This window comes from Rhinolophus hipposideros (assembly GCF_964194185.1).
Source record: "Rhinolophus hipposideros genome assembly, chromosome: 17".
In the NCBI taxonomy this organism is placed as follows: domain Eukaryota; kingdom Metazoa; phylum Chordata; class Mammalia; order Chiroptera; family Rhinolophidae; genus Rhinolophus; species Rhinolophus hipposideros.
The window spans coordinates 10,717,743-10,986,014 of NC_138063.1; the positions used below are offsets into that span (position 1 = coordinate 10,717,743).

General features: G+C 37.2%; 2 protein-coding genes across 7 annotated transcripts; one reads left to right on the plus strand and one right to left on the minus strand.

The window, feature by feature from the left end:
• Positions 1-14,207: 14,207 nt before the first annotated feature.
• RELCH (RAB11 binding and LisH domain, coiled-coil and HEAT repeat containing) lies at positions 14,208-105,270 on the minus strand. Of its 5 annotated transcripts, none has more exons than XM_081078092.1 (29): positions 104,543-105,270; positions 85,214-85,303; positions 80,463-80,534; positions 80,295-80,350; positions 80,085-80,198; positions 74,348-74,551; positions 74,152-74,243; positions 73,222-73,515; positions 70,977-71,052; positions 69,660-69,755; positions 60,724-60,836; positions 57,231-57,321; positions 54,485-54,556; positions 50,183-50,323; positions 49,563-49,727; positions 47,434-47,608; positions 43,943-44,099; positions 43,199-43,322; positions 41,202-41,250; positions 39,064-39,143; positions 35,976-36,082; positions 34,921-35,020; positions 30,434-30,516; positions 29,577-29,640; positions 27,993-28,131; positions 25,958-26,074; positions 21,990-22,078; positions 17,433-17,503; positions 14,208-14,472 (listed from the first exon to the last, which is right to left on the minus strand). In XM_081078092.1, the coding sequence occupies exons 1-29, from the start codon at positions 105,066-105,068 to the stop codon at positions 14,352-14,354; spliced, it is 3,678 nt and encodes a 1,225-aa protein (XP_080934218.1). In that variant the 5' UTR covers positions 105,069-105,270; the 3' UTR covers positions 14,208-14,351. The 5 variants fall into 5 exon arrangements, with proteins under 5 accessions (XP_080934218.1, XP_080934222.1, XP_080934219.1 ...); XM_081078096.1 differs by lacking the exon at positions 30,434-30,516 and adding an exon at positions 29,844-29,926 and having other exon boundaries at positions 47,461-47,608; positions 104,543-105,215; XM_081078093.1 differs by having other exon boundaries at positions 47,461-47,608; positions 104,543-105,215.
• Positions 105,271-105,521: 251 nt separating this feature from the next.
• On the plus strand, positions 105,522-200,221 carry PIGN (phosphatidylinositol glycan anchor biosynthesis class N). Of its 2 annotated transcripts, none has more exons than XM_081078065.1 (30): positions 105,522-105,707; positions 107,634-107,697; positions 113,850-114,102; positions 116,671-116,792; positions 117,284-117,382; positions 119,155-119,261; positions 121,984-122,108; positions 123,435-123,565; positions 124,494-124,610; positions 126,778-126,818; positions 130,208-130,267; positions 131,462-131,554; positions 132,241-132,296; positions 142,675-142,753; positions 143,674-143,856; positions 148,958-149,097; positions 151,267-151,366; positions 151,469-151,561; positions 152,694-152,785; positions 155,366-155,474; positions 157,583-157,691; positions 161,451-161,553; positions 166,854-166,956; positions 168,612-168,698; positions 169,964-170,019; positions 170,271-170,346; positions 172,558-172,631; positions 180,249-180,291; positions 182,626-182,678; positions 198,240-200,221. In XM_081078065.1, exons 3-30 carry the CDS (start codon positions 113,882-113,884, stop codon positions 198,361-198,363), a joined length of 2,796 nt encoding a protein of 931 aa, XP_080934191.1. In that variant the 5' UTR covers positions 105,522-105,707; positions 107,634-107,697; positions 113,850-113,881; the 3' UTR covers positions 198,364-200,221. The 2 variants fall into 2 exon arrangements, with proteins under 2 accessions (XP_080934191.1, XP_080934192.1); XM_081078066.1 differs by lacking the exon at positions 198,240-200,221 and adding an exon at positions 184,048-184,437.
• Positions 200,222-268,272: the final 68,051 nt, after the last annotated feature.

The following is a 268,272-nucleotide window of genomic DNA, read 5'->3' on the forward strand; positions in this document are numbered from 1 at the left end:
CCCGCACCTGTCCCCGCTGCCCCGCGCCGCGCTCCGGCGGGTCCCGGCCGGCCCGGCAGGTGGTGCGCGAGCGAGGGGCGCGGCGGGGCGGCTCGCGCGGCGTGTGCTTCCTGGGCGGGCGGAGGGACTGGGGCGCTGGGAGGCGAGGGCCGCGGGGCGATGCGGGGGTTCTCCGCCCCGCCGCCCGAGTCCTCTGCCGCGGGGGGCCGGCCGCTAGCCCGGAGCGCTCTCCCCTTGGCGATTCAGGTTGCACGCCGCCGGCGGGGAGACACGTTTGCCTGCCACCTGACCAAGGGTGACTCAGGACACGGGGCGGCGTGCACCCAGGCTTCCCGGGAGGAAGGGCAGATGGCGACCTGGCCCTTGCTCCGCGCCCACCTCCGACCGCTCGCTCAGCTCTTCCAGGCGGGGCCTCCCGAAGGGGGATGCCCAACACCGGGAATTGACGAGAGGAGCCTCATGGAGTGCGGTGAAAAGATCACCACAATACACCGTCCAGCACGCATCATAAAATCCTCTTCCAGGTTTGCTGGAAGCAGCCACTTGCTCTCGCCTCTCCTCCGGGATCCTTCTCCAGGCTCCCAGCCACCAGTCCGCCCCTGGCCCCCCATCAGGGCGCTCGCCCTGCTCTCTCCTTCCTGGTGAAGAGCCAGCCAGGTGTCGGGGGCGCAGCGCCGCCTGTTCTGCTCACTGGTTATTCCCTGCTTTGGAGCCTGTTTCCCCTCACATTCTAGGTCGATGCTGGATACACACATAGACCCACTCCCTTGTGTCGATAACTTTTTGAGTGAAATTACTATAGTCCCGTGCCAATAGAATACATTGTTTTGAATTTCTTGAGTGCAGGAACTATCTACTTGCCTTACTTTTTTTTGGCGCAGCACATGGGGTGTCTTAGTGACTATTCCATGTGCACTTGAAAAAACTATGTGTTCTGTTGTTGGGTAAAGTGGTTTATAAATGTCAATTAGGTCAAATTGGTTGAAATACCCATATTGATTTTCTGCTTGTTCTGAGAAAACTGGAAATTATCTTTTCAGTTGTCGGTTCCCCCTCCCCCAGCAATGTTTTTGAAGCTCTGATTAGAGGCATAACACTTAGGATTATTATGTCTTCTTGGTAAATTGACCCTTTCATCGTTTTTGTATGTTCTCCTTGATCGATGGTAAAACTTTGGGTTCTGAAATCTTCTTTGTTATTAGTTTCATAGCCACTTGAGCTTTCTTATGAATAGCATTTGCATGGGATATCTCATTCTGTCATTTTACTTTACATTTGTTTTAAAGTGACAGCGTATAATTGGGCCTTGCTTTTTCATTTTTATTCAGTTTGACAATCGGTCTTTTGACTGGAGTGGTTAGACCCTTCATCATGTGATTATAGTAGATACCGTGAAGTTTAAGTCTACGATCTTGCTACTTGTTTTCTATTTGTTTCATCTTTGTTCCTTGTTTGTCCTTTGGATTATTTGAGTATTTTTTCGGATTCCATTTTTCTCTCCACTGTTGGCTAATTTTATATACCTCCTTGTTTTATTTTTCAGCTCTGAGATTACATCATGCATCTATAACTTACCTCATTGTGTGTTCAGATAAAATTCTGTCACATGTCCTGGAAGAACCTTGGAGCAGCATACCTCCATTTCCCCCTCCCACCTTTGTGCCAACATAGTCATACTACTTACTTTGCTCTGTAACTTCCTGCTGTGCAGCCTGATTGGTGCACTGCCCGCTTGCTTTGGTACTTTTGGAAAGCAATATTGTGGTGTTGATTTAAAAAAATTTAAAGTGAAAATATCTTTGACAAAGCAATGCCATAGCTTGGAATCTAACATCAATACATAAAGAGAGAGAGATAAGGATGCTTACCTTAGCATTTTTGTAAAATGACAAAAAGAGAAAAATATGAATGTTTGTTAATATAGAAATGGTAGAAAAAATTATAGTCCATCATATTATAGAATACAATGCAGCTAGCTAGCTAAGAAAATTGAGTAGTTTTGGAAAGATGTCAATGTACTATTAAGTTAAAAAAACAAGTTACAGAGTAATATCATCCTATATTTGTAAACAACAACCATAAACAGAAATTTCTGGAAAGACAGCAATAACGATAAACACTACTAGAATACTTACACTTTTACAACAGCCTTGTAAGGAATGCTATTTAGTCCCATTTTACAAATGAGGAAACTGAGGCACAGAGAGGTCAATAACTTGCTGAGGGTCACTTGCCAATAAGTGGCAGAGCTGGGATTCAGAGCCTGGCCTTGTGGCTCTGCAGTGGTAGGCCTAAGCACCAAAATTTTAATATCAGGTGTGTTGCAGAAGGGAAGGAAAAACCACTAACTTTACCTTTGATGTTTTGAAATTATTTACATCGAGGAAAAAGCACTTTTGCATTTTAACTGACAGTTGTGTAAACTTGGTAAATAGGTGTTAAAACTCTAAATGAAGTACAGGAATGGTTGCAAGTACAGATTAAAGAAAATTTTGTAATCTGGCCTATTGTCTTAAGGGTGGAGACAGGCTTTCTTGGAGGTGGTGTGGAAGCTGGATGAGATGATGATTTGGTAAAAGGAACTGACTTATGGGTGCTTTCACCGTGGTACTTCCTGAGAAATAGCGAGCCTTACTCCTGGCACATTTCCAACATTACCCCTGTCTTTGTTCAAAAAAGATTAAGGGACTTAAAACTTCTGCTTGGAAAGCCCCAGAGGTGAGTATGCTGGTTTTAGAAGCACTTTGAAAAATAGAATGTCCATGTTAACATGTTAAATCTACTTTTTTTAAAAACTTAAAAAAATTAAATTACTTTTTAAGGACTCTATTTCTATATTTATGGAACTATCACTCAAAAAATTAAAATATAAATGTTAATGGAAAATACCATTAAAACATTACCAATATAATCCATTAAAGTGGGCTTAAGGATGCCATCTTTTCTAAATAAATAGCATTATTGGGAGAAATATAGAAGTATGTAAAATCAAATATGATTTTTCTCTGAAGTGAAGGATGGCACTATAGGTAAAGGAGTTGCTTACCATTTACAGAAACGCATTTAAATGTTACTTATGATTAAAACCAGCCCCCATTTATAATAAGCACCAGTACAATTAAATTTGGTTATATGTAATAACTAAAACACATTTTAAACAACAGTACTTATTAAAGTTAAATGTTTCTATCTTCTCAAAAGCACTCAAGTGACAATGAATTGTTTTATTGGAACTGGGGAAAGACAAAGCACATTATACAACCACAGGACTCATAGGTTTATTTAAAAACTCTTCTGTATGAATAGTGTGCACCGCACCTCGGAAATCCCCACTACTCCCCACTTGTGCATGGACTCTAGCTTTCAGAATTAAAAAGGTAAAAGTGTGTCTATCATTCTGGATTCTAGTGAATGGCTTGTATTATATCACATTTTAACAGTCCTCATTTAAGCATCAGAAAACCGAGGTACGATCTTGTTAATGAAATGCTTGTAAATGTCAGTAAGAATGAGAACTAATCAGTTAATATAATTTTTTCACATGGTGATATAAAAATAGTTACTGTGCCTGGGCACAGAGCTGAAGAGAATACATAAAAAGCAAAGTTATCGAGTAAACACAAGACTGTAACTCTTTCTCTCAGTGAAAATTTAGTAAAAAATGCAATGATTTTATTACCTACCCTGGTATGTTTTGCTCTTCCTGTCATCTTGCCTATAAAACACTTTTTAAATAAAAGTAAAGCATTGATAAATTGGTGGTCATTCAGGCAAATTAGGGCGCAATACTATTCCATAATGACATCCACAATATAAAATTTACGAAAACTTTTGAGCTATAGACATGGAAACCTATCTTGCTTGCTTGGGTAGACAAGAGATTTTTTAGTTCTACAGATTTGGTATTCAAAATAAATGAATTTCTAAACTGTTTGAGTAAAATATAGTAGTCACGTACTTTTTGTATATTTTGTTACAGATAAAAATATCTTCAAGTGGAAACAAGGATATAATTTATATTTCCTCCCCTCCTTAACCCCACTTTAATCATATGATGGAGAAAGTGTCTGCATGACCTTTACACATGAACGGAAGGACACGTATTATCCTATATGCTGATGGCAAAGTTTTCCTTTCAGACTGCTTAGGTTCAGAGTGGCCTCAACAGACAATGGATGCTGCTGGCTAAGCTGAGATAAAGTGATTTTTTCCAATAATATTTTTATTGAAATATATCACACACAAAGTGTACATCTTGATGAATTACCATAAAATGAAAACAGACATGTAGTTAGTGCCCAAATCATGAAGTAGAATATTACCAGCACCCCGAATGCCCCCTTAGACTCCGTTCTAGTCATCATCCTTCTTGATAGATTTTATTATAATACCATTGATCCATTTTTTTCTGATTTTGAACTTCATATAAATGGAGTTTACACTGCAGTCTGTGTCTTTTCGTGTATGGCTTTTTTCAGTATTATGTTTGAGTTCTGCGTGTCATTACTGCATAGTGTTCCATTGTATGAATATATTACAGTTTAGTCATCATTTTACTAATCAAGGATATTAGGGTTATTTTATATATTTGTGGGTTAAGATAAGATAGCTGACATCTAGTTTATGAGTTTTCACATCTAGGTTCGTGAGAGAGGGAGGCCTGTCATTTTCCTTTCTGAATTGGGTCCTGTCAAAATTTGCTGTTAGGGTTTTGGCGAGCAAGACTGTGAAATATATGGAAGAACTTTTATTTGGTAGAATTCACTGAAGCTATCTGAGCATTGGGGTTTCTTTGTGGCATAGTTTTAAATTACAAGCTCAATTTCTTTGATATTGAATGATTGAGATTGTCTGTTTCTTTTTGTGTTGGTTTTGATAAGTACTTTTATTATTATTTTTTTTAATAGGAGTATGTCCAATCCATCTAAATTTTTAACTTTATGGCTATAAAGTCACTTATAATATCTTATATTTTTAATGTCATAGGGTTTTAGAAGTTTCTTCTTTTTCATTTCTAATACTGGTTATTTATGCCTTCTCTTTTTCTTGGTAGGTCTTACTGGGGTTTAATCAAATTTATTTATTTAATTAATCAGAATTAAAATTTCAGCTTTATTGATCTTTCCTATTGTATGTTGTTTTCTATTTCATTTACTTCTGATCTTTATTGTTTCTCCTGCTTACTTTGTGGTTCTTTTCAAACATAGTACTTTCTTCTTTTCTAATCCATGCATTTGAACCTATATGTAGAGCCCCTACAGAGTATGGCTTTAGTTTCATCCCACAAATTTTGATACTTTTGAATTTTTATTTTTATTTTTGTTATTTTTATTATTTAACAAATTTCTATTATTTAACAAAAATATTTTCTAGTTGTCATTGTCATTTCTTCCTTAACCTATGGTTTCCTTTAGAAGCACATTGCTTACATTTCCAACACTCGGTATTTTCTAGTTACCTTTTTATTATTGATGTGTCATTTAATTCCACTATAGTCAGAGAATATATTCTGTAGGGTTTCATTACCCTAATACCAAAACCAGACAAAGACATGACAAGAAAACTACAAAATCTCTCATTAACAACCCCATTGATCAACTGGATGTAACTGACATCTGTAGACTACTTCAGCCAACGACAGCAGAAAACACATTCGTGACAAGCTCACATGGAACGTGCATCAAGATGGACCACATTCTGGCCCATAAAACACAACTTTACACATTTAAAACAATAGAATCAGACAACGTCTGCTTTCAGATCACAGTGGAATTAAAATAGAAATCAGTAACAGAAAGTTAACTGGAAAACCCTGAAATATGTGGAAATTAAACAACTAAAGAACACATGGGTCAAAGAAGAAATCTCAAGATAAATTTAACAATATTTCAAATTCAATAAAAATGAAAACACAACAAAATTTGTGGAATGCAGTGAAAACAGTGCTTGAGGGAAATTTGTACTTAATTGTGAGAAACTTGAAACTGTCCCACCAAGATCAGGCACATTTTGACTTTCTGAGAACAGATGCCCCGTGGACACCATACTTCTAGTGCAGAGGAGCTACCCACTTTCAAAGAGTATCAGGCGAATACCATCATCTCAACTGTTTACCTCACTCACCAGATGCCCAAGGTTTCTTTCTTTCTTTCTTTCTCTCTCTTTCTCTCTGTCTCTGTCTCTCTCTCTTTCTTTTTTTTTAAAAGATTTTATTACAGGACTTTATTGGGGGAACTGTGTACTACTTCCAGGACTTTTATTTTTCCAAGTCAAGTTGTTGTCCTTTCAGTCTTAATTGTGGAGGGCGCAGCTCAGCTCCAGGTCCAGTTGCCATTTTCTAGTTGCAGGGGGCGGAGCCCACCATCCCTTGCAGGGCTCAAGAAATTGAACTGGCAACCACTGGTCCATGTGGGAATCGAACCGGCAGCCTTCGGAGTTAGGAGCATGGAGCTCTAACCGCCTGAGCCACCGGGCTGGCCCTGCCCAAGGTTTTTTTTTTGATCTGAGCTCTTAACCCTGAGCTGCTATGAATATTTCTCAATGTAACTTAATCCCTGATCCTTCCTTGCCTCCCACTGGGCCCAGTGGAGCTCATGGTTTGTCTTCAGGTATCTAATCTATACTCTCAACCTCTTCTTGAAAGGGTCAGTCTGTTCTTCATCTCATCCTCACTGAAGGCTGGCTACCCCTATAAACTCTTTAAGTGGAGGTTTTTCATTTTTGTTCTCACAAACCTCTGTACCTTAGAGCCTGGAGGTAGAACAGATATCTTATTTGTTTTCCATTTCAACTCCCAAAGGAAGTATCTTTCCTGTTCACTTATTTGAATATTCTAAAGCATATTTTTGACTTTATTGAGACCTATCCCTCAGACTTTCCCCCTCATTCCATATTGCCTTTGCCCTCTCCCCCAGTGTAGATTCTATGGTCCATCACTATAATTCCTTGGCAAGCAGCACTTAATGTTCTAGTCCTTTCTCCTCCTCGTAAGCCCTGGTTATACTTTATTCTCTATATACTTCACCTCTGCTCCTGAGGAGCTGATCCTCCCTGGAAAAAAAACAAACAATCGTGTTACCTGGCTCTCTTTAAATTCATAATTACTACTCTCAAATGGGCTTTTAAAATTGCTTGGCAATCCTACAATTCCCTCAGTAATTCACTCTTGTTCTGGAAGGCAACTGTATCTACCTTCTTTCTCCTCAAACCTCCAATGCTTTCCATTAGCCAGACAAGTTATTGTCTGTGTCATACTTCACTGAGAAAATAGAAGGAATTAAATGGAAACCCCCTAACCTTCCCGCCACTAAACCTCACCAGTTACCTCCAAGTGCATCTATTCTCTGCTTTCTCCCCGATTACAAAGGAGGCCAGTCCCTCCATCTGTGCTGGGAATCACCCCCTCTTGCCTTCTCAAGGATTTCACTCATATGCCTGTTATTGCATCATTACCTTCTCACTTTATTGGCTTATTCTTCTCATCAGCATATGAATATGATCTACTTTCTCCCATTTCGAAACAAAACCGTCCTTTGACCTCATGTTCCTTTCTTACTTCCAGTACTTCTGCTCCCCTTCAAGGCAAAATTTCTTCAAAGAGCTGTTTTCTCTAGTCCTTGTCTCTCTTTAAGCCACTCCAATTAGGCTTCTATTTCCACCAATCCACTGAAACTGCTACTACTGAGCTCATTATGACTTTAATCTTCCAATGGGCTTCAGACTCATCCTCACCCTGACTGATGAATACCGTTTCCCCGAAAATAAGACCTAGCTGGACAATCAGCTCTAATGCATCTTTTGGAGCAAAAAGTAATATAAGGCCTGGTATATTATACCCAGTCTTATAGTAAAATAAGACCGGGTCCTATGTTAATTTTTGCTCCAAAAGACGCATTCGAGCTGATTGTCCGGCTATGTCTTATTTTCGGGGAAACACAGTAGTAACGTACCCTCCTTGGAACACTCTTCTCTTTGCCTCCACGATGCCACAACTCTTGGTTTTCCTCCTGCCTCACTGTACACGCTTCCTGATCCTTTTGGTAGTTCCTCTTGCTCTGCTGAATTTCCAAATACGGGGAGTGTCCCAGGAGTCAGATGTGGATTCTCTCCTCACAGTTACTCTCTCCCCAGGTCATCTCATTTTGTCCACGGCTTCATCCAAACATCGATGACTCCATAGCCTGTATTTTTCAATCCTGACCTCTCCTGAGATCCAGACTTGGGTAACTAACTTCTGACTTGACATTTCCACAGCTAACACAGACATGCTCAATTTAACACATCGAAAACAAAACTGTACATTAACTCCCCAAACTTGTTCCTTACTTCGCTTCCTCACCATTGTCATTACCTATTATTTACTCAAGCCAGAAAGCTGTGACATCTTGCATTTTCCCTTCTCTCACTCTTCATACTGTTTGTCATGCCAACTCTCCTTCCAAAATATATCTCAGGTCTGTTCCTTTCCCTCCATTTTTGTCCGGCTGCCATCATCTCTTGCTTGGACTACTGCATTCCTTAGCTTTTCTGCCTTCAGGCTCTCCTCATGCCCTTCTACAAGGCATTCTTACAAAGACGTGTAGCTAACCTTAACGTAAATTGGGTGAAGTCATTCTACTACTTCAACCATTCAAAAGCTTTCTTTTCTAACTTCTAACCATACTATACAAGGCTCTATATGATCAGGCTATACCCCTTTCCAATGTCATCTTTTGATTCTTTGTTTCACTCAATATCCTTCAGCGATATTGGTCTTCTCTTCTTTTTTCAGTTCCTCGAACACAACAGTTTCTCATCTCATTGCCTGTGCATACACTGCTCCTTGTCTCTTCCTATTTTCACATGGTCAAGGCTAGTCTTCCTCGTTTTCAGGTAAAATGTTACGCAGAGGTCCTCCAGAGCAAACCATAATCACCCTAACTAAAGTACGTCTTGCTCGGCCCTTCTCTCCCAACCTGTGTGTTTTCTTGCAAGCTCTGCTCTATGCCAGTCTTATTCATTGTACTTCTGTGCCTAGTACAAAATAGGTACTCCATAAATACATGCTGAATGCTGACTAATTCTATTACTCTTTAGAAAGGGATGGCTTCTCCACACTTACAAATGACTTGGAAAATTTGGTGAGGTTTGGTGATGAGGGGTGCTGCCCAGAGAGCCAGATATGAATACAAAGCAGTATAGAACTTTTTAGGGCACACATAGGGCACAACTCTTGATTTGCACTTTTATTTAGTACATATACATAAGGACATGAGAAACAAAGTCAAATACTTGGCTGAGGTCACGATGCACAAGCGACACATTCTCCTGATCGATGTAATATATAGCTCTATAAAAGGACATTGGGCTAGCGTGGCATGTAGTCTCAGTAAACTCAGGCTGTCGTGGGGGACTCTAATCAGACTCCTAAATCATCCTTTTAACCTAACTGGCAAACTTGCATGGATTTGTATCAAACTCAACAATTCACTAACTCATTCAGTCAGTGTTTGTTGAGTATGTATATACCAAGCATTCTTGAGACACTGGTTGAAAAGGATCAACAACATTTTCTCTCATGGAGCTGAGTCTAGTGGTCAACGGTTAACACCAGGAGCCGATTATTTTCAAGAAATGCCAGTTCTTATTCTTCTTCCATTACTGTGTTTCCCCGAAAATAAGACCTAACCGGAAAATAAGCCCTATCATGATTTTTCAGGAGGACATCCCCTGAACATAAGCCCTAATGGAGAAAAAAAATTAATATAAGACCCGGTCTTATTTTCGGGGAAACACGGTAGTATGAAAAGTTTAGTTACAGGGAGTCTGGAAGTTCAAACTAAATATCAAAGAAAGCTAGTTATTACAAGAATCAAATGTATGCTAATAGACATGAGTAAAGTTCAAAGGATAAAAATCTTTTTCAAATCTAATTATGTCATGAAAAAATCAATTCATGAAACTAATTTATTTAGGGTTTCAGAAAATAATTTAACTACAGGTTTTGTAAATATAAAGTAAAATTACCTTATAAGTCTTCACTAGGTGGAAATTCTGGGAGTGTTAAAGGAGGCAAGAGTAACAATCAAAAGTGGTTTCTGCATTCTACTAAGTAAATCAGGCCTCGAATGTTATCTATTCACTTTCTAGAAAACAGTGTGGGGGAGGGGGTTATCCATGCTTTAGTTATTCAGTGATTTAAACATTTTAATTCCACTTTGAACTTTCATAATAGTTTCTAAATGCTAGCACTTTCAGGTCTACTATTATGTACTTTTCATAAAGTGCTGTGATGAATAGAGAACATGTTATTATTTCCATGCTGTGATGGTAAGACAAAATAATTTGTTACAAGAGTAGCTATGTTTATAAAACCCATACAAAAATAAATTAGGAAATGATTTACATTATGAAAAGTATTCACCTTACGTTCAATATTTAATACATGACAGGAAAGCTTATGAACAGAGAAAGTTAAAAATTTAATTGTTAAGTAATTATCACAAATGAAGATAAAGCATCTATGAAATAAAAGTCATAGATTTATACTACTTAGCGATGTATATTTTATATAGAGAAATTTTCAGTGAAGCAGTGATTTTCAGTGAAGCTGAAAATATATATTCTGAAAACATCTGAGGTTGCAAATGCCAACAGTACAACAAAGGGTTACTTTTCCAATAAGATAGTACTTTGTTAAAACTTTAAACTATCAACAAAGGACAGCCCTAAATAAATCACTGACAAAAATTTAACATCTAAAACACACAACACAAAATACTAGTTTATAGACATCATATATTTTACTACATTAAAGTCTCTCAAGAAATCTATTTATACAATGATCTAACTGAAATACACATAATGGATTAGTCTTTAATGGAATAAAAGGAACTAAAATAGTAATATAGTCTTCTATGCGGACATGCTTTAGACAGAATTTTCCGGATATTATTGAAGACTCTTTGGAGAAAAGCAAACCATTTATATTCCTCATCACAATGAACTGGAGGAATTATTTATATACTATCAACAAAAAAAAAATTAAAGTTTTTTTTATATTAGGTTTACATTAGTTGTTATGTACTTTATAATTGGTTGGTCTTGTAGTGAATAAGAATTTTTATTTTCAGATTTTTTTTTCTTAAACATGCAAAGCCAACCATAAAGAAGACAACAAAACAAAGTTTCTTGCAGTTAGTCCTGAAGGAAAAATATGAATGACCAGATGTACCACTCTGAGGTTAGGATTCAAGTGCCGATTCTATGATTCCAGAGATGAAAGGCGTGTAGAACATCCTCATGCAGTATGAAAATAGTGTAAAATCCAATTATTTTGCCAACGTGCAGAAATCTTCCAGATGCATTATTTTTTATTAGTAGCATGTATCTCTAATCTGTTATTTTTTAAATGTACTGAAACAAAATATTAACAAAAACAAGTACACTGTAAAGTTATCTTAGCTCTTTCAAGGATGTGTCTATTCATACAAAAGGCTAAATTTATTTCAGAGTTTGCTTCTAAGAAAGTTAACATCCAACATAAAGTTGGAATTTTGTTATCTTGCCAATCTGGAGAATTTTAGGAATTAAAATTGCTAATTACAAAGCTCTTTAAATATACAGTCTTCACAAACACAAAAATAGTTAAGAAATCGGTAACCAGCACAAAATGTTAGCTGAAGTTAGCTATCGTAGCTCAAAGATCAACAAAGTGGTATCAAGAAAGTTATGTCCTTAAAGTTGAAACCATGGTCCAAAATACGTTATCTTAAAAATGGGGTTATGAAAAGGCAATTCAATACATACCGATCTCCAAACTTTATCTATCAGGGACCATTTATTTGAACCATTTTTTTTTTCTGTAAGGAAAAGAAATTTCATAGCATCTTTAATTGAGATCCCATTAAAATTATTTAACATTTCATTCAGGTTTTAAGTCAATCTGATGTTTAGCAAAGTAATCTTTCAAAAGGGGTGCCTGATTGAAATAAAGGTCAATGACACCTATGTATAGAGAAAGACAGATACTCTACCATTCGAGCATCGTACTTGGAATAATTAAGCAAAATTGGTGACTATGGCACTTCTGGATTAATGAAAAATTTTAACCTCTGACTTGCATTTGAAACACAGACATAATTCCAAATTAGCCTTTCATTACTTTGCAAACTTCACTTTTTGTTGAGTTGAATACTTAAACTTGTACTGTTTTCACTTCTATTTAAAAAGAGTATGGGAGTTTTATGGCCTGTTTTGGAAGAAAAGACTCTCAGTGACTAGTGTCTCTCTTGTCTTTAAAGAATCCATATTTTACTATAAAAATCAATGTAAAAATCAATGTGAAAATCAATGTGAAGTCTTACATTTAGATATTGAACAGCATAATACAGGAGACTTACTTGAAATACACTGTATATCTTGTTAGCTATTGCCTTTTAAAAAACCATTAGCATTTAGATAAATGCATTAAAAAATTAATACAAATTATCAAAATAAAATTACATTATATTTATTTACCTGGTAACAGACATACTTATTCTACTATAGTTCAAAGCAAATAAGAGTTTAAACATTTCTCTTTAAATCATCTCAAATGTATTAATTTTATAGTAGCAACCTTGTTTTAGTAAATTAAAATGGGTAATTCATATAGATTATATTCTTAAAATAACATATTAGTACATTTTAATGACTATAATCTCTCTCACTTCCTTTCACTTGGATATAGGATCTAGTGTTTGAAAATGAAAATAAATACACATAGCCAAAAACAGAACAAAAACAAGTATGCAAAACCATTTTATTTATAATAGATCAGCATTTTTGACATGAAAGGTAGCCACTTTCAATTTCTCAGGAATGCCTAGAATCCAACAGTCTCCAGAAGGACTAGTTAGTTAACAATCATTTCACTGTAGGTAAAAGAAATAGTGTCAGAATAAACTTTTAAAATGGATTTGCCTATGGCAACTTATTTTATAAGCTTGAGTGTGTGGTAAGGTAGCTTTCCCAGGAAGGGTGAGCGTAATGTAACTATGTTCCCAGTGTATCAAACCAGTTTATACAACAAACATGAGAATCACTTATGTGCATCAACTGTGCTCAAATGAGAATTCTTTTTATCAAAATATTCATTTTTCAAAAAGGCTTCACATTAACCCCTCAAACCAATCATCCCCCTTCTACATCCAGTACCAATCTTTTCTACTTCAAGTTGCATCACTTTACAGACAATTGTCAAATTCCAGGGGACCTGTGCACCGACTTAAGACTCTATGTGACAAACACAAGAATGGCCACTGACTTTAAGGAACAAGGTGTTAACCAGCCAACAATAATTGAGTCGTCATTTGTACTTTAGAGGGAAAAAGCAGCCCCCAAATGTCCTTAACTTTTCCGTACTTCTCTATAACACGCAGAATGCAAAGATAATCTCTGAAATTAAAATCATTAGAAAATATCTTAAATAAAATGTTTTACATAAATAAGTGTTAAATTTCAGATTCGAACCGTATTTTCTTCTGTATTTCAATTTGGGAAAAAGTTTCGCAATTATTATCTCTTCTTACTTACACTTATTTTGAATATTTAAATCTACTACACACCAGTTTGTAAAAATTCACCTTGGTTATTGCTCCCCATGCCATGTGCTGTCTTTCCTCAGGTAAGTCCATTATACGCATATAAGTGCCGGGGAGGTTCAAATAGCACTTAAAGAATATTCATGAGAGCTCTGAAATGTTGAAAGTTTCATCATTATTTACTTACTGTAGGATTTGTAATTCAGATTCAGCACAGTATTATAAATACTGTGTGAATGGAATGCACACGGTTCCTACAGACGCACAAACTAAAGTCCAAAAGGCACAGAGTAATGCTGGTGGCTCTTTCTAGTCACTTATGAAACAATAAAAAGTCTGCATTATTCTTTCATAATTTAAATATTAAGTAATCTCCACTTTTATTACTTTATAACAATGACTTCAAATTTACATTATTTTAAGTACCATTGTAATAGCTTAGTGTATAATACAGATATTTGCTAATATCCCATCCAAAAATTAAAAAACAAAACAAAAAACTCTTCACTATATATATATATATATATTAAAAAATTATTCTGAAAGACAGGAACATAGAAGAAGACTTGGTATAGACTACCAACTCAATTTTCTATCACCACAGTTGTAACTCCAAAATGAACAGATATACAGCAATAATCAAAAGAGTGCAAATATCTTTGGAGGTTAGGATAAAATGATAATGCAAGAACATAAAACAAACAAATAAAAAAGGCAAGTACTTCAAGTACAAGGAACCAGTCTGCTTGAGGTCCATCGTAGTGTTTGCGGGGGGCTTCCTTCCTGCTTTTACTTCTTTCTCTGAAACACATTGGCCAACATGGCACCTGATGTTGTCAGCTGGCCCATTTTGTTCAAAAACTTGGTCTTCGTATCTTCACTCACTAAGCTTGCAGCAATTGACATTGAGCTAGGGAAGACATTTTAAAATAATTCATGTAAAGCAATTAAAAAACTTAAACGTCCATTTTTAAAATTTCTTTAGTAGCATAATGTTAATAAATATGTTCTGAACTGGTCTTACAAAAGGGGAATTAATCTTTACGGAGAAAAGTTTATATGTACCACCCTTGGTTAGCTTTCATGTTCATCGTTTGTATTCAAGAAAGCAGTATGGTATTGTGGTTAGGAGCAAGTCTGGAATGAGACTGCATCTCGGCTCTGGCATTTAACAGCTATGTGACTTTGGGCAATTTATTTAATCTCATTTGTAATGTAAGCCTGATCTGTAAAATGAAGATAATTCTATTACCTACTGCATAGGGCTATTTAGGAGTATACGCGTGTAAAGTGCTCATTAGCAGTGGCAGGCACGTAATACTATGCCGTAAGTGTTAGTAGTTATTCCTCTTATCATTATCATTTCATTTAATTCTTATAGCAATCCTGGAAGATATTATACCTATTTTCACAAATTAGTAAATCACAGTGAGCTCATGTACTGTGTTGATAACAATCCTATGACATATAACTTTGTTTTCTTTGAGGGGGGAGAACACGTCCTGAATTGTGAGTTTTATTAGTTTCAGTCAACAACTTCAAGTCCACTTCTTTTTGACCAACCTTCTATGTAGGGAGTAAATGTAATCTAAATGACTACTAAAGATTGCTGATTTATCACACTACTGAATGGAACACTGATCAAGTATAAGTTTTCAGTGGCCCAACAATTATGCTGTAATGGACTCAGAAAGCCAGTTTATTGGTCTATTGTGGCTTTGGCTAAGATGCTTTAGACTGCTCTGATTCAGTTTCCTCATCTGTAAAACAGACTGCAATTACTATTGCAAAATATCCTGAGGACTAAGTAACAGAATATGTTTGAACACGTCGAGGGCAAGGAGTGGAGGTGGTGGTGCAGGAGCTTAACAGATGTCCGCAGAATCTGCGCATGAAGTACCTGCCATCACCGAGCACTTCAGGTTCTGCGTAGGCCTTAGAGGTGTGCGCTGTGAACCACCCCGTGAGACGCTGGAACATCATTCCCGTCTTGAAAACCTCTTAGTCCCCATGCCCTTCCGCCAGTACACCAACGTGGTCTCCCCCTTCATCTTGTACCCCTTTCCTGCTCATTTTCTCTTCCCACAAAGGAATCCTCCCACAAAATAAGGTCCAGCATTTGGCTGTTGGTTCTTCAATTACAAAATTTACTCTCAAAGTTTCAAATATCATCTCCCTAAGGGCGACTCCAGAATATTTACTGAATTACAACCCTTGTCTTGAGGGCCAGTCCCACAGCACTGCTGTTTGCTAGATAAAGCCAACACCTCAAGCTTTTTTTCATACTCTAACTTTAGAAGTAACTCCAAATTTTTCTTTCTTTCTTTGCCAGTGTTTCCACCATTTTTTCTCTCTTCCCAACAGTGAATGTAATGGCTCTGTTTCTATTTTAGACCACTCATCAAATCCTGTGACATTATTCTATGAAACATTTCTTATCATTTATTTTTATTTCTATTGCCAATAATTTACAACTGAAGTATTCCAACAGTCTTAGATTTGGTCTCCTTGCATTATCTGATTAACTTCTGAAATAATCACTTCTTCATATTCCAACCCTTCTCAAAGGACTGCAATGGCCACTTACTACCTACAAGATAAAATGTGCTTGGCAATCAAGTAACACAGCAATCTAATTCTTGTTTTCATTGATATTGTGTTAATGTTTTTAAAAATAGCACGTATCTTTTAGAGACACATACCAGAATATGGGAGGGGTAAAGTGGTAGGATATGGATTGAATAAAATTGACTATGAGGTGATAATTATTGAAGTTGAGGAGTACATGGGAATTCATTATATTACCTGTTTTTATGTTTATTTGAAATTCTCTAAATTAAGTATTAAAAAATAAAATGTTTCTCTTTTTAAATTTCTGCATGCTAATTCATGAAATTTCTAAATTTTATACAAAATTCTTCTGAATTCTGTCCCCCAACTTCCACATTTTAAACCAAGGCACCAAATAATCTTAATATTTAATGTAGGGCAAGCAAACAGAAATATTTGCTTTGGTGTTACTATTATGGATTTTTGTGTTCAGAATAGAAACCTATCCAAATATTTCTATTGTTTTAACTTTCCATAGCTAAAATCGCAAAAGAGGTCCTACCACCCTAGGAGGCTAAAGAAAGGATTCTGATACACAGCAAGAGGCAAAAGGCTGCGTGTGTGAGTGTGTACCTAGCCTGATAGGATGAGACACTTATTCCTGGTAGGCAGCTTTATAAAGGAAATACCTTTGAGCTTTTTATTTAACAGAGTCCATTTAAAATCAACTGCTCAACGAATGAGGAAGAGACAAAGATTAACTGCTCAAGGTTACTTCAGCAAGAGGTAAGAGCTCACACAGTCTATTTATAAAGTACTTCCTCTCCTGAATGCCCAGGTTTACTCTTTCACATCTGTTTGCATTTTAATTTCACCAAATCTTTAAATTCTAATTAGTTTGGTTAGAAGCATGAGACTAGAACATCGACAAGTTTACAATTCTTTATGCAGTGCATCAAGTTACATCTTACAAACTCCGGTCACAAACTTCTAAGAAACTATTTGGACCCGTGATTCCTCAGTCAGCTCCACATCAGAATCTCTTTGGAAGCTTTGAAACATACAGATCTCCAGGCTGGATCAGAACGTGGAGAGGAGGGCACACAGGATGGGGGAGAGATCTGAATTTCAAATTCCCCAGATAATCCTGACACAGATGGTTTATGGGCTAGCATTTGAGAACTGCTGATTTAAAGAATATTCTTGTCATCCAAGTAAATGACTTCAAAATAACACAAAATAAAACACTAGACCCATGTATAGAAAATTTAGAGAAATTAAGGTTAACATGAAGCCTTAAAAAAAGAATTAATGTCTTACCCTTGAGGCTCTTGGACGGTCTTGTTCTCTACTTTTTGTTCACATTCTTTTATCATGGAACTTAAAATAACCTGATTAAAAAAAAATAGACATTAGTGAAATACAGCTGACATACTGAAATGCTATAGTTAATACAAGTTTTTATTTTAATTTTTAATATTCCCATAAGCTAATACGTTAATTAAAAATTTAAAGCTTTGGCAGGTTACTTTATTAAAAGAATTCACATTAGATGCTAGATTGGGTAGAGGAACAGCTTTCAAAGACCTCAGTCATATAACTTCACAGTTCATTTTGATTTTCACTAACCTTTCTCCTAAGTCTGATTCCCATTCTCCCTTAGTTTTCTCTACTATCTAAAGTTAAAAGTAAAATTTGTATACATCTATACATTTAACATAGGCACGGCACACACCATGGACAAACATATTTCCCCAGTAAAATATGTTCTGTCCCATACCCCTTTGTTTTCTCTGGGTTACAAAAAGCAAGATTCTCTATTTTAACGTCTAGAGCAGAGAGCAGGGAGAGATCTGTGGTTATTAAAATCTAGTTGTGGATACAGTGGGTGTCTAAGAGTTAACGTCATTTTTGCAGGGAGACAAAGTGAGTGATGGAAAGGGTGGAGGGATGGAAGAAACTGCTGCTCCTGCTGCTGGCAACCGCAGCAGAAACTGAATGGGCTTCCTGAATATTCTTGGCCCAGGTTTGGGCATGGAGGACACTAAACAACAAATATTTACTGGCATCTACTATGTGCCAGGCACTTTTTTAGACACAGAGAATGTAGCAAATAAAACAGACAACATCCCCTTCTTGTGAAGAGCTTATGTTCTAGACAATAAACATAAAAAACAGGCAAATTAGATCATATATTTGAAGGTGATGAGGGCTTTGGAAAGAACACTGAGTCAGATAAGGGATACTAGGGGCTAAGGTGAAGAATGTTACAATTTATATGGAGATTTTTCATACAGACTTCATGGAGAAGATGACATTTAAGCAAAGGAGATGAAGGAGATGAAGGAGCAGGTATTTTTGACACTGGGAAGAGGCTGAGCAAGGGCTCTGGGTGGGAGTACCATCCATCATGTTCCAAGCAAGGAGGTCAGAGTGGTGGGTACAGAGTGAGCCAGGGAGTGGGGAGAATAAGGTCTGAGATGTAAAGGAGGAGGGGGCTAGATCCCATAGTGCCTTGCAGATTACAGGAAGGACTTTAGTTATTCTGAGAGAATGGCACTTTTGTCACATGTGTTACATCTCCTAGATTAACTCCTTCTTGAATCTTTCCTGTTTTCCCACTCTCTCATCTGACAGAGTATAGATTTTTGTCTAACTATTTTTCACTTTATTGTTTTTGGTACTTTTTCTTCTGCTCCCTCTATTGTTTGTTTTGTCCAGGGTCCTCTTTCTTGCATGTATGTTTTTGTCTTTGACATTAGAGGCTTTTCTCAAATGGTTGATCTTGGGATGTCCACTAAAGCCTGGGACACTAAAATGCTGAGTAAAATCTCTTCAGGTATGAGTAACTTCACTTTAAGGTGAATCTGGCACAAACCTAATTCTCTGTTGATCTTTTTCCCCCTGAGGGTATAATCGTGGCTGCCAGCATTCTTGGAGCTAAGAAGAGAAATGGTAATGAGGTTTCCAATCACTAACTGTGCCTTCTCTTAATTTCCCTTTTTTCGGTATAGCACCTTGTGCTTGCTGTTAGCTACGTCTGATATCCCAAGTTTAGAAAGTAAAGCTCTAGTCTTCCACCAAGATTGGAAAGGGCATCTGGGAGTCTGATTCTTTTAAAGACTCCTCCTATTTTCAGTCTCACTCTACACTATTGAATAGTGGAGAAATAGGGCTTGCTTCTTGTTTGTTGTATCCTGCAGACTTAGCCTTCATCTTGGATGCAAAAATCCTCAACTAAATACTAGCAAACCGAATCCAGTTTCCTATGAAAGGAATTATACATCATAACCAAGAAGCATTTATGGCAGGAAAGCAAAGGTTGAAAATTACTAGTGTAAATCACCGTTCAAGAGAATAAAAAACAATAACCATTTGATCATCTCAATTGATTACTCAACCAATTGGCAATAAAAGGGAACTTCCTCAACCAGATAAAGGGCATCTATAAAATACACAAAGCAAAAATTGAAAAACTAAAAGGAGAAATAGTCAATTCCCAATCACAATTTTAACACATCTTTCAATAGCTGATAGAACAAGCAGATCACAAAAATTGATGTACATAGGAGAACTGAGTCATAAAACTGACTACTCCTACCTTATTAAACAAAAGACATGGATCAATAAAGAAATATGGAAATGAGAATCTAATATGAATTGAATGATAATGAAGATACTACACAGCAAATGCATGGGATGTGGCTAAAGGAATACTTAAGAGCCTTAAATTCATGTGTTAGAAAGAAATAATCTAAGCTTCCTCCTTAAAAAAAAAAAAAAAAAAGAAAAAAAAAAAGAAATTAGAAATATAGAAAAAAGGCACACTTAAACCTAAATAAAGCAAGAAGAGATAAAGATGAAAACAGAAAGCTATGAAACAGCAAATAAAGAAAAATCAACACAGCCAAAGTTCAATATTTAAAAAGATTAATAAAGTTGATAAATCTCTATCAAAACTATTTTAAAAAAAGCAAGAAACAAGTTAATATCAGAAGTGAAAAAGGGACAGCAATACAGATTCCAACAGTAAGAAAGAAAGAAAAAAATAAAGTAAGAGTATTAGAACAGCATATATTATTTGCAGATGACTTTTCTACATAGAAAACATACACACAAAAAAAAATCCAGAGAAATTTTATTATTAGAATTAATAATAAAGTTTCTCAAGTTGGCCAGACATAATTTCAACATACACAAGTTTTTGTTTTTTAAATTTCTATATAATAGCAAGAAAGGGTTAAAAAATACATAGTCCTAAAAAAGATAGCATTATAACATTATAGATATAAGGTGTCACATTTTCTCGGATGAAATTATAAAGCTTTACTGAAAGACATTAAATGAGATCTAAATAAATATAAGATATAGCATGTTCTGGATAAAAAACTTAAAATCATGAAGACAATGTCTCCCTGAATTAATGTATAGAATCAATTCAATTTCAATAATAATCTGAATGAGATTTTTCTTGGAACTTGGTAAGATAATGCTAAAATTCATATGAAAAAGCTAAGGGTCACGAACAGTGCTGAAAAGGTCACGACACTGCACTTGTCCTACGAGATTTCAGCACTTTCTAGCAAGATCACTGTATGAAGACTGTGTATCATTGTTACAATAACTGACTAAGAGACCAATGGAAAAAATAATGGACACATGCATACATAGCCACTCCATATATGGTAGAGGGGCACTGCCAATCAGTACAGACAGGATGAACTGATCAATAAACAATAATGGGACAACTGGTTATCCGTATAGAAAAAAAATGTAATTGGAGCACCTCACACCATATATAAAAACCAATTCTAGATGGATTAGAATTTTATTGTACAAATACAACTTTAAACATTTTAGAAGAAAGTATAAGAGATAATGTCTTTTGGAAATGATCAATTTGACTATTAAAAATTAAGAATCAGTGCTCAAAGGTGCCAAAAATGTGAAAAAAACGTAAAACAAATTGAAAAAGATATTCATAAAACACAAAACTGAAAAAATACTGGTATTCCCAGGATATACCAAACTTTGAAGAAATAACAGGGAAATGAAAATCATACTGAGATACCATTTTATATCCACCAAATTGAAAAGCCTTAAGAATACCAGGTGTCGACAAAGATATGAATAAAAGGGTTTGTACTCTTATATACTCTGATCAGGTCTGAAAAACGTCCTTTCTGTGGAGCATTTTGATCACCAGTGACCTTAGGAATAGCAGTTTCACTGAATTAGTGTGACGCTAGTGAATATGATATACCAACAGACAGTGTGGAAGTTGAGACAGTGAGCACAGACCAATGGGAGGAAATAGATTTTGTGGGAGGGGTGAAGAGAAGTTTTTCTTTTTGTTTTGTTTTGCTTCCTTTAAGAGGGGAGAGTCAACCATGATAATAAATTAAAGAAAAGCTGTAGAAAGACAGGTTGAAGATACAGAACAAGAAATAAACGATACGGGGTTTTGGAGGAAATAGGAAGACAAGTAGAATGAAAGAATAATGAGGAAATAGTGAAAGAAAATATAAATCTTGCTTCTATGAAAGTTGATGATCTGAGATAACACTATAGCATTTTATAGATAAAAAGCATTTCATGTACATTATCTTCTTAAATTCTAATTATATTCAGTGAAGGAGACTGTTTCCCCGACTTTAGAGAATTAAACAGAGGCTCAGAGATGTTAAAGGAGCTGCTTAAGATTGCATAACCAGTAAATAAATCCATAAAATGACACTGAACTGATGTAAAAAAATCGAGCACCTGGTATCGTAATCACACGAGACATAAAGAGGAATGAAAGTGTGAATAGGAAATATGAAAATATGTGAACAAGCCACTGATATTCACAGTGACTTTATCACTACCGTAGCTTACCTCATGCTCTGGGGAAAGATGTTCCATGTCAATCCGTAAACATCTGAGACCAGGTAAAAAGTGATTAACCATTAAATCCTCTGAAATGACTTGAGACAACATAGTTAAGGAAGAAAAAAAGGACAGTCTGGTATGTCCCATAGAACAATAGAAAAATTTAAAAAACGCAGCTCTCTTTAATGATGCCTATGGCACGTGGATGGCTTAGGGCAGGCAAACAGGCCTCCGTCAAGCACGATTCTCATGTTTAGTTACTTCTCAAGAGTCAATTGTGTTTAATCACACACATTTCTTTATGTCAGTGGTATTCATTATTGTTACATTACACAATTTACTTACATATTATATAAACACATGAAATGTGTGAAAATTAAATCATTTAATTGGATGTTAAAATGAGTACAAAGTATGCAACGTAAGAAAATTGAGGTTTCCATGACAATTAAGTTGAAAGTTTTAGGAAAAAATGATAAAGGCCAATTGCTTAGAACATTGCTGTTTAATTATATATGTATTGAAAGATTAGGAAAAATACACAAAACTAGAAAAATTCTATATTCCCAGGATCAGAAATGTTTCTGGATCCTCTTTAAAGAAACTTACATGGAAAATCATAGACAATAACATAAATACAGGTTATCTAAGAAAGATAATGTGTAACTCTAATCGGCAGACTCCCACAAAAGAAATACCTTAGTCTTACATCACAAGTTTGGTAAAAGAAAATTTATGTTTTTTAAATTAAGCTATCTTAAGTATATACTGTTCTCCTGATTTCTTGCTTTAATCATCCTATTAAACTGATCTACTATTGGTTCTAATTGAACCGGGAAAGAGAGCTTTTAATGTAATAATATAATTTTAATTAGTTATATTTCCTGGTCATCTTTTGAGTTTTAGTTGATTATCTTGACATTCAAAGGAATCAGGAAGTAGATACATTTTTTAAGAAAACAATTCACCTTGTTTATTCATATCAATGCTGACATATTCTCACCTCATTATAGTTGCTAGCCATTTAAAAATAGTTCTTACTTATTTAATGTTACATCATATTCAAGTGAAAAATACCAGTCAATGGGTTCCCTTAATAAAGATGAGTTACCCTTTTTGGAAAACAAATTATAAGGAATTTCATTAAGTAAAAAGAAATCTGTGTAACATATAACTATGGCCTTAAAAATACAGTTATAAATAAAAACTTTTAACAAGGCTCCTATAATGAGTTACTTATAAATAGGCAGTACGAAAAATACAGACATCATTTTGTTGAAGCAAACCCTTACAGACATATAGAGGGCTGCATCTTAATGGTTGTGCAGCCTTGTTTTCCAGATAGGAGGAAAGCACCACCAAGACATAACTGTGAGTGTCTTAAGTAGTAAGAGTAGCAGTTAAGATTAGTAGTTAAGAGTCTGATCTAGAGAAACATGGGCATGGATTGAAAAGCTGAAGATGGCTTTATTTGGAGGCAAAAGAATTCACTCTCCTCTTTTTCTATTCACTGTTGGGTCCTTCCTTTTCCCCATGGAATCATACAATCTTTCTTAATGGTTGAAGACTCAGAGGTCATTTAGTCTTACCTCCTACGTATTAGGAATCAACCTCGACCTCATCATGAATGATGCTCATAAGGCCCCTCATGCTAACAATGACAGGACATTCACAGCTTCATTAGCGAAATCACTGCATTTTTAGAGAGTTCAATTAGAAAGTGTTTCTAATAAAATCGGCCTCTCTGTGATCTCTCTGCTTAGTAGTTAGCTTTGCACCGTAGTTACACAGTGTGCGCATGAGTAACGACCTTTAAAATAATTTTTGAACTATCTTTTCAGCCCCAAGTTATCTCTTCTTCAGTTTAAACATTCGTAAACCCCTTCAAAATTGTGTAAAAAATGATTTCTTGATTTATTACTATGCCAACTGCTAAACACTATGGTTTTTCTATGTCCTTCTTAAAACATCATGTCAAGGTTGAAAGGAATACTCTTGTGTTCTCCCAGCTCAGAATGCAACGGAATAGCAGAAGAGATTTGGACAATGTAATTTTATTAGTGGCTACACCACCCTGTTGACACAAGTTCTGACTCATGCAGAACTAACATTTTTAGTACTTGAACAGGGTTTATTGTTAAGATGGTTCTTCCCCTTGCTGTACTGGTATAAAGAGTTTTGACTGTATTTACTCCGGTAATACTCTGGGGATACTTAAACACACAATAATATTCCTTCTCTACAGACTTCTAGGCTCTTTAAAAACCGATGCTTTACCCACTTGGAAAATTTAGCTTTACAGAGCTAAAATTTCTGATCTTTTAACTTTCCCATTTTCCTCGAGGCACATTCCTTTAGAAACTCTGCTATTTAAGAATATACACGACTTTTGCTTCAGTTTTTAAACATCTACTTTCTAAAAGTCTAGGGAACAGGTGTAAGTATACTAATATTCTCTTTCTTTGAAATACAAACTCTGTTATGCCATAATTGCTTTCTGTAAGGGTCCTGTTACTTCTCCATTACTAAAGAGTTCTTCCTTGATAATTCAGAATATCACTTCCTTTTTTTTGCTTCCTCTATCTTCTGTAAGTTGAAAATGCCAACAGGATTAATCAAGAATGATAGTAAGTTCTCCTTTTAGTGGAGTTAAACTTATACAATATAGACTATGGATAATTACAGCTATGTGGATAGTTGAAGTACAAAATTGTCAAAATATGTGTCTCTGCCCACTTTATAATCTGGTATTATAAAAGCAACATGGCTTACATCATCCAGATGAATAATTTGTAGAAGATTCCCAAAATAAAATGCTTTCAACCATGCATCCAACTTCAAGTTTTAACATTTCCAAATGGACAAATAGCTCCTTAACTAATAGCTCTCAGTTTCTACTTTCTCTATTTGATTTATTCTGAACAAAAATAACCCCCCCGCCCCATTAGAACATGCCAGTCAAGAATCCAGTGCCAATGAGTGTCAGTGGCATTTTGGAACATATTTGTCTTATTTAAAATTACCTGTTCACTTTATTACTTCACACTGATATATGACAATATGGAACTATGAATATTAATTCTGGAACTCTTCCTTTGTCCTCTAGTTTCTCCTATGAATCAACAGAAACCTCTCTCTATTGTCATTTTTTTTCTGTCATAATCACAATTGTCTGATTATGTTGTCTAGCATGTACTTTTATAGTTCTGTTTGAGTAATCAGTCTTTCATTCCTTTTTCAATCTCTCATGTCCCCTTTCTTGAACTCACCTGCCTTTTAATGGGAGAGCCTAGAAACTGAGTTCACTTTGTCCATCTTAATCTTTACTTCCTTCTTAGTTTTATTTTACTAGGCCTACAACAGTAAAGAGGACACTTAAGAGGATACCTAAAGTTCTTTGTTCTAGTCACAGTTTTGTTTTTTAATTATAAAAAAACAGAAAAAGTCACTAAGTAAGCTTTGTTTAATCAGTTGTAAGATGCAGGGGTGACATCGGCTGGACATCTCTGAGTCTGCCTCCATGTCTGTCATCCCTGAGATGATCAGCCATATTGGCACCGCACTTTTTCAGTGAGTGACATCTCTGCAAGAGTCAGTCATAGTATTCCACTGGATACAGATAGTTAAACATTCATTGTAAAACCCAAACGCCAGCACACATACAAGCTTCCTTTTGATTAACAGACGCCTCAGCTATAATTCATTTTTTGCTCAGTTATATAGCCGATTGAAATAAGTAAAACTTTAGTCAGTGCTTTTAAAACTATAGAACACATAATCACAGAGGACTTAAAATTATCTTGTAAAATTATGAGATGGCTAGAATAAGTAGTGGGGCAAGTCAAATCAAATTTTTAATTTTCTGCAATCCTTATCATGTAAGTTAAAAAAAAAATCTACTTCCTAACCTTTAATAACTGATGTTCATTGCAAGATTTGTTATATAAATACAGACACGTATCAATCAAGGATACAACAACAAGAAAGTGCACTGTAGGCTTCAAAAAGATGGGTAGCAATATCCAGTCTTTTAGAGTCCACAATTTGTAAGTTGTTCACCAAGGCTAACTTGTGCAAATGTGGTATAACAACTGGAAAAAAGAAAAAGAAATTGTTACATTTTTATACAAAACACACATACAATACTCATGCATCTTAAAAAATAATTTTTCATTTTAATTTATAAAATTTCATTTTCATTCTAAATGATTTTCCAAAGGTTACACCCACAGTACTTTCTCTTACTAGGGAAGAAAGCAAGTTTTTTCAGAATAGTGATCTGGGATTTGGGAGAAACAGATTATAGCACTGTCACTATAAACTAAATATGAAGATGTATACAGGTCATTTGGCCTCACTGCAATTCAATTTTCCAATTTGAAAAATGAAAACCAAATAAAAAAATATAAACAAGTGACCTCTTGTGTTGCTATTATCTTTATAAATAAGTTTCTTTAGAAAAATTAGATGTTACCATTACTATTAAACAAAAGGTAAATATAGTATATTCTTTTTCAACATCAAAGTATTTCATTCCTTCATAAAACTATTACTAGCTTTAGTTTCTCAATTTCTTAGCACAGACCAATGTCAAACAGCACTGGTGATTGAGTTTTCAAGTGACTCAATGGACTCAGTATCTTATAGCTCAACAAAAATGTAAAATTTCAAAAATATAAACAACCTACTGCTGAAAAAAAAATGGTGGCTCAAAAAATATAACCAAATCAGTAGCAACGAAAACCCCTACTGCCTAAGATTGTGTCTTCTAAATACAGGTTCGCAAGCCAACCTTTCATTATTATTTTGAGACCATTATGAAAAGAAAAATTTTCTTCCCTGTGACACATATACCTTTCTTTTGACTATACTCAAAAGGGTTAGATCACGGTCTAGAAATTTAACTAAACATGGCGCCCACCAAAGACCCATTGCCTATCTAGCCTATTCTTTGATCCAGGAGCCAAGGTTATTCTCCTTGCTTCAGAGCGATTACAGCCTCTACAAAGTTCGTCAAAGCCCTTCAGAATTTTTACTAGGGTCACCTGTAAATCTGATGTTACAACATGTGGAACTATCCCTATTGCCAACAAAAATACCAAACCATTTTCTGTTACCTAATTATAAGTTGTTATTTTTCTCCTCATGTTACCCATTAAAAAATAATCTTGTGACTGTGTTTCTACAGCTCAAAAACTGTTGACCTCAACAGACCTTTGAACACTATAGTCCAAATCCTGAAAATATTTTTTGTTGATAACTTTTATCTTAAAAATACCAGGCTGGATATGTAACAACTAGTCTTTGGGGAATCCAATTTTGTATTAGAAAACAAACTGACTTAAAGAAGTCAAACTTGAAGTCCTATACAGAGCATGTCAAATTGCAAAAAATAAAAGGACTAAAGTATAGCAGTGATAAGTGACATGCGTGTGGAATAATAATTCCTGGATGCTTTGAAGCCACCTGAAGAAACTGTTATCTTAAACAATTTCTTTACTGTGAGGCCCACAGTGAAAAAGATACTATAGAAACAAGAGAAAATGCTTCATACGATCATGCAGATCAGTTAGCAGATCAATAAGCTGTGAATTAAAACAAACTGATATATCATAGCTGAGTAGCATGCTAAGTGGAAGAAATGCATATTTTTATAAGAATATATAGGGAAACATACAAAATTTCTTTAAAAATAAGAAATAATAAGCTTTAAATAGAAGGCAGCACATTATGTTGAAATTAACAGTTGTAAGAAATGTTTTTAAAATAATAACTTGAATAATTTGAATAACTTGAAATTGTTTGAATTCCTTTTCATGTCTTACAGCAATCAGTATATAGCATAAGAAAACATCCAGTAACTGTAATACCGAGCAATTCACAACAACCAGCTCTTTTCACTTTTAGCTTTTAGTATACGAAAGCTAATATAGAAAGGATTTAACACATGACAAATGCTCAGAGAAGCGTATGGCTTTGATATTACAATTCAGGAAAAATGCAACTTACATTCATCTCGGAACCTTGGTTCTGCATTAGGCCCAACTCTACCAAACGTTTTTATGATTTCTGTATGCAAAGAATATTGGTCCTGATACTGAGGATCCTCCAGAAAAGAAGCCAACTGCATTTTCACTCTTTCCAGCAACTTCAAATTGGATATTTGATAGAATATTAATAATTGAGTAGCGTTATTAAAGAGAAAGATACAGATTAAAGATGGCATGCAGCATGGGATTCAAATGTTTTATATCAACATGATAGAAGAAATTTGAAATTGAAGTATTTATTTAGTCTTTTGGCTCAGAAAAGGTTTTATATTTTTGTGTATGCTTGTTAATTCCTCTTTTTTTTGTTTTTTTAAAATAAAAAAATTAACCTGGCAATCTATAAAAAAACATGTAAAGACTCCATAATATTTAGAGAAAAAGAGATAAATTTATGATGAAGTGATATATATCTAAATTATAATTCTTAAAACAAATCAGTGTAAATTACCCAATTATTCACCTTCTGAAAGCTATGAGTCATTAATGACTTACATCTTACTCACATTTCCCTAAGACATTTTTATTTTAGGATTTAAGAACATGTTGAAATTCTGCCAAGACTGCAAGCTTTGCAGAATGATGTGCTTTTTTTTTTATGTCGCTTTACCAGTGAAATACATAAGTGAAAAATGGAAAACATTTTTCCACAGCTAACAAAGTTGTTTAATTTTTGTTATAAAAAAATCTATATGACAAAGGAATTTTACAAAATAGTTTTTCTTTTTTTGGCAAATGTCTGTTAGACGAAAAATCTTGTCTCCTATTTAAGTGGCTAAGTAATGTGGTCACAAATAATTTATTTTCTAACCCACAGAGTTTTTCACTTGTATAAGGACATGATAATACAGAACAAAATTTTGATACTAATTTTGAGAAGTGCCTTATAGTTAATGTTGCAGAAAGAACTTAGCAATCTTAAAATTAAGTCATAAATTTCTCAATTGAAATATGCTTTCAGGGAGGAAGACTTTGGTAATCTGAATCAGGCGTGACAGAGTATTGCCACAGTGATATGTGCTGCAACAAGATGACAACAGTCTCCCAGATGACCTACTGCTTGATATCAATGACAGTGGGGAGAATACAGGTGTCCTCTAGCCCGTTTGTGAAACTGAGGGAGGGTTGTGTTCCTAAAGTTTATCTGACAAAACAGTCTTCAAATCCATACAAACTGGCAATCAGGAATTTATGTAGACTGTCTAGAAGTTTACTGGACAACAGAAGGCTCTGGAACAAGATCTGGTTTGAAGGATCAATCAAAACTGCAGTATCCAGCTGGGTCTAAAACAGAACATCTGACAGTTGACTTCTACTTACTTTTCTAATTGAGAAGACTATAGAGATTTCCTTAGGACATGAAAATATACTTTGGCTAGGCTATCATGATGTCAAATACTGAGATACTCTGTTGGTCTACAACTAATTAAGAAATAAAATGCAAGGTATGATGCTTCCTGCCCTGTACCACCAGCTATGTGTATGGTAACGTGTTATGATCACCTCAACAGTACATAGATAGAAATAAATTTCTATCGTTTCCTACCTCTCTTTGAATAACTGTTTCCATAATAGTGCCAAAAGCTGGAATTGTGGCAATCCTGACGGAGCTGTTCGAATTAAAAGAGAAAGAAACTGAAGCTTACTTTGAGATGAAAAACTAATCATTATTAAAATGTATATCAAAGTAAATACAAGGCAAATATACCATATTAGTCTCTAGCAATGACAAATTAAAATTTAAAAAGCAGACCAAGAAGAATGCTCAAAAAGACAGACAGGATAACTTAAGGTCGCAGTCTGTGAAACTCACAATTCAGGATCACTGGACAAGGTAACAAGGGCCGGAGCTACCCGCTTGTCAACTAACGCTTCGCTCATGCCTCGAAGAGTCAGCTGTATACCAGTCAACATGCAATAGAAAATGGTTTGGTAAACTGGAATGAGAACTGGGTTAGCTGTGACTGAGGATGGGCAGGCAGACTCATTGCCCTTTCTTGGTTTAGTCACCCACTCGAGACATTAAATTGTTAACAGCCTTTGGTTCATGCCACTATACTTACTGGTAACAACATGTTAGTGAGATTAGCAGAGCATCCCTTCTTGGCTTGGAAGAAATAGTCCATCAGCATGTTTTAAGCATTGGAAATATTTATTGAGAATTAACACTGTTAATAGATATAGTTTTATAATATATGGCCTCCAAATGAGGCTTACGGTGAAAGGTGACTTGAAGATACATGAATACCAGCATGATAAAATTTAAAACCAAGTAAGCATACTCCAACATGATCATTTGAAAGCGATAAAATATTCTTCAATGAATTTAAAAGCTGATGGTTACTTCTTGACAGGCACACTTAGAAAGGGATGCTGAGTGTACAAGGCAGGGACCACACTTACATTTCAGGGTCACTGGAGAGAGTAATGAGAGCAGGAACAACCCTCTGAGCTACCAGAGTTTCATTCACCCCCTTCACCAACAGCTGATTGGTCAGCGCAGGGGGTATTCACAGGTGATGCATGGAAAGAACAAACACAATGCCATGGGAAGAAGAAAGGAATCACCACGAGAAAGAGAGAAAACACAAAAGCAAAAACAAAATTAGAAGCTAAGCAAATACTGCTACTAGAGTGCTTTATAAAGGTGGAGAATGCTTAGGAGGAAAATAAAGCTTAAATAGCCTAGCAGTCCACGAAAACACAGTTTGTCACCAATTCAACGGCAGTTTGTACTTTTGGTCAAGTAGTCTGTGCAATTTCCATGTTCAATTAAAATGCAACTTAAAAGAAACCTTTACTTTTTATTTAAAAAAGGGCTAAAAAGAAGACATATATTGGGTTCTGTGGTTAAAATTCTTTAAGTAAATCTGGTGTGATTTTATTATGACCAACAAGGTACAAACTGGACTGTTTTTAAACCAAACTCAAATGGCTAGCTGCCACCACTACATTGCTTCTGATTGTTCTATAGGAAGTAAATTTTAAAATCGCATGGGATAATCCCCAACCTTTTACGTCACATAACTTTCTCTTTTGAGGTAGAGAGATATAATACAGCCTAGTGGAAAGTATTACACATGGGAATCAGATTTGGGTTTAGACTCTAGCTCTCTACTTATTAGCCACGTGTCCTCAGATATAGTATTACATCATCTCTTGAAACTCAGTTTTCTCATCTGAAAATGGTGATCTGTCATCTACCTTAAAGGATTGTTATGCTACTAATTGCATGTAATATACCTAAATATTGTAGCTGACAAAGACTAGGCATTCAAGAAATATGAGTTTACTTTTTAGGAGTACTTCAAGGATATAAGATTTGTGATGTATTTTGGGGAAAATTATTAATTATAAAAATTTTTATTGTATGGTGATCATGGATGGAAACTAGACTTTTGGTGGTGAACACAAGGTAGTACATACAATGTTGAAACTTAAGTAACGTTATAAACCTATGTGACCTCAATAAAAAATATATTAGAAAAACAAAAAGTTTTTTGGCTGGTTCAACTAGCTAACATTTACAAACAGGTCTTTGTTTTACATTTCTCTAAAAGCTGAAGTAAATAAAGTATATACGATGAGCACAATTAGACCCATCTCTATGATCTAACCATAAAAGCAATTTATTTGGCAACCAAGCCTAAATCATAGAACAAGAGGACAATATTAAGAAGTATACATCTTGTTTTTTTATAAAAAACACTGAATTTAATGAGTTCAACAGAGAAGGGCAATATCCTAATGCTAAATTCTCAATTTCAGAATGTAAACACAAATTAATCCTCAATGCTAAACAATCTGTTCACCTTGTAATGAACTAGTCCTCGTGGAAGATAAACGATGCCACGGAATTTTCAGTAACAGAACCCCACCACTGTGTGCTACGTTAACACATTCCTCCTACACAACACGTCAGAGAGCAGAGCTCACTGCATGTGAAAATTCTTAATTTTACAATACCGTTACCATTTAACAACTGATTCATTTTGGAATCTACTTCAACATTCTGAAATAATTTTTATAAAAAACCGGGGTAATTAAGCATGAATTAAATGACGTAAGAATTTTTGTTATTACCTTAAACATTACTGATGTCAGGTAGAAAGAAATAGGGAAAAGGAAGTTCAAATACTGTGAAATACAACTCTTTGTATCATTTTATAAATAAGATACCTTAGATGTGAATCAGTAAAGTATATCTTGAAATGTCTATTTTGTGCCAGACAAACAGCATTAAAAAAAAAAAAGGATAATCTAAGCGACAAGTTAGTTTTTTCATTGCTCTGGACTTTTTCAGTTTAATTTCTTTATTAAGCTAGAAAATCAGAAAGCAAAATTTAAGAGCTATCAATTATCACACACTTTACACACAATGTATCATTTGACCTGGAACCTGCTGAGGTTAAATACAATTATTACCAATGTTTCAACAGATGAAGAAATGAGCCTTACAGAAGTTAAGTAACTTGCCCAGGACATTAGAGGTGGAACTAGAAAAAAGATTCAGTCACATTTGTCTTAAAGCTCATGCCCTCTGTGAGTTGTAGTCCAATGTTACATGCTTAATTTCCTTATGATTGATATAAAGAAATCTTTATATTTGGTCTCTTATTTTACAATGAGAATAATATGACTGATTGGGTTTCCCTTTTTCGTCCTGCTGTCTGAAAACTCAGAGCTAAATTTAATGTTCAATTTCACTAAAGTATCTCATATTGTGTTCCTGGTATGTCAGTTTTTGCTTTCTTTTCAACAGTGTCCAGTCTCACATTTAAAAAAATTTTAATTTTATTTTAAGTGTCCTATTTTTATGTTCTTAATTTGAATTAACTCATTTTGGAGAGAAGCAGGCATAACTGTAAAACAAAGTTTTAGTATCAAAAGAGATCTTATGAAATATACTTATTCCCTTAATACAATTATGTTTAAAATAAGAGTCATTGACAAAAATTAACTTTAATTTTTCCTACTGACGATTTTTACTGGCATGCTCAGTGAACATTTTTTTTAATCATAAATGAATCTGAAAAAATATTGAAATAATCTCTCAAAATAGACTTAGTTTATAAACAATCTGAGAGAACACTGAAAACTGCTTAAGCACAGGTATAGGTTCCAGACTAGCACTGACAGCAAACATAGAAACCAAAACCAGACAAAAGCCACATATAAGAAATAAGGAGGAAAAAACTCAAAAACACATAAAAAGAGAGGATACTCCATTTTATTTACTTAAATTATTTTCACTTGTATGATAACTTCACCGGTGCATACATACATTTTAGAAACAAATGGTTTAAGAGGAAACAATAGCTTTTATAGTCTTAGAATAAAATCCTATGAGGAGAGTATATTAAAGAAATAGCTCTTCATTTAAAAGAATGCTGTTTTCTTTTCGGGGGGAAGGAGGAAACTAAAGAAAGACATTTCTTTCATGGTAATGATTTTTTTGAATATAGTGAATAATCAAAAATTATTTACACCCAGAAGGAACTTACACTAGACATCAAATTGAATTTTCAACTTGGTATTCTCCTTGAAAAAGAACACCTGATAATAGTTTTTTAAAAATAAAGTATGTATAATAACTGAGGGAATAACCTGGACAGGATTTTCAACCTTCTGATAACAAGGAAATTTTCTTTCGATTCCAGAAATTTATTTCATATGTTTAAAAGTTTTAACAGTATATATTTTAAATATATCAGTGCTCTGTCTTTCAAATTGCAATTTATTTTAAATTGTGGGAGAATTCTGAAATTCAGAAATAATTCAGTTATCCAGTTCTCATGGAAATACATGCTTTAAGATAGTTAAAGAATCACATGCAGTTAGGGACATTTTAATCTGGATAAATATATGTTCCCTAAACTATTATATTATTTTGTGAAGTAATAGCATTAATAAAAAGAATGATAATGATAGTTGACATTTAAAAAATTCTTACTATATACCAGACACTATTTTAAGGGATTTACAAGTATTAATTCTTATTATTAACAAAAATCCTTTGGGATGGATATTTATTAACATCTTAATTTTGTAATTGAGGAAACTAAGGCACAGAGAAGTTTGAACTTGCCACTAGATGGCGGAGACAGAAACTGAACACAGGCAGTCTGTCTCTATGGCAAGAATCTAGCAGTAAGAAATGTTCTAAACCAACTTTAGTGCTCAAATATAAGTTCTAGAAGAACATATATATATATACATATAAAATGTATATATACACATAACTAGGAGATGACATAATTTTCCTCTATCATCGGTACAAGAGATAAGTATGTAAATTTTCATATTTAACTTGGTGGCAATTTAAGAAAATCTAGTTAAATTGTATGAATAATCTATTCTTTTATAAACCTATAAGCCAATAATCTATAGGGATGTTATTCCAGATATGGTATGTGAGGGAATAATGAAGTAGGATAATAAAATAAATAGTTCCGTAACTGCAATAATTGATTTTTTAATGCTACTCATGCATCCAATTATATTTTACAACTTTAAAAGTATCCTATATTGTTTTATTTTAGTTGTCATATACTTCAGTAAATAGGAAAGTATAGTCAGAAAGATTTGCATAGGATGGAAATTAAAATAAGATTTAAAAGAAAATTTGAGAAATTGAACTGATAACAGAATAACATCCAAGGAACCATTAAAGCTAGAAAATATTCCTAAATATGTCAAAGCTAAATTTCTGCCCCATCACACAGTACACAACTAGACATTGTTCAATACCATAAAATTAGACATTGTTCAATACCATAAAATATAATCAACATAACAGCACGTAAAACTATTTTTAAAAAACATTCCCTTCTCCCTCTTCCAGAGAAAATCATTATAATACAAACCCACAGAAGCATCTGTTTCCATACCTCAAACATTCTAGCAGCAGTACACCTCACAAGTGCCGAAGTGTGGACAACACCATACCATAAAACAGTCAACAACAACTCGTGGTACGCTGGATTTGCACTGAAAGAAGCAAGTCAGTATTAAAAGTGAGAGCCATAGCGCCTTACTGGTGTACTGTAAAATACTACATTGATAAGGAATAGTAATGATAAAAATACTGGTTAAACATATAGAATGACTTTGTATGGTTTAATAGATTGCGTCCAAGACTCTTTAAAAAAGTCACCCTATAAAACTACAAACTTTTAGCATACTCAGGAACTACACTCTTAGCTTCTCTAAGCATTTGCAACTATGATAGAAATTTTAACTCTTTAATAGCATAGAAGTTAAAATTACAAAAAAATATAGAAAAATAAAATTTACCTATGAGGAAAAAAAGAAAGAGCGCCGGACTAAGATTTAGATGGGTAATGTACAACCTCTGTGGATCTTAATTTCTGCATCTATCAAAATTGGAGAAGCATTATATGTCCTATCTATGTCCTATGATTGTTGTAGGATCAAATAACATCAACTCAAATCATCTGTATGGACGGGTAAGTTGGCTGTGAAGCCTGTCACAATGCAAGATAGTGTTATTAATAAATGCATAAGCCTGTTTTCAGTGAACACTGGATGAGAACTGCTTTAGCGACAGACGATGTGATGATGAGCGGGAGCAGGCAAATCAAGTGAACAGAGAAAGGAGCATAATGACCTGGCTTGCACTTGGGCTCCTTTTTCAGTTTTGGGAAAACTAAGTTTTCTTCAAAACTGTATTAGATTTTATTTCTCCACTGCTTTAAAGAAAACCTATGTCTGTAACCTTTTCCCCACTCTTTTATTATAATGTACTGATTACAAAATATTGAGAATGTATAAATAAGCAAAAAACAAAAACCAAAAACCTTAAGGCTCAAAAACAAGAGATTTGATGCGTACGCCAATCTTTTTAGACTGAAAATATATACTCTATAAATCCAATTTAAAAACTTCACATGACTTTTAAAAATCTATAAGCTATTAGTTTTACCCCAGTTCCACAAAAGAAGCCTTCAGGCTATCAAGCGGAGCATGAGATAATGAAAGCAGGGTCATTACATCTTCTAAGAATCCAACTAACAGTTTTCGGTCTTCTTCCTACAGAGAAAAAAGACAGATAATGAATTTTCAAGCAAAGAAGTAGAACTAAAGCCATAATTTCCTATCCATCGTTGGAACATTTTACCAAATAAAGGTGAAATATCTTAATTTGGAAGCATTTTAATTAAAGATATGTATTAAGTATATTTATGATCACAGTGGTGTGAGGACAGACTAGCTTAATTCATAGATTTAGGCCTGTGTTTTCCAATATGGTAGCCACTCACCACATGTGTCTATTCATATTTAACAGCCACATGTGGCTAGCAGCTACCTTATTGGACAGCTCAGATACAGATTATTTCCATCATTGCAGAAAGTTTTATTAGATAGTCCTGGTTTGGAACATAAAAGGGTATATTCTTTTTTCAAAATTTGTTTTACCAGTTTTTGTTCCCATTAATTTTGGCTCTAAATACTTAAATACAAACTACTAAGACAGCTATCCCTATAACAGTAAAAAATCGATTTCCAGAAACTATATTTGCAATGTCTTAGTGATGAGAAACTGCATGCTTGCGGAAATAGAGACTATTGTGTTTTTGAAAGAAATAGCATGTTTGATTGAAAAACAATCTATATTTTTCACCTTTCTTTAACAAACCATTATTTTCATAATCAGAAGATATTTTTCTTTTTTTCTTACAGAACACTCTATTAAGAAATATGTTAGAAAAAGTAAGTCTGCTAAATTAGTAAAGTTAAAAAAAATACTGTGTATGTTAAATTAACCTGAATCTGTAAGGAAAGGAATCTGACATTCTATCAGAAATGAATAACAAACTAGAATCAATTTTTTTTGCCATTAGGAATATACTAGGTCAACAATAAATAACTCTTGTGAAGAAGATTGGGTTACCGCCTACCATTTTTTTCTACATAGGTTAATTTAGAATGAGGTAGAGATTAAAGGGTTGACAAAATAATCAGGATGAATAAAGAATGGATGTAACAGTTTTAAAACATGACAGTCTACTTAAATGAAAAGCTTAGATGCGGACAAATCAGCATCACACCTATGTTGAAAAAGAAACTTCATCCATTTTTAGTTGTCAAAGAATATGCATAAATTTGTTAAATTAACTGAAAATCTGAAAATACTTAAGTGTGCAATAAGAGCTCCGAAATAGACTTCTAAATAAGCAATGGTTCTTTTGATTTGAAAATGTATTACAATCTTATTTTTGAAATCTCAAGACAAAAAATATTGCTTACATGTTAGATTCAAAATAGGTTTTGTTTACCAAAGCAAATAGGGCAGTGATTTACCCTAACAGAAAATTTTGTTTAGTAAGAAAAATACTAACTGCTGGTATGTGCTTCCTAAAACAAGTAACACTGGCAATCTATGATAGTTACTTCACTTCACATTTTGTAGAAAACTTAAAAGAGTTCTTCTCTCTTTAGGTATTTGGACTTCATATAGTGAGTGACTCAAAAGACATGTCCTTACTCATTTATTCAACAAATCTATACTGAGGGCATACTATGAAGAAAATCTTGTACTTGGTACTTTGGTATGCTTTATACTATTTGTGGTCAAAATCAACATACAAATTTGCAGGGGTTAAAAAAAGAAAGAGAAAAATATTGACATCACACTTGCTATTATGCTGGAACAGCTTCCAAAATTAAAAAGTGATGAGAATGGTCTATAAACCTTTGTCTGGCAATGTATCAGGACTTAATCACCATGAATTTAAGAACGGAGACAATTTACAATCTATTAAGGCTACATGCCTTAAAATATTCTATACACAGGGATTCTACGTGTACCCATATTATGAGGTAGTCTTAGAAACTAGTGTAGAAAAGCAAAGTTTAAAAGAATACTGTCCTACTTTAACAGAGTTGGAGCTTCTATTGCAAAGTATCTATATTTTAATGTTGTAAGATGATTCAAATCTGTTTTGGAAGAAGAATGCAATAAATGTGAATTCAAAGGGCAAAAGAAATGTTAGATATTGGAAGAAAATTCAGGAAAAAAGGTCTTCCTTTTTGATTCTCGCATCCTAATTTCCAAAAATACTTTTATCCCGAGTCTATATTTTCACCTTACTGGTGGGACTGCCTCACACTTAAAAATGACTGATGTGCCTTCCTACATCTCATGTGTAATTCACTTAAAACAACGTTGAATAGTGTGATGGTGAGCACCAATAAGCCACACCTCCTGGTCCATGCCCTCATTTAGTTCCCTCCTCTTGAATGTGGGCGGGGCCTGTGACTTGCTACCACCAATAGAATGTAGTAGTAGTGATGTGCCAAACCCAGGCCTAAATCACAGCCTAGCAGATTCTGCTTTTGCACTCTTGGGAGCCTTGAGCCCCTGTCAGAAGTCCAGCTCTGCTGTTCCAGAGGCCCCGTGGCGAGAGAGAGGCCCTGCAACCACGTGGAGACTGATGCTCAGTCATCCTAGCTGAGCCCCCTGCCAACCAACCAGCTGACTGAAGCAGCATGAGTGACCACCACAAAACCAGCAGAAGAGACCCCTAGCTGAGCAAAGCCCGTGAGCAAATAAAAGGGTTGTGATAAACCATTATGTTTTGGGATAATTTATTATGCGGTAACAATTAAGAAAAATGAAGTATAATCAAAAAGCACTTTGCTAAAAATGATGACAGAGTATAGTGTCCTACAGCACTTTGTAGTTTGCTTCACCTACCGTGTGTGCTTTGTTGTTTTTGAAAAGTTCATCATGAAACACAAAGAAACTGCTAAACAAGTACAATCTAACCAAATATCAAGAAGTACACCATCTGTCAACTTATTTGTTCAACGGAGATTTTACTCAGGGACTTACTATTCAAATATGCTCTTCATTATAAATAACTAATCGAATACCATGAAGAAATAAATTTTGTTTTCCTTTATAGGTAACATTTTCACTTACACACACATTAAGAAGACATAATATTAGGTATCTTTCTAAACAGAAAGTGCTCTTACATTTTCCAGTAAAAGGATTTTCTCCTTACCTGAATATAACATGTAAGGACTCCTGTTGCATAAATGGGGACAGTGGCTTTAGTGAGAACCCCATTTCTTGCTGAGGAATCTAAAATTATTTAAAATAATTTTAAAAATCCAAGTATGTTTTAAAAGTAAAGCCAAAAATCAAAATGTAAATTATATTTAAAATTACAACTGGTTACAAGTCTTAGAAATAAATATTATCATCACTTTGAAAAACAATTTTGATTAAAACATGTATCCATTCATGTAAAAATATAACAATACTTTTTACAGAGCCGTTAGCATAAATATTTTTAATTGATGGGAAAATACTTTAATAACCAAGATGAGATGCTATATTCCTATTGCCATAATCAGAAATCAGCTTTCTATCAGAGTCTCCCAAGTGCTCGTATAAGCAGGTCTTTATAACATTTTATGCTTTCAATTTGTAGCATTTAATAAAACGTAAAGGCAATCACCTAAAGGGAGGAGTAGACATATACACTATTTAATCTGCTTCCAGATACCCATGAGATACTACCTAGTTTCCAGCACTAGCCTAGTTCCGGAGCCCCTCCCGCTTCCTCTGGAGCCAGAACCCTGATTATATTTGGAGGAGAGAGGAGTCAGGCTACAGCTGGGGGAGAGGGGAAAGCATCCAATCACAGGTAAATGCCCTTAACGTAAGAGATTTTCTTATGTAGTACCTGCAGATGATTTTAAAAGCTCCAGAGATGACATGGCAGTTATCATTTACAGCACCATCAGCTCTTGTTTATTGACCTTTAGGCACTATATATTATGTTTTAAGTGCTTTGTATTTGCTTTTATGTACTGAAAATTTTTTATTACTTCTTTTTCTATTTTTATATGGTTTTAAATTCTTTTTATAAAGAAACTGAGTTGAAAAGATGTATTTACCTAATTGTCCTGAAATAATTTTAGCAAAAAAGAAAGTTCCATTTTTCATATCAATTAGTATTTGAGGTTTGTTTATTCTCTTGGTAAGAGTAATTTTTTTCTTTGGGGGAGTACTGATGTTGCTTGAGTGTGACTATACTTCAGAAGTAAATGAGGCTAGGAACATAAGCTTAAGTTGAAGTCATATAATTGAACCATATATTCAAGTGTTAGAAATCATTTCTTATCTGAACAGCTAACCATCCATAGCTAATTAATAATTATAAAAGCTATCAGTTTCCAAAATATGTAAAGATTCTTCACTAATTTATCATCAGAATTAATATTTAACTACACAGGTAATACTAATACTCAGGCGTTCCAAACATTAATCTTTTATAAAGCTATTAAACAAACTTTGTAAGCATTTGTCAAAAAGAAAATCTCATCAATGTTCTCCAATTTAAAAGAAAAGGATTCCTTTATTCGTTCTCTACCTTCTGAGGATAGTCAAAATGGAGTTTTCTAGATCACTCAAAGCAAATCACTAAGATAGGATTGAGATAAGAATTATCTATACATTCAAAAATCAACCACGTTTTTTTAAAAAAGAGGGTGGTTATACATTTTTTCTCTAACATTTTCCACAATTTATTCCTAAAAACTAGAAAAATAAGTAGGGACATAAGATCCACATATAAACAAGTTCTTAGGTCAATGGTGATAATAACTAGACTTTTTAAGACAGATGAATGAAAACTATTAACAGAGAGGCTCGAGTTGCCCATTCAAGACTGTACTTTCTTTAAATTTCATGTTTCATTTGAAAAACACATATACATATCTTGCATTCTATTCCATTATGTTCATTTTAATTTCAGAAGTTTAAAATAACTAATTATGAATTGGATGCTCTTTATTTTGTAATTTTTAGTATTTTGAATATACCACTTCAAACCTCTAGGGTACAAATACTGAGTTTAAGAAGCTCAGCCTTAGGTCAGTTTGATCACAATGAAGGTAGATATTTACAATCAACCTGACAAAGATTAATCTCACCACTACCTCATGGGAAGGATATTAGATATTAGATACAGTTGTAAAACCAAGAACTCCATAGTAAAACTTGTCCTTTGTACTAGCAAGTACTAGCAATTGTACTTGCTAGTTCATCATTCAATTGGCATATAAAGAATATAGTATTTTTGCTGAGTAAAGAGATTCATTCATTTTTAAAAGTAGTAAGAAACACACTTACCAATGTTTTCTTCAGATAGTCTTAAAATCTCCTGGAACTGAGGTTTTACCTAAGCAACCCAAAGAAAAAGATCCAAAAAGTCTCAGGTTCACAGACTAATTGACGAGTAAATAAATAAAATGTTTACTACCGCTTCTATCTGTCTGTCTATCTATCTATCTATCTATCTATCTATCTATCATCTATCTATCTATCTATCTATCTATCAATCAATCATCTATCTATCTATTTATTTTGCTTTATAGAACATTGATTTATGCAGTCAGAAATGTAATAATTCTTAAGAGGCTTAGGGAAAAAGAAGAGTTAAGTTACTAAAAATAACACCTCTACATATAAAATATTTAAAAAATCAATTCAGGTCAGCAAGTATTTCCTGAAGAGCCTTTAGTTTTCTTCACTAAATTAATTTTCAAGATGATTTTAGACACTTGAAATTACTACCTCCTAAAACTGAACTTGATGACAGGTTTGTTAGGTAGATATTATCTGATCAGAATTATTGAATAAAACATTTACTGTATTTAAAAGGAATGAAAAGGAAATTGCAGTCATTCAGAATATTCAATAAGTAACATACGGAAGGACTGACAATTAAGTTCGCGAACTTTCCACTGTGTATGCGCAAGTAAGCGCACTTAATTGTCCGGCTAAGGCATACATCATGTGACATGCATCTGTTCAGTTTTTTAACTTCTTTAAAATTTAAATTTAAACATTAAATACTGAATTTAACTTTAATATTTTAAGTTAGAGCAAACGCTTGTTTTGATATAGTATTAATGTCATCACAGATCAGATTTCTGGTAAGTGATAAAGTGAACTCCTTGCTTTTGTTAAAAAATAAAAATAAAATAATAATAATAATAACAGCTACTTCTTTTGGAGATGTCAAAGAATTTTTGCCACTATTGATAACAATAAAATCAAATTACATTTGTTTAATAATTAGATGTTAGTGAAAAACGTAAAATGATCTTGTTTCTTCTATAGTAACATAAAAGTCTGGTTTTCTCCTCCTATTGGCAGGTCAGGCATATTAACTTACATATTCAACTTAAACTGAAGTGAGGACCACTGTTAAAAGATTAATCTACAGAATAATACTTAGAGAACTAAAAGACACTGAAGTAACTTCTTCATTTCACATAAGAAAAGACTAAGCCCATATTAATTATTTATTATAGGTCACACACATAACAGGGCCATAACCCATTTTCTGAATTTTGTTCAGTCCACTGTACCAAACTGTTTGTGCTTTAAACGTTTCAAACACTACAGATTTAATAGTAAAGAGCTACACAGAGTTCTTACCTTTCAAATGTCTAAACATTTGATTATAGCAACTACATGTTTTTATATTTTTATGAGGTCTCTAAAGAACTGGCTTAACATTATGCTATGAAGACAAATGAATTAACAGGATTAAAGAAGAAACTGGGATCTAAGGACATTCAAATTTTAATATCTAAACTACAAAGTAACCTGGGTAAGCAAATGTGACAAATGATGCTTTAGGTCATGACTGAAATATGCAGCATTTATCTCAGGTTCCCATGCTATTCTAAGGGCTGGTATTGTTGCAGCAAGTCTTCTATAGAAGCTGCTTTGGTTCCACAATCACCTGAGGTTTTGACCAAAGTAAGCTGAGCAAATAGCTGCTTCCTGCATCCGTGGTAGGTGATAAAGTACCAGAAGCATATTCAAAGCACTACAGTTGAGTGCCTTAGCTGATACTTCCTATGCTGAAAATCTTTGAGATATCCAGTGAGTAGATCTGCATACAAACCAAGCTTAGGCTAACTCGTCTTTTGAAAATCAGATATAAAGGTAAGAGTATTACTGACGAAAATTTTTTTTTACTATCACAGTTTTCTAAGATATTAAAAGATAATTAGAGTAAAGGAAGGGCTCATGCTTTTATTTACTCTGTCATAGCATTAATTAACACATTACATTTCTATGGCTCTTGCATATAAGAAAACTTAAGTTTTTACCTTAGTGTTTGTAAAAATTTTGCCAAATGTCCGGCAAAGGCGCCAGAAAAATCTGGAGAACTCATGGACACAGGCAGTTGAGGTAACATTAATTTTGCCAACTATTTCTATAAGTTGTGGCAACCTGAATATGAAAGGAAAGAAAAATAGGCAGGGGACACATATAAATTACTGTTTCCTTGCCAATTTCTGAAACAATGCAAATCTAACAACCTCTTCTGTTTTGTTTTTCATAGACATTGAAATTGGAAAGCAAAGGAGTTGTTTGGGAACTTTTGAAAAGGTCTTAAGTTTACATTCTACTCTATAAACTTCTTAGAATAAATTTTAGCTGTTTGCCATAAAATATATGGAACTTTAAAGGTCGAGTTCTGAGTATGGAGTTAACAGGACTCAAATCAATGAACTCGATGCTTCACACAAGAGCTTGCCTAACATGGCATCCACTTAACCTCAAAAATGAGAAGTCTAAAATCCATGTAGTTTAAAATCCATCACCACCATGAGACAAGGCAGCGGATAGGTTCTTCTGCCATAATACAGCAACACCATCTTCACAGGTAAATCACTACATACCCAGTAGTGTAAATCTCCTCTCCTAAAGAAGTTTACCATAGATGATGCCAAGTTATGTTTTGTTATATTTTTTATATTTTGTCCCTCAGTACCAAGGCTAAATATAGTGAGCTACCTTCCATTCAACTGACTGAGGTGAACCGAATGATTGTGGAGGCGGGTACTTACAATTGATTGACAACCCATAGTAAACTCTCCCAGCCTGTAGTACCCTCGTGTTCCAGCTGGTAATCATAAAGTTGTAGTAGCACTGCCAATTGCTCACGACTCCCAATAATAGTAGACACGTCTTGAAGGGGTGACATAGGTCGAGGGAACCTCGTCACTATAAATAATAGAAGCAAAACAAGTCATGTGGAAAATGACAGTTTGGGCAATTAGCTATTCTATCTAAAGGAAAATAAAGTTCTGCCTCCTAATAGTTAATCAGCTTATTATAAACTTTAAATATTACGCTGAAATAAATTAATTAAATCATTTTAGAAACACATGAAATAAACTGTCACATGTGAACAAATTTAACAAATCTCAAAAATTAAGATTTTTATAAGACTAAATAGTTATAGACAAATACTGTAATGAAATAATTTGCTATTGAAGAATAAAATTTCATTTAGGGTAATTTAAAATTGGCCCAGAGATAAGATCTTAGATAAATATAAATTTAAATTTGGCTTAAAAATATAGAAATACTTCCATTCCACTAGATTGCTTACGTCAATGAAATAGTAAATATGATAAACTCTTTCCTTCAGGGGTAAGAAATTAATAGGGTAGTAGCAGGGAAAAAATTGTTTAATACCAGAGAATAATGATATAAAATATATTAAAGCTTGAGCTGAAAAGGTCTCTTAAGTATTTAATCTCGACTATTAAGTGCTTTATTAAAAAAAAAATTCCACACGTATTTGGTAAACATTAAGTTAACTCTACGCAACTCCTACATAGAGGTTAACATGCTATGAAGACACAAATAAGGAGGCAGCACTTTCTCAAAACACTTATCGATTAATTATTAAACTTAAGAAACCATGAAATATACTTAATTTTAAAAATGCTCAAAGAAAACATTAAGGTGTTATTGTCTTTCTATGATGTGCAAGGCTTTAAACAATACACTAAGTTCTGATAAAGGTTATTTCTTGCTAGCTGGACTCTCCTGTTTGCTATAATAATACACAAACAAATAAATGAATCTGGGTAATATGGTGTCTCTCACCATCTGAGGTTTCTCCTTGAGTTCTCACTATCTCAACGCAGGAATCAATTAGGTTTGGTGGTTAGGGATATTTGTATTTCATATTTCTACATCATGTTCACAGCATATCTAATATAATTTCAAACAGAGTTATATCATATTGGTAAGAATCTGCTATACTATGATGAAACTAATGTTATTCCTTCAAAAATAGTGATAAATTATTAAAAAATAATGGAATAGTTAAAAGTAAAATGGATATATCAAGATTTACTATAGGGAAAATGAGGTCCAAAGATTTAAAACTAGGTCCAATGGAAGCAAAAACAATGTCAAGAAATAAGTAATTACTTGGATAACTCAGTTATTACAGATAAGCAGAGTGGTTCAGGAACTTCAATATATCATTCTATTTAACAGAATTTAAAAAAAAAATGAGCATCTAACTTATAACAATACAAAAAGGACCCAAGAATGCCTGGAATTTTAATAGGCTGGGAAAACAGCAGCATTTTATTATCAACTAAATAACCACAATTACCCAGCAAAATAATAGCTATTATGACTCTTTAATGTATTTCCCTCTCACTAGAATGTAAGCCAAAAAAATGTATACACATTTTAAGAGAGGAAATAACTATTAAAATTGCAATAAATACTCAATATATACCATTAACAAAAGATGAATACAAGTCACGTTTGACTTCTACAATTACAAGAGGTGCTCAAAGTGGTTCCCATCAGCGTCCAGACACTTCTGATTACGGCGAACTACTGCTTGAACATTGTTGACCAAAATGTCTACTTGTATACAGTTTTTTTGGCATCCCGGTGTGTTCAGGATGGTAAAATAGTTGTTTTGAAAATTTTCTATCTAATATCTAGCACATGTCCAGCAACAGGTGACATTCAAGAATTATTTGCTAAATGAATGAATAAATGGTAGCAAATGTTACGGGTTGAACTGTATGCCCCCTAAAAATTCCTATGTTGAAGTCCTAACCCCCGGAACCTTCGAAGATGATCTTATTTGGAAACAGCGCTGTTGCAGAAGTAATTAGACAAGCTGAGGTCAGAGTGGAGTAGGGTGGGCCTTTCATCCAACTGACCTTAGAAAATAGGGAAATTTGGACACAATGACACAACACGCACACAGGGAGAAGAGAAAGTGAAGATGAAGGCAGAGATTGAGGTGATGCATCTAGTATGAGCCACGGAACACCAAAGATCCGCAGCAAACCCCCAGAAGCCAGGGGAGAGGCCTGGAACAGCTTTTCCCTCCTAGCCTCAGAAGGAACCAACCCTGCTGACACCTTCACCTCAGACTCTAGCCTTCAGACTGTGAGACAACACACGTCTGTTGTTAAAGCACTCAGTATGTGGTACCATGTATTGGCTCCCTAGCAAACCAATACAGCAAGACAGAAAGAGAAAGAGGAAATTAGAAAGTCAGGAAAGTCTCCAGGCAGATGAAGTGCCTCAAGTGGCAGAACCTGAAGTGGCAGCTCTTAAGTGCTTTAGGAAGGCTTATCTTAAAAGTTTGAAGTTTCATTCTCAATAATATCATTTTAAAATATTTAACTGTACCCCATCCATTCTCAATTTTCCAAGTAAAACTGACATTCAAACAGTATGCACAATTTTTATGCTGTGTTGTGTGTGTTCTTGGACACACTGCCTCATATCCCTAAGATTATAGGTAAACCACCATTTATATGAAAACCGCATTCTAAAAAAATTAAGTGTCTGTTGATGTTCCTGATCTTATAATTCTTTTGTCTATCAGAAAGCCAGTAAGAGACAGGGACAATTTCACAAATCTGAAAAAGCTGCAAAGGGAATTCATACACAGTAATAACTTGTCTATAACCATTTATCCAGGGCGACAGATAGGTGCAGTGGGGTTACCAAGTGTCATGGATGAAAGATCACTTACTGGTGAGATGAACATTGAGATAAGAAAACACTGGCTTTTGCTATCAATTTCATGTATTTCTGAAAATAAGTCATATTCCTTCTTTGAAAAATAAAAATTCTGCCACATATGCTTATATTCCTTTCAAAGACACAGTAGGAAAGAGTAAAATATTCACCTTCCCCTATTGAAAATAAGATGAAACAGCTTGGAAAGGAAAAAAAAAGATTTAAAAAGTGGAAATGATGAGCTTCATAAACTGGCACTAGTAAGTATTGTGGGCATATTTTCATTAATTCAGCTCATTATTTCAGCCACTGAAGAAACGGTTATAAAAAGACTATAGATTAAGAATGGAAAGTATAAATGTCATAAGATCTAACACCGTGATGCTTTTCCATAAGAGATGAAGGCATACAGTTTACCTTAGATCTAGGATCACGAGATTCCACAGATATAACACATTTTAGTAATTATGCTGTCATCAATTTTTAGATTTTTAATCAAAAACCACTCTTTGGGAAGCTGAGCTGCTATAGTCGATACCTTCCTCCTGTAATTCCAGTGCAGTACCTTCTATCTGTGGCACTTCACCATGCAGCTTGGCTTTGCTGGAGAAAGGTGCGTTCTGCAGCACTAATGCAAAGAGAGATGGGATCAGGGACTGCAAAGCGGAAAGATACATGTGGAGCTTGTGTTCATCCAACCCGTGCTCTCCGTCCTGAAACATAGGCGGCGGAAGCTAGTGTTAGTCTTCTGAAGTTACAAAGGGTATTCTTCCTTTCTGTGGCAAATGACCACATACGTAAGGAACCGCATGTTAGGCTCCCCACATGACACCTTATGGGGCTGTCCATGAATATTTTCTTTATTAGTTTCAGGTGCACGAGACAAAGTAATGCTCAGACGTTTATCATTTATATCCCTCACGCTGTGTGAACCCCCCTCCCCCCATCCACTATCCCTCTAACATCGCGCAGAGCCATTACATTTCCACTGTCTCTACATGAATCTTTTCTTAATTTCCCTAAGTATGTGAAAATGTGGAGAAGCATTTAGGTACTGTAGGATAATAGAACATTTTATATGGAAAACTTCAGGGCGAACATCAATTATTTCCATTTGTATGGAATTTCTTTCACAGGTTTTTTTTTCCTTTTAAAAGGGTCGTATATTTTGAAATGTGTAAGTCAGGATAAAGAAATTAAAGTGAGCCCCAGGAATCATTTTAAACGCTCAACTGTTAAACAAGCAGCAGTGCTTCCTACTTTCCCTCTCCTACTTCCTACAGTCCTGTGTAGATTTGGTGACATCTGTATTTGACAATGAATACACTTTAAAAAAATTCAATGCAGAGATAAAGTGTAGGGGAAGAAATTTCAAAAGGAAACAGAAGAAAGATATAATAGAAAAAAAAAAAGAGTAAGGACGTTCAGCATGGCACACAGAAACCAAGTATTAAAGGGAAAAATAGAATCATTAGAGATGACAGCATTTAATACTGTTCAAATCCACTTGAGATGTCATTATTATGTTATAAAATAACAAGTGTGTCAGATGTATGAGTTATTTACTGTGGAGTTCTAAATTAGTTAATTTCTTCATGGAAGTTGAACACTGTAGATAGGTTTAGTAGCAATGTGGAATTAGCCATGCTATGAAATGGAACAAGAAAAACCAGGTATGGTTAACTCTCAGATAGAAGGAATGCAAACTTTAAAAAAATTCCCTAGGTTTCATAACAAGTTTCACTTTAGTTGTCTATTTATGTTTTTTTTTTTAATACTCATTTAGAAACTTCTGGAAAAACAGTTTAATTTTTAAATTACATAAATACATATGTACACATATCTATGTATAAGACCATCTACAGATTAGTTACAATGCTTTATGTAAGAGCCTTACACATCCTTTAAATTTTGGGGGTAGAAGGGGCAAGAGTTTGAAGTGAGCCATCAGATCCTGGTTCTATCATTTGACAGCTATGGGACCCTGGGCAAGTTACTTAAATACTCAGTTTCCACACAAAAAAGCAAAATATTATTCAAAGGGTTGTAAGAATGAAATACTATATTTTATATATAAAGTATCTACCTTAATGGCATATAATAGGCATTAAAGAAATGTTAGTTTTTCTTCTGGATTCCAAAGAGATTTTAGGAAAAAAATTAGATCAAGAAGTTTCTGTTGTTCAACTTTTTTTCAATTCTTTTACTTGGGAAAATGAAAAGTTCACTTTAAAAAGTGAGGAAGTGAACTACTACAGTGAAATAAACACAGTTAAAGCATTTTGACATTGTGTAAATAAGAAAGCTTTAGATACACATATTTTAGTTATCTCCGGACTCTGGGAACTGGAGCTGATCCTTTACCTAAAACATTTAAGTCAGAAAAGGCAAGGAAGAGCTAGCTTTCTGAATAATGTATGAATAACAGTTCCACAAAGGTGCTATTTCAGCTAATAAACTCAGATCATGCCCTTTCTCCTTCAGCTTCAGTGAAGTAAAACTTCCTCAAATCTCTCTTGGCTTCAGCCCAATAGAATCTTTAACTGGTAATTTATTCGAATGTTCAGCTAAGGTACTTTCTGTCTTTGCTCCCCAGCATGCTTTTAAGATGCCCTGGAACACACCTTTCACATTTCTAAGAACTATATAAACAAAGGAAGCATTTACCCTGAGAAGTTTTTCAATCTTGTTCAGCAATGTAGGTATAAGATGAGACTGTAAATTTCCGAGTTCTGTAGTCCAGGCAGCATAAGCTGGTAAAAATACTTGATGTGTTGCACTAACTACTCTTTCTGAGGGATCACACAAGGCTGACAGCAACAATTCAAAACCCTGCCAAAAAAAGAAAACAACAAAAACAAAAAACAGGCAAAATATGGATTTTTAAAATAAACGAAAAAACTCAATACAAATAAATATGCATTGAAGTATATTTAGAAAACATTTTAGGCAAGGAAGAAAGCCATCCATAATCCTACCCTTCCCATTTTCTTTAAAGAAAATGTCATGTATCCATTGATGAAGAAACCAAGGAGAAAGGGTGGTGGTAAACACACATGCTTGTTGCCAATTTCCTGCCACAAAGCTGTGGCGAATACTGTAAATGAATCATAGCATTCTCTCCTCCAAATTGCGGAATTGAAACCAGGCAGCCAAACCAACTGGTTAATGTTGACATAACTGCCATCCCTACTACAGATTGTACAGTAGGGTATCTGAATCACAGATTTGGGATATCATTTGGAATTTTAAAATAGAGTAAATGGGGTTAATTCTGAAAAACATACCTGTTGGTATTTGTCTGGATCATCAATGTATCCCATAATGATACCCAGGCTTTTGATCACAGCTTCTCTTACCAAATCTGCCTTATCTTCCATTAGCATCTGTTGCAACATTGAAAGAACCAAGGAGCTACGAATTTCTTTCTGAAAATAAACAAGAACAGGTTCTTGCTATTTATTTACACTAGCAGCAGAAAAATATAGAAAATAATGTGACAGACATCCACGTATTTAAAATCCAGATTAAATATATATTAACATTTTGTTATGTTTGCTTCAAGTCTTCATTTTTCAAAGACACAGAACAGTATGGATACAGTTAAAAATATCAGTCTCCTCTACTCTCTGTCCTTTCCTCTACCCTCCCTTTCTAAAGATAATAACATCTACCCTGAATTCGGTCTTAATCATCTCCCAGCATGTTTTTATATCTTTGTTAAATATGTGCAAACCCTTACAGTGCACAGTAGCAGGCGCTTTGGGCAAATCAACAGTCAACACTCTGCTATAAATGAACAATGACTCTTCTACCACTACCTGTTCAACTCAGAGAAAAGCACTGAGAGTGATAATAACAGGAGGCACTACAAAAATCATGCTGGTAATCAAAACATTTGCCTGGGGTAGGAGTGTGGAAACATTATAAAATCCTGGTGTTCCTATTTTTTGAAGAACTGAGAAAAAAAAATTCCAACAGCTAAAATATGAGAGTAAACTTTAAAAGTACTTTAGCAAGAATTGCATTGCTATTTTCAGTTGCTACTATTAAATATAATGTCAAGGCAACAATAATTCTGTGTCTTAATTTCACATAATTTCTTCCGCAGTTAAAGAATATTAGAGAATATTTTAGCCTAACTCATGGCTGATGTTAGAATAGAGAATTATCATTATACAAATTCTTGCCCTTCTTTCCCTTATCTGTACCATTATTATAACTTAATTAATTTATAAAATTCTATAAACCTAAACTTATTTAGATCTATTTTTACCTATAATGGTTAGAATAAAATGAAGATAGAGGATGTGACCATTTTCATAAATTTACAGTGTGATTTGGAATGCAGAACAAGGTCTGACAGACATTTTTAAACGACCTAGTTTTTGTTTTGACTTTTTAGGAACAAAAATATATGTAATTTTAGCAAATTTTAGTCACATGTTGGTTGGTGAATATACCTTTTGATATAGCCTTGTTTATTTATCCTTTCAGCTAAAAATTGCCGTCCACCCAATGCCTTAAAATATCTTAACTTTCAGATACTTTAAATGTTAAATATTGGTTTGAAACTTGGCTTCTTGGTTGGTATCAGCACGGGCAGCACGATAGAGGTACATAAACTTGAGCTGGGTATGCGTTTCACATGGGCCTGGGCTGATGCCCACTGTGGCAGTTTCAGTATGCCACTGGGAACCCACAGGACAGCTCAAGAGGCCATGACCACACTGAGACTTTCCTGGTACCAGTGACAGTGAGTACGACGCAAGCGGAGACCTGCGGAGAAAACATTAAGCCTGTTCTGAACACTGCCTAGTATTCTGGTGCCAGCCGCAATGCGGAATAGCTCACTATCCTTTGCGAGCACGTGATGTTCCATCTCTGTGTTGGGACAATAGATAATAGGGTGCTCAGACTCACTCGTTATATATATTGATACATACGATTTATCACAACAACACACCAGTTTTTTTCCTATAAGATGAAAAACATTAAAAAATTCTTCATCGTGCCCAGTTCCCAGGGAAGGTATGGGAAAAATAAGAACTCCAAGGCTGACAGGATTATAAGTCCGTATTATCTCGTTGGGGGCAATTTAACAACATCAAAGTAAAAAATGCAAATGCTGAAAGAAGTAAGATGCAGAGAAATTTAAACAATGCACTCACACAAGAACCTGGCAACAGTGTTTACTGTCAGGGATACAGAACGTTATATATCCTGTGATTACTTTTGGGTAAGAACATTTTAAAAATGCAAGTGGGTATAAGCACAAAGTTTTATTTTCTGTAAGAATTAAAAACTATTAACAGTAGATAGATACCTTTGGAGAGGATGACTAGGGGCCAAGGAAGGAAGTCTGATTTTCATTTTATTCTTTTCTGTACTATATAAAAACGTGTTTTTAACAACAACAAAAAAATTGTTACTGGGAGTGAAACTATGGACTATCCATTTTTTCTTTATATTTTTCTGAATAAAAAAGCCATTATAAATATTACTTTTTTAAAGGGCGATCGTCTGACGATTGGTTTCTCACTCTTCACTGAAGAATACGAGGTTAACAGTAAACAACATAAATAGCTCATGCATTATTGTACAATTCCATTTTTTGTACTTTTTAAAAGAATAATCTTACAAAAATGACCCTTTAGGTAGGGGTCAGCACACTTTCTGTAAAGGGCCAGCTGGTCTATTGCATCTCCTCACATCTGCTGGTGTAGTGTGAAAGCAGACAGACAATCCATCAACAAATGGGTGTGGCTGTGCTCCGGTAAAACTATTTACAAAAACAGGCTGTAGACTAGATTTGGCCTCCAGCCTGTAGTTTGTCAAGCTTTGCTTTAAACTATGGTTGTTTAAATTAAAATAACTGTGATGTCGCCACATCCCTCGACCCCTTCTAAGCCCTGGACCAATGGGAAGATACCTAAAAGAGAACAATAGTCCAATGGTTCTCATTTTTTGGTGGCAGGATACCTTCAGTCATTTAAAAATTAATGAGCATGTCAAACAGCTTTTGTTTGGGTGGGTAATATCTACTGACATTTATCATATTAGAAATTAAAACTGAGAAATTTATAAATATGTATCAATTCATTTTAAAATAACAATAAGCTCATTAGGTTAACAAGAATAACATTTTAATGAAAATAACTTTATAAAACAAAAAATTAGTGAGAAGAATGGTGTCGTTTTACATTTTGCTGCAAATCTCTTTAATGTCTGACTTAAGATACGTAGACTTTCGTACCTGCTTTGTATTCAATTGTGATTATGTTGTTTTGGCTGAAGTATTTAAAAAAAAATCTAGCCTCACATAGGCATGAAATTGAAAAATGGAAGAGTATTTTAATAGCCTTTTCTGATATAAATAGACATTTTGATTCTACACTCGAACTGGACAAATGGTAGTTTCTTAAAGGTTAGTTGCAGTGTGGAATCTGAAAAAATGATATAATTTGTTGCTATTAAGCTCTTTCAACTCTGATATATTAAATTCCATTGGTCTATCTTGAACCTTGCTTCTATTTTTCACCCAAGCATGATTTTGAGTATTCACACTGGTCATTGGAGAAATATTGGACCATGGAGTTATGCAGATGTTCTTCAATATTGACAGATTTTATTATAATCTCAAAAAAATAACAATTTTTAATATCACCACTGATCCCCTCAGAAAAGTGTTTACATGCTTAGAAACGGTCACTGTCATAGTGTCAGATACAAGTTTTCCAAAATTCTTGTTCTCACTTAAAAGTTCCAATTTTATTCTTGGCAGTAAATGCCATCTACTTGTTTCTCTTGAACTGACAAGCTCATTTCATTCATTCCCATGAAAATGTCTGCCAAATACCCAACTCTGAATAACCACAGTTTGTTTGTCAATCAGTGGTCTGTCAAATAAAATCAGTATCCCACGAAAAAAAGTGGCTGGTTCAGCTCACAACCCAAACCATTCAGAGTGCCTTTCATGAGACAACCATCAAACCTCAGCAAAGGGGCTTGATATTGGTATTTTCCATTTTATCACAGAGAATATTAAAAAGATGCATACTGAAGGGTCAAAATTTAGTAGAATGAGAATAATTTAACTGATTCATCAAGCTTATTTTTAAGAGAAACTGGCTTTTTCTGCACGTGCCTGGCAGTGATGAGTATGATAGTCAGTATATTTGGGTGCCCTCATCACTGCTTAACGACGCACTGCCACTACTGCCCTTTACAACTTTTGCACCAATGGTGTAAATGTCGAAACAGAAAGAGATAAAAACTGTTTTAATATTATCATGAAAATAATTCTCACCTCATGGACTTCTTTGAAAGGTCTCAAGGAAGCCCCCAGTGTACTCAGACCACACGCTGAGAACTGCTGATACCATTTAATATATTTATACTCTTGCAAAATCAATGGTTAGTGGACCTATTGTATCAAGGTGAGCCTTTTCTTTTTGACTCATCTTTTTCCTTTATTAGGAGTATGCCCTAGGAGAATTTGGATTAAAATGTATAAGACATTCGATTCAAGGTTTCTGTATTATTGAAAAGGAAAAAACAGAGTTTAAGAAAAAAACGATAATTCTTACAGGAAGGTAAGGTGCCAGGGCTCCACAGGATTCTGCCACAAGTAGTCGTCTCTCTGGGTATTTGTGATTAATCTGGAGTAAAACAGAAATCAAGCATGAATAACATACCGTCCCTTCCCTCAACAGAGCATTACTTTTTTCACAAGTCCTGTTAAGAGTGTGATGAAGCTTCTTTTTTTCCCACTTCTGGGAATCCCTGTGTATACCTGCATCAGGAATAAGGGAGTCAGGGAGAACCTAAAAAAACGAGGTCACAGGGGTTATCTGTTAAAGAGAGAGGGATAAAGCAAAGATAAGAATTTGGCAAGGTGTGTGGAGGTTGTGGGCTTACTAAGACAGCTTTCCTTAGGACGTCAGGAGCAACTTGCTCCTTCCCTAGCAACATTAGTATATTTTTAAATGTGCAAAACCCAGCTTTCGGCTATTATAGATATTGATCTATAATATATGCCAGGAATGATTCATCAGTCCTCTTTTTTACCTGAGGCATTAGGAAGTAAGTTAATCAATGGTTTAACCAGAGCCCTTGACTAGTGATTTTAAAGTAAGCAGACTTCAATCCATTTGTATTTGCATATGTGGAATGAGGAGGCTTTGCTATTGTGATGACTACACTGAGCCATAACAAAAAATAACACAGCAACACAAAAAGACACATGCTGGGTTTTGTTCCCATATGTCTTCTTCATAGAACATAAAATTTTCTTTGACTGGAAAAGTATATCTGTTTTCATATTCCCACATGAAAAGGTGACATAATTCATTAATGTATTGGATGCCTAAAATTAAGAAAATAAATTATACAGCAATCCATTGGGCAACAAACTGGAGGTAGGCAGCTAAATAGATTCCCGATATCCATGTGTACTCAGGTTACAGAGGAGGTGGTGGCAGAGATGTTTATAACTGACATCTCTGAATTAAATTCAGAAATAGAAACCTCAAAGTACTAGAATGGTTTGAATGTCAAAGCGTGCTATACATAAACTTTCATTTTGCTTTTCTTTAGTCTCAAAATTAAATGTACATACAAAAATCAAATGTATTTCTATAGACTAGCAACAAACAGAATAAAATTAAGAAGATTCTATTTACAGCAGTATCAAAAAGAATAAAATACTTAGGAATAAGTTAAAACAGTGCAAAATTATATTCTGTAAACTATAAAACATTGTTGAAAAAAATTTAAAAGGAAGAGCCCACAAAAGACCTATGTAAATGGGAAAAGATCCTAAATTAATGGATTGAAAGGCTTACTATTGTTAGGATGGCAATACTCTTCAAATCGATCTACAGGTTTAAAGCAATCCTTATGCAAATTCCAGCTGGCTTCTTTGCAGAAATTGATGGGCTGATCCTAAAATTCATATGAAAATTCAAGGGACCCAGAATAGTCAAAACAATATTGAACTATGAGAAACAAGTTGGTTTCTCAAGTTGGTGATGGTTGTGCAACTCTGTGAATATACTAAAAACTGAACCACTGAATTTATACATTTTAAAAAGATGGGTGAATTGTGCGGTATATGAACTGCACCTCAATAAAGCTTAAAAAGGAAAGAAAATGGAAAAAAACTATAAAAAATTAAGTGTACATATGAATAACTATACAGAACTGCAAATTCAGAGTAGTATATGCTGTTTCCAAATTGGCTCAATGATTAAAGCCTCACCTTAAGTTAGTATGCACTATAATCTATAGATGGCATAAAGGATTGTCAGAGATAATTATGACTATATGTGTATAATGTTCACTTTATATACGAAATGTAGATATAACTTCACTAAATTTTAAAGAAAAAAAGTAAATATTCAAAGAAACTGGGAATAGAATTCTAAAAGACCACAGAGTTTAGTGATATTCCAGACACCAATTTTTTTTAAGAATAAGTGAGTATGCTATTATAAATAAGGCCATGAAATTTGTCTTCATACATAAGAAATCCATTTTTTAAGGATGGAAATATAAGCTGCTTAATTACATGACCTTAAGTCTAGAAAAATCAATGATTCTGTGTTCTACAGAGGACTGGAATATTACAATTCAATATAAAACCAAAAATATTTGTTACTAAATAGTGACTTGAATTATATATACAAAAATCCACGTAGATCAAAGGTTAACACTTTATATTCTGTGTATATTTATAATATATACAAGTATACGTCGATATACAAATTATTTCTATTACCTCCCCACCTCCCTACACACACACACACACACACACACACACTCTCTCTCTCTCTCTCTCTCTCACCTTCTTGCTCTTCCTTGAACTCCTCAGCTATACTCTCATCTCAGGGCTTTTGTATTTGTAGTCTCTCTCACTTCATTCAGATCCTTGCCTAAACATCACTTCCTCAAAGATTCCTTCTCTGACTGCCCTTTCTCAAATAGCATTCCCCATCACTCCCTAACCCTTATCTTGCTTTATTTTCTTCACAGTTTTAACACTACAAAACATCGTGTAATATATTTGTTTACTCTTATCCGTTAGGATGGCTTTGTCTTTTATTCCCCACTGTACCACTGGAACTAGTGTTTCTTAAGCATTTGTTGGAAGAATGAATAAAGCAAAGCATCCCAGAGCATTCTGGGATAAGCACTATTAAATCACTGTGCAGGGGTACAGAAACAGCAGCACAATTTGTATCCCACATTTTCCTAATGGCATTTGAGAAAGAAGATGTGAACATTTGTTAAAACTGGAATATAATAGCTGGGGAAAACTCAATAATGATTTACCTGCTCCCAGCACTGTGGTAAAAGTTCAGCTTCTACACGCGTTGGTCCAACATGACGTGCAAATGCCACGCAGCCGGTCAGTATCATTTGCCTGAAAACAATATGAATAAAAACTCGTATTTGCATTAGAAAGCACAAGTAGGACAAAGGATTAAAAAGGGTCAGCTCTGTAATTCACATGAAGTACAGTATTTTTGTACAATCAAATTAGCTTTTCCAACAAAAGACTAGACTCCAAGAAGATAGTGAGTTCCTTGACTAGTTCCTCCAGCAGTGGCAACACCATTTGTGAGACATGATGTGAAGGGATTCTCTATTTGTGTGATGCTGAAACTCATAACCTCCTAAATTAACTTTCATGAAAACATATACATTCTGAGGTTATATGTCCAATGCTTCAGCTTCTACTGATCCTCAGTTTCTAGCTACTAAAACAATCAGTGATTATTCCCCCAGTATTTCTATAATTAAAAACTATGGCATCGCGTCAGTAAAATGACATTTCTTAAATGAGAATTTTTGGTATTGCACCCAAGACAACTAGTAGGCAGTGACTGACATAGCTCCCAATGATGTCTATCTCCCGATATTCCAGCCCTTGTGCAATCCCATCTCCTTGAATGTAGACTGAACCTAATGATTTGCTCCTAATGGACAGAATTATGGCCAAAGTGATGGGATGTCACTTGAGATTAGGTTATAAAAGTCTGTGATGTCCTTTGATGAAGTACGCTGCCATGTTGCAGGCCAGCTAGGAACTGAGACCCTCAGTCCAAAAACCCATGAGAAACTGAATCCTGCCAACGACCAATCATGTGCATGAGCTCAGAAGCAAATCCTTCCCTAGCTGAGACTTGAGATGCCTACAGCTTTAGCCAACACCTTGATCACAGCCTTAGAAGAGACCCTGAAGCAGAGGACCCAGATTCACTGAGTCATATAAATTATAATATAAAAATGAGTGTCATTTTAAACCACTTTCTTTTGGGGTAATTTTTTACAGAACAATACATAAATAACTAATACAATAACTTCACTTGAACTGATCTGTAACAGAAAAAGACTATACAATTTTAAGTAAGATTTTTCACTCGTCAGAATGAAGTTCCATTTCAAGTGACTTTAAAATGAAGAATTGTGATTTTTTTTTTCATTTTGATTGTCTAAGACTTTAAAACAGTAAAACCTGATGGGATGAAAAGTATGTTTTCAATAGATGTTTTAAAGTATTCAACTTCAAGGAAAACCAAAATAGAATCTTTAATTCATATTAATGATAAAATCTGTACTTCAAGCCCAGGCATTTCTCATTGCTGTTTCTCAAAATATGTCGGTTTAACTCTAAGTGCAGAATAACTTTAAATTTCTGTTTAGTTTTGCCAAATTGGCTCTAACTGTTCTCTCAGGAGAATGACAGACAGAGAACACCTGGACAGCAGTGAGGGAAATGCTGAGCCAATACATCTTCATTGTATGTTGCTTCTTCTCACCACAACCATGTAATAATCTGATCCCCCCTCATAGTGATGCCATTGTCTGACATGCTTGCTTCTCCAGTCTTCTTTTGCCTTTTCACTTTCTTCAACTTTAGGAAGGCAAATAATGTAAATAAAAGGAAAATGGAAAGAAATCCCCAAGCTTTACATACAGCACTTTAGTTGCCTGCTCACTGATGAAAATGACCTAATATCTGATCACTGTTTCTCCCCCCACCAGTGTTTTAAAATAATGAGAAGGCATATACATAGGATCCACAAATGTTTGATAAGTGCAGTAAATAAGCTGGTGAAATTAAGCATTTCAAACACTTGTAAGAAGTGTATACTTATATAGGAACTTCATGTGAAATGACTTTGAATCCTGATTCACCATCGCTATACCAGAGATGTACAAACTTACTGAAATGTTAGGCCCCTCAAAACAAATTTCTTAGTCAGCAGAGGTAAGATTCACAATTCTAAAACAAAAATGAGAACTTTGACATACAGTTGAAAATAGAAAAGGTCAGATGGCCTGCAGATTATTAACAGCATTAGAAACAGGCCCCAGTGATAGCAAAAATAAATGTTGTTCCTACTTACGGAAAAATCACAGGACAGGGATTGCTTGCCTAGTATGTGACAAAGCTAGAAATATGGTGTCAATTATGGTTGTTAGGAAAGAACTGGTAAAAAGCACTATTACCGAGCATAAAATCCAGTTTTTCTTAGGATACGATCAAAGAAGTCTGAGATCATTAAGTAAGGAAAAATGATAACTAATTGCATGTCAAATACATTATGCTAACTTAAAAATTTTGCATTGTTAATTTCTTATTCATATTCTATATAGTTCATCAATTAATTAGATTATTTTAATAAATAATTGTGTTTCTGTAAAAGATTTCAGTGTGAAATCTTTTTCTGTGAAAAAGATTTCTGTGAAAGATTTCAGTGTGGACAAAGGTGCTCAATTTCTGACATATCTTGACCTGAAGGAAGGCTAATAGGTACTTTGGCCACCAGGTGGCAGCTGTTAGCTTTACCCGCAGAGTATGAAAGCCAGCTATTATAGATCTAAAAGTCTTTGCCTTGCAAATCTAAAAATGACAATACAATACAGGTTATTTAATTAGTAAGTTCACTCTTATGATTTTCCAACATTTTCAGAGGAAGTAAAAATTTTAACAGTCATTAAAACAAGTATTGAAATTCCATAAAATTATCTAATCATAAAGTACAATTCTATTGTTTTGCAAAGGTATAAGAAAAAGTTTTTTCATTAAGATAGAAAATCGTAACACAGACAAACATTTCAACAGCCAAATTTTATCCATCTGGTGCTTAGTCTGCATAGCCATCCACCAGGATGTTTTGTTCACTTCACACTTGTACAGCTTTACTTACGGTAGTATTAACAGTTTTGTTTTCTGAGTAGACACCTATCGTTGTTTGATCAAAGATCATTCCTCCTTTTCTGGAAAGTCAGTCTGATGTATGTCCCTTCCCCTCACCACCCTCGGGCATAACTCATTTCTCCACTCAGGCATCCTTGGCGTGGGTTTCTGACTCAGGACTCACACAAACAGAACACTGTATATCCCTCTAGCCACACAGCAATTGGTGTACAGAGAGCCCAGTGATCCAGAAATTCATATATTAAATATTTTATTTCTTGTAAAGCTTAACTATTAAGAGGCCATGATGCATCTAGTTCAGCTGTGGAAAAGGGAAGGAAGATTTTGGTCTTCTTAGAAGTCACATGTGAAAGACAAAGACAAAGAAATATTTGAATTAGAAGTCCAAAGGTAATTAATACCAAAACTGTACGAATTCAGCATAAGTCACTGGAATAACATGAGTAAAAATATTTCAGACCATTGTGAGTAGGGCCAGTGTTTCCTGTCTATTAAAATAGGTATTGGAAAGAAGGCATTTAGGTTAAAATGCTAATTTTGATGTCAAATTAGTAAGTCAACATTTTCCTTATTTCCCAAAGAAGCAGTCATACCCACCTTTGCTCGTCATCTGGCCTCTTGATCAAATTGAAAAGTATGTGGAGGAGCTGATCTCTCTCTTTAGGCTCAGGATGTAGGCATGCTGTACACAGTATGAGGGGGATCAACTCCTAAAGAAACACGAAGGTGCAAAAATTCAAAGTGAAATGCACTGCAGAATATTCTTTCCCCCCGCCAGAGTATTCTTAAATGGACATTTAAAGTGAAATAAACCTCAGTGTACAAAAGGGCAAATTTTAATTTTGTTGATATTCAAGAGAAAACAATGAAACATGTATTTATGGTTGGTTGTGCAGAAGGTGCAAATCACATTGTAATAAAGGTACTTAAGATTCAAAAAAGGTACTAACCTTATTTTCTTATCCAATACTTCCCAAGAGTCTACTACTATTTACACTAGATAACATTCCATCTTACTACAACCTGATATAGTCATTTTAATTTGGAAAGTGTTTTTAAACAAAACTTGCAAAAGTTGTATTTTAAAACTTAAAAAGATAACAGAAAATAAAGACAAGTCTTCCTACTTCCACAAGTACAATATAATCTGTCTTTAAGATGAGATGTAATTAATAATTTTGTAACCTTAGCATATAACTGGATAGCTAAATGAAAAGACCATTAGAAATGTTTTATTTGAAATTGAAAATTTTAACAATATTTTGTTTGTGACACATTCAATATGCAGAGGTAAACTCACTATTTTGTAGAATAGTAATATACAAAAGTTTATTTCTTTCAAAGAGACATTTGAAAATTTATTAAAGTTTCATATTTTAATTATATTAAGACAAAATTCTAAAATATATTCAAAAGATATTAATGTTTTCCATTTTGGAATGGATTTTCAAATCTAATGAGAATAAAAGCCCAAAAGTGATAAAATACTTTTGGAGAGAAATCCTCTATGTTATAAAAACAATATTTTGCAGGTATTTTTTAAAAAGTCACTATGGTATAGTATTATTAAGAAGGGCAGAATGCTTCCTACTCCCATTTATTTTTCCCATCTACCTCCTTCCCTACCAAAGAGTGCCAGCCGATTCAAAAAAGGAATTCATTACTATGGAGTAATGCATGATACCCTGAAGAACAGTCTACACTTCAGAAGTAGCTTCCCATTTTGAAGACACTCTCTTAGAAACAGATGATAGGATTTTTTTGTGTTGATTGAAAAAGACATGAAGCTGAAAGGCATGAAGTCCCTTTTCATTATTTCTAAAGTCTTTACATATTATTTAAAAATTATAATTACCTGATATAAATCTTAAATTGAAGGTACAAAAATGTAAATAAGAAGAGCTAAGAATATATCTGAGCAGTAAAAACAAATTTAAAACATTTATGCTGTCGTTTTCTATTTGGGCACCTCTGTAGGTTTTAGTGACTAATTGAAAAGGAAAAAAAAATAATTAGGAAAAATAATTTTTCAGTAGGAATGGAAAACAGAATATATATATACATATATATGTGTATATATATACACGTATATATATGTATATATCTCCTATATTGTTAAGTAATGTTTTCACTAGAGGCTTAATATGACACTTGATGGATCAGTCTTGACTTTGTAGGAGAAAATAAACAACCTTTTATAAAATATTTGGGTAGGAGACCTAAATTAATTCTAAGGACTATCCTAATCCTTAAAGGATTCCATGTAGGCTAAGAGCCAAAGACACTGATAAGAGGACGAAGACAGCGCATCATCAGCACATTCCACTGAGAGTCGGGCCTTAAGGGTGAAAAAGGAGTTATTCTAGAAGGCATGAACAAAAGAAGAAAATATTTTCATGCCTAAACATCAAGAAAGGCCCTAAATATTTTATTTGTATTATCCCCTCATGTCAGATCTTTCTCTCCCGAAGGTTTTCTTGCTTCCTCCTAACCCTTAGCTGCTTCATCTCAAAAGCAAGCATACACAAATAACTGTGTTGCTGTTTATTCTTTGTGCCTTACATTTTTTCTTTTTTTGTTTTTTAAATATGAACCTTAGTGATCCTTAATCAAAAAGGAGGTTTATGTCATACATGAACATAGAGAAATTTTTAACTGAAATACGGCTACAGATGTGCTAAACTGAGAACGTTGGACTGGGAGCTAGAAGCGTTCCAGTTTCGATTTACTCTTTAGTACCGAAGATGGTAACATGTAAAGAAAAAAGTAAAGAACATCAAAAAGACTCACATAACGAAGAAACAAGATTACCCACCTCTGGCAAAGTTAAACACTTCAAAAGTTGCTAAAATAACTAATCTTAGAATTATTTATATCTATAATTCCTGGTGCTCAACCTTTAGGAATACTAACAAGAATACTCAGATGACTAAAAGCTATGATACTGCTAAAAAATTACTGAACGAATGGGATTTATTCCCCAAATTAAAACACACAACAAGTATAGAAGATGGAACAAGCCTGTTTACTTTATAATTATCTGGGGCTATTACTCATAAGGCAAAACATTTACCATGGGGCAAATATGAATGGCAATGTAAAATAACAGAGTTTGGTTTCTCAGAGATTACAGATCTTTACTAACTACTTTTAAAACTTTTTGAGGATTGGTTCTCTCCTTTTTTTTTTTTTTACAGCTTTAATGAGATATTTTTATCATAAAATTCACCCATTTCTAATGTACATTCAGTAAATTTTAGTCTATTCAGAGTTGTGCAACCATCACCAATCTCATTTCGGAATGTCTTCAACATCCCAAATGGAAAGCTTGGACTCATTTGCCATTTCTACTTGTCCCACCCCCATTCACGGCACAGGCTTCTTGCTTCCTTCTCCTTTACTTTTCTAACTTAGCATTATAAAACTGCTTTTAGAAGTAATCCTTTATGAAATCTTTTTTTTAAATTACAGAATTTCCCTTTCAAATACATTGATAGAAGCGGCAAATTGTAAAAATATCAACTTATTTAGCCTATTTGCTATATGCATAGATCAAAGGACAAATATGTTTATTCTGTAATTTGGTTTGAAAGATTCAAGTACCTCAGCCAATCCATTAAAGTGAACTACTACATAAGTCACATATAGAAAACTAGTTAATTTTTTTCTCTCAAAATGAATAAAAAAGGAAGTCTTTTAAAATATAAGCTGATAAAAAGTGATCATCAATACTTCAAAGAACATAGGAGGAATTTTTTTTTCACTTTTCATCATGTCTGAAATTGGTATCTTATAACGGAGAGCATGAACAATTTTATCGAAATTCTTTTTCTTTCTTAAAGGTATGTAAATGTTATAATCAATGGCATCTTACATTTGACACATGGTCTGCTATATTTAGAAAATGTTATAATTGAGACCTGAAAGTCGAATGAGGTAGTTAGTTTTCTTTTAAAAAACAGAAACCAATAACACTAATATCTATATTGACTGCTTTTTCACTTTTATAAAAAATAAAACGTTTAATTTATTAGACAGTTTTAATTAACTTTTATGCGATTCCTTTTAAAACAGTGGGTCACAAAATCAATTGAATGGGCCATGAAGAGCATTTTTTTTTATTGTTTACTTAGGTATATTCTTTATTGTTTTAAAAATATTTATAAAATCATCCTTGATATTGATTATCTTCTATTTTACCATTTTGTAATTAGTAAAGGCAAAGACTTGATTTATAAAATTTTTATATTAATTATATATGTAATTGTATACTGCCACATGATTTAAAATGTCCAGTGAGAGTATACATGGTCAATAAAGTTTGAAAAACACTCACTTAAAACAGGTTAAAATTTGATTAAAAGACTAGCTATTATGCAGCCTTAACAATGAGAAAGTTCTTTATATACTGATAAAGAAATATACAAAACATAATGTTACATGGAAAAAAGCAAAGTGGGGAACAGTGCATACAGTATGACTTTAAAAGTATTATTTGTGTAAGTCATGGAAAAAAGGTCATATATTTGAGTTTGTTTATACAGGTAAACAATATCTGAAAGAATATAATACAGTTCTACAATAACTGTAGGAGACGTCAGTATTCCAGTTTCAATAATGGATAGAACAACTAGAGAGAAGATCAGTAAAGTAGGAGATTTGAACACTATAAAACAGTTAGACCTAATAGACACGTACACACAACACTCCACCTGACAACAGCAGAAAGTACATTCTTCTTAAGTGCACATGGAACATTCCCAAGGATAGACCATATGTTAAGCCACAGACAATTCTCAATAAATTTTAGGAAGATTGAAATCATACCAAGTATCATCTCCAACCACATGGAATTAAATTAAAAATCAGTAACAGAAGGGAAACTGGGAAACTCATAAATAAGTAGATATCAAACAACACACTCTGTAAATAACCAATAGGTCAAAAGAGATCAATGAGAAAATTAGAAAATACTTTGAAATGAATGAAAACGAAAAACACAACATACCAAAACTTAATGAGATATAGCAAAAGTAATACTCAGAGAGAAATTTATAGTTATAAATGCCTATATTAAAAAAAGCAAGATCCCAAATCAACAACCTTGCTTCACACCTTAAGGAACTAGATAAAGAACAAACTAAACCCAAGGCCAGCAGAAAGAAGAAAACAATAACTATTAGAGCAAAGATAAATGAAATGTAGGTAAGAAAAACAACAGAGAAAATCAACAAAAGCAAAAGTTCTTTGGAAAGATCAACAAATCTGACAAACCTTCAGCAAGACTGACTAAGAAAAAAGAAAGATCTAAATAATTAGAATCAGAAATGAGGGTGGGGACATTAGTATCAATCTTACAAAAATTAAAAAGATTGTAAGTGAACAGGACAAATAATGGTTCACCAACAAATAATCAAGATAAAATTAACTAATTCCTGAAATCACATAAATTACCAAAACTGATTCAAGAAGAAATAGAGTATTAATAGACCTGTAACAAGCAAAGAGGTTGAATCATTAATAAAAAATATCCCAACAAAAACAGTTCCAGGATCAGATGGCTTCACTGGTGAATTCTAAAATACATTTAAAGAAGAAATACTGATCCCATTCAAACTCTTCCAAAAAACAAATGATGAAAAATTTCTAACATAGTCTACGAGACTATCATTGGCCTGATATCAAAACCAGACAGAGAGAGAGCAAAAAGAAAACTATAGGCCAACATCCCTTATGAATTTAGATGCAAAAATGTGCAATAAAATACCGCTAAATCTGAGAACACATCAAAACGATTATACACCATGACCAAGTAATACTAATCCCAGGAATGCAAGGGTGGTTCAACATATGAAAAATCAATCATTGTATTATACCACATCAATAGGAACAAAAGGAAACAAACCATCATTTCAATCAATGCAGAAAAAACATTTGACAAACAAAATTCAACATCCTTTCATGACAAAAACACTCAGCAAAATAGGAATAGAAAAAAACTTCCTAACTTGAAACTAATATAAAAAATGTTTTATAATTAAAAAAAATAAAATTAAAGGGTATTTATGAGAAATCCACAGCCAGCATCACATTCAATGGTGAAAGACTGAAAGCTTTACCCCCAAGGGCAGAAACAAGATAAGGATATCTGCTTTCTCAAAACATGGCTAATCAACATTGTACTAGAAGTCCTAGCCAGACCAATTAAGCAAGAGGAAGAAATAAAAGCTATCCAAATAGTAAAGGAAGAAAAACTATCTCTAGTTGCAGATAACATGATATATATTTTCACAGAATCCACTAGAGCTAATAAACAAATTCAGTAAAGTTGCAAGGTACAAGATCAACACACAATTTATCAACTTTGTTTCTATATACCAGCAATGAACAACCTGAAAAGAAAATTAAGAAAACAATTCCATTTATAATAGCATCCAAAAGAATAAAACATCTAGGAATCAATTTAAACAAGGAAGTGAAAGACTTGTGTACTGGAAACTACAAAACATTGCCAAAAGAAATTAAAGACATAAATAAACAGAAAAAAAAAATCCCATGTCCATGTACTGGAAGACTTCATGTTGTTAGAATGGCAATACTCCCCAAAGTGATCTACAGATTCAGTATAATCCCTATCAAAATTCCAATGATCTTTATTGCAGAAATGAGGCTGAGCATCAAATTCATATGGAATTGCAAGAGGCCCTGAACAGCTCACAATACTGAAAAAAACAAACAAAAACAAACCAAGATAGGAGGACACATACTTCCCAATTTCAAAACTTACACAAAGCTACAGTAATCAAAATAGAGTGGTACAGGCATAAGGATAAATATAAAGACCAATGGAATAGAACTGAATGTTCAGAAATAAATCCAAACATCTACAGCTAATTGATTTTTGACAAAGGTTCCATGACCTTTCAATGGGGAAACAATTTTCTCTTCCACAAATGGTAGTAGGACAACTAGATAACCACATGAAAAGAATAAAGTTGGATCCCTTCCTTTCTCCATATACCAAAAATAACTGAAAATGGATCAATGACCCAAATATAAGGGCTATAAGCAATAAAACTACTAGAAGAAAACATAAAATCAAGTAAATATTCCTGACCTCAGATTTGGCAACAGATTCTTAGGTTTAACACCAAAAACACAAGCAACAAAATAAAAAAATAGAGAAACAGACTTCAAAAAAATGAAAAACATTTGTCCAACAAAGTACATTATCAAGAATGTGGAAAGAATCTACACAATGGGAGAAAATATTTACATATCACATATGCAATATGGATTTAATACCCAGAATTGTAAGAACTCTTAGAACTCAAAAACAAAGACAAACAATCCAAATTAAAAATGGGCAAAGGACTTGAAAGAACGCACTAGAAGCTGGTAAAATATATTGCCTGTGAGATGGTGGCTTAGGGACAGGAATTTTTTGTTGTTTATCTTTTTGTATTTAAAAAGAATTAAACCATGTAATGTATTCTTTTAATAAAACTTTAAACCCTGTTTCCAATGTTTTATTTATTTAATTAGCTAGGATAGTACTATGACCAATCAGTTTACTGAAGGACATTTTGATTCCATTTACACACCAATAGAAAGTGTGTAAGAGAATATGGTAATACTGGTAAGAGAACATATAAAACTTGAGAAATTAAAAAAACTCAAAATATTAATCTTTCAATCACAAGACCTGTTTAAAAATATAGATTTAAGGAACAAAGGTAAAATATTAAATAAAAGTAACCCAATATCAAAGGATAAAATGAAATAAAACTTTTGTCCTTTTATGTCCTGGGATTGGTTTCAAAGCAAACCAACACATACTTCTTATTTACCAACTTAATTTTAAGGGAATACAACTTTCGTATGTTATAAATGGTAAACTTTCTGATAAAACAGAATAAGGTACAAATAATTAAATACACAATATAAACGATTAACTCTTCATGAAATAATATGTATTTTTTAAATATAAAAAAATAAAATCAGCCAGAAAAGTAAACATCATACCACAAATAAAATATACGTGTGTATATATGCATGTATGTGTATATATGTTTATATATATATTTACATATATAATGTATTTGATTACTGATGATGCAAATTTATAAATACTTCATGCAGTACAATCAGGTTTTGGTGGTAGAGTCTTTCATGATAAAAAAGAGAAAAATTAAAATGAAAAAGCTTACACTGCATTTCATAACAATTAGGTTTCTGTAATATTTTAAAGATTACATGAAGGAAACATAGTAAGAGGGATGCAAACATTAATGCATTGCATGGATTATGTAGCTGAAAAAGGAAAAGAAGCTCAAACACCATTCTGCCAGGCAGAACTGCAAAACAATCTGAAATTGGACACTGATCCTTCAAGACATAGAAAATTTTCCATGCTTGTTAATAGTATCTCACAACTGTATTTAAACAGGTAAAATGAAAGCATCAGTAAGAAAACAGTCATTTTTGTCTTTTTAAAATTAAAAATGCCTATAGGAATAAAAGATTTTAAAACTCGACATAAAAGTTTTCTTGAGGATCAGTACAAATTTCTTGTGCTAAACAGATAATTAAGGATAAGCTTTATATGGATTTTGCGAATGCACTGTATACCTATCATACTGTAGGTCCCATGAATTAGGATTGAAATCAGTGGTAAATGTTAAGAAGATAACAGAAGAAAGTCATATGATACATTTTAAAATATTCTTAATGCATTTTTTTATAAGAAATTTTGTGAACTGGAAATTGATTTCATAAACTGAATAATTCAAATAAATAATTAAATTTGTTTGCAAATAAATCATCTACTGTCATTTAAACAACTTTTCATTAATCTTTTATTGGCTAAATATAACTGTAAAGAGAACTTTCCACAGTACTTACGGCTCATAACATAGGCTGTGTGTATTAAAATACATCTGCTACTGCATTTTGGACATTTAAAGCATCTGTCAATAACAGGTTAGCTATACGAAAATCCAAAGAGGTATTTTCAAAAGTTCTTATAGTCAATATTATAACTATTGTATCATTATCAGACAAGTGATTATTGCCAGGTACAATAAAATTAACACGTATAATAGGGAAGGAACTACAAGTACATTTAAGAAAAGGGTTACATTTTTAGTCCCTGTTAATTTTCAATAGAATGTCTATTTCTGCAGACATGTCAAGCATATCATACCAAGAGCAGAGATGAAATAAATTAGTTAACTGGTAACGTAGAACAGTGTTCATGGCACATCAATGGACCTACAGTAATAGTTAGTGTTGCACAAGCTGATGATGCTTTTAAGCAAAACTGGAGTACCATGAATACCATGCAGTTTCACTGAACTCACCTGACAGAGGTGTAAAACCATTCTCTAGGAGCAGAGATGCATGCACAAAAGTAAGATTATGATTGCAAGTAATAGACTTTAACAAAATAAAAACATAACACTAGACTTCAAAATGACAAAAAATGGACAACGTGATGAGAATACTGGGATGAAATACTGTCTGCGTCTCACCTCTCTCTTTGCCAACAGGACGTTGGGGACAATGTGTGGCAGGCAGCGTCCCAGCATCAACATGACACTTTTCTCACTGTCTGCAATCCGAGACACCTAGAAAACCGAAGAATTCATACATGATGACAGTGGAGAACTTCTGTACTTAAAGTTCATGCTGTAGACCCTGCTACCCCTGCTCTAAACTCATATCCAAAATTCCAACTTATGACAATGATGACGACGACAACAATAATAACAGCTGTGTTCACAGATAGGATAAACATTTCTGGGGACCTGGAATGGACTTAAAACATCAGTGAGAAGCAGGGGCGAAGCCAGGGAGACCACTATGCCTCAGTTCTGGGAACAGGTAGGGATAACACAGGACTGGGGCAGCTTCAGCAGTTTTTCTTTTGTTCTTGAAAAGATGTCCATAAAGCTACAATCTTTGGTGAACGAGATAGTTTGCATAATGAAGCTGCATGCCAGGGGAGGCCCAAGGAAGCTGATCCGGTCTGACCGTGTTTCCCCGAAAATAAGACCTGGTCGGACCATCAGCACTAATATGTCTTTTGGAGCAAAAATTAATATAAGATCCAGTCTTAAATTATATTATGTTAGATGAGACCCAGTCTTATATTATAGTAAAACAAGACTGGGTCTTTTATTAATTTTTGCTCCAAAAGGAGCATTAGAGCTGATGGTCCGGCTAGGTCTTATTTTCGGGGAAACATGGTACAATGCGGATTGTCAGAATTACATCCAAACCATCCTCTAGCTCTTTCATATTCTCAATGACATTGTGGGACAGAAGCCCAGGAGAGGTCCAGTGGAGTCAACCACAAATGGCTAGAAAGGGAGGAGTATAAAGATAGGAGGAAAAAAACAAAACTCCCTTTCAAGATGAAACTATGACAACAATTACAAAGCACATGAGGAAAACTAATCTGAGAGTCACACTCAGCAAAGACAACTACTCCTAATGAGATAAAAATAATGGAGTAATCTAAAAATAACCAAAATGTATGCACACTTACATTGCTTTTCTCAATTATATCAAAGAGGCACATAACCATGCTAGTAAACATTAACAAAAATAGACTGCAAAAGGTCACTTTAATACTAAACAAAGGTTTAATCCAAAGAATAGAAATAATCAACTACATTCCCTAAAAGTTAAAAATTTTAGAAACTATTTCTTAGATCATTATTTTAAATAATATATTTGTATTTGAAATAGACTACTATCACAGGTGGTTTTGGATGAGATAGTTAAGAATAAGAAGATAAATTGACTGTTTTAAGAAAGTTGCAAGAATATCTGGTATAATTTACCTCTGATCCTAAACGACTATCTGCTGACATCCGACAAAAAGAGAGCAGTGCTTGGTGGAAAGCAGGAGACAATTTCCTAAAAGATGATATTGGATGAAAAGGGGACAAGACCAAACAGTTACCACTGGCATTTAAGGAGAAAGTAACAGTTTATAACTCCCATTCCTGCATTAATCCTACCCAAATATTAAGTGGATTTCTCATCTGCCAATGACTGCAAGAGCACCTCACTCCAGAATTATATAGGTGGAAAAAATCAGCAGGAACAGCTGATCTTATAATAGGTTGATGTTATGTGAATAAAAGGCCTGTGAATGAAGGGGATCAAACCTGAAGTGGTACCGCAGGTCAATGACATAGAAAGAATCTGCAAAATCTGAAATGAGGACTTTTCCCTCCCCAGTTCTCTATGGTCCCAGAGAGGTAAACTCTTTATGTCCCAGAGTGGACATAAAGGTTGATCTGATATGCTGCTGAGAGGAATTACAATTTTGCAAATGTATATAATGATAATGATAAACGTTAATATTAGAAATCCACATAAAAGAAGTAAAATTTTAAGACAAGTGAAGGAGAGGCTCATTCAACATTCACGGCATATTTTAAAGAGTTTTTTGTAATTGAAAATATTAGCCTATGTCTGTTTCTAAAACCACACTGGTCTCTATGTAGAAGTATTTATAAAATTATTACGATGATCAGTACTTTATGTGCTCAATCTACAAAGAAAGGGGTAACATCAAAGGTTACACAATAGACGTTATTTAATACACACCATAAAGTGGCACTCAGTAATTTCTATCATTAGAGAGTTAGAATGGTGTGACAAAGCTTGGGCTGTTTGCTCATTTATATTTTCCTCCCATTATCTTTCAGTGGAGTAGGGAGTGGGGGGGGGCAGGCGAAGAGGGGCAGAATCCATCCAATTACTGTAGCCAGAAACCTCAAATCCGCCTTTATACTTCCCTTTTTAATTAATTCAATTGATCTTTTACCTTCTAACTACCTTGCAAATCTATCTACTTCTTTCCAATACAGGACAAGCCACGATTGTTTTTTAACTTGGATTCATTCAATAGATACTCTTAGCTTCCTTTCCTCCAGTCTTGCAACCCTCCAAATACCTCTACCCTAGATTACTCTTCAAAACTTAGATACCATCATGTCCCGACTCTAAAATGAGTTAAAAACAGCTTACGTGACTCAGTCTTTGCGTAATTCTCCAACTTCATCTGCTGTCATTCTTCACACTTGGATTCTTCGCTTAAACCTTCCTAAATTCTTAGTTTCCCAAATGCATGGTTTGCTTGTACAAGCTGTTCTCCCTTACTGGAAATACTCTTCCTCTTATTTCTTTGCCTGCTTAACTCCTACCTAATTGTCAGGTCTCAGGTTAGATAACACTTCTCCCTGAAACCTTTCTTGCTGATGACTATGTTAGGTACAATGACTGTGTGTTCCCAAAGCAAGTTGAACTTCTCTTATATTACCACTTTTCATACTTTAATTATTTGATTGTCAGTCTTTCTCACACTGTAAGGTTTGTGACTGAAGGCATTACCATACATTGTGAGGATTAAATAAGTTAGTACATAAACCGTTTAGAACTGTGCCTAAGAGATTAAAACGAGCTCAGTAAATATTTCTTTTTTAAAATTACTTTTTTTACATTATAAAATAAAATAAAATGTTAATTATATTTTGTTTCCTCCACTAGAAAACATGATCATGAAGGGCAGGGACCATGCTTTTGTCATTTGAGTTCAATCACTGCAACCCCATAAAAGGTAAATAAATGAATCAAGAGACTATTAATGAAACATTAATAGTAATGGAAGCAGAACAGGAAAAAGGACTAAGAGCAAAAACTGTTCCTCTCTTTATCATAGGCAAGTTACACAGTACCAAAACGAGTCTGAAAATAACTGAATAAAGAAAAGGTAAAAAGCACGGGGTAAAGTGTATCCAGAATATAGTAACGTACATGTCATTTATGGGTTTAAGTACTTACCCAAGATAGAATCTACGCCATTTATGGTTCATGCCTTTTTAATGTAATTTAACTTACCAATTACTTTGTGATTTTTGTGTGTGTGCGAGATGTACTTTCCTATGTGTGAATGCCAACACAAAATTCATACCTCTGGTCTGCAAAAGCAGTTCAAATAAGAAGTGAAGCTCTTTCAGTTTGACAACATACTAAACACCGGAAAGAAGCCTTCCAAAATATAGGATGCATACTAACCTATTGGGTTTATCAAAATGGACTGTGTTTTTACTTGATGGAGAAGGAGCTGGCACTGCTTCTCTTTCTCTCCTGGGTAAGGAGTTTGGGATGTTCTCTTTAGGAACAGTGGAATCAACTTCATCTGGTTTTGACAGATGGATATCCTTGTTTTTTCCCTCGTCTGAACTATTTACAATTGAACTCTGTCCACTGTCTTCAGAGTCTTTGTGAAGAGACTGATCCAAAGAAGGTTGAATAGAGTCACAAACTACTGGGATGGCAAAGTGTTCACTTTTGAGAAAGTCCATTTCACTGCAGAAAGAAAAAGAAATTATCAGACAACAACTGTATTTTAAAAAAACTTTGGCAATAGCATAATGGGTTTAATGCCTTAGAAGTATAACATATTAATAGAAAATGGTTTGGCAACTGATTAATCTTTTCTGAAACATACTGATGCTTCATATACCTAAAAATGTAGCTACAAAATTTACCAAAGAAGCATAAAAAAGGCCTTATAAACTCAGCTCTGGATTAGCTCTTAATTTTCAGTTCTTCATTTGCAAAATGGGAATAATTCTCTCTAACCCACAGGATTATTATAAGTAAACGAAATAATGAATGAGAAATGTGTACAACACTAATGTGAGAGTTATTTTATTGATATTGACAGGACTCAGGGGAAGTAAAAAGTATCTTATTCCTTTCTTCCAGGACATAATTTATTGTAAGATCACTACATTGGTTTAATTTTTTTTGGGGGGGGATGAAGGTGGGGTGAGGGGAAAGGCATATATTAAATATATAAAGCAATTATAAGACTTTTTTTTCAGAAGTATTATAATGTGAAAAATTATGTCCGACAACTGAAATATTATTATGTATTTTTATATAATCTGCCAATTTCATTTAAAAAGGTTTTTTTAGAAATTATGATTAAGTACTAACCTTTCAAGTCTTCTGATTTGTTCCATCAAAGACCATTTCTCGCTATTTAATAAACTAATTTTATCTTCTAATTTCTGTACTAGCAAGGAGTTCTAAAATCAAAGCAGGAGAAAAAGAGAAACTGAAGATCTTATAGTATACTTTTACATATTTTAAATATTTTGGGGGACTTGACTAGTCAGTTAATATTGCTCACCTCTAAAGTCTGAGGAATTTCAAGAGTTGGAGGAAGGTTGCCTGAAACTGGTGTAAGAGCCTCCAATTCACTTTCTTCTACTCCACTGGCCACATCTACAAGGTCTTTTCCAGTTACCTGATGATTTCCAAAATCTCGATAAAGTTGCAATAAGTCTGGAGGTTTCGGAATATTTAATCCTACATCATCCCATAGTTCAAAATCCTAAAAGGTAAAAAATATTAATATAAAAACAATCTGAGGCAATTTTACTCTGCACTTGAGGTTTATTTTATTCCTTATTGCCAATATCTTAAAAACCCAACATAACCTTGTTATAAAGTTAAAGTATATGTTCCAAGTAAGTAATCATTCATAAACTTAGTTTTACATCTTCCACTGTCCAATATTATTCTTGTAAGTTTCTTAATATTCTAAGTAAACAGGTTTAACTATCTTAGACGTCAAGATGTTGCACATAGTCTTTTATTAAATCTCTCAAAAATGTAAACTATCAACTTTAAGGCTTGTGTTAACTTTCAAGTTTATAAAACATGTTCAAATATTTGCATGAAGTCATAGAACATGTCTAGATTTAAGAAGCTTTAGTTCGTAAGTTGTACCTATTATAAGTAAACTATGAGTGGCATTAGCTTTGTTCTTCCTTTCTTTATTATTCCAACCTATATGTATTTAGTGTAGTCTCTGGTGGGTAAGCAAGCAATTTAATCTGCTTGCCGTTCTGCTGTAGCTATTTGACTCCAATTTATATTATTAAATGTACTTCTGGCAACTTTCAGAAACCAAACAACTGCTCTTCAATTTGTTGTGTATGAAGCATTTTCTTGAATTCAATTTAGTACAATTTTATTATTAAAGTACAAAAAGGCATGCACTCCAATTTATATTATTAAATATACTTCTGGACACTTTCAGAAACCAAGCAACTGCTCATCAATTTGTTGTGTATGAAGCATTCTCTTGAATTCAATTTAGTACAATTTTATTATTAAAGTACAAAAAGGCAATGTACACTGCAAGCAGTCTGTGGGCAAAACTTTTTAAAAGAGCTTTATAAAGTTCCAGAGTAATCAATCACATGCAAATACATTGCCCTACCATTTTCTTTTCCTCTAATACATCAGAATTTAGTACTAATTTGATATCTTGTAACTTATTTATAACTTATATTTATTTGAATGTTCAAAATGTGATACTCTCAATCCTTTGAGGGTTCAATGGATAATGGGAACAACTGTTATTGAGGGTTAAATCTGAGGTAGATAAGAGATAGGTATTAGAAATGAGGGCTTTAGAGAAAAGTCCAAGTATGAATTTCATATCTGTCTCCTCTTACTGCTGTTATAAATTAATTTGAAACTTAAGTAGCTCATTTGTACGATGGGCATAATGCTTATCCCTGAGGGTTTTACTGAGGGAAAAACAAAATGTTTATGAAGTCCTTAACACAGTGCTTGGCCTACAACAAGAACTAAGCAAACTTAATCCTTAAAAAAAAATAAATGAACAGTACAAATAACATTCAAATGTCCATTTATCCATCTATATTCATCCAATATTTACTAGATATCTACCCTTAGAACCAGGGATAAAATGATGTTACCATTTAGGGACTTGCACAGTTAAAGAGTGGGGACATAAAGAAATAGGTGGAACCTAAAGTTATCACAGGTATTACGATTACAGGAATGTCAAGAATTCCCAGAAAAGAGTCATTTCTGTCTTGAGGTGGAGGTTGAGGAAAGGTTTCTGGAAGTAGATGACCTGTGCACTCTTTTGGAAAAAGTTTCGGTATTTACGAGGCAGATGGCAAAGAGGATAGGGGAACCAATTATTTTAGGGACAAGGGGAAGAATGAGCAAAAAATACAAAACTCTGAAGGATCCAGATATGTTCTGGGAGTTGCAAGCCCTTGTGTTTGGCAGGATTACAATGAATAGGTGAAAGACTTAATGTTGAAGAGGCAGGTAGAAAGATAAACTAAAAAGAAAGCTGAGAGGGCTTATAGATTTAGAATTGACAAGAAAGGAGTTAAAGCAGAGGGCAGGAGAGATGACTGATAGGAAAAACAGGGAACGATTAGGGAGGTGGAGATAATAAGGGGAAAAAACATGTAGTGGGAGTAAGACAGTGACAAAGTCCAGAGAATGGCAGTGGGAATGTAGAAACTTCCGAACAGAGTACAGAGCCATGCTGTTGGAGCCAGGGAGCTTCGGGAATTGGACTGTGAGATGCACCATCATCTACTTGGAAAATAGGGGAAAACACGGTCCTCAGTGAAGAGACACGTTTTATTTAAGGCAAAAAGGACATTCTGAGGAGAAGCTGAAAATATAGAAAGTTTATGATTAAATGAGTTTCAAATAGCACAATAGAAAAAAATGGATGGAAAGTAAATCAGTCATAAAAGAAAGAACTGGAAGGAGGGAAGCAAAGAGTGGTATGACAGCGAGTGTATGCAGATAAAAATATGAGAAAATTATCAATAAATATTTTAATTTATGCAGATACAGAGATAAACAAGTGACTCTTAGTTTCACGGGGCTTACAGTTTAGGCAGGGAGACAAGAGATAATGCCAGGTAATGACAAATGCCTAAAATGGGGGTATAAGATAAATAAAATAGGGTGAAAAGTCTTAAATCTTGGCCAGAGGCTAAACATGAGAGGGCTTTAGGCAGTACTGGTTTCAGGCCACTTGAAATTACCAAGAATGTTTAGTGGTTAAAAAACAGGTTATTGATGAACATTTCCAATGCCTTTTTTAAAAAAACAAAACAAAAAACAGCTTTACTGAGGTATAATTAACACACAACAAACTGTACAAGTTAAATAAATCCACAAGCTAATTTAAAATGTACAGTTTGCTAAATTTTGACATATGTATATACCCCTGATTAGATCACCACAATGAATTTGAAAGAAAATGAACTTGTTCACACTATCAAAAGTTTTCTTGGACCCCTTTGTAACTTTTGCCTCTTATTTGTTATACCTACCCTGTTCCTAGGCAAATACTGGTCTGTTTTCTTTACATTCCTTAGAATTTTATATAAATGGAACCATATAGCAAGTGACGTGTCTGGGTTCCTTCATTCAGATTGATCTGTGTTGTATTTATCAGGAGAGTTCATTCCTTTTTGTTGCTGAGTTGTATTTCACTGTAAGGATATAAAATTTTCTATCCAAATTTCTATTCTTGCTCTTGGATATCTGGGTTGTTTTCTAGACTTTAGGTACTATAAATAAAGCTTCTATGAAAATTGTGTAGGAATCCTTGGGCATATGCTTTCACTTCTCTTGGATTGTAATATCTAGGAATGGAATGACCATGTCATATGGTGATAAATGTTTTAACGTTTTAAAGAAACTGCCAAAATGTGTTAGAACGTGACTACCATTTTGCATTCCCACCAGCAATGATGAGATTTCCAATTGCTGAACATCCTTGCCAAGACTTGGTACAGTCTTGGATACTCTAATTAGTGTGCTGTGGTGTCTCACTGTGATATCTGATCTTTGTTAAAGCACCTGTTTAAATTTTTTGCCCATTATTTTTAAAATGGGGTTGTTTTCTTATAATTAAGGTTAGAGAGATAATTATATACTTTGGATACAAGTCCTTTATCAGATATGTTACTTGCAAATATTTTACCCAATCCATGGCTTATCTTTTCATTTGCTTCAAAGTATCTTTCAAAGAGAAGTCATCAATTTTGATGAGAACAAATCTGTTGAAAGCACCATACTTTTGGTGTCATATCTGAGAAATCTAAGGTTGCAATAAATTTTTCCTACATTTTCTTCTAGAAGCCTTACAGCTTCCTCTTTACATTTAAATCTATGACCCATTTGAATTAATTTTGGCATATAGTGTGAGGTATGGTTTGAAGTTCATTTGGAGGGGGGGCATATGAATATCAAATGCCCCCTCTTTTACCAGTTGTAAAAGAGACTATCCTTTCTGCATGATATTTAGTTTGCACTTTGTCAGAAATAAAAAAATCATCTATGTGTAAGTCAATCTCTTCATTCTCTATTATGGTCCACGGATCTATGTGTCTGTCTCTATGCCAAAAAGACTGTCTCGATTACAATATTTTGAAGTCAGGAAAAGTCCTCCAACTTTATTCTTTATTAGAGTTTGGCTATAGTACTGGGTTCTTTCCATTTCCATAAGAATTTTGAAATAAACCAATCTCTACAAAAAATGCTGGTGAGATTTTGATTGAGATTGCACTGAAAATACAAATCAATTTGGAGAAATACAACATTGAATCCTCTGATCTATGAGCATAGTATCTCATTTAGGTGTTCTTTGGTTTCTCTCAGCATGTATAATGGCTTTCAGTGTACACAGCTTTATCCAATTTATCCCTATGTATTTCCTATTTTTTTATACTTTGTAAATAATATTTTTTTAAAAATTCAATTTCTAATTGTTGCTAGCATACAGAAATACAATTGATTTCTGTTTACTGATCTTGTATCCTACAGCCTTGCTAAAATCAATGATTAGTTTTTTGGATAGTCCAAAGGATATTCTACATATGCAATCATGTGAATAAAGACAGTTTTATTTCTTCCTTTCCAATATGTATGATTTTCATTTCTTTTGCTTGCCTTGTATTGGCGTGAATCTTCAGTATGCTGTTCAACAGAAGCAGTGAGAGTAGAAATCCTTGCTTTGTTCCTCATCTTTCACCATTTACGTACGATGTTAGTGATAACGTTTTCTATAAATGTCTTTTATGAAGTTGAGGAAATTCCTCTCTATTCCTAGTTTCTTTAAAGTTTTTATGAGGAATAGATATTTGACTGTGTCAGATATTTTTTGCATCTTCTAAAATGATCATATAATTTTTTTCTCTTTTCATTTCTTAATATGGTGACTCACAATGACTGACTTTTGAATATAAATCAACCTTATATTCCTTGGATAAGCCTTTTTACATGTTGTTGGATTTGATATGATCAAGTAGTACATAAAATTATGTAATGCTATGTAGAAGTGTTACGTAGAATAACTGAGGGAGTAACTGAATTGCTATCTCCCTTTGAGGACATCTATTTTTATTAAACAATCCATGGAATATTTTATGGACCAATGGAATATACCTGATTTGAAATGATGGCCTCCTGATTTCTACATAATAAACTCTTTGGTATTTACTTTCCTAAGGTGCAAGCTCAAACTAATCTATTAGCACTAAGAAGTCAAAATATTACAGGATTGGGAGATAACACTAAAATAAGCCATCTTTCTTTGCTTATAAGATTCTATCAGGAAAATAAAGTTCTAAAGTTGCCTCCTATTCAAAACACAACTTATCTTCACACTTGTTGAAAATATTCCCTTAATTGCTGTTATGTATTTATCATCTTAATTATTATAGTTCTACTGAAGACGTTTTTAGTTAAACTGTTTTTATAAATATACATTAATCTGTACTACCAAGTAAATGTTTAAAGTAAAAAACATCGTGTTTTATAGAGTTACTGGGGAGTTGTAAAAAGCTGCATGGAAAGAATGAGAACTCTTTATGTAAAATGAAGAAATCTGTAAGTCAATAGAATACTAGACCGGATAGGCAAGAAAATGCTGTGTTTGGTAACCAGCCTTATAGAATTTTACTATATGCATAACTTTAAAAAATTAAAGAAACTAAATAAAAGACAAAATAAGTACATTTTAAGTTAAAAAGGAAATAAATGATTGTTAAAAAAAGTAACTGTACCTGATCATCATTTTCATCTGAAAAGGTTATTGATGTAAGCTTGTAGTTATTCTTCAATAAAAATTCATTGACTAAGAAGTTTAGAGCTCTCTTTTCAAGAGGTTTTATTGGCTCCTGGAGGTGAAATAAGATATAATATCATAAGGTTTCCTCCTTCAATATTTATGCTATTTTACGTGGAAGATTCTTTTAGATTTGTCATTCACCCACCTGAATTTCAGGACTTGATTTGTAATTTTTTCGTTCCTGTAAAGGAACTTCGTGTTCTGGTGGAAAAAATATATGAATAATATTTTAATATTTTACATTTGAAAATATCCCAGCTACTTCTACATTGTCAAAGTAGAAAAAGTCTCAAAAAAGTTTTATGTACACCACCTGCAGCCTTTGTCAGGTTGGCTCGGAGGGCCTGAATGGTCTCCTTGGCTTTCCGTAGTTCAAACTCCAGGACTGGACAGGGATTTGGAATAAACACACACAGGCATCCAACCAAGAAAAGGGAAACAAAAATAAAAAAATAAAAAGCAAGGATGGGTATGAAAAAAAAATACAATCTGTATCGAAAACAGAAAGCATGCAATCTTTATGAAACTTGTGAACGCATGCAGCAGAGTTGATTTGCAAGCAAACTGGTGAATGTTTTCCATGGTTTTAGAATTCAGGGGACTATTGATAAAAATGTTCTAGCTGTCTGACAAGGAATAGCTCTATTTAAAAATAAAATCTATGGCATACACTTATCTAGGTAAATAAAAATATTAGTAATCTGGGTGCTTCTGCCTCACTCAGCCGAGGTAAGAAAATGCAATGACATGTTTTCAGGTGATATAATTTTAGGGGAAAAGATAAAAACTAGATGAAGTCCAAGCAAATATACTTAAAGAAAACTTTAGGATTAGAAAGAAAAAGGTATTTTTAAAGGTATTATCTAGAGTAACGTTATAAATCTATATACAAAAATGTTAGTGACTATATATCCCTTCATTAAGATGGTGAAGGAATATAGTTTAAATATTTAACAAGTGTTGGGATGCCTATAAACTTTTCTACATATAAGCATGTTTTCTACAAGCATAGATACGTTAAACACATATGGAAAAAAGATCCAAAGGGTTTTTTAGGTTTCATTTAAAGCCAAAGGGTTAATAGTTTGCTTTTAATTTCTAACTAAGATCATTCTAAAGCAAAGGATTGTGTTCAATTCTAAAAGTAATTATTAATTATCTAAGGATATTAAGTAAAATTATTCAGAATTTCAAATTTTCTGATAACTCTTCAAATAGATATTTATTCAAGTTAAGAGGTACTAATGAAACACAAAGATTTCTCCTTTTATCAGAGTCTGATTATAAGATGAACATTAATATTGAGGAAACATTTTAATAAGCTCTTTAAAATGTTGAATTACCAACGAGATTTAACTCTATGTGTCTTAACTGGGATTTAAAAAAAAAATGTGTATATATATATATATATATATATATATATATATATATATATATATATATATATATATAAACATTGTTCTAAAGTATAAATAAAGCCATTTCTGTGAAGTAAACTGCTAGGAAAATTAGGTCATCTTGTCACAACTAAATATTAAAAAATTACTGTAGTCAAATAGTTCTGCATAAAAACTAGCAAATTAAATAAGCAATTTTTTCTTGATTGACTAATAGCAAAAAGAAGATGGCAAATGAGATGCTATCAGAGACAACAAAGCTATAAAAATATATGGAAAAATTAGGATTCACTCAGTTTGCATATTTTCTTAAAAAATACTTAACGTGTAACTGAATCACATGTAGTGCATGAAGGCCAATTATTTTGATGCACAGAATTTCAATGCAGCAACATGGAAACACAACTAAAAATCAGATGATGTGTATGTTACTATTTTGTTTTTGGTAGTCAGCAGTGCTGATCTGCAAACATTTCTGTGCAACAAAGTTAAAAATATTTTCCATAAAACTTACAGTTCTGGAAACTCTTAGAATTTGTGTCTCAAGTTAGACTGCACATATTCAGCGTGTAAGATAAGTGCAGAGTAAGTTTATGTTAATTTAAAAACTCTAGGTAATTGATTTTGATTTAAAAATACTTAACTATACTGTAGGTAAAATGAGGATATAGTTATGCTTTCAGCATCATTTACAATTTATTAAAACACATTACAGAACAATTGCAGATCAGAAATGCCCTGCACCAGTAGATAGAAATATGGAAAAAAAATACAAAAAATGGTTATAACACAAACTGTGAAAAACTCAACTTCAACTGGTGAAAGTTTAGGTGATCAAGAACAAAACACTGAATGATCAAGGCACAGAAAGCCAGAAAAACCCATGTCAGACGGCAAGAATTTAGATTTTTATGCACACCTACATATACACTGCCAAATGTCATTAAGTTACCAATGCTTTGAAAAGATAGTGCTTAACAAAATGAGTTCACTCTGCTGCATGTTTCTTAATATACAATATAGACTTTAAATGACAGAGGCATATCTCTGAAGCTATAACGCATCTCTATAAAGTAATTGCAGTTATGTGACAAAGTTCTACAAGAAAGGGGTAAACAGCTATTTTTACACATATATGAATATGTCTCTTCTTTATTAAAAAAATATTGCCTTAAGGCTCAAAATTAATTATGTAACAAGATACACTGTACCAAACAAACTTTAAGTATTTTTCAAATATTGCAATTCTTCACGGAAATGTTTGAGGATGTATGTTTTTAAAAACCACTGTAGGAACCAACTGCCAACCTGCTCATTCCACTATCCCAACCCTCTAGCAGCCCAATCCTGCTGAATGCAATGTTATTGGAACTAAAGTAATAACTGCAAAGATGTAGGTATATTCTAATAATGCATATAAAAATCTTACCAGGATAATTAATGACATAGCTAGTGTAACCAACTCCAGATGAGTTGAAATGGTTATCCCCCAACCAGGGTTAAATAATGCTGGTATAATAGCAGAGGTATTTGAGTGCTAAAAGATCACGCTCTCATGACTTGGGAGATGTACAACTGACTACGTGGAAATTTCAAAGCAGAAAAAAAACAAAAACAAAAACACCCAATCTTTTGATGCCCCAACTTAACATACCACTAATATTATGGTGAAATATTTGCTAGTCTTAGTTCATTCACAGCCTAAAAAATACCTAAACAACGAGAATAATGATAACCCTCTTATATTTGACTACATCTAAAATTTAGATTTTCAAATGCAAATTAAAGGAAAGAAAATACTTAAATGGCCAATTTCTGGGTAGGAGTTATTTTCCAATACAAGTATGTAACCATCTGAACAATACAATATATAAAACTAGATACATTTGGTTACTCTTGCTAAACTAAAACACCATGTGTTTAATATTTAATATATAAACTAAAATATATAACATCCAACATTTACTAAATAACTATATGTAACATAACACTACTTAAAATAATAATTAGTTGGATAAATTAGTCCTAAAATTATTCAAATAATGTCCATTTGATTTGCTAATTTTTAGGTATTACTGATAGGATTTGGTGTTTTGATACAGCTGTCAACTAATAATGCTTATGACAAATCATGATTTGATACAGGGAGCCACATTAAGTTCTTCTAATGACTTCCTCATTCAACTGACATTGCTATTGTTTACACTGCTTACTCTTAGCTTCTGCTGAACTGAAAACAATTACATCTTTTTTAACTCATATAATACTGTTTGAGACTTTTAAATATTCAATATCTCCTTTCTTGGGGAATGAATGAAAATCATATGTCAGAATATCATTTTTAATCAGGCCAAACTTCATCCTCCACGCTGAGAGGTAGCATGTGGCACAGCTAATTGTGGGCTCTGTTGCTGGGCTATGTGCATTTATATCCTAGCTCTGCCACTGAAGTCTTAAATAATCCCTCTGAGGGCCTCAATTTCCTGGGAAGGGGAGGATGATGATAATTCTATAACGCAATGGGTTAATATACGTTTAGGACAGTGTTTCGAACGGAAGAAGCACTATGTAAAAATTAGCACTCACTTTTATTCATAATGACCACAATAGGTAAACAATTGGTAAGTTTTAATAAACGTGTACCAGTAAGTGGAAGAAAAAAATCAACAGAGTTGGTCAAGAGTTGAATCCACATTATGGGTGTTCCCTGACCCCATATTGTCCCCACAAGCTCCATCTGTCCAGTGTGGCATCCATCCTGTTCCAGGAGTGCCCACGATTCTGGTGGAGATCAAAGTACCTAACTGCTGTCTATCTGCTTCCCCATCTCTCTCTAAGCCAATGTCCTATGAAAACTAATTCCTACAGGGCACTCAAGAATGACTTTAATGACAGACAGGCACAGAAAGGAACGATACCAGACATCTGATGCTTAAAAGGAGCCAGGGCTGCTACACTGTCAACTCCAGCGTGGACCCCCAACAGAATCCAACTGGCCTCATTTGATACGGGCAGAACACAGGGGATACAAATTGGTTTTCTGAAGTGCCTACAGATCCAATGGTGACAAGTGGAAGGCAGAACTGGGGGGGGAGGGGGCGTGGGACCACTGGGATGAGTTTGTCTTCTTATTGGAATGGGCAAGGTCCTGGAGGCCCCTGCTGTACCAACCATTAATCCTTTCTTTTCTGGATCATAGGACAATCAGGAGAAGTTTCTGGAGAGATGCTGTGATGGCTAGGGAATACCTGGGGAACTCAAGACAAAGTTGTATTCACCCACGGGCTCACAAGCATTTTAACAATCAGTAGAGTTGTGCTGGTATACAACGCCAGAGTACTAGCCCTGGTTTGGAGGATCACGGGAATGAGGAGGTCAAGGTCCGGCTAACTTGATGGTAAGCCATGGCTGACTTACACCTGTTGGACACCGGTTTTATAATTACATGGCTGGAAACGGTTAGCTATCGCCCAGCAGAACTGAGCAAATTGCAGGTGTGCATAAGCAATCAATCACAGCACCTCTGGAAGAGAAGGTTCGGGGTTGGAGCCAATAAATTAGTAACATCATTTTGTACAATAACTATATAATTATATGAACATACCAAATTGTGGAAGGAAGAGACCGCCTCACGTCTTATTATTTCTGTCTTTACAATCTCACTCACCTGCCACTCTTTCATCTGTTTCCCTGTTCCCATCATCTGAATATCTTGCAAAGTCTAAAGAATCCAGGGTGCTGATGCTCCCCGCTCGATCTACAATGAAGAGAAAAAGAGAAGAATTGAACAGATTTTTATTTAATTATCAAAATAAGGGACTGGAAATCAACCAGTGACAATTATTTCCAGTTAATAAAACTATTATTCTAAGATGTAGGAATTCTATTAAAACAATAGAACTGTGAAAATTGCTCATGCCAATTAAACTGCTATAAAATAACTGAAGTTATCCTGCCCACATCTGTGGTTAACTCCTGAACAATGCACACACTGGGCACACTGCATCCAGCCCATCTAAACATAAAAAATACACAAACAAAGAACAAAACTGAAATGAAATTTTTGAGCTGCTGCCTGAAACTTTGCAGACTGAATCCAAGAAGATAATTTCTTACTAAAAAAACAAACAAAACAAATAAAAAAAACAGAATGCCATCTCCACAATATAACACACACATTGCCCACCATACAATCCAAAATTATGTGATACACAAGAACTAGTAAAATGTGACCCAGTCCCAAGAGAAAACTCTTAGCAACAGGGGCCATCCCCAAAATAATTCCAGGTGCTAAAATTAGCAGACTAAGATTTTAAAATAGCTATTATAACTATGCTTAGTGAAGTAAAGAAATATATGCACATATAAATGAAAGGATATGAAATCTTAGCAGACAAACAGAATATAAAAAAATCTGGAAATTCTAGAACTGAAAAACGAATATCTGAAATGTAAAATTCACTCTATCGTTTAATAACAAAATGAAAATAACAGAGGAAAAAGTCAATGACCTTAAATATAGATTAATAGAAATTATCCAATTTGAAGAACAGAGAGGAATAAAGATTGAAAAGAAAATTAACAGAGCCTCAGGGACCTATTAGATAATAGTACAAGGTCTAACATTCGCAGAATTTGAGTAAAAAATAGTACAAGGTCTAACATTTATGGAATTGGAATCAACAATAGGTGAAGCAAGAAATGGGACATATACAAATTCAAGAAGCTCAGAGAACACAAAGTAAGACAAATAAAGAGAACAGAAACAGGCATCTCATAATCAAATTGCTGAAAACCAAAAATGAAGGGAAAATATTTAAAGCAGCCAGAGAAAAACAACACATTACATACAGAACAACAATTTGAATGATTGCTAATTTCTCATTAAAAAACCACGAAACCAACGGCATACAGATTGGAAAGGAAGAAGTAAAACTACTTCTATTCACAGATGACATGGTTTTGAATATAAAAACCTCCTAAGGATTCCACTAAAAAATAATTAGGCCTAATAAATAATTTATCAAAGTTGCATAGCCCAAGATCATCACACAAAAATCAAAGTTTTATATACTAGCAATGAACAATCCAAAAGCAAAATTAGAAAACCAATTTTACTTCTAGTAACATCTAAATGAATAAAATACTTAAGAACAAATTTAAGAATAAAACTGTAAAACTTGTACATTGAAAACTACAAGACATCACTGAAAGAAATTAAAGATGATCTAAATAAATGGAAAGACATAGCTAAGCTCATAGATCAGAAGATCCACATTAGGATAGCAATAATTCACAATGTGTAAATTCAATGAAATCCTGAAATCCCTTAAAAAAACTCCCAGTTGGCTTCCCCCCCTTCTTTTGCAAATATTGAGAACCTGATCCTAATATTCATATAGAAATGAAAAAGTCTCAATAAAAAAAGCCAAAGAAATCTTGAAAAAGAAGAAGAATGGAGAAATCACACTTCTTGATTCTAGACTTGAAGAATAATTTTTACAACTGGCACTAGAACAATTAGCTATCCACATGCAAAAGAAGGATGGATGGTGGACCACTTCGTATTGTAAGAAAAAACTAACTGAAAGAAAAAACTAACTGAAAATGGATCACAAGCCTAAATATAACAGTGAAAACTATAAAGTTTTAGTAGGAAACGTGTAAGCAACTCTTTGTGGTCTTGGCTGAGGTAATGATTTCTTAGACACAACACAAAAGCATAAGCAACGTGATAGGCAGAAGAACAACCCCTCATAGATGTCCACATCCTAATCTCTGGAAACTGTGAAGCAATTACCACACATACAGATGGAATTAAGGTTGCTAATCAGTTGACCTTAAAATAAAGAGATTATCCTGGATTGTTCAGGTTGTCCCAATGTAATAGCAAAGGTTCTTAGAAATGGAAAAGCGCCACAAGCCAAGGCATACAGGTAGCCCCTAGAAGGTGGAAAAGGCTTCTCCAAGGGCCTCCAAAAAAGAACATGGAACTGCCGACACCAATGTTAGTCCATTTGGCCCATCACAAGACCCATGTCAGTTTTCTGACCTACAGAACTGTAAAATAATACATTTGTATTGTTTTAAGCTACATTTGTGATATTTGTTTACAGCAGCCATAGGAAACTAACACAAGAGATAATTGAGTGAACTGATAAACTGGGTTTAATCAACATTAAAAACTTCTGTGCTTTCAAAGTCACCATCAAGAAAATAAAAACGCAACTCACAAAATGGGATAAAATATTTGCAAATCAAACATCTGATAAGGGATTTATATCTACAAAATGTAAATCACTCTCATAACTCAATAGAAAACAATTCAGCACAACTTCAAAATGAGCCAAAGATTTATAAAGACATTTCTCCAAAGAAGATACAGTCACGTGCTACTTAAAGACGGGGCTCCGTTTTGAGAAATGCATCATTAGACAGTTTCATCCTTGTGCGAGCACAGAGTGCACTTACACAAGCCTAGACGGGATAGCCCACCACACACCCAGGCTCCATGGTACAGCCTCCTGCTCCTGGGCTACACGCCTGTGCAGAAGGTCACTGTACAAAACACAAGATTAAATCAAGCACAAGAAAACGATGCACTCAAGAGACAAGGTAAACACAAGATGTATATGAGACGGCTGCTGGTATAATACGGCATACTGTTTTACAGCAGCCTTTTTTTAATAAGTAGAAAGAATACATGCTAAAAGAATGATAAAAAGTACAGTACAGTAAATACATAAACCAGTAACATAGTCATTTATTATCATTATCAATTATCATGTACTGTACATAACTGCCTGTGCTATACTTTTATGACTGGCAGCGCAGTAAGTTCGTTTACACCAGCATCAGCAGAAACACTTGAGTAATGAATGAGCTGTGATATTATGACAGCTATGACATCACTAGACGATGGGAATTTTTCAGTTCCATTGTAACTTATTGGACCATTGCTGCATATATGGTTCATCTTTGACCAAAACGTTATGTGGTGCATGACTGTATTTTATAATAGCAAAGTACAAACAACCAAATGTCCATCAATGGGTGAATGAATAAAATGTGGTACATCCATACAGTGAAATATTATTACTCAGCCATCAAAAAGGAATGATGTACATATACATGCTACAACATAGATAAACCTTGGAAACATACTAAGTGAACGATGCCAGACATATAAAGCCATATATTGTATGATTACATTCATATGAAATGTCTAGAATATGCAAATCCATAGAAACACAAAATAGATGACTGGTCGCCGGGGTAATGACAGAGGAGAATGGGCAGTGACTGCTAATGGGCATAGGATTTCTTTTTGAGGTGCTGAAAATGTTCTGCAATTGAGAGTGGCAATGATTGCACAAGTTTGTAAATAACACTAAAATCTACTGAATCATACACTTTAAAATGGTGAATTTTTGGTATGAGAATGATATCTTACTTTAATTGCTTTTGGTGATGTGAAACGGTACAGGCACTTTGGAAAACAGTTTGGCAGTTCTTAAAAAGACTAGACATAAGAGGTACCATATGACCTAGCAATTTCGCTTCGATCCAAGAGAAATGAAAACATGTCTACACAAAATCTTGTACACAATTGTTCCGAGCAGCATTATTCACAATGGCAAAAAAGTGGAAACAACCAAATGTCTAGTAATGGATGAATGGAGAAACAAAATGTAGTATATATATCCATACAATTGAATGCTATTCAGCAATAAAATACTGGAATACTGCTACACGCTACAACATGGATGAGGCTAGAAAACATGCTAAATGACAGAAGCCAGTCATAAGAGAACCACATATTGTATGATTCCAACCATAAGAAATACACAAAACTGGCAAATCTATAGAGGCAGAAAGTAGATTACATAGTAGTTTCCTAGGACTGGAGGGTGGGGAGACCGGGATGTTTGACTATGGAGGACAGATTTCTTTTTCAGGTGATGAATATGATCTAAAATTAGATTGAGGGATGGTTATACAACTCTATCAATATACTAAAAGCAATTGAATTGTACATTGTAAATGGGTAATATTTTTAAATTGCTTATATACAGCTATTTAAAAGAGGAACATCTTTAGAGTGCAATGAGAAAAACCACAACTCAAATTCCATATCCAACAAAACTATCCTTCCAAAATGAGGGCAAAATCAAGTTACCAATTACCTAAATATTTTTCACAAAGGGCTTTGTGCCGCAAGAGGCTCCTAAGAAGAATTCAGGGGGAAATTATATACTTATATGACTGCATATGTATAATTATCCGTATAATCATACACACACACACACAGTTGACTCTTAAAGAACTTGTTGGTTTAGGGGCGCTGTCCCTGCACAGCTGAAAATCCACTTATCACTTTTGACTCCCCCAAAACACATTTTGAGAAATGTTAAACTGCTTTCCCTCTGTACTTTCTGTAACATAAAAACATAATATTCATTTGTGAAGGGGAATAATGTTTTAGAAGAAGGGTTGACAGCTAAGACCTGGGCCAAATGTGGCCTGAGGCCTGTTTTCACATGATTGTCAAGGTAAGAGTGGTTTTTATGTTTTTAAAGGGTTACCATTCATTCATTCACTACACATTTACAAAGCACCTACTCTGTGCCAGGTACTGTTGTATATCCTGGGCATATAGCAGTGAACAAGAGAGATACAGACATAGTATGCCAGAAGATGATCAAGTACTATACAGAAAAGCAAAACCCTAAGAAGGGGAAAATTTATATGAACACATCTCAACTCTTACTACATCCCCGTGATGTAGTCATTTTGTTTGTTTTTTAAACAGATGAGAAATTTCCTGTTTCTTAGAACCCACTTCACTAGCAGTGACTCCCAGATTCAATAGGGGCGTGGAAGGCTTCAATCAACGAATAGTTTACACCTAGCCCTAAAAGAATAAATGTCCAACAAGTCAACAAATGAGGAAGTGTACACACAAGGGCACGGAGTTGCCAAAGCGCAGGACAAGTGTGATATAAATAGTCAGGTTACAAGGTACAAAAGCTCCAATGGCGAGGAAGGACATTTTATCATAGTTAACAGGAGTGAACCAGGCTATAAATAATAAAATCACTTTTACAAGGAATCTGCATCTATATTAATTTTACACATGCAGAACTGGTTACTGTTGAACACTCTGTTTAGGGTGGTCCCTCCTTGGTAAACACTAACTCAATCTTCTCTTTCCAAGACAGTACATGACTACATAGCTTTCTTAGCCAGAAGACACTGTAGGGTTCTGCAAGTGTTGGGTCGTTATTGTAAAAACCTATTGCTGGTTTACTGTATGGAAAATAACACAAGAACAGAGATTCAAATGTTCACATTAGAGAAAGACTTAGTGAACTGCACTTAATATCTGAAAACACTTAATACCCTTACTATTCTGTCAGGCACCATCTTAAACATTCTGTCAACAGGCAATGTAATGATAGAAATAAAATCATAATAATGGTTCTTGGAGTGCAGGGCCAGAAGGGGTGGGAACTGACTGGGAAGGAGCCTGAGAGAACTTTCTAGAGTGACAGAACTGTTCTATACATTGACAGGAGTTTGGGTTATCAGAGGTGTCTTCATTTGTTGACATTCATCAAATGGTACACTTACAACTTGTCTTTTATTGTCTTCAAATTTTACCTCCAAAGGAAAAAGAGTTCTAAATTTTGAGCTCTCATTAATGAAACGCGTGCTAAATTAAAGCATTTGGAGGAACATATACTGACACCTGCAACTTAATTTGAAATGCATAAAAAATATGATGGATATTTGGAGGGAGAGAGGATTGGAGAGATGTACAGATATGAGATAAAGCAAGTATAGTAAAACGTAAATTGTAGAATCTTGATGGTGGGTACACAGAGGTAAAAATTCTTTCAGCTTTTAAGTTTTAAAATTATCAAAATAAAATATTGAGAAAAAACTTGGATATACAAAGGGAAATAAACATTGAAAAGGATCCACTGACTCCTAAAATTTAATCATTAAAGTTGGAATATTGGGAAATAGCTATTATTTCTTATTGTCTAAACAACAAAGTTTTTTTGTGTATTTTCCCTCCATTGTTTGAAGTTGAACCAAATCTACAGAATGAGTCATGAAAATAAAGGAATTTCAAAATATAGTAAATAAACTTTATAAGGCTTTTAACTTATACATCTTTTAAATGGGTAAAAATATAACATGTGAGACTGGAATAAAACACTGACCTGAAAATAACTAATATGGTCTATTATAAAATGGATTTCCTAGATTACTATATATAGTACCTAACATTTCCAGCTCTTTTTTAAAAAAATGTATCTAACCACTTTTTTCCAATGTTTTGTACCACACCATAAAGAGTTTTCCCCTCTGATTCTATAAATAATTCCCCTCTCTATATAAATTCCCCTCTACTCTATAATTACAAAGGCACATAGAAAAATAGATAAATCATCCAAATTCCACTAAAATTGGAGATTAAAACAGATATCATCAAAGTGTTCCCAGATTTTTTAGATATTTTTTGATCTCTTTTCCCCGTGTCTAAGTATATGTAGATATTTTTGCAAAAATATAATGGATACATATAATTTGTATCTTGCTTTTTAAAAATGAAGCTTATACAGTGAGAATCTGCCATATCATTAAAGCTATTGGTACATATTACTTAAACTGCTTTCAAAAATAAATATACACAGTAATCTGAGTTTCATCAGCATTATATAATAGGTGTTGTCAATGCTTGGTATTATTTTTAATCTCTCCTACTTAACATACTATACAATTATATCTTGTTTAATTAGGCATCTGTGATTCCTGGTAAACTTGAACATTCTTTGAAAAACATACTGGCCATCTACTTTTTGGGGGTGTGTACGCGCATTTTTTATTTACATTCTTTGACCATGGATCTCACATCTTGATATTCCTGGAATATTAGTTTATCTGGTCATGACTGCCCTAACGAGGAACTCCACTTGACTACCATGGTCTCTGCTTTTAGTCACATATCTTACAACTTATTAGCTCTTCTAATGCCTCTAACCTATGTATTAGAACATACACCAAATAAGATGAACTTTTATCAACCAGCATTCTGTGGTGTGATACCAGACTTTATTGTTTTATTTTGATTTTCATGGACTGATAAGTATGGATGATGGCTGCTGATTTCAGATCAATATTTTTATTATGCTAAGTATCTATCTAATATTCGTTTTCTAAGTATTTCTCTCTTTCTAATATTTTTAATCATACATAAAGGCATAGATTAGAGTTTATTTGATCACCAATATACCTTCCTCCACTATATTGTTTCTCTGAAAGTTTCAAAGAAATCATCTGTGCAATAGGGGGAGTCCCTGGGGAAAGCAAACAGTTTAATAAAACACAGTACGAGTTTGGCCATTAAAAAAAAATATTCTAAATGTTTATATATGTATACACACACACACACACACACACACACACACACATTTTTCAGTTCCAAGCCAACTTTATATATTTTCCAAGAAAAAAAAGCTGATACCCTTTAAATAACAATAACTATGTCATAAAATTAATATCCTAATTCATTAAAATGTATTCCACCGAGTCAGAAAAAAAAATTTATGCGGGGAAGTAATTTCAACTTTTACTAGACTAACCTGTAACAGATTTTGTAAATAAAACGTACTTTGGATTTTAAGACTACTATGAGGTAATATTATAGCTCTAAGATAAATACACTTTCTTAGATGCAGTCACAATTTTTTCCCCAGGGCAAGCAAATGCCTTTCCAAATACTCTAATATAAAAGAAGAGTTTGAAAAAACTTATTTCTTTTATGAAGAAAAAAGCTACCATGTCCTAATATGAAGTATGCCACAAAGCATTTCTTCAAATTCCAGGACTGTGTAACTTTTTAATAATAATTCACTTTATAACTCAGAAACTGAATAATCAGGAACTTTCAACAGTTGGAAAACCAGTAAAACCTGTATGTAAGTTTTATTAAGTCTGAAAACTAAATCCATTACACACAGTATGACTATAAGGCATGCAGATTTATCTGATTTGATAAATCACATATATAAGTAGTCTTATTTATATTTAACATTGTAGTACTGATGGCAAAATGAACTGACAATAGTTAAAAGAATTAGTCTTAGACCCTTGAAAAGGTAACCTTTAATGGAAATTATATAACACCTCAAAAGCTAAATGTATCAGAAAAATTGACCAGTTGCTGAATGGTAAAGACTATTGGTTAATTCAATTAAACATTTATTGAACAACTCTGGTGTACCAGGTTACTCTAATATAAAAAGAAGAAGAGTTTGGAAAAGTTAATCTCGGGAAGGTACAGCAAAATAATAGAGAATAATTTTTTAAAGGATGTGGATTAAAGAAGTCCATCCATGTAGGTGTGTTGCATATGCTTATATGTACATTAAATGTTTTTAATAGTTATTAATAGCAATTGACTGCGACAAGGATTAAAAATTTTCACTACATACTCTGTACTGCTTGAATTTTTGTTTTCATTTTAGAATTTGTCTTCCAAAGGCATTTAATACTTTATATAATAGCAACATTTTATAATTAAAAAGTGCTCATAGTACCCAATTTACAATTAACCGAAAGAAAAATAGTATCAAGCAATTAGCTTTAAAATTCCAATTCTTTCAGTAAAGGTCATTTACCGAACCATACCTAAAAAGCTTGTCATGGTAAATAACAAAGGAGAAAATATATAGTATATAAATTCAATAAATAATAAATTTACCTTCCCTTAAAAGCTGAGGTTGTATATAAACATTTCAATATGTTATCCACTTAAAGATGGATCTTAGAGATCTGTCAATGACAAAACTCACATTTATATTTTCTGATCCTCAGTTCTTGGCTAATGCTGAGGCTCATTTCACTGATCCCTATATTCAAAACATTTGAGAGCGAGAGGCAATCTTAGAGATAGTCCACCCACTCATTTTTACAGATGAGAAAACTGGGCTATGTATTCATTCAATGAATATTTTACTAACCCACAGTGCGGAGTAGAAATATTAAATTCAGTAAGGCTTGGTCCTTTCCTTAAATAAGCTTATACACCACTGGAATTAAGCCATGTACACAGATAACAGCGTTCCAATCAGAGCATTTTGTGTTGAAAGATTGAATTAATCTGAGCAAGCTAGGAGTAAAATTCACGTCTCCCAGTTTGCAATTTATCTTTTCTTCATTACAAGGTTCCACAATGAGCTAAAATTCAAAGTCAAAACATTTAAACTTAGGAAGAGTCTAAAACACAAACTTTATTGACAAACTATTCACTTAAGTTAAAATTGCTCTAATGCTGGATTTTACCATATGACCGGTTGTCAGGTAAAAAGGAGGATTATTATTAATGACAATAGTTATTATGATACTTAACGTTTTTGACTTGTTCTGTGCCTGATGCTGTGCGAGACATTTTTTGCAGATGACCTTATTTAACCTTAACTACGCCCGCAAAAGGAGTCGTAACCATCTGCATTTTACAGTAAAGGAAACAGACTATCCAGAGTTGTGCAACGAGGAAGTGTCAGAGTAGAAATATGAACTCAAGCTTTCTGACGCCAAAGCCTGAGCTCTAGACCTGAACAATATTTAAGAGCATGCAAATGCTCGTATCCTGGCTTGCAGGTCTGATACTATGCATGGCCTCAGAAAGATGGACTCAACTTCGATCCAGCAGAGCTAAGGGAACAGGCCAATTTTTCACATTTCAAACCTAACATGTCTCCAGAATCCTACCACCTATGGATCATTTCTTTAACAGAACTTCAAGTTATTCAAAGCTTGTTTGCCAGGCACACTATCAGGCATGAGTTACACAGACATAAATAAAACATGGTCTCTTTTATTTAACTCATGTTAAATAAACATTTATGAATTATGTACTTTATATAAGGAAAAATAATATGAACGGCACTGAGTCAGGAAAGTATAAAACGTGTTCACGAGGCTGATTAAACAGTGTGAGTACAGCAAAAGTTTTGTATATGAACAACATGGTGGAAAACGCAGGAAGGAGCAAAATTATTGGGAGAACTTTATTATACACATTCATAATAAAATATTTTAAAGCAATTTTTCATATGCTCCACAAAAATGGGGAAAATTAAAATTAAAATACTAATAAAAGAAGGGTTGGAAAAAGTTGCTTTGAGCAGGAGGAAGCAATTTGAAAAGGTTTTAGTTGGGGGGACAGGAACAAATAGCTTTTAAAATCAAGTAAGAATACGGATGGGAGAAGAGATTAAAGGCACAACCACCAGTCAGTTATCCGGCTAAAACTGAAGGTCCAGATGTGAGCTAAAGGCCTGAATTAAGTAAGGCAGCGCACCAGTACATAACTGATAGTTGGCAGGAAATAACCAGAAAACATGACATGATTTTGAGCAGTCAGCTACAACAGGACCAGCTGGTTTCAAAAATAAATGAACATCGTTTCTGACTGCTGGGAATTTTTGAAAGACTAGGCAGGAAGATCTGGAAGGAGGCTACACCCATTATTGCACTGTGGTCTCCTCCTTGAGGCTTAGTCATGCTCCATGACTAGACCAGAAACGTAGATGTAACCATGCAGCAAAGCTTCAAGATTGAAAAAGAGAATACAAACTAATTCAGCCTCATAAAATTACTTCATTCAGAACAATTGGTGACTATATTCGACTCTAATTCCAGGCTTAGCTGGTTCTAGAACCACCCCTATGTAAAATGTGCATGTCCTGACCAGGATTGAGTGCTGTGCAGTGGATACCTTGAGGAGATTAAATGCTTTAGGGAGATTATTCACCTCTACCTTAATGTGGTGCTATGGTCACTTTATTTTCTCTAAATGATCAATTTTGTACTACCTGACTTGCCTTCTACATTAAAAAGACTGGCTACTCTGACTGCATTAATAAGATATATGTACTGTGAATTACTAAGATCCTTTGCCTGATCATATCCTAAAATGATCTGAGAACTTTTGCAGAGCTGTGCCTCAAAGTTGACATAACACGGTAATTGTGGTGTAATAGAGAGTGCAGTCTTGAGGTCAGTGATCTGGGTTAGAATACCAGTCCTGCCACTTAAGACGTGACATGTGGTGAAATGTAAAAAAGGTAAGCCCCTGTGCGCATGTCCCAACCAGCAACCGACCTCTGCTGCATCACTGTTTAGACTCTTCCGTATGTATCCTTTTAAACTATGCCAGGCATATGCAAACTTCTCCCTTTTGCACATAAATAGAAACATATACATGTTGGCTGCATCCTAATTTACTCAATTTATAAGTTGGTGACCATTTCACATCAACACATACAAATTATCTATTTAAATTAATCCCTTACTGTTGGACATTTACGTTTCCCATGTTTAATACCTTTACTTTTAAATGATATTTTAATGAATCTTGATTCAACTGTTTCAATGCAAACAAGCATGTCTACAATAAATTATGAAAATGGAATTGGAGACTGAAGAGTCCAGTGAGAACACAGATTCATAAATCACCTATCAATATAGGCTACCTTTTTTTTTAAACATTAAGGTACACACCATTTGATTCAGCAATTCAACTTTTTTTGTTGTTATAAATTTTATTGGGGAATATTGGGGAACAGTGTGTTTCTCCAGGGCCCATCAGCTCCAAGTTGTTGTCCTTCAATCTAGTTGTGGAGGGCGCAGCTCAGCTCCAAGTCCAGTCAAGGTTTTCAATCTTTAGTTGCAGGGGACGCAGCCCACCATCCCACGTGGGAATTGAACCAGCAACATTGTTGTTGAGAGCTCGGTGCTCTAACCAACTGAGGGCTGCCTTTCTGGAAGCTCAGCAGCAGCTCGTTGTCTTCAATCTAATTGTGGAGGGCGCATGTGGGAATCGAACCAGCAAGACTGGTGTTCGGAGCATGTTCTTAACCAACTGAGCCATCCGGCTGTTGTTTTGTGCACCTGAAACTAAATAACTCTATGTATGTATGTATGTATGTATGTATGTATGTATGTATGTATGTATCTATTTAAAATGTATGCTACCTTTTGATATAGGCATCTTATTTAAATGTTTAGACAAAAATCAGTATTCTTACTATTGTGACTTATTAAAGGATATAAAATGCAAATATTCATCGTTAAGAATAATGGCAAAATGTGACCTAGGTGATAAATTCATAACTTTCACCATTCTACTTTACATTGGTCAACTGTCCTTACAAATCTACCCCTGAAGGAAAGAAAAAAGCTTTTATTCTTACCATGATTGCAAAATAATGACAGTAAGAAGGAGCTACTTCTGACTAGAAAAATTAGAAACTTTAAGACTATCGCTAGGTACTTTTTTAATGGTAATTCTACTTCCACACACACATATGGAATATTTACAAGACTCCCATACAATGCAATAAAAAACTATTGAATAGTTTTGTTCACTTGAAACATGCTAAATATATCCTAAAAGATATCTGTGTCAACATTATACTAAGAATTTATAACTTATTCTGAAGATTTTCTTTCCAAACAGAACTGATCCTCAAGGTTACAACTGGCAACAGGAGATTGAGAATAAACTGGTACATATGTAACTAATAGTTTGTGAGCAAAGAATGACATTTTTTTCGCTGTTATTTTTTGCAAATTTAATTAATAGATTATATAAGACATTGACATTTAATAAGGTAACAGAAAAGGTAAACACAGCCAGACACATATGAAGAAATAACATGTATGATATAATCTTTGTGTTCATACACCAGAGAGAAGATGGTATTTCACGTCACAAAAACACCAAACTCTGTTCACACTGCAGGATTAAGATTGTAGGATTAAGTGCCAATTAATGGTGGAACAATAGAGTCAATTCCCATTACAAAATTTCCTTGTTTTGTCATAATTAATCACATGAAAATGTTGACAAAACACAGTACATACTGTTTTAATCGCTTTTTTAAAAAAGTGCAAAAGATAAAGTCATATAACCACTACCTGATATAAACTAACACTTTTCTTATAAATTTCAAAATTTAAAAAGAAATACCACCTTCATATCCATAAATGTTTCTCTCCTCAAAGGCAATCACAATACCCAATACAATTTCACAGAGCAACGTGTGGTGATGGACGTTAATTAAACTTGTAGTAATCATTTTGCAATATATACTTATATCAATCATTCTGTGGTACACCTAAAACTAATACAGTGTTATGTGTCAATTATATCTCAAAAAATAATTGCAATATTGAAATAAATACTCACATGATAAGGGAGCTGAAGTAGATCAACCCTAAACTAATGCAAATCCCCAAAAATTCAAAGAGGCACTGCATTCAAAATATGGGCAAACAGCAAAATACTATTTAAATATCAACAAGAGTGTTTTTACTATAAATAATTAAGGAACCATAATTTATCATCAACTCTGACACTACTTATTGGTAGAAGCCAGTAAAAACAAATACCTAAATGAAAAAATAGGCTGTTAATACTTAAGCCCTTCCTCGAATGATATTTGCAATTCAGATCTAAGACTATTTTTAGAGGAAGGTAAATGTTCTTTTTCAGTTGATCATCATACAACCATGACCAGGCAGCACAGTTAAAAGCCACATAAAAACAAATTAACCAAATTTAGTTTTTGATCTAAAAATACCAATAAAATGAAAATTACACCGATTTTGGAAATGTCTTTTTCCAACCAGGTTTTTAAAAGACAAACAAATAAGCATACATTCTGGAGATCACCCCTAACTTACTTGTTTGAAAATCAGAAAGTATAGTTTTAATTTTTGACAGAAATAAGGTCTGTTCTCCCTGCTTAATACCCCTATCTTGCTTCTTTTTAGCCAAAGTATCACAATGGCTTGAAACATCATACTTCATTTTTACAACTACCCAAGTGGATACACTTTATTAAGTGGAGAACCAGATAATGGTAAGCATGTTCCCAGAAGATGTTTTAAACAAGGCAAAATATAAAATAAATATTATCTTTTCTTTAACCTCACTTCCTTTTCCTTACTCAGGAAAAAAGAGTCTAAATTTGGCCAAATAATAAAGTTACTGTTTATTCAAAATTTCACACATCCTTGAGGGTCAAATTTAAATTTTACTTTCTCCATAAGGGCCATTTCATTACCGTAATCACTAATGCTTTTTCCATGTCTGAATGTTTACGTTATCATCTGTACCACAGAAGACTATCCTATACTTCTTCCATGTATTAGTCTTGCCTCTCCATCAAGAACATGCATTCAACATTTTCTGGATCCCTACTATCCTTAATTCAGCACACGCTTTAAAAACATATTGATCAATGTAAAGTACTGAACACTAACTATATTCAAGTCATTGTGCTAAGCAGTGAAAATATCTGACTAAATTCCCACAAAAATTAATAACAATTTTGAAAGTACTGGAAAGGCATAGGCAAGAAAATGACAATTACGCAACAGATAAATTTAGGCATGCATATGGCCCAGACAATAGTGGAAAGTCTCATTCACCTAAAACCAGTGAGCCTAATACATTTTAGAAATACTCTGTTGGTATTTGCTCTCTCAGAAGCTAGAGGAAGCACTAAACCCAATTCCAATCTAACAGGTAGGAACTACTTTTTAAAGTGGGCGAGATGGGAACTTTGTAAAACTGTAATTATGACATTTTAGCACTAGTGATACTAAAAAAGGAACATTGAGCACAGTGAGATATGTACTCTTTGTGCGTTCTGAGAAAAGATAGGATCATGAAACAAAATTTTAAAAAGGAGGAAGATGACTCAGGAGGCTGTAGGCTCACAAATCGAAATTATGTTCAATCATATATGACTGCCCCGGGGTAAGTTAGTTGTCTTATAAAAATTTGAAGGCATGGTAAATACAGAACAAAAGAAATCCATCACTGAAAGGCATAAGTTAGTTGTCTTCCCCATTTGACCACCTACTGTCTGCTGTACAAAAAACTAGGCTCATCCTAACAAAACACAAGTTTGATTAGCTCTCTAAGGATTCAGGTGGAACCAACCAGCATTCCTCTGGCTAAGATACTAGAACCTGCTCAGTGTTAATCAATGACAGTGCCCCAATTTTTATCTTGCAATCTAACTGAAAAGCAAAATGATTACTAAAAAGAATTATTTTAGCTCAATGGGCAAAAATACAGGGAAAATACATATTAAATAATGTGTGTATATAGCCAAGTAAACAATACTAAATATAAAAGATCTAATTAGTTCATCAACTAGATCTAGTAAGAACATTGTGATGATGTTACAACAATTTATCAAACACTAAGACTTCCTGAGCATTTGTCAAAAGTAATTTTATTCAGTTAATAGAAATTCTACTGAAAACATTTGAATGTTTTATTAAGTGGATTACTCTTCTAGTCAAGAAAACTTAAATACAGTATGAAGTTTTCTTACAGTATTTTAAAAGCACTATTATATAGTATTAACCTAGGCCATCAGACTTTTAGGTAAGTAATTCAATAAATCTTGCAAAATTAAATTGTTTTTAGACACCATTAAAGACAACTACTTTTGATTATACACTCACTATTCTGAAGTAATATAAATTTTCAGATCAGGCACACATCAATCAAAACATATATATAAAAACAAATCAAAATAATTTAATGTTTTAGATAATCCTATATTACCAATCTTTATACTGTTTATAATCAACCAAAAAGTTCTTATTGAGTGTTATAAAATCGTAACCCAACTAGCAACAAGCAACACGCTAGAATTAAATATAAAGGATCTTTAAAAACAGGGAGTAGTCCAATCCTAAGAGATTTATACTTAGAATTCCTAAAATATAATTGTGTGATAAACAGCTTAGTCAAAATCTTCAAAACATGGCACTAACCACAGTATTACAGTCATTTTAGCATTTATTTTCTAAGTGGATTAAGACATTTACAAGCACTGATATTTTGATATATATATAATACATTTGTATTGAAACTGTACTAAAGTTTGCTGTAAATGTCTGCATGTTTATAGTAGAAATATTTAAGAAATATTTCTTCTTTTATGATACCTTTATAAAATAGAGTCCTGTTATCATTGATCTAAATATAAAAGCTAAAACTACAAAACTTCTAGAAGAAAATATAGGAGAAAAATTTTGCAACCTTGGGGTAGCCAAATATTTCTTATATAGGATACAAAGAGCAAGAATCATTACAGAAAAAAGTTGATCAACTAAACTTTACGATATTAAAAATTTTGTTATTAAGATACTTAAAAAATGAAAAAGCAAAGCATGCTGGGAAAAATACTTGCAAACATATATTGATAAAGAACTCAAGTCCAGAATATATAAAGAACTACAACTCAATGAGATAAAAAACAAAACAACAACAAAATACCCTAATTAACAAATCAGCGGAAAGATATGAACAGACATTTCACGAAAGCAGGTATATTATACTAATGGCAAAAAGCTCAGAGGAGCTCAGCATTTACAGTCCTCAGGGAAATGAAAATTAAAACCACAACAGGACACCATAACACTCTCACTAGAATAAATTAAATAAAAAGCTTGAAAACACCAATTGTTTGAGGGATGTAGTACATAAATTAGAACTCTCATACACCGGTGATGGGAATTTTAAATGGTACAATCCTTAGGAAGACAGTTTGAGAGTTTCTTATAAACTTAAATTCATACCAACTACATAACCCAGCAATTCTATTCCTAGGTTATTACCCAAAAGAAAACATATGTCCATGTAAAATTTGTACAAGCATGTTTGTTAGCTTTAAGCAGAGGCCAAAAATTGAAAAAAAACCACTAATGTCTAACAGAGGAATAGATAAACCAAAAAGAAATGAACTACACACAAAAACATGGATGAATTTTAAAAACTTCATGCTGAGCAAGAAGCCAGAAAAGAATATATGCTGCATGATTCTATTTATGTGAAATTTTAGAACAGGCAAAACTTATGTATAGAAATGCTTCTCAGTTGGGAAAGTTTGCCCTCCCCTTCCCTGGACTGCTCTAGAGACATGTTTAGTTGTCATAACTTGGGCGACGGGGTTGGTGGTGGTTGTTACTGGTATCTAGTGGATAAAGAGGCCAGGATGCTGTTAAACATTCTTGAAAAGTGTATCTCCAGTACATAAAACAGGTGCAAATAAATGAGGATGATAGGAAAGCAGAGGTGCACACGAATATTTGATTATAGTTAAAATGTGATTTGTTTGATCACAGGAGTTATTTCAAGAACCTATAAAAATGTATAATGCAAAAGGAATTAGAAATAAATTTTCACCCTAAAACATTACTAAAATGTATAAAGAGTTTAAATTATAAACAATTATTTCTTTCTTTTTTTTTTCTTTTTTTTAAACAATTATTTCTATATGAAAAGTTTTTAAGAGAAATTTTTGCCATAGACAGTGATATCAGCCATAATAAGGTATGTGAAAAAGGTTATTAAATTCTTTTAAATTAAATAGAGTAAGTTATGAAGAATATCTCATTTCATTATGTTAACACAGTAGAAAAACAGCAGATGCCATCCAGTTATGTTCAACAATAGGCCAGGGACTGCACAAAGTGTAAGGATATAAATATGTCCCTTGAAGAAGTGACTATCTAATGGAGAAAAATGATATTGTTGACAAATCAGATACAAAAGAGTTAAAGGCTATGGTTGAAGTTTGAAAGTAGCGCAATGAAAGCACACGGCAACTAAGTAAGGATGGGGAGTATGGAAAGCATCTACAAATGTCTTTTGAGCTGGGTCTTGACTAAGCATTAGAGCTTGTCGGGTGACAATCATTATTAGATAATTTAGAAATTTTCAAACAAAAAACCCAACTATGTAAAAATTTTGTTACACTGCTCTGTTACATTTTAGAGTCTTAAAGGCCATCAATGAGGAAATCTTTTTCTGGAGAGGAAGACTATTCTACATATCGAGTAAGGAATTTATACCTACTGAGAAAACTCCATACGCAAGGGCCAAATCTGTTTAGAATTTCCCTTGATAGAAAATGCACTTTGCATTTTCACTACATCTAAGTTTGGCATTATAAGTCTCTGGCACCATTCAAAAATATAGAGACAGAATTAGGGTTACCATTAGACGACAGTTTTAAAATTGTACGTTTAACGTTTTTTAGCACATTCCAGGTGGCCTCATGTAACACAAGAAAGCATCTCCTGCCATCAATAAGGGAAAACCTAAGGTGCCTCCCAAAGAGGACACTGGGGATCCAGTATATCCTTAGTAGGAGGTTTTCAAGCTATAAAAAAACGCTTCTAGACATATCATGAATGAGATCAACGACTTTTCTGTCCTGCCAAAAACTGATTTTAACAAGGTAGAAGAGTACATTCCTAACTCACGCAGAATAAAACGCCTGTGGGTGGTGGGGCCACGAGACACAACCGCAGGCAGCACTTGCCTACACCGCGCTCCTTCCATTTCCCGTGATTTGGGAAACTACGGAAACTCAGGCATCGAAATGGAATTAACTGACTTGACGTAAACAGACCCCCTTCCGTGCAGCCAGAAAACCCGATTTCTGAGTGAGAAAGTCACCGCAAAGACCAAGGGTCTGCAACGGGTCTGACTTCGCAGGGAGCAGCCCCGTTTCCTACCCTTTCCGCTCCGCACTTCCGGCCAAGGGTTTACCGCGAACCACGTAAGAAACACGGCTCCCTGGCAGCCGCGCGTCAGGAAACTGGAGGAAAAAGGAAAACCGACTCCAGCGACAGGCCAGCTTGCGAGGAGCCTTCCGCGTCGCCTGACGCCAGGGAACCAGAACCGCCGGTGTTTTCACCGAGACCGGCGCCAGCAGGGCAGCGCTCGGGGCCGGCGGAGCGCGACGCCGCCAGGCCGTGTCGCCTCTGGCGCCACAGACCCCGCCACGGTCTCAGTGAAACGTCCCTAAGCCTCGCCCGCCCAGCGGCGCCCCCCGCCCACGCGTCACGACCGCGCGGGGGCCAGGCCGCGGCCACTTACTGAGCTGTCCCCCGCCCGACGTGGTGCTCGGCTCGCGGCCTCCGGCGCCTCCGCTGCCGACGGCTCCCGGGACCGCCGGCGCCCCCAGCCCCGGAGGGGTCCCGCTCTGCCTCTCGAAGTTGCCGGGGTTGGAGAAGTAGTCGCGCAGCCGAGGCAGCTCCCGGCCGCTCTCCAGCAGCTCGGTGTGCAGCTCCAGGGCGGTCAGCAGGTACTGATCGCGCAGCAGCTGAGCCGCGATCGCATCAATGGACAGGCGGGCCGGGGTCTCGCCGCCGCCCCCCAGCGCCGCCGCGGCCGCCTCCCCAGGGAGCCCCGGCCGCGCACTGCTCCCTAAGGCCACGGCCTCCTGGGGCGACAGCGAGTCTGCAGAGCCCGGATCCAGGCCGCCCCCGGACCCCAGCCGAAGTCCGGCCCGCCGCTCCTCGGTCGCCGCTACCTCGTCGTCGTCCTCGTCGGAATCACTGAGGAAGGGATTCACGCCGCCGCCGCCACCACTGCCACTACCTCCAGGCGCCATCGCCGCCATCTTATCCTGTCAGGAGTGTGGGCACCTCCCTGACTGGATCTGACAGGCCGCAGCCTGTATCTCCCCTAAGCCCCAGCGAGCACTGCGAGCCTCCACAGCCCCGGCCTGGCCACGTCCCGTCTCCCCACCTAGAGAGACCAGGCGTAGGCGCCGAAGCACAAGGTCCGGACGCGGCAGCACCCACTGCCTCCGCCGCCGCTGCACCAGCAGCCCGGCTCTGCAGGCGTCTTCCTGGTCTCCAGTCTCGCGAGAAGCGGCGTGTGTCCTGCCCCCCTTCTCCCCGCCCCCGCCCCGCCCCCTCACTCCGCCCTGCCCGCTCTACTACTAGCCCCGGCGAGCAAAGCCGCTCTCGGCTCGAAGGCAAAACTCCGCCCCCACCCCTGTGTGATTGGCCAGAGGATGACGGAGGGGGCTGGCGTTACCTAGGATTGGTCCTAGAATTATCGCGAGAGCAGTCGTTGACCAGGTAGGTTTCGGGGGGCGTTCCGCGGTTGAGAAGCACTTATGACGGCGGCTCAGGAACGTTCTCTGGCTTCTCCTGTCAGGAGGCAGAGGAGAATTCTGCCTAAGAGTTGAGTCCTGCCTTCGCGCTGAGGAGGCCTTATTCCCGAGATCAGGCCTGACCCGGACAAACCCCAGGTAAAATCCGGGGACCAGTGCGCAAAGGTGCGGTGGCACCGAAACTGGCCCACCTGCGGCCACGGACACGCTGCCTCCTTCGCCCGCTTCACCTTTTCTTGCTGTTTGCTGCCAGTTGGTGCCATTTGCTCCGCACACGTAGCGGGGGCCCAGGGCAGTAGTTAGAATCTGGCGACGTTTCCCTCCCTTGCCAGCCCATGTGCCTGGTTGCCCTGATGGCCTGGCGACAACACTGGCTTCTTGCACTTCTAGTTGGTGCTCTAAAAAGGCAAGGAGCGGTGGAGCGAATAAATGGAAAGTGGATTGGCTTGGATTTGTGATACCCTGATAGCGTCTGCTTGGATGACAAACTGATGGGGGCTCAATAAACACATAGGGTTTAATACATGATTTGCACAACAGGGACCCTTCAAAATAGCAAATGCAGTCCCCTGAGTAGAGAGAAGTAGATTAACGTTTATTGACCTGGTCAAGTCAACTCCGCTTATAGCACGTGGCGCTAACATCAGTCCTGACGTCCAAAGCCCTGCTTCTCCCACGATGCCTTGCAACTGTCCATGTAGGCTGAAATCCGGATGTTGACTGTGACACTTAATTATTTTAGAACTTCCATGCTTTAGACAATTTTGATTTTCTTTGTCAAATGTCAGCACGTAAAGGAAGTATAGTAAGTTTGGAAGTTCAGCATTTATCCTTTCTGTCATTCCTTGATTACAATCCAAGGAGGTAAAGGGATATGAATTTCTAGCCAACGGTATCAGAACGCTATTCCCTAAGAGCTGCTATTTTTTTTTCACACATAAATCGCCACTTTTGCAGGTTTAAGGTTTCCTTTCTTTCTGTATAGCTTCCTTTAAGCACCCAAATAAATATCAGTAATTATGTTATCAGGTGAGTTACATATTACATTGAAGCAGTAAAGTATCTCCTTTAGCTCTGTGGAAAAATGAAAATAGAGCATTCTTATATAACCTGGTAGGTCAGGTTATTGGTTTACATGTAAAGGTATGCCAACTGTTAAATGTAGGGTGTAATTTCAGTTCACCCAGGCTCAGTAAACTACAATTTTCATTTGAATAAGGCTTTAGGTTTTTTGTTTTGTTTTTTGCTAGAAGTTGTTTTTTCATTGTTAGTACTAAAAATTTTTTAAAAAAATTATGGAACATTAACTCCTAATATTCAAATTCTAAATATTTTTTCTGTGCCATTTATTGAAGAAAAACATTAAAATAATCCTTGATCTTAGAAAAATGGCATAGAATAGCTCATGCTGTATTCTGTTACATATTTCTTAGCAAAAAAGGATTGCTGATCTTTACGGTAATTGAGTTTGCCATAGAAATCGAAAATGGAACCAATTTCTGGAATGGAGGAATGGCACGGAAAGGGCATGATTAGAAATGGACACTTTACATACAATATTTCCATTTCTGTAATGAAGAATTTTAGAAACCTCCTGCACTTAGGGTCCCTGAAGAGGATCGTTCTTATCAGGTGGAATTGCCTAAAGTTCAAATCACAGTTATACCAATTATTTGCTGTGAGACATTAAAAAAGTTACTTCTCTCAGCCTCACTTACATTCATCTATCTGTCAAGGAGATAAGGAAAGCACACAGAATCAGGAATATGCTTCTCACAGTGCCTGGTACTCAGTATACCATAAAAGATGTTCTTATAGTCAGTTAGCAATTAATGCAATATTAGTTTGTATTGAGAATATTTTAAAACAAATATCAAGTATTTAGCAGCTGAAGCTGGAAAAAGCAATTTAGTCAGCAGGGACCAGGGGGAATAGGGTATGACTTCTAAAGTTGAAAATAAAAGTAAAACATGTTTCATCAGAGAGTTGTAAGAAGTTGGATGTAGAAGCTCTTCATGATTGGCTTTCTATATAAATCTGCAGTTTCTTGTTTCTACTTCATAGCCTCTAATCATGGACTTGTTTCTGTGACCTTCCAACCGTAACAATCAACTGGCCCGTCTTCTCAGTAAGTACTTTTATTCCCCACGATACATACAGGTGTATTTATCAATTAAAAATGTTTAAGAAGTAGCACGTGTTAGAATATTAATGATTGCTGATCTCTCCTTAAAATAATTTATTATTAATATTTTGGGAACTTTTTCCTACTTAGCAAGATTTGCATTAACGTAGGTCTTACAGCTAATGTTTCATTGAATAATCAGGATAGTCATTGAAGTTTGTATCTTAGCGCTGAAATTGTAAGATTGCTTTTTTTTCAAGCACTTCAATCATTTTAGTGTTTAAAAATTATTTTTGGCTTTAGTAGTCTTCAAAATAACCCCAAGAACATTTTAAATGCAAGGTTTGGTTGATTAAAGTTTTAGAAATATCTGATTTTTTAAATGCGTAGTAAGCATTCCATGGGCATAAACTTTTATTGGTACATGGATATGTTCTTTTTAAAATCTTTAATAGTTATTCATTTATTTTGAGAAGTTTCTAGATGATTCAACCATGACAAAGTTTTCTTTTTCAATACATCTGAATAAAGTGTGATTCTGTTTAAAGAGAAGTATTAATAATATTGCTTAATATACATGAGTTTGGCAATAATACAATAAGTAGTATGTGAAGGATGAAATTTGGAATCTGCGATTTTATGTATAGTAAATGACTTAAGCATAAAAGTTTCGTGTCTTTTTAATGTATCATGAATCTTCACAGTTCTCATGGATATGTTCTGGAGGAATAAAAAGAGAAGCAAGGCAGCCTCTAGTGGCAATAGTGCATATTACATGTACTTTTGAAATGATAATCCTAAATAATTTATTCAGTAAACATTTGAATCCTTACTAAATTCCTGAGATTGTGATGAACGATGGAGAAGCCTTGTCTTGCTGTCATGAAATTATGATTAAGTGATAGAGACAGACAGTAATCCAAATAATCAAACACATAGCTACTATGTTTCCATAGCTACTTTTTTGGCCCAAATTTCAGGGGGAAAAAATCTTTCGTTTTAATTTTTTTGATTCAAATTTTTATTTGTTTACATTTAGGTACTTTTTTGTACTATAAAGGAATTTTAACATTTATTTTTTAATATATTATGGTACAAGAAATTTATGTAACAAATAATTACAAAACACAAGAACAGATACAGGTGCAAGAAATTTATGTACTGGTAACAAACTTACGATATTAACTGCATCATAGAAGGCCAAGAACTCTTTATCACTGCAATTTAGTTGTAAGTTCAACAAAACTGATAATCGTATTCCAGGGTATTAGTTTGCACACAGATATCATTACGGATTTCCAGAGTTACACTTTTAATTCATAAACATGAATAAAAGAATTAAAAACATTTATATAAATACGGAATAGTACTACCCATGTATAATGCACATTCTTATTTTTCCCTCAAAAATTTGGGCAAAAAAGTGTACATTATACACAAAAAAAATACGGTAATTATAAACTGAAGTAAAAAAAGGATTTGGTTTCTTATTTGGACTGCATAGCTCTGCAGGAAGTGATGCCTGAAAGTACAAGAAAATGTTACTAGGCAGTGGGGTGAGAGAGGATGGAGCTAGGTAGGTTAGAAGGGCATTCTGTGGAAAGGAATTGTACTCATGAAGGTCTTACAGCAGTAGGAAGCATGGGATATGTAAAGAAATAAAAGGAGGACCAGTGTGGTGAGATGCCATAAAGCAAGGGGGAGTGCTGAGACAAGGCTAGACAAGTGGGCAGAAGCCAGTCCCTGTAAGACCTTGTTGGTCGTAGTAAGGATCTTAGTCTTGAGTAGGATGGGGGAGAAGCCCTGAAGCGTTTTATATAAGGGGTGCAGTGTTCAGATTTACATTTTGAAAAAGCAAAACAAAAAAATAATACATGGCTATGCCGCAGAAGACTAGGGTGTAAAGAGTGACTTCAAGTTCTCTGATTTGCATACCTGGGTAGAAGGTGGTGTCCTCTGACATTGTGAACACTAGGGAGTGAGGAGGGTTCATATCTAAACAGCTCATGGTGGGTAGTGATATCATGAATTTGGTTGTAAACATACTTAGTTTGCATTTCTTTGAAATATCCGAATGGATGTGTCAAGGTTGGAGTTCCAGATATGGATTTGGAGCTGTAATTTGTTTAGACTTTTGTATATGGGTGATAACTGAATCCAAGGGTATGACTAAAAATGCCTAAACAGATACAGAGTGAGGAGAGAAGAGGGCCTGTGATCAAGTGTTGAGTAACTCCAAAATTCAGTGACCGGATAGAGACCATTCTATGTTGTTCAGAGATACAGGAGGGAAACCGAAGAAATAATGTTCACAGAAGCCAGGAAATGAGAACTACGTGGCTAGAACAAAGACAAATTGGATGGGTAAGCCATGGAAGATGAAAACTCAAAAATAGCCATTGGATTTTGCAGCGTTGGCTACCTTACTGAAAGCCTTCTTTCTGATGTGATGGAAACAAAGACTCAATTTAAATTGTTTGAGAATCAGGTGGTCGGGTTAAAAGAGATTGTATTCAATATTTTCAACAAGTTTGTCGGTATTGGGGAGAAAAGAGCAGTCAATGCCTTAAATTTTTTTTTTGTATTAAGCTTTGTAATTGTGAGATGTATCCTTGTCATAGATGTGGCTTAATTCATTTTTTTCATGGTATTTCATTATGAATTATTGATGTAAGAATGTCCAAACCTGTAGAGAACTTTTATCAAAATTTATTTGAGCCAAACAGAGGATACACCTGGAAGCAAGATGGGAATAGACTGAGAAAAATGCTTCTCAGAGTGACAGTTTGCAGCTTCTTTTATGCATTTGGAATTAGGAAGGGCGGGGAAGGTAGATTACGTGAAGGTGGGAGAAAGCAAGACTCTGAATGGATTACAGGATAGTTGACAAGATAATGTGCTCTCTTGAGGATGGTTTTGGAGGCATTTCAAAGGTGTGTTAACCTAGATGCACAGAAACAATTGACAGGGCTTGAAGGCAAAGAGGCTTGACCACCCACCATGACCTGCCCAGTTAGGTATTTACAATTAGACCACCCTGTGAGGTTACTTTCAGTAGAACCCTTTTTTTCCATCCACAGAATAAACAATGTATCTGTTCCCTATAGTTGGATATTGTTTCCATTTTTTATTCTAAATAGCAAAGGCCAAGATTTGAGTTTAAAGTTTTTTTTACCTGTTTCTGTATCTGATGTGGGATTTGTCTTAAATTGTAAAGTGGTAGCTATACTAATATGTCTGTCAAGTTGGTTAAAAATGTAAAATTAGATCTCTGTATTACACTGCGTACAAATAAATACTCAACAATGACAGGTGAAATGCAAAAATTTTAAGCTATTAGAATTTAGTTCTAATTTAAAACTATTCTTACATGACATAGATCAAGGGAAGTTTTCTCAGTCCAGAAGGATAAGATTGATGAACTGTGCTGTATGAAAGTTATAAAATTTCTATTTAACAGAAAGCATTATAAACAAATTGATATATGAACATGTATACCTAGATATATAGAGAGATAGATAAACATACATACACATATAATTATAATGTACAAGTCAAAGAAAAAAAGCCAAGAAGCCCTAACCCAGTTTAATCAAAGGATATGAACACACAATTGAAAGGATAGGAAACCCAACTGGCAAACAAAACATGAAAAGAGGTTCATCTTCACGAGTAATCAAGCAAACAGATGATTGGCATAAGGTTAGTATGACAATAGTAGGCAACTGTGGGCATTTAGAGATGAGGGGAACTCTCATACATTGCTAGTGGGCATGTAAATTGTTATGGACACAATGGCTACTGTCTTGTAAAGCTGAAAATAACCATTTATTCATGCAATTCCACTTAATAGAGATGGCTTTCAAACTTATTTTTACATAAAATAGTTTGAATACTTGCTTCAAACACACTTATCCCATTGTTCTTGCCACTTTCTGAAGCAGTTCTGAAAGTCCTCTTTCCAGAATGTCTTTGGTTGCGCTGTTGTGGTTGCCTCGATGTTCTGAATCATTTTGACTTTGGGGAAGAGCCAGAAGTCACATGGTGCCTGATCCGGTAAATAAGGTGGATGAGGACACTCTGTAATGTTTTCTTTGACAGAAATTGCCATATACCAGAAGCGATGTGTGACACGGAGCATTGTCATGATGGAGGATGATTTACGGCACGCTTTAAAACACACCTTCTCTCAATAGTAGCTCATACCTGACTGACTGCACCGAACAAGTTAAAACTTGTCACAAACTGTTGCTGTGTTTCCCCGAAAATAAAACCTAGCCGGACCATCAGCTCTAATGCAGACCGAGAGCATTAGCGGAGGAGGTGGCCTCCTTCTGGTTTGCCTGGGACCTTCCTGCTTCTGGCACTGAGTCTTGCATCCCGGAAAACCTCCCAGTTCCAAGCAAACTCTGTCTGGGTTCTTCAGTGGGCTCTTCACATGGCAGGCTTCTTCTCATCTTTCACGCATCTTCTCAAATGTCTTGCCAAATAATGCATAACCTCAATCTGTTCATGGGAATGTATCAGACAGACCCAAATTGAGAAACAGTCTACAAAATAATGGCCCAGTAATCTTCCAAAGTGTCATGGGCATGAAAGACAAGGAAAGATGGAGGAACTGTCATAGAATGGAGGTTGAAAAATAAATAGAGGTGTGATTAAAAAATACGGTGAATGTCTAAATAAAAAAAATTATTACAGTAAAAGACACATTGCCATTAATCCCCTCAAAATACTCCCCTTTGCTTCGAACACACTTATTCCATCATTCTTGCCACTTTCTGAGGCAGTTCTGGAAGTCCTCTTTCGTGAATGTCTACTTGCGCTGTTGTGGCTGCCTTGATGTCCTGAATTGATTCAAAACACTTACCTTTCATGGTCATTTTGACTTTGGGGAAGAGCCAGAAGTCACATGGTACCAGATCTGGTGAATAAGTGGATGAGGACACACTGTATCCAATTTGACAGAAATTGCGGTACCAGAAGCAATGTGTGACACGGAGCCTTTCCACTGTGATGACAAAATAAAGTGAATGCTGCTACTGAGCACCATCCAAACGGAAAGGCAGGGATCTTCAATATGGGAAGCAGCAAACCTTAGTGTGTTTCCCGGAAAATAAGACCTACCCAGATAATCAGCTCTAATGCATCTTTTGGAGCAAAAATTAATATAAGATCCAGTCTTATTTTACTATAATATAAGATCGAGTCTTATATAATGTAATATAATATAATATAATATAACATAATATAATACTGGGTCTTATATTAATTAATTTTTGCTTCAAAAGACGCATTAGAGCTGATGGTCGGGCTAGGTTTTATTTTCGGGGAAACACAGTAACAGTTTGTAACAAGTTTCAACTGTTTGGTGCAGTTAGTTAGGTATGAGCTACTATTGAGAGAAGGTGTGTTTTAAAGTGTTCTCTGTAAAACGCCTGCACACAATTTGGCACCTAACATGTACACAGAACTTACTGAATGAGGTAATGGAACCTTTTTGGTATTGGTTCAGGGAACTAAAATAAAGTGTTCCCTTAATGAGTGCAAATTTTCTGAAGCCAGATAAAATTTAACTACTTTTTCTTCCTATAATTTAGTTAACAGGGCAAAAACACCTGCTGTCTGCTCAACTTGATGTGATAGTCAAGAGAAGCTAGAAGTCTCCTGAGCTGATAACCAAAAGTCAAAAAAAAAAAATCCACATACATTTAGATTATGTTAAAATTCTGAGAATATCAATGGTTGTCATCATATGGGCAGCCATGAACACCAGGAGTTATATTTTCTGTTTTATACAGGATTTGATTTGACCGAACCCTAATTGTTTTAGGACTCATTTAATTCTTTCTTTGTTTTTGATCTTATGTTAGTTTTTATGAGCTTAGTACACACTTAATTTTATTATAAATAGTTTATTAGCGCTAATTGCTTATTATACTTGAACATTTTCTTTTTGTTCGAGTGTACTTTATCATGTATTTTATTTTAGTATTATCTCATTAAATAATGTTTATTGTTACCACCCTAAATGAAGTTGTGACTTATGTAATATTTTAAAATAATGTGTTCAATCTACATGTAGTCATTAAGATATGTGAAAATATATAATTGCATTAAGGTTTACCCAAATTTAATTTTGCTCCCTATTGCAGCTTTTCTCCAAGGTTAATTGCTTGCCCTGGATATGCTGCTCTTCTTCACTGTGGGATTGCTCGTGCATTTTGTGTTCTTCACCTCCATCTTTGACATTTATTTTACATCCCCTCTGGTTCACGGGATGACTCCACAGTTTACAGCATTGCCTCCTCCAGCAAGAAGATTAGTGCTTTTCGTTGCAGATGGCCTGCGAGCAGATGCACTTTATGAATTCGATGAAAATGGAAATCCTAGAGCTCCATTTATTAGGTAAGCATGGCAACTGGAACAAAGACATCTCTGGAAAATGTCCGGATACTGCTTACCTCATCAGGTGGGGCACAGGAGTGATGATGAGAAAGAGAGCAGGTTACAAATACGTTTGCCTTTGTCTTAAGAATAGCACGTTTACTTCCACCTGGGAGTTATTTCGGTTATCATGGAAGGTGATGACAGGAGAACTGAAATGTATGGCTTCAGCTGCTTGGCCTAACTTGTCCTAATTTCCCGAACATGGCTTACAATGCACTATATTATCTTTTTCTTATAACATAAGCCTGTTAAATTTTTAAAATAATGCCAGGCATAAATATTAATGAATTGCCAATTACAATGATGTTTAACTACAACATATTATAGACCTCAACTCAAAGTACACCTTCTATACTAACGCCCTTCCGAGTCTCCATCACTGTTTTATGTAATTTTAGATTCTATTAAGTGGCTTTGAAAAGAAATGTTTACTTTTTTTGACTTAGGGGTTCCCACACTTGTTTTTTTCCTCATTAGTGCAAGCCCCTCAAAAGCCCTTCTGAATGCTGCTGTGAAGAGATTAAAACTCAAATTCAAACGGAAATTCATCTAAAATAGTCTATTTTCCCCCACCCCCAACTGTCACCATTACTTTCTATCCCTTTACGCTGTTTTGTTTTCCTTTATAGTACTTAACATGTGTCAGTTCCATGAAGGCTGGGACTGTATTTTACCTTACTTTAGCTCCAGTTGCTAGAACATAGTAGGCAATTAATCAATACAGAGGGTGCCAGAAAAATGTATACACATTTTAAGAAAGGAAAAACTGTATTAATTGTAACACTCAATATATACCGATAACAAAAGATGAATACAAGTCACATTTGGCTTCTGCAATGGCAAGAGGTCCTCAAAACTGTTACCATCAGCGTCTAGACACTTCTGATTATGGCAAACTCCTGCTTGAGCATAGATAACATCTCTTAAAATGTGTATACATTGTTTGGCACCTCTGGTATTTGTTGACTTCAGTAATAGTGAACAAACTTGAATTCTATGTTGAATTTCCAGAAATAAATTCATGGTGGCTCAAAGAAACGTGTAACATGCTAAAGGATAAAAATAAATAAATGAGCAACTCAGGGCAATAGAAAAATAAGATCAAACTAGGGTTAAATTCAGTATGCAAAAATGTGTAACAAATTCCTACAAATAATTTTGAAAATTGGGTGATACAGTTGGATCAATTTCTTAGTTGCCAAAGAAAAGAGAAATATAGTTCATTGCAAAATTAAGAAGATAAAAATACGCTGGTTGTTAAGGAAAATGAGCTTTTCTGGTAGCACTTGCTACTCTGTTGGGTGTTAGGTATTGGGCCAAGGGCTCACCCAGTTGATGGGCCTGTGTTGTATGCCATTGTGTGTTTGCAATTTCAGGAATCTTCTAGCTGCTTCTAAACCTGTTTTTCAAAGGTTTTATTTTTATTTGTTCCTCATTTTTTAAAAATATAATCTGAACTGATCAAAAATGATTTTAAACAGAGGTATCCAAATTTTTTATACATCCCTCTTTCTAAGTTCAGTTTTCATTATATAACTAAAGAAGTTAAAAAATATTTGTTAGCATGTAGTTCAGTGGTTTTCAAGCTTTTACTTATTATGTATATATTTTACCAAAATATCTTTGGTATTTTACCAAAATATCTTTTACCAGAAACTTTTCTACAGAACATTTTGAGAGTTGAGAGTTTATCTTGAAAAATGTTACCACTGCCATGTTTTATAACTTGTTGTCTGCTGGTCTTTCACCTGCAGTGGCATTACTGGTGGTTCAGCTTCCCCAGATTTTACACATCATTGTGGTAAAATTTAATGTTGATACATTTTAGCAAAAGAAACATTTTGCCTGTTTTAATCTCAAATTTAGGGATATAATTTAACCCCTTAGTTTTTATTTTGAGAAGTTTTCAAGTACAGGAAAGTTTACAAATAAAAGATTATATAAGGAACATCTGTATACCCTTAACCTAGATTTAACAGTTTTTTACTTTTTTCATATTTGCATTTTTTCTCTCAGTACACACACACACGCGCGCGCGCGCGCGCGCGCATGCTTGCGCTTAATTTTTTTGCTGAATAATTAGAAAGTGAGATAATCATGACACTACAACCCTAAACACTTCAGCGTGTATTTAAGAGCAAGGACTTTCTCCTTCATGACCACAATACAAACATCACACCTAATAAAATTTAACATTGATAGGATCATGTTGTGTATATCAATTATTTATTATGTAACAACCGATTTCAATACTTTGAGGCTTAAAACAACAGTGGTGTGTTTTGTCTCATGATTCTGTGCAGTGCTTGGGTGGTTCTTTGTTCGTCCACCTGGGCTCACTGATGCTGCTGAATCCACTGGTGGAGGGGGCTAGGACTGGACTCAGCTGGATCAGAAGCATTTCTTTCCTTCTTAAATTTTGACTCACGTTTTTGGTTTTGACTCCTGTAATAATCTTATTTTTCTAAAGCCTTAACAGAGCACTCAATCACAGTCTGTTAAGTACTCATCTGTAATATCTTTTAGGAATATCATAATGCATGAAGGCAGCTGGGGGATATCTCATACACGTGTGCCAACTGAATCTCGGCCGGGTCATGTTGCCCTGATAGCTGGGTTTTATGAAGATGTCAGCGCAGTTGCCAAAGGTATTGTCTGTTTACACAATTTTTATCATATAATCAATCACAAAAATTGATTATATACTTGTAAATATTGCTTCTTTAACGCTCGTTGAATCATGACACAGGTAAAGCATGTTTTGAGGTACTTTTGACAAGTATTTTAGTAGGCCTTTCTCACATCAACACACTGGTATTGATTCAAGAACTAAGTTTTAGTCTTGTTTCCTTCTGTGCTATTGAAAGAATATAATTGGATGGATCTATGGTTTTCCTTGATGTTAACTCTCAAAAGTTCAAAAATAATTCTGTATTTTAATAAGAAGTAAATTTTCTATTGTAAGCTTTTTACAAAAAATTTTAAAAACATGTAACAAAATCTCTTATTAGTTTTGCATCTGTTCTGCAATTAATCCTCCTTGTTTTATTTGAAGAATTCTTCTTCAGGGGCTATCTAATGCTTCACCATGTATATATTACTATTGTTATTATTTTCTTTTTGTCTCAATTACCTGAAGGATGGAAGGAAAATCCTGTAGAATTTGATTCTCTTTTTAATGAAAGCAAGTACACATGGAGCTGGGGAAGCCCAGATATCTTGTCCATGTTTGCCAAAGGTAAGAGTCATTGATTACATTTCCTCAGTTAAATAGGTAGTAAATCAATATGGTAATTTTTGCATACTTCTTACTATATTTTATTGAGTTTTGAGATACATGTTTTAACATATTTAACATTTTTTAAATAGGATGTGTATTACAATAGAAAGACATGTCAATTTGATTTTTCCTTCTTAGTTGTACTTGAAATACTGGTACATATAGTTGTTAGTAGTGTCTTGGATTTGATGAAATGGTATATGGCTTTAACATTTAAACAGCTTATAATCTTGGGTAAATTAGATAACGTTTCTGAACTTCAGTTTTCCGTTTTGTAAATATGATGATAATTTTTACCTCATAGGTTTATTTTTGGATTAAATTAGATAACTCATGTGGAACATTTAGCAAAGGGCTTATTCCATAGCTCCTCATGACCATGATGGTGATATCTGGTTCATTTTACTCTGATAAATTATGAAGAAGTGGTGGATAGTCACATAAAGATTTAAACGTGAAATTTATATTTAGAATTCCTATTTTCATATATTCCAGATCATGCCATTTGGATTTGTTATGTTTGTTTCTGTGCATGAATGTGCAAGCATGAAAACATCTCTAGATTAGAAAATTCTTTTATATTACTTCCTAAAATCACTTGGATTTTATTTCAGTTTTATATCATTAAGTGCCTTTCAGTGGGAGTAGAATGATTGGTCATTTCATTTAATAAAAAGGTTTTGTAACATTATACTTAGCCATGGGTGTAATTATAATAATGGGAAGTATTGAAGATTATTAAGTCTTGAAAGCAAAATACATACTCAGAATTTTATGTATGACACTCATAGAACATTATTATGTAAGGCAGACCCCCAAACTGCATACGGCTTGCCATTTATGTACTCCCTTTTTTGGAAAGCTGTTTAGCTTTTGTGGGGACTGGTGGTGGTGAGGATGGGTTAAGTTGCTATGGCGTACTAAACTTACCTGTCTTCTTCTGGCTACAATTGATAGGACAGGACCAATGTCTGAATTAGAGACAGTCCAATATGAATATTCCATTTTTTATGGTAACCAACAAACCCACTCAGATCTTTACTTAGGATGTGAGAGGTAGAATGGCTGAGCAGTGGAATAGTGTCAGTACTGCTAAACTGACGCTGTAAGAGATTGTCGTTTTATCTCTTCCTTATGATCTATGAGAGCCTATCTCAGAAATTCACTAAGTTGATTAGATTTTAATAAAGTCTTGCAAATGTGTAAGATTAATATTTTTTTTGTCCCATGAAACTGTTTGGCAATAAGCAAAATTTATTCCCTTATATTGAGAAATATATACATAGTCTATGAATAAGAAAAGTGAAATATTTGAATTTTCTCCTTGTTTTAAGAAGTTTGTAAACTAAATGACTTCATCTATTTTAGATTATAACATCCTAACACACAAAAATTTTTGACTAGTTTAATCCTTATAGGGAGACAAACTTTGGTGTTGATTTTTGTGTGTTCGCGTTGTCAGTCTGGCAAGTGAATTAACTTATATGTAGTGTATCTGTAAAATTAAAATACGTCATTGTGAAAACAAAAACTGACAGCATGTGTTAAAGTGCAAAGCATGGTACATAAAATAAATGTTAATTATTCTTCCCATCTTTCTCTTCCCCATCATAACACAAAACGCTTTGTGAACAATTCTGGTTATTCACAAAAATCTTTAAATTACTATTTCATATTTATGACAGTTTAGAAGATTGTTAAAATTTGCCCCCCCCCAATTTCCTTTTCAGGTGCCACGGGAGACCATGTTTTTGCACATAGTTATGATGCTAACAATGAGGATTTTGGTGCCCAGGATGTCACAAAACTGGATACGTGGGTTTTTGATGAGATTAAGGTGCGTGCTATTGAGCGGTTAATGCACAGCACACACATTTCTACTTAAAGTGCTAGAAAGGGATTCGTTAGTAGATTCATCTTGTTTTCTACTTGCGTGAACGTAAAAGTTCTATATTGTAGCACACTATTTTTAAAAGACTGCATTCTAAGAAATTATACATTCTATAATAACCAACTAATACAAGTTTTTAAAGTAATTTTTAAAAAGATAACCTTTTTAAATTACGTGTTTCTGACAGTAAATGAACCTGAGTTGGAATTCAGTTAACCTGTAATTTATTCCTAGTCTGCTGAATCATCCTAGGTAAAGCTTGATCTTTCGTTGACCATAGACCCAGTCTCTTACAGTAGTGGCACCATGTGAGCTGTATGAAAGCCTTTTGAAAAGTGCTGTTTAAAAAACTCATAGACACAGACAATAGTTTCATGGTTACCAGAGAGTAACGGGGGTAGATGAGGGTAGATGGTGGTAGATGAGGCTAAACAGAATCAAATATATGGTGATGGATGAACTGCCTGGATGGTGAACACACAATGGGACACATAGATGATGCATTACAGAATTGTACCTGAAACCTATGTCACTTTACTAACCATTGTCACCCCAATAAACTTAAACAAAAAAAGGAAAAATGCTGTTTAAATGTAAGGCAATTATAATAACATAAAGTATATTTAAAAAAATTATACTTTCAAAAAAATTCGATAAGTAAAAACAAATGAGAAAATTAGTCATAATAACATCTATGTGTTTCTTTAAGAAATGAGTTTTTTGAATATTTGGTAGGACAGTTATCAGTTTCACTAGGAATCTAATCAAAATTCATCCCAGAGTGTGGGAAAATCTCATTTGTGGCTATTAGGTCTCTCCTTTCTATCAATCCGTTGTTTCTCATCTCCAAATTACACCTCATAATTTATCTGTTGTAAGAGGCATTCATTGATTGACCCTAAATGATTCTTTTTTTTTTTTTTTTACCAATGGTGCCTTTTGAACTGACACTGTGGACTTCTCCATAATGTAGTCATTTTTGTTAATTTGTTTGTAAATGTACTCCTCAATATGTGTTTGAATTTTTCTTTGTATTTACTTAGCAGGAATTAAGTGCTCAGTACATTTTTTGATAAATCCTATTTATTTTATTAGGATCCTTCCTCTTTGAAATTTTGTTTTTTATTTAACAGACTTTTGTCAACAGGGAATACTTTCAAGTTAAATAAAACTTCTTTAAGAAAATAATTAACGAATTCCTTTGCTAATTATCACTTCTTAACATAAACTACTTATGTTAACCTCTGCTTAAAGGGCTTTGGCTTCTAATTTCATATGCATAACTAAACATGTCTGAAAATGATGGATTTGATTCTTTGTGGATGGGCAGATATAGCTGGTGGCTAGCCTGATTTTATGCCTTTTCTCCTTTCTTTATTTTAACATCACTAGTGTTGGTGATGTAATAGTGAACAGAAAAAAAAGATTTGCCCATGACTTCATAAAGTATGATATATATGTGTGTGATGTGTGTGTGTATATATATACATATATATGTGTATATCTATATCTATATCTATATCAAGTAACAACAAAAATAGTAAATCATCAACAGTGGTACTGCGAAGGGAAAATATAGGGACTGAGACTCTATCTTTAGAAAATTATCATCTAGACTGAACAGTTAAGGGAAGGCTTTCCTGAGAATTTTTGAGATTATTGCTGAAGAAATATGCGAGACAAAGGTAAAGGATGGATCTGGATTGCATGTAGAGAGTAGTATTTCAGGTCAGCAGCACTGGGTAAATCTTGAGCTCTGAAGGAAGAGCCAGCCTAATGGATTTGAGGAACTGCAAGTGAGGAGGGGTTAAGTGTGGCAGCAGCCCTGACACAGAGCAGGCTTTGAGGTAGGGCCAGAGAGAGAGTCAGGGGTCTTCCCTGGGCCAGAGACTCGTGCTTAATTCAAGCCAAACAGTTTACAAAGCCATGTAAATTCTACTTCACAATTTTTTAAAAAATTGTAAAATACACATAGCAAAATTTGTCATCCTGGTCATTTTTAAGTGTACAGGTCTAGTAGTGTTAATTACATTCTCATTGCAAACTGAAACTTTATACCTATCTATTGCACAATTACTCCTTATTCCTCCCTCCAGCCCCTGGAGGGAGCAACCACTATTCTACTTGCTGTTTCTATGTATTTGATGACTCTGGTTACTTCATATAAATGAACCCTACAGTGTTTGTCTTTTTGTGACTGGCTTATTCCACTTAGCATAATGTCCTTAAAGTTCATCCATGTTGTCACTATTTACGTTTTAAAAATCAGTTCATTCATTATCTCCTCTAGTACTAGGTCTTCCATGACTTCCCTTTGCTTCCTGTTCAGCTTAGATAACCCTCTTTTATAGTCCCTTAAGGCTACTAGTACTGTTTTCTTTTTGGCTCTTGTCAAAATGTTTCTTCAATGTGCTGTATTTTATTCAGTGTTACAAGATCTTTATGAAATTAAGATCTCCTTTCTGTAGCCACTTTTTGGCCACAGAAAATAGCTCATTGCATATTTGAACATAAATGTCTCAACTGACAATAAGAACTATGTTGGTAAGCCTGAGGACAAATTTAAACAAAATAAGATAATTTCATGGTTATGTACAAATTTAATTAAATGTTTTCATGAGAATTTTTAAATAAAATAAATTTCTTTTAACTGATTTGTTACACATAGGAATTCTTCCATGTTGCCAGAAAGAACCAATCTTTGTTTTCTAAACTAAATGAAGATAAAATAGTTTTCTTCTTACATTTATTGGGAATAGATACAAATGGACATGCTCACCGACCATCATCGAGGTAATTTTAATCTGTACTTAATTTCTTGTTTTTGAGGGAAACAGCTGTTTGTGTGAACTTTTAAAGTATTGTGATGTTTTCTTTGTGATGATCACAACAGAACTTACACTCTAAAGTAGAATAAGCTCTCAATTATGCGAGATGTAGTATATATGATGTAGTAGCTAAAACACGTGCTGTGGCCACACTGCACATTGATATAAGTAAAATATAGCCTGTATTCTTCCTTTATCAAGGCAGAGAAAAAATTACATATTTTAGAAATTCAGTAAATCTTAAAGTAAAAAGCATTTTTATGGTGTTAATATTTATATTACAAAAAAAGATGTAATTAGCTATTCCTTATTTGTTCCATTTAATCAGTATTGTATTTAGCAAATGATTGTATAAAGTTATATATACTGTATTTCAGGAGCACTCCTTATATAGAATAGCACATATTTTTCTCACTTTTGCAGACCATAGGAAAGAGGAAGAATCCATGTTATAGCTTTACTCTTTATTACGAGTGTGGTTTAGATGTGTGTAAGTGTAAAGCCTATCGGTGACCTGCCAGTAATGAATGCCTCAGGCTCCCCTTCTTTAACAGGATGCACCGCTTTAACTGGTACCTTGTTGAGCAGCCTTGCCATCCTAGCCATGTTTAAGTGTGCAGGTATGGAGAGCTTAAGTATAACTTGTTCAAAACTTATTAGAGCACTTTACATTATCTTATGTCACAAATGCTCTAAGGCAGGGGTGTCCAAACTTTTTTTCAACGGTTTTCACCAAGGGCCATATGCGGTAAAATACACAAACAGCCGGGCCACTCACTTGAGGTGAAGTACGTATTGCCTCACCTGGTTTATTTAAGTAAACTAAATATATTTGTGGAATTTGCTGCGGGCCAATTAACAATGGATCATGGGCCGCAGTTGGCCTGCGGGCCGCAGTTTGGACACCCCTGCTCTAAGGCATGAAAATATTCTCCACTTGATACAGTGAGACCTAATCTATTTATGTGGCAAGAACAATATAGTTTTCACTGTAAGAGACCTGAACTTGAAAGGCATCATTAATGCATTTGAGAGACTTAATTAAAAATCATTCATTACAATGTATTTGCTCATCGGTAAACCATTTCTGAAAACTATTTCAGATTCTTTTGCGTCTTTAAACACAGAAAATATTATTTTTAATAAATCTAAGCTCTGATTTTAAAATATTAAAGATGAAGCCCAGAAGTATTTCAGGAGTTACTTTGAATGTCGTGAGTTCATGTTGCATAACATTTTATTTTTCCAAATGGATCTAATTTAATTTGTTCTTCTGTTTCTTTTTAAACAGGGAATATAAGGACAATATTAAACTGGTTGATGAGGGAATTAAAGAAATTGTGTCCCTACTTAAAGAGTTTTATGGAAATGACGAGAAAACTGCATTTGTCTTGACCTCTGACCATGGAATGACAGACTGGGGTTAGTCTGTCTTTAAGCAATGTGCACTTCATGATTAAAGTAGTGGTCACTGTAGCTTGCAGACATAATGTTGATTGCCTGTCTTAGTCTATGCAAAGTGTCTAGCACATAATAAGTGTATGCTTAAAATGTTAGTGTAAAAAAGACTGATCTTACTTAAAGAATCTTCTAACTATAGAAGGAATATACTCTCATTTAAAATGAGCAATTAGAAAAAAGTGGGGAGGAAAAAAAGTACCTATTATTTATCTACCTAGGGTTAACTGCATGCGATGGCATATGGGGTGAGATTAAGGTACTATTCTCGAGGGACCTCAGACTACTGAAAATCTACCCTAGATGAGCCTGTCCTCCCTGTGAGATTTCCAAGGCAAACACGGTGTGTGCACAGAGAGCTAAATAAAGTAACGGTGAGGTTTGGGTCCCCAAATCACAATATAGAATTCTAGGGAGCTGGTTCCACTTCGTAAAGGGCTTTTGGGCTGCACCAGCCAGAGTGGCCTGGAAGAGAAACATCTAGAGTCTATACTTTCCTCTCCAGAGCAGACCTAGCCTCAGCTGCTTGCCCCATACTTGGGTGGGGTTACTCCCCAAGGGCACTTTTCTCTGTTCTTTCTGCCTTCGGAGCTACTCTGGTGGCATGTCCTCCAAGTATTATTATTGTTGTTGTTGTTGTTATTCTTTCAACCAGAGTCACTCAGCAGACATTCTGCCTTTTGTTTTTGTTTATGTCTGTTTGTTGTTGATACACTGACTTGCTCTGGAAATATTTTAAGACTAATTGTTACACAGAGTTGCAAGCACTGGGGATATGTGGTGGTTAGAATTAACTATAGATGGATTGACTCTTTAAAACAAAATATTTAAAAAAAAATTTAGGTATAAGTTAGTTCTCATATACTTATTACTCTTCGTGTCTTCTTTGTAGGTTCCCATGGGGCTGGTCATCCTTCAGAGACTTTTACTCCTTTTGTCACTTGGGGAGCTGGGATCAAGTATCCCCAAAAAGTATCAGCTCAGCAATTTGATGATACACTTTTAAAAGGTATAAACATCTATCTTTATTGTTTTTATAAATATAAAATTTTAAAGTAAAACCAAGTTTATTTTAAAAATAACTTTTAAGTTACAGGCTTTATTTTGATATTGTGTAATTGCTATTTCTATGTATTACTTTTGTATAGTTCATGTTATTTGGTTTGTAATATTCAGCTTGAAATACATAGTCTCAGTTATTTGCCTGACAAAAGTTCAAGTATAAATTATACTATTGATTTTTTCTCACATGCCTTATTATAACTGGGATTTAGATGAAACCCTGAGTCAAATCTTACCTGCAGTGATTATCAGTTAGATATGTCACATGTATGTAATAATTGGTGTTTCACAACTGGACAGATTTTGCTTTGCCCTGTCTCTAGTACTGTTGAAATCTCTCTGTGTTGCCCAAGCCTCCCTTGCTTTTCCTTCCATGAGGAAAGGAATTCCTTTTTCCTGGAGCTCTGCTTGTTTTATAAGGCAAGATTTTTTCCAGAGTTCCAAAGTTTTCACTAATTGGACAGAAGAATTCCTCTCAAATGCCTTGCTCCAGATTAGTTGCATCAGACTCATCCAAAGCACTTGTTAAAAATACAGATTAAAAAATATATATATTAAAATATATATTATTAAAAATACATATTATTAATATATATATTATTAAAATAAATATATACAAATAAATATAAATAAATATATATAAAATATACATATTTTATATATATATATATTTCCAGACCTTGTGACTAAATATTTTGAGTCCAAGAGTCTGGGTGAAGACTAGAAATTTTCTTTTTAAAACCTTCTCCAGGGATTTGGACTCAAGCTGTGTTTAGGAATTTTTACCAGAGAAGACTCTTTTTGGTTTGTATAATAGAATTTCCCTAGAAACTTGCTTTCTCGTATTGCATTCATTTTTTTATTGAAGTATAATTCTCATGCCACAAAATTCACATTTTTAAAATTATATAGTTCAATGTTTTTATTATATTCACAAGATTATATAATCACCTCTACTATCTAATTTCATAACCCCTGCAAAAACTCCTTACCCATTATCATCACTCCTTATTCCTCCCTCTGCCCATTACCTGGCAACCATTAATCTACTTTCTGTCACTTTGGATTTGCCTATTCTGGACATTTTCTATATGGGATCATTCATTGTATGGTGTTTTGTGTCTGTGTCTTCTTCCACATGGCATAATGTTTTCAAGGTTCATCTGTGTTGTAGAATGAATCAGTAGTTTATTTCTTAGAGCTGAATAATATTCTGTTGATGTATATACCATGTTTTATCTATACAGTCATCTTATGGACATTTGGGTTGTTTTCACATTTTGGCTATTTGGACAATGCCTCTATGAAGATTTGTATGAAAGTTTTTATGTGGACATATGTTTTAATTTCTCTTGACCTAGATATCTAGAAGTGGAATAAGTAGGTCATATGAAACTCTATGTTTAATTTTTTGCAAATGCCAAACTGTTTTCCGAAACAGTTGTATCATTTTATATTGGTATGCTCTGCAGCAAATGGATTAGATTGGGTCTAAATACAAGCTAGGTTTGTATTTAGGAGATAGAACTATTTTGGCATTTGATTTCTCAGTGAATTAATGTTTTAGAATCACATGACTTCAAGAATCATTACAGAAAGAATGTAGTTTTTCTTACATGAATACTAAGTATCTTAAGTTACAAAGAAAGAGAATATTCATTTTTTTCCTAATCAGGTGATTAGTATGAAATTTTAGTAGCTGACTAGTAGTAGCAGAAACTTAATTTAAGCTTTATGATCTTATTAAAAGATATTTCATCATAAAAATATCTCAGAACCCTTTGGTTGTAGTCATACTAACAGTTGTTTTCATGTGCCTTTTAGTTTATGTTTCCTGCCTTAGACTTTTGATGTTTTGAAACAATTATATCCAAATGAGCATTTTGAAAGTTTAGTAAATCATCATAGAAAACATCAAATATTTACTTTTCAGTTATTCTTTTAAAATTCTCATTTAAAAAATGACAACACCCTTTTGGTTCACAGGTACTTGACTTAAAATGGACTTTTCCAGTACTTATGTTTTTAATTAAGCATTGATCCCTCATAATAATGAAATGATTCATTCTTTTTTAATCTTAACATCAGCTTTTGTGTCTAATTGTGTCTTTCAGAATGTAAATTGGAGTACTTGAAGAGGCAAGATATCAATCAGGTATTCATTTCAATTTAATCATGTTCAAGTTTAATTATCTCCTATAAGAAGTTTAGACAAAAAAAAAAAAATCTAAAGAAAAAACAAACAAACAAAAAACCTCCTGAAAATAGTTTATGAATAATAACAATGGTAAAGGATCTTTCAAAACATTTCAATTACCAAGGGAAATTCTTTCAGTGCAAATACTTTAACCTAAGTAATCTTTCTTTTGGCAAAATTTGAAAAATCCTCAAGTAAAACTGAAAGAAGACTCTCTCTAAATCACACTGGCAAATTAAAGAATTATTATGTAAATTGAAATTTGCATGCTTGTTAAATTTCCGTGATTTCTTATGGTTGCCTTGCTTAGTTGCTTTAAGCACAGATCTAATAAAATCTCATTACAGGTTTCTTTCCTGTAGTATGTCAGTTACCATTTCTTTTTTATTAATACACATTTATCTTGAATTCCACCCAGCATCTTTACAAAGGCAATGGGGAAAAAAGTGACAAGAGTATAAATTATCCTTATGTTGGAAACCTTATTGTGGAAAATGTATGGCCATCCTAATCAAGTTAGACTAGTAACATTATTTGTAAATAGAAAGCACAGAATTTTCATTGTTGAGATATACTATGTAAATAGCCAACTTCACTATTTGTAGAAGGCATGGCATCATTGATACGTGGCCTCCAAAGTGGCAGGAGTATCTTATCTTCTCCAGGTCACCTCATCAGCTGATATTCCTTCCTGTGGTGGATAAACCAAGGTCTAGGATCCCATTTTCAGGCCTGTGGTTGCAGAAGCCTATTCTTTTTCAGCATGTTAAGAATAGTTTCTTGTCTCCGGATGGATGCATATTAATCAAATAAACGAAAATGTGTAAAATCAGAATAGCAGTTTATTAATTTGCATGCAATAAAAAAATACCGTCAAAGGGATAGGAATAACTCGAAGACCATAAAACAAGAACATGTTTTACTTATCACCATAATGGGGTTATTATAAAAAAAATGAATGTAGGTTCAGCTATTGCTCTCTCAATAATCGTACTTCACATCTACATTAGGTAAGAATTTCTCTATTCATTTCTTACATCAACGTTTTGTATGTCTGCAGTATTATTTAAACATTGTAGAAGCATTAACATTAAACTGTTAACATTAAACATTGTGTTTGTGTAAGAGATATAATGGCGAATAAAAGCAGACACAATCCCAGGGAAGCTTATACTTTAAGGGTGAGAACAGATACTAATCAAATTAAATAAACATAAAATTATAGCTGTGATAAGTACTACAAAAGAGGCTTGTGAAACCATGAGAACATGAACGGATGTCCAGTAGTTCACCATTATCAGTGGTTTCGCTTTCCATGGTTCCAGTTGCCCACTGCCAACCATGATCTGAAAGTATTAAATGGAAAATTCCAGAAATCAACAATTCAGAATTTGTAAGTTGTACGCCGTTCTGAGTAGTGTGATGAAATCTTGCTCCGTCCCTCTCCATCCAACCTGGGACGTGAATTATCCTGTTGTCCAGCGTCTCCACGCTGTAGACGCTCCCCACCCATTGGTCACTTAGTAGCCATCTCATTTATCAGATCGACTGTTGTAGGATCATAGTACTTGTGTTCAGATCACTCTTATTTTACTTAATAATGGCCCCCAAAGTGCAAGAATAGTGATGCTGGCCACTCAGATATGTCAAAGAGAAGCCATGGAGTACTTCCTTTAAGTGAAAAGGTTAAGTATATATGTATAGGGAAAAACAGTATCTGTAGGATTTGGTACTATCTGCAATTTCAGGCATCCACTGGGGGTCTTGCAAGGTATCCCCTGCGGATAAGGGGCACTCCTGTATCTGGTAGACTGTGTGGTCAGGAAAGTCTTCTGAGAAATTCAGGATCGAGCTGAGATTGAAGAATAAATAGGAGTTACCAGGCCAAGGTAGGAGGAGGGCTCCTCAGGCAGAGGAGCACTACATGTGCACAGAGCTCTGATAAGAGGATCCATGGCATATTAAGGATCTGGAAGCAACCTGGTGTGCAGAGCAGCAGAGACTGCGGTGTAATGTGAGGCAGAAGAAGGTAGCACTGGACACGCAGGGCCTGTGGGCCTTAAGGACGTAATCCTAAAGCTTGGGAAAGCTCTTGAAGTGTTTGAAGCCTGGAGAGTGACAGAATCTCATTTTTGGTGCAAAGATTTCTCTGGCTGCAGCACGGAGAACAGATTAGATGGGGCCAACAGTGAATTCTGAAGGAGAAAGTGATCAGCAAGCCCTTGGGGTTTTCCAGTTTTCTATGAGATGGTACTTAGTAAAGAGAGTCCAGATGGTAAAAAGTGAGAAGGATTGAGAGCCTGGGACCAAACTCCCACTTTCAGTGGGGGACTAGAGAAGGTATGTGGAAAGGAGACCCAGTGTGGCTGAAGACACCCGCAGAGTGTGGTGTTACCGAGGCCAGGAATGGAGTCGGCTCCACCGTGCTGCTGAGCAGTCAGGTAATTATAATAACCGCAACAGAGTCGGTAGCCACCAGTTATTGCCAGGCACTTTATAAATTTAATCTCATTTGATCATGCCATAGTTCTGAAGGGAGAAACTTATTTATTTTTTAACTGATAAGAAAACTGAGGCATTGGAAAGGTTAAATGGCCTGCCCAAGGTCTCAGAGACTGCAAGCAAGGATTTGAAACTGGACATTCTGACATTTAAGCACTTTACTGCCTGAAAAATTGTGAGGACTAATATGAAAATAGGCAATTAGATTTAGAAAAATGGAGGTTATTCGCTCTCTTAGGGAGAGTGGTCTAGGGGATGATAAAAAGTCAAATCAAGTTAGAGTGAACTGAGGGGTGATGGGGAGATGAAGAAACGGAGACAGAAAGCTTGAACAACTCTTCAGGGAAATTGGACTTGAAAGAGAGCTATCCAAAATGGGATCTTCTGTCTAAAGAGTTTCTTGTCTGTTTTTTACCTGTTCTAGATTCACTGGCTGGCCAAACCTCCTAATATATTCTTTCTTTCTTTAGTTAGTATATATACTTTCTCCAGTTAAAGTCTACTGTTGCTATCTTTTTTGTCTAGTTAAGGCATCCTTTCCATAATACTGAAAAACTGTTATATAAAGTGGTCAAGTTCTTAGCTACTAGGATGAGTAACTTTTTCTTTTAGTGTGTTTTACATTTAGAGCTCTTAATAGTTCCTTTTCAAATTTAGTTTTTCAGAAGGTCATGTACCTCTAGCATTTTTAGAGAGCAGTATCTAATGTGTATTAAATAAATGTTTGAAGATAATGGATTATAATGAATATGATGCTTATATTCCAAAATATGGTTGCATGAAATTATTTAATTTTCTTGTTGATGTCTGTAGATTTCTTAGAATTGAACCTTTTCTGTTTGTAGGCTGATATTGCACCATTGATGGCTTCTCTTATTGGAGTTCCCTTTCCCCTTAATTCAGTGGTGAGGAATAAAATTTTTGTATTCTCAGAATAAAAAAATATATATATTGTACTGTAAAATTTACTTTTTATGTGTTTCTGAATAATCTTTGATTACATTTAAAACTGTATTTTCCTTTATATTTTTCTAAATATGTAATACCTTATAAATACCTATAAATAGTCGAGTACAAGACTAATAGCTTCTTTAACATTTTTTTATATTCTAAAATGTATAGAGATGTATTTTAGTTATGTGACAAAAGCATGTAAATAATCTTTGTTTGCAAGCAGCAGAAACTGAATCTATTTAAGAGGAATTATTAAAAAGACATTGGTGGTTTGTTGAGTCAAAGAGCTGCTCAAAAACCAGGCTTGGAAATGAATAGGAACCAAGAGAGCTCTGGAGATTCAGAAAAAGAACCAAATCCTGGTCTGCTCAGGGCAGCAACACTTGGGGAGAGTAGCATTCTACCTTTTGTTGTACTTTCATTCCTTGACTCTCATAGTCAAATTCCAGTGCTTACCATTTGAGTTGTGTGGCCTGGGTTATGTGCCCACCCTTCAATAAGGGAGGGCAGGGCCACACGAGAGACCTATATGCTATATCCATTGGGAAGGATTTCTTCACATAGAATGGTAATGCTGCTAAGAATGGGAAGTGGATCCAAACAAACTAAATCCATTCCAACCAGCCATTCTTCTTAATTCTTCAAATCAAACAAGCAAACAGAAAAATGTATCTAACTTAGATCCTGAGTAATATGACCCTTGTCGTCATAAGTGTGTGTCTGTAACTGAAATGAAAGTTTCACAAAACAATCCTTACTCTTACTATGCACAATACACTCTCATATTTCTTGGTATGTCATTCTTTTTTTTCCTTTTTAAGTATGCTAGCTGTGGCCTACCATAGTGATTTTGTGTGTGTAAAGCATTTAGTACATTCCCTAGCACATCGTAAGCTTTCAGTAAATGTTAGGTTTTATTAAACTTAATTCATCTCTTTTGCTTTGTTTATTATATCTACCTTGTGAAAAAAGTAATAGAACATTTTTCAGTTATGGTGTAAAAAAAGATATTTTTGTTTAATTATTCTAGTAATTTATTTGTCCATACGTCTTATCTTCATTGCTTGTTGTGTAAGTCAATTTTGTTTTCTAAGAATAGCCTGACCTTTGTCTACTAATATTAAACCAGTATTTATTATTTACAGGGAATCCTTCCTGTGGATTATCTTAACAACACTGATGTCTTTAAAGCAGAGAGCATGTACACAAATGCAGTACAGATTCTTGAACAGTTCAAGGTAAAATAAGACCCACACACAAAAATGGACTCTGCTACAACTTAAAAACTGAATACCTTCAGTGAAGATATTTGTTTTAAGAAATGATTTTCCATACATTATTATCTTTAAATGTTGTGTATTCGACCGGTGTCATACAGTTTCCCATTTCTGAGGTGCAGGTTCCATGAATCAGTTTGAGGATGTAGAATTACCTTTGATGAGTCTGCCTAATTATAAGACTACCACATGTGCTTATAAGACTACAAGCCAAGTCTTTGTTCATTGGAATTTGCCCCCATGGAAGTAGCATTAGCGATTGCAACATTTCTTACTTTCCATGTACATTATCATATGCATTATGAGCTTACAAAGGTGTCTGTTTAACTGAAACTCTGTTATTTTTAAAACTGTTAATGCAGCTCGGTTTGTTTTGTTTTCTAAGAGTTAAAGTACAGTTTAATTACATTAGACAATGTTATTTTGCAGGCTTGATATGCTTAATTCTCAGTTTATTGTGGTGGAATGATAATGTCAAATTTTTCTTTAAATATTTATGAAATAATATAGTAACACAAAATTCCGTTTATTTTCAAAGTAGTTAACCGTCCCTGAAAACCTCTTTTAATGGATGCTTCTATTTCAAGATGAAATCAATTTTTTTCTCATTTATACTATAGTAAAATATTTTCATACTTGGTTCCCAGGTGAAAATGACTCAGAAAAAAGAAGTCACTTTACCATTCTTATTTACACCATTTAAGTAAGTATTTTATATTATTTATTAACTTGTAGGAAAGAGTTTTTCAATGAGTTTAAATGCTGACAGGACAGATTAATTACTTAGAAAGTTTGTATCTTTTGAGTACGTGAGTGCTGCCTCCAAAATGAAAGCCTCTTCCATTGTTTTTGTCAATAATGAGCCAGATGTTAGATCTCTTTGAATGGTTGGTAGAGGAGATATAGTGGAACAGAGAAATATGGGAAACATTAAGGAGATAGGTTCGACAGGGCTTGACTGGAAGGGTGGGGGTGGGGGGATCTGAGCTTGGTTCATTGGGAAGGTACTGGTACCAGTATGGCTTATCCAAAGCAAGAAGAGCTGTTTTGAGAGTCAAGGATGAATTTTACTGAGTGTAACTTACATTTGAAGGTATCAATTAATTGGTTAGAAATAGGGATGTGGGTTTCAAGATAGAGATGAGAGTTGGTTGTGAAGATTTTGGAGCCATCAGTATAAAGGTGGTGGTGGAAACTGTTACACATAAAGGAGGCCCTAGGGAGAATGTAGAAAGTGACAAGAACAGGTCAGTGATACAGTTCTGGGAAACACTGACAATACTGGGTGGGTCAAGAGGAGAGCAGACTTTGGGAGGCAGCAGATTTTGCTCCCTCAGATCCCAGAAAAATATGTTTTCCTTGACTCGGGAGTGGGAAGATTTGACTCAAAAACCGGGCCCTGCATTACTGACTTGGGCAGATTTATTCAGCCTCCTTGGGGTTCATTTTCAGTTGGCCAGGATTCACAATGAATTAGAAAGAAGTTTGCTCTTGACTAAAATAAGTAGGAAGTATTTAAAATGTGCATGTTAGGGATGTGATTGAATGACTTATTGGAATTACATTTGATGACTTATGCACCAGGAGTGTGGTATTCACAAACTAGAAAAGCTAAAATATTGCATTGCCCTGTGAATAATATGATTATATGCCTGACTGTGAGTGTGTGTGTGTGTGTGTGTGTGTGTGTGTGTGTGTTTGTGTTTATACAGGAGCAAAAACAAAGCAAATTAGCGTTTTGCAAGCTATGATCAGATGAAATTAATTACCCTAAATAGTATATATATCAAAAGTAGCATTACCTTTGAGGAGTGTTCCTAATTGTAAGATTATCACATGTGCTTATAAAGGCTATAAGCCAAGTCTTTATCTTTTAGAATTTGCCCCATATTATATCATATATATCTCAATCTGTGGATATATCATATGCATCTGTTTATTTATAAGGTACTGGTATAGTCAGACCATAACAAAATAAGCAAATAAATGAACAAGAAATATATTATCAATACTTGGTAAGAAGAAGGCACACAGGTCTTTGATACTGAGGCTAACAGAGGGTTACTTAGGTGCAGCCATTTTAGAAAGACGGGCCAGGGAAGCACTCTGGAAGGGGTTCAAGTGGACGCTGCCAGCTTCTTCCTCTTGGCCTTCTGGCTCACCATGAACTTCCTGTACTTTGATGCTCAGCATCTGCCTGCACAGCCATTGTTAGCTTTGTGTCATCTGGGGCTCAGCTGGATGGTTGATTCCCACCCACTGGCTCACCCACCCTGGAGTGAAGCCACCAGTTCTCCCTGCAGACTTGAAAATCACTAGTTGTGGAAAGCCTGCAATATAACCAGAAAAGCCTAAGATAAAACGAAGAATTGACTCTTGAGGAAATAGATAATTTAATGAAGACAAAATAACTTAAAAATATCAAAGTCCTCAGAAATATCTGAGAAACTGTTGCGTCCGTAAAATAAAAAGTGGTGTAAACTTTACAGAACAAGAAAAAGTACATTTTTTTAGAAAGGTCAATGCAATTAAAAACTTAGGGAATGATAAATTGTACAAGAATAGTCCAAATGGAAGTCAAATCCTCCCAATTACAATAGGTAGTGAGCAGACCTCAAGTGAAATGAGATGAATTTTAAGTAACATATGGACTGAGTAACATATGGGGGGGGAACATGGTGACTTACATGCAAGGCATACATTTCTTTATTTCCAAAATCAATGACAATTGGAAACTTCAGGGAAAAGGAAACATTTCAAACTGTAAGAATGTGCTTTAATCATGAAGCTACCTAAGATGTGACATGATTTGGAACAGTTGCTGGGACTATGAGAAAAGGAAATCATTTGAACATTGGCACGTGGATCAAGGCTTCAGTGAAATAGATGAGAAATCTAATTATAGCATAAAACTGCTACTCAGTGAACGATATTTAAATAATCATAATGTAAATATTGATTTTTCAGCTTTTAGGGTCAAATCTTAGACAAAGCAAAGGAAGACATAATTATGATTATAGGATAGAATGTGGAGGTTACTAACCTTTACAAGCTACAAGGTTACAGGTCGGAAGGCAGAGGGAGAAAGAAATATCAGTGGAAGAGTAGTTGCGCTGTTGTCCTCATGAAATAGAATGTGGAAAGTCTGGCTCTAGTTGAGAGATAAGACAGAGGTTTAAGTATTAGATTATTAAAGGGACCAACATAGCCACCAGAGAAGTAAAAATAGTAATATACACATGTTGCGGGGGGCAGAGACAGCAGGAAGAGCCAGTCAGTGGAGAGTCAACAGAAAATGCCTCATGTCATCAGGTCAAGAAATAGTAATAAAAGCATGCTATTAAGAAAAATGGAAGTTACTACCAAAATAACTAAAAACAGACACTTGAACAGTATCTGCCTCTGGTCTGGGAAGTTGAGAGATGAGTAGGGTAGGGATTTATTGGTTGTCATTATGCCTTTCTGTATTCTTTTTGATTTTTAAAAATTATATGCAGATGCTCCTTGGATAAAGCTCACATTAAAGAAATAATAATAAATATGTATTTGAATCATTGGCATGAATCATGAAATTATAAAAATTATGGGCATGAATAAAAAATTTATCTTTCCATGTAAATTTTAGAAATCATTTTGGGCTGTGTAAAAAATTACACAGTATTTATTTAGGCAGTAATTTGGAGGGAATTGACCTTTTTATAAAATTGAACATTACAATCCAACATTTATTTATATCTTCTGTTATGTCCTTAAGTAAAATTTTATACTTTTCCCTACACTATACATTTCTCAATATTTTATTCCTGGATATTTTATCACTATTATGACTAGTATCTCAGATGGTAGTTATCACCATTTATCATCTGAATACAATAGTCTGTTTATTTTTCTCTAATCCAATAATTTATTTTTAGTTTTATACCATTTGTTTCCTTCCATTCACCATTATATATACACCTAATGTCAGCATTGTCTACTTAGAAACTGTATCAAGTAAAATTGGCACATAACTATCATAAAACATGAAAGAATACAGTCGTCATACATCTTTTTTTGCAAAACAGCTCAGGTTTTTGTTACAAACAGTTGTGTGAGGAAGTCCTTTCCTCCTGAATGAATACCATATTTTCTTTTCATTTTTAGAAGTATATTGTTCACTCACAAATTCTTAAGTTTGAGAAAATTTATCTAGGATATTGACATCTGAAAATTCATAATCTTAAGATTTTACCAGATTAATTTCACCAGCATCACTAGATTTTACTTCAATCATATCTTTCTACCATTCTTCCATTGTCTTATTTATAGTCTCTTATAGCATTAATAATTGATGAATAATGTAATAATTTCTAGGGTGATAGAATATCAAATGTTTCAAGATATAGGAAAAATAAGATTGCCAAAATCCTATAACATGTCTTAGACTTGGATAAGGGTCCAATGGATCCATATGGTAATTGCATATCCTATTGTTTAAAAAACATGTACATTTCGTCTTTGATATTTTTAAAGACCTCTAAGTCATGAAATATCCATTCCGGAAAATGGAATTGCTTAAAAAAGAAACTCAGAGCTAAAATGGGGTCTAGTAGACCCCAGTGCTATGGAAAGGGATGCCCAGCAGGTGGCGCTACATGACTAGGAGAAACAAAAGGTCTGCATATCCATGAAAATACCTTAAAAATGAGGAAAAACACTTTTTATTTGAAAAGTGTGTACTATAGAGGTCAAAGGAAGACAAGAAAAGCTTTAAAAGAGAAAAATTTCATGAAATAAGAAAGAACAATAAGAGATTTTTAAAAGGTATTTTAGAAAAAAATGAAAATGGGAAGGAGATACTGTACCTTGCCAATAGAAGCAAAAACATGTTATCTTTTATTTAAAACTCACTGTGAATTCAGGGAACTTAAATAAATTTTAACAAAATATTTTAATGTGTTTTCTACTAAAATTGCAAAAGATACTTTGGTTCTTTTTAACATATTTGTTTCTTTTAGGCTGACATGGATTGAAGTTTTCCCTTAGACCAAAATTTAAATGCTGCTTTTAATGTAAATCTTTCTACCACGTCACCCATCCGATTTACTAATTATTTGCTAGAAATGTAATTTCCTGCTTCAAAACTGAAATTCTCATTTTAAAAAAGTAACTTTTATATATCACATGCATACATAGAAATATTCATTTTATGACATAAAAAATAACATAATTCTACAGCATTGGTCAGTCTAAAGAATGCAAATTATTCTAGAAATAATTTTTTATTCTGCTTTCTCTGTCTTTGTCTTCTTGAAATGTATTTTTCTTTAATCTAAATATGAATTCTAAAAATGAATGGTCTAGATATCACCAGGTATCTCTAAAATACTATGTGTAAATGCAGGTGAAGTAGTTTTGTAATAAAAATCTGAGGAAAGAAGACATAATACTTTAAAGGGCAGCATTTTAAGCCCATTTTTTTCTCCAAACATTAGTTCACCCTGAATAATTGATGATAAAATTCTTGCTAATCCTAAAACATGGGTTATTTTCTTCTACAGTGGTCAGGTAACTATGGGAAAAGGATGGAATAATAGCAATCACAGCAAAGAAATACTCATGTCTCTCTTATTATTTAATAAGCGTAACATGTTGCTAATAAATTCTTTTAAACTTGATGTTTTCAATATAAAAGATTTAATCAATAAAGGAATTTTTTTCGATACAAATTACTATGTAGAAATGTTGTGTTGCCATTATCATCAGATATTACTTTTGCCAAATTCTCTCTTCTCCTTGTCTGGGATATATATAGAGAGGGCCAAAAAATTGTGTACACATTTTAAGAAAGGGAAAAAAACTATTAAAATTGTAGTACTCAGTATATACCGATAACAAAAGATGAATACAAGTCATGTGTATACATTTTTTTGGTACCCCCGATATGTCTATCTCCTGTTTACAGTGACTTGCATGGTTTTTTAAGTGGTCTTTTTTGTATTTTCAATTTTGTGCTCTTCAAGGTCTACACAAGGTATTTTCTACTGACCTGTCTTCTAATATACCAGATCTCTTTGGCTTTGTCCTGTTTGCTGCTATTGAGTTCTTAATTTCAGTTCTTACATTTTTTTCAATTCTAGAATTTCCATTTCCATTTATTTAAAATACAGATTCCAGTTCTTTGGTGCAATTTTCTATCTTGTTTTCTATTATCAAATATGTTGACCACAATTATTTTAAAGTCTCTACCTGATAACACCAACAACCATATTATTTGTGAGTTTATTTCCATTGTCTTTTTTTAGCTGGTCCTGTTGTTGAGTCTGGTAGTTTTTAAATCAATTTATCAATGTATGTTAAAAGTTTTAGAAGCTCTGGATTATCTCATTCTCCAGAGAGGTTTTACCTTATCCTCTGAGATAAGAGAGGAGAGTAGTACCTAACGGACTCAAGGCTGTGTAAGTTTTGTTATGTCTCCTCTGACCTCCCATTTGCCTGTGCTCTTAGAGTGTAGGCTGCTAGGGACCTCACCTGAAAGTTTGTGTTATTTAGAGCCCTTCCTCGTCCTTCCTTTTGGTGGCTCCTGAACACCAAATTTTGTCTCTTACATACCTTGAGACTACCAGAACTTCTGCCCAGTTTTCAGGGGCTTTCTTCTTAGTTTCTTGTCCTGTTATCCTGCACAACTGAAGAATTTGAGTAATAAGCTCACCTCCCTTCTCACCAGGACTTGGCCTCTGTTTCTTTACCCGAGTTCTCCATATATAATAGAATATAAATTCTTGCTTATAAAAGTTCCTTCTCTCATTCTTAAGACTTCACCTCAGAATCTGTATTCAATTCGTTTAAATAATTCCAGATAGTTTTCATGTCTTTTGGTTCATTTCTTTATTTTTAATTCATGATGAAAATTGTGTATTGTTATTTTTTTTCCCTTTTGAGTCCTCAAGTCCTGGATACTTTGGCAGCCACAAACTTTCGTTTTCACCTCTGTGGTCTCATAAGATTGTCGAAAGCTCTATTGTATTCTCTATTTCCTAGCAGCAGCCAAAGGCCCAAATTCTCAGCCTTTTGCCCTGTGCCAAGAATAAGCATGACAAATGCCATAAGGGTTACAGTTTGCAGAATGTTGGATTAGTTCTCTGTATTTTTCTTCTCATTAGTATTTTAACCCTTCAGTTCTTGATGGTTTCAGCAGCTTTCCAGTACTGGCAAATTGATTTTTAATTTTATCAGGCTTTCCAGTTGTTCCTGGTGGGAGCAGTGGTATGCCAAAGCTTCTCCATTATAGCCAATAACTATGGTTAAATCTTAATGTTTTAATAGAAAAAAACTCGTTAGTAAAATGTGAATGAAAAAGTAAGGCATATACACAATAAAAATTATACAAACCATAATAAAAAATTTCCTCTTCTGTATTCTAGCCCTCTAGTCTTTTTCCCTGGAGGCAAAATGACGCTTTCTCTCTCTCTCTCTCTCTCCATATATATATATACATATATATATACATATGTATATATACACTTATTTATTTGATTATTTACTTATCATCTATAACATATGTACATGTATGTATATATCCCTCTTGCTAACATTTAAAATTTTAATTTTGAAATACTGTAAACATGCTGAAAAGAATGGAGAATATAACAAAATCCTTGCAGATTTTAAGAAATGTTAGCATTTTACCATATTCTTTAGATCCTTTTTTTCCCTTAAGAAATAAAATGATATAATACAATTGAATCCCTATTTTTAAAATCTACCAACATTTTACAATTATCTTTCTTCCATTCAGTATGATTTTTAAGATTTATCCATTGTGACCCATGCAGATCCCTTTTATTTATTTATTTATTTATTTATTTATTTATTTATTTATTTATTTTTAATGCTTTTTTGGTGGGGGGAAGGGGAACAGGACTTTATTGGGGAACAGCGTGTACTTCCAGGCCTTTTTTCCAAGTCAAGTTGTTGTCCTTTCAGTCTTAGTTGTGGAGGGCGCAGCACAGTACCAGGTCCAGTTGCCGTTTTCTAGTTGCAGGGGGCACAGCCCACCATCCCTTGCAGGAGTCCAACCGGCAACCTTGTGGTTGAGAGGACACACTCCAACCAACTGAGCCATCCAGGAGCTCAGCGGCAACTCAGCTCAAGGTGCCGTGTTCAATCATAGTTGCAGGGGGGAGCTGCCCACCAGCAATCGAGCTGGCAACCTTGTGGTTGAGAGCCCGCACTCCAACCAACTGAGCACCAACTGAGCCATTCGGGAGGCAGCTCAGCTCAAGGTGCTGTGTTCAACCTTAGTTGCAGGGGGCGGAGCCCACAATCCCTTGTGGGACTCGAGGAGTTGAACTGACAACCTTGTGGTTGAGAGCCCACTGGCCCCTGTGGGAATCGAACCGGCAGCCTTCGGACTTAGGAGCATGGAGCTCTAACTGCCCGAGCCACTGGGCCGGCCCCCCCTTTATTTATTTTAATTTATATGTGATATTCCTTTGATTGCACCCCTGCCAACCTCCCTTGTTTCGCTGTTGTTAATTGTTTTATCTTTTTTACATCAATGGTAATTAACATATTGTACCTTATGTTCTGGACTTTACATTTCTCACAAAACTTCATGTTTAAAATATGTGATACTAAGATTTATTTTGCACTCCTTCTCAACTTATGGAAAACAAAAAAAAATTATGTTGGGGGACAAGTTTTTTATTATGATAGTCTTTAATGAAATAATGCTACAGCGAGGTTTGTACAGGACATTTTGATGAATTCCAGACACATTCCGAACCTTTGGTGTGTCCCAAGGTTTATAAAAGGTCCGTGTAGGAAAAATATAGATTAGCCTGACTGTGGTTTCTTTACCTAAGTACTCCATATAGAACATGGTATTCCATATATAATATAATGTAATGTAATTAATGTAACATAAATATTTCTCTTTAAAAACTTTTTTTCTCTCATTTTTCTTAAGAGTTCACGTCAGAATGCATATTAAATTAGCTTAAGTAATTTAGTTCCAGACAAGCTTTCTTTTCATCTTTTTTTTTTTAATTTAGCGAATCATTAGATACTTTAAGAAAGGCAATGTGTATTATTCTCTTATTTCTCTTCCTTTTTTAGGCCTGAAATATTTTGATAGCATTTTAATCGATTAAGATGTATTGATTTGTTTGATGTGCTTAGCACTTTATTAAGTATTATTGTGGATGTTAATGGAAATAATTAATGGCTCACATGGAGGTTAAAATTCTTGAAGAGAAATAAATTGCTCATTAGACCACACGAAAGTGCTCATGGTGTGAGGTGAGATTTGGGCTGGATCATAAAGGATGATGAAGATTTGATTTTGGAAAGTGGAGAGGGGAGGATCTTTATAAATAAGAACTCAGAGGTGAAGACAAGGCAGAGGAAGAATGAAGAGTGTAACCGTTTTATAGCTGAGGATATACATTTGGGGTAATGGGAAATTAAGTAGAGCAGACGGAAATGGTCACCAAGAGTCCCGGAAGTTTAGAATTGATGAAGTAGACAAGAAGATGCCTATATCAACTTCAAATAAGTTACAAGATGCCGTTAGGAGGCTGAGTGCATCAGAGCAAGGGGAGGGAGACCAACTAGAAAGGTTTTATAGGAATTTGGAAAATTCAGTTGAGATGCAGACTTCAAAGAATATCTGTGCCCTTTGGTGCAGTACTTCCATTTCTAAGAGTACTAGGAAAATAGTGCAAAATGTGTGGTGTCTGAAGGACAGAGAACTAGGTCCGTGATAACATTTTGAGGTAACTTTTCTTTCTGCTTCCTGGTACCTTTTCCTTCAAATCCCATTGAGTACAGGGGTGGTGAATTTTCTTGCAGTCTGAAACAGCGCATGGGTTCCCGAGTTGAAAGCTCTGGGAGTTGTGGGTGTAGGCACAGATTCTTAGTCAGGAGCTCCTAGAGAACTCTAAAGGGTTTATTGATGAGCTTCTGGGGTTCATGAATTTTCTGAAATTATATGTAAAATTTCAGATTACGTACTTTTTATAGACAGGGTTCTGGATTCTGAAAGAAGTTTGTGACTCTACCCAAATTAATAGCATTGCTTAAAATATTTATTTCCTTTAAGTCTCAACCTTTTCAGAGACTGCTGGAACCAAGTAGAAGGAGGATATCATGTTGCGCCATATAAAATTGGCAGGATTTAATTTGGTAGCTTTTGAATCATACAAAATATCAATTTTATGTGCTCTAACCTAATATGTTCTTAAATAACTTTTTTGCACTTTTTAAACATGAAGATATTCACCTTAGGAGTAAAGGTTTTAGTTACGCAGTGTATGTTCAATTTTGTGTTTAAGTATATTTATTACGATAAGGTAATTGAGTTCTGGTTATATTTCCTCAGTTTTGATATTCCATAAAGTTAATGTCTTTAGATACAGATTTTTTTCTTTCAGTTTATGCAGTATTAGGAGTATTTCACTTATGTATTTAAGGTTTCTACTGTGGTCAACTAAGGACAGGGAAATGATGGAGAGAGAAATGAAAAACGGGGACCCAAGAAGGTGTATGGTATAATTTAAAAATGGCACACAGGTTCAAATTGTTTACTAATTTTGATTGTTGGTTAGGCTTTTCCTGGAGCCCTTTGATAAAGAAAATTCTCAGTCTCCGCCTGGCTCAGGGCTAAGTGTATGATGGATCTGCCTTGTGTGTTGTTTCTGCCATGAGCACTGGAGGCCTCAGGGGTGGCACTCACGGCACTGTTTGCTGTTCAGTTCATTATGTTGATTTACTCAGAATTTCTTTGCTAGCCTGACTATTATGTTTCTTCAAAATGATTTATTATATAATACATATAAAATGACTGTCATAAGTGTAGTTTGGCAGTAAAAGCTTTGAGTCAAGACAACCAAATTTAACTGTAAGCTATTTCTTGGAAAAGTTCAGATAACCACCAAGAATACAATTTAGCTCATGGTTGGTTTCATTTATTTATTTGTTTGTTTGTTTGTTTTTCTCAATTTTCACCATCCTTTTATTTTCAATTAAGCAAAAAAAAAAAAACAAGAAAAAATCTAATTGAAATGTGGAAACATTTTGAAACTAACTTTCTTTTGTAGGTTGCTTTCTGATTCTGAACAGCTCAACATTTTAAGAAAAGCAAGATCTTATATAAAACAGAGGAAGTATGATGAAGCAGTAAGTACGCAGGCCTTGCATATACAAGTAGCTAATCACTGTTTCTGGTCTGCTGGGGGGCATGCTGTGCAGTGGAGAGCCAAGTGGGCGGGCCTTCCTGAACCCTCAGGAAGGGCTGAATTCCCTAAGAAGCTGCTTTAGCCATGGGCATGCATCTCTTATTACACATAATATTATGGGTATATGTTTTTGAGGTAGCATTAGAAATGAGCAGTTGCTATTTTCTATAATGAAAATGTATGATCCAAGTTTCTGTCACCCTACTAAGGCATAATATTTTAGAACGTGATATATTTATACTTTTGGAATTACCAATACACTATCAGAAGTCGACTGATGCCTATAGAAGCTTTGACTCTTCCCAACTCCGACCTCCCTGTGCTTTTCATTAATTTTCTCTGTGTGAAATGGTCATATAATTTTGAAGTAGGAAAGAATTCTATTTTCAGTTTCTGATGTTGCCTAAGTAATACCATGCATGTGTCGTGCTTATTTTTGTTTTGATTTTAAAATGATAAGCTATTCTCTAAAATATGAAGATATTTTAATGATATTTTATAACTGATTTGGGTGATCTAATATGAGAAAATCAAAAGTGATATAAATGTGGGAATTATTTTGGACCTATAATAGAGAGCTTTTATTTCTTTAAATGTCATCTGAAGATAATTTCCACAAAATGAATCATTGTAAATCACTGAACATATCATAGGTTACATTTAAATGCTCTTTCTTATCAAGATTTAAAAATCCATTTTATTCAGGAATTTTTCTTGTACTTTGCAAGAAAATCTTTGAACAATTAAAATCTATTTTTGATCCGTCATCCATAGTTACTTTGATTTTAATAATTTTCTTCCTTTGAAACTTAGGTTCCTTATTCTTTCCATGTGGCAAGTGATATTTTCCTTTCTCCTTAGGTCTCCCTTTGTAAGGACCTGATTCATCTTGCGTTGAAAGGGTTGTCCTATTACCACACTTACGACAGATTCTTTTTGGGCATCAGTGTCGTGCTTGGTTTTGTGGGATGGGCATCTTATGCTTCTTTGTTGATCATCAAGTCGCATTCCAGCCTCACCAGAGGTGTTAGTAAAGAAGTTAAGGTATGTTCAGAAAATATAATGAACATTCAGATGATGATGTAAAATCACTAGGACTAAGGAAAGAAATCGAAGCAAATCAACTGTAATAAGTTCATGCATTGTGCAACTTGTGCTAAGCTCTTATATTTCATTGGCTTTTGTTGGGTTGGGTTGTTTTCTCAGTTATCTCTTTTTTTTTCTTTGTTGGGAAAAGGGTGTATTAATAATAATGGCCCTGTAACTTAAGAGGGCTGTAAAGATAGCTATATAATTTAATTGCTCCTATGGCATTAACTGTGTTAATTTTCTATTCTTTTTTAAATAATTATTTAGCATGTCATAATTATTCCATATCTTCCTAGTGCTGGTGGTCCGAAAACTACTTCAAAGCAATATATTTAACTGATATTAAAAGTTTAGGAGCTGGAAAGCAATAAAATCACTTGTTCAAAATGTTCTTTTTCAAGTAATGTATATGTTTTCCTAGAACTATTTTTACTTTCTTTCAAGTTACTGAAATTGTTACAGATTTCCAGAGCTTTCTGTTTATCTTCATTTTAAGGATTAGTCCCTAGTTTACTATAATTTCAGTGCAAAAACCTCTTAAATAATACTTCATATTAACTGGGAAAATATAATACTACATATGTGGTTTTACTACATAAAACACTTTACTCTTTTAGAATATATTGCTAACTATCATTTACCAGGGAGACTATGTCTCTTGCTTTACTTTATTTTCTCTAATAATTATTACCAGATATAAATCTTCTAAAAATTGATATATTTGGATGGTGTATTATTAATAATAAATAACAGTCTGCAAAGATTTCCAGTGGTAATTTTTTCCAATTTTATTTTATTTTTCTGTAATGGAAGAAAGAACGTAGTGTTTATTCCAGTTTTTTATAGTGCTTTAATGCATCTTAAATAATTTCCTCCAAGTAATTGTCATTATTTGAATGTATATGAAATTGGCTAGAATAGGAATAATTTTTATATATGATACGACAGGAGATAGAAACAACCAAATTTCTGTAATACATATATCGAGGCATTCTGCTGTGTACTTGAAATTTATTTTGCCGTTTTAAACTCATAGTAGTGCTGGAAGTAGACATTACAATTTCTCTTTACAAAAGAGGAAATGAAAGCTGTTCCAGTAACTTCCCGAAGGATACTCGGCTAGGATATGAAGGAATCAAGATTGGGATCCAGAGCAGGCCCATGCCAAACACTCCCTTTTCATGTTTACCGTGATGTTCACGTCACTGAGAAAGGATCTGATCTCTGTAGATTGATGTGTCAGTAGGCTTTGTAGATAATTTTTTCATTTATTAATCTGATAATGCAGCAAATATTTAATTGAGTGTACAGTACAATGCTAGATACTGCATAGGCTATACAAAGAGATGTAAAATTCAGATTCTACCCTCCAGGAGCTTAGAATTCAGTAAAATAGGTAATAGATTTACACACATAACCACCTTAGCAGATATAGGTCACTATAATACACTACATTACAAAAGATAACTTTACATTTAACAACTTTAATATATGCTAAGTGCTTAAATGTGATACAAAGAGTATCAGTTTTAAATAAAGGAGAGCTCGGTGATAGCTTTAGCTAGGTGATAAATAACAGGAAAATATAAGTCTTGGTTGAAATTTAACAGTCAGGCTATAGGGAGAGGATGAGAATTGAAGCAAATTAAATGATATAAACAGAGGCAGAGTTGGGAGAACATATTATTGTGCTGGAATAATGTGTAATATTTATTAAGCCCCAGTGTTCCAGGACTATCCTGGGTGTTTGCATGCGTTTTTCAGGTAAGCGTAACACTCCCTGAAGTTTGGTGGTTATGATGCTTGTAGTATGGATGGGGGAATCTAGGCTCAGAGAGACTCACATTTTCTTCAAGGACACATCCCTGTGTTAAATGACAGAATGAATTTTTCTAATACTTAAATTCATGCTCTTTCTCCACCATGCTGCCTTTAAAATAAATAGTTCCATTTGGGTAGAATGTGGGAGGGACTAATAAGAGAGAAAACTGACGATATAGATTAGGCTGAAGTCATTAAAGGCTTCAAATGCTGGACTATAGAATTTAGACTTTATTTAGTGAAGAGTTGGTATATCAGGTAGAGTTAAACCAGAGAAACAGAATGAGCAATCTGTAAATTAAGAGATATAGGAGAAGAAATTGGCTTATGTGGCTGAGGCAGGGCTAGCCAGGCAAGTACCAAATGCACAGGTCAGGCCACCAGGACGAACAGATGGAACTCACAGGCAGGAGCTGAAGCCGCACTCAGAGGGTGCAATCTCTTCTTCAGGGGACCTCCACGTCTACTCTTAAAGCCTTTCAACTGATTGGATCAGGCCCACCCAGATTGTGTAGGATAGTCTCCCTTACTCAAAGTCAACTGACTGTGGACTTGAATCACATCTACAGAATACTTTCACAGCAACACATGATTAGTGTTTGTTTGACTAACTGGGGAGTATAGCCTAGCCAAGGCTATAGCATAAAACTGACCGTTACAGTTGAGGTCATGAAAGTATTTTGAACCCTTTAGTTCTGTTTGCAAAAACTATCTGATTCTTCTTCAGTGAGAGTGTCTAAGCTGGTGAAGTGACACAATCTAAATAGTTCCGAAGGAAGAACAAAATGACAGTTGTCTATAGTATTAACTAAAGGGGGGCATGGAGAGCAGTTAGGAGGTAAGAGGACTGGAGCTGTGCACACAGAAGCACGTGATGCTTGCACTTGGGGTGCAGGAAGGCTTGGCAGAGGAGGTTATTGCTGAAGTGAAATCTTAAAGGGGGAGCAGGATATAGCCGAGTGGAGAAAAGGAAAAAGATGCAGTGAGAGTGCCATGTGCCAGATGAGGAGGGTGGGGGGCATGGCTTCCGGGAGGCGCTATTAATACAAGTCACGGATTCGACTAGAATCTGAGGGCTGTGGGGGAGTGAAGATGAGCTTGCAGCGAGCGTTACCCTCCATTGCCAGGTGAGGACACAGCCGTAGACAAGCTCAATGGTTTAGTCAGATTGCCAGGCAAGTGGACGGCAGCACTGGAACTCAGTTGAGGTGTGACTCCAAAGTTTATGTCACTCGTGCAAGATAGTGTTCCCCAGATTATACAGGTTTCTAATTGATCACAATGGCAGGCAAGGCTGCACTGAATGTGCCCTTTCCCTTTTCATGTGAGTCTCCACAGCTCCTTTTCACTGAGCTCTGCCTTTAACGCCTATGTATTTGCTTCTGCTTTTGCCCGTTAGATGTCTTCTGCTTTAGAACTAAATCTCCTTATTTGCTGCATTCCCCCTTTGTTTCCTTATTACCTAGTACAATCCTAAAATATTAACTGTTGAAACCGAATCCCATGACTCAGTCTCTACCTGTATGGTTTCATAGCACAGAACGTGCCACTTAGTAATGTTTGCTGGTTGAAGGAGGATTGCAATGCACATAGCATTTCATTACCATAGGAGTATTGGGGAGGCTGGAGGAGGCGGGAATCAATGATGAAACAGAAAATGTGCCCCATTCTTGTTATTTAAAATCCTTTCGATTTTTACTTCAGCTGAACCAAATTCTTTATGATTGAGTTTCCTACAAGTAGATCATTTGTAATGTCTATTAATTACATTATGTACCAAAGGGTTAGATAATTATACCACATTGTACTGACTAGAAAATCCCTCGTGTGTTTTTAGGTACTCTCTTAAGCGTCTTTTCTTATTATTTTTCTATTCTCAAAATGATATGAAACGATCAGCTTTTAAAATGAGTACCTGCCTCAGCCACTTTCAGCTTTAGAGACCCCACCTCTCTTTGACATCTGCCTCTTCTCCCCCCACCCCTGCTGTGGGACCTCCTGTACTGTCTCGCACAGTTCCATATTCATTGCTATTCACCGATGGGTTTCTGTGGTGACTGCTGGAACTGGTGCAAAGAAACAGAAGAGGAGGGAATAAAAAATAAAGGTAATAATAGCAGCCATTATTTATTAAGCAGTAGTAATATTCCAGGCATTTTGTTAAGCTCTTTACATAATCTTATTTAAGTATTACCAACCTTGATAAATAGATATGGAATTATTCCCATTTTGTGGATGGGGTGAAATTCTGTCTCAGGAAAATTTTGTGCTTTTCTCATAATCATACAATGAGCAGGTGACAGAGCCAGGATTTGAATTCTGATCTGCATAGCTTCAAACTCTTCATCACAATGTGGTGTTTCACCTTCCTTTTTACAACTGTGCCCTCATTTATCCTCATTTCTTACCTAATTTCTGGTGACATTTTATTCCAGTAGGGAGGAATTCTAAGGAGGAAGAAAATCTCTTGCTTTTTCTCCCCAAATTCCCCTACTCACCTCACTTAGCTTTTGCTTGCAAAGTAAGGGGGAAAAAGGCAGAACAAGGCCCCGAGGCAGGAGAACACCACGTTGCTGTTCCACTCCTGATTTTTTTCTCCCGTGCTGATCTTAGCGTTATAGCTCTCCCTAAGCATGTCCCTTTCCCGGTCGCTGGAATTGCCGTCCCTGACCGACATCCTTCCTTCTGGCCCACAGCAGCCATGGGTCTGGGCAGCCTGGGGAGGCCGTCACTGTGACTCACACTGAGAAACTTCCTTCTCGTTTGGCAGGTGGTTGGGAAAAGGAGATGGGACTGAATGAAACTGCTGTCGTCAGACTGGAGAGGGAAGCGTGGGCAGCATGTCAAGTTGGAGTTTGAATAGATAGGAGCATTGTTCCAAATGAAGATCAGGCCCCACAGTTTCTTGTGGGTTGAATGGGCTTTTGTGAGCTTGTCAGAGAACTCAATCAACATTTATTAAATTGTTCCTAAGGAGAAATATGCCCCGAGTTCTAAACAAGTTACTTGCAAACATTAGGAATTGCCTTATTACAACAGTTCCATCTTATCCAGCTTTTTCTACTGTGCTATGCTTCTCCAATGACAGAACTTTGGAATAAAATGTATTTCTTAATCATCTGGTTGTAGAATCATTGAAAGAAAGTAATACATTGTCTTCACTGTATACAATCTCTTAAAAGCCTATCAGTTAGTATGAGTTTGGAAGTGTTTCAATGTTTTGTTTGATTTTCAGAAACCAAGCTATCTCCTGACATGTAGCTTTGTGGCTATTGGTGTTTTAATAGCATTTTTCCTGCTGATTCAAAGCTGTCCCTGGACTTACTACGTGTATTGTTTGTTGCCAGTGCCAATATGGTATGCGGTTCTAAGAGAGTAAGTAACACATCTTGCTGTCTTGTTTTTCACTTCACTGACAGGTAAATCTGGATTTCAAATGCGTTAGATTTCTGTAGCATAAGTCATCAAGATATTTATAATACCCTGAAATCTACAAGCCCTCTTACTTCATTTGTAACAGTGTCAATGTTGCATATAAATATCCTTTTTGTTTTACCTTTCTTTTTAAACTTCATCTTTATTGCCTTAGGAAAACAATGACCTTGTTTCCTTCTTTGCGTATCTTTTATAAGAAAAATCTGGAGTCAAAATAATTAATATGGATTGAACTATGCCACGAGTAACTCACATTTTGAACCTGTTTCCATCATCTCAATTTCCAGTGTCTCCTCCTGTTTCACAAAGAAATTGCATGTTTTTTTCCATACATTTTCCCCACTCCTTTCCTGGCTATCATGTAAGCCTGGATAAATGAAACTTTGTAATTTAATCAAATCACATAATATGTACATGCAAGATTAGTGGATATTATTCACATGTACTGTGGTTCTAGCTTTAAGTGCCTCCTCATAAGTTGGACTTAAATGGATTCTTACCATTGTAGAAAGATCGGAGGTGGAGCTCTTAGGTGAATTTCAAGTACATTAAAATAAAACCGCTGAAACGTCGGGCTGGGTCATATTCACAGGCTAGGGTCATGTTGCAGATCTTGTTGATTTCTATGTTTGTACAGTAATCTAGAATCGAAACTTCGTCTTGGGCATCCAAGCATCCTCTGACCAAACCAGACCCCAAAAGCTGTCCAGGGACTAAGAGCCCAGAATAAAGATAATTTTAGGGTTGGCCAGCATGTTTGTCATGACACAACGTGTATTTTTATTCTAATTTTTGTTAACTCCAGCTCTGATCACCTTTTCCGTCCTTTAAAAACATTAAGTATTAAAAATATTAAAAGATTAAAAATATCAAAAATAAAAATTAAGAGGTTTAAAATATCAACATTTTAAAATATAAGCCAAAATGACACTGACAAAAGAACCTACTGTTATTTCTCCATTTGAAAGGAATGGGGATGCTGAATATACCTATTTAAATCAGATTTTTTTCCCTCCAATGTCATTTGCTCTGGTTTTAAAACTTTTAGAATGAAAGGTTTTATCCTTGCAGAAAATTATATTCTACCACAGAACTCCACCTGAATGATTAAATGTCCTGAAGAAGATGACATATATATATTTAAATTTTAAGGGAAAATGTGATTTTAAAAGTATGTTCTATATCTTTTTGATAAATTATGTAGAAAATAAACAAAATTCACTCTTCTAGAAAAAAATCTTCTAAATGATTTTATAAAATCGTCTCTTGTTTTTCTTGCTTATTCATTGTTGTGAACAAAAGAATGTTCTCCTTTTAGCTAGTGTTAGCTTGTCTTTCCCACTTGGCACCTTAATAGTTTTGATAACATTATGTAGACATTGATTTCAATCAGAAGAAGGTCATGAATCAAATGATACTGACCTTTTATAATTACCTACTTAATAATGCACTACAAATGCTAAAAATTTTTCCAGTAATGAAATATAAAAAAGTACTGAAGTATGTAATACATTTTTAATGGTTATGAATTTGCATTTAATTATAATTGTTTATAATTAGTGACATCTTAAATTGGGTTTGGAAAAGGTTATTTAGCACAGTAAAAAAGTACGATTAAGATTTTCTCTACCTAGATTAGAAAAACCTACCTTTGTTTCATTAAGACAGTTAAGATTTCAATATAAGATTAACCTTGGTGAATTAAAAATTGTTTTTCAGTTTTTATTCATTTGGGTTCCCTGTATTTTATTTCTGATATTGTATCTGTAATTATATAAACATGGGTATGTTTAAACTAAGATCAAACAAGACTCAGGTATTGTCATTAGTGTTTATAAAAAAACAAGCAAATTTTTGTGATCATTATCAAATTAATTCAGAAATTGTGTGTTTTTGTAATATACGTTTTGGTTTCAAAAAAAAGATTTAGGTAAGTAAAGCCATTGAAACAAATGTGTTAGATATTCTCTTAGTATTTAAATAATGTGTGAATTGAAAATTTCCTGATTTATAGCTTCACCAAAGTTTTTATTTTTTATCATATATGGCCTAATTTTTAGCTCAATAAAGAGTATAAATGATCTTTTTATAAATAATCTTGTTAAACAGATATCAAGTTATTCAAGACCTTGTCACATCACTGTTGACCTTGCCTCTGAGTCGTTTTGTTGGATACCTGGTAGTCTGTACCCTGGGAATTGAAGTATTAGTAAGTAATTTACCACATTACAGCATTTTTATATCGCTTTCATATATGTAACTCCTTTTACATGACCTCATTTTTTATGTCTTCCCTCGAATGTGTTACTAGGTTCTCAGTTTTTTCTACCGCTATATGCTTACCGCTGGACTTATTGTATTTGCGGGTTGGCCATTTAGCACTCAGCTGTGGACGCGAGCAAAGGTATTAGTACTCATTTTGACATTGGATGGATTAGTAGCTACTTTGTTTTAATGTGTGTTTAACTCAGGGAACTGTTCATTTTTAAAGAAAAGGATAGAATGTGTCTTTACATAGAGTCTGGTCCTTTTGACAGGAGGACTGAGGCTGCATTTCAGGTTTCACTGATGCACATAGACTCTCCCATAAAAACGAACTGGTCATGTGGTGATTAAAATAGTCTAGAAGCTTGGCTGATGTATCCTCCTCCGAAGCACTTCCTAGGCTTCTTTAGCTTCCGATACCTACATGACGCAGCAGCTGAGGAGCTGCCCAGAGCAGTGCAGTGGCGTGGAGGCCACGCTCAGCTCAGGTCGGAGGGGTCACCTCTGCCCTGGCCCTGAGCCACCTCAGGTTTTTCTGGAGCAGTATATATTCATGATATATTATTTTAAAATATAATTACTCCTGATTTCTTTCCTTTTGCTAGATAGGGAATGACGGTATGCTTCTACAAAAAATACGTACATGTTTCCATTTTGACACTTTTTGATGGAGGTGGTAGGAAGATAGAAATACCTTCTTTCCGCCCTAGAGGAACTTATAAAATTCCCCACTGGGATTATTGATAATTTTTGTCTTAATCAAATTACAAAAGTACTTTTACTAATTTCCCTCCGGGGCTGTTATTTGATTATGATTACAGGCCAACTTGCTTACAGATGTAATCCATATATGGTATAACATAAATTGAATGAAGCACTTGCTTTGAAATAGCAGATGTAGGTTTAAATCCTGGTTGTCTCATTTACTAATCAAAGGCCTGGAACTACTTATAGTTTAGTATCTCTGAGCTCTGTTTCCTCACCTGAAATGTTGTGGATAGTATAACCTACATCTCAGGTTATTGTGAGGTTCAAATGAGATAATACTTAGATTATCGTACCTTCTATATAACTCGTCTTTCACAAATAGTAACTCTATTACTTCTTTGTTTAAAATTTTTTATTGGTTTGAGGTCTATTACTTTTTAAAGTAAACAGATAGAAGACTTTATATTTTCCTTTTTGATTCACAGCCACGTAGATTATGACATACTGAAGACAGTTTTCTGACCATATTTGTCTAAAGATAACTTTTTTTTTTTTTTTTTTAGAGTATCTCACTGAGTTGGATTTTCTTCTGTCTGCTCCTGGCAGTCTTCCCTCTGATGCCTGTTGTAGGACGAAAGCCAGATATCTTTCTAGTGTATGAACAATATTTTAACTTATTTGCTTTTCAATACCATTGTTTTTCCCAATCAACACTAGGAACTATGAACTTAATGATGATCATCAGTTTAAAAATCACATAAACAACCTCGAAGTTAAAATATTAATATCAAACCATTAGTCACAATTTTGGCCCAGGCTCTGAGAGGCATTAACGCTCCCAGGAGCTGCTTCTGGGCCTTCAGAAAAATGAAATTGTGCCAAGCAGTGATAACTTAAAATACCTCCTCCACCCCACCCCCCGAAAAAGTGCAGACACTTCTGTATCTTTTGTATACTGATGAAAGTCCTGTTGCCAAAACAGGTCTAAAAGCCATTGATGTAACAACCCCTGTCTTTGCCTCTGAGCATGTCCACACTTTAAGTCTAAGAAAAATGAAATTCTCTCCTATCCTAATCTGAATGTGAAGATCTCCATGGGAGGCAACTCTGTACCTTGACAACTTTCCCACGTTTAATCACTTTTAACTGTTAGAAAATTCTCTACACCTTACCTGAATTCTCCATGCTGTTGTCATATTTGTGTCTTCTCAATACATCTCAAAAAAATCTGTAAAATAATTGGTTACCTTTGCTTTTAACTTTAGTCTCAAATTATTCTCAAGCAATCACCTGGCTGTGTGTGTGTGTTTGTGCATGTGCTTGGCAAGCTAAATGATCATTATTTCCTTTAACACTTCCTCTTATTTTCTGATTATGTAATCATCTTTGTTACTTTCATTTGAACTCTGTACAAGCAATATTATTAGCATTTTAACCTAATCTTTAAGAGATTAGGGTATATTTTTTTAATTGAAGGAAGATTAACAAATCTTTTTGAAATATGTATTAATTTTAAAGTATGTGTTATTTACAAATTAACACATTTTATCTAATTTCTGTGAGAATATCAATATGGAATAGATCCGGAATTATTCTAGGAAGTCAGTTTATTAGCAGAGCCCAAAATAATTGTATTGAGTCCATATTATCTAAGCCATATTTTATCATTAGTGTTACTCAGTAAAAACATTTTGCAGCTGTTGTAAACTATAAATAGTATGTGAGAAGATAAATTCAAATGTTTTCATTTATTTCTTGATTCCTGTTGCTCTGTGAGCTCTCCTATTGTTTCTAGAAATCCCCTTTCACTCCTTTCATTGGTCTCTGCCTGTCTGTCCTGCTCAAGCAGGTGAGCAGGATGTATCATATGCTAAAAGGAAAAGAAATTGTATAAATGGTCTCCACAGAAATTTGCCACTTTTTATGTGTATATTCTAGTAAAGGTGAATTCAGGTAGTTAAAACAGGAGAACTCTAATTTGTTAAAGATTATGTTGTTTCCCTTCATACTTAAATTCCTCAGCAATTTAGTTTGTGTTAGTTGCCTAGTAGCTATATTTACAACTTCTTTATTTGACTCCTGGTTCATGGAGAAATTTCTACTCTCCATTTGATTTCTCACATCATCTCCCTTCTTTAGAAAATTACAAAGATAGATATGTGAAATGTTTAAGGATAAAATTAAAGAAAAAAGCAAAACTGTATACAACATAGCTATAATATCCCTGTTACTCCTGTTCTCTAAAGTAAAAACATTTGCCAATGAATTAAAATGTCAAATTATTTTTTTTAAATAACGGAAAGGAAAAGCAAAAGCAAACAAAGAATCTTGATCATACAGGACTGTTTTTTTTACGTTTTAATGGTAATCCATGTTGAATATATTGTTACTATATTTTCCCTTATGATTCTCAGAGAGTATTTAGAAGAGTCAAAACAAAAACAAGCGTTTTCCTGGGAATTCATGCATCGCATTCTCCTGAGCCCGGCCTTGTTCTCATTCTTACTTCTTTTAAACCAACCCCTTTTCTCTTAGTTCTATTATATTGCTAGGTTCCAGATTCTGTTCTCAACATAATTTGTTGTCCTATGTTACTTAGAGTTTTGGGAGGTGCAAAGTAGGGCTCAATATTAGTGTACCAGTTCCTTGATATCAGTTTCCTTAGACTTCAGGAACTATACCTGGTGTTCTTGAAAAAATATAATGTGTTTCATGACTATACAAATCCCTCACCTGCATGCTACCTTTGTGACCGCTGTCCTACCCTTCCGTTAGCCAGGAACAGCTGTGGAAAGCAAGAAGGTCAATGACAGACAAGAGCACTTTGTCGTGCTAGGGAGTACTGTGAATTATAAATGTCTGAGTACATGCTCGTAGTCAGAGAATGTATGTTTTTGATACTGATGAGATGTTTGTTTAGCTACCTTTTATTTTTTCTGTAAATTTGTCTAAGTCAGGTTAAGAATTATGGTGGTTGGTATGCATAAAGGTTTTAAAAATCAAATTATAGAAATAAGGTAAAGATACTTAAAAAGTGTAAGAAGTTATCCCTCCCTTCCAGTAAAAATACTGAGATGTTTATTCCTGTTATACCTATGTATTCATTTTGCTACTTCATCTTGATTAAACCAAATGAATGACAGATTCTACATCAGAGTAAAATGTCTAATATTTCCATATGCTATATATATATAGTAACTATGTTAAGAAAATTTGAAATTGTGTTTTTAAACAGAATGGGTGCGGGCCTGATGGTTCTTCTGCTGTCGCTGTTTGTTGTAACATCCCTTATAAAAAGAAAAGATGGTTTTGTAAATGGAGAGCTATTGTTACATCTATTACAGGTCAGTTGTAGATTTTCAACCCTGTGTTGTACTAATGATATACCAAAATGTGTCTGTGGTTGTATTTAAGTATATTGTTCTTAAGATGCCATCATGTTTAAGTTATGCAGTACCGACTGGGTTAGAAGAGAGTCTTCTGTTTAAGATGGTACATGGAAATATATTCTCTAAAAGATCGGAATAGCAAAAAGGTCGACAGGAGGCCGCCCAAAGATGCCCAGAGAGCCGAGCTTAAGGAGGGTGAAGTGGCATCTGTACTGACCTGAAAGTTGAGCTGACTCTCCTCTAGGCTGAGATTCTGTGTTGTCCTCATTGGGGCCAGGAAAAGGATGAGCTTCTGTGAAGTGCAGGCAGCCTCTGAGTATGTTTCTATGAAGGATAGCCAGTTTAAGGCTTCAGGCGACATCCTAGGAGACGATAAACTTCACCTTGAAGGCTTCACTTGGAAGCCTTTGGTGTAGTGAAAAGAATTGTAAACTTGACGTTTCAACATTGAGTCAATTCCCAGTTATGCTGCATACTAAATGTGTGATTTCCAGTAATAGAACTTTAGTCTGTTTTTAATCTGTAAAGTGGAAATACTATCTATTAATAATACTGTTGTGAGGATTAGGGATTATATAATGCCATATTCTGTAAAATGATAGGTTTTTTGTACATAATAGTGGAAACCACATTTTTTCTTTTAAACAATAAAACAATAAAACGCTACATCTAGAATACTGACCAAAAAAGCTTATATGGGTCTTCTCCAAATATTTACTCAGAACAAAGCTGAGATAATAGAAAGTATTTCCACGAACACTCTGAAATACCATATGCAACATTTAAAAGATATTCTTCTTGGAAAACAACAGAGAACATATAAAAAGAGAAGAAATATTTAGTCAACGATCCTATCAAACCATTGGAATGTATCTTGCATTTTAAATGGAACACTGACTGGCTTTACACTAAAGCCCTTTGACAGAATTCACCTGTAAAATGAGTACTTTGACAGAAGTGAACGTTTCTGAATCTCACTCCATAGGAGCAAAAGATACCACTAAAATTTTTATGGACTTTATAAGAAATACCCCTAAGTAAAAGGTAAAACTGTTATAAAATTCCTTTTTACATTAACTTTATTAATTTGCATTAATTCCTGTACTGTGTACCACATTTTTTATGGATTCAAGATATGTGTCTTTTCACATTTTAACATATGTGAAATGAAAATATGTCTTACAATTGAAAGAATCCTAGGATTCTGTCATAGGTTTACTGACAGCATTTTTTCCTTCTTAATTCACTAAAAATATGACAATAAGTTAAATCTATTCATAGGATTTGGTGATGAGCTTGCTAATCTGATCTCTAAGAGAGTTTACTTTCTTCACATATTAGCTTAGCTCATTCCTGAAAATGGCAATTAATCCACTAGTTTGGGGGTTAGCAAACATTTTTCTAAGAGCCAGATTGTAAATATTTTAGGCTGTTTTAGGGCCATACAGAGTTTGCTGTAAATTTTCAGCTCAACATTGTAGTGCAAAAGGAGCTGTAGACAACACGTAAATGAATAGGAGTGACTGTGATCCAATAAAACAGTATTTCCGAAAACAAGCTACCAGCTATAGTTACCAACTCCACACTAGTTTATACATATTCCCTGAAGACTATTGTACTCCTTGTAGCCCCAGTGCCAAGTAAATACTCAGGTGCAAGTATGTGTTGAATGAATAAATGAATGTGACTATGAGCAAAGGCCAGAGGTAGAAGACACTAAACCATACACACTAAACTGTATACATTTCACCCTCTGCATTTCCATGATTTAAGAAAACTTCAAGGTCAATAACGAAGATGTCTAAGTAGAAGTAGTGTGATAATGTATGCCAAAACTACTCTTGAAAAGTCTAAAAGGCCTCATGTCATGCGTGTAAAAGGATGACCTTTGCTTAATGTAAGAGTTCTAACTCTTAACCTTAGTCTCAAGAAGGGGAGCTGGTGCAATTTCAAAGTTTTTTTTGCCACATTCCTGTTGTTCAAGCACTGTTTAAAGTATTCTTTCTGATATATAAATAAGTCTCTCACCGCCTTCTCTTTTATTTCTGTGTTTTGTATTTCAGATGCTGAGCATAGTACTTTCCATGTGTGTTGTATACAGCACCCATAATAGTCTACTCAGGAAACAAGGCCTGCCTCTGATCAATCAGATTGTTAGCTGGATCATATTAGGTAAGAGGTCAAACCAAAGGAGGTAACTTTACGTCAAGTCATACCTTACAGTCATCTATTTACACCTGTATCAGTGTTACTGAAAGACAGTTGTGCTGCAGGAAAATAATAACCAGCAATTATTTCTTTCTCTTGCTGGCATTTGACAAAGAAAATTAGAACTGTTATGAGCATTCATGTGTTAATGAGAATTCATTGATGGAATAGTTTTGACCTGGTAAAAGGCTATATATTTATTCACATCCGATAAAAATTCAAGTGATTCCAGACAAGAAAACAGTATGTCTTCTGCTTTCCCCTTTCCTTGCAACTAATAAGCCATCTATGGGGAGACATTCTAAGACCATCAAATATCCTTCTTATCAAAATTTCTAGATTAAGCATCCATTCATAAGTCTTTCCTGATTCAGTCTTAGCCATGGTGGCTACAAAATGATTTTCTAACTCCAACACTCCCACTGCATTTACCAGAAGGCTCTCAGCATTCTACTGTAAGAACCTTCCCTTCTTTCCAATAGGGAGGATTCATTCATTCATTCATTCATTCATTCACTTATCTACTTATTATTATTATAGACTCATGAGCTCCTGGTTTTTTTCAGAGGTTTATAACTTATTACTATTGATATTTCAGTGCTCAAATTGTCCCAGACTTGGTCAGAGAGAGCCCCTTCACATTAGCTTGTAAATACGTCCCATTTTTTTTAATCACTTTTTTATTTTCTGACATTGAGACGGTGTTTACCTAATAAGGCTTACCTTATATTCACCCTGCCATGGTATAAAATCCTTGTAATGTGTTATTGAATATGGTTTGCTAATATTTTATTGAGAATTTTTATATCCATATTCATCAGGGATATTGTTCTACAGTTTCTTATATTGTCCTCTTGCTTTGGTATCAGGGTAATGCTGAGCTAGTAAAATGATTTTGGAATTGTTCCCTATTCTTCAGTTTTTTTTGAAAGAGTTTGAGAAGGATTGGCATTAATTATTCCTTAAATGTATGATAAAATTCACCAGTGAAGCCGTCTGGTCCTGGGCTATTCTGTGTCGAGAGGTTTTTGATTACTGATTCAATGTCTTTATTTGTTATTGGTCTGTTCAAATTTTTTTTTTGTTTCTTTCTGATTCAGTCTTGGTAGGTTGTATGTTTCTAGGAATGTATCCATTTATTTTAGGTTATCCAATTTGTTGGCATATAATTGTTCATTGTAGTCTCTTGTGATCCTTTGTATCTCTGTATAACAGTTGTAATGTCACCTCTTTCATTTCTGATTTTATTTATTTGTCTTCTCTCTTTTATCTTAGTCTAGCTAAAGGTTGGTTAATCTTTTGAAACCAATGCTTCATTTTGTTGACCTTCCCCTATTGTGTTTTTGGTCTCTAGTTCATTTATTCCTGTTCTGATCTGTGTATTTCCTTCCTTCTGCTAAGTTTAGACTTAGAGTGTTCTTTTTCCATTTCCTTGAGGTGTAAAGTTAGGTTGTTTATTTGAGATCTTTCTATTTTATTGAGATACACATTTATCACTATGAACTTCCCTCTCTGAACTGCTTTTGCAGCATCCCACAGGTTTTCGTATATTGTGTTTCCATTTTCATTTGTTTTGAGATTCTTTTATTTCTCTAGATTTCTTCTTTGACCCATGGGTTGTTCTGGAGTGTGTTAATTTCTCATATTTGTAGATTTTCCAGCTTTCCTCGTGTTGTGATTTCTAGTTTTATACCATTGTGATTAGTAAAGATTCTTGGTATGATTTCAGCCTTCATAAATTTGCTAAGACTTGTTTTGTGGCCTGTCATGTGATCTATCCTGAAGAATGTTCCATGTGCATTTGAGAAGAATGTGTATTCTGCTGATGTTGGGTAGAATGTTCTGTAAATTTCTGTTAGGTCCATTTGGCGTAATGTATGGTTCAAGTCTAATGTTTCCTGTTGATTTCTCTCTGGATGACCTATCCACTGCTTAAGGTGGGGTCTTGAATTCTCCTACTATATTGTATTGTTGTCTGTTTCTCCCTTCACATCTGTTAGTATTTGCTTAATATATTTAGGTGCTTCATTATTGGGTACATGTATATTTATGATTGTTATATCTTACTGATTCACCCCTTTATCATTATATAATGACCTTCTTTGTGTCCTGTTACCATTTTTGGTATAAAGTCTATTTTATCTAATATAACTATTGGCACCCTTAACTTTTTTTATGGTTTCCACGTACGTGGAATATCTTTTTCCATCCCTTCACTTTGAGCCTGTGTGTGTGTCCTTAAATCTGAAGTGAGTTTCTTATAGGCTGGGAATTTATTTTTAAACAAGATATGCCTCCCAGGGATTAGTAGAGGATGCCTACCAAATGGTGCAAGGCATGAAATAGTTGACTCAGGTCAGCAAACATCTCTTCCAGACACTAATTTACCATAGTCTAGCTCCAATGAGCACTTTTACTAGCATTCTATAATCCACAAATGGGTTATATGTTGTGCTGGTTCTAACTCATGTCATTCAGAACGGGGACTCTTATTTCCCCTTTAGCACCTCATCAGTCCTTTAGACAAGCACAAAATGAGAATAGAAAATAGTTTTACAGAAAAAGTCTCATTTGAACTGGCTTTTTAAATAGGAATATGGTTTTTTCAATATTGTTTCTTTGTGTTAAAATATATACCAGGTGATGATAGCATTAGCAGAACCACACATCTGAAAAAAATTAGAAGCTGTTTGTCCAAGGGCACTATAAATATAACTTGCAGTCTACTTAGATGGGTTAACAAACTTGCCCCATGGTTAAATGGTTAATAAGTGATTCAGCCAGGATTCCATCCTGGGTCATCTGTCTCCATACTCTGGAGTATTTAGCTCCAGGCATATTGCTGTCTTACTAGGGCGATTAGGAAGTTATGTGCATTTCCATTCCGAAACAGAGATAGGGGAGTTTATGTTTTGCTGCCACCTCTTCCTTCATCTGCCCTTCCCCCACTGAAGTAGTTGCTTTTTTATCTTGTGGGGAAAGATTGCTTTATTTGTTAAGATTACACTACAACTCTCAATGAATATTTTGCAGTGGGAAAACTTGGAGGAGGAGGGTTTGGGAAAAATCAATTTCTGGGGAGTAAGAGGTCTTTGAACTAAATGCCTAATTAATAAAAGAGTTACTAAATCTTAAATAACATTTTTCATTACATTTTTTATTATCTGCATTAGAAAACAAGTTATTCCTGTAGAAGTTAATATCACAGTGACCGAGGCTAAATAAATATAAATTGAGGAAATCTGAGCCCAAATTTGGTTAAAACAATGAAATGAAATTTTAATTAAAACAGGGTGTTTCAAATTTCTTTTTTACTATTAATCTTATTTTTTAAAATTAAATTTATTGGGGTGACAATTGTTAGTAAATTTACATAGATTTCAGGTGTACAATTCTGTATTACATCATCTATAAATCCCATTGTGTGTTCACCACCCAGAGTCAGTTCTCCTTCCATCACCATATATTTGATCCCCCTTACCCTCATCACCCACCCCCTACCCCCTTACCCTCTGGTAACCACTAAATTATTGTCTGTGTCTATGAGTTTTTCTTTCTCATTTGTTTGTCTTGTTCTTTTGTTGTACTGATTACGGTAAAGATAGCTTCATTTTAGAGGTCACACAAACAGTAAGGGTCGTACATGAGTACAGATTATTGAGCTCCTGAACTCACATATGCTGGTGCCTCCTACTGACACTGTCCTGCTTTGTTTTCCTGCAGCCTCGTCATTCATCCTGCCACTGCTGAGTCCCACGGTTCTTCCTGAGCGACTGGTTAGCATACTTCTGTCCTCAATGTCAACATACCTCCTTCTCAGCACAGGGTATCAACCGCTCTTAAAATTTCATTTTCAGTAGCAAGTTTTAAATGACTCATTAACATTTCTCCTCTATGGGTATTGAACCTCTGGAAGTGAAAAATATTGTGTGAATCTTAAGGAATAAATTACGAATATTTTATATTCTGTAAGAACTGTATGTGACTTGAACCACAATCTACAGTTTTCTTTTTCTCATTATTTTCATAGTATTATCTGTTGTCTTTCTGGTTATTTCCTTAGGTTGCTAAAATGTCATATTAGTTCAGTATTAGCAAATTCTGGTTGATTGTGGAGGAATTTTAAGTCTCAAACAGTGACTTAGATGAATTTTAGTTTTTATTGCATTCCTTTCATGCACTTTAAATTATGCTTTGATTTCTTCATTCTTCTCTGAATACAGAGTTTTCTTTTTTATTGTTACTCTTACATGTAGTCCAAGTACTCCTTTTGATTCACAAGACTTTTAGAATATTTTCCCAAAAGTTAAAGCATCCATTTTTTATGTAAGATTGAAATTTCCTTTCAAAACAAAAACAGAAACCAGCAGCTTGATTTGGGATGGATCCTGAAGCATTCTCTGGACCTCAGTGATGTATATTCTTCCCATGTACTTAGATGAAAAATATTCTTCACTTGCTTTTGAATTTTATTGCATCCTCATTTAAATTTTTATGAGAGTGAGAAATGTGCATATTATAACAAAGACCGAGTAGAACAGACAAATCAAATAACCACCACTCACAGTTTGAAATTTGGCCCAAATATAGGATCTTGAGTTCAATTAGACTAAACCCAGGGATTCACCATTGTGCTGTCAATGGATTATTTCTACATTAGATGATTTTGTAAAGCCACTTGGGGTCCAAGACTTTGGTTCATTTTCTGGGAAACTTAGTTGTCCTCACTCAGAATTAGAGGGATGTTCTCAGAATCTTCACAGTGGACCCGACATCCTAAGTGACCTTGGATCCCAGGATTCCTTGTAGGCCCCAGGTAGGCCATGGTCCAGTGGGGCGCCAAACCTCCTTCTCTTAATAAAGCTCCCCACACTGCCTGTCTTTTCATTTCTTTCTGCGTCACCAGATCTGGGGTACAGCTATGACGATGTCATATAAGCAACATGGACATTTTCACCAGTTACCTAATAAGATGTTAAGATGGGCTTGCTTTCAGACTTAGAACTTTGAACTTTCAAAAAGAACTTGAAGTCTATCAGCATATTCTTACTTGAGAGTGATAAACATAATGAAACCTTAAAACACTTCACTCTTTTTCCCTTTATTGTTGAGATTATAGAATAAATAATTTAGTTATAATCAGGATCCATCAATGTATGAATGTATATATGCACAAATTTTTAGTCTAGCTAAGAAAGCAGAAGGCAAATTTTTATTCTAACACACCATTTTGGGGTGTCACATGAGTTTCATTAAGAGGTCGCACCCAGAGTTTGCCCAAAGGAAGTAAATGTTTAAGAGGGTCTAGCAATATGCTAACTTCTACACCATCACTTAATAATTAATAAGCCCTTCTCCTTTTTGAATCTTCAAGTTCTAAAGCAATAAACGGATTTAATGGAAAAGTGTGGTAGATTAAAAAAATACAAATAAACCTAAAAGTGTATCTGGTTAGCTGGATTACAAATTAAGAAAGGAAGGAAGAAAGGATAATTAAAGTTGAATTTGGAGTGAAAAAATATTTCATAACATAGAGTGAATCATGTAACTAACATTAGGGATAAGTATTATAGTGTTTTAAATCATCAATTTAATAGCCATTAAAGGTACCAAAACAGATTATCACAAGTACATTCATTTTAAGAAAAATCTAAAAGGTGAAAATTAACACCTAAGATCAGAATATTCAGTATGACCTTCTTAATAAATGTATTAAGAAATACATTTTGCAATATCAGAAAGTATGTTGACCTTTACAAAAAAATTCAGTGGGGTAGCCTGAACAACATAGTCTAATAATTTCAATTAATACATTTTTCAGTGTCAAATCAGTTTTACAAAACATCGTCCACCTATTATTGTTCCACATCTTTGTTTTGGATGACCTGGAGGGTCCTCTATGTAAATTAGTGAATAGTCAGAATTATAGGATATTTAAAAGGAGTACAGTTTTATTACTTTACAGAAATGTAGCAATCCTAAATTCTAACAATGCATCTTTGATTTAATGAGTAAAGAAGATTCATTTTAATCAGCATTTATTTTTATGTAAATGGTAGCTATTGTAATACTTGAAAATAGTTTTCTTAAGTTGGTTAAATTTCCCTCTGAAATTTTGTTTATATTATCCCTTTGCTTAGCACACTGTAATACAAAGCTAAATGCCTTTTCAGCCCTGTTCAGTTTGCACAGAGACCAAACTAGCAGAGCCTAGTTTATTAGATTGGTTTTAGTAAGATTTTATTATGTACACTGTGAGCCCATGATGATATTTTATTGGTACTTCAGTTTATTAATTCAGATATGCAAACTTTATACAAGATATTGATTGTCTACAGAAACAAAGTCCCATAGGAAGATTTCCTTTATCAGATTTATTCATCTACATTTTACCAAAGAAAGTGACCATAGTGTGTAGTTTTTGAAAGGAAATAAATCTGTGGCACTATTTGTAGAACTATGGAATTTATGTTTTTGTGTATTAGGAAAGAATAATTTCACATATAACTGCAAGTATTTAAAAACTCACAGTCCTCTTTTGTTCAGAGTATACACCTTCTTAATTCAGTGAATCAACAATTCTTTTTTCCTTTCACATCGCAGTCGTTCTGAGCACTAAACAGACATACAGGCCGAACAATCACTGTACACCAGGTGTATAATAGAGTTGTAAGCTGCTATAAAAGCAGGACTTCATTTTACAGTGTTAGGCAATTACAAAATGCAACAATTAAGTTATTTTAAGTTAATTACGTTGTGAATTATATGATATAAAGAATGACTAAAGAAAGAGTTTGAGTAGGGGAGCTGAATGGGTGCCTTCAAGGACTCAGGGAAGATGAACTACCCTGTTTCCCCAAAAATAAGACCTAGCCGGACAATCCACTCTAATGCGTCTTTTAGAGCAAAAATTAATATAAAACCCGGTATTATATTATATTACACCCGGTCTTACATTATATTATATAAGACCAGGTCTTATATGTAAGATCGGGTCTAATAGGACCGGGTCTTATATTAACTTTTGCTCCAAAAGACTCATTAGAGCGGATTGTCCAGCTAGGTCTTATTTTCGTGGAAACATGGTAGGTTTTAAAGAGTGGGTAGGAGACAGGCATTCTAAATCTTTGTTTTTCAATTATTTTTTTTAAATCATTGTAAAAATAGTATAATCACATTTTGGAAAGTAAGGATTAAGGGGCAAAAGCAGTTATTAACCCTACTTCAGTTGATGCTCTGGTATGTTTCCTTCCGGTCTTACCTCTGTATTTGTCTTTTTAACAAATACATAGTATCAATCATAGTCTATGCACCATTTTGTATCCTTTTTTGCTACTTAACATTATTATAGCAACATTTTCCCATGTGGCTCATAGGCTTCCTAACCATCATTTTAATAGATATTTAATATTCTGTGAGATGGATTTACCTTAGCCATTCCTCTATTTTTGATCATTTTATTTCCACTTTTTCTTATCATAAATAATATTTTGAGTTATGTTTTTATGCATAAAGAGCTTTTTACATTGTTTAGATTATTTCGTTCACTTCTCAGATGTAGTATAGGTGGGCCACAGAGTAAAAATTGTTTTTTTTTCCTTTTGTCTTAAGAACAGTGCCATTTTTTAGTATCACCAATAATCTATGAGGGGTCCTATTTCATCGTATCCTTCACAGTACTTGGCACTTTCACTTTAAAATAAGAATGCTAAATGCTATTGTAATAGGTCAATATTGGTATATTTTGTATAACTTTCTGAACTTGTTTTATTAACGGTATTCTCTCATGTATGTCTTATCTGTTCATATCCTTGGGCATTCTAAAGTATATATACCAAGTAATTTGTGTATGCTTTCTCAAACCTAAATGTTTCCTTTTGCCCAGTCTTCAGTGTTTTACTTTTATGATAGGTGGAAGAGTTTAAAGTATTTTGTTTCTTTTGCTTTCTCATGTTTAGGAAATAGTGCCATATGGAATAGAGTTCAATAGTTGAAAAAGTTGAAAGAGAAATAAAGGGTTTTTTTGTTTTGGTTTGGTTTGTTAGATGTTGTTTTGTAATTTCCAATTAGAGTAGTAACTCACTCATCAAATACTCTTTTTGAGCTTGGCCTGCAGTGACGACAAGACTGACACAAAGACTTTACAAACTAGTGGGAATGCACATAAGTAAACTACAATTAAAACAGTGTGACAAGTACGATAACAGAGTATTTGGCGGATTACAAAGGTGCAACACTTATCCCAAACTAGGGCAGAAAAAGATTGGAAAAGGCTTCTGTGACTGTTATCCTTTGTCTGCATTATACTCTAGCCTAGAGTATACGTTACTTAATCCCTCACCTGTGGATCCATAGGTTATTTTCTATTTTTCCCGTCTATAAACAGTATTACAATAAACATCTTTGAATGGGGATTGTAGTGCATGTCTATGATTTGACGTGACATTATTGGGTTGTAGTGTATGAATATTTTTGAGATTCTTGATGCATAGTGTTGCCTTCCAGAAAGTGTTTTATTATTGAGATCATGAGAGTTCTTTTTTCATTATACTCTTGTCAACATTTTTTTAATATGGGTAAATAATGGTAAATGAATATGGTATCTCCCTAATGTTTTAATTTCCATATCAGTTATCAATAAGGTCAAATGCTTTTATGTATTTATTGACTTTTTTTATTTTTGAGAGGTTTATGTTCCTATATTGTACCTATTTAAAAAAGCATGGGACATTTGTCTTGCTCTTCTGTGTATATTAATAATTTTAAGTTGGGAATTGTTTTTTTTACCTTTGTCTTAATATTTTCTTTCTTTTATATATATATCTGTCATTTACCTTATGAATTATTTTTAAATATCTCTGCTATTTTAAACATATCATGATCTCAAGATTTAATACATTTCAAAAGAAGATGGTGTTGGAGCTGATATTTAAATGTTACTTCCCCTTTCTACTTTCTTCTTCTGGAAAACTTAGAAAATTTAAATTTTGTGATATTGTGACTTAGAAATATTATCAAGATTGTTTTAATTTTGAGAAAGACGTCAGTATAAATTTGCATTTGTATTTGTTTAATGTATTTTATTTTATTTTATTTCTACCCTCCCACTTTCATTCCATCCTGAAGGTATGAAGCTCTCTTTCCATTAGTATTGTCCTGTGTGATGTTTGTCTGGATACACATGGAACTAGAAACCCTACAGCAATGTGGTGTTGCCTGTAAACAGAAGGTAGCTTGTCAAAATCATTATTGCATTTATTTGACGATATTAAAATATTCTCTATTCTATAAGGAAGTTGCAGTGTTATTTCATCAAAAATTCTTTCTATTTAAAATTTAAAAAAAATTTATATTATTTAAGGCATTAATAATTAAGTTAAACAATTAGCTTATAAAGATATTTTTTACTTACAACAGAAAAGCATGATTTTATTGTTTTATAGGCATTATATAGGTTGGGCTTTTCTTAGAGATTATTTGAGAATCACTCATCTAAAAGAATATCAATATAGGTGAAGGAATGGAGGAGAAAGAATGTTCTTTATATTATTTTCATACCTAATTTTTCTTTCTTCCAGTTTATTTTACCTGAAAGAATATTTATGTTGTCTATTTATGTTGTCTAATAGATTCACAAATCTATTTATGAATTTGATCATAAGGTGACATTTATGTTCCTTGTGTTGTTTTTCTCTTCCTCGTCATCCTAATCCAAAATGCTTATTCTGCCACCTTAGTGATTGTAGCCCCAGACAAAAATCTTGGACTGCATACTTTGAATTGGCTAAAAGCCAATCAAATTTTAAGGACACTTTTAGTATTCTGAGATAGAGAGTTGAATTGATGTCTCTTGCCTTTATTTTAGAACTGAAGTTAATTATGAGAAATTGGTGATAGGATATTTGCAATTTTACTGAGGTCAGATATAATGAATATTGTAGAAAAACCCCTTCATAGTTGATTTATCCTTAACTGGTTTTAGTTGAGTTTATAGAAAGTAATTGATAATTTAGAATAATTAATTTCATGAAAGAAGCAATTTATTGAAATATTGAATAATTACTGTTTTTTAACTTTCAGCCCTGGAATATTAAAACAATACATGAAAAGCAATTTTGATCAGATTTAAGTAAATTGTCAGACTGTCCTTAATATTAAATATTAAATATTTTAATATTAAATATTAAATTTAAAAATGAAGTTTATTGTGTCATTTTTTAAATTCTATTTTTTAGCTGAAAGCAGATCTGTCGTTTTCTAGAAAAGTATTAAAGCATCCTAAGAACTTACTGGAAAATTACATGGGGAGTCAGGGATGAGGAAAGGCTCCCTTTAAATTCAGCCATGATTTTTGGGCGGAGGGGGTTAAGCAACAGTGTACCCATCTTGGAATTTAGTGACTTTCTGTTTTAGCAGAGACAGAAATATTTTGCTTTTTTATAGAGAGAAAATAATTTCTCTACAAGTAGAATTAGCAGAGGAACAAAGAGACAAATATTTAATTTTATCATGCTTTTTGATATTATACCATCCCTGGGTTTAAGAAGATCAGGACAGTCTGACTAATCAGGTTTTAGGAACGTGAAGAATTATATAGGTATTTAAAAGTGAAGCGTTTATATAGGACAACAAAAAGCCCAATTCTCACTTTAATTACACATACAGCAATACTACAATTCTGTTCAGTGTATTATTAGCAACACATTTTACCTTTTGGAAGATTTTATTAAGGTGTGATTAAGCTAGAGAAAAAGATTTATTGTTAATTTTTTTCTCAGTATTATGTATCTTTCTAGCTATTGTAACTTAGACTGTACGTTTGCCTTTTGGGGTAGAAGTAAGTGAACTGTTATTATGCATTCATATAGTTCTTATTTTTCACAGGTCAGCAATATCCAGTTCACTTATAATACTGATATAAGCCAGTTTCGACAGCTCTCTGTGGATGACACCCGTAGGGCCTTTTTCCTTGTATCCTTTGTTTGCACTTTTAAGTTGCTGCAACCTCCCATTTAATAAAGTAAGAAAGTGTGGAAGGTGTTTCTGCCTGTCACTTAACAGTGGTATTTCCTTGGGGGCCATTCAACGCCCCCTCAACCCTAATTTTCCCTTAGTTTAAATTTTTAAACTTTTTTTGAACTACAGAGAAGCATAAAGAATGATGTAGCAAACAAATGTGTACTCCTACCATTCATGATACCAACCATTAATATTTTGTCATGTATGTCACACACTTAAAACAAATTAAAACATTACAGCTAAAGCCAAAGTCTCCTTTCAACTCCCCACTCCAGTCTAATTTCCCTTATCCAGAAGAAACCACTGTTAAGAGTCTGGTTTGGAAAAAAAAAAAAAGTTTGCTTTGTATCTTTTTAATGTGTGTTCTATATTATACTCATATAACCTCTATCTCACAACGTTTTTGGATCATATCACAGGCAATATTGTGTGAAAGTTATTAGAATTAGAACTTTGAAAAACAATATGGCTGAATGAAGTCACACTTTGGGAAGACTGGCTGAGCTGCTTCAAGAAATTCATAGGGAGATATTTCCTTTGAACTCACTGTGGTGTGAGAGTGGACCTTTGAGGTACAGAAAGTAACTTCTCATTCTCTCCTCTACCTCTTACTTTTGCGCTCAATTTTGCTTTCTCTCTTTTTTCCAGACTCCTTCCACTCAGCCTATTCACACTTCTTTCCTCGAACCATGCATACCCCTAAATTGTAATTTCATCTTTTCTGTTTACTTCTAAGCTCCTTGGAAGAAGAATCTATAGTTGCTGCTCCCATTTCCTCCCCATTTATGTGCTCTGTCCTCAAAAGTACAACAGTGCCTGGCATGTGCTGGGGCACACTGTAGCTCTGTGAAGCTCTGTCAGAGGTCTGCTGCATGCAGCTGCACTGTCCAGGGTCTGCAGGGGCTTCCTGAATGCAATCTGTTCTATTCAGTGTTACTTAACCACTCTCGACCGTTCAACTCGACTGATTTCTCTCTTTTCCCTTGACTTCCAGGACATGGCCTGGGTTCTCTTCTCAGCTTTCTTTACCATCTCTGTTCTCCTTCACTAAAACTTACTCTTCCTTTGTTTGATCTTGAACCTTGAGCAATTCATGATCAAATGTACAAATGAAAAAGCAAATGACTCCCATTAGTAGAATAGGCATATCTTTTCTAAATAAAAAATAAATTTGTATGAATTCTGACTTGTTTTACCATTTCCTTAACTCTATTTAGGTTTTCTTTTTACTGACAGCGTTTTTTGGAACTGGGAATATAGCGTCTATTAACAGGTAATTTTAAATGAAAACAGTATATATATATATGTATATCCAAAAGAGTAATACGAATTGGGATTTTGTTCTGTATCTTGCTTTTTATACTGAAAGATATATTTTGGAGATTGGTATGTATCGGCACATGCAGATATAATGTTCCTTGATACAATGTGTGCTTGTGTTTTAGTAAGAGTGTATTTTAGCAGACATTCTTTTAAAGTTATAATGTGAATTTTAAAATCATTTTTTTTATGTTGGTTCCTTAGCTTTGATCTTGCCTCTGTTTACTGCTTTCTGACCGTATTTAGTCCTTTTATGATGGGAGCCCTGATGATGTGGAAGGTTAGTTTTATTATTATTTTATTAAGATACTTATCAATTAAGGTTATGAACTTATTGTGACATTAAGATTATAAAGTAATTGTGACATTAAGATTATAAAGTAATTGTGACAAAGTTAAACAGCATAGAAAGAAAATACCTTCCTAGATACTGCAGAATGGGAATGGGACCCTCTAGCCTTTACTCCAAAATATAAGTCATCTTTTTGCTTTACTCTTAAGCCCATTACACTTCAAAAGAGCAGAGATTCTGTTGGTCCCAGAAAGTCCTAGAAAAGGTGATTAAAGCCTGTGGTAAGTGCAGTCAGATCAAAACTGCATTGTCCTCACAATCTAAGGTCCCTGAAACCATGTTCCCCCCCATGAGACTGTCAACATGTTACAATCTTTTCTCATAATGCATGTATCCAGAATGGATTCATTAATCAATAAATATGTCATCGAGTGCTTACGTTTAGTAATGCCCCCCGCACCAGCTGGGTGCGAAGGATACCAATATAATGACAAATTCACAGCTTACCAGGGGTTCAGAATCCAGTGAAATGTGATTCACATTCTTTCCCATCTTCTTTAGGGTTATCGTGCTGACCTCATTCCCTCTACCATAGAGTCTGACATATTTTATCTAGCTAGTACAGTCCTCCCTTGTTATCCCCAGGGGATTGGTTCCAGGATCCCCTGTGGATACCAAAATTCACAGGTGCTTCAGTCCCTTATGTAAAATGGTGTGGCATTTGCATATAACCTATGCACATGCTCTTGATTATTTTAAATCATCTCTAGGTTATTTAATACCTAATACAATGTAAATGTTAATGTAATTTGTTGTTACAACGTATTGTTTAGGGAATAGCGACAAGAAAAAAATCCATACATTTTCAGTACAAACGCAACCATTATAGGCCCAACTGCATAGTACACATCAGCAATAACGTAACTTTTTCCCCAAGTATTTTCAGTCTGCGGTGGTTGAATCCGTGGACATAGAAGGCCAACTGGATATATTTGTTTAAATAAAGTAACTAATATCTGCCAAAAATCTGATTTCCTTCTGTTCAAATAACAGAAGTAATAATTGTTAAAAGTATGTATCTCTTAATAGGATTAATATCCTTTTTTTTTGTTACTGTACTAATACAAATGTAATTTTAAGAAATGTCAGAAAGAGGTTCCATTCTCTACTGAATTATTTTAAAACATGTATTGTTTCCTTAACCTTAATATACATTTTTTTATAATGGTAGTTGTTCTTATTTCAGTCTATTAAACACCATGTGTATTTAATTAAAAACAAGGGAAAAAAAGTTTAAAGTAGAATGCTAGATCTTTGACCTTTACCTTAATTTAGAGAGCTGACTGACATACTGCCCTTGATGACTCTTTTTGACTGATGTGGCTGCCAGGGAAGGTCCTCCTGTCTCTGTTTCAGTCAGACTTGTATATCGTCCACGTGAAAAAGAATCTTGCAGTCTTAAACATCATTTATTTTCCATTTCTTCTTCTCTCCTCTTTTTAAAAATATCAAATATGTGTGTGTGTGTGTATGTGTGTGTGTGTGTATATGTATATATCTATCTTTTTTAATTGGTCATTGGAAAGCAATATCTCAAAATATTATCAGTGTTAGCTCTGGATTATGAATTTTCAACCAGTATAAATTTTATTATACCTTCCTCAATTTTTATTTTACAAATTTTTTTACAGTGAGTATGAATTTTATAACTAGAAATAAATTAAGATTAAAATAAAACAACAAAAAGCAGTGGTTAAACAACTTAATCATGTTTATGGAGTTATAGTATCAACTAACCAGATGGGTTCAGGGATCTGTGAATCAAATTTACCAGTTTCCATAATTTATTTCATTTGGGCATTCTGGGCCTCTCACACCCTCTTAGAAGCATTTGGACATGGTCATTAATTAATATAATGACATAAGTGGAACAAAAATTTGTAATAGGTTTTATTTGGAATGTGTGTTGTATTATTTCTTATACTACATATACTACTGATACAGATTTTGAAGTCAGTTTTATCGCTCTTCTATATGTTATTGGTATCCTGGTTTTATTTCAGCATTTGCTCTTTACTCTTTTATGTAGATAAAATTTGAGAAATTGAAATATTTCTATAAACAGAAATGGTATTTATTTCAAAACGTTTTTCAAATGTTTCAGCTACCCATGGCATCATTTGTTGTTCCTTTAAACAGATTTTGATCCCTTTTGTTCTTGTGATGTGTGCTTTTGAAGCAGTGCAGTTAACTACCCAGTTATCATCAAAAAGGTAAGGTGAACGTTTACGAGCCATTGTATTTGCCCATTTTTAAGAAATGAGAGTAAGCATTTGAGGGTATTTCGTGTGATTGCTATTAAGACACTGTAACATAGATTGTTTATTATAAAAATGAGAAAAAGTGCTTTACCCTTTTGCTCAGAGTTCAGATGTTATTAGAGGAGAGTAGTTAATTAGAGCCTCTTGCAGGCAATTAAAATGTTAAATGTTACTAGACTATGAGGTTGGACAATTAAGTTCGCAAACTTATTGCAATGATGTTGCTAACCTTTTTTTGATATCGGAGGGATTATTCATTATGAATTTGTATGAATTGGACTAACAGTTAACCAAGTTTACTATTTGGAAGTACTGAAAAGGCTGCATGAAAAAGTTAGATGACCTGAACTTCTCGCCAACAATTCATGGCTCTTGCATCACGACAATGCACCAGCTCACACAGCACTGTCTGCGAGGGAGTTTTTAAACAGTAAACAAATAATGGTATTGAAACACCCTCCCTACTCACCTGATCTGGCCCCCAAATGACTTCTTTCTTTATCCAAAGATAAAGGAAGACAAATCGATGACATCCAGGACATCAAGGGTAATATGATGACAGCTCTCATAGCCATTCCAGAAAAAGAGTTCCAAAATTGCTTTGAAGGGTGGACTAGGCACTGGGGTTGGTGTATAGCTTCCCAAGAGGAGTGCTCCAAAGGTGACCGTAGTGATATTCAGCAATGAGGTATGTAGCACTTTTTCTAAGATGAGTTCACGAGCTTAATTGTCTGACCTCATATTATTCAAGCTAATGAAGAGCCTCCCTAGAAATCAGTAAAACATAAATGTTAAATTATTGTAATTAATGACTGGTTTACTGTAGATATTACTGTGCCTACAAAAGGAAGGATATCATTCTGTTTTTAGGGGGTTATTTCTTAAATATGTATTAGACAAATGTGTTAACATTATTTCATTTTACATGGCTTGAAATGTTCTAAAAGTCAATAATATACATAGTTTCTCAGTCTTGATTTTTACACATTTGACAAATGCAATGTGAAATACTCTTTCTGAGTTTTGAGGAATTTCTGAAGCAGTCAGTCTTAAGCAATCAAACTGCTGGAAGAGAAGCTGTCAACTCTACTATTTGCTTTTTTTAACCAATAAAATTGCCTCATCAGCACAGGACTGATCAGCCTCTCTGAAAGACACTTGAGATAAATATGAAGCTTCTTTGCAGTTCTGTTATTGTTGAATCAAGGTGGAATATTCAGTGTTGAAAGAAATAACTGGTATTAGCATACATTTGCATGTTAATGACTTTAAGCTAGAACTGGGTTTAGCATATTATTATGCACGTGCCATAATTTGAATAAAAAAAAGATTTTCTTCCACTGTTTAAAAATAGTAGAAATGATTAGTAGAAATATCATTTCTACTTTAATTTTGTATATTTTTGTAGAAAATTTAACATTAAAAGCATTTATCCCTTGTTAATATATAAAAGATAGTTACTTAGCTACAATAAAAAAATGGTAACTTATAGGTACTTCCTTGCATCTGTTAGTGGATATATTTTTTTATAAAAGATTTTAATTAATATTTGATAAAAGAACTGGGGGGACAGGTGAATAAGAAGTAGAAGGCTCACCAAAGTGTGTATATGTATATCTGTGTGTGTGCACATACACATACATGTGTGTGTAGTAATTCTGTTCTGAGACTAGTGCAACAAAATAAATACAAAGGCAGACAACTGAGGCAAAGATGACAAAGTTGAGGCTTTATAGATGTCTTTTGACCACTAAACCTTTACAAGTCACTGACATTTCCCCCTCAATATCACACCAACCCTTCAAATTTGATAATGTCACACACTGAACCTAGCAATTCCTTTTCTTCCTGTTGAAAACTAGCTCCTCATGCTGTTTTCTGTATCACACAAGCCTAAGTTCATCCACCCTCATTACCAGATCCACTTGCTAAATATCACTGATAACACCTCTCCTTCTACCCACATGTTCAGTCTCATTATTTATTCTTACAACACAATTCTTGAAAGCCTAGGGGTTAAGATGGAGGTGGAGTCTACACTAATGACTGACTTGTTATATCCCTAATGCCAAAGATGAGTTCAGTAGAACAAACCTGAGATGATTCTAACCGCTTTTCTTTGGACTCATTCCTTAAGTATGTATTGAACAAAAATAAAGTACAACAGCTGTGTTAGCATTATTTTATTTTGCATGATATTAAAATTAACTTCTCTAAATATCAATAATTTATCTAATTTCTCAGTCTTGATATCTGGCTTTATTTCAAAGACTTGTGTATTTTGGGTAGAGACCAGTAAAAGGGTGTATCTGGGCATGAAGATTACCTAATGGTTGATCCGTTAGAAATGCTTTTGGCTGTAAGTAATGAGAATCTAACCGTAGCTGGAAGAAACAGGGATTCATTGTCTCTCAGAACCTGGAGTCTAGAGGTTGGCAGTCCTGAGATGGTATGATGTCATCTACAGCCCCGCCTTTCTGCTCTCCCCATCTTAGGGTGTTGGCTCTTCTCACACCTCCATGAATCATATCTGCCACCCAGATGGGAAGGACTCATGAGGGAAGGGGCAAGGATTTGTGTCAGCTGATTCTCCCTTTCCATAAGGGAAGCAATGTATTTCCCCAATGCCCCATCCAATAGATTTCAGATTTTGTCTCAATGACCAGAACTCTGTCTGGCACACATTCAGATCTAAGCTGGAAGGTGGTTAGAAAAAAACAAATTGTGGCTTGGCGTGAGTGTGGGAAACAGCCAACCGAAAGTGTCTGTCCCAGTTGAGGAGGATATTTGGAGGCCTCAGGTGATGAGACAACATAGACCTTGAAGACCTTTATCACCTTCAGAATGCAGAGAAGTATAAGGAGGCTTAGGAGGCTGAGAAAGAGAAGAAGGTTTGAGCGTTACTGAAGTGTTCAACAACCAACCACATAATGACATCTAAAGGGATTAATTGTTCAGTTCTATACTTGGTCACATACTCAGGACAACCAGTAGTGATTGAAAAAAACTTGAGAGGGTCAACAGTTGTCAACACCACGATCTGGCAGCAAAACAGCTAGTTTTCTCAAGCCCTGCACTAACTGAAATGAACATAAGGTGTTTTGAATACACTGTTTTGTTCTATGGAAGGTTTAATCTTCAGGATGTCATGCTCCCATATTTAGGAATCCAAATTTGGATCAGAATTACTCTAGTGTCAAATCACTTTTATTGGGTGAGCGTTTTCCAGGGGAAACTATATTAAATCAGCTTAAGTTTTTGATTAATTTAATATGAAGTGAAACTAAACTAAGTATTTTTATTTTTATTTTTAATTCATTAAAATTATCTTTACTGAGGGCAGTTATAAAAATTTTAGCAAAGAAATTTTGGTTCATTATTCTGTTTTTACCTATCTTAAAGTGTATGAATTTTAGCTCCAGCTAATGTGATTTTTTCTTTTCTTTTATGGCTATTATCTCTACCAGGTCTAATTTACCTGGGTCAGATTTTACAGACCTGGTTTGGTCAAGGAGATTTGCTTCTTCCATCATTATTTTGTTAGTTACAGATTTTACTCTGGGTGGTTTTAGCTTTTTACAATGTTATTTGATAGTGTTTCTACCAAGTTTATTTTCCTTGGTTCAAATCTTTTTAGTTCTGTGGGACCAAAAGGAAAAGATCTTAAGTCAGTGTATATCACAATGTGGAGTAGTAGCCATTTTCAATTTTATTTTACACTGATTACTCCTATCATTCATTTAGCTCATATATTTTGAGTTTCTGTTGTATGCCAGCCACTATCATAGCTGCTGGTAGGTAACACAGTGGTAAATAGAGCTTACCATCTATTCAGAGAAACAAATAATAAATAAAATGCTTGCTGTGACAATAAAATGTCAGGTAGTATTACATGTCAGGAAGAAAAATAGCTTTATCAGGGGAGACTTCTATGAGAAGGAGACATTTAAGCAGAAACCTGATTAAAAACAGAGTGTACCATGAAGCTATGTGAATAAAGAACATTGCAGATAGATTGTGGCATGCACAAAGGGCATGAGGTGAAAACGTGTGTGGTGTATTTGAAAAACAACAAGAGGTAGCCTTCAGTGGGGTATGCTACAGTAGTAAAAGAATTGTAGGCAGGGACCAGACCATATGGGGCTACTTAGGTCTACTTAGGACCTCAGAATTTTTCCTATTGTGGTAAGAAGCCATTGGAAAGGTTTCCAAAACCCTACTGTCTATTGTATGGATAATAACCTTAGGGGGACAAAAGTAGAAGCAGGGAGATCAGTATTGCAGGTGAATGCTCATAGTGGGTTGGTGGAGGGGATAACAGGTAATAGTTATCACCATTCGGATGAAAACCCAGTAGCATGTATTATTTCTTGAATCAAAAAGTATTCATGGGGCAAACTCATAGGCTCTAGGTACTCGGTAGCTTCAAAACATAGTAGAGGTAAAATGATATGAAACTAACCTGCTTTTAATAGAAATAATCATATCCAAGACATGAAGAGTGATAATCCCATCTTACTTTCGTAGTGATTTGGTCACCGTGGGTATTGAACAGTGTGTTCCATTTATGCCTCCTTATTTATTCGTGTCCCTTGTGAATAAACAAGGGACACGTTCAGAAGAAGGTGATGAGCAGCTGAAGGCGTCCGAGAGTGCGCAGTGCCTGGGGGGGCCAGCCAGCGTGCGTACTGGTCAGGAACCCAGGCTCGAGGCCCGCTCACTAGCTGTGCGATCGTGGGCGGTTTACTTCTCTGTTCCTCACTTTCCCCACAATGGCTCAAGAGTGGAAGGATTTGTCCTGGTCAAGTTTTTTTCTTCTTGTTAATTAAGGCTTAGATCAGACATCGTATTCTCTGATAAACTTTTCTTATTCAGCTGCCCCACCCTAAATTCCTAGTTAAGTCAGGTAACTCATATGGTGATAAAACAATTTCTTACTTTTCTGATTCATACCCTGTTGTAAACTGAATTGTGTCCCCCCAAAATGTAAATGTTAAATGTGACTGTATTTTGAGATAGGGCCTTTAAAAGAGATAATTAAGGTAAAACTAGGTGATACGAGTGGGCCCTAGTCCAATATAACTGGTGTCCTTAGAAGAAGAGATTAGGACACAGAGGAGAGACCATGTGAGCACAGAGGGAGAAGATGGTCACCTACAAGTAAGGGAAAGAGGCCTCAGGATGAAATCAACCCTGCTGATTCCTTGATCTTAGTCTTAGCCTTCAGAAGTGAGGTAATAATTTTCTGTTGTTTAAGCCATCCGGTAGTCTGTGATACTTTGTTATGGCAGCCCTGGCTAACTGGTACACGCTGTGTGAACTCGATGAAGGCAGAGATTGTATCTTTCATTGTGTCTTTCATTTTATCTACAGCTTTTGTTAAAAGTAGTGAGAAAGGAACCAGTATTTGTTAGGCACCTACCATATGCAGGCATTGTATTAGGTACATATATTACCTGAATTAATTTTCCCAACAATACGATGAAGTAGGTATTCTTTTACCCATTGTACAGATAAGGAAACTGAGGCTGAGAAGACTGTAAGTAACTTCATCAGGTGTGTCTTCAGAAGGATTCCAGAATATCATCTGTGTCATACAATAAAATAATTTGCTTTAGAAAAACAACATTCAAAAATGTTAAACAAAATTTTTAAAAAGATACTTTAAGATCTGTTTCATTTAAATTGTGTTTATCTCTTGTTCCAGAAGAACTGGGTCCAAAGGGTGGAATTTTTGTTTCACTGATTATATGATTCAAAGAAGGGGGGGACTTTGTAATAATTGGAGCTGTCTAGAATGGAGTGGATTCTGTTACTGGAACCACTAAAACTTGTGCTAGACAAAGCCTTCTTTGGGATTGTAACTTTGGGAATAGTCATGCTTTGGGTAGAAGTTTATAGTGAATGACCACTGTGTTCTCTACAAACACTTAACACACTTTATTATGTCTTTTATAGCAGATTCGTTTTGTAAGATGGATCAGTCTGACTTGTGGTATATACATGCATATGTGAGATACGTGCATACTGAGTTATATTTCTATACTTCAAACAAATAGTTGGGAAAACAATTATTTCTTAAAAAGTCATAAACCTTGACCAGAATCTTGTATCTTATATAAACATTAACTCAAAATGGATTTAAACTTTTAGGAAAAAACATAAAAGAAAATCTTTGGGATTTGAGCTAGGAAAAACGTTAGACTTGACACCAAAATGATGACCTACAAAAGGAAAAACTTGATAAATTAGACTTCATCAAAATTAAAAGTTTTTGCTCTGCACAACAAAACCCCTGTTAAGAGAATGAAAAGACAAGCTACATACTGGGAGAAAATATTTATAAACCACATATCTGTCAAAGGATTTCTATCTAGAATATGTAAAGAACTTTTAAATTCAACAATAAAAACCAATAATTCAATTAGAAAATGGGCAGAAGACCTAAAGAGGACATATAGATGGTAAAGTGGTCAACAAAAAGATATTCAGCATCTCAGCCATTAAGGAAACGCATATTAAAACCACAATGAGGTATCATTCATTATATGACTGTCAGAATAGTAAAATAAAAAATCGTGACTTTACCAAATGCCAGTAAGGATGCAAAAAAATTGTTCTCATACATTACTGATGGTATTTTTTGTAAAATGTTACAACCACTCTGAAAAGAGTTATACAGTTTCTTATGAAATTAGACATACAACTGCCATTCAATCCAGCAATTACACGCTTAGGTATTTTTCCTAGAGAAATGAAAACTTGTATTTGCATAAAAAAACTGTACATAAATGTTTATTGCAGCTTTATTTGTAACAGCTACAAACTGGAAACAGTCCTTCAGTGCTTGAATGGTTAAGCAAACTGTGGTACGTCCATACAAGGCAGTACATCCGTACTCAGCAATAAAAAGGAACAGACTATGGTACATAAAGCACCTTAGATGAATTTCAAGGGAATGGTGCTGAGTGAAAAAAGACAATCCCAAAAGGTTACAGAGTGTTTTATAATTGATTCCACTTCTACAACACTCTTCAAATGGCAAAATTATAGAAATGGAGAGCAAATTAGGGATTAGGGATTAGGCGGGAGTCGGCAAGAGGATAGGTGTTGCTATAAAAGAGTATCCCGAGGAATCCTTGTGATGGGGGTGCATTCTGCATCTTGACAGTATCAGTGCTAATATCTGTTTGTAATATTTTATAGTTTTGTAACATGTTACCATTGGGAGAAATTGGGCAAAGGTCCTCTATATTATATCTTAAGATTGCATGTAAATCTATGATTATCTAAAATAAGTTTAATTTAAAAATCATCATTTGTGTCCCTTTTATAGTATTGAAATAAGTATTCAAAGTGTTAAGTAACATTTTTAAAGTCCAGCCTGTCACTGGGGGACAGTAGTCCATGATAATATGAAAAGAGCTTTTGTCAAAAGTAGTATTTTCAGAAGCAAAAATACTGTCAGGATATTGGGTTATTTGATTTTTCTCATTTTGATTTTAATGTGTTTTTAAAACGTGCCTGTTGTATTATATGTAACTTTTTTTTCATTTTCTTTTTTTTCAGTCTTTTTCTCATGGTTCTCGTCATATCAGACATTATGGCTTTGGTAAGACATTCTTGGATCTTCAGTATCAATAAAATTGAGAAGCTAAGTGCTGAGTTAATTCAATCAATATAAATATGAATGCATTTCCATACATGAAATCTTTAGATATTGAGTTATAAGTGCTGGCATAATTTACACATATAAATTACTTTCTTTTTATATGGTTTATTATGCAGTAAGTGCTCTTTTTAAGGTGTGGAAAGCCTTCTTACTTAATTTATTCGAATCTGTCATTTTATATCTAGTCTTCCATGGTGCAGTATATCTGAAATTAACTTCCATAGGAAGTTAACAGAAAAAGCTAACTTTAGATTTTCCTACTTGAAATGTTGATTTTTAACCCTTTTTTCAGCTTGAAAAAGAAAGGGAAAAGGGAGGTAGAAAGGGAGGAAGAGAAGGAAGGAAACAGGAAATAGAGCTTTTCCAGTGGGAAGATGTTAACAAGATGGTATCTCTAATGAATTAATTCTGACTGAGGAGCGTATGCGTGGGCCTCTTGTATTAATAAAAAGTGTGGTAACAAAAAGAAGAACCTATTTTGCACCTGCAAGTTTGGGGGTTCCCAAAACTACCCTCAGGTTTGACAATTCACTAGATGAACTCAGAACTCACCAAAAATGTATTCACGGGTATGGTTTATTCCACGGAAAGCATGCAGGTTAAAATCTGCCCAGGGGAGTTCAGGAGGGGTCCAGATGCGGCGCACTGCTCGTCCTCTGCCTGCAGCCAGGACAGCATCCGTCACGCCTCCTGCATCAACGTGTGACAGTCCCCTCAGAGCACTCACTACCAGCCAGGCCCACCGTAGCCTGGGTGTCCAGACTTTCTATTGGGGCTCAGTTCAATGCTGTTCCCATGGCTGACCTTCAATTTCCAGTCCTTCTAGAGGTAGAACTAGGAACACGTGGCCCAAAGCCCCCAACATAAACCACATTATTAGACTGTTTGGTGGCAAAGGTCCCCCAGGCAAAACATTTCTGTCAGTCATGACAGCCCAGCAGCCTAGAAATCACCTCTTAGTAGCTGGAGACAAAAGACAGGCCTCTCTTGGGATAAAGTTAATTCTTCACTACACAGCATCCCATGCTAGAAGTGATTACAGACAGCAATTACAGTAACTTCCCACTTCAGATTCCTAGTCATGTGATTTAGAGGAGAGCATTTTTGTGTTGTGTTGAACTGGATATTCAATGTAGGCATATCCGGAGATATTGCGGGTTTAGTTCCAGGCCACCACAATAAAGCGAGTATCATGATAAAGCGAGTCACAGTCATTTTGCTGGTGGAGGGTCTTGCCTTCAGTTTATAAAAACAAAACAAAACAATGCAAAATACACCAATATCGGTGAAGTACAATAAGGTGAAGTGCAATAAAACATGGTATGCCTGTATGTTTCTGAAATTGACCACACATAATGTTAGAACAAATCAGTTTTCAGTTTTGCTCCCAAAGTGGCAAATAGGCAAGACATGTTAATAGAAAAGAATTGAAATTCTCCGACTTCACAATTTATGTTAAGAGTCAGATTGCCTAATTTAACTTAGAAAGTCACCTGTGGTCAGGCCGCTGCCTCCTTGACTGATATCATCTCTCACTTTGCTTCCTCATTTTCTCTACCCAGCCACACCTGGGACCTGCCGAGGTCTACCTGGACTTTCCATGTTTGTATAGTTTACCCCTCTGTCAGCAACATTCTTCTTCCTTCTCCCCAACCTCCTCTTTCAACTGACTCTGACTGTTTACAGATATTTAGACTTTTTATTGGGGCAGCCTTCCCTTATAGTCTAGTCAGGATATGTACCCCTTACTTTCTGCTCTCATTCATAATGGCCTGTATTTTCTGATAACACTCATCACACACATGCGCCTGATAATTTCACTGACTCGTTCACTAGATTAAACATTTCCTAGAAGAGTGTTTATCTCCAGGACCTAACACAATAATTAACACATAGTAGGTGGTCAGTAAATATTTGTTGATGGATGGATGCTATAGCTTCTTGAGGTCTTTAGTATTATTTAGTATATTTTATTAAAAGATACTAAATATCTTTATTTACTATGGTTTTCTTTATTCTAGTTATTAACAAATGACACTTTTTTGTTCATTTGGCTGAATTGAAATGCTGCTTCTGGCTTTTAGGCTGTTGCTCATTTTAGTTCAACCAAAAATTTCAGTAAAGGGCATACGAGTACTCTTACTGATTGTAATCAGATAGTGGTTCGGAGGGGTCAGAAATCTGAAACACATAATCCTAAAACAATATTGTTTTTTCAACTGAATCTAAATAGCCTTTGTTTTTAATGGAGCCATATTTTGTTTTATTTTACAGCATTTTTTCTTCTTGGTCAAGGATTATGGCAGCTGGCTTGATATTGGAACAAGGTATAGTATATATTCACATAGAAATTCTTAAGAGTACAGTGAAAACAAGTAACGTGATATCTTAGTATGGAAGGTGTCAATTTGATTTTTGAGGTAAGCATAGCAAGCTGCAATTATTTTAAGCCTCTGGAAGTGAGGCCCACATCTCAGTGCTCTGCATTAACACATTAGCAGATGGTTTCCTGGGGTGATGTGGGTGCAGATGTTAAGTGTGGCGAGAACTACGGGACAGCAGGAAAGTTGTACTAGAAAATCTGCTTGGATTTCAGAGTAGATCACTCGTGAGTCTGTATTCTCATAATCTCTCAGTCTCTCTTTAGAAAAATGAAACTATTCAAGTTATAGTGTGAATTTTATGTGGCAGTTTAAACTGCACGTAATCATTATCTGCTTCTTAGAATCCTTAATATGGGAACATTTTAACATGTGATACCTATCACATTGTCATTTGTAGTATAATCTGAACAAAAAGGCTGATTCCTCTTTATTATGATTTGAATGTCAGTGATTGCTATCATCTGTTAAATTTCTTCTCTGAGAAAAAGAAAGCAAAGTTGATCCTTTTACCTTTTTGTTTTCAAATGCATTCGGAGACAATATATTTTCATAGACTGATTTTATTTCATGTAGTCGGCATTTATGCAGCACTTGTGTTGCCAAGAATCGTGTGGGTTTGGGTGGCACACACTGTACTAGACATCCTGTCTTCTGTGCCTGTCTGTTAGGCAGCTCGCGGGTTGTACGGCCTGGTTACTTACATGCAAGGTCTGTCTCCCCCATCTGATTGGGATCTCTTTCATTCCATACATGCTAGGCGTGTAAAAGGTATTCCATAGATCGTTGATTGTGTTTTCATTACTCTTAAGGTTGAATGCTTAAGGAAAGTTTTGATGTCTCCTTCTCACCAACCCTCTGATCCCAAAGTGTCCAGGCACATAGTGGGTCAGAGTGTGAGCTGTAGACCAGAGCACCTGGCATTGAACTGTTTTCTGCTACTTTTTAGCTGTGAGACCATCAGGAAGCGATTTAATCTCTCTAATCTCTCTCCTGTCTCTTGTAGACGTTTTGAATGTATTAATCCATGTAAAGCATTTAGCACAGTGCTTCAATACATGGAAGCTATTATTATTGTTAGTCTATAGATCCATTTTTTTATCCTTCATAGTTTTCTTGTATTTTCTGTAGCTTTCATTGCTTTCTCCATAATTTGCTACATTTTTCATTTTAAGCGTAGGTCAAAATTTTATTTGGAAAATATTCTAATGAAATAGAGCATTTTGTGTGTGTGAGTTTTATTTTAAATTGTGATAAAATATACATAATATAAAAATTGACCACCTTAACCTTTTTTAAATGTGCAATTCAGCAGCATTGAGTACATTTCAGACTGTTCTGCACCTGTCACCACCATCCATCTCCAGAACGCTTGTCATTGCCACATCGAAATTGTGTCCATTGAGGAATAATGCCCCATGCCCTTTCCACCAGCCCTGGCAACCATCGTTCTACTTTCTGTCTCTATGAATCTGACTACTCTGGGTTACCTTATATAAATGAAATTGTAAACTATTTGACCTTTTGTGACTGACTTATTTCATTTAGCATAATGTCCTCAGGGTTCATCCGTGTTCCATCTGTGTCAGACTTTCCTTTCCTTCAAAGGCTGAGCAATATGCCATTGTATGTACATATCACATTTCGTTTATCCAATCTATGTTGGTTTGGGCTCTAAATAAATACCGAGGAATGAAGAGGATGTAATTTTCACATGTAAATTTGCATCATTAATTTCTGTGCAGCATCATTAATTTACATTACACAAATTAAGAATTGGGTTTTCTTTGATTAGCTTGAGGAGGTCTATATTTACCTGGCAAATTTTTTTCTTCAAAGTACAAACTTTATGATTATTACCAGTAATACATGTGTAAAACATAAAGCATTTTTAAATATCCATAATCTAAATTCAATTCAGCAAATATTTGTTAATTGCCAGCAGTACCCTAGGTGAGTTGCTGGGAATGAAAAAAAAACCACAGTTTTGGGCTCTCGGGGAGCTTAAGGCTGGAAGAAGAAACAGATTCATGAGCAGGTAAATACGGTTCAGTGTGAGAAGTTCTAGAGAAGTCTGTTTGGTGCTATGGGGACATTCGTCAAGGAAAGCTTATTAGGGGAAGGACTGCTTAAACACTGCAAGGGTGGGGTTCAGAGAGCACACTGCGTCACAAGATCTAAGCAGAATGTGTAGAGTGAGAAAATTGGGAGATCTAAGTGGCACTGACATTTAAAGGCAGAGAATAAGACATGTGGAAATGAGACTGAAAAAGTGGCCAGAAAGGCAGGAGAAAACCAGATGAGAGTAGTATTGTGGAAATGAAAAGAGCATTTCCGGAAGGAGAGAGGTCATCCAGAAAAGACATAAAGGGGTGCGTTGACCTGACGAGCCTGGCTAGGGAGGCTTCCCTGGAAGGATTTACTACTAGACTGCTGCTCTGAATCAGATCTATCGATTTCTGGGTGAGGACTGCAGGCCAAAGATAATGATCTGTCTCCTCTCTCCCAAGACCCCAATAAAATAAACAACCCCAGCCAAACTGAAAGAATGGGAGAAGAATCATCAGCAAATGCGAGTTCAACAATTTCCTAGAAGATGGATATTCAGAGACAGGAAGCAGCAGCCCAGAATCTATCAGCGTGTCCTGCCAAAAGAAGAGGGAGCTCCAGACTCAGGCAGTAATGTGGAGGGTAGGAAGAGGTGAGGCAGGGGGAGCCAGATGGGATTAATGGAATGTCTGTTTATAGGCTCTCAACGTGCTCTCCACGTTGAGAGGAGAGCACGTTGTCTCCTCCTTCCTCCTCCCTGTGCAGGAAGTGCTACAGGCATTTGACTTACAGGGAAAAACCAAAGGGCACCTGTAAAGAGACTGAAAAAATGCCCGGGAAGAATTTCACTGCTCTGATATATGTGACTCCACCTCTAAGTAAAACCATACCCCATTCTAGCATTTGCAGCCAAAGGACAGAGGCAGGCACCCTTCCTGCCCATCCTGAAATATGATATAGCAATTTCTATCATATTCATACAACTTATTGGCAGCCAGCCTATTTGTGGGTGAGACCTAGAAAGAAGAGACTTTCTTCAAAAGTTAAATACTCGTGTATACTCACCCTATGACCCAGCAATTCCATGCCTAGGTATTTGTCCAAGAGAAGAAAAAACATGTTCATGGAAAGACTTGTACAGGCATTCTCATAGCAGCTTTATTCATAATAGCCTAAATCTGGAGGCAACGCGATGTTCACCAGCATGTGAATGGATAATGAACTGTGCTCTATCCATCCAATGGCATTCTACTTACCACAAAAACGAAATGAGTGACTGATGAACTCAATTACATGGATGATCTCAGAAACTTTATATTAAGTGAAAGAAGCCAGGTACAAAACAGTACATAGTGTATTATTCCATTTATAGAAAACTCTAGAACAGGCAGGATTAATTTCTAGTCACAGAAAACTGATCAGTGGTTGTCTGGGGTTGGGGCGAGCTTGACTGTACAAGGGCCTGTGGGGAATGCTTTACATCTTTACAGTCATGATGGTTACATGGGTGTACCATTTGTCAGTACTCATCTAACTGGACACTTAAAATGGTTCCATTTTCTTATATGTAAATTATACCTCAAAGCTGATTCATAAGGAAAAATATAATAACTAAAGTAACTTAAATTGAACTGAGAAGGATATAGTATAAGTAGCTAAATCCTCCCTTTCCTAGCAAGGCCTTCATAAATAATGTTTTAAATGGTTTCATCAGTGTACAGCAACGTAAAAGATACTGATTCATGCAGAGGTAACCACCAGATCTAAAAAGAGAAGTGGTTCAAGTGGTTGGTTGCTCTGAGAAGTGAGTGAGAAGGAATGAGGGAGTTGCTTTTCATTATAAATCTTTGTCCATTATTTGGCTTTTTTAGTATAGTACTGCATGTGTGACTGCGCTATCAATAGAAGGGAAATGCATAAATGAGACAGGAGGTCAGGAGGTAGAGTTATAAGTAGAGACTACTTCTGCAAGCTTAATTGGAATGGGGAGGAAAAACAGGGCGTATCTACATGGGAATACCTCATGCCTCTCTAAGGAGATTTTTATCATCATCTTGTTTTATGCTTGAGCGTGAGTAATAATATTATAGTTGGAGGGAGTGAAGTGTCATTAGTTCCGATGACCCTCTGTCAACGCTGGGTTCTGGAGCCCGTACTGGGACCCAGAGGGAGCAAGCTCATTCACAGAGCAGAGGTACAGAGCTTCCCACAGGGCCCGAGCCAGGCTGTGCATTGCAGCAGGAGTCCCCAAACCCAGCAGTTGGTTTGTGGAGATGTGGGCCCTGAAAGACAAGATGAAGGCATCTCAGAGACTTGGGAATCGGTCTACACTGGGTAAAAGACAAACTAGGACGAAGCTCAAACCTGAGTGGGAGGTCCAAGATGTCAATCAAAGGATTGCCCACAGTCACAGCACAAATAACCAACGTTTGTGTTGTGCTTCAGTGTTCACACTATTTGCCAACACGTTATTTCATGGGATCTTGACCACAGCACTGCGGAGTAGATACTGTTTTTCACGATAGATATATTCACTGTCTCATTTGCTGGGTGAAGACACTGTGGCCCTAAGGAGACTGTGACCTGCTCGTGTCGCAGAGCAGGTCTGGAGGGCAGCACCCCTGTAGCCAAGGCCGTGGTATGCCCACTGCCCCTACTCAGAGATTTTTCCAAAGTGTGCGTTCTGTAACTCTAGAAACTCTTTGTAAAAAGCGGCTTTGTAGCTAATCCTATATTTGTGGTTGTTGCAAAAGAACCATTGACTGCAAAGTTTTGAATAATATAAATTTAGGATTTAAAGGGGAAATATCGATTGGGAGGGTTTGAGCCAAGAGGAAAAGCATCTCAGGTCAGGAAAGTACTGTTTTTGGCCAGAAGCCTTTGTTCAATATACAAAACAAAGAGTCATAGCTTCAGAGAGAAAATGCTGAAACGCAGGGAGTGAGGTGGGAGACAACTTCTGACAGGGGCAGGGTGTTGTGATGCAGGCACAGGCAGAGGGTACCACTCGGCTTGCAACTGGGCACGGCCGGCAGAGTTGTTTCTGTGTGTCACATAGTGAGTCTCACACTGGTGACTCTGCTCACCAATTGGTGCTGTGAGGTAAAGAAGACGCAGTGCTGGCAGAGTTAAAGGAATGGTACGAAAATCCTGCATCCCTCCTCGTCCAGAAAGTATTTTATCTCCTTCGCAGTATGTCTTATTGCTTCTTTAAAGACAGCCACCATTTTCCCCGGAAAAGTCTGGGATGTCTTTCTTTAGAAATGTTAAGCTGTTTTAAGTCACGTAATCACATTTGTCTCTTCTCCCTTCTGAGATCATGAGAAGTTTCCAGGAACTATTTGGAGGATTGGGTTGTTTTGCCACAGAAAAACTTCTATTGAAACCTAGGGAAAAGCCAGGTTAGGCAGTAACTGAGAAAAGTTTAGGATTATTGAGGAAGGTATTAAATTGATACTATAATTAGTATTAAAATGTCATTTATTGCACACAGTGTATTATGAGTTATTTCATTAGTTATGTTATTTCATTAGTTCTCATGACAATGATGTGAAGATACAGTAAAGTGGAAATACAATAATTTCCATTTTACAGAGGAGAAAACTGGCTCCAAAAGACTAAGATTACACAATGTGACATAGCTCTGTTTCATTCTTTTGCATTGTATGTGCATTTAACATATAGATAATGTCTTCAGAAAACATCATAGTGAGCACTCACCGTACATAAAACATTCCCAGGCTTGATCGGCTGGGCCGCAGGGGTCACTGGGGTGCCCCTCTCGGGAGGCAGGTACCTACTTCATCAGAATATTGCCCCAGGGATCCGAGCACTGAGTGGACGGTCCCTGGAAGCATCTGACTCTGACCCGTGGCGCCTGCATGCGGGGAGGTTATGGTCTGACACAGGTTGTGATGTGTGGTCATTACTGTACAGGCAACACGCGGTTAAGGGCTGTGTGAATACAGAAGGAAGGCCGCCTTACGTCAGGCTTCAGCGACAAGTGTTGTGCCAGGTCTGCTTTTGAGCTGGGCCTCAAATGAAGGGTATCATTTCAATTGGGGGCTTCGAGGTTTGAGAAGAGTATTTTAGGCAGACAGAATGGATGTGAGCAAAGCTATAGAAGTGAAAAGCCCAATGCACACTTTCGTGAAGTGAGATACATTACTTGGACTTCAGAAACCGTAGGTGTGCTAGAAAACCGCCTTTGGGAGCCTTAATTTGGACAACCTTGAATACAAAGCTACAGTGTACATTCTATTCACATGTAAGTGAGAAGCCATATTTTTTGGTCCTAGTTGAGCTTTACCGTTTTAGATATTTTTTTCTACAAGTGAACCATTACCTAGGAGTTCGGAATTTTGACCACCTTTTTCATATAAGTTTATTCCTTGAAGCAAAGAGTGGGCAGAGTGTCTATCCGGAAATGGAGACACTTGACTGAATTAGCACCGTCAGGGTCATTGTCCCATGTGTTCCTGGCATAGTAACCTTAGCAGCCAGCCTTCAACCTCTGATTCTCCTGAAGTCACCTGTGCCCCAGGCGTAGTGTTTTTCTGCTTTCTGCAGTCTCACTCTCCAGGCTGCACTGGTGCTGCCAGGCTCTGCAGCTCCTAGGACTTGGCACCAACTCCAGGCTGCCCACTTTCGCTCTCTTTTTTCTTGATAGATTTTTCTTTCGTTTTGAAAACTTATGGTAATATATATATATATATATATATATATATATATATATATCTCACAAAATTTGCCATCTTAACCATTTTAAATATTCAGTAGTAAGTATATTCACATTGTTGTATAACCAGTGTTTAGAATTTTATCTTGCAAAACTGAAGCTCTGTACCCATTAAACAAGAATTCCCCATTTCCCCACCCTCAGCCTCTGGCAACCACCATTCCACTTTCTGTCTCTATGAATGAGGCTATTGTAGGTACCTTATCTAAGCCGACCCACACAGTATTTGTCCTTTTGGGACTGTCTACTTTCACTTAGCATGTTGTCCTCAAGGCTCATCCATGTTGTAGCATGTGTCAGAATTTCCTTCTTTTTGGAGCCTGAATAACATTCTATCATATGTATATATGACATTCTGTTTATCCCTTCATCCATCAGTGGACACTTAGGTTTCTTCCACCTTTTGGCTGCTGTGAACATGCGTGTGCGTTACCTGTTCAAGCCCCTGCTTTCGGTTCTTTCACATAAATTCCCAGAAGTGGGGTTGCTGGGCGGATCTATTTTTAATTTTCTTAGGGGCCTCCATAATGTTTTCCATAGAAGGTGCTCCATTTTACATTCCTACCAACAGTACACAAGAGTGCCATTTTCTCCACAGCCTCACCAAACCTTGTTTTCTGTTTTTGTTTTGGTTTGTTGGTAGCCATCCTGATGGGTGTGAGTTGTTTCTCATTGTGGTTTTGCTTTGTATTTCCTTAATTATTAATGATATTGAGCATTTTTCATACACTTGTTGGCCAGTTGTGTATTTTCTTTGGGAAAATGTCTATATTCAAGTCCTTTGTCCTTTTTTAAAAAACTATATTTTATTGGGGACTATTGGGGAACAGTGTGTTTCTCCAGGGCACATCAGCTCCGTTGTCCTTTAGTCTAGTTGTGGAGGGCGCAGCTCAGCTCCATGTCCAGTCGCTGTTTTCAATCTTAGTTGAAACACACAGCTCACCATCTCATGGGGGAATTGAACCAGGAACCTTGTTGCTGAGAACTTACCCTCTAACCAACTGAGCCATCTCGCTGCCCCTCTGGTAGCTCAGCGGCAGCTCGTTGTCTTCAATCTGGTTGTGGAGGGTGCAGCTCACTGGCCCATGTGGGAATCAAACCGGCAACCCTGTTGTTCAGAGCTCGTGCTCCAACCAACTGAGCCATCCGGCTGCACCAATGTCAATTTTTAAAGGGTGTTATTTGTATTTTTTTTATTGTTGAGTTGTAGGAGTTCTTTATATATTCTGCATATTAACTCCTTATCAGATATATTGTTTGCAAATATTTTCTCCCATTCTGTAGGTTGCCTTTACACTCTGTTAATCATGTCCTTTGATGCACAGGAGTTTTTAATTGTGATGTAGTCCATTTGAGCAGTTTTTATTTTTATTAACCTGTGCTTGCTCGATCATTTTCAAAAGAGAAAACCTCTGCAAAACTTGCATTTAACATCGAGTGTGATGTTCTTCTTGGCACTTGTGTGGTACCTTCATCCTTATTCCTTGCATTCCTTTACAATTGGCATGGGAATAAAGCATTCATCAGAGCAGAAAATAATAGCAAAAAGAGAGACTGCAGAGGCATAAAGCGAACAGTAAGCACTGTTCAAACCAAGGAAGCAGCGGGAGCGTCAGCACTCACAGGCAAGTGCGGTGGGGCCCCCTGCAGTACTGGCCATTAGAAAGGTGTGAACTCGACGGTCAGTACTAGTATTGATGTATGATACATAGTAAAGGATGATATAATCGATAATGCTGCACAGGGTAAAAACTATGCTGCGGAAACAGTTTGTGGTAGTATTTTTTGCAGTGGGAGCTGCCCTCCCTATAAGGAGACCGTACGTTCAGCTCTACCTGGAACAGTCCTGGGTATGCCTGTTGTCCTGGGGTATTCATTGCACCCTCATCTATAGAGCATTAAAAATCCAAAGTGGATGGGAAGATGATAAAGGCATAGCCAGTTAATAAGTTATGTTAAACCTCAGTTTATCTCAGTCTCAGGGCTTCATCTTCAGGGTCTAACTCTCATAGGTTAAATGGGGTGCTGACTGTGAGAGACGTCTCAAAGGCAAGTATAATAGGGGATGGCAGAGCTACTTCTGTTCATCAGGCAAAGGGCATTGAAGTAGCCTGTGTAATTCCCCACATACTCTCCTGGTCATTCTTGCCAAAATACCTCCTTGCCCTGCTCTGTCTGTCTTCCCTGTCTCTTACTGTGTGGTCCCAAAGATGCCCACTTAAGAAAGGAAGATGATTGCAGAAGGGAGGGTAGGGAGTGGAAGGGGTTGGGGTGGAGAAACAAAATGGATCTGCGTTAGTGCAGTTAGGCGTTCTGAAGGGAATTGCCCTGACTGATGCTGCAAGGCGCGGCTTCTGCTGCCGCCGCTGCTCTTACTGGTGTTAGAATTCTACAGTCTTCTCTTTGTATCCTATACGGCAGTAATGGCATGGCCTGCCACACTGAGCCACGTGGCACAGGTCGAAGGGTTAGGAGTGGTTCGTGCCTCTTCAGAAGCACCTAACTGATTGCCAGGAAAAGGTTTGGATAATTTGGGGGTGGGGGGCGGGGCGGAATATGCTTTAAGATCAAAACTAAAGCACCCTGTAATAGGGTTCACATATTAAAACTTCATTATTGTATTGCTGCTTTTTATTTATGAGAATGATGCTTTTAAGTTTTGGTTTTCTAATTATTCCTACATGAATGTATATTTGAAAAGCTGAGATATTTCTTGTTGTGTTGCAGATTAATAAATAATAGTTTCTTTAAAAACAATGATTACATTACTAGGGCATGAGACAGTATATCGGTTTATGGGTATGGTCCAGTGTGTTTAAAATGCATCTTTCAGAGCCGATTTCAGAGAATTAAATTGAGACTCTTAAAGGAACATCTCCAGGTACTATAATCAACTGAAACTGCAGGTGTCAGTTCAGTGGTTCTCTGGAGAAACCTGTGGCATCAGGTGTGCTTTTAACGGCCATGTGAAATATATCCTGCCCAGGCCATAAAACTGCGTTGGGTTGACAGAGCTATAATTCAGTATTTTCTTCTTTTGATCTTTTACACTGTATCTTCATTCACAGCAGGTCATAAACTTTACTGAGTGTTGCCTTTTGTATGGCATGCTGAGAGAAGTGCATTTTTCAAACTAGAGAAAAAATTCCTTTAAGGTAATTTTCATAACTATAAACACATTTCCATTTATGTTCTAAATATACTTGATGTGAGGTGAATAGAGTCAGCTTCATCAATTCGAACTGTAGTTTGATTTGACAGCAGTGTTCGTTTCGACCTTTAATTGTTTCCTACATGCACTATTGTTAGACTTTATTAAAATACGAATGACAGATAAAATATCTTTTCTCTTTAGATATAATGAAAACTTAGCATTATGCTCAATATTTCAATATCCTCCTAAATGTAATTAATAAGTACCATAAACTATCTTTACTCTTACAATGAATACTAAGCTTTAGTAAAATCAATGATTCTCAACCTTTTTCTAGCCCAATGCATCTGACAGATGTGACCTGCTTCTGTTGCCCATTCCCCTGACTGAGGAGAAGTACAGTCAACCTTTTATCACCCATTGTGCAGGTTAAAAGGGCCTGCCTGGTGATTCTGTATGCCCCTCCACACAGAGCTCATCTCTCTACCTCACACATGTACACCTTGAAAACTGCTGACTTAAATGATGTCAAACTAGTGGTGGAGGGGAGTGGGGACAGCTGAACTCGTTTCACGTTGAAGTTTGATGGTCCTTTATTTAACTCTGCTATGTTGAGATGACACCAGCTTGATTGATGGAAAACATCACAAGCTGGAATGCCTCCTGGCTCAGTTGCATGAAGGTGACAAGCCTCAGAGCGGTTCCTGTCGATACTGTTAGCTTAAATGAGCCAAGGGTAAGTCATGTCATGCCATGGTATGGAGATAAGTGATCTGGGTCTTTCATAAGTACATTTTCACTAAACTTCAGGAGGAGTCACCTGCTGGTTTTACAAAACTGACTTTGTTAAGAGATCAAGTCATAGTTAATATTTTTAAATTATTTAAAATATTAAAAGTGATAAAAGGCGTAAAAGTGATAGTAAAATTTAATAAGACAAAACTCTGCTAGAAGTAATTTTTTTTTTACAGCTTTATTGAGGTATCATTTATAGATCATAAAACTCATCCATTTTAAGGTTTTAAATGACTTAAGTGATTTTTTTAAAATCACTTCAGCAAACTTCTGGAGTTGTGCAGCCATGACCACAATCTAGTTTTTGGACATTTCCATCACCCAAAACGCTCCCCCGGGCCTGATTACAGCCTGTCCCCATTCTTATCCCCAGCCCCACATAACCGCTAATCTGCTTTCTGTGCAATAGATTTACCTGTTCTGGTCATTTCAATAAATGCAATCATACAATATGTAGTCTCGCATCTGGCTTCTTCCACTTAGCATAATGTTTTTTGGCATTTATTTCTATTGCAGCATAGTGCTCCATTGTATAGATATAACATAAAAATTTTGTTTACTTTCCACAGTGTAGTCTTTTATAGTCCTCATGGCTTTACTCTCTCACTTACTCATCTCACCTCTGATGCCAAACTTTAGCCCCCGAGTTGGGGAGTAAACCTTCTTATGATAGGAAGAAGTCATGGCTGTTACATCCAGCTTGTTGGATTGAGGATTTTGATCTCAGGAACTGGAACAGATTTTGAAATATCCTGTGAGAAACAGAAACGGAATAGAGTTGACTCTTTGTGTGCCAATTATGAACACAGCTTAAGAGTTCTATGGCTAAACCAACCATAACTTGTAAACATCACATAAATAGAAATGTATCACAAGCTTATTAGAGAAAATACTGAAAGCATATAGAAAAAATAAGAAGTCACCTGTAATTCAGTGTCTCAGAGAGAACCTCTGTTCAACATGTTTATGTGTATGTATCCTTTTATCCTTAATTTATCGGCCAACATACAGCACAAGGTTTTGGTCTGTTGTTGGTTTTTTAAAAATCTGGTTTTCTGTAATAACCATGTCCCTATGTCACTAGGTACTCTTGAAAACATGAAGGGTATTGTGACTAGAATGGTGTGCGCATAACCATGGTAGGGAGAGAGTTCAGAAAGACAGATGGTTGATGTTGCTTATGGACTTGAAGGTCATTGTAAGGAAGTAGGAATTTATTCCAAGTGCAAGATGAAGCATGAGACTCTTGAGCATGGAAATATTTGCTATGCTGTACGTTTTGAAACAACCCTTTGGCCACTGGTGGAGAACATAGCGTAAGGACCAAGAGGGCATAGGAAGACTAGTTAGGAGGCAGTATTCTAATCTAGAGATAATGGCAGCTCAGACTAGGCAGCAATTCAAAATGGTGACAAGAGGCTGGATTTGTAAATATTTTGAAAGAGAGGGGAATAGAATTTGTTCATGGATTGGATGTGCTGGGAGATGAAAATAATCAAGGGTAACTAACTCATAGGGTTTTTTTTTATCTTGAGTAACTAAGTGAATGGTAAAGCCATCTCCAGAGACAGAGGAGGCTCTAGGAAGAGTGGGTTTGATGAAAGAAGGGGTAGGAAGTTAAGAGCTGTGTTTTGGACCTATCAGATTTAAAATGCCTTAAATTAGAATAGTGCTGGAGGGAGCTGTGGGCTCTTGGGAGAGTTTTTCATTTATTTTTAGGATGAGAGAAATTGCACACCTGTGTGCTGAAAGATATACTTTAGAGGGGGAAAGTGACAGCATAAGAGAGGGAGGGAATAGTTGAAAAAGTAAAGTCCTTAGTAGGAAAATTGGAATGGGATCCAAAATAGAATTGGAGGAGTTTGTTTTAGACATGATCAGATGCAGGAGGAACATGGACACAGGTATGGGTGTGTTAGTAGGTTTGAGGTGAGGAGTTCTCTCTCAACACCATCAGTATGTCCTCAATAAAATAAGCAAAGTCATCTCCTGAGCGGGGAGGAACGTGGCAGAACCTTGAGAAGAGAAGAAAGGACTTTAAGTGGTGTGACCCAGAGACTGAGACAAAGAACTGGCAGATGTGCAGTCGGGATTGAGGCATTGATGAGAACCAAATCCCATCCGTGTCGGGAGCATAGTGAGCCGCCAGCAGTGTACGTTCTTCATGCTGAGCCCTTTGTCTAGTGTGTACGGTTTTCCCTTTCCTTCCATGCTGTTGATTCCAATGCCAGTATTACACTGATCTTTATGTTTTTGTATCTTATGGGGCTAGTTTACTTGATTTGGGTAGAGATTTTTTGTTTCTTTAAGCATTTGGGGATTTTTTTTTTTTAGCATTTAATTTTGATGATGTTTTATGATTTCTATTTTAGGAGAGTCTGATTTCAGTCCAGATTTCATATGCCAGAAAGATTTTCTGATTTCTTTTAATTAAAAATTACTCTCTTTAATAATTCATTTAAGAAACATTCATTGAAGGCCCAAAAGGTCTTGCATTGGACCTTAGAGATGAAGTGGGGAAAGAAATAGAGATCATCATCCCTGCCTCCACGGACCTGGCAGTCTGGGGCAGAGGTCACTAATCCAATATCCTGGTGTATTACTTTTACAGTGAAAACAAAAGTTCAAAAATCTTACTTTAGAGTTAATATTTGTTTAGCAATTAAGGATCTGATTTTATTGTTTTCTTTTTAGGTCAGGAGCCTACCCTCGAGCAGACTCAGATTTCTAACATAACTAGTTTTAATTTCTGATGCAGGAAGATTCTAAAGAAGAATGTCCTAATCAGTGCCTTTCCAAAGGCAGTCTTATCAAACTATCAAACTTGGCACTTGCAGGCTCCTGACTTAAAGTTGCGACAGTACCGAAAAATAAAAATGAAATCTGCTCGAGTAGGAAGCCCGCTTTCCTGGCCTCCAGGGGCCTTGCCTGGCATCATGCAAAGCTTTGCTTAGTTTGCCCTACAGCCAGCAATTGACATGTTGGGGGCTATTGAATTGGAGTTATTGAGAAGTTGGGAGGGAGAGCAGCCGACCTCTTTTCCCTTTATCCCTTAGTCCCCATGTCCCTCTAGAAAATTGGCCTGTTTTATATGCACCCAATAATCACCTTCGCAGATGTCAGAAAACAAGTCACATGGGGCCTGTGCTGGGGGCCATCCTGGGGTGAACTTTGTGTAACCAGCACCGTGACTCCGCCTGTTTTCGGGGGGTAAGGCAAGGATGGGGATGAAATATGGCCTCCTTTCATCCAGCTGGCCTGGTAATAGGCCTGCTGAAACCTCCTCCCATCTTTGTGAAGGATGTAAAACATATGACTCTATTACCGTTAGATAGTTCCATGCAGCTGGTAGGCATTGTAAGTAAATGTACCAATCTGTACAGCTTGGGCCCGCCTGCACTAGTGCCACTGTGTGAAGCCTCTGCTTTATTGTCCATTTGTCACATCTGTACCCTAGATTTCTTCTCATTCTTCTGAATTTGTCATAAAACCATTGTCTGGGTAGACAGTACAATTTCTATGTTTAAAAAGAAAAACTGAACATTTACTATTGCTGGTAATGAGAACTGCGACTGAGTATTTTAATAGTGAAGTAGGAATATTTTCCTGTGAGTCCCCATCATGTAGATGATGTTGGATCTGCCGGCAGTTTCTGGGTGTGGGCCGGGCTCGTGTCTCTTGAAGCTGAAAAATGGACACACGGACCAGGGAGAGGCAAAGAGTTGTAAAGGAAGATAGTTTATTAGAGGCAGGAGAAGAGGTTGCAGCTCCCCAGGGGGAACGGTTCTGAATGGGGGTGCCCAGTGACTGAGGCAAAAGCTCTTACTTTTATACCTTCCCTTGCCTGCTTGGGGAAGGGGGCTGGGGCCTTCTAATGGAATTCATCTATCAGGTTTGTCCTGTTTGCTCATCCTGAGGGGATTAACAAACCAACCCGTTCCTATCCAGGAGATCTGTTCCTTTGTCTGGCCAGAAGGGATTTGAGATTATCTATTAACCTCAAGGGGTGATTCTCATGTCCCTGTCCTGGAGTGAAGGAGACATTCCAGGGCCTGGAGTTTCAGGACATGGCTGCTTTTTGTTTATTCTACTAGGGACCCCCCTGTCTACCTAGCAGTCATACTAACTAACCTGTCTCAATAGTATCCATTCTTCTACCTTTTTCCAAAGGTCTGGGAGACAGTAGTTTTGACTCAAGATTTTTTTTAAAAAGAGGTGTTTGGTGTTTTTTTTTTTTTTAATTTGTTTAGATTTCTTACCTAAAACTTTGACTTCACTGAATATGAGTTTGGGTAACATTTTTCTTTCTTTGTGGCTGGTAGTTTTGTCACAGTCTAACTTATGTCAAAGCGTAAGATGGCATGCTCCTAAGGTGTCAGAATATTTAACCTGGGGACATCTTGGGGAGTCCCTGGATATTATTCAGAGGGTCCAAGAATTAGAAGAGGGACGTTGTTTTTGTAAAAGCCAGGTTTTGAAATTTAGTTTCTGTTGGTAACAAAGACGCAGGCACTGCTAATACCAATGAGATATTTTGATAACATGCTACCGTTGTGGGAGGTACCTCAAAATACTGCTTATGTTCATCACTATTTCTGTAACAAATTTGTTTTCTTAACATTTTACTGATGTTAACAGATATCTACTTCAAAATCACTGATACCATTTCTGTGTATTTGCATGTACATTTAGAAACATCGTTTAGAGGCGTCTTAATGCGCTTCCTCACATGTGTTCTCTCTGCCTGTAACGTCTTTTTCTCCTTCTGTAGCATCAGCCACTACGTGATTGTCATGTCCATGACCATCGTTCTGGTGTTTCTCAATGGGCTGGCACAGCTGCTCACGACAAAGGAACTCAAACTGTGTGGCAAACCCAAAAGCCACCTCATATGATGTGCCGAAGCCAACACTCAGCACATGGTCCCTGGTTCTTGGTCTCCTTTTAAACCAGAAGCGTATCCAGATTCAACAAGAAGATGGATATTGATGTATGCCATGTTCTGCTCCCATGAAGCAAACTATATGTGCAATTCTGAACTGCAGTAAAGGCGCTTCCGTTCTCTCTATTAGACTTTGCAAGCGTGAAATAGTGATTACGTCTGTGGGAAAGTGGAGTAAAGCATTCTCCATTTTCATTTTTTCCCTTTAATTGGCAGCTTTTCTCAGTGACATTTCAGAGCACCCGTAATAATCTGGTCCCCACTGTACAGCTTCCTGTGTACGCACAGGGGAATGTGCTCCTGTGAGCGCAGTTTTTATCATGTCCAAATCAGTGCTGTGGCTGAACTTGAAGGAAATCAGCAGGTGACACCATAAATATTTACCAACTCTTAGCACGCGTTTTCCAAGTAGTTCTAACCACTAACAGGAACACTAGGAAGGCTATCAGGATGTGTTACTCAAATTGACTAAAGCTTCAATAGAAAAAGTGTTGGCAGGTGTTTGTCATCTTTTGTCAGGCTGCAATATTACCTCAAGCTTCTTGATGCTGGTTCTAGGGTTTTCATAGTCAACCAGCTAGATGCAGCTTTGACCTTCCCTTTCTTGTTTTTTCTTTTTTGGATTCTCATGGAATTTCTGGAGATAGAAAAGTTGAAAATGTGTGGTATTTATGTCTTGTCCATGGGAAAAAAAAACTAAAAGGATTAGTTTTTAATTGTAGATTCAATATCTGTTAACCCCATAACATTTTTCATGCATCACTTAAATCAATAGTTAAACTTTCTGACAAAATCATAAGAATCAGGATTAAAATTGCTTCTCTTTCCGGTTGTGAGACACTAGCCCAAAGGCCTAAAGTCCTCTTATTAAATTTAAATTTTTATTCATAAACAAATTCTAATGGACAAAATATTTTGAGAGCAATTTTTATTTGGATTTTTCATAAAGTGACCTTTACATATCACTGTAGAATTGGCCTTTTGCCCATGGTGTGCCAGTAGATTTTGTCTGATGCTAACTAAACTTTAGTGTCTGAGCAATTTTTAAAAATAATTGCGTTTGAATTAAGTTATTGAATTTCTAATTTGCATTAATGATGAGGAAGCCCTCTACAAATTACTAGCTTTTTCAAGTTGGCAGGTGAGTGAATGAATAAAATTTAGAAGATTCAAAACTGTTTCGCAGTATGTGCTTTCTTAATCTCTATTTTTGATAACATATAATGTATTTGTGATATATTTCATGGTATACCAGAAAAAGCATTATAGTACAAAACAAGGAAGATGTGTTGCTGTCAGTATAAGATAAGACCGCGTGCTTCAGTCTGTCATACAAACTCAAAGGGGACAGCTGAGAAGCTGCGGTAGCCGACAGTGACATTGGCAGATGGAGAACTCGTTGCCTCAAAGGATTTTTGATCAGTTGTTTCATAACTCAGAGAAAACTGACTTTCTAAACACTTATTTAACTCCTTTTATGTATAGTTTTTCCTTTTGTCTTTTCCCAGATTTCCACACAGAGGAATTAATGAATGTTTTATTACAACATTGTAAAAGGTGCTCGGTGTTTTATTTTGCTTTTTGAAATGTGTTTTTTTATTATTGTTTTGAGTTGTGTGGAATGTGTGTCCACAGCCCCAGGCTCACCTTGTTGCCCTGTAACTGGGTCCTTCAGACTCACCTGAGTTTGCTAGGTGGAATTTTCCTATTGCTCAGTTTATCAAATATCTTACAGTGTTTTGAAATGCATATTTTTGTATTGAATAACAGAGGACAAATAAATAAGATGTAAGTAAAATGTATTTCTGCTTAAGGCATTTACTTTTTCATTCTGTAAATACCAGATTTCCAAATTAAGAATTAAAGTGGGGTGGGAGGTGGGGGTTTGGGGTGGGGTATCTGGTTACGAGAATCCTGAACAACAAAAAAGCCATGCTATGCCACATACACCATGAATAAATCTTGGAGGAAACTCTAAGGATTTAGGAAACTAACTGCAGCCTGTCCATAATTTATCGAACAGATGTCATAGCAAAAAGGGTTCCCTGATCAAACATATTTGAGAAACGCCTAGTCAAACAAAGTTAAACAAGAGTATTTATTGTAGTACTTAGGGAATTTAACTTGGCATATGCATTGTGAGGGAGGAAGATAGCAGTGTGCCAGAAAACTCCACTTGCTTGCCACCAGACCCTACCTTAAGGTCTCCCTTCCGACCGGTAAACGTACTTCAGAAATGTCCCCATATTCTTCTGCACTTAAAAACCTCGATTTATCATACTTTTGAAAAGGGGTATTGTATGCTCAATTGAATCTTGTTTTCCTGAGAGCTGGGAAATCATTTCCATTTTTACCGTTAATGTGGGAAAACTTTTAAATTTCCTAGCAATTTTACTTGCCTGTATATAAATTATTCCTATTATCATTTAGTCGTTCCTGTGGGAACCTGCAGTACTACCAGGCTGGCGTCCACTTCATCACATATCATCATACAGCCCTGTTAGAATTTGGACTAAGCCTTTATACCTTATATTTTATAACCTTTACCAGAAAAATAAACTCAACAAATATTGGCTTGTTTTCTTGTGAGTTTTCCATTATAGAAGGTGATTAATAAGTTTTGTGCATTCTTTGGATTTGTTTTGCTCATTTCTCCCTTTCCCTATTGGCTCACTTCTCTACTCATGTCATTCCCTTTTTTTAGTCTCACTTAGAACCCCGTATGTACATGAATGTATTTTTCTTCATGAATTAGTTTCCATCCATTAGTTGCCATCCGTTCTTGCACTCAGTGTAGACACAGTGTGAGTGTGTAGTGTTCAGCTGTACCCCTGTCTGCTTGGCACACCCTCGTCCGCAGTAACTGCCTCCGTTTCCAATCGTGTGTCTCTGGCAGGAGCCAGCTGGATTTTATGACTCTTCCCTCACCACTGTTGACTAGCGTAGGGGCCTACCTCTGACCCAAGCCGGGCCAATCTGAGTTCTTTGTAAGATTTTCAAGCTAGAACAGAGAAGAAGTTTCTAAGGTGCAAAGCTCAGGAGTTGTTGATGGCTAAGTTTAATTGAGATACTCCTGTAATCTTCCATCACAAACATATCCAATAGAAAGAGGAATTCATTTTACTGGTATTTCTAAGAACACAGTGGATAAGAACAAGTCCAAAGCTCCATTTTAAACGTTCATTACTGTATGTGGTTTTTATCTTGTGCTTTCTTAATTGGAATCGGGGGGCACACTGGTTCAATGATATATGCCTGCGGGTCCCATTGGCTGCGTCGCCTGTTGCTTAGCTTTCCTCAGTTCCAACCATTGTAAACCCACCCCAGTTATTCTATAAGCTACTCATTTCCTAAAACATTTTGTCTGCATCTCTGTTACTTGCAACCAAGAACTTTAATTGATACACATACTTTGTGTCTGTAAATATATCACTTCAATATTTAGTGCACTTTCTAATTATGGTTTTAAAAAATCTTGTGATAGTATGTGTAGCTCTTACAATGTGCCATATGCTTTACAAATGTTAGTCTATTTAATGCTCCTAACAACCCCATGAAGTAGGATGAGTATAAATAACTTTCCCAAGATCCCACAACTAGTATGTGGTTCGCTTTAATGTGGATAGTTTCCCCCAAAACCTTCTATCCTGAAATCTGCGTGAAAGCATTTGTAGATTTTTGCTTCTGAGAAATGCAGTCACTTTGCCTAAGCAAGTGATGTGAAAACTAGACTTTTTCAATTATTGTGAATAACCAAGCGTAAACGGTATAATTAGGGAAACATGCTTTTGAAGTTGCACGGGGTACACTTGCACCAGATTCATACCATTCACCTTTGAGGCACCGGTCAGCTGTCTTCCAAATGGTACAGAAAGCAAAAGAGGAGAGTTTCCTCCCTCTTTAAAGGAAGGAAGTGAATATTGGCTATTTTTAAACCCATGAAGTTTTGTAAAGACCTGGAAGCCCCAGAGTACACTTAATATAGTGGGTTGAATTGTGCCCTCTCTCCCCACAAAAACGATATGTCCACATCCTAATGGCAGAACCTGTGTTGGTGACCTTATTTGGAAAAAGGACCATTGCAAATAAAATTAAGGATCTTGTCACGAGATGATCCTGGATCATCCAGATGGACCGTAAATCTCATGGCGCATGTCCTTAGGAGAGACATAAGAGAAGACAGAAGGAGAAGGCCATGTGAAGATGGAGGCAGAGACCTGAACATGTAGCCACAAGCCAGGGAACATCTGGAGCTACTGGAAGGTGGAAGAAATGAGGAAGGATTCTCCCCAAGAGCCTTCAGAGGGAGCGCGGCCCCGCCTTAGAACGTCTGGCCTCCAGAATGGTGAGAGGATCCATTTCCATAGTTTTAAGCTGCCCAGTTTCTGATGATTGCTCATGGCAGGCCTAGGAAGCTGATACGTTTGGGGAGGTGAATTTTACAGAATCAGCAGCTCCTTTTTGACTGAATCACTGCACGTGCGGCTAACTCACGTAACTTACTGGCTAACTCACGTAACTTACTGGGTCCGAGTTTGAGTACCATCGTTAACCCTGATACGTGAATAAAAGCAAATCAGCACATGAACCTGAAGTGTAGTTAATTACTCTTCAATGTCAAGATTGCTGATGATTTGGCTTTTCTGGAACATTCCTGCCATATTTTTCTAGAACTAGTAAAGAGATCCTGAGACTTTCTTTTTTCCCCTTTAGTATTTTTGGTATTTTTGTGTCGGGACTCGATTGAAGCCCAAAAGTTGAAAGCTTGTGATAAGCCTGATTGTGCTTTAAACCGTTGCCCTGAGGGGGCCTGTTGGAAAGAGCCTCCCGCTCCCTAAATGCTGTGACATCTGTGACCTAATGCAGAATTCTGGAGGGAACTTTCCCACCGGAGCCCTGCACACACCACACCAGGCCTCCCAGTCTTGATCCAGATTTGGAATAAATTGGACATGCCACCACAGGCCCTGCGACGGCCTGGCACCATCACGAGAACGTTCCCTGAACCTGTGAGTGAAGTCTTGCCGTGGCGGTTCCTTTGTTAAGCCGTGAGTCTTGTGTAATGTTAACTGACATTCTGATTTATAAGATCTTATCTCATGTCGATCTGATGGCAGGACCTGCTGTTCTTAATGCTTCTAGGACCTTGGAGGCTGACCAAACTCACAGGGTCTGAGATGGAAAAATAATGAGATGAGGGTCCTATTCCCTGGGTCTGCATTTGAGAGCTTGTGTGGTTGGAGGTTCACTGGTGATTTTATATGGTGGTCTCACTCCTTCAGGGGGCTGCTGACGCCGGGGGCTAAGCTGGTGAAGCTCGGATTTGGCTGTATGAGTTTGGCCCTAATGCAGTGAGCATTTTGATATGAACTACAGATGGCATGTGGCACCTGTTGGTGTGTCAGATGTTTAAGAAAAGGCCAGTTAGTACCTTTTCCTGCAAAGGACTCTGCTTTCTCTTCCCGCTCCTAGTGGCGCCTCCCCTATGCCCAGCCTCCAGCTTTTATGACTGGCAATTTGAAGTTTTGGCCTTGCTCTTCAAAATATCCTGGGGTATAGCAGTCATCAGCACTACACACCCTGCTCCCCACCTCATCAAATTCAGCTTTTTCAGACTGAGCCACTTCAACCGACTGCCCACAGAGCAAATGCAATTTCTTTCCTCTCACTTCCTTTCATGCGTCTATCTACCCAACCATCCTTCTATCACCCCTCACGTTCTCCTCAGGCTTTGCAGGTAGACAGGAAGGCTAGCAGCAGGAATATGAGAAAAAAAGAAGAGTAGTTGAGGTTCAAAGAGTTCTCTGGATCAGTTTACCTAACAGGGACAGAAAAAAATGAAAAGTGGTCTGAAGCCATCAGAAGAATGGAACATTCCTTCTCCTTCCTAAATGCTTCTTACTGCCCCCTTTTTGTCCCAGTCAAAATTGTGTTACTGCACAGGACAGCGCCGTGGAGGAAGCCCATGCCAGGCAAGGGTCACGGCAGTGGTCTCAGCAAGGTCACTGGCAGCCTCCAGGTCACCCATTGGTGGCTGCTCCCTGTCTGTGTGGTGCTGACACTCTCCGCGGCCTTGCCTCTGGTGACCATTTACGGCTGCGTCAGTCTGTGCTGTTTTTCACATGGAGAGGTGATGGTGCCCATCTACTGATCCAAACGACAAGCCTCTCATTGTTTTTAGGAATGGGGTCTGTTGCTCTCAGTGAAGACTTTTCCTTTCTCCTAACTTCCTTACTTGGGAAGCAAACCCAAACCCTGGGCCTTGTTGTCTCTGTCTTCTAAGGAGCTGAGAAAACAGACTCAGGCAGTTGCTATGAAAGGAACAGTGGCATCTACTCAGAAAACTCCAGTGACGCTGAAGGTTTTCATACAGAAGATCATTTTCAAAATGGCATTTTGTTCAGAATTGTTATCCTTCATTGCGCAATGCTTTTCAGTGTGAATAATTAGAATCACGATATGGACAAGAAGTTGTATAAACTTGCTTCTCTAAATTTAAAGGGGAAAATTCCTGAAGATTGTATCAAGAAGACTTTTTCTTTTTTTTTGTCTGCTATGACCACCTTAGTTATGGCATTTCCGTCAACTAAAATATTTGTGAAGCCTGTTAATTACTTGTGTTTCTTTTTAGAGCAGATGGTCTAAATGGCCCAAGCCTGTCTTAAGAGAACGGTTTGATTTATTATTTCAGAGTTGCTGACACTTTAGAAGGAGAATAAATCCAGTGGAATCCTGCTGCTGATTTGATACTGTTTTGAATCTCGGCTGTCACCACTGGCCAAGAGGGATGCCCCAGGAGGACCAGGTACATAGAGATATGTAGCACCTTGCAACTGGTATTCTTGTCATCACCAACGTGTCATTATAAGGAGGAAGGGGGAAGAGTTGGAAGTGAATTTGCCAGCCATTCAGTAGGAGCTTTCTGGATTGTAGAATCGAGTGCTCGGGACAGCCTGGCTGCAGGAGACCACAGTTTAACTGGTGACATTGGAATGTAATATGTGCCGTGGGGAAACAGGTACATTTAAATAGCAATAACTATCATCTTACTCTCTTTTAAAAAGCTCATCCCTCGGGGAAAATCCTTCCCAGGCCACACTGATTTGCACATTCAGTCGTTATGGTTCCACATTGATCTGTGATGACCCTCCTTCCTCCTTCTCTGGCAACTTCTGATGTGCCTGTCAAGTCCCCAAAGCAAATGGGGACTAGAATGTCTTTTAACAGTGGCAGTGGCAGACCCAGAGCTATGAAGATTGTTGGGATTCTCCATGTGAGGAAAGCATACTGGGTACATTTTGAAGGAATAACGGACATCAACTTTACGTAACTGTTACGTAAGACATTTTAAAAGTTGAATATTCTCCAACTTGAAAGGTTTGACTTTTTAAGAAGGGACTATAGGCTGCCATGCATCTTTGCTCTTGTGCCAGCATCCGTACAATGTCATTGGTTAGTTCTTGGGGTTGCAGAGTCTGCGTCATGAGACACAGAATGAAACTTCACCTGCTTTTGAAAATCAAGGAGGGCTAAGATTGCTTCAATGTGTACCACTCTTAAGACTTTATAATCCTGGACCTTGTTCACAATGGCTGCTCTGTTTTCGTTTTCTGCCTACTTTTAAATGATGTATTGAAAAAGGATAGAATAGCATTAACTACCCTGTCATTTACATCTTACTATTCACATTTCTGGAACCCAGAATACTCTTCCTAATTATATAAGTAGTCTGTGTAATTCTTTCGTTTGTTCCTTTCACAAAGTTTTACTAAACTCTTCCTGTGTTCCACTCACATTCCAGTGAATTACAGAGCTATATATACAGATAACTGGGCTATCATGACATACCGTGTTTCCCCGAAAATAAGGCCTACCCCGAAAATAAGCCCTGTCCGTCAGCCAGATGGACACATTTAGAACGTTATGACGATGTTCCAGAAGAAGATGCCATGACTGTATTTGAATAAATGTAGATTGTTGTACATGAAAAAATAAGACATCCCCTGAAAATACGCCCTAATGAATCTTTTGGAGCAAAAATTAATACAAGACCCCATCTCATTTTCGGGGAAACATGGTATGTGATATAACTTATATGCCCCAAGATATAGAAGCCCAGAACGGTAACTTTAGACAAGGTGGAGGGATTGGGGGGAACTTCACAGGCGTAATATTTGCAGTTGGCCTTGTTGGGACAGTAACCAGGAGTTCAAACTCCCCATTGCTGTCTCCTCAGCTCAGCAAGACACTGAGCGGTTTCGCTTCCTCCCTGTGCCACAATCTGGAAAGTGTCCCAGTCAGAAAGGGTTTCATGAGACTCATCTCTTAGGGAGCTCCAGGTGCTGCCTTTTGCTCACCTTCTGAAAACTGTAATTTCACATATTTCGTCCAGTGTTACAGTTGTTTGCTAACGGAGGGCTAGTACAGTACCGGTTGTTCTGCCACGGCCGGGAGCAGAATCCCAAACGAGCTATAATGGGAATTTCACTTAGAAAGGCAGGTCAGGGAAGGCTTCCCTAAGGAACGGATGGCAAATGGGGTGACTAGCGACAGAGCAGGGGCTCACCCAGCCTCCTGATTCGCTTCTCCAAGATGAAGGGAAAAAAGGTTATTAGGATGGATTTAATGACATTTTGCCATTTGGTTTTCATCAACCTTGTAAAAACTAAAATGTGTCTAGAGCTAGTTCCTGGGAAGTTCCCTAACTCTTTACATTTGGGATGTGACTTTTCTTTTTAGTTATTTTTTTTTGTTAGTCTAAAAAGAAAAATAACCTTAACATGGTTAATGAAATGTCTTGAAGCAACATTAACATTTGAAAAGGATGTCCATCTCTGGCGAACAGTAGAACTTAGCCACGCTGGGACACTTCAGGTTTGTTCCACAGATGCCAAGTCTGTGTCAAAGAAGTGGGATGAAGGGACTAGGGGACTGGGTTCCCATCCTCACTCTGCCTTTCCTAGCTGTCACCCTGGGGCAGGTCCTTGTCACCCCTGGCCCTTGTGTGCATGTGTGCTCTTTCTGGCTTCAAGACAGCAGGTAGAAGACTTTTGTTACATGCATGTGGTTTCGGAATCAGGCTGGCAGACATGGATTTGAACCCTGGCCCTGCCACCTCCACTCTGTGAGGCCTTGGGCCTCAGAGAAAGGACTGCTCCGTTTGGAGCCCCAGGTTTCCCGTCTTTAGAACTGCAGTAATGTTCAGGCCATCATGAGGATACGTGGTATGAGAAACACTGCGCTCAGCCCAGGACCGGCACAAGGTAGGAGTGTGTAGTGGGCCGCAAAAAAGGGAAGCTCCTGCTGGAGTAATGGGCGGTCAGTAACACTAATCCAGGTGTATACCAAGTGTGGTGGTTCTACAGGTGCAGGCTGACAGCCACGGGGAGCCCTACTGAGTGTAAAGCCTAACCAGGAAAACAACAGTTCTAATCACTTAAAAAGCGAAGGAGGCAATGATTTTGACGCGTGTATGGATCGTTCCTGAATGTGCATAAGCCATCCCCTTAGGGCTGGCAAGTGCAGCCAACAGCTGTGGCTAGTTTGGTCTTCACCTTGATCTCTCCCACTGCCAGCCTCCCAGTTCCACTAGCAGGCCAGCTAGGGGGCCTCCCGGGTGCTTTTGTCAAGCTTCCTTCTTTCCCAGGGAAGCAGGAGTCTGCTCTGCGTTCTCTATACGTTCTCAGTCATGCCTCTGTTCTCGTCTTTGTTCCCTCTGCACGTTCCTTCCCAGGCAGTTCAGCATGGGCCCCTTGGGCCTTGAGGTGCTGCCAAAGCCTCTGACTCTTCTCTCCAGGTGGAAAGGGATAAATCAGTGGGAAGAAGCTAAGCTCTTGTGGCAGACGCTGTTGCTTGCTGACCCAACATCAATGGTCTTTGTCTGTTTTACTAATTGAACCTCATTTTTGTTCAGGGCTGCCCAATAAAACACTGACTTCCACCTTTGTGGTCAGGTGTGGCCAGGTGAGATAGTCTGGCCAATGAGACGTAAGAGCTGGTTGCCTGGTGTGGCTCTTTATAATGGGGCTGACTCAATAGGTCATGGCTTTGGCCCTCTCACCTTTCTTGGAATGTAGAAGCGCTGCCTGGAGGTGTGTGTAGGGAGAATTTTACAAGCATGGGGCCGAAGACCATGTAAGGTCTAAGAATGAAGGCTCAGCGGGACCTACGGTGGGTTACTGGTGGCACCTTGGAGCTGCCAAGGCTGTCAGACAGCCTGCCTCTGCACTCCTTCCTGGAGGAAAAGAGTCAAACCGCTGCTTTCTTTAAGCCATGATTTAGCTGGGTTTTCTATTATTTTCAGTATAATGCAAACCTAAGTGTGAAATTGAGATAAATATTTGTTTCTGCCTGTGGGAGAAGTGATAAGCTCCCCAGAGTAGAAGGTATTTAAGCAAAAGCTAGATGGTCATTACTCAGGGATGTCCGAGGGGATTCCTGTAGGAGATGGGGTGTGGAATTTGGCAGAAAAGCCGAATGTTAATTTATAAAGGAAATCATTTGGGATAAAGGTGGCTTCTGGCGCCTCAAAGTGAAGTTCTAATTACCATGAAATAAAATTTCTTTATTATTTTAGCACTTCGGAACCTACAGTTCTATGTGCATCACATATTTCTCTTTCCCGCATTTTTTTTAAATCTATGGAGCTTTAAGAAAAAGAAAAACTTGATAAAAACCTGCCAATTTAGGAAACAGCAGAAATTTCACACAGTTTAAGTGTACCTTGATTTTAAAATAGATCGTTTCATGTCTACTCATGAGGGACTTCTAATTAGGCATGGCAGATTGAACACATATTTATCTTGATTCCTTCTTGAAACCTAACGAAAGAAAAAATTTTAAAATGTATAAACCCACAAAGACAAAGAGAATATAAGAGATGAGAAAAGCAGACAAGAGAATTTGAGAAATTTTTATAGAAAATGGAGAGTGGATGCAGGAGAAGGAGGAAAATTAATAGAGGAGAAAAAAGTAAAAAGTAGTGCCAGCAACCTACAGCTAACACCATATTTAAGCGTGAAATATTATAGGTGTCCTGCCTGTGATTGTGAATGAGACAAGAATGCCTGATACTGACTTCTCTACTTCTGTTCAACATTGTACTGGAGGTACAATGAAACTTAAATAATACCATTTACCATAGCAGCTCGAAACACCAGAAATGCCTAGAAACAAATCTAGAAGAAGTTTTTTTTTTTTTAGAAGAAGTTTTTAAAGACAGCTCTATAAATTAAAAAAGAACAACAGTGTTATTAGAAGAAATTAAGGAAGACCCAAACAAATGGAAGGATTTATGTCTGTGGATTGAAAGAGAGAATATTGTAAAGAGACAATGTAAACTTGTACTTCTTCCCAAAGTAGTTTATAGATTCAATGCAATTCCAATCAAAATCCCAGCAGGTCATTTTGTAGCAATTGATAAGCTGAGTCTAACCTTGTATGGAAATGCAAAAGGTCAACAATCGGGAAAACCATAGTGATGAAGAAATTCTTTCCAGAATTTCCACATTTATTCTGAAACTGTAATTACTATGATGTTAGTACAAGATAAACCAATAGAGAAGTAAAAAAGAACTGAATGTTCAGAAATAAACTCTTAATTTATGTGAAAGTGACCCTACAGAGTAGTGAGAGAGAGAGGAAGTTTTCAGTGTAAATGATATTGGGTCAGTTAGGTGTCCTTATGGGAATGAAATCCATCTTGACTCCTATTCATACCATGAAAAAAAAAAATCAATTCTAAGTAAATTTGAGGAAAAGGAAAACCACAGTGCTTCTAGAAGATAACATAGGCACAAAATCCACTGATTATATAGGAAAATATTGATGTTTTGGATTGCATTAAAATTAAGAAATTTATTCACCAAAAGGCTATTATGATAGTCAAAAGGATGTAATTAGAAAAATACAGACTGATGGCTTTAAATTCCACCCATATTCTGATGACTCACAAATTTGTAATTCCTGCCTGGCTTTCTCTGATCCAGACTTATGTCTAACTTTCTACTTTAATCACCACTTGGATATTTAATACACTTTTCATATTTAACATACCCAAAAACTGAGCTGCTTATCTTCTTCCCTGACCTGTTCTTTCCAGAATATTCCTCTGAGGAAGCAGCCAGGTGTTCAGTACAAAGATCTTGGGATCACCTTTACTCCTCTCTCCTCCACCCAACAAGTAATCTGTCAGAAAAACTCATTGGTTATGCCTTTAAAACATATCCATTAACTACTACTTCAGTGGTAGGCTGAAAATGTCCCCCCAAAAGATTTTACATCTTAATCCCTGGAATCTGCGACTGTTACCTTATATGGCTAAAAAGTGGGGGACTCTTGGCAGATGTGATTAAATTAAGGATCTTCAGATGGGAGATCATCTAGATTATCCAGGTAAGACTTAAGTATAATCACGTGTATTCGTGTAAGAGGGAGGCCAGGGGCGATTTGATTCTCACAGGGAGGAGGGGATGTGAGGATGGAGCTGAGAGCCATTACAAGGTGCCGGCCTTGAAGATTAGAGTGACATGGCCACTAGTCCAGGATGCCGGCAGCCACCAGAAGCGACAAGAGGCAGGAATGGACCTGGAGAACATGGCCTTGCTGATGCCTAGATGTGGGCCCAGTGATACTGATTTTGGACCTCTGGCCTCCAGAACTGAGAATAAATTTCTGTTGTTTTAATTACCAAATTTGTGGTAATTTGTTACAGCAGCCACTGGAAACCCATACAACGTTTTACCATTTCCCCTGCAAGAAGCCTGTTTCAGAACGCCGTCGTCTCTTGCTCGGATTATTGCCGTAGCCTCCTGTCTAACTGGTCTCCCTGCTTCTGGCCTTGCCCCCTCCCTATCGTCCAGTCTCAGCACAGCAGCCAGAGTAACCCTTTAAAAATGTAAACCCGATCATGTCCCTTGTTTTTTTCAAAACCCTTCAGTTGCTTCCCAGCTCATGCAGAGTAAAATCCGTAATTCTCATAATAGACTACAGAGCTCTATTTACATTGGCTCCCTTTTTACCTGTCTGACTTTACCTCCTACACTCCACTTTAGTTACATTAGCTTCCTTGGTTTTCCTTAAGCATAATGGGTGTCTCTGTCTCAGGACCTTTGCGCTTGCTGTTCCTTCAGCTTGGATTGCTCTCCCGCTCCTCCCCAGAGCCACGCGGCGTACTTCTTTACCTGACAGAGCAGACCTTCTCTGACCACTCTTCAAAGTGTCAACCCTCCAAACTCACTCACTTATATGGCCTAGCCTTCAATCGTTCTGTACTTCGTCCATAGTGCATATTCAGTTCTGACCTACACATTCTTGTTTATTGTCCAGTTGTTTCTCTGCCGCCATTAGAATGTAAACTCTGCAAGGGCAGGATATCTATCTAATTTTTTCACTATTGTATCCCCCAAACTTAGAAAAGCCATGGCACATAATGGATGCTGACGATTATTTGTTGGAGGAATAAGTAATCCGTGAATGCCAAATGAGTTTTATATTTACAGACATTTTACTCCATTAAAAGGTCATGCATTGAGTTGTAATAAGCAATCACCAAACTAGTTCCTTGATTTCATTAATATTCTCTGGAGTCAGTATGCTTGCACTTTTCCAAATGTCACTCTGGTCTGCAACTGAACTGTATGTTGGGTTCAGTTGTAATGTAAATAACAGAACAATCATGCATTCCAGAAATGGAGGCATTTTCTCCGTTTCTGTGTTTTCCCCATTCCCGTACTTTGGAAAGAAGAGATCAAGTGGGAATTTGGTATTCCTTCCAAGGGCGTTTCCAGTCTAACAGTCTGTGATCCCGGCTGTGGGTTTAACAAGCCACATGCCTCTCATTCATCCCCCGGGCTCTGTAGTCCCTCTCTTCTAATTCTTCCTCTCCCCAGTCACTTCCTGTCATAGCAACAGTTTCAAAATTAAACTCCAATTCTAAAACAAATGAAGCAAAGCAGGAAGGCAGAAATGAATCACGAGCATATGGGAACAGTTTTGTTTGAAAGCATGATCAGCATTCTTTGCAAACAAGCTGTGGCCATATGGGGTAGGGTGCACGTAGAAGGAGTTTTAAAATACAAGCGATAAACTGTGATAAATGTCTCAGTTATAAAGAGAAGGCTCACTAATGATTGGTTTGATAGAAGTGATACCTTAAATGAAGCTATCGCTAAGGAGGCAAGATTTCGGTGTCTTTTTTTTAAATTGAAAGATCCCCAAGGGGTAGCCTGTGGTGAGTTAAAATTCTTGCCATGTATTAGCAAAGGAACTATGGACAATTGGTTAGGTCTTGTTTCTTGGCTAAAACCTAGGTCACCTGAATTCAAATTTATTGGTTTACCAATAGAAAGTTATTGTTAGAAGCAGATCTATTGTTTCTGGGTACTGATCCCTAAGGAAGACAGAAGAGGGGTGTGTGTGTGTGTGTGTGTGTGTGTGTTTCTTTTGTTGACTGGTTCTTTCAATACATATTTATTGAGTTCTGACCATGGTGCTAAGCCCTGGGTATTAGATGATAGGCAGAAATCATAACATTTCCTGTCTTCATGGAGCTTACAGTCCAAGGGCAACATGGTCAGTAATGAAATGGTCACACAAACAAATGAAAAATGACAACTGTGAGTTGTGCTACCAAAGAGAGCAGAAATATATGATTCTAGGAGGGAGTCTGATGGGACCCTGCCCTAGTCTGGGTGTCAGGAAAGGCTTCCCTGAGGTGATGATTGACTTGCAGCTGGAAGATGATTCATTTAAGAGGGAACAAGGGCTACATTGACAGAAAGGCGATGTGTGCAGTTGGCCCAGGGAGACGCGTTGCAGTGTGTTCATGGAACCCAAAGAAGGCAATGAAGGGCAATGGCTCTGGAGCTTGACGGTGAGATGTCAAGAGGCAGGAAAAGAGAGCGAGGAGGGGGCATGACCATCCAGTGCCTTCTAGGTTGTGTTCAGCGTTTTGGTCTTGCTCTCAAGGCGAAGCCGTTGGAAAGGGGTGTGGGGCACTTAATGAAGAGCATGTCCCCCCAGTTGCTCTCCTACACTTGCTCATTCTGGGTCACAGAACATGCACTGGAGGAAGGTAGAAGAGGTAAAAATTGGTTACGCGGAATCAATTTCTCATTTGACAAATGAGTGATTACTATGTGACAAGCACCGTTCCAGGTCCTAGGAAATGGAAGATGAACCAGAAACTTGCTGATCTCCCCTCATATAGCTTCCAGTCTGCGTTACGGCAATAACAAATTGAATAAAGAATGCACTGCAATTGACATAAAGCAACCAAAGAACAACGTAGGACACTCCCAGATCAAATAACACGGGTCCTAACCTCAGGGAGGACGGGTGAGGGAGCCTCGTGGATGGTTTCCACTAACAGTTAAGTTGACTAAGTGTTATTGGTAGGATTATTGGAAAGTTACTGGGGACTTCAGTTAGGCTTCTATTTTCTACCTCCAGTCCTTATTTCATTACGTCCTTATTTCATGACTCATGCTTTCTCCCTCTGTGTATAAATGGCAGTGAGTGGGTAGCAAGGTGCCATTGTTTCTTGGCCGAAATGCAGATGTCCGCTTACTTGGAGTTCTATGTCTGGGAGACATATGTGATGGTAAATGAAACAATGAACGACCTTGGAGCTCTGCTTGCATTCTGTCTCTGTCTAATCTACCGGGAGGGGAGTAGTATTGATATTTCTAAATTAACATCCTTTTCCTTACTAAACCAATTACCTCCAACAGGTTTAGAGTTCATCACCTCACACTAGTATTTTTTTCCCAATCAGTTGAAGACAGAAAATCCATAAGCAGTTTATCAGTGTGAAATGCTGTTCGCATGTCAGTGTTGCCACCAATTTGGGTTTTCATCATTCTCCGTACTCCTAGCTCAGTCTCTTCACAAATTAATGTGTTGATGTGAAAACAAGCAGTAATACTCGTTCATGTATGTGACCCAGAAACCAGCTAGGGCACACGTCCCAGAAACTTTGGGTGTGGTTTCTGTTCCTGAAGATAAAGCCCAATATTGTTGTTCTTTCGAACTGAACTAACCCTTTGCTGAAACCAGCAGCCCTGTGCCTACTGTGGGACTATATGTGGTAAATCCACAAAGCACTATTGTAGTATGGGTTTGAATTCTCTCTGAATCACTTAACAGGACATATCTTTTTAATATACTTGATAATTCTGATTGAATATCCATCTCAGTCACTTAACAGTGTATGTTTTGGGCAAGTTACTTAAGTTCTGCAAGTTTCCGTCTTTTTCTTCAGTACAGTAGGGATAATTATATCTGCTCTGCCCTTTTGGTCTACTTGTAGAATTAAACGAGAAAATATTTGTGAATATACTTCGTAAACTCTAAGTCAGTATTTACGTGTAGACATATCTCCAGACATGGTAGAATTGACTTGTGGACCCCAATTCTTCACCCCTTCCTATAACGATGCCCTTTGTCATGTCACTTTTAAGTCTTCTTCTAAAGAGGGGAGGGCGTTTATTTCCCTGCCTGTTGACTTTAGTTGGGATGTATTACTTGCTTCTGCCAATATGGCAGCAAAAGCAAGAGTGTGCAGTTCTGAGCCTAGATCTTAAGAAGCCTGGTATGTTTCTGCTTGGTCTTGTGTGCTCTGCCAACTGCCATGAAAGAGCAAGTCTCTGTTCCCAGGAAGAGGATGAGGGGCATGTGGGGTACAGCCACTCTGGCTGCCTGAGCCCAGCCTAGACCAGCTGATGCCCAGCTGACTTTCAGAGATTCGTGGATGAGTCTAGCTCAGCTAAGCAGAGCACCCAGCCAAACCATGTGAACGCAATAAATGTATATTGCCATGTGGTGCTGAGGCTTTGGGGTAGTTTGTTATGCAGCGTTAGTGTAGTAACAGTTGACTGCTACCTCGTCCATCTGCCATCCACCTATCTAGCCAAACTTGATTGGTTCACTAAGACTATGGTATCTTCCAAGGACAAAGACAAGAGAAGTCAGTTTTGAGTAGACTTTTCCTCCTCTTTCCCTATCTCTATGCTCTTCCTTCCTTGGCCTAATTTTCAAAAGTAAATAGCTCAAGATTTACGAATATAAAATTCTCTGTACAGTACCCTACGTTATCTGAATTAAAAGCTCAATCGATATCTAACAAATAATATTTTGGCGAAAATGTTTACTTCTAATTGATATGTAGATGAGGAGGCTGTTAGGATCACCTGCTTTCATCGTTTAATTTATAAACCAGACTGCTCTGTAAATGCACGCAAGAGACAGAAACAGACTGAAATTTCACGAAGAGCCTTCCTGTCACCCAGCCTTGCTTTTCTTTGGTAATATGGAGAAAGAAGCATGTATATGAGATGCCAAAAATGTGAATGATTTCAGTATGAAAGAGTAAACTAGAATAAAGACAACTGTAGATGGAGTTGTTCCTCAGCCTTCTAGCACCAAGGAACACTTTTATCACCTCTCCCTTCCCACACCCCACGTTGTTTTTAAAAAGATTTTGTCTTTATACAAATATTTGCATTTATCAAGAGGTACTTTACTTCTCGATTGGATAGCAAAGCCATGCCTTACTGGTAATCAGAGTTTCTAATGAAACAAGGTACTCGGTATTCCCATACTGAGTTAGCATTTTTAGCAAAAGCCAAGAAACTTAAACGTTTTAGTTAGCCTATGAAGTTATTCTTCCAGATAACTATTTAATTTCTATTGCTGAAATATGGACAAGAATTCATCCTAGATGGGAACATTATTGTACATGAAAAGTGCATCATAAGAAAATACACAGACATGGGACCCACAGGTTATGATCCTTTAATATGGTTTGCCAAGTGCTTTGAACAAATGAGTAAAGATAAGGGGAGATGGGAGAGGACCAGCTCGTGGAGAGTCTTGAATGTCTACTTATGAATTGAGATTTTCATTGTATCCATCACTGAAGAAATCATTAGATTGAATACAGAAGGACTAATAGTATGAGTTTAGTTACCAAAAGGGGGGGGGGGTGTGTGGAGAAGAACGCATATATATCATAGCCAAAAGAAGCAAAATTTGGATGACTAAATTTCCACCAAAAGAACACAGACAAGCCACAGCTTGTCTGCTCACCTATAGTGCAGTAGCTGCCAACTTTGGAAGGAACGTGTGAGCTTCACCATGAATTCTACATTTCTTACATAAGGGTTCCAAGCAAGCTGTTGTGTAATAGTAAGAGCTTGAATTCTGGAGTCAGACCACCTAGGTTCATGTTCTGGCTGTGCTGCATTTTAACTCTGTGGCCGTAGGCAAGTTCCCGAAGATTTAACCTTCAACTGTCTCATTTATAAATAGGGAAAATAATAATATCAATCTTAGAAGATATTTGTAAGGATGACATTTTTGTAAATTGTCCAGTGCATAGTTAGCAGGATTTCATTAGATTCTTTTAGATTTGTTTGGAAATCCAAATGTCAGGAGACTTTATGCTTGGTATAGAACCACCAATACATTCAGCCTTCTGTCTTTTCATCAGCTCATAAGCTGCCAAACTGGCTGATAATCAAGACCCGAATGAGAAAACATATGCTGCAGACACCAGCCCCATCTTGGCCGTGGTCTGTATCTCACTAGACAGTAAATAGGAGGTGACAGGTGAATCTGGTGTGGAGATTCCAGGAGAGTAGTGTTCCTGGAGGACTTTCACTGGAAGCTCACATATTACAAATAGTTATCATTGTGATAAATACATGAGGATAGGGGATAGAGGAAGCAGCTTGCAGTAGAAAGTCCTGGAATTCCTGGACAGGGCTGAAAATGGAAAGTCCGAAGTACCAGAGCTCAACCGCCTGTTGAGATTGTAGCTGCCATCACCACCACTGTTCCACAGATTTCTTTAGCAATTCCTTTGAATCAGCCATATCTGAATTCGGCACTTTTTTCCATGAAGGTGCTTAAATAGATGTTTAATCATAAACCTTCTCTTGGTTGAAGTTGTCATGCAGGGTGTCAGGCGGGGTCTCTAGTCCCGCTCCCCGCATAAGAACATAGGACATGGTGAGGCCATAAAGAAGACCCATGGAGCCATAGATAGGGGAGTCATATCACTGTAGTCTCACTGGCGGCTGGGTTGGAGACACAGGAAGCAGGAGCCACGCGATCTGTAATCCACACTCCGCCGCTTGCTGGCTCAGCCACGACAGTTATATCAGTGGCCAATGGCTAACCGGTAACAGCTGACGGCCAACTAGTCACAGCTGATGGCCATCTACTACCTGAGCCAGCACCTTTCCATGTGAGGCTGAGAGCCTGGAAACTACACTCCTGGCTCTGTCCCCACAGAAGTGTTCAAAGTGCTTTCACATTTATAATTTCATGTTTTTTCACAACGACCTTTTGAGAAAAATAGGGTATTATCTCCCTTATCCAAATGAGAAATCTGAAATGTCAAATGGCACAGGGACGTTTCCTAATGCTCATGCTTAGTAAGTGGAAAAGATCCCTGTCTTTTGACATAAATTCGAGTCTACAATGTGTTTGTCCCTATGTGAAGATGTATAATTCTTTTCCCAGTAGATTCTGATAGTTACGATCCATTCTCCTTCTGGAGATCCCCCTCCCCCAATGTTATATTTTCTTATTCAACAGTTTTATATCAAGCCTTGCTGCTTCGGGGTCACAGGAGACTGACATTTGCCATTTGTCATCCTGCATAATTTTTGGAGGCTGTCATGGAAAATTGGCAACATATCACTTTCTTTATCTGGTTTGATGCAAGGCTTTCAGGAGATGGAGACTTGAACTTGGAGAGATGAAAGTTGAATTAGTGAACACCTGGTCAAGGTCAGGACTTATTTTTTTTCACACCTTAGGTCTATTCACCTTCTAAACTTTACTGACTGGGATGTCAGCTGTAACACTGTCAATTCTTTTTCTTCCCGGGGGCCATCAGATATAATACAATCCACTGTCCTTCACAGGAAACAAAACTTTCTTCTTTGGTTCAGGGCATTTCACATTCTTTCCATGTTACTTAACAATTTACGGTTATTTTGAGGCATAACACCACCCCCACCACCAACCTTTTCCCCCCTCTCATTTTAAGCAGGAAATCACCTCTCAGAAACCCTTGGGTCAAGAAAAACAATTTAATGAAATCTTGTATAGGACATCTCATGAAAGTTACAGTAGCTTTTTGCAAAAATCTTAGTGTTCTCTTTTCTTTTTACTAGTAATTTATTAGTAATTTAGTAATTTATTAGTATTAGTAATTTAGTAGTTAGTAATAAATTAGTAACTTATATGTTAATGACATTTTATTAGTAATTCAAGTCAATTACTTGAATTACTAATTAGTTGAATCACCGCCCTAATGTTTCAAAAGGATTGTTTTGGTTACCTCCATCGTGTAACAAACCATCTCAAAATTTAATGGCTTAACAAAAAAAACCAGTTCATTTGCTTATGATTTTGCAATTTGGGCAGACAAAAGTAAGTAATTTGGGTCGTCCTGCTCATCTCCCCTGGAGGCTGTCAGGCAGCCGCAGTGGTCTTGGGAGCTTGACTGGAGCAGAAACATTCAAGATGATTTCGGTACTGGGGTGAATAGTATCTCCCCAAAATTCACATTTACCCAGAACCTCAGAATGTGATGCTATTTGGAAGAGGGTCATGACAGCTGTCATTAGTTAAGATGAGGTCATGCTACAGTAGAGTGGACCCTAATTCAATATAACTGGTGTCCTTATAAGAAGAGATGAGGACACATAGACACACACACGGAGAACACCATGTGACAGCGGAGACAGAGATTAGAGTGATGTAGCCAGGGAACACCGAGGATGGCCAGCAACCATGAGAAGCTGGAAGAGGCAAGGAATAGATTCTCCTTCAGAACCTCCAGAAGGAGCCAACCCTTCAGGACACCTTGGTTTTGGACTTGTGGCCTCCAGAACTGGAGATGGACCAAGTCTGTCTGTCTGTCTCTCTCTCTCTCTCTCTCACACACACACACACCACACACACACACACACACACACACACACACACACACACACACACACACTTTCTTTCTTTCTCTCTCTCCATGTGGTCTCTCTGCCTGAGTAGCTGGGTCTCTTTTTATGGAGGCTCAAGTTTCCAAGGCAGTGAAAGTGGAAGCTGTCCGACATTTGTGGTTTAGGCCCAGAGTTACCACTCATTGACTTCTGCTGTGTTCTGTAGGTTCAGGCAAATTACAGGGCCAGCTCCGATTTAGGAGGGGGAAACCGAGTCCACCCGTTGAGGGAGGAGGAAGACGCACACACAGGCTTGGGAGGGATTATTGGTGGGAGTCAGGAGGCAGCAGGACTGCAGCTGCCTAAGCTTCGTGCCGATTTTACTATATTAGAGAGCTCTTGGTGCAAAGCACCATCTACGCGTAGCGAGACTTCTCTCACTGACAATCTTCTGAACTTGCAAGCCCTGTCTTTGACGTCAGCCAGCCGAAACCTCCATGCGGAGCTTTCCTAGCGGGCAAGCAGAGGCCCAGGGGACAGCCCATGCTAAGGCTCCAAGCAGAGATTCGGTGGTGAAATGGGTGCAGTTGCCCATGGGAAACTATTGTGGGACTCCTGGGGCAGAAGTCATTGTTTCTATGAGGTTAGTTCTGACCGCAGAACATCCCACTCTCCAAGCTGGAGTTTAGATGACGGTGCCTTTCTGTGAAAAACTGAACAGTTGACACGATCGAGGCCAAGCCTCTGACTGAGTGATATGGGGGGAAAAGCAGCTGTAACAATAACAATCAACAGCTGAAACTTCACTTGAGACTTGGAGAGGCTACAGGTATTGAACTTGAGTTGGTTTGATTCCAAATCTCCGTTCCTCTGCTATAACCTACACAGCAGTTTTTGAAGCATTGCAATGTTTGTGGAAGAATTTGAAAGATGGGTAAGAAAGATATAACTTAATAAGTTATTTTGTTGTTAAGAAATAGAATACTATTATAGGCTAATGCAATAGATGACTCTCAGTCAACTTATATATTTTCTTTAAAAACGTATTAATATCTGACACATACAAAACATGTGTGTATTCTATATGTAAATAATGAAGCACAATAATATAAACTCCTGTGACCCCACCGCCTCACCTAAGAGCTGGCACTGACAAGAGCATTGCATTAACCTCCTTCCCCTTCACTATCTGGAAGATCTCTGTCTGATCTCCTTTAAGCACAATTCTGAATTTTCGGTTTATCTTTCCCTTGCATATTGGGCAAATAGATCTCTAGATGTGAACCAAATGGGGAAATCTAGCTTGGCTCCTAGTAACACTGAAGCAATTCTCTGATTAATTGTTAGCACACTAACTCACCTACTTTTTGTATGTTCTATAAAAGAATGACAGGGACACTGTCACATGAGCAGCCTCTGGAAACAATAGTGATTTATAAGTGGGCTGGGTTTTTATGAAGATGCCTCGCAGTTAACCAGAGGTAGCGGTTTCCTTCTTCTGGTCTTATCTGGGCGTTGTGAGCCCAGGGGTCATTCAATGACCTTTCTTCTTATTCTTGGGCTCTTAAGTTCCTCCTCTTTATCGTTTCTCCATGGGCATCTGGGTCAGCTGCACCGAGTCTGCTCTGTGGCTTCTGAAGAATGGAGAGCCCAAGTGTTTCAGGCCAGAAAATGTGGCAGTTATGGAATTATACTGGCAGAAATGTTCAAGTAATTTGCATAATCTGTTTCCCAAGAAAATAGTAGAAGCATGGAAAGGCCTTTACAGGGATATGCAAACTCTCAAAGGTAGAGAGTCCACTTGGGACATACTTGCTGTTGAATTATTTCAGGGGCAAATTCTGTTATGATCACTTTCATTGCAGACAAATACATTTTTTCCACTTGGAGAGTTTTTAATTTCATTTCCCTCTTATCAAAGTAAAATTAAATGCACACTTATTTTTCTTTTGACACATGGGTTGTCTTTTTTCTTTTTGCACATGGGTGTTTTTTTTTGCACATTTTTTTGTTGTGCTGGTACAGAAGATTTAATAATATAGTGCACAATTACCTCCCCTCCACTCCCCAGTACAATTTCCTAGAGTCAGCTACTTTTAACAGTTCTCATCTTTAGTTCTTCTGGTGGCTACTTGAACATCTTTAAATAATATGCTACTTCTTGACTCATCCAAAAACGTTGTTTATTCATCCATCCCTGTTGAAGTTTGACACTATTTCATTTTCTTTTACAGCCACAATTGCATGCTCTCTGGCCTCATATCTTGTTCTGCTCTCATGCTGAGGGACAGGCCTGCTCCTCAAACACCAGGCTTACTCTGGCCTCAGTTTCCTTGCACTTGCTGCCTGGAATGCATTCCTCTAGAGGAGCATACGTCTCACTTGCTCTAGTCTTTACAGAACACTCACCTCAGTGAGGCAGAGCTGCTGGCATTTTACTCCAGGCAGTGTAGCTGCAGTGCCCCCACTCTTACTATAACCTAAGTCAAAGTTCACACCGCATTTCATTCCGTAATTATATTGAAATCTTCCACAAGTGGCTTCTTCAAGTTTGAAAACCAATAATGTGCTGTAACACTGTGTACTAGGATTTGTGTCTCTTTTTTGCAAGCCCAAAGTCATGACACCTTTGCCCATCAGAGGAGAATGTTCCTAGCCAAATCTTTTCTTTATGCCCAACTTCATTTATGTCCTTTTTCTGACCCTGGAGCCCGGTGAGAAGCTGTAGTCAGTCAGAGCTGGTCTTTCCTCCATTGAAGTGTCCAGTGGTTGTCCCTCTTCTATTCTCTTTGCTCTAATGGATTTATTCCTTCACTCTCACTTGCTTGGGACCTCTAGGGTAGTGGGTGGCATGGCAGAAAGGGGCCGAGCGAGGGAGAGAAAGCAGATACTAGGGCTCAGTGCCCTTGAACCGGAAGCCCCAACAAATAGATCTTTCGAAATTTTCTTTAAAAGAAAAAGGAAAAGGAAAAGAACTAGTATTTGCTGAGTGGTTTATCATGTACCAGACACTACAATAAGGCCCTCTCACATACCCGCTAACTGGATTCTCTTTGTGCCCATCGTGTGTGGATACATTGAGTCCTGTTTGGTAGATGAGGAAACTGAAGCTTGCCTAGAAGGTTAAGAAACTTGCCCACGATCACAGGTTAAAAGGCTAATGGGTTAACGATGGATTAAAAGGGGGATTTTAGATGCTTGAAACCTTTCCTTCACACCACTCAGGTCACGTATAGGACCTGTCCCAAGGGTGACTCAGGGCAGAAGACATAGGATAATTATCATCTGGGGACATGGGGGCGCATGGACTCCTTGAGGAGAGGCCTTGGCTTTGCTCTCCGCCTCCTGGGTTATCCATCGGCTGCTCCGGAAGCAGTCATCTCTGCATCTCTCAGTGTTGCGACCTCAGACAGAGGCTATGTGTCCTCGTGTTTACTATCTTGAAGGAATGTTTACCTTTTGTTTTTGAGGAGTAGAAAAAAGTAAACGATGATAGAGTATACTTTAAAAGTGATAAAAATTGGTAGGCTAAAAATTGTACTTCCACGTTCTTCCATGTTCTCATCCCCATGTTTCCAGAAATAATTTCATCATGTGATGAATTTATAGGTCTCTAAAAGAAGCCTGAAGATAACTACTGACAGGCGTATGGTTTAGAGTCTTTGGATTTGAGTGTTGTTCAAATTTACATGAAATTGAGTAATAAGATTGGAAACCCCTGAAAACAAGGCCCGGCTCTGTCATTTTTAATGATATTCTGAAAGTTCCTAAATGTAGCTTTGATGAAGCTTGGGTGTGTGGGGAACTATTTCCTAAACTGCCCCACCCTTTCCATCAGGACCAATGAAGATGCGAAAGGTCTTGCCTAAGGTAGAGCTGACCTATAAGAACAAAAACTGGTGAGTTTCCTAAAACCCTTCAGGCAACTACAGAATTCTATTTTGTAGCAAACACATTAAAGTCACTTCTAATCCACGCGTTATGGGGAAAATGAATTGCCTCTGTGCTGTCTTCAGAAATTCAAATTAAGTCCTTTTCCAAAGGGAAAAGAAGTTGCATAAATGCTAAGGTTGACTACTTCCTGATAAGCTCTATTCCCAAGAAGACAGTTTATTAGAATTACTTCAGGAAGACTTTAGGAAGGTTGTCAGCTTTTCCTTGTTTTTGTCTAAATGAACTCCTAATATAAAAATGTTCCTGATTTAGATTTTGGCAGTCCCCCGCTTACCGACAGACTGAGTTCCCCAAAGTGGATTCTAATCCAGTTGCTTGGAAATTGGAATATATTTGTGCAGTGGAGCAATGTTATCAATGATGGTTACAGTTCCCGGCCAGCACACAAAACTATTTAACTCCCAGTGTTCTGAAAAGAATATTGCAGACCGGTGTTTTTCAAATTGAAAGTCACAACCAATCAGTGGGTCATAAAAACAATTTAGTGAGTCGTGACAGCCTTTTAAAAGTAATGAAATGAAACTGAATAGAAGAGAAAAATATTAGCAAACATCACAAGAAGTGAGGAGGGTGAGGCAATATCCATGCAGCTTTTCTGTTTAGATTCACGCGTGTGTGTGTGTGTGTGTGTGTGTGTGTGTGTAAACAACTTTTTTTTTAGTCTGATGGGGATGGTACAATTGAATAGAATAAAATGTTGAGATGGGAGAAAAAGGATTGAAATCATGGTGAGAGGTGATTTTCTCATAGCCTTAGAGAACCTACATAGGGAAAGAAGGAAGATGAAATCTCTGAATATTTTTAATGGAGAACATGAGTCTTCCATTGAAAATAAAAGTGTGACTCATGAGATAAGCATAGAGTTTAAAATCCACTTGCTGAAAAGGGATAAATGATTCTTTTGTATTTTACACCTTCGATGAAATATTGAATGGGTCCAGGTAAATGAAATGTAAACACCATTGCTGATTATATGACTTTTTTTAAAAAAAGGAGATATTTTCACCTGTACCACTGGTAAAATGATGAAAGGAACTGAATCTCTTTCCTTTTATTTCACTTTCCACTGGGCTGGGCTAACCTGAGTTTCTGTCTCGTACTGTTCTGAGGTCCTGTGCCGTCACTTCGTCTCTCGGGTTTCTAAGGCTGTCCCTGGCTTCAAGGTTTCCTAAAGGATTGACATTGGCCCCTGGACCACGACTTCAGAAACGGTCATAACTCTTCTCGGTTTCTTTTCTGCTCACCTTTCAGAACATATCTCTCTCTTCTTTTCTAGCTCCCGCCCCTCCCCCCCTTTTTGTTGTATCGACTGTTCTGACCCCCATAGCTTGAGTGGGGTTATGTATTCTGCCCATATTGTTTCAGACAGAAATTGATAGCTTATGGCCACAGCATTTCTATATCATTTGCAGTAGCCAAGACATGGGAACAACCTAATTGTTAAAGGATGAATGGATGAAAAGAAATGTAATATATATATAAATGGAAAATTATTCAGCTATAGAAAAGGACATCCTGCCATTCTCAAGGACATGGGTGAAACTTGAGGGCATTATGCTATGTGAAATAAGTCAGAAAGACAAATACTGCATAGTCTCACTTATATGTTGGCTCTAAAAGAACAAACAAAAAACCCCAAAAAACCAAACTTATAGAAACAGAGTACATTGATGGTTGCCAGGGGTAGGGGGATGGGGGGAAACAGGTGAAGGTGGTCAGAGAGTACAAACTCTCAGCTATGAGCTGAATAAGTTCTGGGACATAATGTACAGCATGATGACTATAGTTAACAACACTGTGTAGTATATTTGAAAGTTGCTAAGTGAGTAGATTTTAAAAGCACACACACACACACACACACACATTCTGCAAGGTGTAGCTCTGCAAGGTGATGAATGTGTTAACTAACCTTATTGTGGTTATAATTTCTCAATATATGCTTGTATCAAACCATCACGTTGTACACCTTAAACACACAGTATTATATGTCAATTATATCTCAGTAAAGCTGGAAAAGTGTATTACAAATTTTTAAAAAAGTGTTCTAAATTTTTAAAAAGCACACAGGAAGAAGACTAAAGGAACCCATAAAAGTTGGAGCGGTTGTTATAACTGGGCAGTGAGATTATGAAAAAGTGGTATTTGTTTTACTTTTTTTGTTTGTTTGTTTGTTTTTACTTTTAATATTTTCCTAAGTGTCTCCAAAATGTTACTCATAAAATATATTTTAAAATTAATACATTAAACAAAAACAAACAAAAAATGAAAATGAATCCTGCTCTAAAAAACTTCCCTACTTGGAACAATAAGCCTCTTTCTCTGGCCTGGGATATGTCCCTCTGAACTTCTTTGTCATCCCGCAAATGCTGAACCACAAACAAAATGGCCACGTTTAATATGCCCACGCTGCAGGTCACTCCTGCAGTGGCAGCTGTCCCGGGGGAAAGCCCTTTCTAGTCCTTTCTAGTCCCATTGAATTGTTTGGCTCCTTTCTTTCTCACAATGTGTTGATGACGTTTGCTCTTCCAAAAATCCTTATGAAAACACTTTTAGTCCTCGTTAACAAAAAGTCAACACAATTGATCATTTTGGCAGGATCTGTAGGTCCCCTTCTAACATTCAAACACTCCTGATGAAAAGAAGATCCTTCAGTGGAATAAATACACAAATCATTATTTTAAGAGCCCAGGTGTCAAGTCAAGAACAATCCACTCATTTTTACATCACTAGTTCTCAAACTTCAGCATGCATCAAAATCACCTGGAGTTATTGCTGCACTACAGTCAACGAGGCTCCACCCCTAGAATTTCTGATTCAGTCGCTTTGGGTGGGGACCCAGAATACGCAGTTTTAACAGGTCCCCAGGTGACCTTGCTGCTGGCGTGGCAGGTCTGGGGACATTATTTTGAAAATCACTGTTTCAGATCTTGCTGGCTTGTCAACCACTTTAGCTGTAGTTTAGATAGATGCCTTTTTAAAATGAGTTCTTTTATTTCATCCGCAAGGAATTGAAATGCTGATTTCAGGCTTACGAACCAATAGATTCTGCAGTTCGCTAGCCGTGCTCTGTCCCCGGGGCAGACGTAATGCTGTACACATGGACTCCTGCCACTTGCCTGCTTCCCCTGGGTGTGCAGAGAAGAACGCACAGGATTTGTTTTTTAATTCATTTTATTTATTTTTTATATTAGTTTCAGGATGAGTGCATGGGATTTTGATGTCAGGTTTTTGAGATACAGAATTACCAATGAAGCCGTCAAAGATTGTTACCATATCTTTTTAGTAGCAAAGATCACTACTATATCTTTTTCAGCAAAGATCACAACTGTATCTTTTTTCAGTGTCAAAATTGCTACTGTGTCTGTTTTCTGATCTGCAGTAGAGAATCGGGGCTTCTTAGTTGGACATGAGCCAGATGTGATTTTTAAATTACATAGAAATTACACACACACACACACACACACTGACAATGGAAAAGAAAAACACTGCTCAGGGCTGGAATAGGATCTAGGATATTAAATTGTAATTCACACCTGGAGTATGTGTGAGGAAGAATGGGGAGCAGAGGGGTAGAATTTTTTTAAAAGGGAAGCACAATAGCTCAAAGGTGGAAACAGCCCAAATTTCCACAGCCTGGCCTTAGGTCCGAGATTGTTTCTGAATCACACATTCATAAACACGCCTTTCTGTGACACACTTCCTTCTATGAAATCCTTAGAACACTCTGGAAGGTAAAAGTGATATTCATGAAGTAGCTCCATAATAATACAAAAGGTAGTATCACTTTGCCCAGAGTGTTTTTTTCCCTTAAATCTGGGACGAGGCATGCATTGTCATCTTCGCCTTTCACTAGTGTGGACTGATGGTTTTGGTGGCGCAAGTCCCCTCCTTCACTTGCTTCCATAACATATCCCTGGAATTTTCATTTTGTTTAGCCTGTGTTTTCATTCCTTAAGTCGATCATGAATGTGATCCAACTTAATCAGCTGATCTAGGTTTCTTGGGGCTTCCTTTTTGGCCCAGCTGGATTAGAGAAAAGCTACGAGGTCTTTGCTGAGCGCACACCAAACCTTTGCTTCACGGACTCCTTGGATGTTCTCTTGAAATGAGCAGGGGTGGGGGGGAGGGGGGGGCGGGTTGCGAACAGGATGTCGTGGTCCAGGGTCACAGCCTCAGAAGCACCTTCAGGACCACTTTCCACACTAAGCCAATGGCCTCTCTCCTGGGAAAAAACATTTCCCAGTCTCTTGGTGTTAGGAACTCTTGACCACCAAGCTGGTTGTCTGAGTCCCCTATTGTTTTTCATAAGACTGTTTCTTTCATTTTATCATTGGATAATATTCCTTAGCCTATCACTGTTCATGCTTTTTGTTCCTATAAGCTTTTTTTACTTTCCAACCAACTCCCACCTAATTTTTTCACTCCAATCTCTGATGCTCTGAAGATAGTGCCAATTGCTTCGAAGATCTTCCTCAGGGGCTGCAATCAACCCCTGAGGAAAACCCACTCTGTCTCTGTTTCTGTCTCTGTCTCTCTCTCTCTCACACACACACACACACACATACACACATTCACGATCCAGTCTCAGGCCCCACTCTAGAAAACTCTCTTAGAAGTACTGCTCGTATCTGGGATAATTTAAGCCAATCGACAAGATCTAAAGCCTGACAGTTTTCCTGGAAACAGAAGATCCTCTTATTGCCAACAGTTTGAAATCTTTAAGTGCTCACATTTTTCAAGCCACTTTGCCAAACAGCTGAAAATGATGCAAGTCTGCATTATTTCAAGTCGGGTTTTCACAGTTCTTTTTGAGAGGGGTTACCTCTGGCCCATGTCCACATGGGTGGGAAAATGCCAGCAAAACAGGGTGAAAAATATCCGCACTGCTTAGATATGGAAGGGGAGACCAGGTTAATGAATTCCAGGTGTAAATCATCCACACCCGCAATTTTATGGCTCTGCCCCAGGAACAACGCTGCCTCAAACGTCTCCGCAATTGGCCCAAACAGCACACAGAGCTCATTAGTCAGTCGATTAGCTGCGGGTTCTCTATGAGGTGAGCGGTGCTGGCGCTGGGTGCAGTGTTAATATATATAATTACAAAAGGTAGCCTGAGGGGAAAGGCCCAGTCCAAAAATAAATACCATTCTGAAAAAGAAAGCCTTAAAGGCCTTCTTAGTTCTGATTCTCTGCTCTCGTCTTGTCCTCTGAAGAAATATAATTGTTAGTCTCTTAGTTTGCCAGTCGAGTTTGGTTCCAGCCTAAAGGAATGCCTTCCGTTTTCATTTGGTTGGCCTTGCTAGAAGGTACACACTCAGGAACAGTCACGGGACTGTTCCTGAGTAAGGAACAGGGGACTCCATGACCCCTTTTGAGAGAAGACAGTTGGTTTGGAAACGCGACAGTGAAGGCCTGAGGAGGAGAGGTGGGCATGACTCACTTTTCCGCCCACAGTGGGCCGAACTGAGAAAAGGTGCCACCAAGCTCCCTCTAATCCTTTGCCATCTCTACGCCCCTGGCAGCATCTACGGCCAGAAACAATTCCTTCACCTCCTTATTCAAAAATGATTCTCTGTTCACTAATTCATATAACCACAAGGGCCCAGGCATACAGGGGAATGTGCAATTGTTTCAGAGAGCAAAGTCTAGACATAAGGAGGGAAGCCACATAAAGGTAACTCTTTAACCCTCAATCTTCTGGAGCTTAGTAACCCAAGTCACTAAAGGAAATTTCCAGAGCCCTCACTTCGATCTACAGGTGTGGGTTATCACAGGTAACTTGCCTAAGAACTCTCTTAGCTTGGTCTTATAAGTCATGATAGTTCCTTCTTATAAAAAGAGGGAATTGAAGCAGATAATTATTGGCCTTTCCAACTCTGCCATGTTCTGGTTCCTGGAAGTGTTAAGGTTGGAGTCCAGTTGTAGGAGAACTTCTCAAAGGTTTTGACACAAAGCAGGCAGCCAGCCGGGGAGACATCACTAGGCATAGGCCCGAGGAAGCAGAAAAGTCACAGAGGCCACAGAAAACAGAGGCCTTGCCAGCTCCCCCAAGATTCCACCTGCCCAAGACAACATGGCTGGGCATAGCTAGGTGTGATGGCCAGTCCCCAAAATGTCCCCACTGATTCTTGTCTCCTGGCTTTCACATCTCATGTAACACACCCGCCCCAACTCCCCTCCCCCCACAAGAACAGGTCTGGCCTAAGAGACAATTGATGCTCTGTGACTTCCGCACTAAGTCATGAAAGACATGGCGTCTTCTGTCTCCCTGTTGAACCACTCTCCTCTCACTCCCTATGGAAAACAGTATGGAGGTTCTTCAAAAAAATTAAAACTAGAACTACCATATGACTAAGCAATTCCACTTCTGGGTATTTATCTGAAGAACATGAAAACACTAATTTGAAAAGATATATGCGCCCCTATGTGCACTGCAGCACTATTTACAATAACTGAGCTACGGAAACAACCTAAGTGTCCACTGACAGATGAACAGATAAAGAAGATGTGATACATGCATGCAATGGGATATTACTCAGCTGTAACAAGAATGAAATATTGCCATTTGTGGCAACATGAATGAACCTAGAGGGTATTCATGCTAAGTAAAATAAATCAGACAGAGAAAGACAAATACATATGATTTCACTAATACGTGGAATCTAAATGCTAAAATAAATGAACAAACAAAACAGAAACTCATAGATACAGAGAACCAATTAATGGTTGCCAGATGGGAGGGGGATAGGGAGAGGGGTGATAAAAGGGAAGGGATTAAGAAGTACAAATTGCCAGTTATAAAAACAGTCACAGGGGTGCAAAGTACAGCACAGGAAATATAGTCAATAATATTGTAATAACTGTGTGGTGTTAGATGGCTATTAGACTTGTTGAGGTGCTTGCTTTGTAACTTATATAAATGTCTAATCACTATGTTGTACACTTCAAAATAGTATAATATTGTATGCCAACCATAATTGAAAAATAAAATAAAGATTTTAAAATAATGACTTACTTCGCCTCTTTAGCCCATGCTATTTTGAAAATTTTAAAGTGTATTTACAAAAATTCATCCAAGTGTTATCAAAAGCATTTTGATTTTATCTGCGCAGAATTGTTGAGTTAATTTACTCATTGGCATCAATGTAATTTCCAAAGATTCCCTGGGCCTGCCTAGATGCACTGAATGTAACTGACACCTGAACAAATAACAGCAAAAGGCTTATGACCATGTGTAGTTTGGTACTGTCTGGACTTCAAAGTCACCCAGAGTTTTGGCATCAACCCCAAAAGTGATTTTCCCAAAGAAAGACCAAGGAACTTCCCCCAAAAGATTGAATTCCACATGGAAAAACAAATACTGAAAATAAGATGAGGGGAAAAAATGTAGTCCCCACTCCCTAGAGGATTTATACAAATCAGTTCCAAATATTCAGTGAAAACCTAGCAAACCAAAATGTTAGGAAAAAATATAGAAGAGTGTTATAAGTTCTGTTGGAAGAATAAGAATCCTGAAAAGGCCTCTTTGCACAACTACTTTACTAATATTTCTTGTAGATTTTATTAGTCTGCCTTGAAAACACATGAAAATTAAGAGTGAGATGTAGGCCTAAATATTTTTGCTTTGGTATATGGTTGTGACCTGATGGGAATGAACAGTGTACAAAGTAAGCTGAAGTCCCCAAGAGGCACCCAAAGGCTGGCAAAGCTCCAAGGACATGTTGGTTGACCAGCAGTCCAGAACACTCACTAATTGCATCATCTGACTCTGCTAACAGCTCTGTTCCTAGAAAGTGGGGTCCCCTAGGTGCATAGTAATACCAAACAACTTACAAATGGGTATGCTTCCTTGAAAATGGATAATAATTAACGCTTTGGAAGTTGCAAAAAAAGGGTGGGCCAACGAAGTGAGGGGCTACAACTGGATTATTGTAAGCACAGAGTTACTGTTTTTCTGATTATAGTTCAGTGCCCATCACCTGGTGCCCATCTTTGTGACCTTGAGAAGCAGGGATAACCAGGGTGCATGTGCTTATAGGTGGACACCACATGGTGTGGGAAGGAAAATAGAGAAATGACTCATAAACTTCCTGAGGGCAAACTATTTTTAGTTAAAAAGGATTTAGTCCAAATTCGACTGTTGAGTCAACTGTTCTTTTTGATCCCTTTAGGTATAGAAATGCAGCCATTGGCCTCTGGGCAAAGCTAAAGCTAGAATCCTAATCACTTTTACACACTTAGAATTTTCTACAGTTCAATCTGTCTAAAGTCGGTTTACTTGCCCAGCTGACCTGACTGTAGTATTTCACTGTTTCTCTGGTACTGAATGGTACGGAGACAGGTGTCAAACAAACTTGACAGTGATCTCCAGTAGTGAATTACCCCAGTGCAACTGTCTCTGAAGTCTACATGCAGAGCCCGAGAACACCCAGCAACCCTGCAAAAATGTCCTGGATTAGAGTGGAGATATTCCAGCAATATCAGTTGGAGATACTACTTATGCAAAATTCACTCTGAGGGAAGAAAGGATGTCAACCCCTTTTCTAAATATCGGTGTAGATGGAAGAATAAAAAAAGGGAGATGAAGGAGGGAAAGCACTCTCTCAGTGCCTACGGGAGAACAGAGTGAGTGAAGGGCCGCCCAGACCAATTTTATGTTGCTTCACAATTTTGCCAAGGACAAAGCTGAATCTGAATGCGCAGCCTCCAGAGGACACGGTGCTCTGTACCCTATGTTCAAGGTGCCACCGGGCGGGTGCTTTCTCTTGCTGGAGAGGATGACATCATTGACAAGTCATCTTCAATTATGTCAGGAGTTTCAGGGACAAAGGACGGTAGCCACGGAATTTAGAAGAGACCAAAGATAATGCTCCTTGGGATCCATTCCCAGCTCTATCACTGACTCATAGGCTGACTTTATTATTCCCATTGTTATTAGGGCTGTTTTATTGGAGACCAATATACTCATAGTACTCAAGATTCAGAGGTCGAGCCAGGGCCTCTCCTTGCTTAGTATCTAAGTTAAATGTAAACTTTCCTTAGGAAACAATTCAAGAGAGTGGCAGATATGAAGCATACAAAAACCTAATAGAAGGAGAGTTGGAAATTTTGATGAATTTCTCTCTTAAACCTTTTTTTTTTAATTCATTGAGGTGAAATTCATATAATATAAAATTAACCATTGTAATGTGAATGAGTCAGTGATGTTTAGTACATTCACTATGCTATACGACAATCCCCTCTATGTAGGTCCAAGACATTTTCAACCCTCCACAGCAAAACCCCATACCCAGTAAGTAGTCACTCTCAAGTCCCCTCTCCCTCCAGTGTCTGGCAACCACCAGTTTTTGTTTTGTTCCTGTGGACTTGTCTATTCTGGATATTTTGTGGAAATGGCATCACAAAATATGTGACCTTTTGTGTTTGGCTTTCTTCACTTAGCATAGGTTTATGAGGCTTGTCTGTGTTGTAGCACCTATCAGGATTTTGGTCCTTTTTATGGCTAAGTCATATTTCATTGTATGTATATGCTGCATTGTTTATCCATTCATCTGTTGGCTTTCCTCACCAAGGACAATGGGACCCGCACAAGAGGAATGATTATCTCTGCTCCTCCCCCAGATTGGCATGGCTGGGGTAGCGAGTGACTAAATTATGGGAAAACTTGGAGATCTTATAGATCCCATGACTTCAAGAGTAGATGAAATAATGATTTGGGGAGAGGAGAAATCATTTAGAAATTAAGTTCCAGGGTTGGTCTGATTCATATGGTGGCTCTTTTGCCCTAAAATCTCTTCCTCTGATGTGCCCTAAATGTGTTGTTTCACTGAAGACCACAATGATGAGTGGTTGTTTGTAAGAAGATGTGTCTTCAGGAGGACATTGCCAGCTATGAGTCGTTTGTGTGTTAGTGGGAATCAGTTTATGCCAGTTGCTTTTCTGCTATTAGAGCTGGTGTTGATGTACTGAGGCAAAGGACTCAGGATGTAAAAGAAAGTGAAGAGCAGTTGGGGGATCAGAGCCTGGAGCAATTTGAGGGGCTAAGATCGCCCTGGCTGGGATGCTGAAGTTGGAACCAGAGAGCAGCTGGAGACCCTGGAGGCTAAGAGTCAAGGGGAAATGCCAAAAAGGAGGACAGAACCAAGAAACTTCTCCAGGCCATCATGTAGTTGGAATACAGAAATAATAGTATAGGTCTGAGGATGGGTTTCCTAAGGTATATACTTTAGCAAATACTAGGATAAGAAAGTTCACTTAGGGTAAACTAGATTTAGAAGACTCTTTGCTGCAGGACTTCTCTGAGCTTTTAATATGCTAATGAGCATCATAAATATCCAAAAGGGGACTGTCATGGGCGGTGTTTGACAAATTTATTTTCCCAAACATTTGAAGCGTGTCTCTTGGGACTGACTAGTCGTGTTCAACAGGACACATTTTGGGGGAATTAATTTATTGTTTATTCAAAACAACAACATTAAAAATCTTGGACAGTGTTTTCTCCTTTGAACCTCAGCTGAAAATAAAGATGTTAGGTTGGGCCATTTGTTTCTGTCTAATTCTAGACTCCACAGCCCATGAGAAACGAGAGCAGGCGCTATCTGAATGAAGAGTGATTGGGCAGTGGAAGGTTGTAGAAACAGCAGCAAAGGCAACATTCAGTCATTCTGAAATCTTTTCAAAGCCAATCTTATTCTAGAAACAGGAAAGGAATTCATTCTTCATACACTCTCCTCATTCTACTCTGGCCCCTCTCCTGGGACCCAGAGCTCAGAGTGTTCCATGCTCCAGTTACTGAGTTTCCCTCCCCACCCAAAACGCTCAGACCTGCCCAGCATGTCTCACTTCAGTCCTGCCAATTTTATCTCCTAACTAGCTTTCAGCTGTGCCCCTCCCCCCGGACCCTGACTCCACCACATTTCCCAAATCTCAGTGTGTCTTCTGTCATAATCCTCCATGTGGTCTTCCCATTCTAGCCCTTTCTCCACACTGCAGTCACAGTCTGAAACCCAAATCTAATCCTGTCACTACCACTCTGCACCTCCTTCCACAGTTGCCAACTTCATGTCTTCTTGTTTTTCTTATGGCACAGGAAAAACTCTTTATTGAGGGTTGGAAGGGCCCATGCCTCACCCACCTCTCCTGCCTCATCTCATCCACGCTGTCCTTACTGTCTGCACTCCAGCCACACTGGTTTCCTTCATTCCCTCAGACTCCCTGCTGCCACCTGCCACAAGGCCTTGGTACACGCCACTCTCTTTGACTTGGCCATCCTGCAGCTCTCAGGTCAAGTCTCCTTTTCTCAGAGGATGCTTCTCTGATCTCCCTGAATTGGCCAAATCCTCATGGTACCGTGTACCTCTGCTTTTTTGCTTAGTACACTTGCATTTCATATGTCTGTCTGTGATTGTGTGACTAACATCTGTCTTCCACATGAGACTGACCAGTCATGTGCTCCATGAAGGAATATAGTCTTTGCCCATCATTGCATCCCGGTTGCTTAGCATTGTGCCTGCATGTGGGGGACCCTTAAGAAATATGAGCAGCCCTGTCTGAGAATATTGTTTCATTCCACGGTCTGAGTGATTGAGAGGACCTTAATCCCCTTAGAACAGAGCTTTTTGCCCGATGTGCAGGCAGCATATCCGCTTCCAGAAAGTGTACACAAATGTGGATGCGGGTCCATTTTTCTGAAATAAAGTGTCCATACTTTAAAAATATTCTCAGAGAGGGATCTATGAACTACACCTCTTTCCCCCCATAAAGTGAATAACAGTGGTCCTGGGGTTATTTGGATTTTCAAAGGAATTTCCTCTTACTCAGATGAATCTTAAGTAATGAATATGTGACACGCACTCACAAGACGAGGCAAGGTGAAGGCCAAGGTCTGAAGGATTGGACATGATTGGACTGGCAAAGATACAAGGAGACACTCTTTGGTGCAGACAGTTTATTAGTTACATTGAGCGTGGAAGGAAGATGAACCGAAGTGCCAGATCCCCATGGACCTAATTCCACACACATGAGAGGACGAAACCAAAATGAAAGCACGGATTCCAACATGCTGTGAGATATCCTGTAGCTGAAGAGCTAGTCCTAGATGGAAGCTAGGTGGCCTTAATCTGTAGCTTGATTCTGAGGGGCCAGCAAGGAAGCCTCATGCGTCTTTGGAAGCTGGGAGATGAAGAGAAACAGCCTCATGACAGACTCCCAGGCGGGAAGGGGGGAGAGGAAAGGGCCTCAGATCAGCCCTCACAGGCCTTCCCCGGGGAATCACAAAGCATTTGGCCGAAACTCTCAGGTAAGCTGCGAGTGGAGTCTCACCTGTGCGGCCCACGTGGATATGAGCAAAGCCACTGTTTTCTTACAATCTATCAACAATAGAAAGTGGATATTTCTAGGTGGTGTGAGTGAGGGTAATTTCAGCCAGTCAAGCCACTCAAGGTGTGGGCAGGTTACGTCTAACCAACACCTCTGTCCTGGCATTCCTCTAAACACTTAGAGTCTCTAAAAGCTCACACATTTATGTCTCTTTCTGCCCCATAATGGTTCTCATGGCAGTAGCAGCAGGCCAGAGCTTTCTGGTTGTAAGAATAACAGTTTTGGGGATCTGGGCTGGTATTATTTTGGGGATGTGTCCTGCATGTACTACAATTGCTTTAAAATGAACTTTTCAAAAGTGGGGCAGGGTTTGTCTTTAGGAGGCAGCCTCGGGGCAGTTGGACGGAGGCCCGCTTTTGCTGAGACTGGCGAGAGTGTGCAGCCGCAAAGGCTCATGGGTCTATCCTGCCCACCCGTGTCTGCTGAGCTCAGGTAACAAGGCTTCCAGCTGAGTGAGGGGGGGACACTTGCAGAAGCTCCCTGGAAGAGGTGAAGAAAATCCCTGAGGCTGGCAGAAGGTGCCAATTGAGTTCTCTTACAGTAAACTGACTTCGCCCCGGGTTACAAGCAGCCCACACTCTGATTTTAATAAGCTGGAGGGTTGCTACTTCTTGGTAATGAGCAGACTTTAAAGGAAATGAAACCAACTCATGAGTCTTAGTTCATTTGTTGTGTAGCAGAAAGCACCCCTATTAGTAATCGTAATAGCAGCAGGTAATGTGTTGGAACCAACTGACAAGCTAAAAAAAAAGGATTTGGGAATCAGACCAGTTCTCCAGCCTACTTTTGAGTTGATGGAATTTGTCTCTTCACACAACAGTGTGTGGGCCCTTCTCTGATCAAGAAAGGTAACTGGCTGTTCAATGCAATGCTGGCTCCACACAGCGCTCAGTTCCCCTTTTATCAGAGGGGCCGGTTCACTTTTAAAGCCACTGAGAATAGTGTCATGTTCACACCTGGCAGCATTTTTGGAACTTCACCATGAGACAATATTTTGGGGAAAGTCAGCAGGTATCTCTAATTGAAGGCAGTATTTATGTACCCAGGAAAATGCCCCATGTCTATTATATTTACCCATATACAGCAGAGACAGTAAATGCCATAAGTTCTCACATTTTCTTGGGTTACAGCAAAAAGAATTGGCTAGTGGCATCAAAGAATCTTAAACCCAGGACAGCTGTGGGCTTGGCTGAATTTAATGTAATCACTGTCGGCGAATGCCAGTGATAGGGCCGATCCCCACAGAATGAATGAGTCAAGCTGAACCGTCACAGGGGTTTATTTTCCGGAAACTTGCGGCCCACATTGAGATGCCCTGGGCTTCCGGTAGGATCACCGCCCCTTCCTGCTTCCATGTAGTCATGTATGGTGAGTGACATTCCCAACAATGCTTCAGAGTGGCTGAGGGGAAATAGTGGATGAGAAATCCTAGTATTTGGTACAACATAAGAAATGATGACATGAATTGGAAATTCAAGCCCTGGGTTCTAAAATGCTTTCTCAGTTTCGAGTTTGCTAAATGACCCTGACTTTGGTTTGTTTGTTTTCACCTGTGAAATGAGAATATCATTCTGCTCTGAATTTCAAGGATGCCATAGGAGCTAACAAACTAATGTAAATCATGTTTGCAAATATAACACTCTGATAGAAATAAAGAATAATTTGCTTGACCCTGCATAGCCTCTGAACGGAATTAAGGTGGACACAGAAAGCTATTCTAGTTAGATGGTTAAAGATGAGCAGTATTGCCTTTTTGTTTGGATTTTAATTTAAATCTGGGCTATACAAGAGAAAAACCCCTGACTGAGCATAGACGAGGACAATTACTGGGAGAGAAAAATATCATTTTGAAACTTACGCCCAGTACCTGCACTCTGAAAGTATAAACCAGGTTTCAGAGAATATTATCTGGTCTTGGGGATGCAAATGCCGATTTCCTTTGCTGAGACACAGGTCATTATTTCCCTCATACTTCAGAGCTGTTGGAAGGGATCTTGACAATAGAAGGAAGAAACCGATGGAAAAAAAATTCCTCTGCTCACATTTAAAAATGTCATCCCCCCAAAGCGAAAATTTATAATAGTGCTATCCTCCAGTAGAGCTTTGCTTTTAAGCTTGGAAAGGACGTCTTCAAATTTACCTCTTTTTTGCTTAAACATCCTAATCTCAATGGCTCATGGCTGATAGCATCCCTCCACTGTTAGATTTACGCAGACAGAAACTGAATCACTGAGAAAGCAAATCAAATCCGAAAGCATGAGTCACGGGCCTGTCCGGGGGCGCAGCTGTTATCTATCAGCAGCCCAGGGAGAAGAGCTGGGGAGAATCAGCCCTGGGTTCCAGGCTTCCCTCTCCTGCTTCAGATCCCATCACACTCTGTGACTCATGACTGGGGCACCAGTTAGCACATGGACATTATGATGAACAAAGAGACAACAGAGGGGGTGTGGCACATGCCAGTGTCCAGGGGACCCTGCAGAGTCAGAAACAGTGAGTGGGCTATAGGTCAGACTGTCCCACGCTGGGGCAGGTACTTCTAATTGGAAATGTCGAGAGGGCCAAGGCTACCGGGAGATGCCAAACCACGCCCGTCATCAGGATGTCAACCACCCGACAATGTTTTCCTCACAAGGAGAAAAAATATACTGTCCGGCTGGGTGAGCATGCAGAGAAGTGTGCACCTTGGCTGTATTCCAGCATTTCTATACAGTATAGGGCAAAGAGGGCCAAAGGAACAGGAGGACAGACAGCTGCTGTGAGGGGCAGCAAGCGACATTGGGCCATACTGGGCCTATTCCGTGAGAGGAGGGGCCAGAAACGGGGTCCCACACTTGCCCTTAGCAGTAAGGGTGGTGTTTTTTAGTCCTGATGTAGGTAACGAGTTTTTAAAAACTTAAAAATTGAAGCGTACATTGTATAGTGTCTTAGTCCATTCAGGCTGCGGTAGCAAAATACTACAGACGGGGTGGCTTCTCAACAACAGGAATTTATGGCTGACAGGTCTGGAGGCTGCAAAGGCCAAGGTGAAGGCACCAGCCCAGGTGCATTCTGGTGACAGCGCTCTCCTGGTTTCACAGCCAGTGCCTTCTCCCTGTGTCCGCATATGGCAGAAGGGCGAGGGATCTCTTTGTGGGGTCTCTTTTGTAAGGGCACGAATCCCGTTCATGAGGCCTCCATCCTGAGGACATAATCACCCCCCAAAGACCCCACCTCCTAATACCATCATCCTTGGACAGCAGGATCTCAACATATGAGTTTTGGGGGGGACACAAGCATTCAGACCGTAGCAGACAGTACAGTTACACACAGCACAATTTCATGAGTTTTTGCATATGTATCTACTCATGTAAACAACCACTACTGCCTTAACCCCAGGACTCAGGGTCCGCGATGCCACCCAGAGGCAACCAGGTCCTATTCTCTCATCAGGGGTGAACCCCGTTCTCGAGCTTCCTACAAATGGAATCGGAACAATATATGCTCATTGTGCTTGCCTTTTCCACTCAACATTATGTGTTTGAGGTTCATCTTTGTGGGAGGGATTGGTCGGTAATAATTTGGGGGATGTGCTTTTCCCTGCCTTGGGTACTTATTTCACTTATACTGAGGTTGCTGGTAATTGCCACAGAGGACGGATATCCTAATGTGTAAAATTTCAAACTAGAAAAGAAGTTTTGTAGAAAAATATCTGCCAGTGGTCTGAGGGACACAAAAGCCTGTGTCATGTCACTGCAACGAAGCAAACACTCCCCACGTTGCCGGTTTTTACCGTGTGTGCCTCTGCTTCCCGCTGCGATGTTAGCATTTCCTCCAGCCCTTGCGAAGGTGGCCTTTTGTTCCCAAAGAGCCACAGAACTGCTCTTGGCTAAATCACAGGGTGGTTAAGGCTGTGATTGAAATGTCGTGGCCAGCGTGCAATGTCACCTTTGCTGATCTAAAATTGCACACAAGTGGGTGGGAGCCCCTCTGCAGCAGACAGAGGGCCCGTGGTCTAACCGCAGTGGGCTGATGTTACTAAACTTTAAGGACCCTTCTGAGAAGGACGTGTGGCTCTGCATAGCAGTGTTCTCGGGGACACTGTGACCTGGTGACCTCACACAATGGAATCTCTCATTTGATGGAGAATCTGAGGCTCCTGGCCGGTAGGCTGCCCTAGAATAGCAGGGGGGTTTTTCTCTTTTCCGCTTTAGTACATTCCAGGGGACCAGGAGCCGTGCTTCCTGATCATAACTGGGACAAGGGCTTATGGAAATGTAAGGAGATGAAGGACGCACAGAACCAAGTGTCCAGATGCTGCAGCGAGACAGGCTGCGTCCCTAACATCTGGTACCTGTGAAAGAAACAGGTCTCCCTTTCCGTAGTCCTTCCCCTTCCCCTGCAGACCACCAAACAGCGAGCTAGCCCTCAGCTGAGGTGACATGGCTGCTCCCTTTGTAGTGACCACTCCAGCCTGTGGTGCTGGTGCCGCTGGGAGGCAGGGCAGCCCCTTCTCCTCGTGAAGAAAATGCCCTGAATAAGAGAGGAGCCCTCATTGATGGGAGTGCCTGGTTTGCAAACATAGCGATTCTCTTCAAGGTTTTGATAAACCAACAGACAAAAGCATTTAGAAAAAAGAAACAAGAAAAGGGTTATTGGAAGGCAATCGGGCTTCAAAAGGACCGACCCTCCAAGTAAAGAACCAAATAAAGGAAGAAAACCACAGGATGACACATTGGTCAGAGTTATATTCTTTTGCTCATGGTGGAGAACAGTAACTTTTTCACACGATCATTCTACCTGCTTCAACGGATGCTGTGAAAGTCAGCATTAAGCTATATTTGGCTTAGGGAGCTCAGGTTTGTAGGACTTGCTTAAGCTTTCATTATCTTGTGGACCAGACATAGACAGAGTGACCCTATTATTTTTGGTTTACCTCAGGGTGCAAATCCTTTTTTTCCCTGTTTCCTGACTACAGTGTGTCATGTGCTTAATCATAATGGAAGCAGATCAAAGTATCTGTTTTGCTTCCGGAGTCCCTCCTTGGGTCAAGTTCGTGACCTCAGGAGTAAATTCAACCACAGAAGATGCTTAGTGATTTCCTGATTCAGTGTCATTAGTATGGTGTTTTATTTGATGTGTTTTATTGTCATCGGAGTAACAAATGTTTAATACACACCCTCTTGTTGTGCATTTTTTTAAAAAGCTAGAGCAACAGGATGTTAAGGCTTATGAGTTGGAAGTATAAGTCTTGGAAGTAGTTCATTTTCCTTGTCAGTTTGTCCATTGAGACCATGAACCAACAACGATCAAATTTACTTCTCCTGGGCTTTGCCTGTAGTACCTTTAACTTTTGAATGGATGTATTATTCCAGAGAAATAGAACCAATAGGAGATTGATAGAAAACAGATAGATGACAGATAGATGGATAGATAGATAGATAGATAGATAGATAGATAGATGACAGACAGATAGATTATAAGGCATTGGCTCAGATCATTATGGAGAATGGGAAGGGCCACGACCTGCAAACTGGAGACTGGAGGAAGCGGATGGTTTCTGAGCCCTAAGTTCCACGGACCAGGAGCACGGAAGGTGTGAGCCCCAGTGGGAGGGCAGGAGGAGACAGTGCCCCACCTCAAACAGTCAGGCAGAGAGGGCAAATTCAGGCCTCAGCGGACTGGGTGAGGCCCACCCATGTGGGGGAGAGGGATCTGCTTTACTCAATTTAATCTCATCTGGAAACACTGTCACAGATGCACCCAGAAATCATGTTCACTAAATATCTGGGCACCCTGTGACCCAGACAAGTTGACACATAAAATGAACCATCGCAGTGTATCAGGGTCTGATGTTTTCCTGGTATATTCTTGTTTGTCAGTGTTCCTTCCAGGCCGGCCTGTGAGGCAGAGGTTCCACGAGCCAGAGCAGGTTGCAGATCCAGTTCCTGGGAGGACACTGAAGGCGTTGTTCTGTAGGTGGAGGTGTAGACCGTGGGCTTGTTTTACTTAATTAGACGAGATTTCTGGCATGATCATGGTACAGGTTTGCTTTGCTTTGATTTGATTTATCCAGTTGTACCTTGGTTGGAAGAAGAACACATTTTTATTGCACCTCTGCAGATAATTCCATGGTTACAAAGAGAGAAGGTACTCTGCAAAGTCACTTTGAATAATGTTTAACCATCATTGCCATTGTTTTACCTTATTGTTTTTATAGAGTCATTAATCTAAAGTAGTCCCTCATGATTTCTCAGTTTATAATCTATATTAAGATCTTCCATAGGATTTCCCCGCCCAATTAAATCCTGAGGGTTCAGTTGGAACAAGATACTATTTAAAGAGGGTTTCATACCAGTTTGAACAAGTGTAGCCTGTTAGATTGAAGGTCAGTGCTGGATTAAGAAAGAAGTTTTGCTCACATGTGCATTGAAAATAGAACGCTGGCCAAAATTAACTCAGTTCATTCCATTCATGTAGTTCTAGGGAATTAATTTGTGTTGTGTTGATCTCAGACTCTGCAGTGTATTTCCATGAAGTCATTTGCTTTTGGAGGGGGAAGTTCTGGGAACCCTGGTTTGGTCACTCGATCATCTCACAGAAGTGTCACCTTATAATGGGACTATGGCCATGAGTCCAGTCCTTGGGGTTTCAACTGCTCTCTGCTTCAGTCTTTTATGGAAGCTGGTTTGGTATTTCTTCCAGAAGATTCAATTTTTCATCTGTTCTTGTAGGACCTTTAGGTGAGTGTAAGGGAAAAGCAGAAAATGCTTGTGAATAACAAGACTCGAGGTTCTGGTTTATTATTTATAATAACCAAGAATACCAGAATGCAGAAAAGTCGAAACCTCTATTGAGGTGTGATAATCAATTTATAAGGATTTAGTTAATGCTTATCCTGAGGAGAAGAACATGTTATAAACAGTGGGGGCATCGTCACAACTCCAGAGTCTTAATTTATCCCATAAAGTGTTTTCTCATTGTCATCAATTGACAAGAGTCTTTCTATAGAAAATGAAAATGTCTCTGTAAAGTTAATGTATTTATTGACAGTTATTCTGCCCATCTTCATATGTGAACATACATTTGTTTCTGACACCAAATGTCATAATTTCCAAAACATTTATATTAATAACACTTTATTTTTATATAATGAATACAGAGAGGTTTAGCTTTTTGACTTGCTGGTTTTTCATACTATGGCCATAGGAATGTTCAGTATTGTGAGGTTATTTTTATTATCTCTTATTTTAGCAGGTGTGAGATCAAATCTTTGTGATACCCAATTGAAATCTGGGAAACTCCAAAGATAATGTAGGTGGAATAGATATCTTTATAGTTTTAGAGTTCTGATTTTCGGTTCTGAATTTGGGAAAGGCATTGGCAAAAAGAGTTATCAGAGGAGATACGCTGTGAGCATTAATCATAGATGTTTGAAGATAAGAAACGGTTTCAGATAATATTTAAAGGAAACACAACAATACATAAAAATGATTATTTGGAACTCTATTTCAAAACTAAAGATGTTTGTTAAAATTGATTCAAAAGTGTGACAAAAACAATGAGTTACAGAGCATTTTAGTAAGAGAGAGAACCACTGATACATGGACGAAAAATTTCTCTTAACTCGTCTTTCTTTGTTTTTGGTAGGAACATTCTACATATTCAAGGATCAATTTATCACTTTAACAGAAAGAGACCCAATTGCCTATTTTACTCTTTTTAATTATTATCCATGTAGCAATTTGTAGCAAAGAACGCACAAGTTTCTTTTCACTTTATGAATAGATAAATCAATCAACACTGAGCCAAACTTATAGACATTTTTAACATATTTTTTTTTGGCTCGTTTCAAGTTCACTATATGCAGGCATTATAAGCCCAAGCTCTTAAGTTTACTTTTTATTTCTTTCTGTATTTGGGGTATATCCTCAAATTGTCCTCTATTACCTTCTTTCATTTTCTAGCACAACCAGACAATTTTATTTAAAACAAAACAAACAAAATACATCTATCATCTTTCATACATATCTCTCTATAATCAAATATATCTTTTAAAAAATTCTTAAAGTAGTAAATTTGTACTGCTAAATGATGGCAAGAGTATAGTAAAACTAGTGTTTCCAGGTGTATAAGATAGATACTGACAACTTAATTCACTATTAGTTCAAAGTCTTAAAGTTAATTGGTGGGGACAAAAAATGGTGTAGCCACTGTGGAAAGCAATTTGATTTTTCCTGACAAAGTTAAATATAGAATTACCATATGACCCAGGAATAGAATTCCTGGGTCTATACTTGAAAGAACTGAAAACAGGTTCTCAAACAAATACTTGTACAAGAATGTTGATAGCAGCACTAGTCACAAAAGCCAAAAGGTGGAAACACCCAAACGTCCATCATGATGAATGGATAAACAGATGTGGTATATACCTACAATGGAATATTATTCAGCTGCAGAAATGAATGAAGTACTGACATAGAATACTGCATAGATAAACCTCAAAAACATGCTAAGTGAACGAAGCCAGACACAAAGGTTGTATATTGTGTGATTCCATTTATATGAAATATCCAGGTAAATCCATAGATACAGAAAGCAGACTTGTGGTTGCTTGGGGCTGGGAAAAGGGAAGAATAGGAACTGTCTGCTTAATGGGTATGAGGTCTTCTTTTGGGGTGACGAAAACCCCATCTCGCTGTGCAACTAGGCAGAATTGATGGTTGTACAGCATTGTGCATGTATGAAATAGCACTGACTTATACACTTTAAAATGGTTAACTTTCTGTTACATGAATTTCACTTCAATTTAAAAACTAGGGACTTCTTATAGATATAGGCTTCCGTATGTATATATGATATATAGATTATAAACATTTAACAAGATTAAACCTTTTAAAGGACAATGGTTATTATATTTTTATTTAGTTGAACAAATATTTACATTTTTATAATAATAAAACTTCCTTTGTCTCATAAAGCTTTAAAGCATTCAGATTATTTAGGCTTCCCATGATTAAAGTAATAAACAAAAACCCCAAGTTTTGTATAAACTAGAATATTATTTTTTGTGTTGTTATAAAATGAGGACAAAATATAATTGCTTTGAATTAAAATTTTCACCTTGAACAAGTCTATTTCTTGAACTTTTGAAAAGATTTATACTTTATAAACATCTGAGTTGCATCTCCCCCAAATACAGATGTTGCAGCTTGAACCCAGTACCTCAGGATGTGACTGGATTTGGAGAAAGGGCTTTTCAAGAGGTGATTAATATAAACATATATTTATAAACTAAATATTAGAAATTCTTTAAATTGTGATTGAAGTTTCTTAGCACTTGTTTTAAATCTTATAACCTGTAACCTAAGCTATTAATTTATCTGAAAGTTAAACTCTTTTGATTCTTCTGAGGGATAGATTCAGTAAGCTTTTAAAGTGGTAGTAAAGCTCTCTGCTGCATAAGATTCTTTGTGGAAACCCAGAAAAGGCATGTTTGGTTCACACAGCACGTGAAGTGAGTACATTCTCAGGTAAAGTTGTTTAGGCAGCTCTGCCAGGTGAAACCCCTTCCTCAAATAAACCTCACCAGAACCTTCAGGTTTAGAGGCCAAAACATTGGGGGGAAAAAAAACATATATTTTTTTCTTGCACTTTCAAAGTGAAAGGGTGCCAGACTGCAAATGGATTGATATGCCAAATGAAAACACAACAGGTAGTTAGTGGCAAAGTACTTAATAAGATTATTAAATTTAGCATATTGGTTTATGTTCATATTATATTTATTATGTTTATATTAGTTTTTATTAGTCTATTCATAAGGGGAAAATAATTTCTCACATGATCATCATATTCTCAAAGTTTATATTATACCTATAGTCACCACTATTATAAAAATCAAAGATAATGCACCCTGCCTTTTTAAAAGAGATTTAAGATTTCTAGGACCTATTCAAGTTTTCATGATCCTGAGGGCCATAATGAGGAAGGGTGACTGTTATTTTTGGTTATCTCATGGGGCAAAGATTTCCTTTTTCCCTATGTTAGTTATGTCATGTGCTGAATTACAATGAAGCAGGAAAAAGTGTCAGTTTTGTGGATTTGACCATATGCAACATTTCCTGGAAACTTTGGAGTTTCCTATCACATCTGTTATTGGCTGAATTGGGTCTCCCCCCAAATTCAGATGTTGCAGCTCTAACCCGAGGACCTCAGGATGTGACTATTTGGAGACAGGGCCTTTAAAGAGGTGATTAACTTAAAATGAGGGGTTGGGTTGGGCCCTAATCCAATCTGATGGTGGGAATTTGGACACACTGAGAGCTGAGGGAAGGCGGCCGTCTGCAAGCTACGGAGTGCGGTCTCAGCAGAACCAACCCTGCCGGCACCTTGAGCTTGAACTTCCAGCCTCCACAACTGTAAGAAAATACATCTCTGTTGTTTAACCCCCCACGGTACTTTGTTCTGACAGCCTGAGGTCATGCATGTAACACCCTGAAATTCCGAAATGAGGCAGGGTGGCAGCTGGCTGTTGTGACTTCCAGCTGGACTTTTTGGAGCAGTGCTTCTCAATCCTGGCTGTACATTAGAAATACCCAGGAAGTTTTTTTAAAAATAACAATTCTCGGACCTCACCTCCAGAGCATCTGATTTAATTCAGCAGGGGCGGGCCTGGATATTGGCATGTGGCTTTTTAAGCTCCCCAGATGATTAAAATATGCAGCCAGGGCTGAGAACCCATGTCCACTGCCCCAAGTTTTGCAGGTTCTGCTTTAATCTACCCAGAGGTCATCTACCCACGCCTCTGAGTTATGGTTGTATGCTTTCTAAGCTCCATCAAGTTATTTCTGAATTCTGTTGGAGAAACAGGAAACCAAGCTTGTGTTTCAATTTGTAAACCTAAAGTAGGGTACCCTAGACCATAGACAGGGGCTGGGAAAAATACTTTGGCTACATATATTTGAACTAGGAAGAAATTATTTCTAAAAATCTATCAACCTGATGTGGGGACAGCATCCCAGAGAGCAGTTTCCAGGCTCTCAGCCTCATGGGGTAAGGTGCTGGCTCGGGTAGTAGATGGCCATCAGCTGTGACTAGTTAGCCATCAGCTGTAACCCGTTAGCCATTAGCCACTGGTATAACTGTCGTGCCTGTGTTGGATGATTGATTGGTTGGTTGGCTGGTTGGTTGGTTGGCAGGCAGAAAAGTGGATGGCAGATTGCGGATCGTGTAGATCCTACTTCACGTGTGTGTCTTGCCCAGCCGTCAGCAAGACTGGGGTGCAGGAAGATTCCTTGTTGGGGTACTGGCGGATGTTTACTCCCTGTGTCTCCAACCCAGCCGCCAGTGAGAATATAGTGGTATGACTCCCCTATCTATGGCTCCGTGGGTGGCCTTTTTGGCCTCACCGTGTCCTGCACTCTTGTGCGGGGAGCGGGAGCTGAGACCCCACGTGACACCCTGTACGACTTTCTGGAGGACTTTAATATTTTGTCACTGAGATCAACAAACATTTTGATTTTCGACTTTGTGTGTGTGATGTGCTGTTAAATTGGCTTCAACTCCTGGTGACTCTCTGAATGAGTGATGTCCACAGTGTCCTAACCTCACAGCCCTGCTCAGCTCCTATAGACTCAGCCTGTGGTTTCTTTTATGGAGTGGGTCCATCTCATATTTGGTATTCCTCTTTTCTTGCTGTCTTCTATTTTCCCCGCATTGTTTGTCTTTTCCTGCCTTCTCCTGATATTCTGTTCTGTACCATGCTTCTGTGAAGCTTGATGTCTTCCTTCTAGGAGGGGCACAGAGAGGAATGGGCCTTGGGAAAGTTCTAGAGGAGTATTTCTGAGTATGTCAGATGAGAAAAGTGGTCCCTGAGAAAAGAATTCTGTGTTTAGCTAACTCTGGGGAATACTGCATCTGTGTCTTTTCCTAGTGATCCATCATGCACATGAACATTTTAAGGGCGCCGAGAAATCCTGCATTAATTAAATGAGCAGTTTCCAGACTTCAGTGACCAGGAATTCCCCTCTTTCCTTTTTCTATTTCCTTCAGATAACAGCCATTATTGTTTTGCAGAAGTAGTGGAGGACACTTAGGACAATGCCGTATTATAGGATTCGATCTATATTTTGGGGGTGGGGTGGGGATGTGTCTCTGATTTACTGGGGAAATAAATGCTTCATGCTGAAGCATATTTGAAGCTTGATTTAAGGGCCACGGCCTGGGCTGAGGCAGGAGGCGCCTCCCCTTGGTACTCTGTCCAATGCCTACTACAATCATGGTGCATGTTCCATGGCCCTGGGATGTGTTTATGCCCATCTCCGACCCCAGACTGTGAGATATTGAAGGGGTGTCTGGCATATGGTAGGTAATATTTGTTGAATGAATAGTGAATGAATGAATCATGTTTTTGCTGTGATAGGGTTTTTGTAGTGGTGCTACACCCCTCCGCTGTCCTAATTGTTGGCATTTTTTGGGTCCTGAAAATTAGTATATGTCACTTGTTGTAACAGAGTATTACACAGCAGGAGGTCTGGTTGAGGAGGAGTTATCCTTGGCTGGTGACCACCCTCAAGCCCAGGCCCCCAGAGAATCTGAGAAGGAGAAGTAGGCAGACCTTTGTCTTTCTTGAGCCCCAGTTAATCTTCAGTTGGATGGATACTAAGAAAATTGGCTCATTGTAAGTTACTTACATTCTTGCACAGGGCCTGCTGGCACTTCTTCTATATCCAATCTCGTTACTAGCTTAAAAGATTTCCAAAAACATGTCTCTTCTCATTTTATAGGACGTTTGTACTAACATAACAACAGAACATTTTCAATGTACTACTTAAATTACTTTTATCTTCCACAGTGTTTCGGTGACAAATGGTTTGCAAGATTATAAATCTCATGAAACAGTAATGTCAAGATGATGGCAGTCTTATGCAAAATTCATAAGTGTTGTCTAGAAGAAGTTAGCCAAGGACTTAAATGCGATTATGAGTGTTGTCATTACTGCAGGTGATTATTATTAAACCATCATCTCGATACATTTGCCATTTGCCCAAATAATGAACTGCTGAGAGTTAACTAGTCACTATGCATTTATTGATAGCTAAACCCTGCCCCAGAGGATAAAATAATATACAAAATAATTCCCGCCCTTGGAGAGTTTCCAATCTAGTTAACAAGATGTGAATAAAAGCAATAAACATATGCAAAAGCAACTTGCTATTAAGTGACTGAAGCTTGATGATACGTTTGTGGTTAAGGCCTGAGGACCAAAGAATGAGTCAGGAGTTGGGGTTTAATCAAGAAAGATGGAGCAGATAAGTTTTAAAGGATAAATGCAGGAATGGTGGCATTTACGGGTAAGAGGAATAAGGACTGAACAGGAAAAACAGATTTATTAAGTGAATTGTTTAGAATAGCACTTGTATAGCAAATAAAGAAAAATATGTTACTTTTCAAAGATTTGCTTGTGCCTTGGATTTTGACATGGGAGTGTGAGAGCTGACACAGGTCTTAGGAATGTGACACCTGGTCCTGTTGTATGTGGTGAGGAATGAAAATGACCGAGCTGGAAGGATTAAAATCATTTACGGTCATAGTTTCTGTCTGGTTGGCTAAGAAGTGGACAAGCATTGTCTCCTAAACAGGGATTCACAACCCAAACCTGTATTTCTTTGCAAAACTCGCATCAACTGCAAACATTTTTCTCCAGGCCCAGGATTTAATGCACCAGAACTAGGAAACAGTTTAAAGCCTGAAACGAGGAAATTGAATCTGAGAACTCCCTAACCCTTTCATGCTGTTGATAACTTTCTAAATTTAGTCTGTAGAAGGTAAAACTCTTGTAGGAGAAAGCCGCGCTCCCTCTGCCCCATGGCGGTTTGAGACATTTACAGTTGATGTGTTCGGTGGAAATTTGATGTTTGATTGAAGAAAAATCGTGGCAAACACCTGGATGTGGACCTGGCATGGGGAAGAGGCAAGAAGAATCTGGAGAGGGGAAAAACTGTTTTCCAGGTGATTTTTATGTCCTCACAATTCTGTCCCATGCAGGAAACCCCGTGGGGAAATTGGGCAAGCGTTTGTGAGCTCTGAATATATTGGCTTTCCCAAATAGTTTTATATATCATGTGATGCTTAAACAAATTCTATGCATGTAAAGAATGTTGGATTCAGAAAAAGAATTATTGGTGCTGTCTGATGGTGGTCATTGGGAAGAGATTAGAGAGAGCAGATTATTGATATCCATAGGGTTTTTTTTCTTTGAGGATGATCTCAAAAGTTTGAAATCAGAGGACAAAGTGATATTTAAAGACTCATATTTGTGTCAAGACTACTAAACCTTTTGTCAAGGCTAAGGTTAATTCAAACCTTGGGGCCACCATAATCCCTTCCCAGCACTCTCTCTGTCTCTGAATATGCTCAGGGCTGGCAAAGCTTCATCCTTCGCAGGATGATTCTAAGGATGAACAGGGATAGTATTGTAAAGTACTTTAGTGCAATTCTGAGGTCTGAGTAAGAGGGAAACATTGTGCCTTTTTGTTTTGACAATTATTAATATTAAATTTGAGTTTTGCAAGCAGCCAAAAGTAATTTAAAGGGAAGTCTGAAATATAAGGAACGGACTTAAGCCAAGACCTGGTGTTTTGAAGCCCAAAATGCAGGCAAAAATGGTGAGATTGTTGGATGTGGTTCATGAGCTGAGAGTGAAAGGTATGCATGAAAAGCTACTGGAAAAGACAAAGCTTCAAAAATATCTCAAGAGTAACTCCCTTGCGTGTTCAAGGTGACAGGCCTGCTGTATGTGTGTACATTCTGGTACACTTTCTGGTGGGCGCTCTGGGATGTTGAAATGGGAATAAAAACAAATAAATAAAAATTAGGGAGGGGGATGTTGGTGGGGAGAGCTGGGGGTGAGGGGTGGGGTACAACCGAGAGAAACCAAGTAATAGGGTCCCAGCAGAAAACCACCCCCAGGCTGAGGCTGCTGCTGCTAGAAGCACAGGGGACCCACTTGCTCCTGGCTCGTGCCCAGGTACTAAGGAAGGATCTTTATGGATGACCCGGGAGCCAGCCGTCATTGCTGGCCTTGCTTTTGACCTTGGAGGGAAAGGACTTTGGATGGTTAGACATACCTGGGTGTGGATTCTGGCTCTACTGTGTATAAGCAATTGGGCAAGTTTTCTAGTCATTCTGAATTCACTTACCTTTTCTTAAAAAGGGGGGAGTGGCATTCAACGCATTCTTCAATGGAGTTTCTGATTTTTCTTTTGTATTATGAAAATTTTCAAAGGTTTCACAATTAAATAGAACAGTATATAATAACTTCCGTGTTCATAACCCTGCTCCCACACCTATTACTTTAAGCCAATCTTATTTTTGTTCTACTTTTACCCATCATCCCCTCTCTGGATTATCGTCAAGTAAAGCACAGGTATCCTGTCATTTAAACCATAACTATATCATCACGAATCTCTAAAAGATAATGTCTCTTTTTAAAACTACAGTCACAATTCCATAATCACACCTAAAAATATATGATCACTAATTTTATAATATAAAATATCAGCTACCCAGTCAGTGTTCAAATTTCTGCATTACTCATAAAATTTTTATGAATTGGTTCAAATTTAGAGTAAAATATGGCCCATACATTGCAATTGGTTGCTGTGTTTCTTACAGCTCTTTTAACCAAAGGTTCTTCTCTCTCCCTCTCATTTTATCCCCTTGCTATTTTTTCTTTTTTGTGCTGAGGTAACTCCCTTGCAATTTGTCACTTGTCTTATAGAGGTTTCCCACAGTCAAGATGTTTTAAAATGCAGGTATTGTTATTGTTCAGGTATGGCGAAGCCAATAAGGAGTCAAGCAGTCAGGAGACAACTGCCACTGAAAAGATAGTTTGTAACTCACAGTTCCCAAGAGGAGGGGGTGGGTGGGAACACGGGCAAGCACTGGTGGGGGGGGTGGGGGGGTAAGTCAGGCTGCAGAAAGAGACGGAGGAAAACATGTTTAGGAGCCTTTATTTTGGTTTCTGTGAGAAAGGCAGGACAAGACTGGGTAAGCAAATTTAGGATTGGCTGTTTAAATAATTTCAGAGAGTTTAGGAACTGTCTCTAGTTACCTGGTACCTGGCCCTGGGGTGACTCGGGCAGGGGAATATTGGCTTGGAATATAAGAGGGATGGAGGATGTGGGGTGTTGTCTCTTGTTTTAGTTTGCATATGGAAGGCATGCTCAAAGGTGAGTCCTCCACTATTTCTAGGAATTGGTTAGCCCTGGGGTAGGCGAGCTGCCAGGGTCAGTAATACCCCAGATGGCAAAAGCAGAATAAAAAGACATGTTTAATACACAAGACTTGGCCTATTGCATCCCCCAATGTCATTTTATATCTTTCTTTGTCTCTTGTATTTGCTATAAATTGGTAATGAAATTTGGAGGCTTGATTGGATTCAAGTTCTATTTTTTGTGACTTCCAAAATGAACATCCTATCTAATTATCTCTTCTTTTGTTATGGTAGCAGCCAATGATGAGAGCCATGGGCAAACTCATTATTTAATTAGGAATTGCATAATTAGGGATATCCTAATTCTATGATTCCTTCTTTACTTATTAGCTTGATATTTTTTTTTTCTATAAAAAGAAATATCTCTTCATCCACTGTTTGGTAACCCAGAGATAGATTGTTCAGAAAAGGTTGAGTAAATGCTTGATTCTTTCCTTTTATTTCCCTGTTTTCAAAAATCATGTGTTGGTGTCAGCATCCTCTGAAAGTGACCAGTGAATTTGTTTCATAGATGTTAACATACTTGATTAGTTTCAAATTGTAGTTATTTTCATTGATATTGAAAATGTCCCATTTTGGGCCACTGAGAGCTTCTTCCGGTTGACCCCTGTCTTATTTTGACAGAACACCAGTGATCTACCTGTCTTTGGGGATGAGAAGAGGTTCAGGCCTGTGTTATACATTTCCTGTCTCAAACCTGGAACCGACCAAGAAGCCTTGTTCCTTTTAGGAACCATAATCTCATCACTTCTCATCGCTCATTGCTTCTACCTTGGTCTTTGTTTCTAGGTTCTTATCAATGGTTAGAGCAGGAAAGTACATGTATAAATCATTGATAGAATGTTTTTTAAGTTTCTTTTTAGTACTGGTTTCCCCTCTCATTTTTTTCCCCCTTTAGGTGTACTCTCCTTTCAGTTTGGTTGTTGAGTTCACATTGATACTTCCAACTCAAATTCAGGTACTCAGTTTTTTTCCCTAACCATTTCAATAACCCTTCTGCATCACCTTTTCTGATGCTGAAAATCCTGGTTCCCAATGCAAATGAGTAAATACCTACTCTTTTGCTTTATCTCAAAATACACAAACAACAGTCTCAGAATAACAATTGCAAGACTACCACCAACAATGTGATAACTGAAAACAGTTTACTTTCTTAATAGTTCTTTTTGTCCTTAGTTATATTTCACTAAAGGATATTCATTTAAATTCTGTGTTTCAGAGTCATTGAAATAATCCTTCTCAGTGTGGTTATGCTGCCAGTTTGAGTCTCCCCTAGCCTATTCATTTGCTTTATTTTGGTTTAGAGTCTTAAGAATTTTTAGAATTTAAATTTGCTTTAAGTTCAAGATATACTCAGAGAAGGATAAGTATTATCTCAGTCTTCTCCACCCTGTTCCCCTTGCTTCTATTGTTTTAGTTTTCGGTTTATCTTTTTTTCTCCTTCTCTTTCTCTTCCTCCTTCCTCTCGCTTTTCTTCTTCCTCTTCTTCTCCTTAGTAGAAACACATTTTAAAAATATAAGCAAATATTCATACCGCCCCACAGATAAAGTCAGTATACTCTCCATGGTTTTCTAAATTTTGCTTTTTTACTTAATATATATACTGCAGATCACTAGAAAGGAATATTTTAAATACTAAATAAAATACAAGTCCACAGACTCTTATCCACAATTCCCAAATTGTCAGAGTTCTGAAAACCCAGAATTTTATTATAAGCTTGCAGCAAACTCATTTGGAAAAAAATCAAATTTGAACACATTCAAAGTTATTTATTGTCTTTATTTTTTTATACTTATGTGCATTTGTACTTGATACATTTTTGATGCTAGAATATTTAATATACTTGATTATGGGTCCAGCCTCATAGCTTGATGAAAGTGTTAAATAATATATAGTATATGCACTCTATTACGTTTCTGAAACCTGAAAATGATGACTTCTGAAATATATCTGGCTCCAAGGATGTCAGGTAAGGCCTTCTGAACCTGTGATATGTAAATCACTTGTTAGGATCTTTTAGTCCCTTTCCTTCTCCCAACACCTATTTTTGGATGTTTTAGGAGGGTTCTGAGTATAATGCTCAGCTTCCCATTGTAGTACAGCCAGGTAATCAATCACATGACTCTCTCAGTGTGAAATGAATAGGGACCAGAAACCCTCGCGTTTTCCTCTGGGTAAAGTCAGCTCAGGGCCAAAGGTTGCTGGTGGCAAACTTAGAAGACTTACGATGACAACTTTGAAATTTTAAGTATAATTATGAAGCACATACGTTTTAAAGAAAATCCTGGCTAGAATGTTTTCACAGAATTCCTGGGCGTCGTTGACCCCCTTCTGTGTTAAAGTACCACAGAATTTGGAGGTGGAAAGAATATATTGGTCAATGCTGATAAGCGTCTTCCGGAAAAACTGGACCGACCACAACTTGAACTAGAAGCCTTTCCTAACTGCCTGTTTCTTTTGTGAGGAACCATTGCGTTTACGGTGCTCACAGCGGGCAGGTATGGACAGTAATTATAACACCGCCCTACTTTATTGCCAAGTGGTTTTCAGACTTATTATATCCTAAGCTTTATCTGGGAGATAACTCGATCCAAATGTTTTCACAAGCGAGAGAACGGAGGCCTCTCCCTGTGATGACGGTAAACCCGTTCACAGTACTGGCTTTCCCTCCTTGCGAGAGGATTATGCGTCCCTGTCCCCATGACAGAGCCATTAGACTTGCTCTGGGAGTGGAAGTGACATGGGCCACTTCTGGGAAGAAGCTTTGAGGGCCAGTGTGTTATTTCCCATGTGCTTTTCCCCTCTGTCACAAGACTGGCCAGGTCCAAGATAGAAACCGCTCCCTCAGCCCAGACCTGAGAGCAAGGATGACACGGCACCAAGCTGTGACCACCCAGGGCCGAACACGTGGTGTGAGTGGGAAATCAACTTTAGTTGGTACAAACCACTGCTGTTTGAGGGCTGTTTGTTCCCACAACATAACCTAACGTACAGACTGGTACTCTGTCTACAGTCGGGCAGCCAATGCTTAAATGTGATAGGGGGCCCCAGTGTCTAGGTGAGATCTTCAAGTTTTTCTAGAGACAACAGTTATTCTTTTCATTTTCTAAAGCTCTCTCTACTTACCTATTCAATTCTCTAAAATAGCTTGAGACACCTAATTAATATTCATAAAGTTCTTTGAAATCCTGTGTATATGGCAAATACTAAGTACTAAAACATCGGTATCTTTAGATACAGCAAATATTAAGTAGTATTAAATATGCTCATCATCAGACAGGGCATGAAAACAAGGTGACTAAGATAGGAGTAATGCAGGAAGAAAGATGGAAAGGAGACAAGAGGATATGATGGATGAATTTATTTGGTGTTTTAATCTTCCTTGCTCTGAACTGACAGAAAGGACTTTTGAAAGAAAGGTGCTTTCATCAATCTTTCTCATTTCTTTCACCAGAATAAAGAGATGGGAAAGTTTTATGCCATGAGAACAAACAAACAAACACACCATTCCTAGGATGGAATTTTAGAAGTTTAATTTTGGCATTGGCATTGTGTCTTTTTAATTTTAGATGCTCATGTGAATATCCTGAGTTTGGGATTGAAGTTCTGTCTTTCAGTCTCTCTTTCTCTCTCTCTTTTCTTTCCTTCCCCCTCTTTTTCCTTCATTTTATTAAAATTAAACCCCTAGTGCCAAGCTCTCATGCCAGTACCTGAGTCCATACAAGGAGTTGTATTACAAGGGCCCTTACCACTCAAAGAGTGACAAGTCTCAGATAGACGACTGAATTCTATATCCTCATGGAATTGTATATTTATTGTAATATATATCCCAGCATATTTATTCTAATATCTGTGTCTCTTTGAGGAAATCAATTAAGTGTGGGAAATGATATGATAATAAAGAAGCTAGGAAAACTCACCCTTTCTAGGAACTAAGTGTTCCCTGTTATCAAAGAGACTTTGAGTCAGTGTATCACGTGCCAGAAACATCTTGCTTCTACTGTCTATTGAAAATAGAAATTATCTCAGTAAAACAAACAAACAAAAATACCATGTGTATACACCAGGACTCCATAAACATTGAGTGCCTACTGTGTGCCAGATTTTCTAATACTCATCTCCCCAAAAAGCAATTTGGAATAACTGCAGGATTGGCACAAGATTCTGAATCCTCTTGGACCTAACTCCTAAGTACAGAACAATGGAGGAGATTGGAATAAACTCTTGAAATGCACCCACTGAGCCTGGCTTATGGAATCTCCATTTCAAGTGTAAATTGGGAAGGCAAGAAAGACCAACCAAATAGAAGAGGCTCAAACTGAGCACGAGTATAGTGGCTTCTGGTCCGTCGTGCAGCTGAGAGTCCAGGATCAGAGGAGCAAATTCACCACATGAGACGCTCCTGAACTCGCTGATTCACCCTTGTAACACCAGCTAAAACATGTGTTTCTTTTGAAGGATGATTACAATACAATAACAGTGATGAGCCATGTTCTAATTGGCTTGGAAGTTCCAAATCACACAAACAGTATTTTTTAAGAACACGAGCACCTCATATATATTTATACCCACAACCAGCATTTTGTTTCACTCTCTAGTTCTGCCATAACTGTAGGAAAACATATCCTTGGTTCTATCTTGGTGTCAGTATGAATTCAATTCTTTAGTCACTTATAATTTGACAACAGTGCAGCATCCTTTCCCTTCCATCAGCTTTTCCTCCCTCATAGATGTTTGAACAGATATGAGAAAAACAAGTTCTGGCAAGCAATAACTTGCCACTGCAGCTGTTTGGTGGGTAAAAGAACACAAGGCAAATTCAGTCCACTGCAAAGAGAAGCCTCTTGGCTGTTGCCAGAGAAGTGGTAGCAAGGACCAAAGGCTAGCTTTCCCCCGAGCCCTAATTCACTGTTTTGTTACTTCCCCACAGTAGTCTGGAAGGTACTTCTTAGCAGAAGCACTCATTGGCCAGTCAATGGGGTTGGCTGGGCTGTTTTTTACTGTTTTGCTCACAAGGCACCAAAGACAGGAGGGCATTCTTTATGGTCCAGAGCCAAATCAGGTGGGTTTCATGCGTTGCTACCATGTTTCCCTGAAAATAAGATCTAACCAGAAAATAAGCCCTAGCATGATTTTTCAGAAAGACGTCCCCTGAACATAAGCCCTAATGCGTCTTTTGGAACAAACACTATTATAAGACCCGGTCTTATTTTCGGGGAAACACAGTGTTATAAAATCATTTGGGAAAGCAGCTAGGAAAAGAAAGATGATTAATGAAACATATCAAAGTAAAGCCTCGCCCTGTTATCCCCTGCCTCTGCCCTATTCTAGTTACGAAATGTATTCTGCAGCTCTTAGGGCGAGGTGGCAAAGGTACCCATCAATGGATTTAAGTCCTGGTGGTGCAGCTACAAGCAGTCTTAGAGTATTTACGGTGCTGAGGTTGGGGTGGGAGGTGAGATAGGTAAAAACATGTGCAATTCAAGAAATGGTAATGGAAAGCTATTGATAGATGATTTAGAAATTTATTATGACCTAGAGGAAAATGGAGATTTCATGACAATGAATCACAAGAAAGAATCCTGCCACTTTCAGGTAAAAATGGGGACAATTCTTGATTATCTAACAAGGCCAATTAGTTATGCAGGCATTCTTCGTATATTAGCTATTGATTACTACGAGACAAATTGACCACAAAACACAGCAAACCCAGCTATATATTCTCTCAAACTGTTTCCAACGGTCAGGAATCCAGCAGTGGCTTTGCTGGTGGTGCTGGCTCAGGGTCTCATGGGTTCACCATCAGGAAGTCAAGCAGAGCTGCAGTCATCTGAAGGCTGGGCTGGGGCTGGAGGGCCTGCTTCCAGAATGACTCATGACTACTGCTATTGGTTGTAGGTTGCCCATTCTTGCCCTGTGGTCTTTTCCATAAGGCTGTTGGAGTTTCTCCACAGCATGGCAGCTGGCTTCCTCGTAGAGTGACCTGAGAGCATGAGGAGGAAGCCACAATGCCTTAAGTGAGTCACTCAGTTCTCACGTGGTCGCTTCTGTCATATTCTCTTTGTCAGAACCAAAGTACAGCTCACACTCGAGGGGAAGGAAATTGGGATCCACCTTCTGAGATAGGAGTAGCAAAGAGTTGTGAACATATTTTAAAGCTGCCATAGTCATGAATGCCAGGAAAGAATTCTGTCACTTTGCGCCACACAGCTTACCTTTTTTCATTATCTAACATAAGCTGTTTCATGAATTCTCCATCATTTAACCTTAGGTTGACCTTGCTAACATAACAGAGCCTTAAAGAACATCTGTTTGGTGATGGGTGACTGGGAAATAATGAATCTGTCTGGAATTTTTAAAGAAAATAGAATTTCCCAGTTGGCTTACCTTGAGATGGTTCTGGCAAAAGCCATTTAGAATCCCAGTAGATAAGTTGCTTCTGACCCACACCAAGGCCACACCTTGGTGGTCAAATTTGCTTAAATGCTTACTGTTAGCAGCTGGCTTTCCTGGCTGACCCCAATTATGTTTTCTTCTGCCCTCAATCAAGGATAGTGCCTGTTCTGCGTTGTGCATGTTCTTTCTGGGACCAGAAATTTGGGGAATGAGAAGGCCACACATGGTGTGTCATGTTCAGTTAAGGCAAGACCGTATGATGGGACAGGATGGACTAGACCCCTAGCTGTGCTGTGTGAAGACCCCAGGGCAGTTTAACCTGGAGAATGCACTGTCCATAGATCCTTGGGCTTTACCGTGGTAATGCAGGCTGGCTGAATGCCAGCTGCCAGCCTGTGTATCTCTTTGCTTGAGGGCTTTCTCTGGCAGCAGGAGCCTGATTTCTCATGAGCAGCCCTCAGTCAGTAATGGATGGGGGTTGGTGTATAAACCCCCAGCTTCCTCAGCCTAATGTGGGATAACACTGAGGCTCGTGTTCTACACTGGCTTCCAGAGTTGCCCAAGAATTGAGCTCAGGGTGCCTATGTTGGCAGCTGGCTTGATAACACACACTTAACGGGTGACTTCCCTTCCTCTCAATTCCCCATTCCCATACTAGTGTTCCCTAGAACCACCTCCCCGTTAAATTAGTACTTTCATTTGAACAAATCCTTGGGACAGTCTGCTGCTTAGGGAATTCAAATTAAGACGGTGGATGGCATGACCACAGTCTTCCAGTGTTTGGATCACTAGCATGTGGAGGAGTGACTAGATTATTACTCAAAGGGGAGACCTAGAACCACTCGATAATGCTTATCAGGGTGCGGATTCTAATTTAGTTTAGCATAAGGAGGAATTGTGGAAATGCCTATGACGATTAATTTTATGTGTTGGCTGGGCTAAGGGATGCCCAGGTAGCTGATAAAACAATTATTTCTGGGTGTGTCTGTGAGGGGGTCTCCACAAGAGATTAGCATTTGAATCCTAGACTGAGTGAAGAAGATAACTCACCAATGTGGGCAGGCATCCTCTGATCCATTGAGGGCCTGAATAAAACGAAAAGGCAGAGGGATGGTGACATCACCCTCTGAGCTGGGACATACACATTCTCCTGCCCTCAGACATGGGTGCTCCTGGTTCTCAGCTTGCAGACAGCAGATCAGCAAGTCGTGGAACTTCTTGACCTCCATAATTGCGTGAGCCAATTCACATCTCTATTAGTTCTGTTTCTCTAGAGAATCCTGACTAATACAATGCCTAGAAATGGAGTGGGTTGCCTTAGGAGGTAATAAACTCAGTGGTTACATGGAGGCTGGTTAACCACCAGGAATGTGTGGTTGATGTGAGGCCTAACATAAGTGACTTTGAAAGTCGGGGGTGAGTGTACTGTCAAGCTAATGTGAGTGACACTTTCAGGTCCATCTCTTGCATAGGCCCCTTTCAAAGCCCAGCTATGTGCTTGCATGGCCATTCATGGCCATAAATGTGCAGATCTTTGTATCGCAATTGACTAAGACTTCTGTTTCCACTGCAACTTTATTTTCTTTCTGGAAATTTCTTGAAACAGAATTTATCAGAATTTCAGGGTTTGTAGATAACACACACGTATCAAAGCTCTAAATTAGCACAGTTCTGTGTGAAGTTATGGGTTTTTATGCATCTCAACATATTGGATTGAATTTTAGACTATCTGACACATCTTGTCTTGAAAAAGTATGGTGGTTCCAGATGAAATAGCATTCAAAATTGCTATCAATGCAGCAGAATAGGTTGAAAAAAGAAGTTCCAGTGACAAAACTCTTACACTAAGAATAATTTGATAACACTATATGTCACTCTTTCAATGTAGCAGCAATTATAAAAGCATTAAGTTGCTCTGGTGTGTTCTTTAATTTTAGGTTAATTTGTAGTACTTTTGCACAATTTTCACAGCCAAAATTTAAAATATGCAGGAAGAAAGGATCGTAGTGGAAACCTAAAGGTAATCGGATGTAAAATTGTTGGGGAAACTGACCTTAAAATGGTTCCCTGCCACGTGGAACTGAGCTAAATTGGTGGCCCCAGTGGAGAGAGAAGTCCCCAGCCTAAGCCCCAGCCCACTTCCGCATAACCCCCTCCAAGCCACACCCTGAGCCAATCACCAGACGACACCTACCGCTTCCCCGACTCAAGGAAGTCCCCAACCCATAAAAACCTGCTCAAAACCTTGCTGGGGGTTCAGTCTTTTGGGAAGGATCCCGCTGAGCTCACCAGCGTAATAAAGCTGTGTTCTATCTGATCTCTGTGTGTCTCTTGAGTTACTTGACCCTTGCCATTTTTCTGCAACATTTGGTTCTTTGACTGGGAAACCCAACTGTGCTGGCCCCTTGTGCCACCGGTGTGGGGCAAGAGGCGGGGGAGTGACAGGGAACCCAAGAAGGGTATAGGTGTGCCTCGCCGATTTCAGCGGACCCAAACCAGACCTTCCCCGGGTGACCAGGGCCCAGACCTCCCCAGGTGGACCTTCTGAGAGGGACTGGGGAAAACCAGCTGGATCCTCCCATCAGACCAGGTAAGTCCCGGGGCCATTGTTCAAGTCACTCCTGTCCCATGTGACAGAAGGGGAGCCTGATCACTTCCCGCTGAGTCCCACTTCGGACTCCAGTTAGGGCCGTTCCGGGGGAGGGAGTCTTTCCTCCCTAAATGAGTGTGTGTGTGCTTGGTTCCGAATGTGATTCTGTGCGGATCCACGGCCTGTTGGCTACAGAACCCGAGTGAGCCCCAACCTGCGTTTCCCTGGTAGCGTCGTAAGGCATAATGGTGATGCGCACTCTCAGGGTGCGACCTTGCCCGGGGTTTATACGGGCACACCTTAGCCAAGATGCACACTAAGTTCTCGCGAGGGAAACGGCCAGGCGGGCGCCTGATTGAAACCCTTCCCTTGTCCGCACAACACCAAACATCATGGGAGGGAAACACAGGAAGCCCACGGTTCTAGATTGCATGTTAAAGAATTTCAGGAAAGGTTTCGGAGGCGACTACGGGGTAAAATGACCCCCAGACATCTCTGCGCTTTATGTGAGCTGGAGTTGCCAGGTTTTGACATGGGAGGGCCCCCAGAAGGAATTCTTGACCTCCCCACGATTAGCCAAGTCTACGTAGTTGTCACCGGGACCCCAGGACATCCAGACCAGTTCCTTAAGTTGACTCGTGGTTGGAAATAGCCCGAACCCTTCCTCCTTGGATACAGTTCTGCTCCAATAGTAGATACTGGAGCAGAACACTCAGTAGTAACCACGCCGGTGGCACCGCTTGGGGACCGCAGAGTTACCATAATGGGAGCCACGGGGGTTCAAGCTAAGAGCCGACCGTTCTGCCATGCTTGGACTTGTAAATTGGGATGACACACTGTGTCACATGAGTTCCTCTACTTACTGGACTGCCTAATCCTGCTCCTGGGATGTGACCTCCTTACCAAGTTAGGGGCACAGATCTCCTTTGAACCATCAGGTCAGGCCACCATGTCACTGCAGCCCCCTGAGAGGGACTTATTCTGTCTATCACTACCCCGAGGGAAGAAGAATGGAGGCTCTACGGGACCGGCAGTGTAGAACAGAACCCGGAAGCATACAGGGTAGATTTCCCAGAGGTTTGGGCTGAAGATAACCCTCCTGGGCTAGCAAAACATAAGGCCCCAGTTTTGGTGGAACTGAGACCTGGAGCTCAACCCCAATGGCTACTCCAATACCCCATCTCCAGAGAAGCTTGGGCAGGGATTCAAAAACACCTCGCCCATCTCAGCAGCAGGGATACTCGTAGAGTGCCAGTCGCCAAAGAATATGCCCCTTCTGCCGGTAAGGAAGCCTAACGGAGAATACCGGCCAGTACAAGATTTAAGAGTGGGAAACCAAGCCACAGTCTCACTACACCCCGTAGTCCCAAATCCGTATACTCTCCTCAGTCAGCTGCCCCTGGAGTCTGGATGGTTCACCTGCCTGGACCTGAAAGATGCATTTTTCTGCATTCAGTTGGCGCCCCAGAGCCAATCACTGATACCAGCCGGCAGCTCCAGCTGACATGGACTCGGCTCCCACAGGGCTTCAAAAACTCCCCAACCCTATTTGGGGAAGCGCTAGCCTCAGATTTAGCCACCTTCCCTTGAGAAGAATACTGCTGCACTCTATTGCAATATGTGCATGATCTGCTCCGAGCCTGTGCCACCAAGACTGAGTGCCAAACCGCGACACGGGCACACCTGTCCCACTTAGCTGAGACAGGGTATAGAGTCTCCTGGAAGAAAGCCCAGCTCTGCAGAGACACCTTAGGCCAAAGACTCATAGTTAAAGTACCCCACTCAGTCACCACCTTAATGAACAGTCCAGGACCCCGATGGCTATCAAATGCACGGCTGACTCAGTATCAGGGGCTACTCCTGGAGAACCCTCGGATCTCGTTAGAAACTCTGCGCTCCCTGAACCCAGCCACTTTCCTGCCAACCGAGGATGGGGACCCAGAACATGACTGTATAGAAGTTATCAACGAGGTCTACACCACCAGACCTGACCTCCAGGACAGCCCACACCCTAATCTGGACCTTACTCTGTATACTGATGGCAGCAGCTTCTTGAGAGATGGAAAACGTAACACGGGGTATGCAATAACCACCACAGATGAGGTACTCGAGGCAGGGGCACTTCCATCGGGATGGCTGGCCCAACGGGCAGAACTATGGACACTAATAAGAGCTCTTACTCTATCTGAGGGCCGAAAAGTCAACATCTACGCCGACTCTCAGTGTGCCTTTGATACTGTCCATATCCATGGGACTATAGACAAAGAAAGAGGCCTTCTGATCGTGGAGGGAAAAATTATTAAAAATAAACAAGAAATCCTTAAGCTCCTACAAGCCATTTGGCTTCTCTAGCAGGTTGCGGTTATCCATTGTCGGGGCCACCAGAGGGGCAACGAGCCCTCAGCAGTCGGGAACAGACTCGCCGACACCACGGCCAAATCAGCGGCGATGGGAAGCCCTAGTGAACTACTCTCGGTCACTGACACTACCACCACATCCCTCCCGCGGTACACAGAAGAACTCAGATGGGCAAAGTCAGAAGGGGCCACCAGATGGCCACAAGGGTGGTGGCAACTGCCTGGTGGAAGACTCTTCATCCCAGCCCTACTAGGTCCTCAAGTAACCGCCTCACTTGTGCAAAGAACAATCCAAAGTCCGGCCCCAGCCCCATCCCCGGGATCCAAAGGAGTGGAGCTACACCTTTTGAGGACCTCGAAGTCGACTTCACCGACATGACAAGTTGCCACGGCATTAAGTATTTACTGGTCTTGGTCTGTACCTACTCTGGGTGGGTCGAAGCTCTCCTGACTCAGACTGAAAAAGCCGCGAAGTAGCTAAGGACCTCCTCAGGGAGATTATCCCCCGTTATGGGATTCCACTTTCCATACACTGTGACAACTGGCCAGCCTTTATAGCAGAGCTTCTCCAGACAGTAACCAGAGCCATGGGCATCAACTGGAGGCTCCATACAGCTTACAGACCACAACGCTCAGGGAAAGTTGAATGCATGAACCGTACCCTCAAGGAGATATTGGCTAAACTCCACCAGGAGACCTCCCTAGGGTGGGTGGACCTCCTACTGCTAGCCGTCCTTTGGGCGTGCTGTACCGCTGGCAAATCTGGATTCTTTCCCTTCAAAATTATGTTCGGGAGGCCCCCTCCCCTGCTAACCAGTCTCCTGGAGACATTTGCCAGCTGGGGTTCTCCAGCCTCCAAAACCAGATGGTCGCGCTAGGCAAGGTCCTCACAGATGTACGTGCTTACATTCTGGAAAGGGCCCCCATTTCTCTTGAGGCCCCGATACACCCCTTTACCCTGGGAGACCAAGTCTGGGTCAAAGATTGGAAGTGCGAGCGCCTCCGACCCCGGTGGACAGGCCCTCACACTCTTGTATTTGTTACTCCCTCCGCTCTTAAAGTTTCAGGCATTGTCCTGTGGACCCATCACACCCGGGTTAACGGAGCCCAGCCAGAGACTGCTGCCTGGACCGCCCGGCTTGTCCATTCTATCTGGCCCTCAAGAAACAGCCCAGATGAGCCTCACCGTCGTCTGCCCGGCCTCCGTCTTTGCTGTTATTGGACTCCTATTGTTCCTAACCTTTGCTGGTCTCATTGCATCCTCCCCACCGAGCTGGTCACCACTGGAAAAGGGACTGTTAGGTTCTACTTCCTGTTCTGGGCTGCTTGCCTCCTCTCCCTAACCTGTCTTAGGCAGTAACCATGATTTGGCTTTTTCTCATACTATCTCTTCCCTGGGAAGGAGTCACAACCTCCCCTTCCTGTCCCTCAGGCTGCCTGGAAAAATTCGCTGGCTACCCAACCTTCTCGTACTTACGTTTCATAGAGACCTGCATCACCCATTGGGCTACAGCCCGGATCCTTGCCCTATGGGGTTATCATCCTCTTAGCTAATATGATGATCTCTAAGTTGTTAACACTTACGATCATCAACAGGGGGGGCATGTTGGGGAAACGGACCTTAAAATGGTTCCCTGCCATGTGGAACTGAACTAAAATGGTGGCCCGGGCAGAGAGAGAGGTCCCCAGCCTAAGCCCCAGCCCACTTCCGCATAGCCCCTCCAAGCCACACCCTGAGCCAATCACCAGACGACACCTACTCCTTCCCCAACTCAAGGAAGTCCCCAACCCATAAAAACCTGCTCAAAACCTTGCAAGGGGCTGAGTCTTTTGGGAAGGATCCTGCTGAGCCTGCCGGCATAATAAAGCTGTATTCTCCCTTATCTCTGCCTGCTGCTGGAGTTTCTCGATCATTGCCATTTTTCTGCAAAAAATGGTTGTAGTATTTCTCAGCTTCTAAAGTTTATATATGTGAAGATTTCTCATTTGAAATAAAATTCACTTTTGCCCCTAATTTTGCATTTTTAATGTGCCCCTGAGGTTCTTTTATTTCAAGAGACCCATATACAATTGGGATCTCCCACTGTCTTGAGATTCTAAGTCATGAATTCTCCTTCTGCGAGATGAATGGTAACCATACTCTTTATCTGATTAGGCATATTTTGTAGAGTTCAGTAATGAGAGATGTGTCCCTCTCACTCAAAAGGGCAGAGAAAATTCCCAGTCATGCTTTTCATGAAAATCTTAAAATACAAGAGACCCTCTGTTATCTCTCTCTCTGTAGACTTGTCCCCTCACGGGGCCATAATTTTGGATGCCTGTCCATACTTTTTACAAAGACTTTCATAAACTCCAAAGACTCTATAAGTGTTATTATTTACATATTGTCTATGGCTGCTTTCACGTGACAACTGCAAAGTTTGTGTGACAGTGACCGTATGGCCTGCAAAGCTTAAAATATTTATTATCTGGCACTATAGAGAAAATGTCTGCCACCCTCTAGTCTAGAGGTAATCTTCTGGCTGGACAAAATTAGTCTCTGTGGAAGTTTGTAACATGGATACATATAGGGGAAAAATCCTTTTTCTATTAAAAAAATATCACAATAAAAGGAATTTTAATTTTGTAGTAGGAGAATTTTTTTTTAACTAAAGAAAATCTGGGGGAGGGCTGTAAAAGTTGTGAAGCTCTGTATATTTGGGTCAGTCTGTTCATTTTATGCCTGCAGGAGAGGGGAGTGATTGGTTTAAAATCAAGGCAGTGATGGTAATTGGCATCAGGCATCAGCTTCACAGGAAAGCCTGTAGCCTCTTTATTTAAACTGTAGTGAAGATAGAAAATGCTTAGTCTTAGCCCCCATGGCTGGGTCTCTTTCAAATGCAGGTTTGAATGTTTATGGATGAGAGCTTCCTCCCAATCCACTCCTCTAAGCTGCTCTTTTCCAAATTACCTGTTCTGTGTGCCTTTTTGGTAAACACCTGAGCTCAGCTGCTCCTATCTACCCCTCCAGCATCACCAGCCAACACTGCCGGTGACCGCGAGTGAGTGTTTGTCTGTAAATGTATCTGGGGGCAGGCGAGCAAGCACAGACAGTTCCCCGCTCCCCCCCACCCCCATTAATCTCATAGCTGTCTATACAATCCACGAACTTTCCTGCCTCTTGTCTTTGCGTTTTGCTGTTTCCACTATGCCTCTTGTGCCTGTTGAAATCTACTCACTTGCCCAAAAATCTAGCTGTACAGAGCATGAAACAAAATTCATCTTGTCTTCCTTAGAGCATGCTTGGGAAATGTGCTCCTTTGTCTCAGTCTTGCGGATCTGAGCTTTCATCCCCAGGCCTTTGGGCAAGTGAGGAGAAATTCATTAGTGGTCTGCTGCCCTGCCTCTTCTGAGCTACATTTTTAATACTTAGAGGAAAATTCTAAATTCACGAAAGGGCTGGAGCCTGCAAACCACAGGGAAGTTTTCTGACTCTTTCAGGCTCGAATAAAGTCTTTTGAAATTCAACCACAACTTCCCCGATAAGCTCTGTCAGGTCCAAGCTAGTGTTTTGTTCTTTGGGCGGCCCCTGAAGGCCTCAGGGCAGTGGCTGGTGTGTGACATCATGTGGTACATGCTTATTATTAGGAAGGGAGGTAGGGAGGAAGAAGAAGAGGAAGCATGGCTACGGAGAAGTTGTGGGGACAGAGTCCCAGAGAGCAGTTTCCAGGCTTTTGGCCTCATGTGGAAAGGTGCTGGCTCGGTTATTGGATGGCCGTCAGCTGTAACTAGTTAGCCATTAGCCACTGATGTAACTGCCGTGGCTATGCTGGCAAGGGGGCTGGTTGGTTGGTTGGCAGAGAAGTGGATGGCGGATTGCAGCTCCTGCTTCCTATATCTCCAACCCAGCTGCCATTGAGAATATAGTGGTCTGACTCCCCTATCTATGGCTCCGTGTGTGTTCCTTTTTGGCCTCACCATATCCCGAGTTCTTGTGCGAGGAGCTGGAGCTGAGACCCTGCATGACGGGCGTGCTTGGTAGGAAGACACCTATTAGACCCGATTGCTGTCTGACATTTCAGGGTCTTATTAAATGACTCTGACATGCCTGGCAAGTTCTCTGAGAAAACTTGCTTGCAGTGGGTGCATTCCCGTGACTGCTGCAGGGCTGCCAAGCTGCACAGCCTGTGTGCATTCAGTGTGCAGGCTGACCCGCCGCGTGCAGCCAGCCCCAGGGAGAGCGACAGGCGTGGCTTTCTAGGTACAGGTTCCCAGATCTGATTCCCAGCTTCAGCGTGTACTCGTTTATTGGTTCTGCACAAGTTCCTTGAAGTTCTCTAAACTTCTATTTCCTCATCTTTCAAATGGGGAGAATTAGATGTCACTGTGTTGTTAGGAGGATTTAATGAGGTTAGTAAGGTGTGACCCTGAAGAAAATGGCAACAGTTTAATGCACATGCTCTCGGTGGTGTGTAACTGTGGTTAGTTGTGACTCTTTGCTGGGGGCTAATGTCCCTGTGCAGTATCTGAGCACAAGAATGGGTCTGGGTGCTTTTATCATGAATCTGACTTCATTGGTTTCCTAGGGCAGCCATAACAAAGTGCCACACACTGGGAGGCTTAAACAGCAGGACCTCGTTAGCTCACGTTCTGGAGGCTGGAAGTCAACACTCAAGGTGTCAGGGCTACACAGCCTCTGAGTTGCCAGTGCAGTGTCCTTCCTCGCCTGCTCCTGCTGCTGCTCGTGGCCTGCTGTGCTCGGCATTCCTGGCTGTTTCACTCCAGTCTCTGCTTCTGTCTTCACCAGTTCTTCCTTCTGTGTCTCTGTGTCCACATTTTCTTCCTCTTACAGGGACATCAGTTACTGGATAAGTCCCCCCCAATCCAGGAGGACCTCATCTTAACTTGCATCTGCAGTCAAGACCCTCTTTCCAAAGAAGGCCCTATTCATAGATACCCAGGCTTAGGACTTGAACATGTTGTTTTGGAGACATAATTGAACCC

What these genes read in the sequence shown, in the direction of transcription:
- RELCH (XM_081078092.1), bottom strand. Translation starts at nt 105,068, where the DNA reads ATGGCGGCGATGGCGCCTGGAGGTAGTGGCAGTGGTGGCGGCGGCGGC. An exon ending in TCCTTACATGTTATATTCAG is followed by an intron (nt 36,083 to 39,063) that starts GTAAGGAGAAAA and finishes TTTTCTCTGTAG; the next exon opens with GAAGAAGACCGAAAACTGTT. An exon ending in CTGCTGCTAGAATGTTTGAG is followed by an intron (nt 30,517 to 34,920) that starts GTATGGAAACAG and finishes CTGACCAATCAG; the next exon opens with CTGTTGGTGAAGGGGGTGAA.
- PIGN (XM_081078065.1), top strand. Translation starts at nt 113,882, where the DNA reads ATGCTGCTCTTCTTCACTGTGGGATTGCTCGTGCATTTTGTGTTCTTC. An exon ending in GGGTTTTTGATGAGATTAAG is followed by an intron (nt 119,262 to 121,983) that starts GTGCGTGCTATT and finishes TGTTACACATAG; the next exon opens with GAATTCTTCCATGTTGCCAG. An exon ending in AGATTCTTGAACAGTTCAAG is followed by an intron (nt 131,555 to 132,240) that starts GTAAAATAAGAC and finishes CTTGGTTCCCAG; the next exon opens with GTGAAAATGACTCAGAAAAA.